This window comes from Rhinoderma darwinii, chromosome 10 (genome assembly GCF_050947455.1).
Source record: "Rhinoderma darwinii isolate aRhiDar2 chromosome 10, aRhiDar2.hap1, whole genome shotgun sequence".
Lineage (NCBI taxonomy): Eukaryota > Metazoa > Chordata > Amphibia > Anura > Rhinodermatidae > Rhinoderma > Rhinoderma darwinii.
In genome coordinates, this window is record NC_134696.1 from 49,346,020 (window position 1) to 49,634,377 (window position 288,358).

The window sequence follows — 288,358 nt, forward strand, 5'->3', positions numbered from 1 at the left end:
ATAACACGAACATACACAAACATAATACACACATCACATACACAAACATAACTTACCTGCTCCTGCCACCGCTGCCGCCTCCGCTCCTATTCCTTGCTCCTTCGCGTCCTTGAACATATGGCCGGAAGCAGCGGCCGGAAGTCCTCATCTTAATGTCTGGCAGCGGCTTCCGGTCCACAATAAAATGGCGCCGGATTTCGCTCTGCGAATGAGCTTCGTTTTGGTCTGTGTGGGAGCGGCGCATGCGCCATTCCCACACAGACGGCGTACGCTGCAGTGAATGGAACGGCTTCCGTTCGCATTCTCTATGGGGTTGTATGTGCCGTATTCCATCTCTGTATGTGTCGTTAATCGACACATACAGAGATGAAAAAAAAATGGCAGCCCCCATAGAGAAGTAAAAAGTAGAACAAAGTAAAAAGTAGAACACAAGAATATAAATAAATAAAATTTAGGTTATCATATTAAAAGCAATATGATAAAAAAAAAAAAATTCATGACACCTTCCCTTTAAGCCCAACCCTGTGTGAACTCCTTAGAAAACAGCTTTTCAAACTTTTACTTCTGGGGCCTTACCGTCCAAACCAGCAGTCTGCCTTACCTGCAGACTGAATCCATGCTAAAGTAGGGACATGTAGAGTGCTGCCAATACCAACCACAGTGTCTCCATTATAAGCAACAGAGTCTCCACACTGCTGAAAGAAGGAAGTCAACTTGTAACTTCCTATTCCTGTGCCACTTCACATGGAGAATGTCAATAATGAATCACTTCTAGAAAACTGTTGTCCAGGGACAGGGAGACAATCCTGCTGAATCCATGATTATTGGGAGGCATGCTGTTTTCTAAATATATTATTATTATTATTATCGATGTAATGATCTAGCATTAAAAGCTACGTAAACCTTTGAATAGCTTTTTTTTAATAAAAAGGTCAGTCAGTGTGATTAGTGCAACTTTATAAAAAATTATTTTTGCTTTTTGAGATACAGCTGTTCTGTATTCTCTATATAGAGCAGTTGTATCGTTCACTAAATCCTGCTTCCGTCAGGTCCGCCGCGTTCATAAATTAGATGTGATAGATTACAAGTGGAACCTGTGTGTCAGAGACACGCAGGAACCGCTGACACTGAACCCGTCAGGTTCGCGGGACTGACGGATTTAGGTCAAAGGGAACGTTACAGCTGATCTGTATAGAGAATAATGCCATTCAAAGGTTTACCAGACTTGGGCAATCCTTTTGAGCAGCAATGACATCAATAAAGCATTTATAGAATCTGTTGATATCTGCTTCACTTTGAAAGTTGGCGTGTTATCATGCATGAACACCCAGCTTTAGGTCCAGCCACTACATCTCAACTGAATTTTGTCATGGGGAGGGGGTTTTCAAGGATATGTTATGCTTATTATGCTTATACCCTGTGCACAAATACAAGCACATGGACTTGTGCCCTCATTATAATGTGAATCAATAATATCACTGTAAAGTGTCCATAGATAATGCTGCCGTACTGTACATACAACTAATGTCACCATACAGTACACATGTATAACACCACTGTATACTGTACGTATAAATAATACCACTATACAGTGTACAAGTAACATGTTCATCTAACGACAGCCAGAATGCCCCCATTGTTAGTACCATCGTAGCCAGTAAAGTGCCTCCATAAAATAATTGCCAGCAGGGGGCCCCTTATAAACAATCATTCAGACTGTAGTGGTACTTTTTGAGATGGTCTAGATCAGTAAAGTACATCTCTGGTGGTTTAGGGCAATAAAGGGGTTAAAAGTGGCACTTTAATTTTTTTATTATTACTTAAATGGGCTCTTAATTCTGTGTTGAATAATTTTTAGGCCGGATTCACATGTGCGTGTTCAGTCTGATATACGGTCCGCATGTCGGCCGCATTACTCGGACCGAACACACTGCAGGGACCCGAGCTCCTAGCATAATATTTATGTATGACACTAGGAGTCCCTGCCTCCCCGTGGAACTACTGTCCCGTTCTAAAAACATGATTACAGTATGGGACAGTTTTCCCACAGCGAGGCAGGGATACCTAGCGTCATAGATAACTATGATGCAAGGAGCCCGGCACCCTGCAGTGTGTTCGGTCTGGGAAATACTGCCGACATACGGACCATATATCACGGACCGAGCATGCTCGTGTGTGGGAGGCCTTAAAACATATTTTTAAAACGGTCTGAGCTTTGTTTTTTTGTTATACAGCTCCAACATCTAAGAGATGCCCCAAGTAAAAACTACCCAGTCGGTAGGTGTTTCTGCAAGAATGAGAAAATTAAGTGTCCTACTTGTCTCATTGCTCGAGCGGGGCCACATCCATAGCACCCTATATACTAAAATGCCACGTATGTGGTCATGTGGCTGAGCTTGTCCAATCAGTCAACCAGAACACTGAACAAGCTTGTTCTCTCAGTATATTGAGCACTTTTATATATAATGTACCATGCATGTCACCAAGTTGTCGTCAAAGGCCAATAAGCCAAGCAGTTCACACTTTCTTGCAGGAGAACCAACTGGCTTGCTTTCTTAGACCTACATTTTGGGAGTCTGTCTTGGCCACAAAGTCCCTTTATATTATACTTATAAACCACCTCCATGTTGTCATGTTATCTCCGTGTAGCTCACATTTTATGACACAGTTTACTGCTAAGAGGAAATGTCCTACTATAGGATATATAGGGAAATACTGGTCAAAGGGGCAAAGGAACACAATATGACAAAGATAAGAATGTTTATCGTATGAATCACCTCTCCGAATAATGCTGTAATAAAATGGTTCCTCAAGTATGGAAACATAAAATACACAATGATAGAAAATGAGCTCATACTAATGTTAATGAGTCACAAGATATCTGCAAAATTCCAGTAAGTTGAAGTAAACATCATAACCGGATTCCAGACATCTTACAAACAATGCACTTCATTAACTTAACCACAGCCAATGTCCTCAGGCTCTGAAACTTGTTTCTCTACGACTTTCGGTGACAAGTACATGAGGAGCGTCTGTAAATTACCATACAACCTTTACAGGAATATTAATGGATTTATGCAAATTCCACACTATTCCTATAATCCGGAAAAGGGAGTGCTCTACAGTCTGATTAATTTCCCTTTACTTTAAATATATATAATTATAAAAAAAACTATGTACTAAATATACAGCAAATATATACTTAAATATATTAATATATTATATACGGGATATTGACGGCACTGAACCGCATAGTGCTCTCCCATCTGGTGCTCGGAGGTAAACAGGCTCAGTAAGGCCTGTTTCTTCATCCACTTTCCCTGGTGAAATGTTGTCTCCAACCCCCCCCCCCCCGTCCAGTACGCACCCTCACCATCCTCCGACATCGTGCTGCTAGGAGGTTGCATCACCCAGGCCCCGTCGGCACAACACTTCTGCTAATTTTTTGGAGTGGCTGGTTCCCGACACCCCAGCCGTCCCTCCACCTACTTACCGAGCCTAAGGTGGAGGCTGCACGAGCAGCTTGTCTGGCGGCGATTACTTCTTACTAGGAGGCCTACGTGCAGCAACTGGGCCCTGGTAGGCATGCTGCGGCTTCCCGCTCTGCCATCCTGCCTTAACATCTCGGCTACTCTCCCACTGTCGCAAATGTGCGGGGCAGGGGATGCTGAGGCTGCTGGGAGTGGAGGATGTGGCCTGACTCGTGGGTGAAGTGTGGTGCAGCTCGTAGGCGCTGCTGACGTCGATGACTCCTGAGCTGCTGCGATGCAGGTTGGTGGGGCTGTGGCAGCCGCGACTACTTTGTCCTTTGTGCAGCTGCCTGACTTTAATCCTCTTGGTAGTGACACCTCCAGCCCTTTAACCCTTCCTGGGGGTCATGGAGGGGAAGGTTCCACTATGGTAGGTCGCGAGGGGGATGAGGACGGTAGTCACCATTCTGCCAGGATCGTCATTCTTTCTTTTGCAGGATCGTCAACAATGGGTGCAAGGAGATGGAGGAAACCTCACTCTGGTGGTCGTCATCGTAATCACCTCAGACGAAGCCATAAGAGGAGATAGCATTAACGTAGAAGGACACCTGTGTCATCTTCTTCCGGTGAATTACCCTCCTCTTCTTCATCCTCGTCTTCCAGCAATGATCCCAGATGGGCTTCGTGCAAACAGGACCATAGATGGTGCCTAGACAGTCGATGTGATCATTTGTACCTAACTTGATGAAGAGACAAGTTCGGCTTTGAAATGCGTCGTTATATTCTGTAATAAATCTCCTTTAACCCCATCTGACTTTGCTTGTCATGGTGTGATGACCAGATAGATTAATCTACGGAGAATACTTGTTACGGCTGCGCCCGAGAATATTCCACTTTTTTTCTTTCCCTGATCTCCAATGTGGATAGCCGGCATCCAGTGGGCAGTCCTATGTTGTTTCCCCGGGTGGGGATCAGTCATCGGTGCCGGCAGTGCAAGAAGTGGCGGAGGCAACCTTGGGAGTTGTGGGGACACCTACTCTTGATGAGTCCACATGTATTAATGCATGGCTCAATAAAAGTGTGTTGTCCGGTGGTGATTTAGTGTCTGTATTGATGGTCTTTGTGGCCAGTTTGTGGCCAGTTTAGATGGCTGCTATCTCTGTTCCGCCAGGGGAAGCTCAGCTCCTGTCTGAGAAAGAAGTTAATTTATCTGGTTTGACTTTTACGGATTCCTTGTTTTGCGGAATTGATCCTTTGGGCACTCACTCATCTGATGAGCTCAAGGACAAGAATTGGAAAAACGAATTCATCGAAATCTGGTCTTTGATCTCAGTAGATCACGTGATGGTCGATAAGAAGTGCACTTTTGGCAACTGGCTCCAAGATTTTTCTATCTTGGCACGTGTTACCTGTTAACGCTACCCTGAAAAAGGGGCTGAACTTTTAGTTTCTTTGATATGATTTTTAGTGCCCGCAAGCTGCGCGGCGGTTTGGCCTGGTGGCGTCATGACGAGTTTTGCTGTTACTTGGCTTTGTCACCTGAAATTCGGATGGGTGTTGAAGGCAACTGACGTGTGGCTTCAATCGATTCTGGCTCAGAGTGGTAAACAGACTCAGCCCTTTCCAAATGGGGCCGCAGCTTCGGGAACTACTCCTGGGACCGCGGCTCAACGACCCACTGGAGTCTTTTGGCACCATAACGAGGGTCATTGCAGGTTCTTCACTACATGCAAGTTCCGCCATGAGTGCTCCATCTGCGGGGGGCGCTCATTCAGTGTTTGAATACTTCCGCAGTGGAAAGCAGCCTTCCAGGGTGGTCCCTGTGAGTTTAGCTGAGAACGCCGGTAAGTATCTGTGAGATATGCCGTGGTCAGATCTTTACCACAGGAGACTGGAGGCCAAGGTTATGCATGAATGAATACTCACCGGTTTTGTGGTTATCTGCAGCCATTTTTCAGATATAAATTTTAGTTTTTTCCTCCCCACCTTAAAAATGTCATAACTTTTTTATTTTTCGTTGATAGAGCCATATGAGGGCTCGATTTTTGCGGGACGAGTTGTGGTTTTTCATGGCACCATTTATTGCACCATGTAATGTACTAGGAAGCAGGAAAAAATGTCTTTGTTGGATGAATGGTAAAAAAGAGCGATTCCTGCATTGGTTTTTGGGCTTTGTTTTTACGACGTTCACTATGCAATTAAAATGACATGTGAACTTTATTCTGCGGGTCAATATGATTATGGCGATACCAAATTGATATCGTTTTTGTTATATTTTACTACTTTTACAAGGAAAAAACTCATTGTTAAAAATAAAATGTATTTTGTGCCACCACATTCTGAGAGCCATAACTATTTAATTATTTGAAATAATTTTCCGTCGATTGAGCAGTATGAGGGCTTATTTTTTGTGGGACGAGCTGTAGTTTTTGATGGTACCATATTGGGTTACATGTGAGTTTTGATCACTTTGTATTCCATTTTTTGTGGGAGGTGAGGTGACCAAGAAACATCTATTCTCGTGGTTTATATTCTTTTTTAAGGCATTTACCGTGCGGGTTAAAATAAATAATGGTATATTGCAATAGCTCAGATTTTTTCGGATGCGGCGATAATAATTATGTTAATTTTTTTACAATGCTTTAGGAGGAAATTGGGAAAAGGGGGCGTTTTGAACTATTAATGTTTTTTTGTACATAAATGATTTTTTTACTCTTTTTTTATTAGTCCCCCTAGGGGACTTGAAACAGCGAACATTGGATCGCTTGCACTATATATTGCAATACTAATGTATTGCAGTATATCGTGATTTTGACAGTCTCCTGAGGTAGGGCTTAATAGTAGTACAAATATGGCAGACCTGTGTGCCTTCATTAGGCCCCCCAGGCTGCCATGCCAATCATCAGCAACTGACGATCGCGTTGTGTGGGATCCGATCGTTTGTCAGAGGGGGTTGCCCCCTCTTTCTAATGCCAGAGATGCCACGGTCGCTATTGATCCCACTCGTTACAGTGAAGTGTCGGCTTTAACATACAGCCAACACTGTCTTTGCACGGAGCGGGCCCAGCCCTTGAGCCTGCTCCTTACTTCCTTACTTCCCCGACTATGATGTAAGTATTGGGTTAAAATCGGGAAAGGAAAATGCGGAGTATGCGTAGGATGGCGGGCACCTTTTTGGATCCTCCATATCCTAATCTGAGGGTCTCCCCTCTTGGCCTAGTTCCCAAAATAAAGCTGGGGAAGTAGAGAATCATACATCATCTTTCCTTCCCCCAAGGTGCTCGTGTAATGATGAGATTTTCAAGGAGAATGCGACGCTTTCATACACTTCGTTTGATGTTGCAGTTCAGCTTGTACTTAGTACAAGTACCGATTGTTAGCTAGATCAGATATTCAGTCCGCCTTCCGTTTGCTGCCAGTTCATTCTGATTGTTTTCACCTGTTAGGTTTGAACGGTTGTTTTTATGTGGATATGTGTCTCACTATGGGGTGTTCAAAATCCTGCAGGTATTTTGAAATATTTGGTTCCTTTTTAGAATGGGTTGTGCATTTTGAGACAGTTTTCCCTTCTGTAATACATTATTTAGAAGATTTCTTGGTAGTTGGTCCCAAGGATTCTGGCGTTTGTGCGTATTTGTTGAGTAGTTTCCATTAGTTGCTGACAAAGTTTGGTGTGCCTGTGTCGGAAGAAAAAACTAAGGTGACTAGATTGTCTTTTTTGGGTATTGAGATTGATACCCAAGAAATTTATTTTAGACTGAAGAAAAGCTAGCAGGAATGGTGTTGAACATTGATCAAGTGGTTATGTCTAGGAAAGTGACTTTGAAACAGTTGCAGTCATTACTGGGCCTGTTGGTTTTTGCTTGCAGGATTATCCCGATGGGGCAGTGTTTTCGTGTCGCCTCTCTCTGGCTACGAGGGGCATTCAGCGTCCCAACCATTTCATTAGAGTTAAAAGAATTATGCGGGATCAATTGCTTGTATGGCAAACATTTCTGCATTCTTTTAATATTTGCGCAGTATGTCAGGAAGTCAAAGTATCCAATGTGGATTTTCGTTTGTTCACCGATGAGACTGGGAGCCAGGGCCGGCGTCAGCACCCTCGGCGAACCTGGGCAAGTGCCAGGGCCCATTACCCTTGGGGGGGGGCCTGCTCAGCTGCCGGGTGCTGATGCTGCCGTCATCACTGTCCATATCTGGACAGTGATGTCAGGAGGACAGGAGTCCCAGGCAGAGCGCTAGCGGCTCTGCTCCGGACTCAGTCTCTGGGGAAGCCCCTGACATCACTGTCCATATATGGACAGTGATGTCAGGAAAGGAGGAGTCCCAGGCAAAGAGCTAGAAGCGGCTCTGCTCCGGTACTCCGTCTCTGGGGAAGCCCCTGACATCACTGTCCATATATGGACAGTGTTGCCAGGAGCAGAGCAGTGTCCCAGGCAGAGTGCTAGTGGCGCTCTGCCTGGGACTTTGGCTCTGGGGTTGCCCCTGACATCACTATCCATATATGGACAGTGATGTCAGGGGCTACCCCAGAGCATGAGTACCGGAGAAAAGCCTTTACTAGAGCTCTGCTCGGGACTTCAGCTCTGCTCCGGACATCACTATCGATATGTGGACAGTGATGTCAGGAGCAGAGCAGGAGACCCAGGCAGAGTGCTAGCAGTGCTCTGCACGGGACTATGGCTCTGGGGTTGCCCCTGACAACACTGTCTATATATGGACAGTGATGTCAGGGGCTTTTCCTGAAACGGAATTTCCAGCCAGAGAGTCAGCAATACTCTGGCTGGGGATCACTCCTAATGGGAACCCCAAAGGCGCTACCTACAGGGAGGGTGGCTGTGTGGCACTACAAGGGGTGGGCTGTGTGACACTACCAGGGAGGGGGCTGTGTGGCACTACCTGGGAGGATGGGGCTGTGTGGCACTACCTGGGAGGGGGACTGTGTGGCACTACCTGGGAGGTGGGGGCTGTGTGGCACTACCTGGGAGGTGGGGGATGTGTGGCATTATCTTGGAGGTGGGGGCTGGGTGGCACTACCTGGGGGGCAGTGTGGCACTACCTGTGTGGAGGAGGCTGTGTGGCACTACCTGGGAAGGGGGCTGTGGGTCACTAACTGGGAGGGGGGCTGTGGGGCACTAACTGGGAGGTGGGGGCTATGTGGCAATACCTTGGGGGGCTGTGTGGCACTACCTGGGAGGAGAAGGCTGTGTTGCACTACCTGGGAGGGGGCTGTGTGGCACTATCTACAGGGGGCACTAAATTTATGGGGGTACAAACTGGGGGCCTAATTTCTACATGGGGGCATAAACAGGGCCTCTATAGGGGGGCACAAAGAGACGTTTTCTGCCATTTTACTGCTGCAATGAGTTCCCCCACAAAGGGCCTACTAAGTCTGTGTCTCCCAAGGGCCCACATAAACCTGGAGCCAGCCCTGGTGGGAGCATTTGTTTCAGAGCTGTTCTTTATGCGAGTTGGTGCATGGCTCCCTGGCAATTAAATGGTTCAAGCTCGGTCTGTCCAAAAATATTGTGGGGTTGCTTTATGGTGAATAAGTGTATACATTCTTGGACAGATAAGATGATTGTTGAACATTCGGTCAATGGATTGTCTTCTGGGTCTTTGCCTTATAGCTTTACTGCAGCATTTAGTGTTGAAGTGCCTTCAATTGAATGTTTGGTTCTGTGCGAAACATGTTCCTCGCATTGATAATAACATGGTGGATATATTGTCTCATTCGCAGGTGTCGGTTTTCCAGGAATTGTATCTGGAGGAGCTGATGGAAGGGGATCCGTCCACACATCACTTGTGGGCGCTGGTTGAAAGCCAACTTATAACTTTGTTGATAGGTTCTATTGTTCCGGTTACGTGGAAGACCCATTGAAAGGCTTGTGGTTTGTGGTTGGAGATCGCCGGTAGGGCCGATGCTGGACACTTGAATGTTACGTTGAATTTCTTGGTTCATTCGTGACAGGTAGGTAGTAGTGCTTACATGGTTAACAAAAGCTGGGCAGGGGCAGTCTTCATGCTAACATTGTGGGGTATGGGGGATGTCACAAAGGAATTTATGGTGCAGGAATGTATCACATACGAGAGGAGATGTCCTGTCTCTTTCGCGTTGCCTGGTAAACTGTTGCCTGTGGTTTCCGTGGTTTGTGTGGATCGTTATGAGAGTTGTTTGTTCCGGTCTGCGCTTTCCCTTGTCTTTTTGCAGTGTGGCAAATTAGTGAGATGGAGGCTTCTAGCGTCCGGAGAGGAGGGGGTTTGTTGCTTTCTGATGTGGTTATTTTGAAGGATGCAGTGAAGATTTGCATTCGTAGATCTAAGACTGACCAGGCTGGTAAAGGGGTTTTGTTGTCTGTTGGCAAGTTGGGTGGTGCTAATTTTTCTGTGTCTATGATCCAGGATTTTCTGATGCTCATGCCTCTGGTCTCCAACTCACCCATTTCCAATTTGCTTCCATTTTTATGTCTAGTTTGGGGAAGTTGCATTTGTCGGCATCAGAATTTGTGACCCATTCTTTCCTCATCACTGCTGCCACCGAGGCTGGATTCTGGTGAGATTGAGTTTAAGAGCTTGGGTAGGAGGACTTTTTGTAATTGTAGGTTTATGTTAGGCCTGATTTTTGTCTTTACGTTTTTTCACCCCCTCCCTCCTTTGGTTTCTTCAGGTTTAAACCGGTCACAGGTGTAGATCATTGAACATTCATACATAAATTGGGCTACCCACCATCCTGCCTTTTGCCCCCTTGGTCCAATTTGGGTTTGGTCCACACGGATGTTTACTCAGATAATTTTCCAGGTATTCTACCCCAGAGACTGTTACTGACTGTTGTTTGGCCAGCTGCTACTCCGCTACGGTGGAGCGGCCTAGTGGGTCCACATACCCCACAGGCAAGACAGGCACATATTTCTGCCATGAATAAGAACACTGCCGGTGTTCGAAACGCGTAGGCTTCGGGCAACAGCCCGTACTTCAAACCACCCTGAAACTGCGTCTCTTGCCAATTTTTTAAGAATTTTCGTACCAATAAAAGTGGGAACGTATCCCTTTTATCCTTATACAGCGCTGGATCATTTCTCCTTTTTCTTCTGCATTATCTACCATGGGCCGTCCCGGGGATCCGAGCGAGGTTTTCCATTTGAGACGCAGTATTTGTGAGCTGGAGGCTTCCTCCCTTTTGTTTTTCTCCAAGACAGGCATATCCTCACAGTGGATCACAGTCACCAGTTGGGTTCCACAGGGGGTCAGTATTGGGCCCTCTTATTTTTAATATGTTTATAAATGAACTTGTAGAGGGTTTCCAGAGTATAATTTCAGTATTAGCAGATGATACTAAGTTCTGTAAAGTAATCAACACAGAGGAGGAGGATGTAATACTACAGAGGGATTTAGGGAAGCTGGAGGTTTTGGTAGAGAAATGGCAAATTAAATTTAATGTGTAGAAATGTAAGGTTATGCACTTGTGATTCTAAAATTATGCATTAAATGGTAAAACACTGGGTACAACTACTACTGAAAAAGATTTAGGGATATTGGTGGACAGTACATTTACTTTTAGAAACAGTGCCAGTCAGCTGCTGCCAAGGCACATAAAATCATGGGATGCATCAAAAGAGGCATAGATGCTCATGACAAGAATATAGCCTTGCCACTATACAAATCACTATTCAGACCACGTATGGAATATTGTTTACAATTTTGGGCCCCTGTGTATAAGGACATGCCTGGACTAGAACAGGTGCAAGGAAGGGCGACCAAGGTAAGTAAGGGAATGGGTAGATTGTAGTACCATGAAAGGTGGGTAATCAAATTACAATGTACAAATATATAATTGGACAGTACAGGAATCTTTCTGATGATCTTTTTACACCTATGCTTGTAAGAAGGACAAGGGGGCATCCTCTACGTCTAGAGGAGAAAAGGTTTCACCACAGTCACAAAGGGGGATTCTTTACTGTTAGAGCAGTGAGACTATGGAACTCTCTGCCACAGGATTTTGTGATGGTTGATTCTTTGACCAAGTTCAAGAAGGGTCTTGATGCCTTTTTTGAAAAATGTAATATTACTGGTTATAAGTACTAGATTTTGGAGATGGGATAATGATCCAGGTATTTATTCTAAATTTCCATATTTGTATTCAGGAAGGAATTTTCCCCCTAATTTGGCAATTGGCATCAACATCATGGGAGTTTTGCCTTCCTTTGAATTAACACAGTAGGATTATAGGTTGGACTTGATGGACCGGTGTCTTTTTTCAACCTTATCAACTATGTAACTAAACTCTCAGCTGTGTCATGTCCATGGCCGCGGACCGTTAGGCTCACTCACATCCTGACGGCCGCAGCCATTGGTCTACGAGCGCTGGTCCAGTCTCCTCAGGAGACGTCAGCGCTCACCTCCACTTACCGGCCGGGTCCCGTAGGGCCAGCGCGCGCACCTGAAGTTGATGTTAAAATTAGCCCATGAGCAGCCTGGACTATAAGAAGGGCTCAACTCCTTCCTCCCATGCCTGACCGCTGTTGTCATACCCGAAGTTTGTCTAAGCAAATGGTCTCCTAGTGTTTTATAGTTCCCAGTGTTCCCCGTTCCTGTACATGTATCCCGTGCTACCTGGTCAAGTTCCGTGCTGTATTCCACACCTGTCCTCCTACACCACGCCTGACGACTGCCTGCTGCCTAAGTCCCAGCCGAGACTGTACATTGCTACTATCCGAGCTGCCACAGGTACACTATATGAACTATAAACTGTGACCTGCGTCCTGTTGGCCAGCTGCCATACCATCAAGGCGGTACGGCCCAGTGGGTCCACGCACCCAAACGTGACAGTACGCTCAGGCCATGGACCCTGCTGGTCGATCCAAAACCAAGATAACGTCACAAGAGATGCGGACGGATATGCTGGACCTCCGGTCTCGACAGGACCAACTCCTCCAGGCCTTGAACATTCTCGCACGTCGACAGGAGGCACAAGCTGTCTTTCCTCCTACTACACCTCCTGGCGGTGTTGATCATCTATTTTCTTTATCACTTCCTGACCGCTATGATGGAGACGCAGGGACCTGTCGTGGATTTTTGAACCAGTGCCAGATCCACTTCAGCCTGTATGCAAGGGCATTTTCGTCTGATGGCACAAGGGTTGCTTTCATCATCTCTCTCCTCACTGGCAGGGCCCTTGCATGGGCGAATCCTGTCTGGGAGAGACAAGGACCAGAGACCCGTGACTTCCAGGGGTTCCTCCGGACATTTTGCACGGTGTTTGCTTCAGACGAGACTCGTCCAGGCTCCTCAGCCTCCTTGCTGAACCTACGCCAAGGAGACACCTCTGTAGGCGAGTACGCTATCCACTTCCGCATCCTGGCGGGAGAACTGTTGTGGAACAATGAGGCCCTGGTGGCTACATTCTGGCAGGGACGGTCTCCTAAGATTAAGGACGAGCTTGCCACTTGAGATCTACCATCTACCCTGGATGACCTCATCCTTCTGGCCGCCCAGATTTATATAAGGATCCAAGAACGGCTCCAAGAGGCTCGTCGGGAGGGAGGCCTTCCTAGTCCGGTTCCTACTTTGCAGCAACCCTTGTTGTCTTCAGTTGCCGATCCTCCCAAGGAGTCTGTGAGGATGGACGAGTTTGGGCAATCTACCCAGGAGAGACAACGCAGATGCACTTCGGGACTCTGTCTATATTGCGGCCTCGGAGGCCATCTTGTGCATCTGTGTCCCCAAAAGCCCCAAAGCCTAGGGTTGGTAGAAGAGACAACCTTGGGTAAAGAAGGACTTCCGTCTAAATTGTCCATACCCGTGACCATAGTGTCCAGCGAGAAAACGCATCGGGTCTCTGCGTATCTGGACTCTGGATCCGCTAATTTCACTTGTAGAGACCTGGTGGCTCTTCTCCAATTGCCCACAGCCCCTCTGGAGAGGCCGTTGGTGGTTGCATTAGTAAATGAACTACCACTGCCAGACCCAGTTATAGCTGTGACCAAGGCGCTGAGGCTCCAAGTGGGAGCTCTCCACTCCGAGCTTCTATCGTTCTTTGTCTTGTCCAAGGCCGTTAACCCCCTTGTGTGGTTTATTTATACCTATTAAAGCAATACAAAGTTGAAAACCAATAGAAATCATAAATAATTCCGTTCCAGCCCAGTTATAGAGGTAGCTTAACCAGTCACCTTAAAGGTCATTTCATAGTTTATAAATATATTACTTGCAAAAAGAAACCACGGAAGCATATCTATATATGGCCTAGGGAAATTCTCTTGAGCACTCTCAATTGGAGTTAAAGTTTCAGCTTCATTAATGTTGCACCTGAAATGTTGCAAAGTAAAAGGTAAGAGTCTCAGCCTCATTAAAAATAACAAAACATTATCGTCTTGGGGTAGTAAAAACCTTGAATCTGTGATTATTTGTTCCAATAACGAAAATTGAGACATTCAAAGTCTAACACATGTTTCCACATTCTTATTAACTCTCTATACTACACATTTTTCTACTGAATGGTAAAGGATAAACAATAATTACTCTCATAAACCCCTTTTTTTAATTAATTTATCATTCAATCGCCACAGGCATTGGTGCTTGACATGGGTACTTCAACACAAGCCGGGATTTGATGCCCAATTGGTGTAGGGAGGCTTCGCCTACCAACTTCACTCTATTCCCCCTGGGATAGAACCTGCCTGTGTCATGATCTGTGGGTATGTGGACCCACTAGGCCTCACCGCTGTAGCAGAGTAGTAGCTGGCCAAACAACAGCCTGTAAAGTCTATGCAAAGTCCTCAGTACAAGAGTACCTGTAAGAGTCCAGACAGTAGCAGAGGCTTTGGCACGGATGGAACTTGATGTAGCAGATAACATCAGACGTGGCGGATGATACCAGATGTGGTATATTACAGCAGGCATGGCAGATGACACCAAACGTGGTGCATTACAGCAGGCATGGCAGACAACACAACACGACTCCAAAACTAGATAAAGCAAAGGAACAAACAGCACGGGATACAGGAATCAGGATACGGAAACAGGATACAACTAAGGGACCATTTGCTAAGACTAACATGGGAATACAACAACAATGCTCAGGCAGGGAGAGAAAGGGCAGAGCCCTTTTTATAGTCTATGGTGATTTGGGGATAATTGGTAATAGTTTGCATGTGTGCGCGCTGGCCATTTAAGGCTGGAACCGAACACGTGCACCCTAGAGGACACTTCAGAGCAGAGCAGCCGCATGTGCTGGGGTCTATGAGGAGAGAGACGCTGGCAAGAAGACAGGGGTCTGTGGTCGCGGCCATCAGGAGGTGAATGAAGGCGGCGGTCCACGACTGCGGCCGTTACAGTACCCCCCTCTTCTTAAGTCCAGAGCGTGAGAGGAATTTTTGAATGAGGGTAGGGGCATTAAGGTTCTCCTTTGGCTCCCAGGACCTCTCCTCAGGACCAAACCCTCTCCAGTCCATTAAATAGAAAGTCCTTCCTCCTACTCTCTTGTTGTCCAGAATCTCCATCTCGAACACATCAGAAGAACCGCTGGGAGAAACTGCAGGATTAGGAGGTTTACTGTAGCGGTTCAGCACCACAGGTTTCAGGAGAGACACATGAAAAAAGTTGGGGATTCTGACGATAGGAGGCAGCCGAAGCTTATAGGAGACAGGATTTATCTGTTGCAGGATCTCAAAAGGTCCTAGGAACCTGGGAGCAAACTTGTATGAGGGCACCTTCAGACTAATATTCCTCGAGGACAGCCAGACTTTGGTTTCAGGAAGAAACTGAGGTGGCTCTCTTCTTCGTGTATCAGCTTTTTGCTTCATGTGATCGACTGCCAGAAGAATAGAGGACCTGGTCTGTTGCCAAATGTGTAAAAAGTCCCCGAACGCAGAGTCAGGTGCGGGTACCTGAGAGGTAGCTGGAACAGGAAGAGGAACTCATGGATGTTGGCAGTAGACTGTAGAATGCCGTGGAAGTAGTGGACTCACTTGTGTGGTTGTTATAGGAGAATTCATCCCATTGAAGAAGCTGTACCCAGTTGTCATGCTGCACGGAGATAAAGTGACAAAGATAATTCTCCAAAATTTGGTTAATCCTCTCAACTTGACCATTGGACCGAGGAAAAGTCCAATCTCACATCGAGGAGTTTACAGAGGGCTCTCTAGAATTTTGAGGTGAACCGGACACCCCGGACACGATATGAAGAGGCAAGCCATGCAGGAGGAAGATATGTTAAATGAAGAGGTTCGCCAGACAAGGAGCAGGATGTAGGCCAGTTAGCGGGATAAAATGTGCCATCTTAGAGAACCGGTCCACCATCACCTAGACAGTGTTGTATCCTGCTGAGGGAGGAAGATTTTTTTTTCCTTGCAGATTCCTTCCAGCTGAGCAGCTGACTAGGGGGAGGGGTTAACTGGACACAGGTGGTATAAATTGGCCTGCAGAACTCATTTTGAGCTGGCTCTTTCTGAGCTTGGTGGTTTAAGTGGCTTGTGATATAAGTGGAGTTATAAAACCGGAGTTAAAGCCCCAGTAAGTACTCTACTTTTCTTTTGCTTTGACAATTGTTCGCTGTTTTGTTGTAACTTGGATAATAGACCGCAAGATTGGAGGTTTTCTTCAGTGCACAGTTTGCCATATGTATGCACGACTGGAGCCGGAGTTCCAGGGTGAATACCTCTGTGGCAGATGTGAGCATGTTGTTCGCCTGGAAGCTCGCATTAGAGATCTGGAGGAGCAGAATGCAACACTGAGGAAGATAGACAATCTTGAGCTGAGCTTGCTGCTCACGGAGCACGCAGTTAGTGGGGTAGAACTGGAGGGTGAAGACATGGGTGAGCAGGATCAGGTAAGTAGCTGGGTTAATGTAGTTAGGGGCAGTAGCAAGGGGGTCTAAGAAAAGGAAGGCCAATCCGGTTTCTGATATGCCAAGCAAAATTTCCAGGTTGGGTGATGATGCGAGGGTGTCGGTATCAGAAATGGCAGCCCTAGTGGATACTGATCTCCCTAACAGCCGGGAGAACAGCCCAGCTAGTAGTGGGCGGGATGGTAATGCAGGTAAGCCAAGACCATTGATAGTTGTAGGGGATTCTATAATCAGGAAGACGGATAGAATAATTTGTCGCCAAGACCGCCTCAACCGAATGGTTTGCGGTCTCCCTGGTGCCAGGGTTTGGCATGTGGTGGAAAGGGTGGACAAATTGCTGGGAGGGGCTGGTGATGATCCAGCTGTCGTGGTCCATGTGGCCACCAACGACAGAATAAATGGTAGGTGGAGGAGCCTTAAGAATAATTTTAAAGAACTAGGCTACAAGCTGAAGGGAAGGACCTCCAAGGTAGTATTCTCAGGAATACTGCCTGTGCCATGCGCATCACAGGAAAGACAGCGGGAGCTCAGGGAGTTAAATGCATGGCTTAAGTCTTAGTGTAGAGGAGGTTTTGGGTTCCTAGAGCATTGGGCTGACTTTTCATTGGGGTACAAACTGTATTCTGCAGATGATTTGCACCGAAATGGAAGGAGGTCTGCTGTGCTGGGGGAGATAATTCTAGTTGGGGTGGCGGAGTTTTTAAACTAGGGCTGAGGAAAGAGGCCAATGTAGAAAAAAAAGGGGTAGTTAGGTTAGAGAGGGCTCAGACTATATTGGTAGGGGGAGAAACAGACGGTGGGGAGAGGACTAGGCAACAAGATAAGGAGATCCTTTCGTTACAAAACAGCAGTGACAATAAAAATGCCCAAATGTCAAATAATCACATTTCTGATACTGAAAGTGAAACATTAAAAGGCAAGTTAAAGTGTATGTTCACAAATGCCAGAAGTCTAGCAAGCAAAATGGGGGAGCTGGAGGCCTTGGTACTGGAGGAACATATAGATATAGTTGGTGTTGCTGAAACATGACTGGACTCTTCACATGATTGGGCTGTAAATCTACAGGGTTTTACACTGTTTCGGAAAGACAGGGCGAATAGGAAAGGTGGTGGTGTATGTCTGTATGTGAGAAGCGATATGAAGGAGAGTGTGAATGAGACATTAGAGGGTGAAGATTGTGAGGAGGTTGAAACCTTGTGGGTGGAATTAAAAAGGGAGGTAAACACTGAAAACATTACTTTTGGTGTAATCTATAGACCTCTCAATATAACGGAGGAGATGGAAGGTCAGTTATATAAACAGATGGAGCGGGCTGCACAGGGGGTGGGAGATTTTAATTACCGGGATATTAATTGGTGTCATGGTTCGACTTCAACTGCAAAGGGGAGACATTTCCTCAACCTGTCGGAGGAAAATTTTATGGGCCAGTTTGTGGAAGACCCGACTACAGGTGAAGCTCTGTTGGATCTGGTCATTTCTAATAATGCAGAGCTTGTTGGGAATGTCAATGTTCGTGAAAACCTCAGTAACAGTGATCATAATATAGTTATATTTTACATATACTGTAAAAAACAAACACAGACTGGGAGGGCAAAAACACTTAATTTTAAGAAGCCCAATTTCCCCAGCAATTCAGGTTATAGACTGGGAAGAACTAATGTCAAATAATGGTACAAATGATAAATGGGAGATTTTCAAATCTACTTTGGGTAATTATACTGCAAAATGTATTCCTATAGGTAACAAGTATAAACGACTAAAATTAAACCCCACATGACTTACACCTTCTGTAAAAAGGGCAATACATGACAAAAAAAAGCATTTGAAAAATACAAATCTGAGGGTACAGCTGTATAAAGAGCTTAATAAAATCTGTAAAAATGTAATAAAATCAGCAAAAATACAAAATGAAAGGCAGGTGGCCAAGGATAGTAAAAGAAATCCCCAAAAAAATCTTCAAGCATATAAATGCAAAACAGCCAAGGTCTGAACATGTAGGAACCCTAGATAGTGGTAACGGGGAGTTGGTCACAGGGGATCAAGAGAAGGCAGAATTACTAAATGGGTTCTTCCGCTCTGTATATACAAAAGGAAGAAAGAAGCTGATGTAGCCACTGCCCGTGCAGTTAATATACTGAATTGGATGAATGTAGAGATGGTGCAAGCTAAATTAAATAAACGTACACAAGGCCCCGGGACCAGATGGGTTACACCCTAGAGTTCTTAAGGAGCTTAGTTCAGTTATTTCTGTCCCCCCTCTTCATAATATTTAGAGATGCTCTCGTGACTGGTATATTGCCAAGGGACTGGCACAGGGCAAATGTGGTGCCTATTTTCAAAAAGGGCTCTAGGTCTTCGCTGGGCAATTATAGACCAGTAAGCTTAACATCAATTGTGGGGAAAATGTTTGAGGGGCTATTGAGGGACTATATACAGAATTATGTGACAATAAATAGTAGTATAAGTGACAGCCAGCACGGTTTTACTAAGGACAGAAGCAGTCAAACCAACCTGATTTGTTTTTATGAAGAGATGAGCAGAAGCCTAGACAGAGGGGCCGCTGTGGATATAGTGTTTTTGGACTTTGCAAAGGCATTTGACACTGTCCCTCATAGACGTCTAATGGGTAAATTAAGGACTATAGGTTTAGAAAGTATAGTTGTTAATTGGATTGAGAATTGGCTCAAGGACCGTATCCAGAGAGTTGTGGTCAATGATTCCTACTCTGAATGGTCACCGGTTATAAGTGGTGTACCCCAGGCTTCAGTGCTGGGACCACTATTATTCAACTTATTTATTAATGATATAGAGGATGGGTTTAATAGCACTATTTCTATTTTTGCAGATGATACCAAGTTATGTAATATAGTTTAGACTATGAAAGATGTTCGTGAAAAGCGGATTTAAACAAACTGAGTGTTTGGGCATCCACTTGGCAAATTAAGTTTAATGTAGATAAATGTAAAGTTATGCACCTGGGTACCAACAAGCTGCATGAATCATATGTCCTAGGGGAGCTACACTGGGGGAGTCACTTGTTGAGAAGGATCTGGGTGTACTTGTAAATCATAAATTAATAACAGCATGCAATGTCAATCAGCTGCTTCAAAGGCCAGCAAGATATTGTCGTGTATTAAAAGAGGTATGGACTCACGGGACAGGGATGTAATAATACCACTCTACAAAGCATTAGTGAGGCCTCATCTAGAATATGCAATTCAGTTCTGGGCTCCAGTTCATAGAAAGGATGCCCTGGAGTTGGAAAAAATACAAAGAAGAGCAACGAAGCTAATAAGGGGCATGGAGAATCTAAGCTATGAGGAAAGATTAAAAGAACTAAACCTATTTAGCCTTGAAAAAATACAACTAAGGGGGGACATGATTAACTTATATAAATATATGAATGGCACATACTAAAAATATGGTGAAATCCTGTTCCATGTAAAACCCCCTCAAAAAACAAGGGGGCACTCCCTCAATCTGGAAAAAGAAAGGTTCAACCTGCAGAGGCGACAAGCTTTCCTTACTGTGAGAATGGTGAATTTATGGAATAGTCTACCGCAGGAGCTGGTCACAGCAGGGACAGTAGATGGCTTTAAAAAAGGCTTAGATAATTTCCTAGAATAAAAAAATATTAGCTTCTATGTGTACACATTTTTTACTTCCCCTTTCCCATCCCTTGGTTGAACTTGATGGACATGTGTCTTTTTTCAACCGTACAAACTATGTAACTATGATAAAGTCCATTGCAATATGCTGCCAGGGAGCGTTGGGTACAGGTAGAGGTTGGAGCAGACCGGCAGGTCTGGAATGGGCAACTTTATTAGAAGCACAGACAGTGCAGGAAGCGACATAGTCCACAATATCTTTGGGCAGCGCGGGCCACCAGAAATGGCGAGCTATCAAGTCTCGTGTCTTACGGACACCAGCGTGACCAGCCAGTTTGGAGCCGTGTCCCCAGCGAATTCTCTTCCTGTTTGCCACACGAACAAAAGTCCTCCCCGAAGGGATGTCTCTAACTTGCAGGGGATTAGCAGCAATAATACAGGACGGGTCTATGATACATTGAGGGGTCTCCACAGTGTCCTCCATTTCAAATGACCTGGACAGGGCAACGGCCCTCTAATTTTTGTCAGCAGGACGGAAGTGGAGCACCAACCGGAAACGGATGAATAACAGCAAATCTGTGATTAATTGTTCTAAAAACAAAAATTGAGACATTCAAGGTCTAACACTTTTTCACATTCTTATTAACTCTCTATACTACAGATTTTTCTACTGAATGACAAAGAATAAACAATACGTACTCTCATAAACCCCTCTTTTGTTCATTAATTTATCATTCAATCACCACAGGCATTGGCGCTTGACATGGGTACTTCAACACAAGCCGGGGTTAGTGCCCAACTGGTGTAGGGAGACTTCGTCTACCAACTTCACTCTATTCCCCCTGGGATAGAACCTGCCTGTGTCACGATCTGTGGGTATGTGTTCCCACTAAGCCGCACCGCTGTAGCGGAGTAACAGGTGGCCAAACAACAGACTTGACTGGGGTTTAACTGTTGAGCCGACTGGAGATAGGTGAGATTCTTGTGGTCAGTGTATATCAGGATGGGATGAACGCGCCCTCTACTAGATGTCTCTACTCCTCCAGTGCCGGCTTGATTGCCAGTAACTCCTGATCCCCAATAGAGTAATTGCGCTCTGTAGAAGAAAAAAGTATTGAATAATAGCCACACACTACTGCCTTTCCCTTGAAACTACTCTGGAACAGAAGTGCACCTGCACCAACAGAGGAAGCGTCCAACTCCAAAGAGAACTGTCGAGATACATCTGGATGATGGAGGATTGAGGCTGAAGTGAGGGCACTCTTGAGGCTATTAAATGCTGATTCTGCCTCCAGAGTCCACAACTTGGTGTTCACACCCTTCTTGCTAAGGGTAGAGATGGGAGCCATCAGCGATGGGAAATTTGGGATGAACTGCCGGTAGAAGTTAGAGAATCCCAGAAAACGCTGTATGGATCACAGGCCCTGAGGACGTGACCACTCCAAGACAGACTTCACTTTCTCAGGATCTATCTTGAGACCTTGATCAGAGATTATGTAGCCCAGGAAGGGCAGAGAACTACTCTCAAAAATGCATTTCTCCAGCTTGTCACACAGGGGATGCTCCCTTAATCACAACGAGACTTGACGGACATGCCTCCGATGTGTCGTCGGGTCTGGGGAGAAGATCAAGATATCATCTAGATAGACCACCATGCAGAGATGGAGGAGATCTCGGAAGATATCAGTCACAAATTCCTGGAAGACCGTGGGAGTGTTGCACAGACCGAAGGGTATCACCAGGTACTCGTAGTGCCCGTTTCGAGTGTTGAATGCAGTCTTCCATTTGTCATCCCCCCCCCGAAGGATTCAGATCAAGTTGTAAGCCCCATGTAAGTCCAGCTTAGAGAAAATCTTGGCTCCTCGTATACGGTCAAATAACTCATGGATCAGTGGCAATGGATATTTATTCTTGACCGTGATCTGGTTGAGACCTTGGTAGTATATGAAGTGTCAAAGAGATCTGTCTGTCTTTTTAACAAAGAAGAACACGGCTCCGGCCGGGGAGGATTTTTGTATAAACCCCCTCTCAGGATTCTCCTTGACATACGCCGACATGGCCTGGGTCTCTGGAAAGGAGAGAGGATATACCAATCCAGGTGAGGAGTCTGGAACTAGCTCGATTGGACAATCGTAAGACCGGAAAGGAGGAAGCATCTCAGCCTCCTTCTTGCTTAAGACGTCTGCAAACTGTGCATAGTGAGTAACTAGTCCCACTAATGACTGGGGCAGGGGAGGCTGAACAGGACGGATCTGTGACAGGCAGAGGTGGAGACACTTGGAGCCCCATTGGAGAACTTTTCTGGAATTCCAGTCAAGAACAGGGGAATGCAGATGGAGCCAAGGCAGGCTCTGCAAAACAGGATTGATGGCGTTAGGCAGGACAAGGAACGCAATCAGTTCAGTGTGAAGAGCTCCAACTTGTAGCCTCAGTGACTTCATTTCAGACATGATAGGATTAGGCAGAGGAAGTCCATTTACCGAGGCAACTGCCAAGGGCGTCTCCAGGGGGACTGTGGGCAACTGGAGATGATCTACTAGGTCCTGTTGGATAAAGTTTGCCACAGACCAGGAGTGCAAGTAGGCAGAGACCAGGTGAGTTCTTTCGCCGGATACTATGGTCACAGGAATGGACAATTTGGGAGAGGATTTATGGTTTAGCACCGTTTCACCTAGGGTTGTCTCTCAAACCAATCCTAGGCGCTGGATTTTTCTGGCCTCTGGGGATACAAACGCACAAAATGGCCTCCGCGGCCGCAATACAGACTCCCGAAGTGCGTCTGTGTTGTTTCTCCTGGACTGAAAACATGAGTCGGTCCACCTGCATGAGTTCTTCTGGTGGAACAACTGATGAGGGAAGCAGGGGTCTCTGGAATTTAGGGTCAAGCCTAGGAAATCTTCTGTCCCGGCGAGCCTCTTGGGCCCATTCCTGGATCCTCATGTCAATTCAGGTGGCCAGAATAATGAGAGCATCTAGGGTAGGTGGCAGATCTCGAGCGGCAAGCTCGTCTTTAAAGCAAGAGGGCAGTCCCTGCCAGAAGGTGGCCACCAGGGCCCCATTGTTCCAGGAAAGTTCTGCGGCCAGGGTACGAAACCGGATTGCATACTCGCCCACGGAGGTGTCTCCTTGGCGAATGGTCAGCAGAGATGCAGCTGCAGAGGATTCTCTCCCAGGTTCCTCAAATAACATACGGAAAGTCTGTAGGAAAATGTGTAGATTAAAGGTCTCCAGACCCTAACGTTCCCAAATGGGGTTCGCCCATGCCAGGGCCTTGCCAGTAAGGAGGGAGATTATGAAGGCAATCTTCACGTCGTCAGAAGGAAATTACCTCGCGTGCATCCTGAAGTGGATCTGGCATTGATTTAAAAATCCCCTGCAGGTTTTAGCATCCCCATCGTAGCGAAGAGGTAGTGGCAGGGAGAGTCTGGGATCAAGACTGACATGGGGTGTAGCAGGAGTATGAGGAGCAGGTGCCATGAAGACTGCAGCTTGAGCGTCCAGACAATGTGCAATGGCGTTCATTGCCTGGAGGAGTTGGTAATGCCGTGATCGGAGGTCTCATGTCTGCCTGCATTACTTGTGAAATCGTCATGGAGAGAGTCCAGACAGTAGGAAGAGGCTTTGTCACAAATGGAACTTGATGTGGCGGATAACGCCAGATGTGTCGATTGATACCAGACAGGGTGTATTACAGTAGGCGTGGCAGATGACACAACAGGACTCCAACACTAGATAAGCCGCAAGAAGAAACACAGCGCGGGATAGAGGATACAGGAATCAGTATAGGGGAACACTGGGAACAGGATACAACTAAGGGACCATTTGCTAAGACTAACATGGGAATACAACAACAATGCTCAGGCAAGGAGAGGAAGGGCAGAGCCCTTTTTATAGTCCGGGGTGATTTGGGGATAATTGGTAATAGTTGGAATGTGCGCGTGCGAGCCCTTTAAGGCCGGGAACGAGCGTGCGCACACACCCTAGAGGACTCTTCAGAGCAGAGTGGCTGCATGTGCTGGCGTCTTAGAGGGAGACGCTGGCAAGAAGACAGGGATCTGCGGTCGCGGCTATAAGGTGGTGAGTGAAGGCAGCAGTTCATGGCCGTTTCAGCCTGATGTGCAGTTTCACTGTCTTTGTATTGTATCAAATATAGTAGCCCTTTGTCCCATCCTGTACAGACTCATATGTCGGGAGTTCTGTCCTAGTGGCTGGCCTGTGGGTCACTGTTTTCTCAACATTTGATACACATGAATGTAATTTACTTATTGCCCACATAGCCAACTTAAATTGAGATATTTAGGCAATAAGACTATAAGCAACTGGCTGCGACATGTAGTAATCCAGAGATCCATCCACCTATCCCACCATACCAATTAGCTGGGATTATAAATGAGAAAGTGTCCCTGTCCCACCATAAATCCTCTTTGTCTTGGTGTTCCTGGAGCCACTTCCTTCTCATTTCGTCTACTATTTTGATCTCTGCTCTTACCTCCATGTTGCCGTGTCGGTCTATATAGTGGCAGCAGGTAGGACCAATTACCTGGCAAATTTCACCTTGTGCAGCAGTGAGATAGTCTAGGACTATTATATTCTGGCTGGTTACTAGGATCAACTGTACAATATATATTCAAAGCATCAAACATACATTCCATTACATGATCAAACAATTCAGCAAACTTTTCTATATTATGTGCATTTTTTTAACTGCAAACCCTACATGTGTTAAAGAAACATCATGCGCATACTGGCCCAAACAGTAGCTAATTTTAATTTTCAACTAGTAGCATCCCTTAACTTAAGTGCCGTCACATTGACCCTTTTCCAATTTCCTGGGGTCTCTTGCCTATAGTCCATCATCCTCAGGTTCGCACTTTTGGTAATATTGGCCACCCACCTATGGTCAAAAACATGCCTCACTATTAGAAGAGGGATACTAACATTTGTCCCCTTATTGTCCCATTCATCTTTCAAATATTAATTTAGGGTTGAAGCACGAGGTGTCATCAGACAGATGAGGACGACGGTTCAGGCTCCTGCACCTGCTTGTGGCTGGCGTGGACCCATGTTGGTTTTCCCTCAAGCTTTACTAAAGTGGTTATGGACGCGGTTTGGCCCGTCAAACCTTGGCTCGAGCCTTTTTCTCACGTGTCTTTTGAGGACGATCCAATCTCTGGGTTGTATTGTGTGTGTACCGCCTGTGGAGTTAGGGTCTGGAATGGAAGAAAATACACGTTTATGCACTTGTTGCAAATGCTTCTGTAAGGTCTCAGTATACTGGATAAGGTCCCCAAGCATTATCTATAACTGCTGAGGGAAGTACAAGCCTGTCTTTGGGACACTTCCAAACAAAGTTTCATAGGGGCTAAGGCTCAAATTCCGGTTAGGCGTTACCCGGACTGAGTACAAAGTAAGGGGAATGATTTCAGTCCAGTGCTTCCCGGTCTCTTCCATTGACTTTTGCATCCTCAACTTCAGGGTACCATTCATCCTTTCCACCCTACCACTACTCTGGGGGTGGTACGGAGTGTGGAAAGCCTGTTCTATCCCCACTGATCCCATGGACCTCCTTCATAATTTTCTCCAGTAAAATGGGTTCCCCTGTCACTTTCTATGATCTCAGGGACCCCATATCTACACACAACTTCACTGAGAATTTCATTGGTTGTGTTCTTTGCAGTGGGGGAATATACTGGCCGGGCATCAGGCTACCCTGAGAACAGGTGTACGCATACGAGCACATATTCATACACTCCTACCTTGAGTAGTTGTATGTAGTCAATCTGAGTCGATGGAACGGGTAATCTGGCCAGGGTGCAGTTATCATAGGTACCTTTGCTGTTTTACCTATGTTATGCCGTGGGCATTATTGAATCCAGGGGCAAGCCATTTTGCTGATACCTGACTGCATATACTCTCCTTGGAGAGGTGCATACACCCCTGTGCCAGGTGTGTCATCATTGGGTATAGAGACTTGGGAAGACATAACTTAGTCCCTACAGCCCAGAGGCCATCCTCTTTCAGGGCAGCCCCTTTCTCTTGCCATTGGTGCTTCTCCACTTTGTCTACTTGTGCCTGGAGGCCCTTCAACACCTGGCAGTCCACTCCTGTCAGGTGGGTAAATGTGCTAACCCCTCCTCCACCGTTCAGGTGCAGCACTGCTGCTGCTTTGGCAGCCTCATCAGCCTTTCTATTGCCCACTGCCTCGAGCATGGTCTCCTTGGTGTAGGCTTGCACCTTTATTACGGCTACTTGGCTGGGTTCTAACAGGGCCTGTAATACTTTGGCCTGCTCTTGCTTTCTTAATTGACTTACCCGATAATCCAACAAGTTACTACTACGCCAGATGGGCCCATAATCGTGGACGATGCCAAAAGAATACCTAGAGTCAGTGTAAATGTTAGGGTATGTTCACACGGCCTATTTTCGGCCGTTTTTTGGGCCGTAAAATCGGAAGCAGAACGCCTCCATACATATGCCCATTCATTTCAATGGGAAAACGGCGTTCTGTTCCGGAGAGTTTTTCGCAGCGTTTTTTTACACGTAAAAAAACGGCTGCGAAAAAGGAGTGCAGGACACTTCTTGCCACGTTTTTGGAGCCGTTTTCCATAGACTATTGAAAAAAGCTCCAAAGACAGCCATAAAAAACGCTGCGAAAATCGAGAGTGGCACAAAAAAGTCTGAAAATCAGGAGCTGTTTTCTCTTGAAAACAGCTCCGTATATTCAGAAGTTTTTGACTCTGTGTGTTAACATACCCTTAGTTGTCTTACCTTTTGCCAGGTTACAAGCCTCAGCAAGTGCCTCCAGCTCTGCTTCTTGGGCAGAACAAGCAGGTGGGAGTGGTTTCTGAATGATTACCTCATACATGGTGTCTACCGCGTAGCCTGTCTTGCAGGTGCCTTCATGGTGGAATCTGGAGCCATCTACAAAAAAAACTCAAAATCTGGGTTACTTATTGGGGTCTCATACACATTTTGCAGACCTCCTAGCTCTGAGTTCATTAAGTCGACACAATTGTGCAGTGTCTCATTGAGGTGTAACTGATCAGTCTCGTCACTACTCCCCTCTTTTGGACTCTGCGAAAGTAATATAGCAAGGTTCAAAACTGAACATCCCAGTATGGTGAGGTTGGGTGGGGTGAGCAACTTCATACTTGGTGAGGCAGGCTGCAGACAGGTATTTATTCTGGACCTGGTGCCAGTGGCTGTAATAGGCTGGCCGGTCCTGGTATCTATACACTCCCTACAGTATCCCACCAGTCCCAGAAAAGCACGGATTTGACTGAGAATGGCTGGGACAGGATTGTCTCTTATTGCTACCATTCTATCTAGGAACAAATGTTTGGCCCCCTGGGATATGCAATGGCCTAGAAAAGTGACTTTCCCTTGACAAAATTGCATCATATCTTTAGATGCCTTGCAGCCGTTTGCTGCAAAAAAAACAATAGGAGACTCAGGGTGACATCTTTTAAGTCTTGTTCTGACTCACAGGCCAGAAGTAGGTCATCAATATACTGCAACAACTGGGTAACAGCAGCGTGCGAGGCCCAGCCTTGCAGTACTGCAGCAAAGGCCGTACTGAATTGGGTGTGGCTGTTGGCCGCACCCTGGGGAATCACCACCCAACAGTATTGCTTGCCTGCATGTGTAAAAGCAAATATCAACTGTGATTCTTCATCTAGTGGAACAGTGAAGAAAATGTCTGCTAAGTCAATTACTGTAAAGCAACAAGCTGTGTGTGGGATCTGACTAAGCAAAGTGTGGGGGTTGGGAACAGTAGGGGTCTGTACCTCAGTGACTGCATTAGGAATTGGATCTGTTCATACGTTTGTATGACCCTGTGTCTCACTCTTTATTAATCTTTAAGCAATCATGGGGAGGGTCAGAATTTTCAATATCTGTATTTTAATTCTCTTCTACCCATACTTTTGGAAACAGCAGAAGCAAAGTAGATGAGTTTAAGGCACTACAACATTAAATAAGAACATGTGAAAATTTATACTAAGTGAGTCTAGTCTAGCGCCACCACTGGTGAAGACACCTCATCCCTGGCGCTACATTTCCAGCAGTCCACATTTTGTAGTCTATCTTTTATGCAGACAAATACTTGGTCTGAGCTTGTTGTAGTATTTCAATAAGAACAGCAGTGTAGATAAGAAACAATTAGCATTCACATTCCTTCTGACACTCCCACACACTCCAAGGCCTCATTCACACGAGCGTATCTGAAAAATGCGTGTGAATTGGGTCTGTGTGTGTTGCGTTATGCATCACTGTGCTTTGCGAGGGGCATGCGTTATTCACGCACTCGCAAGGCGCATCTTTTTTTAAAAATTATTTTCAACTGAATTGATGCGCTAATCACGCACCGCACATGCATCCGCGTGCGGTGCGTGGTTTTCACGCACCCATTGATTTCAATGGGCGCATAGGTGCGTGATAACGCACCAATATAGGACATGCAATGAGTTTCACGCAGCTTACTCTCGCTGCGTGAAAAATCACGCATGTGTGAACGGCCCCATTGAAATCAACGGGTCTATGTGCTATGCGTTGTTTCAACGCACAGCACACAGATGTGATTGACACTCGTGTGAATGGGGCCTAAACAGTTGCCAACTGAACCCCTCACCCCCCTTCTCACAGGCCCATTCTTGTAGAACTGAGTCTCAGCAAGACAAAACGCTGAAAGAAACTGAGACTCTGCTGTATTTATAATTCTAAAACCTGACTTTACACAGCTAACTTTAGTTATTTAACCCGTTAGTGACCGCCCCATAGTGTTTTTACGGCGGCCACTAATGGGCTTTATTCCGATGCAATAGCCTTTTTAAGGCGCTGCATAGGAATAATTAAACAGAGCAGGGAGCCGTTAAATCTCCCTGCTCTCAGCTACCAGAGGTATCTGATGGCTGGGGGCGTCCCTGCTCAAACGGGTGAGATCGAGATCAGTATCGATCTCACACGTTTAACCCCTCAGATACGGCGTTCAATAGTGAGCGCCGCATCTGAGTGGTTTTGGAGAGAGGGAGGGGGCTCCCTCTCATCCCACTGATAAGATCGCCGAGTGTCTGCGTCTCCGATGGCAGCTGGGGGCCTAATAAAGACCCCCAGATCTGCCTGTAGTAAATGCCTGCTAGGTCATGCCTCTGGCATGACCTAGCAGATGCCTGTCCGTTTTACACGGACAGGCATAATACACTGCAATACAGAAGTATTGCAGTGTATTATAAATGCGATTGGATAATCGCATAGTGAAGTCCCCTAGTGGGACTAGTAAAAAAGTTTTAAAAAAGTTGAATAAAACGTGAAAAAAAATAAAATAATGAAAAACCCACTTTTCCCCCTTACAAAAGGCTTTATTATTAACAAACAAAATAAAGTAAAAAAGTTAGACATATTTGGTATCGCCGCATCTGTAACAACCCCAACTATAAACTTATTACATCATTTAACCCGCACGGTGAACGTCATAAAAAATAAAAAACCATGCAAAAATTGCTGTTTTCTTTGAATCCAGCTTTAAAAAAAAATGTGATAAAAAGTGATCAAAAAGTCGCATCTACTCCAAAATGGTACCGATAAAAACTACAAGACGTCCCGCAAAAAAAAGCCCTCCTACAACCGCATCGCCGAAAAAATAAAAGAGTTAAGGCTCTTCAAATATGGAGACACAAAAACAAATAATTTTGAAAATAAGTGTTATTTATACAACACGGTAAACGGCGTTAATTTTGGACGCAAAAAAGTGCGGCGAAATTGCAGGTTTTTTTCTATTCCCCCCCAAAAACAAGTTAATAAAAGTTAATCAATAAATTCTATGCACCCCAAAATGGTGCTATTAAAAATTACAACTTTTCTCGCAAAAAACAAGACCTTATACAGCAATGTCGACGCAAAAATAAAAAAGTTATAGCTCTTCGAATGTGACAATGGAAAAACGTAAAAAATGGTTTGGTCATTAAAGAGGCTCTGTCACCAGATTATAAGTGCCCTATCTCCTACATAATCTGATTGGCGCTGTAATGTAGGTGACAGCAGTGGTTTTTATTTTGAAAAACGATCATTTTTGAGCAAGTTATGAGTTAGTTTAGATTTATGCTAATTAGTTTCTCAATGGACAACTGGACGTGTTTTTACTTTTTACCAACTGGGTGTTGTACAGAGGAGTGTATGAGGCTGACCAATCAGTGACCAATCAGCGTCCTACACTTCTCATTGTTCCAGCCCAGCTTCTTTCACTGCAATCACGCTGGAACAATGAGAAGTGGATGACACTGATTGGGCACATCATGCCCTCCCAGCATTATAAACCTCGCTGCGTCCTGAAAAAAGTATATATAGTAAACACATACATGAAACATGGGGTATTAGTTGTTATTTTGCCCAAAATACGCTATGCTCGCAACCCAACGTCAAGGGTCCCCAGTACCTTGCGAGCGTTCTCGTTGATCGGCGATTATTTACAAGGCCCACGTCAGGCCGTCTAAGAGGACCCTGGTTTTTATTTGTTTGCACACCCTGTGGTGTCTCCGAGGGTTGAGTTCACACGTTGCAGTTAAAATGTGCTTTTTTGCCGCGATTCGCAGAAAATTCATTTTGACGAAGACGTGTGAGCTTAGCCTAATGTGCCGGTTATTACTATACCGGTCCGGCGTATGCACGGGATATGCTATAAAAGTCTGATCGTTGTTGGTCACAGCTCTGGGACAAACACGCATATACATAACCCAACCCTCGTCCCACCTGGTGAAGACGTTGCCCTGATTTCAGGTGAAAAATAACAGGAGAACAAGCGGGCTCAGCCGTTTACGTAACTTACATAGCAACGAATGGAGAGAAGTGCCCATTTTCCTATCCATTCATTCTCCTTCTGGGTGACCCCCAGTTTGGATATAGGTGTAGATGTATATGACAGGTCCTGTAGATTTGCCATGAATGTCTGAGGTGACAATTACTCTTGAAGTTCCAGCAGCAGCAGAGTATTATAGCAGGTATTGAGTGATTAGATATTTGATTCTGACTAAATATTTATCATCTTGAGCGACCTGTGGCTTGCGCCCCATCATTACTCCAAAGGCCTAGAATCAGTAGTTATTCAGAACCCACCAAAATGGCCGCATGCCTCCTTCTAAGCGACACTTTTCTCAAGACACACAGACTACGCAGCCTATATAGCACGCTCCGCCCACCAGCACAGTCAAAAATTGCCAAAGTGAAGGACAGTTACGAAGCCAATTAAAAATAAACATTGTCGAGAAGACTCGTTCTGATTGGATAATAGTGCCCGGCCGGAAGCAGAAACGACGAATCCTGGAAGGCCAGAGGCGGGAAGCCGTTACGTCCGGACTACGAGATTTTGCGGCCGACATTTTGTTCTGTGGGAGCCATCTCTGAGCCTCTCAGCATCGTAAAGAAACATTAAAAAAACCATTACGCGTTGAAGACCATAAATCGCTGTGAACGCCGGTAGTGCGCTGGTGAAGGCCTGAAACCGAGGGTGAGACTTCCCTGTATACGGGCCAGTCAGACAAGACTCCGGCCCTGGTGAAGGCGTTACGTGGTCGCGAGTTTCCTGTATGAGCTGGCTTAGCTGAGGTAATGTCGTTGACTACACGGTATTGCAGGGCACAGACGTGTATAGGGAGCGGTAACCGGACATGAAGGGCTCCATGTTTATATACACCTGTAGCTGGCTGACTGCAGCGTTATAACATATAATCCGCCTCGTGGATGTGCCTGATGCGATTATTCTGCGTCCTGGTTTCAGTTATAAGTGGTCACCAGGGTGCAGGTGTGGACGACGCCATAACTCCACATCCAGGGACACCGCTATATACATATAAAAAATGGCGCCCTACAGTGCAAGCTAAACGTCCCGGAGTCGGTTTTGTAAACTAAATATGGAGGCACCGTGTGCCGTTAAAGGCAGGTGTTTTTATTTTTTTTTATTTTACAATGTGAAAACCTCTTGAATCTGCCACAACCTGAAAAATAATAAATATTCTAATATTGATGCCTTTGACTGGCTCTGCTGCTCCTGTGTTTAGTTCTTGGACTGACTGTCATCCATGTTGACGTCATGTGACCGTAGCAGTCCATCGTTTCTGCATGAAACCACAACTATGTGAATGGACGACACGTCATTGCACAAGATCTAAACGTGATCGCGGCGGTCACTGGGGGAGGTCAGAGATTGTAGAACGGAGCAGTATACAATGATTGTGATCCTGCACCTCGGCCCCTTCTGGTGATTTGGGGGGGTCTTGGCTCATAGCTATACTGATCATATCCAATTACTATGGGTCTGACTACTTAGACCACATGATCCCTAGAATGAGGCCAAGTTTCCACGGGGCGGATATGCGGTGTAAAAATCGCGTCTGACCTGGTGCCCGCAGTAAAATATCTGCTGTGGAAGAAAGCCGTTCATACTTACTCCTCCGCTCTGGCCTCCGTGTGTGCTGCTGCAGCCTGTGATTGGCACATGGGGTGCAAAGTCATCCCAGGAGGAAGGAGGGCATTCTGGGTAAGTATGATTTTTTTTATTTCATAGTTGCGATCTTTGCTGCGTAATCTCTGCGAACTTGCCTCAAAAGTCGCAACGCTTCCTGTCACAGGTTTTGCATCCTCACTGAATTCAAAGGGGAAAATCCTAAACAGAAAATCAACAAAAACGCAGCATTAATTGACATGCTGCGGAATTAAATTCTGCACCGCAGGTCAATTTATTACCGTTTATGCTGCAGGTTATTTCCACGGTGTGGGCATGAGACTTTCTAAATCTCACCCACTTTGCTGCTACTGTAAATGCTGCGGAATTTCCGCACAGAATTCCGTTGTGGAAATTCCGCAGCATTTCACCCCTTCCTGCCGCAGCCCTTTTTCAGATTTTAGAGGCTCTGTCACCAGATTCTCAAATCCCTATCCTATTGCATGTGATCGGCGCTGCAATGTAGAGAACAGTAACGTTGTTTTTTTTTTTTAAAAAAAACTTTCATTTTTGGCCAAGTTATGAGCTATTTTATATATATGCAAATGAGGTTTGAAATGGACAACTGGGCGGGTTTTTTTTCGTTATGTCCAACTGGGCGTGTATTGTGTTTTTAACTGGGCGTGTTTACGTGTATGACGCTGACCAATCAGTGACCAGTCAGTGTCATACACTCCTCTACATTCATTTACACAGCAGCGATGTGCAGCCGCATACACAAGTGTCCTGATAATGAATACACATGACCTCCAGCCTGGACGTCATGTGTATTCAGAATCCTGACACTTCTGAATCTTTTCTGTGAGATTTCTAGCAAGGGAAACTAAATCTCGTTTACCTCGTAATCTCGCGAGATTACGCCGTGGCTTGCTGGAAATCTCACAGAAAAGATTCAGAAGTGTCAGGATTCTGAATACACATGACGTCCAGGCTGGAGGTCATGTATATTCATTATCAGGACACTTGTGTATGTGGCTGCACATCGTTCTAGTAAGAACACTATGTGCTGTGTAAATGAATGGAGATGAGTGTATGACGCTGACTGGTCACTGATTGGTCAGCGTCATATACGTAAACACGCCCAGTTAAAAACACAATACACGCCCAGTTGGACATACGAAAAAAAACACGCCCAGTTGTCCATTTCAAAGCTCATTTGCATATATATAAAATAGCTCATAACTTGGCCAAAAATGAACGCTTTTAAAAAAAAACAAAAAACACGTTCCTGTTCTCTACATTGCAGCGCCGATCACATGCAATAGGAGATAGGGATTTGAGAGTCTGGTGACAGACTCTTAACTTTCGTTTTTTCCTCCCCACCTTCCAAAAGCCATAACATCTTTATTTTTCCCTCGATATAGTACTATGAGGGGTTGATTTTTGCGGGACGAGTTGTAATTTCCTGTAGCACCATTTATTTTGCCATATAATGTACTAGGAAGCGGGGAAAAAATCATTTGTGGGGTAGAAAAAGAAAAAAAACAGCGATTCCTCCATGTTTTTTTGCGCGCCGTTTTTACAGAATTCACTGTGCAATTAAAACAACATGTTAACTTTATTCTGTGGGTCAATACGATTACGGCGATACCAAATATATATAGTTTTTTCTATATTTTACTACTTTTACAAGTAAAAACCTAAGTGTAAAAAATAAAATTTATATTGCGTCGCCAAATTCCGAGAGCCATAACTTTTTTTTTTTTTCCGTCGATTAAGTGGTATGAGGGCTTGTTTTTTGCGGGATAAGCTGCAGTTTTTAATATCATTTTGGTGTAAATGTGACGGTTTGATCACTTTTTATTTCATTTTTTGTGGGAGATTAGGTGACCAAAAAATAGAGATTCTGGCGTTTACATTTTTTATTTTTTTCACCGTGGGTGTTAAATAATTATATATTGTAATAGTTCAGACTTTTACGGACGCGGCAATACCAATTATGTTTATTTATTTTTTACTATGCTCTAGGGGGAAAAGGATTTTTTGAACTTTTTATATATTTTATTTTTTTTTTACACAAAAAAAACTAACTTTTTTACTTTTTTTTTTTTTTTCATTAGTCCCCCTAGGGGACTTCAATCAGCGATCGTTCGATCGCTTGCACGATATACTGCAATACTTTATCGTGATTCTGACATAGGCCCTGGGTGCACAAAGATGGCGGACCTGGGTGCCTTCATTAGGCCCCCAGGCAGCCATAGCAACATCACCCCCCTGCGATTGGGTTGTGGGGGGGCGCGATGAGCTGTTAGTGTGGGTCACCCCCCTCTTCCTAACTATTTAAATGCTGCGGTCGCTATTGACCGCAGCATTAAACGAGCAGATCTATCCATCCTCTGATCGCGTGGGTACTGCCAGTGTACCCATGCGATCAGGAGCACGGCTGTTATGCATAGCCTGGCAACTGCCGGAATCGAAGCGCGTTCCGATTCTGGCAGTTTAATCCATTAAATGCCGCTGTCAACAGTGACATCGAATGTGTTTGACAGAGGGAGGGAGCTCCCTCTGTCACCCCATCGGCGCCCCAGCAAAGAAATCGCGTGGTGCCGTCAGGTTTCCATTGCAGCCGGGGGCCTAACAAAGGCCCCCAGGTCTGCCTTCAGCGAATGCCTGTTAGGCATTTTACACTGACAGGCAATAATGCTTTGGAATACTAAGTATACCAAAGCATTATATAAGCGATCAGCAGATCGCATAGTAAAGTCCCGTGTTGGGACTAAAAAAAAATGTAAAGCAGTTAAATAAAGTTTGTGGAAAAAAAATAATAAAAAGATTACAGTCAAAATAAAATAAAACCACTTTTTTTTGCCCAAAAAGTGTCAAAACAAATAACACATATAAGGTATCCTCGCGATCGTAACGACTTAACCAATAAAATGAACATGTTAATTAAACCGCTAGATGAACGGCGTCCAAAAAAAACGGCAAAATTCTCTTTTCTCACAAAACTGCTGAGAAGTTCCCTTTTAATATGATTGTTCAGCCCCCATCAGTTTGAATATTGTTGGCAGCACATCCCCCTGTTTGGCCAGCAACAATTGTTTTTAACCTCTTAAGAACGCGGCCAATTTTCGCGTCGAGGACAGAACAATTTTTTAATATTTCCCTCTCTGCATCCTGGCGCTCATAACTTTTAGTTTTTGTACAACAAAGCTGTATGAGACTTTGTTTTTTGCGGGACGAGTTGCACTTTATGAAGGTACCATTTTTTGGAACACTGATTTTTATTTTGACATTCAGAAACAGCAGTTTCGCTGCAGGTTTTTTTTTTTTTCTTTACGCCGATCATCATACATTATGTTATACATTTGTTGTACAGGTTGTTACGGTCGTGGCGATACCAAACATGTATATTATTTCATGTTTTGGGACTTAAGTTTATTAACTGTATAAAATGTGTATTTTGTGACTTTTTTTTTTATGAATTTAACTTTTAACGTTTTCAGAGTTAACAGAGTTATTTCTGATCTTTCTATTGGTAGGCTACACTTGAACGCTGCAATGTCTAACAACAATGGAGACCAGCGTAATCCTGAATGGTAGGTTCCCCTGACTCTTATATTCTTTTCCTGCTCTATATATCACCAGCGACCATATAACTAAAGCCATCATTTTTTGTGTTGGCCAAATGATCACTTTTAGTTGGAGTTCCCACAACGTTTGAGCGCACTCCAAATGAGAAATAAAAAACCAGCAGTAAAATCACACAACAATTTTATTTATTGTTTTTGTTTTTTTTTAAATGAAAAATACTGCATGTAAATGATGAAAGTGAAGTAGTTGATTTTGCATAACCCCAACCAACCCCTCAGTCCGTTGTCGTTCCCCCTTCCATTGAAGGGTCAAATACTGAATTCCCGAGTAACGTGTGTCTGCATTGGTAATCTCTTTACAGGGCTCAGCAGTACAACGCGGGTAGAGATGGCAGTTCAGAAGCACCTATGCAGGAGAACCCTGAGTGGGAGAAAGCACGGCAAGCTTTGGCAAACATTAGTAAAGCCAGTGCAGCAAATGCTGCTAACAAAGGAGCAAGTGATGGGCAAGCTAATGCCCAGGTAATAACATCAAGGCTTCAGGTCTTCTTTTCCTTTCACTCTTTAACTTTGGAGTAAAAATGATAACCGGTCCCATCACGAAATGTGTGAATGATCTAGTAAGGGTAGACTGTGTGTGTTTATATGTACGGCTCATCCTATAGACGTAAAGCATCATACCGCTCTGCTCACAAAGATTTTAGTCAATGTACACGTTCAATCCCTTGAGTCCTTTTATTACATGACTTGGCTTTACATGGTATGAAAGGAAAAAGCAAACTAAGATAACATTAGCATTGGAATACTTGACTATACATATAATGCTACAGAAAACCGGAGAGGTATCTGCTGGTAATGAGCAGTTTGGGAGACGCTTTAAGTTTTCATGTTGCGTGCTCAAAAATGTCATATTTGTATCAATTTTATTGCACATTTTCAATTCTATGACTTCTGCCCATTATAATGGTGGGTTACTGTACGTGTAATATATGTATATATTTTCTTTTTGCAGTATTCCGCATCCCAGAGTGATGCAGCGATGCAACAACAGTATTATCAGTGGTATTCACAGTACAACTACCCATATGCGTACAACTACTATTACCCCATGGTAGGTATCTCATTTCTGTTCACTGTTTTTGGAAACAAATTTTATTGTTTTTCACCCCACAAACAGTTTCCCAGTAAATTACATGGTACTTTAAATAGTGTCAATAGAAACTACAACTCTGGCAAAATTGTTTCACACCACTCCGTTGAGGGAAAGATAAAACCATTACAGCTCTTGGAAGGTGGGGAGTGAAAAACGAAAAAAATAAATAAAAAAAATTGGTTTGGAGATCAAAGGGTTAAAGGGTTCATTTTGCAAATTATAGGCGAGAATGTAAAGTTAAATGCCACCAAGAACAAGGGGCCCCTGCATATGCTGTTGTGGGTTATACTACTTGATATTTACTTGGGCAGATAAAATCTATGCATTTCACTCGTTGAAAAATTGTGTTGAAAATTCAAATGTTGGATGTGGTTTCTCAATTATGTTTTTTTATTTTTTTTTTTAGCAGAACATGTATGGCGGATACAGTACTCCTGGTCAGTATGGTATGTCTGGCACTTACCAAGGACCAACATCACAACAGAGTCAGCAAGCTAGACAGCACCAGGGAAGTCTAAATCAGGTATGTTGGTTTTATCTTTATATAGATCTATACATATATGAAAAACATACTGCAAAAAAGATTGCATTGGGATGCCTGTTCAGTTGCGTTCTGTTAAGAACCCCCCAACTTACACCTCAACTGTATGGTGAACTGCGCCTTACTGCTGGTGATCTTCACCCGTGTGAACACATTAAGCTGTTGGACAGTTCACCTAGGCTGGTCCAGAATTTCCATGTATAAAATGTGTCAATATCAACCCTACCTGGCAACTATGTAGTAAAAGTTAAAGGGTAACTAAACATTCGACAAACTTTCGACATGTCATAGTGACATTTCAGAAGTTTTGATTGGTGGGGGTCCGAGCACAAACCCCCCCCACCAATCTCTAAAACGAAGTTGCAGAAGTGAACACTGGGCCTCTTTGTTTCTGTTTGGCTTTTTGCGTAAAGCCGATGTATCGGAGTACGGGCTCATAGGCTTTCTATTGAGCCCGTACTGCGATACATTGATTTCCGTAAAAAACTCAACAGAAACTAAGTGGCTGAGGGCTCACACGAGCTTCTGACGCTTCGTTTTAGCGATTGGTAGGGGTCTCAGTGCTCGGACCCCCACCAATCAAAACTTCTGACATGTCAGAAGTTTGAACGTTTAGTTACCCTCTAAGTATTAACTAATATGTATGCGTGCCAGTCTCTCAGATTCAGGTACTGTATGTAAATAACTTGCTGCTTTTCTCTCAAATACTAATTTATTTTCTTCTTTTCAGCCTGCTGTTCCTGGTCTAGAGGATGGGATACCTTACACTAATATCCAGTCTCAAATGTCTGCTCCTAATAGCCAAGCTGCACAACATCACCAACATGTCAACCATAATTTGGCACAGAACGCTGCAGGAGGCAACCAAACCTCACCCCAACATTCATCCAGCAATTCCAACAGTTACAGCCAGCTTTCCTACAATGAAGCTCCCAAATCAAAGAAAGGACAACAACTATGGAACCGAATGAAACGTAAGCCGTCCTTTCTGTCCAGTACATCCTTTAATAGAGATGCGTTCTTACTATAAGGGCGGGTTCCCACGTAGTGTAAACTTTTCTGTGCGGAAACTCTGCAGCATTTACAGCAGCAGCAAAGTGAATGACCTTTTTAAAATCTCATGCCCACGCTGTGGGAAAAAACCGCAGCGAAAACGTTCATTAATTGACCCGGGTGCGGAATTTAAATCTGCAGCATGTCAATTTATGCTGCGTTGTCATTGCTTTTCTGTTGCGGGTTTTCCCCATTGAATTTAATGTGGATGCAAAACCTGCAGAAGAAAGCCACGTGTTGCGACTTTTGCAGCAGAATTGCAACTCTGCAGCATAAATTCCTGCAGAAAAACTGCACCACAATGTGGTCCGGTTTTTCGGACGGAATGTGCTGCAGGTTCTAGGTCTGATACGCTGCACAGTTTTTACGCAATGTATCTGACCTGTGGGTACCCGGCCTAACACTGTTCTTGGGCAGAAAACATCTAATAGTATCAGAAAACTTTTTACAAATGAGCCTTTTGAATTAATGCGAATCATTTGATATGTTTAACATTGGTTCTATTAGGTGTGATCTTTCTGATTTTGTGTGCCATACATTTTTATTCTGTTTTTATAGAAGCTCCTGGAGCTGGTGGTCTGAAGTTTAATATTCAGAAGCGTCCTCTTGTCGTGTCCAGTCAGAACTTTGCATCTAGTGAGCAACACGGGAACAATCCCGGGCTATCGCAACAAGTACGCATGCACCACCACATGTTTCAGCAGCAAACCGAGAAGAGCCACGAACACAGGTAAACATTTGTGTTTCTTTTATGTAGTTCTCTTTGTTATGGATTGTGTTGTCTCTATTAGAGCCTAATGTGTTTTCAACATTTGTACAACCCGGTAAGGAGTCTCCTCTGCTATATTATTTACCTCTTTTGGGTCTGGACAAATGCCAGGAGCCATGGAGACTATGTACCAAGAAACTTACTGCAGCCAATTGTCTTTATTTGTTTATGCCTATGGTAGTTCTTATTGCCTAGCCACTGAAAAAAGTTAAATCGGCTCTTGGAGTATATGATATTGTCAGTCCTGACCTGTGTGGTTCCTGTTCTGCTAAATTCCTAGATTTATTTATTTTTTAAAATTATTATTGTTATCAATCTACTTATTGCAGCAGCAATGCTTCCACAAAGCCAGAGGATTGGCCACCAGCTATGAAAGAATATGTCCAACGTTGCTTTACTGCATGTGAGAGTGAAGAAGACAAAGATCGAACGGAGAAACTGCTGAAAGAAGTCTTGCAAGCCAGATTACAGGATGGATCGGCCTACACCATTGATTGGAGTAGGGAGCCTTTGCCAGGGTATGGTTCCATGTGACATTTATAGCTTCTGCATTATTTTTAGATTTTATGGATTGTTTTGATATTTAGAAATCTTTCTTGACTATCTTGGAGACGCGTTGAACAGTGTGTAGTCACAACCAAATGTTCACTTGGGAGTAGTACTGTTCTGAATTGTCTTACGGTATAAGGCCTCATGTACACGACCATAATGGTTTTTACTGTCTGCAAATATGGATCCATAGTCATCCATATATAAGACACGATGTCTGCAAATACGGTCCATAGAACATCCGTAGTTCATCCGTATTTACGGATTCACAAAAAAAACTGGAGGAACCTTGGGTAATCCCCTGGCGTCGCATAGCAAGACCACCTCAATTACGGACGGCTACATATGCACATCCGTAGCTGTCCGCAATTATGGAATCCCCCACATACTTCCATGGGGAGTCCGTGACCTCCTGTTCTTGTCTGTAATTACATGTTCTATAATTTGCGGATCATTTCTATGGCACGGACACTCATCCGTAAATACACGGAAAGGTGTCCGTGACCCACAGAAATCTAATACGTCTGCAATTTTATCCGTAATTACGGATGAAAACTACGGTAGTGTGCATGGGGCCTAATACAGTAACCACTGCCCATAGATCATCATCAGCTTCATTAACACTTTGCTTATCCGACATTGTGTTGGAGTCTCTCAACCCGCCCCAAATAAAAAAATGTAGCCTGTTTTGGTCACGTGCTGGATTACGAGTTAACTATTTGTCACATCACATTTTATGTTTGCATTTTATAATTATTATTTTTTGGTTTCTTTAGTAAGGATGGTGTTAAGGGAAGTCCAAAGAAAAAGCGCTGGGAACAGAGTACTTTGCAGTCTTCTCTTGGCAGCACCATTACTGTGACGCAGTCGTCCCGTGGTGGTGTCACCAACAGTACTAGTTTACTAAGAGGACGCGGTAGCAGCTTTCCCACAAGATTTGGAAACCGGAATGTTTTTATGAAAGACTCTAGTTCCTCTTCAAGCGCTGGGTCAAGGTCAAGATCGAGGTCATCTTCACGATCTCCCCATAGGCGATATCGCCGCAGGTAAGGAAACCTTGATGAGATCTTCATTTTGTGAGTATGGTTTTTATTTTGTTACACTATTTAATACAACTGGCTGTCTTTTCAGTGATTCTCATTCAGACTCTGAAAGCAGTTCATTATCTGGAAGTGAAAGTCGAGCTGTTAGTCGCAGAAACTTTCAGAAGGGACGTGGCCGTGGAGGACATATGGATCGTGGCCGTGGACGAAATCAGCGAGGCAAACGGTACATAGCCGTAGCATTTTGTGTTTTATATTAGTGATGTCCAAGAACACCAGCAAATCACAGCCTTCCCCACTTTCTTAATGGTAGTGGTATGGACCACATAGATCAGTCTCTCTTCTATGTGACATTGCTATGTCCAATTATTATATTCTAGCAAGGCTGCTCGGTTGCCAATCTGTCATCACATACCAGTAACAAAGATGTTTACGTCAATATGATGCTAATTGGCTAGTAGCATTAAAGAGGTGTTCATGTCAACCTTGTCAAGTGCTGCAATGCAAGAGTGCTAATCACTGAGCCACTGTGCTCAAGAAGACAGGTTATAGACATAAGATAGGACGTCCGAACTCTGGAAATCCCACTATCGATGAGCAGGAAGGCTGTACAAAATCCCTGTTCTCGGCAAGAGATCAGGCCGAGCATGCGCTGCCCTTCATAGTGATGAATGGGAGTCTTGGAAACAGCCAAGTGAACGCTTTTGATTGTTTGCTATGGTACTAGGCATTTCTATGGAGAAGAACCACACATGCGTGTCCTGCTTTGAACAGGGATTTGGGACACCTCATCAGCAACAGTGGAGGTCCCAGAGGTCAGGACCCTAAGTAACTTTTAAAATCTGTCTGATTTGATGGGTTTCTAAAGGAAAAAAAATGGGTTGTTGTGGGAGAACCCCTTTAAGTGGCCACACACTACTTGTGTGTATAATGACCAGATCGTGGTAACTTAGTAAAAATTTGCCAGATTTTTGGATAACGGACTGCTTGTTCACTCCGATTTAGAAATCTTTTCTATATGCAAAATTAGGAGATTTTATTTTTACAATTGTTTTGTTTTTTTCCTAACATTACATTTTGTTTTTTTATTTTAGACATTTTAATTTATTCATTTTTCCTTATGTTTTATTAGGAACGAACAAAACTTAAACAAACGAAACCGCAAAAAGAACATGACCATGGATTTTGAGGATCCTGAAAAAGATTTTAAGAAAGAAAAGCGAGCGGCGCGCTTCCAGCATGGGCACAGTCCTAAAAAACTGCGTGTTGAGCCTTTAGTTCTGCAGATTAATAATCTAGATCCAAGTGAATCGGGTAATTTGGACTGGTATGAGCTGAAAATTGTGGGAACTTCACAGGATATCACGAAAACTTACCTACGTTTGACATGTGCTCCAGAACCATCAACTGTTCGACCTGTTCCTGTAAGACTTCAACAATTTAACTTTTCTTAATACATACACGTTGATTTTTAGTTTGGCCAATGCCTTTAAAGTGGATCTGTCCACTCAATATCCTGCGCTATGTAAGTACTCCTAGTGGTCAAAACAGCACACAAACGTGTTCAGTTTGGCTAAATGGATCGCTAAAAGAATATACTGGATTCCGTTATTCTGCTTCATGAGAGGAGCGTCGTCGTCGTCGTCCCCCCCCCCCAAACCCCTCTCTGTGGTGACTGATAGGCTGCTGTGTATGCACAGCAACCTGTCAATCACTAGTCTGAGGAGCAGAGAGAGGTGAGGTAGCACTAGCCTCATGAATTAGGCAGACTCATAAGGGTCAGTTCACACATTCCGTAAATACTGCGTTTTTTTCCGCAACTGAACTCCTTGCGGAAAATCCGCAGCAAAGTGAATGAGACAAAACAAATCTCATCCGCGCTCTGCGTAAATACTGAGTGGAAAAAAATGCTTAAATAGACCGGCGGTGCGGATTTTTATACCGCTGCATGTCAATTGTATTCGCGTAAACGCTGCTTATTTGTTGCAGGTTGGATGATGTCAGAGGGTCGCCTCCTGGGGTGAAGCTTCATCCCATGTGTCCGCCGCTGCAGCGTTCATTTCATCCCAGGAGACAGCGGACATTCCGGGTGAAAATCTGCACCACAGTTTGTGCTTTTTTGCCCAGAATTCCCTGTGGCGCACAGGGCGGATACGATGCGTTCTTTTACCTGCCCCGTGTGAGCTCCGCCTAACTGAGTCCACTGTGTTCTTTCAGCCATCCTATAAGGCCCTTCAGGCAGCATAATAATACTGACCGATACGCTTTAAACTATACATATCCATTACGGTTGTGCCAGTAATAAACTTCTACGGGAAATCTTTGTGGTATCTCGACCAGTAATGAAAAGATGAGGGAGATAATATCTGCATAGCTTTGGCCACTAAACCTGAATTATGTTCATTTCAAATGTATTTGCATTTATGTAACTTTTTTTTTTCCTTTTAAATCGTAGGTTTTGCGAAGGTCTTTGACAATGGTCAAAGGGCACTTTAAGGAAAAACAAGACTATGCGTTTGCTTGTGAGCAGTTGAAATCAATTCGGCAAGACTTAACAGTACGTACCATTAAGACAATCTGGTCAGTGATATAAGGAGCAGCTCGTTTTTCCTGCACTTGTTTTGAAACTCTTGTGTTCTCCACAGGTTCAAGGCATTCGCACAGAGTTCACTGTTGAAGTGTACGAAACCCATGCACGGATAGCACTGGAGAAGGTACTTTTCTGATACGTTTGCTTGGATACAGAGGACCCAGTTTACCTTTTTATAAAATCAATATTAGGAAAACTTAAAAGTGGATCTGACTGAAGGGAGCATGTAATTGAATGGGAGACGCTGAATTCGGAGATATATAGTTTTTAATAGGCTTATCGACAGCTTTTCCTGTATACACGCTCATGCTGGGAAAGCTGTTAATCGGGCTGTGAGGGGGCCCAGAATTTACAGGCTTGAATATTGCCAGTATTTAAACTTTTTTTTTTTTTTACATAAAAATATTGAATGAAATAATAGAAATCTATATATTGGCAAGCTCTGCATTTTCGATTCTATGCTGCACTCCGAAAGAGGAACATAGACCCGACCGATCTGTATTAACGTAATTTTTCAGAATACATGTTGCTTTTTATTTTAAATATACATTTATTTTTTGGCCTGATGAAGGGGGACCACGAGGAATTCAACCAATGTCAGGCACAGCTGAAATCTCTATATGCAGAAAACCTCGCTGGAAATGTTGGAGAGTTTACAGCCTATCGTGTTTTGTATTACATCTTCACAAAAAACTCTGGAGGTAAAAAAAAATATATGATGTGAGCATCAACTTGGGCTAGGTTCTTTGCAGTACATGTTTAGCGGACTTTGACTGATCCAGTGTATGCCAACGGTATATATATATATCTCTACGTGTGTGTGTTCGTATTATGCTCCGAAACAAACTTGAAATACGCCTTCAAACAGCTTCCCATTGTTTTCAATGGGAAATACTGTGTTGTTCAATTAAGGCATATGTTGCTGAATTATTTATTTTTTTCTTTAAAAAGCCTTCTAAAACACGTAAGTCATCTGAAGCGTCTTACAAGTTTATTTTTACTATTGACACTTCTAGAAAGGCTTTTAACATACGCTTGCAAAAATCAGAAAGTTTTCTCTTTGAATCAGCCTCGTATTTTTTAACCTGAAAATGCCCCGTGTGAATGTAATCTAAGGGCCTGTTCACATCACCGTTCGCTTTCCGTTGTGGGGTTCTGTCGGAGGTTTCCATCGTGTGAACCCCGCAACGGGAAACTGAAAACACAGCTTCCGTTTCCGGCAGGTTTCCGGTTTTCCGACGGAATCAATAGTGCAGTCGACTCCGCTATTGATTCCGTCGTTAAAACGCAATCCTGCTGGAATGGTGACAAACGGAAGCCATTAGCGATGTTTACGTCACCATTGATATCAATGGTGACTGAAACGGAAGCTGTGGTTTCACTTTCCGTTGCAGGGTTCACCCGACGGAACCCCGGAACGGAAAACAAACGGTGATGTGAACAGGCCCTAAGAGATAGAAATGCGTTTACAAGTCCCCTTTTTTTTTTTTTTTTTTTTTTTTTTAAGCATTTATTTGATTTCTTTTCCCTCTTACAGATCTAACAACTGAGCTGGCATATTTGACCAAAGAGCTGAAGGAAGATTCTTGTGTTGCACATGCTCTTAATCTTCGCAGTGCTTGGGCGCTTTCAAATTATCATCGATTTTTCAAGCTTTATAAAGAAGCACCCCGCATGTCTGCTTATCTCATCGACAAGTTTGCAGAGAGGGAGAGGAAGGAAGCCCTTAAGGCCATGATTAAAACGTATGTGCAGGCTGCCCAATTAGTGTACTTAATCCAGCCTTCTTTTTTCAGCTTTTTTATTTTTAGCATGCAAAGGGCCTATGCACATTAGCGTCAGGGTTCCGTCGATGGGTTCCTCCAAAAGACAGGTCTGATGGAACCAATCAATGGAAACCAAAACTTCTGTTTGCATTACTATTGATTTTCAATGGTGACTGCGCTATTGATTCCGCCAAATAACAGAAACCTTACAGAACGGAAACCATTAGCAACGGAAGCTTTACCATTTGAAATTAATGGTAATGCAAACGGAAGCTTTAGTTTCCGTTTGCCTTTCCTATGATGGGTTCCTCCGACTGAAAGGTCTGATGGAACCCATCAATGGAACCTAACGCTGATGTGAACAGGCCCTAAACTCTTATTTGTATTTTTAAAAGTTAGTGTGAACAGGGAGATACATAAGGAATGCATGGAAGCGTTTCAGACAAACGTCCTACACGTAATTTTTAAGTTGAGGATTGTGGGTCAAGGGGCTCTATCTCCTTAGCTGGACTGGCTGCTGTAACATCTGATAGAAGCAGCTGAGATCTGATCCCCTCTTATTAGGGAGAAGGAGGAAATTCACAGACTAAACTAGCATGTCTATTGTAAAGTATGAGACTCAAACTAAGTGGATTTAACCCCCAAAATGGGGAAACTGGCCAACCTCTAAGTTGGTTCCATAGGAGAAGGTTTTTTTTTAAATACTCTACCATGCGGGCTGGGGCTGTCACCTCTGCCCTGTACTGCTTTTATTATTCAGTATTCCCCAACTGGTGGAAAACATCAGTCACTTGTTTATATGCTCGCACTTTAACCTTCAGTCTTCTCAATGAGACTAGAAGTATTAGATTAGTCATTGATCATGAATCTATAGGAGTATTCCTTTTCTCTGGTGATTAGCTGGAACACCTACAGAATGTTCTCTGCATTCATCCTGATTTGTAATGCCAGAGATGAATTTGAGAATGTGAAAAATGTTTTGCTAATTCTCCAATCCAAACACCGTAAAAATAAATAACTAGAGATGTCCATTAGATACAAGCAGAGTAAAATCTATGCTGATCTATAGAATGCCTCACCAGAGGTGATCCAAAGCAGATTTTGACATAGTAGTTAGCATAGTGTCAGAACAACTGGCTGCTTACTTTGATCCTTTCTTTGCAAACTGTGTGGTGGTTATTTTTTTTTTTTTAAAAGGTAAGTAGTGATGTAGTCCAAATATGAGAAGCCTTCACAACTGGAGGCACTTTTTGACAATTGCATATTTATGTTATTTTATTTTTCTACATGCAATTCCTATGTTATCCTATTCGTATAACGGTCAGTGAAAACTGTCCGTTAATTATAGATGGGTAATAGAGCCAAGATCTCCTTCAGGTGTGGCTCTATTATGGTAGAAGAGGGGCGGGGAGGGGGGGGGGGAGTCATTGAATGAGCACTCATTGTTAACCCCTTCCCGCCGCAGCCATTTTTCAGATTTTCATTTTCGTTTTTTCCTCCCTACCTTCCAAAAGCCATAATTATTATTTTTTTTTTCCGTCTATATAGTCCTATGAGGGCTTTGCGGGACGAGTTGTAGTTCTTCGTGGCAACGTTTATTGTGCCATATAATGTACTAGGAAACGGGAAAAAAATATTGGTGGGGTAGAAAATGGAAAAAAAACAGCGATTCCTCCATGGTTTTTTGCACTTCATTTTTACAGAATTCCCTGTGCAATTAAAACAACATGTTAACTTTATTCTCTGGGTCAGTACGATTACGGCGATACCAAATATATATAGTTTCTATATTTTACTACTTTTACAAGTAAAAACCTAAGTGTGTAAAATATAATGTATTTTTTGTGTCGCCAAATTCCGAGAGCCACAACTTTTTTGTATTATTTTTTTTTCCTTCGATTAAGTGGTATGAGGGCTTATTTTTTTGCAGGATAAGCTGTAGTTTTTAATGATACTATTTTGGGGTTTATGCGACAATTTGATCACTTTTTATTTCATTTTTTTGTAGGAGATGAGGTGACCAAAAAATAGAGAGTCTGGCGTTTACAGTTTTATTTTTTTTACTGTGTTCACCGTGCGGGTTAAATAATGATATATTTAATAGTTCAGACTTTGACGGATGGGGTGATACTAATTATGTTTTTTTTTTTTTTTTTTTACTATGCTCTAATGGGAAAAGGTTTTACTAATTTTTTTATTTTTATTTATTTTTTTCTTCTATTAGTCCCCCTGCTATTAGTCCCCCCCAGGGGACTTCAACCAGCAATCGTTAGATTGCTTGCATTATATACTGCAATACTAGTGTATTGCAGTATATCGTGATTTTGACAGGCTTCTATTAGGTCCTGCCGGAGGCAGTGTTTAATAGGAGCACAAAGATGGCGGACCTGGGGGCCTTCATTAGGCCCCAGCTCGTTACTCTGAAATGTCGGCTGTAACATACATCTGATACCGTTTGGAGCGGGTTCCATACTTCCCCCTACCCGACTTTGGCGTATGGCTCCGTCAAATGTCGGGAAGGGGTTAAACATCTTAAAATTGTGACCAGGAAAGTAATTCCCAAGTTTAGTAGGTAATTCTTCTGGTCCTTTCTAGCCTTCACTGGCAATACATTTAATCTCGGTGCCCCACATTTCTAAAGCACTTTACACCGGTTGTAAGCATAAGCTGTGCCACTAAAACACTGCAATGATTTTACAAATTGACAAGAATAGTGGACGTGTTCTCAGAGAAAAATGTAGATTTAGCCAGATTTATTAAGTGGAAATGGCACAAATTTTGGATCATGTTTTCTGACTGTCAGACAGGTGAAAATTAGCCACATTTTTGGAAGAGCTTCGCACCCTTAACACATTTTGAACAAATCACTAACTACCTCCTGCTGGTGTAAAAGACGCTAGAATGATATTTTGTACCGAAACTGGTCATGGGGAAGGCACTACATATAGTGTAGATAATGAGTTTACTTACTCCATACTAGAGCGGTTTCCAGCATGTCAGGGCGTGCTTATATTTGTAGTTGAGCAACAGCTAGAGAGTCGCAAGTTGGAGAACAATGTTAAACTGTGACTTATATTTTAACACACAAATAAGAATACTTGCAGGAAGCGAACTAGCAAAATCACTTTATCTGTTAAATGAATGCACTTGACAGCTAAGCATAGTCTATTATATTGCTCCATTAGTCGATCTAAAGAGTTAAATACAAAAGGGAAAAACTTCTAGTTTAACCCCTTAGTGACCAGCCCATTTTAGGCCTTAATGACCAAGCTATTTTATTCGTTTTTCTATAGTCGCATTCAAAGAGCTATAACGTTCTTATTTTTTCGTCTACATAGCTGTATGAGGACTTGTTTTTTGCGGGATTAGTTGTGCTTTTTAATGGCACCATTTTTGGGTACATATAATTTTTATATTAACTTTTATTAACCTTTTTGGGGGGGATTATAAAAAAAAGCTGAAATTCCGCCATTGTTCTATGCGTTTTTAAATTGACGCCGTTCACTGTGCGACGTAATTAACATGTGACCTTTATTCTATGGGTCGGTACGATCACGGCGATACCACATATGTAGAGTTTTTTTTATGTTTTACGACTTTTGCACAATAAAAACACTTTTGAACTAAAATTATTTGCTTTTGCATCGTCGCTTTCCAAGAGCCGTAACTTTTTTATTTTTCCATCAATGTAGTGATTTTTTGGGCTTGTTTTCTGCGGGACAAGACGTAGTTTTGAATGGTACTGTTTTGGGGTGCATGGGACTTATTGATTCATTTTTATTATGACTTTTTTGGGGGGCAATGGAAAAAAATTGCAATTTCGCCATAGTTTTTGGCGTTTTTTTTTTACGGTGTTCACTTTGCGGTTTAAATTACATATTAACTTTATTAATGGAGTCATTACGGTCGCGGCGATACCACATATGTGTACTTTTTTTTTTTTTTTACACTTTTACTAAATAAAACCACTTTTTATGGAAAAAAATGGTTTTATTTATTTTTTTACTGTACTTTTTATTAATAATCTTTATTTCACTTTGATGACTTATTTTATTAGTCCCACTAGGGGACTTTACTGTGCGATATTCCGATCGCTGCTATAATGCTCTGGTATACTTCGTATACCAGAGCATTATTGCCTGTCAGTGTAAATCTGACAGGCAATCTGTTAGGACGTGCCTCCGGCGCGTCCTAACAGGCATATGTCCAGGGCAGACCTGGGGGCTTTTATCAGTCCCCCGGCTGCCATGACACCCCATCGGAGACCCGCGATTTCATTCGCGGGCCGCCGATGGGTGACAGAGGGAGCGCACTCCCTCTGTAAACAAAGTTAAATGCCGCGGTCGCTATTGACGGCGGCATTTAACGGGTTAAACGGCCGCGATCGAAGTAAACTTCAATCGCGGGCGTTGGAGCAGGAGCTCAGCTGTCATCAGACAGCAGAGCCCCGGCTCCTGCCTGCACGGGAGACCCGTGCAGGACTTAGACTAGGCTGACGTGAAAAGGCGTCAGCCTAGCCTAAAGCCCAGTAGTGAATCACGTTAAAACACGTATTAGTGGTCACTAAGGGGTTAAAGGGAGTCTGTCACCAGGTTTAGGCCTCATGCCCACTTCAGTGTTTTTCTTCAGGGTGCTATCCGTTTTTGTCACTGATAGCACCCTGACCCATTCATTTCAATGGGACCATGCACACTTCAGTTTTTTTGACGGTCCGTTGCTCCATTCCGATCCAAAGTAGAGCATGTCCTACTTTGGTCCGAGAATTCGTGATCGTGAGGCCCATGCAAGTCAATAGGGCCGTCAAAAAAACTGAAGGCATCCGTGTGCCGTCCGTGTGTGACGGAGCCGTTGCCTAGCAACGGCTGGGAAGGCAGAAATACATTACAGATATTACACTAATCGGCAGCCACTTGTCTCTATCAATCACTGATAGAGAAAAGAGGCTGCTGATTAAAAATAAAATAAAAAGCAGTTCATACGTACCCGGTCGTTGTCTTGGTGACGAGTCCTTCTTCTTCCTCCAGTCCGACCTTCCTGTATGACGCTGCAGCCTGTGATTGGCTGCAGTGGCGGTCACGTGGGATGAAGCGTCATCCCTGGAGGCCGGCCTTCTGACCGCCACTACAGCCTGTGATTGGCTGCAGCGGTGACATGGATGAAACATCATCCCTGGAGGCCGGACATGTAAGTATGAACTTTTTTATTTTATTAAAATTGTATTTTCCGAGCGCCGAGCATGTACTGTCCAGGGTGCTGAAAGAGTTACCGCCAATCAGTGCAGCCCATTAACTCTTTCAGCACCCTGGACAGTACCATGCTCGGAAACGGAAACAGAGTGCACACGGCCGCTAAAACGGGCACACGGATCCGTCAAAAACGGCCTTGAAAGCGGTGTCGGAGTGTGCACGAGGCCTTATGCTGCGCTGCATGAGGGAATCCTAAAGTAGTGACGGAGACCCTGATTCTATCACTATTACTTTTCAATGATCAGTAGTTTTTATAAAATTCACAACTTCCTGCAGCCCGTATTCATGAGCTGCGGCTACCCCCGTCCACTTACAGTTCCACCGTGCACTAGCGGCATGGGACGGTGTATTTTATATTAACTGCATTGAAAAGTAAGCAATACAGCGATGGAATCCGATAGGGCATCATAAACCTGGTGACTGGATATGATTCAGTGTTCAGATTGTGTTGGGTTCCGCACACATAGATAGTGACTGAAGGTGGGTATGTGTACTTGTGGTAAATGCTTTTAGAATGTTGTATTGTGTAAGGTAAAGTCAAATATTGTCATTACTGTTCTAACTTGTTTTCTTTTTTTTTTTCTTTGCTCCTTTTCCCCTCCACTACTTTTTTTTTTTTTTTTTGACTTTTTTTTTTAGCTTCCGTCCAGTGCTACCAGTTTCCTACGTTCAGTCAGAGTTGGCCATCGAGAGTGAGGAGGAATGCCAGAGTTTCCTGGCTTCTCTGTCTCTTGTGTATGCAGGGAACGACGCCAGCAAGATTGACTGCAAGCAAAGCTTAGCAGTCTTGCCTAACTTCTAAACCAGTCTCTTTTATACCTGAATATACCTATGTGTTTTATGACACATGATTTAAGCTCACACTGTGTGTGCATGTGATATTCCACATTTCTCTATTGGATCTGTTCCTCTGGATCAGAGGGTACAGGTCAGACCGGGCATCCCAAACAAGACTGTTGGGTTTCTCTGTTTGGCTAAAATATCAACGATTCAAACAGTCATGGCAGTTGTTGGTAATTTCTTGTGTTCTGCTGATGTACGTGCTATCTCGAGCGTGTGTTTGTGTATATATATTTATATATAGCACCTTCAGCATGAAATTTCCAAACACTCGAGGCGACAAGAAAAAATTTCCCAGTCTTGTCAGTAGAAATGTTTTGTTAACTTGTGTTCTGAATGCCAAATGGGTTTAGATGGAAGATACAGATGTCGACGTACGATGTAGTTCTGTAGAGGACGTGTATATCCTTGTGTTCAGACCACTTGTCAGCAGTACATTATGCCTGTAAGGAAGAACCGCTTGTCTTCTTTACTCTGTGACTACAATATTAGATGTCAGATGGGATGTACTCGCTTTTTAGTGAGCTATGTTAATATTTGGCAATAGGTTTTTCAGTTTGAAGTGGGTACGGGGGATTTTTCTATGTGACTTATTGTTGATCCAGAAACTAACAATGTCTCAGTTTCTTTTCTCTCTTTACCTCGCGTGCAAAAAGCCTCTGTCCACACGCTGCACAAGACACACCACCTATGTGGCTCTGGGGAGAAGGCATCCAACATGGGAAATGTCAACTCAAAGATTGGGAGAAGTAACGAGCTCAATATGTTGCTGCTCCTTGACACAAAAATCTAAGACTTTCTAAAGTAAAGAACTTTTTTTTTTAACATCCAACAAGTCTGCTAATGAAGAAAGAAGCTTACAATAAATTAAAGTAGAAGAGCATCCTCCTTCCATTATGGGAATCAACTGCTGCTGGAACCTGTGAGAAGATGTGTTTGTACAATTACTCATTCATTTGAGACCCCCACCCCCTCTATTAGTATTAATAATTTATTTTTTTATTTTTTTTCCTTTCTGAATTAGTATATATTTGTCTTATTTTATTATTTTCACCAGGTAAATATTAGGTAATAGCTATTTAAATCCACTTTCCCCACATAATTTTAGTTTTTCTTATTTTACTGACTATTTTTCCCCTGACCTTTTTCTCCTCCTCCTCGTCCTTCTTCCTTTTTTTTTTTTATTCTCCCATTTTGAGGATGTAATATTGAGGTAATGTGCAATAATGAGCAGTTGTTGGGCAAGTGCTCCTTTCTTTGCAGATGTTTGTTTTTATTTTTCCTTTCTCCCCCTAATAAATACATTCTGTGAGTCGCAAGTGGCTTTTGTATTTTTTTTTATTTTAAGACTGTCAGAGGCTGAAGGAATTCCATCCGAAGGCCCTGTTCAGTTTTTATTTTTTGCAATTCCTTCATGAATTTTGAGGCAGATTTTGACCTGCCTGCAACTTCTTGCTACTTTTTTGCCCACGGGCAAGAAAGCTGCGAAAAACCGCATGCCATTTTCTGGACTTGCCACGAGCGGCTTACCGCAAAAAAAAAGACCTACCTTCCAGTGAAATCAAAAGGAGGCAGTTTCGGACGTTCTTTGCTGCTGATTCAGTCGCGGGTTTCTGCGTCAAAAATCATGCTAACGTAGGTGTATGGCTTGTTGCAGGGTAATAGGCCGTTCTCCTAAGGGCTTATTCGGACGAACGTTGCGTTTTTTCGCCCAGCCGCCATCATAGAGATGAGTCTAGTCGACGTGAGTCACTGTCCAGGGTGCTGAAAGAGTTAATTGATCGGCAGTTAACTCTTTCAGCACCCTCGACAGTGAATGCCGATCACAATATCAAGAAACCTGTTAAAAGAAAAAGTTCGTACTTACCAAGAACTTCCCTCCCGGCCGTTGCCTTGGTGACGCGCCTCTCGACATCGGGCCCCACCTCCCTGGATGACGCCGCAGTCCATGTGACCGCTGCAGCCTGTGATTGGCTGGAGCTGTCACTTGGACTGAATTGTCATCCCGGGAGGTCAGACTGGAGGAAGAAGCCGGGAGTTATCGGTAAGTCAGAATTTTTTATTTTTTTTTACACGTTCATGTATATTGGGATCGAAAGTCACTGTCCAGGGTGCTGAAACAGTTGAACTCTTTCAGCTCCCTGGACAGTGACTATCTCCTGACGTCGCGAACCCAGTGAAGTTCGGTTCGGTTGTCTGGGTTCGCTCATCTCAAAGACACTCCGTTTGGATGTTTGTAAACAGAAAAGCACGTGGTGCTTTTCTGTTTACATTCATCCTTTTGACAGCTGGTGCGCGAAACAGGCAGTTCGCACGGAAGTGAGACCTGCGTGGTTTTCACGCACCCATTGACTTCAATGGGTGCGTGATGCATGAAATACGCGGAGATATTGACTTTGTCGCGCTTTTTGCGCAGCGGACAAACGCTGCGCAAAAAGCACGGACTGTCTGTACTGCCCATAGACTTGTATTGGTCTGTGCGTGGCAACCACGCGGCTCGCACGGACCCAGTACACGTTCGTGTGAATCCACCCTAAGGCTGGGTTCCCACATAGCATAAACGCTGAGGAATTTCTGCAATAGAATTCTGTGCGGAAATTCCACAGCGTTTACAGTAGCAGCAAAGTGGATGAGATTTAGAAAATCTCGTGACCATGCTGCCGAGAAACAAATGCACAAAAGTCGTGCGGAAAGTTTTGTACTGCAATTTGCCACGATTTTGCAAATCTCTGTAAAAGCCAACGCAATTTTCCGGTGTGGTTTTGGTCACGTGCCAAAATTGTACCGTGTGACTATACCCTTTCTTTGCCAGGATCTTTACATGCAGTGGGTGGAAATACCTATGGGATCAATTAATCCCACATTAAATCTTTTCATGGCAAATCTGGAGATTAAAGAGAACCTTTCACTGCTGCACAAACCTTGTGTCACTTTAAACTGTTTCTAGCCTCCTCCTCCGTTATTTAGATATCGGTGCCGTTATATTTGCTCGTGAGACAGTCTTGTCTGCCGAGAGCTGAAGAGATAATGCGCGTGCGTGGCTGAACGCATGCGCACATTTAACTCTCAGCAGGCAAGGACGACAAGACTTTTTTGATCACGTGAGAGGGATCACACAGCACAAGCTGCTCTGATACGGTCTGTAGCTGATTGGACAGTGTCAGAGCGCTAAGTATTACGCCCACCTGCCTTTTACAATAAAAGTAACGCCCCATTGACAGTTCAGGGGGTTAGTTACATATCTAGCGCCAAATATATCCGCACCGATATCTAAATAACGGAGGAGTCTAGAAACCGTTCAAAGTGACACGAGGTTTGTGAAGCCCTGCATATTACATGGTGAACTCTGCTGCATATGTATGGGCTAGTGAATGGTTCTCTTTAAATACCTATCGACATATACCAGAAGACCCATGACTACAATATCCTCATACTCTGGAGTGCAAGCAATGAGGGGTTTTCCAGTTGTACCATAAAATACAGTATATTCTATAAAAAAAAAAAACGTTTCACACCCTTCTGGTCACAATCCAAAAACTTACTCTACAAACATTGGTGACAAATCAACCCACATGCTTCAGGTACAACACCTAAACATAAAAATAGTTCCTGATCGTCCTTGGCAGCACAACACATATGGGTTTTAGTCCCCTAGGTACAATCAAGCAGAGACAGGCTAATTAGCAATTAAACAATTAAGGACTCCCGTCTTTTTAAGTCCCTGAGAGAAGAAATTAGCCCTATCTTGGTGGCAGACTATAATATTTTACTAAGGACCGGTGCTCTCCCAGCAGAGGCCAAAATAGTGCATATAAAGGTATTACCCAAGAAGGGGAAGGATCCTCTTGACCCAGGGTCATACCGTCCTATATCACTGATAGACCAAGACCAGAAATTACTCACAAAAGTTTTGGCCAATCGTCTGGCTACGTATCTACCCACACTGGTGGGAAAATCCCCAAGTAGGCTTTGTAAAGGGCAGGGCAGCAGTGACTAATTTACGTAAGGTGTTGACGGTGCTAGAAACAGTCAGGCACGATCCCCAGCCAGGCACCCAGCCGGCACTCTTAGCGCTAGACGCAGAGAAAGCTTTTGATAACATACAGTGGGAATGGCTGGGGATGGTGCTGGACAAAATGAATGTCCAGGGAGCCTTCCGGGTCTTCTTGAAGGGTGTTTACAATAATCCCCAGGCCCGCGTTCATTCCTCAGGATTTCAGTCGGATCCCTTTCAATTGCATAAAGGAACCCGGCAGGGATGTCCCCTGTCGCCACTGTTATTCAATCTAGCACTGGAACCTATGGCTATATTCCTGGAGGAATCCGATATGTTCAGAGGTATTCAGGTGCGATCACTGGCAGTTAAGTTAGCCCTGTCTGCTGATGACGTTATACTTTTTATATCAAATCCTCAAGAGCATTTAATGCCGGTTTTGCATTTTTTACAGGAATTTGGGCAATGCTCGGGATATAAAGTCAACCTAGCTAAAAGCGAACTGCTGGAGTTGGGCAAACCATTGCCTAAGACCTTTTGGCAATCCTTGGGATGTGGGATATCCCCGGTTGAACACTGCATTACTTATCTGGGCATCAAGATAGGGAAGGTGCGGGACACCCTGTATGGCCTAAATTATCCCCCGTTATTTAAAAAAATGCAAGCGGAATTCACCCGATGGTGCCAATTGCCGTTATCCCTTCTGGGGGAGGTGCCACCTGATCAAGATGGTTAGTTTCCCCAGTTTGCTATACCCCTTTCAAACACTCCCTCTCCTATTGAAATATGTGGATGTCTCTAAACTGACTTCCTCATTCACAAAATTTATAGGGGCAGGAAAAAGGCCTCGCATTGCACTCCCCAAGCTCATGATGGGCAAACAAGAAGGGGGTTTGAACTTCCCGAATATCAGGGGCTATAACGTGGCATGTCTCTTTCGCCATGTAGTGGATTGGCTTCACGAAACGAGCCATTATTCCAACTTAGATCTGGAGGGGGAGTATGCCTCACCCTGGAACCTGAAAGCTTTGCTACATTGTAGAGTTGCTTCTCTTCCGTGCCGTCTCTAAACCTCCATTGTATTGAGAGATACAGTCCTAGCTTGGAAAGCGGTACGTAAGCACTTTGACCTACCTCACCTGCTATCGAAACATATGACGTTGGGCGGACACCTGGAATTTCTACCGGGAGTAGGCAAGGGAGATAGATTTGCCTCTTGGGGGACTGTAGGCATTAATAACGCAGGAGATCTTATGCATATGGAGGAAAGGAGATGGTTAACCGGGGCGGAAATCACCGCTAAACTTAGACCCCTAGAGGGTAGGGTTAATTTTTTACAAATTCTTCAGGCACGATCATTTTGCACCTCTAGGCTCAGGGATTTGAATAAGGAAGCCACCTCTCACACTCTAGATGAGGTCATAGGTCCAACGACTGTGCGTGCGACTATTTCAGGGTTGTATCGAGCACTGGGGGATGGTTTTGTTCGTCCGCAAACAAGGGTTAGATTCAAAGTCTGGGAACGATGGACTCAAGATCCAGGTATAGGTGAGATCATATTGGGGGGGTTGAGAGACGGTACGGAAGAGTGTTATAAACGAGACTGGAGGGAAACCTATTTTAAATTGATGCATTCGGCTATATATGGCTTTAATATTTTGCCTTCACAATCCTTCCCTGACCGCATTACGTGTTGTCCCAAATGCAACACCCCCCTGACGAATTTGTAGCATGGAGTATGGGGGTGTGTTCATACTAAACGATTTTGGGTGATGGTACACAAATATATTTAGGATCATTGGAAAACGAAACTCCCAATGACGCCTCAAGCGCTGCTGTTCAATCAGGCGCGACCGCCGGAGGAAGAGGGTGCTCGAGGGGTGAGGTCTCCTCCCCTGCTGGTGCACACGATTTTACTGGTGGCCTTGAGATGCCTCCTGAGTAAATGGCAACAGACACGCCGGGGTTAGACATGATAGTGTCTCGCCTGAAGCAGTTATTAGTTCTTGAGAGGGTGGAGGTGGAAAGACGGAAGGAAACGGGAACCAAGAGGCTATTCGATAAATGGCAAATATTCATAGAATCGCAGTGCACAGCGGCCGAGGTAGTGGAAATTGTTACGCCTTTCCGGCACACAGTGTGGTATTATATGCAGCTCTTGGCAGGCACTTTAGGGGGTCTGCAACTTTGATCTAGTCATGGTATAAATTAAACGTAGCTACTCATTGATGACCTAAGTCGTGTCGGGGATGGGGGAAGTCATGTTTTCTGTTTATATGAAGATCGACACTTATGCCATGTTTGTATGTTATGTTATGTTGTGTTTAATTCAATGTTAATTTAATGAATGTTGAGTGCTGAGCACTTATGACGCAACCTTTGCGTGAAATGTTTATAAGAAAATGTGAAAACTGTTAATAAAAAAATTATGTTTTAAAAAAAAAAAGGACTCCCCCCCCCCCCCATAAGTATGTACCGGCAACCGGGACCCAGCGTATTTTTTTCCTTTCTCTCTTACTTACGTCAGTGCGGAGACAGTACCCTATCCTTCTAACAGAGGAAAAGATTATTAAGGGCTGCGCCTCTGTCCCTCAGCCGTGAAGGTGTACCAAGATGGCGGTCAATGTCTTGGTACACGGCGAAGGGGCACCTTACCTGGTAAAGGTAGCAGGGGATGAGGACCCCCTGTTGGAGCACCCCCCGTTCATCTAGGTCCGAGGTGCATTTCTGGGGACAGACCGCCCACCCGCACGCGCTCTCCCGGTACCTGGAAGTGCTGCTCGGCGTTACGGAGGCATGGATAGCGGTGGAAGTGATGTAATCGTCGGCCCAGCCGCTTGGATGTGACACGCTGACGCAGCGGGCTCATAATGCCGGCGTCTCATTCAAACATGGCGCACTCTGCCTCTGGACAGCCCTCTGCTTGCTAAGGTTAGTAAGGCTGTGTACATTGATGGGTCCTGATGTGTCTTGATGCTGATGGCTATGCACATTTTCCTACCATGCGTTTCTGTCTGCCAGAAGAGAAGGTAGGAAAAGGACCCACAAATCCAGGCACAGGCTTTGCAGGGAATGCCTCCAGCCTCATGACACTGTGTTAGATCTGTGTATCTCATGCTTCACCCCAGTCGCCTCCCCTCCCAGGGAGGATTCTAGGGGATTCATGCAATGGTTCAAACAACAGTTATCTAGTTTTTGAGGATGTAAAATTATCACACCATGCTAAAAAGGCCAGGAGCTCTTCCTCTCCACCGCCTCAATACCAGGAGGATTCCTCCTCAGCAGGAGGTTCAGATTCAGAGGTGTTCTCTGACACTCCAGATTCTGACGACACTGAAGACTGTTATATCCTAAGTAAAGATAAGCTCCATGATCTCCTAAGAGCGGTGAAGCATACATTGGAGACGGGAAAAGAGGTTCAGCATAAGCCTAAAAAGGACAGACTGTTCTATTTTCCCATTACCAAGGGGAACATTTTTCCCAGCCATCCTGTCCTAACGGAATGGATGAAACGGGATTGGGATAAGCCTGAGAGGAAGTCAGAACTGGGTTCTCGGTTCAAAAACCTCTACAGACTGGATAAAACTGGCTCCAAAGATAGGGAGAATGTACCAATACTGGACTTGCCAGTGGTTAAATTGGCAAAGAAAGACGTTTTTCCACCCGATGAATCAGCCCTGCTGAAAGACCCCATGGATTGCAAAGCGGATTCCCTTCTGAAGAAGGTGTATACCTCAGCAGTGGTCTCGTGCAAAGCCTCCTTGTCTTCAGTATCGGTGGCTAGACCACTCCTGGTCTGGCTAAGCCACCTGTCAAGGGATCTAGAGGATTGAGTCCCAAGGGCAGAAATCCACCAGTCTCTCCCAATAATGAAGTCCGCTTCGGAGTTCCTCTTCGACTCCCAGCTGGATAACATCAAGTGTGCATCTAGGGCCTTGTCCCTATCGAATGTGGCCAGAAGGGCTCATTGGCTTAAGTTATGGTCTAGGGATAATCTCTCCAAAAATAATTTTTGTAGCTTCCCTTTTCAGCCAGAATCTCTGTTTGGTCCCCAACCAACAGATATTTTGAATTCCTTAGGGGAAGGCAGGAGGGGCTAGGTTTCCTGAACCTAAAAGAAAGGATACCAGGCATTAGTTTTGAGATCAGAGAAGAAAATCCCTGGAGTTCAAAAGAAGGTTTCCAGACCATCAGCACATGTTTAAGACGAAGCGGGAAAACCCTTCCTCCTTTCGGAAGAAAAACCCCGTTCAAAATCCAAACAGTTTATGACGCCCAGCCAATCCTACAATTAGGAGCAGGGCTTCAGAGATTCTCCTCTCGGTGGTCGGTGACATCATTTGATGAGTGGGTGAAGGCAACCATCAGGAGAGGATACACTTTGGAGTTCAGAACTCTCCCCCCAGACCACTTTTTCCTCAACAGGCATCACAATCCGATAGTCCAGCTTCTGCAGGTCTTTCTCCAGAAAGCAGCCCTGGAAGATGTCCCAGTCTCAGAAAAAGGACAAGGAGTTTACTCCAGAGTGTTCCCTGTGCCCAAATCAGACGGCAGTTGGAGGCTGGTAATAGACCTGACTTTCCTCAAACAATATCTGGTGAGGAAAACCTTCAAGATGGAGACTATCCGGTCAGTGATGAACCTTCTGCAAAGGAACGACGTGCTGGCAACAATCGACCTCACGGACGCATACCTGCATGTCCCTATTTTGGGCACGCACAAAAGATTCCTCCGATTGGCGATCCAGACGCAGGCGCGGGGTACAGAACTTCCAGCTTACCTGCCTACCCTTCGGGATTTAGTCGGCACCCCTTGTGTTCACGAAGATCGTGGTGGTCCTAACAGTAGCACTGAGGCTGAAAGGGATATGTGTGGTCCCTTACTTGGACGACTGGCTAATAAAAGCTTCATCAGAGTCCCTTCTACATTAACATCTCCAAACCACATTGGAGTTTCTTCACTTTCACGGGTTCCTGGTGAACTTCAGAAAGTCACAGCTCTCTCCATCACAGAATCTGAAATTTTTAGGGTTCATGGTGAATTCCCAGTCGATGACAGTCAAGTTGTCTCCAGAGAGGATTACTGCAAACCGGATTCAATAGAACGCCTTATTTGCCATCCGAATATATCGGTTCGAGGAGCTATGAAAATCCTAGGTCTAATCACCTCATCCATAGATGCGGTCCCCTGGGCCAAAGTCCACATGAGATCATTACAACTCGACATCCTCAGAGCCTGGGACAAAAATGTCAGAAATCTGGACGCCCACTTCAAAGTCTCCAACTTCACCCTTCAAGAACTCAGCTGGTTAATCCCTGACACTCTCCGGTTCGGCAAGTCTCTTGTTCCCCCACCACAGAAAGTCCTCACAACGGATGCCTCCTCCTGGGGCTGGGGTGCCCATGTAGATCACCTATGAGTTCAGAACAGATGGAGTCAGAAGGAAGTGTCACTATCCTCCAACATGAAGGAACTCAGAGCAGTGGGATTGTCGCTAATGTCCTTTCAATCCAATCTGAGAAATACCCAAATCCTGATCCAGTCAGACAACCTTGCAACTGTGTTCTGTATAAACAAGCAAGGAGGAACAAGGAGTGCCTCAATATCAGCCGAGTGCAGACGACTTATGAGTTGGGTAGAACAACATTTGTTGGGAATTTCAGCAGTTCACATCAAGGGCCCCTTTAATCACACTGCAGACTTCCTTAGCCGCAATATCCTCCATCCGGGGGAGTGTAGTCTCAACCCTCAGGTTTTCAGCAGCTTAGCTGCCACATGGGGAATGCCAGACTTGGATGTAATGGAATCAGGAGAGAACAAAAAAAAGTCCTCAGCTTCTGTTCTCTGTACCACACCCACCATGCAGTAGCATTAGATGGCCTATCTGTCAGTTGGGGAGGAAAAGTAATCTACATATGTGTTGTGCTGCCAAGGACGATCAGGAAAACGAAAATGTACTCATCAAAATTTTTATTTCCTGGAGTCCGTAGGCAGCACAAGCTTCCCTCCCTGGCAGGACTTATGACTATTGCTTCATAAAAATACGCTGGGGCCTGGTTGCCGGTACATACTTTTATGGGAAGTCCTTAATTGTTTAATTGCTTAATGCTAATTAACCTGTCTCTGCTTCATTGTACCTAGGGGACTAAAATCCATATGTGTTGTGCTGCCTACGGACTCTAGGAAATAAAAATTTGGGTGAGTAAATTTTCGTTATATCTGTAGTCTGTCCATAAAATACCATCGGATCTGCAAAGATATAGACAACCAATTGGAGCACCTTAGAGAAAATTCCTACCCTGAATATTCATGATCCTGTAGGACATAGATGGTATAAAGGGTTTCTCTGGGTTATAAACAACTGTTGACTTAATGTGGCCTTACTGTCCTCAGGTTTACAACCATGGCTCTGGTGCAACAACACATCAGGACTATCTGATGTCACCAGGCGAAGCAAGATAAAAATGTCACTTCACATGCTACGTAGAACATTTTATTTGTAAATGTTTTGCATGTATTGATTTCATCATATACAATCTACATAATAAATTTCAGGGTATGTTCACTTTTCAACACCATTCTGTAATTTAATTGTGAACGACAGCAATATAGACAGACACATCCTTAAAGGTATTGTACAGGATTTAAGTAGCATGGCTGCTTTCTTCCAAAAACTGCCACACCTGCAGGGTCGGCTCCAGGTTTATGTGGACCCTTGGGCGACACAGAATTAGTGGGCCTCGTTGCGGGGGAACTCAGGGTGGCAGTAAAGTGCCATACAGCCGTCTCTCAGGTAGTGCCAGACAGCCCCCCCTCACAGGCACTGCCACACAGCCTTTGGGGCTCCCTCTAGGAGTGGACTCCCCAACCAGAGCATTGCCGGGGATTCCGCTTCAGGAGGAGCCACTGAAGTCACTAACAGTGATAACAGGGGCAACCCCAGAGCCATAGTCCCGGGCAGAGCGCTACTAGCACTGCCTGGGACACTGCTCTGCTCCTGACATCACTGTCCATATATAAATAGTAATGTGTGGAGCAGAGCTGAAGTCCCTGGCAGAGCGCTAGTAAAGGCCCTGCTCCAGGACTCCGTCTCTGAGTCTGGGGAAGCCCCTGACATCACTGTCCATTTATGGATAGTGATATCAGGGGCAATCCTAGAGCCAAAGTCCTGGGCAGAGTGCTACTAGCACTCTGCCTGGGACACTGCTCTGCTCCTGATATCACTATCCATATAGTCCATATATGGACAGAGATGTCAGGGACTTCCACAGAGACGGAGTCCCGGAGCAGAGCCGCTACTAGCGCTCTGCCTGGGACTCCTGGCATCACTGTCCATACATGCACTCTGCCTGGGAGTCTGTAGCGTAGTAAATGGCAAAGCGGGGAGATACATCTACTCTGCCATAGCATTCAATAGTATCTGCATCCGAAGGACACAGATTCTATTGAATGTGGCGTCGCTACCGCTATAGCAGCTGCTAGCAGGGCCACTGGGCATGGGGGGCCGTGACAGCGGGCGGCACGGGCCCCCTCATGCCACGGGCACCGTAGCGGCTGCTACAACGGTAGTTATGCCGCCTCCTAGACAGGGGCTCCCTCTAGAAGCAGAATCCCCGGCAAGAGTGTCGGCAGCACTCTGGCCGGTTATTCCACTTGACGGCAGCGTCAGCACCCGGCGGCCGAGTGGGCCCTGTCACTTGCCCGGGTTTGTCAGGTGCTGATGCCGGCCCTGCACACCTGTGCGCAGGTTATATGTGGTATTACAGCTCAGCCCCATTTACTTCACTTGCAATACCAGACACAGCCCATGGACAGGTGTGGCACTGTTTCTGTAAGAACGCCATGTTTTTCTAATCCTGTACAAATCTTTTAATAGCTTAGCTGAGCTTCTTTAGCGCACTGGGACAGTTAGTGTTGCCTACATCAAATTACATTGCTTGGTCTAATCAATACATATTCCAAAAATACAAATCACCAGAGTAAGCTCTGTGCAGACATACAATCAGCAAAGATTAGACCTCATGCACACAGCCGTATTACTGCACTGTAATAGAGTGGCCATACAAGTGTATGGGCCTTTACTTGTACCCCCATTTGCCTCCAACATAATACAATTATTTATTTTTTTGTGGCATGCTCCATCGGTTGCCGTACGTGCGGATTCATTCTGCTCAAGAAGCATTGCTTCTAGGAGAGAATAGATCCATACATGCGTCACCCAAAGGAGCATGGTACGGCCTCCATGTGCTGCTGTAACCCAACTTCTTAGGTAGATTCATTCTATATATAAATTGTGAATAGTGTTTTGAGTTAGAAATTCAATTTAAGGGTCAAGGCTTGGCAAAATGAAGCCACATATTGGATTCGGTAATTAATGTACAGTAAGGCCCCATTCACATCACGTTAAGGCACTACGTTTATCTTGAACACCGAGAAAGCTCCCGACGTACAAGATAAATGTGTCCATAGAGCTCCATTATCCCGACTGAGACCAAAAGTGTCCTTTTGGCCTCCGGTGGGCTGGTATACGCCGGTATACATTTTTTTTAAGGATGGAGTAGCGTAGTAGACTACGCTATTCCATCCTGAGAGATCCCGCAGAAAAAACGTATACCACATGGTATACGTTTTTTAACGTGGGAGTCTAAGGGTGACGGATGCCACTGTGGACAGTGACGTCAGGAGCCGTTCTGTAGTCCCCGAGCAGGGCATCAGCTAGCGCTCTGCCTGGGACTCCAGCACTGCTTCTGATGTCACTGTTCATAAATGGAGAGTGACTTCAGGAGTTTTGCCGGGGCCCGTCTCCGGGCAACGTATGCCACTGTAAGCCATACAGTGGGATACGTTTGGGCCTTTTGTCGGAGGTATACGTCGGGGGTCTATCCAAAGTATAGATCTGATGGAAGCCCCTATCGTGATGTGAATAGGGCCTAAGTCGGGTGCATTTTTTTTTGTTTTTATAAACTTAGAAAATTAACTAGTATGCAATTATACTTTGTAGAATTAGTAGAGAGGTAACTCCAGAAGTGTTGTATAAAAGCCATCAGTCCGTCTTGAGCTTCCAGCATAACAGAAACTAAGGCAGTCAATATGTTGTGCCCCAAAGTGGGTCAACTGAACAGTTCCGTAAATCTCTGGTAGGAAAAGAAGGTTTGGGTTTCTAGTTGCCACATTCCTAGGGACTTTTGCTACAGTCACATGGAAGCTGTTGGATTGAGGTGGATCAATTATTTTCAATCCTTTACTGCGAAAACTTTGGTTTAGCCTGCCTACAAAACTTACTAATCCTGGAATGGGCACAGGTTCTAAATAGAGCACACGTGAATGAAAGTCCTTCAGTCCATTAAAGCTTAAGATAAGACTTGGAGGAAGAATTCGTTGAATGTCCGTTTTTAGTTCTTGAAGCACAGTGTAGGCAACATCAATATCATCTGGAGATTCTAAATGCAAAAGGCACAATGTTAAGTGAAGTTCCATCAATGGGATACAAAATTCTGACATATTTGGGCTATGCTTATGGAGGGCATTTTGTACCTCCCTTACTGTATGTCTCACATCGTCACTGCTTACACGGACTGCTATAAAATGTGTAGGCCTCAATTTTTTTGTATCTTTTCGATCTAAAAAATTACAATTCTTCTCTGCAAGTTCTTCTTCTTCTTCTTCTACTTCTTCTTCTTCTTCTTCTTCTTCATCCATGGTCACATCACTTTGCCCCTTTTCGTTGTTCTCTTCCATATTGTTTCTTTCTGTTTGAATTAATGTTTCATACTGATCAATAATATCCAAGATTGTCAGACCGCTTCCTGTTGACCCAAAGACGTTGTCTATACGACTAGTCTTGTCCCACACCACCAAATCTTGATATTTGAAATATTGAATACGATGTTTGGGTATGGCAAGAACATCTACTCCTATTGATGCCAAATCTTCCCAAGAAAAAGCAGAGAAAGGTTTTTCTATTGTTCCCAAGAATCTATCAAGATAACCAACTATAAAATTCTCCGTTGGCAAGTTTGCGTCCCATTGAATCCGGGAGATTACATCATTGGCGGTCTTCATTGGAGGCTTTTTCCCCTTTGGTTCGTTACATTTGCCTTTATTGTGTTTTGGCATGCAAGGGTGATTGGATGCTGCAGGCACCCCTGTATGGGTGTTCCTACATTTGTCCCCAAACCTGCAGCGTCCTAAGAGAAAAAAATGGCATATTGTATCGTCAGGTGTTACGTTCACCTCCTCTGATGTTACACTTTCCTGATTCTGTAGGGCCACTTCTTCCATAGTGACCTCATTGTCCATCTTTATAGATTCCTTTATCGTGTCAATGTCAGTATTTTCCATTTCTTAACTTTGAATACTGTGGAAAGACAGAACATGAGGCGAGGGTATTAAAAGAATGAGCTTTGATAGACATGATGTAGTTTAAGTAAAATCAATTAGGCCAATAAGGTCTATAATTCTCTGTCACAGGTGCCTTGGCTAAGAAAGCTTTAGTTAAGACTAGCATTAGGAGGTCTGTTCCCTATTTCCCTGATCTCAAGTTTCTTTTTTTGTTTACCTAAAATGAAAATAAATCTCATTCTAAGAGCTTAAAAATTATCTTTTACATTAATTTTTCAAAATGTGAATCACAGTGATTTCCACCGCTTTAGACAATTCCTACTTGTTAGAAGGGTCCCTTAACAATAAGGTTATGGTAAAGTGTCCCCCTGCCAGGGCACCAGTGATTCTCAGTTATCTGCGGAGAGACCTGGCAGTAAGTGTTCACTTTGCCTGCAGCGCCACCACAGGGGAAATAAAGCATCACACAGTGCCCATTCAAATCAATCGGGTGTCTGTAAAAGGGTCTATTCCCACTGAGTTTGGGAGTATTTCCCAACGTATACCACTGACGGCCATAGGCTCCCATGTTAAAAAACCCTATACCATGCAATATTTTTGTGGAATGCCTGTATGGAATAGCGCAGCAGACTGCAATATTCCATACAGTTAAAAAAAGGTATACTAACGTATAACAGCTCAACAGAGGCCAAAAGGCCACTCTTTTAGCTTTCATTGGGTTAATGTGCCAAGCAGACACTGCAAACACAGTGTGAATTCAGCCTATTACAGGACAGAAAAGTGAGAGATTCTCCACTATGGCCAAGGGACAAGGATCCTGAACAAGGGATTACCATGTAGTAACTCACAATTGGTTTAATGAAAATGGCTTTTTTAAACTGAACAATTTAAGCCTCATGCATAATAGTATAAATGGGCAACCCTTAAGGATGCCCCCTACCGTTAAAATTGATCAGTTGGTTATTGTGACAATAGGGCCCGATTGAAGGCTTCTCTGATCTTTGCCCTTAGTGTGGGTGTCTGGATGTCAATGTCAGCAGGTGATCACAAGTTCACAGCAACATATCACTTTGAGGTGTGAGATGGCAAATGGTAGCCATTTAATAAAGGGGCATTCTTTGTTCAGCCCCTACTCACGCACATGGCGGTATTGGGGATCCGTGTCACACAGATCCTGAATACAGTACCCACAGAAATGGGAGCTGTACCTCCATGGGATTTGTCATTTATGTGAAAGAAAATTGTAGCATGCTGCGACAGATGCCACATTATGGGGGCATTCTCTGCTAGAGGTAGCATTGCTAGGAGTGCTGTATAGGTCTGTGTGCATGCTGTTGCACATGATGTTGCTGTGTGCATGAGCACCTGGCTTGTCATTTATACTGCAAGATCACTGGAGGAGAAAAAAGCACGTCAGCTGCTTCCTATGGCAATAACAGCTAAACTGGACAAACCCTTTAACCATTTAATTGTTGCCCATTTTTTTTTTTAGCAGTTTCCCTTTAAGACCAGAAAAGATTTCTTCTGTATCTGCAGCTGCCATAGAAGCCTCAGTTACATTAGTCACAGCCTCGGACTGATCTGGGTCTGGTTATATAATACTAGAAGCAACGTTGTTTGCGTTAGTTCTTGTCTGTCGGGTTCCGTCGCTTTTTGATGGCCAGAATAGCATCGTATGCTGTGTATTATAAGCAGCAAAAAACAGATACGTATAATAAGTCATAGGGGGTAAAAATAATGGGTCCTATACAATTTTTTTAAAACCGGTGAACACGAGAGCCTCTCAATAAGCCAGATAACCAGTAAATAAAGATATACGCATGAAACCAGTATGTACTAAACTGTATCTGGTCACTAAGGCCAAAAATAGCTCAGTAATTAAAGGGGTAGTGCATTCATTAACGTGTCTAATTTTGATCGCTCTGCTCTAGAATAAACAATCATAATCAAGCTTTACCTTTTAACATGAACACTTACAGTAATGCCTGTGCTTCTTCTCTCGTCTTCCTCTCCTAATCTTCTAACCAGGAACATTGCATCATGGGTAAAGTCTTTATAAACATGACTCACCTGCACGTTATGTCACTGTCCCTTGTTACTATAAACAATGTAACAACATATATGGGAAGCACTCTAGTCACATGTCAGCAGAGCGGAGTCATAGAGTTGAATGTGCTCACAGAGCGGCTATCCCTGCAAGGTTTTCTGGGATTGATGATGTGCACACCTTCACCACAAGGTGGCAGACTTGTCCTTTAAGAGAACAGTCAAATCCATCCTAGAATGATTCTCTGATGTGTTTATAGATACATGAGAGAAAAAAAAAAATCTAATTTATGAAGTCTGTGGTCACAGGCAACACTGATTTCCAGAATAAGAAACCACTTTAGTATTGCTAAGAGATTATTTACTATAAATCTGACACTAAATTCTAAGCAAAGGGCCATAATTTGATGGCACTTTTAACGCCTTAACGAGATTTTATGTACATCACGGGAAGGGTCTCCTTCCCGCATTCCGACGTGCATGTATGTGACGGTGACAGCCTGGGCAAAGCAGCTGTAACGGACATCCAGGTTCCTGCTGCAATGCCCAGGATCAGAGAAACTCAATTCTGCGGTTTAGGCCTTATTCACACTACGTGTCCGTTTTGCACGCGTAAAAAATGCAGCATTTTGCGCGCGTTGCACTTACGTGTGTCATCAGTGTTGGCTGCGTGGCTGCTTGAATTTCGCGCATATGCCATCCTTATGACACCCGGTTTTGAAGTTTAGAAAAAGAAATGAAGGAAGTGCTTTTATTTTTTCCTTAATTTCTTTATCTACTGTTGCGCGAATCACGCGCGACCAACGGAAGTGCTTCTGTGTGCCGTGCGCGATTATCACGCACCCATTGACTGCGTGAAAAACGGCCAAGTATAGGACATGTCGTGAGTTTTACGCAGTGCACATACGCTGCGTGAAAATCATGGACTGTCTGAATGGCCCCATTCACTAACATAGGTCCGTGCGATGCGCGTGATTTTCACACGCGTATTACGGACGTAAAACACGTTTGTGTGAATAAGGCCTAAAAGTGACTGCAGCATTTAAATTATTTGACAAAGGGAGGGGGCTTCATCCGTCATCCATTGACGGCCTGCGAACACTATCACTATACTGGGTTACCATGGCAGCTTGGGGCCTTACAAAGGCCCCAAGGCTAGTCATGACTGTATCCTAGTACCTCCTAGTAGAAAGTCTATGGGCCCGTGCACCACTTTCTCAGCTTTCCGATAAAAGCCGATCAGAAACTAAGCGGCACAGCGCTCACCCACTTAGTTTTAGCGATCAGTTGGAGTCTTAGTGCTCGGACCCCCACCGATCAAAACTTCTGTTTTTTTGAAAACTTTAAGGCTAAAATAGGCTTGGTCCTTAAGGGGTTAAAGGGGTTGTCTCATTAAGACATCCCCTGTCCATATTCCCTAATGTACTACTACACTTTTCCTGCAGTGGCTGCTGCAGGTTAAATATCTGGCCAGACAAGGCTTTCCCTAGCAAAAGCAATAGTAAGGTCAGGCTCTGATGTTAGCTGAGAGGACCTGGCTCGCAATCCACGTTCCAATTTATCTCAAAGTTGTTCTATAGGGTTGAGGTCAGGACTTTGTGCAGCCACTCGTGTTCCACCCCATCAAGCTTGTCACATCATGTTTTTATGGACCTTGGGACACAGGTCATGATGGAACAGAAAAGGGCCGAACCCCAAACGGTTCCCACAAAGTTTGAAGCATTCAATTGTCTAAATGTCTTTGTATGCTGTAGCATTAACATTATCCTTCACTGGAATTTAGGGGCCATTAACGAAAACCCAGATTCGTAGAAAACAATTTCATGAAGCTCCTGATCTACAGTTCTTGAAATTAAGTATAGTACTCCGGGGAGACGCTGTGACCTCTTAATTGCTTACCAGGCACAGCTCTGTTCATTCAGAAGTGGCTGTACCTGGTACTGCAGCTCTGTCCCGTTCAAGTGAAAGGGACTAAGCCGCAGTACCAGGCACAGCCACCACAGAATGTACGGAGCTGTGCCTGGTAAGCAATTAAAGGGGTTTTCCACGTTCTGACAACTGATCCGGGTCGGACCCGCAGTATAAGATTGGTGCGGGTCTGACATCCGGACCCCGCACCAATCAACTGCTGCGGCTGCCTCCCTGCATCGGACGATATTGCCGGAAGCAGATGGCTCTGGTCAAAGAATAGTGGCAGAGCTGCAGTACTGCAGCTCTGCCCTTATTCAAGTGAATAGGAGCAGAGCCGCAGTTCTGCTAAACGGCCGCTACGCAGAGGTCAAAGCCATCTGCTTCCGGCTCCAACTACTGCATACAAGTTCAAAACATCCGGAGGCAGTTGGGTCAGCTGATCGGTGCGGGGTCTGAGTGTCGGACACGCACCAATCATATAGTGATGACCTATCCTGTTCATAGGTCATCAGTTGTCAGAACGTGGAAAACCCCTTTAGGAGGGACCTTAATATCAATGTTCAATCAGCTGATCGGTGTGGTCATCATATCACTCAGCTCTTCAGTACGACACATACTTCTACCAATGTTTGTCTATGGAAATTGCATGGATGTGTGTTTGATTTTATGCACCTATTTGCAATGGATTTGGCTAAAAGATGTGAACTCGAGAACTAGTATATTCAGGATTCATGTGATATGGATCTAAAATACATTGGTAATGTCTTTCTATGAAGGAATACATAGCACTGGGTGTTCACACAGTGGTACAAAGCAGAGTCTACATAAAGAAAAATTACTGCATGCTCTATTGGGTGCCTTGTTTTGGACCACATTCTCTCTCGTACTTCTATACTGCTTTACTGTTTCTAAATGGGAATATTGATTTATTTAGCGACTACTGAAGTCAATAAGAACTCTATATGCAATAAGCTCTCCCTAGTGGTGGCGGCAGACAGCTAGGTCCTGTTTAATGTCCGTATGCCACAAGTAAGGGGAATTAGGGTCTACATACTGTTGACTCAAGGAAATTATGACCCTGTTCTCTCGTCTCGCTCACTTGCTTCTTAATGGTTTTAACACAGTGCAACACCACCCCCTTCTAATTGGTTAAATGGTCCTCTCGGAAATGAAGGTCTCCAATTTGTACTGACACTATGGTCTGCATGAGACGGCCACTTTCACCATTACCAAATATGGGCCGGGCGACACAGGCCCTCTCATGCCTGTAGGCGTCGCTAGCACCGGAGGAGGCCCCAAATACATGCATTAACGCTGAATGGCCGGGCATGCCCGACCATTCAGCGCCTTACAGTGACGTTGATTGGTGGGGCAAAATGAATTGCCCCGCCAATCAGCGCCTTTCAACGACGCTGGCGGCGCGATGACGTGCTTGAAAGGCGTTGATTGACGGGGCAAGTCATTCTGCCCCGCCAATCAGGGTCATTGAACGACGCGTCGTCCAGCTCCAGCAGACCTGCTCAGAAGAGAGCAGATCTGCATTGCCATCAGACGTCGTGGGAACGGGATCATGTGAGTATGTACAGTTTTTGGTTTTTTTCTAATAAAACTGTGAGTGGTATTATATATAATGGGGGCTCTATCTTCAGGGGGGGGGTTGTCTCTATGTGGGCCACTATATAGGGGGTCTATATGTGGGGCACTATCTACAGGGGGGTCTATATGTTGGGATGTGGGCCACTATATACAGGGGGGTCTATATGTGGGGATGTGGGCAACTATATATAGGGGGTCTATATGTGGGCCACTATATACAGGGGTGGTCTATATGTTGGCCACTATATACAGGCGGGTCTATATATGGGAATGTGGGCCACTATCTACAGGGGGGGTCTATATGTGGGCCACTATCTACAGACGGTCTATATGTGGGCCACTATCTACAGACGGTCTATATGTGGGGCACTATATACAGGGGGACCTATATGTGAGACACTATACAGGGGTGGGCTATATGTAGAGCACTATCTACAGGGGAGCAATTTTTAGGGCACTTTCTATAGGGGTGGGCTATATGTGGGACATGGGACACTATATACAGGGGTGGGTTACCCGTGGGGCACTAGCTACAGGGTGGCTATATGTAGGGCACTGTCTGCAGGGGTGGGCTATATATGGGACACTATATACAGGGGGAGCTATATGTGGGACATTACAGAGGTGGGCTATATGTAGAGCACTATCTATAGGGGAAGCTATATGTAGAGCAGCATGGTGGCTCAGTGGTTAGCACTATTGCCTTGCATCTCTGGAGTCCATATGTGGGCACTATCTACAGAGGGTTGTATGTGGGAACCTATCTACAGGGGCTACTATGTAGGGCACTAACTACAGAGGCTCTATGAGGGTCACTATCTACAGGGGGCTACGGGGGCACTATCTACAGGGGGCAGGGTGTGTGTGTGTGTGACAGTGTATGGTACTATTATAATCAGGGACACAGTGTATTATATTTAGAGATGTTGAGAATTATAACTTCGTTTTATAGGTGCAGAAATGTTTTAAAAGTGGGAAGCTGAAGACATCTGAGCGGAAAACTGCAGAAATGGGTCATGGCCAATAGAAATCCATCATAGAGGTCTGGACCGGAGGGAGAAGAAAAGAACTAGAATCTGAGACGTCACCGGTGAGTCACTTAATGTAAATGTTTATTCCGCCTCTAATCAGTAATGTAGTCACTGTATGATCTGCAGCGAGATGATGGTGGTATGATTTTTTTTTGTGAAACAGCAACTCCCAGCATATCCTTAGCCATGCTGGGAGCTGTAGTTTTACGCCGTACAAACCTATACGGCAGGGGTTGCACTTAATTGAGCTGTATTTGTTCTGGTGCTGTATATATGTACTGAGCTAGGTTCTGGGGCTGTATTTATGTACTGAGCTTGGTTCTGATGCTGTATGTAAGTACTGAGCTTTGTTCTGGTGCTGTATATACGTCTGAGATTGGTTTTGGTGCTGTATATATGTAATGAGTTTGGTTCTGGGGATGTATATATGTACTGAGCTTGGTTCTGGGGATGTATTTATGTACTGTGGTTCTGTTGCTGTATGTATGTGCTGAGGTTGGTTCTAGTGCTATATATATGTACTGAGCTTGGTTCTAGTGCTGTATATATGTCAGAGCTTGGTTCTAGTGCTGTATTTATGTACTGAGCTTGGTTCTGGTACTGTATATATGTCAGAGCTTGGTTCTGGATCTGTAATTATATAGGATATATTTATAATAACAAAATTGCAGGGCAGATGGAATTGTTCTCAATTCATTGTATATTTAATGGGAATCTGTCTGGTAGTTTTAACCCCTTGAACCGCCACCATGCGGTAATACATGACCTGACTACAGGGGGCTGAGTGCGGCGCAATCTACAGGGGTCTGTGTGTGGCAAAGGGGGGCTGTGCTGCACTATCTACTAAGGGGGGACTTTGTGGCACTATATACAAGGGAGGGGGGCTGTGTGGCACTATATACAGTGGGAGCTGTATAGTGCTATATACAGTGGGGGCTTTATGGCGATATCTACAGGGGGGCTGTATGGCACTATCTACAAGGGGGAGGTGGGGGCGCGATCTACAAATGGGGTGTGACACTGTCTATAGGCGGGGCTATATAGCACTGTCTACAGGGGGGCTGTATGGCACATTCTACATGGGGCACTATTTATAAGGGGGGCTGCTTGTGGCACCCGGTGGGGGGGGGCCCGGTCAAGAGTTTGCTATGGGGCCTAGTCTTTCCTAGTTACGCCCGTCTCCAGCTGTGGAAAAACTACAACTCCCAGCATGACCTGACAGCTGCAATTGAAGATGTCGTTTTGCAACAGCTGGAGAGCCACAGGCTGGACACCTAGAGAAATAGAATATGGATTTAAAACTTTACACTCAGATTTATGGTTGTCTGCTATTGAGGATTTTGTAAGCATAAAAGTATTGTTTATATCAATGCATGGCACTAGCCCATTTGTTTTAATTAAATATTTTGTACCGTTCACCAACTGGCCGTCCCTCCTAAATCTCTGCATAGATTTTTACATAGAGGGGCCACGTAAGTAATAAATTGAGTATCGCACCAATCTGGAGCTTTTGGAGGGCACAGAGTATTCAGTAAATATATACGTGAGCAGGTCTAGTACAGCTGCACGCTCTAAATGGCTCGGCCATCCTCCAAATAAGGGTTGAAAAATTTCATATGCTAAATGCAAACCACAGACCAGAACCCTCTTAGAACCACTTATTGGTTAAGAGGGCTCAGGCCCGTTGTACCCATAGTATGCTTCCCTCCATATTAATCATGTATCTATATATTATATTTATTAGTTTGGTGTACTCATGACAAACGTGCTCCCACTGCCCAACTTGCAGTGATTGACGGGCCACTGTGTACGCATTTACATAGCAGCAAGCCATCAATCATTGCCGAGAAGGGTGGGGGAGGCAGGGGAAGCACTCCCCTCATGAATATATCGGACTCATAACTATAAGTCTGTTGTATACTTTGTTAGCACCAATTAGCCAAATGGCACCTTTTTTTTTTTTTGTATAACAGTATACTGTGCAAGATATGTAAGGTCACAACATTGCTGGAGCTTCTCTTTAAGAATTACATGTTGGCTACCTGCTTTCAAGTAGACTCAAAGAAGATGCTTTTTATAATAGGACCACTCAAAAATAGACTGTATTTGTTCTCTTTGGAAGCATTCCAGGCAAGTCCCGTACTTCCCGACATTGGACAGACGTTTTGCTCAGGCACATTACATAGACCTTATTGTGGCTTACATAATCAGAACTTTGTGATCTCAGGGTAGATGGGCATTCTTCTGAGTCTATGAGGTGAGGAGGAAAGGTAAAGAATGATATTAGTGTTAGGGAGTAAATAAACAATAGAGATAAACCACGGATATTACCCATTTGAGAGACATCTGCATATTACTAAAATCACAAAGGTTTTGAACAGTGGTGTCGCTGTAAAGGTTGTAGAGATGGCAGAGACAACCAGGTTTCAAGTCTAGCTTGGCACATGGGCCAAATTTACATAGAAAAATATCAGTGTGTAATGTTCTGAGGCACAATAAGGTATCAGGGTAATAATATTGTGACTGCACTAAATAGAGCTATATCAACGTCATCACTGGTTATTTGGTGGGTCCATGAACAGCGTTTTCAAGCTACACCTCTGGTCTTGAGTGCAGCGAAGGAGAAGGTGGAAACACAATGTTGACAATGTATTTCCATAAAGACCATTTCCTCCAAAAACCAGAAATTTTGGGCTGTGAAAGAAATTCTTGGCTGTGAACGCCACAGTGGGCTGGTAGTAATATAATGATATTATTACTACTTGTCTGATCTGTAGGAAATGTTTTTCTGAAATAGGGGGAAATATCATGCAGCACGCCAAACTTTGCCGTACCGTATGCTATGGATTTTGCTATGTTTTAAACCTTTTCCCTTTTTGTAAGTATGGAATAAAATGCGTGAAGTCAACTAGTCCAAAAAGTATTGCACTATTTGTTTCCTTGTTCCCTCTTTGGAGATATAGTGTGGTGTTCGACCGGGCTTACCTGGATCGTAGCATCTCTGCATCCTTGTGTGGAACTACAAGTTGAAGAAAAATCCAAAAAACACACTATTTGGACTAAGGAATCGCCTTCTTGCATATAGGCTGGGGGATTTTGTACCCTTCGAAGATACATATCAGACTGTGGAACTGTCTGAGCGGTAAAATAACTGCTATAATTTAGTACAACTCGCTAGGCACTTTGACATATTTCTCTCCCTTACTCCACCTCACAGCTAATTTTGCACTCACCCATAGAGTGTTACCCTGCAGGATTTCTGTTGTCACCTAAGTTGGCAGACCATAACTTTCACTCTTTATGCCAGCGTTTCCCAGCCACGATTCCCTAAAAACCTTGTTTTCCTTTGAAACGGGTCAGAGGTTCCCCAGAAGAAAGCAGCAGCAAGTTCTGTCACTTTTACAGTAGAATTTCACCCTGCCCAACATATAGATTATAGAATGTTTCCCCTGCCCCTACACCACATTTCTTTAAGGTGAGAATAGCAGATCCTAAAGACAGCTCAAATCCAAGAAGAATAAATCATTTTTAAAATAAAGTGTGTTTTTTCCCTTTTATTTCAAGTCAGTGTAAAATATGAGTTAGTGTCAAAATGTTCTTTTTAAAAACAGATCCATCTGTGGAGGAAAGAGTTTTGCGGTAGCAATGTCCTTGTTCCGTAACTCTACAATTGATTCTATGTCCTCTTCACTTCCACATCACAGTATATACTCCTCGTGCCAGTCGGTGTTTCGAATCCTTGGTCTCTACATCCACTTATCCGGTTATCTGAGTATGAGATAGGAGGCCTTCTCTATTTGATGATCTCCAGTCTAACAGCAGTTTCTCCTTGAGGAGGGAACATCTCCACCACGTAGGTTTTTCTTTGTCCTCCTAAAAATCCACCGGTACAGACTCCCCATGGTGCCCCCTTTGGAAGTCAATTGCAAGGTCCAATGCATGGTAAAGAAATATGGAACGAGTCTTGCTGGGTAAAATGAACATGAACCAATACAAAAAATATAAAACTGAAGGCAGAGGGACAGTTTAAAGAAAATGACCCTGGCAACACAAGAGGGTAAGGGTTTAATACCAAGCAAGGGAAAGCAGAAGGGGTTCAGCACCCAAGTCTCCTTGCCAAAAGAGGTTAAAGAGCACTAAGGCTCAGTCTTTATTTTGTTTGTCCCTGTTAGTCATCTTTATAGCTTGGAGGGAAAGTGAGGAAAGCAAAAGGAATCTTCTAAGATACAACTTCTGTTCGGCAATAAGTATCGGTCTCTTCTTGGGTTGCACAGATGAAGGATGTTCGCATGCTAGGAGAATACTGGTGGATTCCATGAGTAAATATGAAGGAGGAGAAAAAAAAAAATTAGATTGTACAGTCATTTCAATAATAATTGTTTGTTGTCATTAAGTATGGGTTCACCTTTCACATGTCATTGGGAGGTCCAAAACGCTAAATTCCCCACAAATCTCTAAAACAAAAGGGCCATGGTGCTCTTCATCTCTGATGCAGTGCCTTTAATTTCAGAAAAATGACTGGTTCCTCAATCTAGTGAAGAATGTGGGACCCACATCAATGTGTAAAAATGATACTTCACTTTAAAGAGGCTCTGTCACCAGATTTTGCAACCCCTATCTCCTATTGCAGCAGATCGGCGCTGCAATGTAGATAAGAGTAACGTTTTTATTTTTTAAAAAACGAGCATTTTTGGCCAAGTTATGACCATTTTTGTATTTATGCAAATGAGGCTTGCTAAAGTCCGACTGGGCATGTTGAAAGTAAAAGTCCAACTGGGCGTGTATTGTGTTTGTTACATCGGGGCTTGTTTACTTCTTTTACTAGCTGGGCGTTCTGACGAGAAGTATCATCCACTTCTCTTCAGAACGCCCAGCTTCTGGCAGTGCAGACACAGCCGTGTTCTCGAGAGATCACGCTGTGTCGTCACTCACTTCCTGCCCCAGGTCCTGCATCGTGTCGGACGAGCGAGGACACATCGGCACCAGAGGCTACAGTTGATTCTGCAGCAGCATCGGCGTTTGCAGGTAAGTCGATGTTGCTACTTACCTGCAAACGCTGATGCTGCTGCAGAATCAACTGTAGCCTCTGGTGCAGATGTGGCCGACACGATGCAGGACCTGGGGCAGGAAGTGAGTGACGTCACAGCGTGATCTCTCGAGAACACGCTGTGTGTCTGCACTGCCAGAAGCTGGGTGTTAACGAACAGAAGTGGATGATGCTGATTCGTCAGCATCATACACTCCCATTCCTAACGCCCAGCTAGTAAAAGAAGTAAAAACGCCCCGATGTAACACACATAATACACGCCCAGTTGTACTTTTACTGTAAACACGCCCAGTTGTACTTTTGCAAGCCTCATTTGCATAATTACAAAAATGGTCATAACTTGGCCAAAAATGCTCGTTTAAAAAAAAATAAAAACGTTACTGTAATCTACATTGCAGCGCCTATCTGCTGCAATAGCAGATAGGGGCTGCAAAATCTGGTGACAGAGCCTCTTTAAGTGCACAACATTTAATGTAACTTACTAATGTCTGTGGAATGTAACCTATTCTTAAGAGCATTTCCGACTTAAAAGGGAATATATTCATATTTATTGCCTATGCATGGGATAAGTGATAAATGTTAGATTGGTGGTGGTTCGTACGCTGGGACTCTCACCAATTGCTAGAACAGGGACCCCAGTACTCGCTCCTCTCCTCCAGAATATCTATAATGGGAAGGAGTTGCATGGAACTCTACGGGACATACAGAAACCACTGGTCACTCTCTCGTTCTAGTGATTAGTGAGGATCCCCAGCAGATATAACCTATTCCGTGGATGTTTGATAAATGTTCATAGCTGACATACCCCTTTAAGTAAAAAAAAATCACCAGAAAATGGAAATCCTTGAGAGACCTCTCTCCTTTTGTTTTAATTCTAGTTACCCATTTCTTTGTGGGAACACTGATTCACAAGCAATAGGGACGCTAATATGGCTCCTCAGAGCAGTGGCGGACACAGACTGCAAAAGGCCCCTGTGCAGATAATGTGCCAGGGCCCCCCCCCCCCACCCCGCAAACTTCTCATGGCCGACGGTCCGCTTTCAGCTGCATCGCTGGGTCTCCTAAGTGACCCAACAATGCAGCACTAGCAGCCGGTGCGTCACTAAGGCTGGGTTCACACACACACTATTTACGGACGTAATTTGGGCGTTTTAGCATTGAATTACATCCGAAAATGCGGCTCAAAAGCGTCGGAAAACATCTGCCCATTCATTTGAATGGGTCTTACGATGTTCTGTGCCGATGGTCATTTTTTTTTACGCGCCGCTGTCGAAAGGCGGCGCGTAAAAAACTGCCTGTCACTTCTTCAGATGTAAATGGAGCCGTTTTCCATGGACTCCATGGAAAACCAGCTTCAATTACTTCCGTAGTGGACGCAGCAAAAGACGCCTGCACATGCCATTACGGCTGAAATTACGGTGCTGTTTTCTCCTGAAAACAGCACAGTAATTTCAGCCGTAACAGACGCTGCCGTGTGAACATACCCTCAGGGCTTAAAATGTCCGGGAAATAGCCCCAATACATATGTGTCCGCCCCAAAAAAAAGTGTGTGTATAGGAGACAGCATAGCATATCTATAGCACTACGACCCTATAAACTATGGATAGGATTAGATACAGTGGCTGAGCAGACAGTATCACACATGATAGGATTAGATACAGTGGCTCAGAAGGCAGTATCACACATGATAGGATTAGATACACAGCTCAGCAGACAGTATCACACATGATAGGATTAGATACAGTGGCCCAGCAGACAGTATCACACATGATAGGATTAGATACAGTGGCTCAGCAGACAGTACCACACATGATAGGATTAGATACAGTGGCTCAGCAGACAGTACCACACATGATAGGATTAGATACAGTGGCTCAGCAGACAGTATCACACATGATAGGATTAGATACAGTGGCTCAGCAGACAGTACCACACATTATAGGATTAGATACAGTGGCTCAGCAGATAGTATCACACATGATAGGATTAGATACAGTGGCTCAGCAGACAGTATCACACATGATAGGATTAGATACAGTGGCTCAGCAGACAGTATCACACATGATCGGATTAGATATAGGGCCCAGCACAGTATCATACATGATTGGATTAGATACACAGCTCAGCAGACTGTATCACACATGATAGGATTAGATACAGGGCCCAGCTCGCTGACATTGCGGCTCCAGCGCTGGACCCAGGAAAGGTAAGAATAATAATTTTGCTTCTTTATGTGTTACTGATTATTTTTGTGTGTTTGTGTTTTTTTTACAGGTTCGGTTGTTGGACTTCGGATACGAGGACTTCAATGACGGCGTTTTTTTTATTCTCAATAAAATGGTTAATGAGGGTTGTGTTTTTATTTCAATAAAAAAAATTTCTATGTGCTTGTATCTTTTTAAACTTTATTATCACCGCCTTAGTAATGGCCGCTGGCTGATTGACAACCTCCATTACTAAGGCGAGGCTTAATGTTAGCCGGTGCAGAGTCTACACTAACCCCCATTATTACCCCGGTACCCACCGCCACCAGGGGTACTGGGAAGAGCCGGGTACAAACCAGTACCCGACCAGCTGTAGTGACGGGCAGGCACCGGGGTGGCCGCAGGCTGGTAGTATTAGGCTGGGGAAGGCCAAAAACAGTGGCCCTTCCCACCCTTGTAATGCTGCCTGCTGCTGCTGTGTTGTATCTGGCTGGTTATGAAAATTGGGGGGGACCCGACATCGTTCTTTCAAATTATTTTTTAAATGACGTGGCGTCCCCCCCATTTTCATAACCAGCCAGATACAATAAAGCAGCAGCAGCCTAGCATCACCAGGGTAGGAAGGGCCACTGTATCTGGCCTTTCCCCTCCTGATAATACCAGCCTGCGGCCACCCCAGTGGCCGACCATCACTACAGATGGTCAGGTACTGGATCGTACCCGGCTCTTCCCAGCACCCCTGGTGGCGGTGGGTACCGGGGTAATAAAGGGGGTTAGTGTTAGCCTCTGCACCGGCTAACACTAAGCCCTGCCTTAGCAATGGATGCTGTCAATCAGCCGGCGGCCATTACTAAGGCGGTACTAATATAGTTTAAAAAAAACCACAAAGACATAGAAAAAATATTTTATTGAAATAAAAAAAAAAAACACAACCCTCATTAACCATTTTATTAATAAAAAAAAAAGCTGTCATCGAAGTAGTCCTGGAATCCGCCGTAGTCCAACGACCGAACCTGTAAGAAAACACACAAAAAATGATTAGTAACACATGTGTTAGGGTATGTGCACACACACTAATTACGTCCGGAATTGACGGACGTATTTCGGCCGCAAGTACCGGACCGAACACACTGCAGGGAGCCGGGCTCCTAGCATCATAGTTATGTACGACGCTAGGAGTCCCTGCCTCGCTGCCGGACAACTGTCCGGTACTGAAAACATGATTACAGTACAGTTGTCCCACAGCGAGGCAGGGACTCCTAGCGTCGTACATAAGTACGACGCTAGGAGCCCGGCTCCCTGCAGTGTGTTCGGTCCGGTACTTGCGGCCGAAATACATCCGTCACTTACGGACGTAATTAGTGTCTGTGCACATACCCTAAGGCTTAGATACAGGGCCCATGTGTGATACTGTCTGTGGGACCCTGTATCTAAGCCTACCACAAGGTAGGCTTAGATACAGGGTCCAGCAGACAGTAATCTTATACAGTATAAGATTACTGTGTGCTGGGGCCCTGTATCTAAACCTACAGTGTGGTAGGCTTAGATACAGGGCCCAGCAGACAGGATCACGCATGGGCCATGTATCTAAGCCTACCATGTGATTGGCTTAGATACAGGGCCCAGCAGACAGCATCACACAATCTGTGATCCTGTCTCATGGGCCCCCTAAGCCTGCTACATCGTAGGCTTAGGGGTTGTGCAGTCCCTAAACATTGATGGCCTATCCTCAGGATAGGCCATCAATAGCTGATGTGTCGCCCGGGACCCGCAAATCAGCTGTTTTGAAGGGGCCGCAGCACTCGTACGAGAGCTGCTTCCCCTTCATTTCACTACTCGCCCACACTGTGAATCGCCGAAACCGATTCACAGTGTGACCGGAATGAAGTGACAGGAATGAAGGGGAGCAGCTCTCGTACGAGTGCTGCGGCCCCTTCAAAACAGCTGATTGGCGGGTCCCAGGAGTCGGACCCCGCCAGTCAGGGCTATCTTACCTTCCTCTTCGGCCGCGGCGGGAGTTCTGTCGTCTCGATGCTGTGCGCGGCGCATAGCGCTGTGACGTCATGCGCTGCGCACAGCGCCTGACGTCAGGACCTCCGCTGCGATCCGGAACCAGGAAGGTAAGTAAAGTATGTTACTATAGTAACAGGGGCCCGCGGCCCGAGTTACTATAGTAACTTTTTATTGATGTGGTGCGGGGGGCCGTGGGCCCCCTGGCTTCGGGGCCCGGTCGCAATTGCGACCGCTGCGACCCCTATAGCTACGCCAGTGGTCCACGGGCCTCTGTCTCAGTCCTCAGCATCGCGCAGCTGAGAACTGAGTCGGCCAGCAGAGGAACGGGCCCCCTTCCCACGCGGGGCCCTTGTGCAGCTGCACCGGCTGCACATGCGGTATGTCCGCCCCTGCCTCAGAGGTAGTTCTCTAACTTAGATTCCTGAGCTGCAAATCTGTTTTGCCTTGTACTGATAGGGGTGGTACTGCTGAATAACTAGGTAAATGGACATCCACAAAAAAATGGTCAACCTCAAAATAATGTCATAAACAAATATAGCTTTATTAAAGAAAAACTGCCATACAAACGACCTCTGAGGAAGCCGACTTTGAGCATAGATAGATAGATAGATAGATAGATACACACCCACACACACAGGAGCACTCCAACAAGGTCCAGTGAAAAATCTGTAGTTTTTTTGCCCATGTTTAAAGCCAAGCAATGTTTCAGTTCCAGCACGGTGGAACTTAAACGTCGCTTGGCTTTAAACATGGGCAATTAAAAGTCCATATTTTTCACTGGACCTTGTTGGAGTGCTCCTGTGTGAGTGTGCAGGGGCGTAGCTAGGGGGGGGGGCAAGCGGGGCATGTGCCCTGGGCGCAGTTCAGAGGGGGGCGCCAGCGCCCCCTCCTCCTGCACTATAATTGTACCTGTGTCGCAAGGACACTGGTACAATTAGAAGCAATGAATGACCGGGCACGTTCCGTGCCCGGCCATTCAGCGCCTTTCCACGAATGAAGCGACTGGTACCTTTTGTACCAGTGACGCTTCCGTCGATGAAAGGCGCTGACTGACTGGCCAGCCAATCAGCGCCTTTCATAAATGCTGCGTTCAACCCCCTGGACACCTGCGCAGAAGAGAGCGGTCACCATGGCTGCCGGACAGCGTGGGAGCGGGAATAAGGTGAGTTTGAAATCTTTATTTTATTTTTTTTTTTAAATTGTAGTAGAAGTGTGGCTGTATCTGCAGGGGGGACTTTATCTACGGGGGGTGTCTATCTACAGGGGGACTATATCTACAGGGCTGGGCTATATACAGGGGGACTATATCTGCTGGGCTATATACAGGGGGACTATATCTACAGGGCTGGGCTATATACAGGGGGACTATATCTACAGGGCTGGGCTATATACAGGGGGACTATATCTGCTGGGCTATATACAGGGGGACTATATCTACAAGTGGGCTATATACAGGGGGACTATATCTGCTGTGCTATATACAGGGGGACTATACCTACAGGGCTGGGCTATATACAGGGGGACTATATCTGCTAGGCTATATACAGGGGGACTATATCTACAGGGCTGGGCTATATACAGGGGGACTATATCTACAGGGCTGGGCTATATACAGGGGGACTATATCTACAGGGCTGGGCTATATACAGGGGGACTATATCTGCTGGACTATATACAGGGGGACTATATCTGCTGGGCTATATACAGGGGGACTATATCTACAGGGCTGGGCTATATACAGGGGGACTATATCTACAGGGCTGGGCTATATACAGGGGGACTATATCTGCTGGGCTATATACAGGGGGACTATATCTACAGGGGGACTATATCTACAGGGCTGGGCTATATACAGGGGGACTATATCTACAGGGCTGGGCTATATACAGGGGGACTATATCTGCTGGGGGACTATAGCTACAGGGGGACTAGATCTACAGGGGGACTATATCTACAGGGGGACTATATCTACAGGGGGACTATATCTACAGGGCTGGGCTATATACAGGGGGACTATATCTACAGGGCTGGGCTATATACAGGGGGACTATATCTACAGGGGGGCTATATACTGGAGTGGGCTGTCTATAGAGCACCATATACAGGGGTGGGCTATATAGCATATAGCCCCCTGTAGATATAGCCCACCCCTGTATATGGTGCTCCATAGATAGCCCACCCCAGTATATAGCCCCCCCTGTAGATATAGTCACCCTGTATATAGCCCAGCCCTGTAGATATATTCCCCCTGTAGATATATTCCCCCTGTATATAGCCCACCCCTGTAGATATAGCCCTCCTGTGTATAGCCCCCCTCTGTAGATATAGCCCCCCGTGTATAGCCCACCCCTGTATATATAGCCCCCCTGTATATATAGCCCCCCTGTGTATATCCCAGCCCTGTAGATATAGCCCAGCCCTGTAGATATAGCCCAGCCCTGTAGATATGGTCCCGCTATAGATATGGTCCCCCTGTAGATATGGTCCCCCTGTAGATATGGTCCCCCTGTAGATATGGTCCCCCTGTAGATAGCCCACCCCTGTATATAGTCCCCCTGTAGATATAGTCCCCCTGTAGATATAGCCCACCCCTGTATATAGTCCCCCTGTAGATATAGCCCACCCCTGAATATAGTATCCCACAAATAGCTCCCCCCTATAGTGCTCCACAGAAAGCCCACCCCTGTATATAGCCCCCTTGTACATATAGTCCACCCCTGTATATAGTGCTCCACAGATAGCCCACCCTTGTATATAGTATATACAGGGGTGGGCTATCTGTAGAGCACTATATACAGGGGTGGACTATCTAGTGGAGCACTATATACAGGGGTGGACTATATGTACAAGGGGAGGGGCTATATACAGGGGTGGGCTATCTGTGAAACACTATATACAGGGGTGGACTATATGTGGAGCACTATATACAGGGGTGGGCTATATCTACAGGGGGGCTACATACATGGTTGGGCTATCTGTAGAGCTCTATATAGAGGGGTGGGCTATATCTACAGGGGGCTATATACAGGGGTGGGCTATCTGTAGAGCACTATAGGGGGAGTTATTTGTGGGACACTATATACAGGGGTGGTCTATATGGGGGCACTATCTACAGGGGCTCTATGGCAGGCACTATCTACAGGGGGCTCTATGGCAGGCACTATCTACAGGGGGCACAGTGTGTGTGTGTGTGTGGGACACGGTGTATGGTGCTATTATAATTAGAGGTGCAGTGTATGGCGCTATTATATTTAGGGGTGTAGTGTGTGGTATAATGATAACTTTATCTTTATTTATAGGTGCAGAAATGTTGGTAAAGTGAGAAGCTGAAGACATGTGAGCGGCAAACTGCAGAAATGGGCTGTGACCGGGAGAATTCACCATAGAGGTCTGGACCGGATGGATAAAAAGAACTAGAATCTGAGACGTCACCGGTGAGTCACCTAATGTAAATGTTTATTCTGCCTCTAATCAGCACTGTAGTCACTGTGTGATCTGCAGCGAGATGATGGGTGGTATGATTATGATAGGATTTATTTTTTGTGAAACGGCATCTCCCAGCATATCCTCACCATTGTTCAGGCCATGCTGGGAGCTGTAGTTTTACGCCGTACAAACCTATACGGCAGGGGTTGCACTAAATTGAGCTGTATTTGTTCTGGGGCTGTATATATGTACCCGCTTGGTTCTGGTGTTGTGTATAGAACCATATTGCTTGTGAAATGTACAAATAATTTTATACTCGCGTTACATAAAAATAAATGACACGTCGATTGGTAGAGAAAACAAACACGGCGAGGGGGAAGGAGATGTCGGGAAAGAGGTTGGGGGGGGGGGCGCCAAACTGAATCTTTGCCCCGGGTGCTGGAGAACCTAGCTACGCCTCTGGGGTATGTATCTATCTATCTATCTATCTATCTATCTATCTATCTATCTATCTATCTATCTATCTATCTATCTCTGTCTGTCTATTTCATATCTATCCATTTATTTCATCTCTCTCTCATTCTCTCTCACTCTCTCATTTTCTCTCTCTCTCCCTCATTCTTTCTCTCTCTCTCTCTCATTCTTTCTCTCTCTCTCTCTCTGTCTCTCTCACTCTCTCTGTATAATTTTCCCTCTCTTTCTCACGCTCTCTCTCGCCATAACAAATATGCTTATCAGAAAACCTTGGTGACAACCTCGTATGGGAACTGTAATGGTGTCCGTCAGTTGTCAGCTAGTTTTGCCATAAACACATAATGTATTGATTATCAATGAGATTGTATTGTTTGATATCCACATGCAGCGTTTGGTCTCGCTTAATCATTGTCTTCCAGTCCCCATGAAATGTGTTTTATGTTCTGGTGCTTTGAATCACAGATTACATTTTCTCCTATCCACAATTCTCTGCACGCAATTCATTTGCTGTGCCTCTGCACGGTGTTCTCCATTTGACCTTGTTGATACATCTCATCTCTGTACCTCCCATCTGTCACATTGCCAGCTCTGTAATTTCCAGCTCTGCTATGCTCATTATCTGCTGCCTGATACTGCTCTGCTAGATTGTATTTTAAAACGATTTAAAATCTGTGCTTCCCAACTGATTCAAGTAAGAAATGTAAATGAAACATTAATATATGTTCTACTGTGTTATATCAATAGCACAACAGTGTTCACATGGTTAACAAAATACGTCTGAAAATACTGAACTGTTTTCAAGCGAAAACAGCTCCTGATTTGCAGTCGTATTTTTAAGAAACTTGCGTTTTTTGCGGCGTTTTGACACGCCCCGTTTTTGGAGCTGTTTTTCTATTGAGTCAATGAAAAACGGCTCCAAAAATGGCTCAAGAGGTGACATGCACTTCTTTTTACGGGGCGTCTTTTTACACGCCGTTATTTGAAAATGAGACGTAAAATAACGCCCCGTCGGAACAGAACGCCGCATTTCCCAATGAAATAAATGGGCAGATGTTTGGAGACGTTCTGCTTCCAATTTATCAGCCGTTTTTCGGGACGTTTACGGCCTGAAAAACGTCTGAAAATAGCCCCTGTGAACATACCCGAAGGCCTCCACTGAAAACTTTAAAATCTGGATAAAAGTGTTGTCTAGGATTGGAAAAACAGCTTCTTTTATTTTTATTTCTTTCAAGAAACAGAGCCACCGTTGCCCCATGGGCTGTTTCTGGTACTGCATCTCTGTCCGGTTGACTTGAATTGGGTTGAGTCTCATCTATATATCCAGGGTGAGGTTGTTTTGACACCACACACACATACCTATGGGTCAGTATCCTGTTTTTTTGGTATTTCCTTTATGCCTTCCCTTTTCATTTGTGGCTAGCTATTTATGCAATATAGGTTCTATGTAGATTGTGCAGGATATTTTCTATACTCCCACATTTTACATATACGTTTCCCCTTATTTATGCCAGGTGCTTTACATTGTACTTACCTCCATATGTATATACTGATGTGTGTGTGATATCTAAATCTACCTCTTTGGGTTACCAATTTTACCTATGTCCTGTGTATGTGTGTCTTTTATATTGTGGGTGTTTTTCCAGCCTGACTTTTGTAATAAAGCATTTTTGCATTTTTGTAGTATATATGCCTCATGGCTTTTTTGTTGATACCTTCCCATTAGTCTTATTGATGTATTTTGGGTTTCACAATAATTAGTTACTTTATAGTTCTATCAAGGGATTTTTCTCTCAGGCATACATAGACAGGTATAAACCTATAATGCCAGTTTGTCCTCAGTAGCGCAGCATACCTTATAAAAGAAGTTTTAAAATGCCCTGCGTCGTAAGACTTAAAGTGTCTACTGGACATATGGTCAGCTTGGAAGTGTTCGTTCTTTTCAGCACAGCCCCAACCTAACTTTTCTCGATTGATGTAGATGGCACCTCTTGTGTCATCCAAGCTTTCCTCCAAATCTTGCTCTTGCGCTAGGGCCGCACTGTCCATGAGGCGAGATAAGCATCTCATCTCAGGTGGCGGCCTGCTGCCTCTCTGAGGGGGCGGTGGCGCCACTGAAACCAGCTGCCGCCACCCCATCCTGCACTATAATCGCACCTGTGTCTATAGGATGCAGATACAATTACATGCATAAGCGTCATCACGCCGCTTGCATCATTAAAAAGGCGCTGATTGGCAGGGCAGAATGACTTGCCCTGCCACTCAGCACCTTTAATGACGCAAGCGGCGAGATTACGTCATTGAGCCGCCTGCGTCGTTCAAAAAAGAATAGGCCTGCATTGCAAGTGGACGGCGCAGGAATGGATTTAGGTGAGTATGTAAAGTTTTTTTTTTTCAAAAAGGGAGCGGCTATATGTGGAGCACTATCTACTCGGGGGATATATGTGAGGTTTATATGTGGAGCACTATCTACAGGGGGGAATATATTTGGGGCACTATCTACAGGGGGCTATATGTGGGGCACTATCTACAGGGGAGGCTATATGTGGGGGCTATATATGGAGCACTAACTACATGGGGCTATATGTGGAACACTATCTACAGGGGAGGCTATATGTGGGGGCTATATGTGGCGCACTATCTACAGGAGGCTATATGTGGGACACTATTTACAGTGGGGCTGTATGTGGGGCACTATTTACAGGGGGCCTATATGTGTGGCACTATCTACAGGGGTGGGCTATATGTGGCACAGTATCTACAGGAGGCTGTATGTGGGGCACTATCTACAGGGGGCCTATATGTGTGGCACTATCTACAGGGGTGGGCTATATGTGGGACACTATCTACAGGCGGTTCTATGTGGGACACTATTTACAGGGGCTACTATCTACAGGGGGATCTATGTAGGGCACTATGGGGGGGGCAGTATATACAGGGGCTGTATGGGGCAGTATCTACAGGAGACACTATGTATGTGGGGCACGGTCTACAGGGGGCGTTATGTGAGGCACGGTCTACAGGGGTGTGTTATGTGGGGAACTGTCTACAGGGGTGCTCTATGTGGGGCACTGTCTACAGGGGAGTCTATGTGGGCCACTGTCTACAGGGGGCTCTATTGGGGGCACTATCTACTGGGGGGGACACAGTGTATGGTGCTATTATAATCAGGGACACAGTGTGCTAGTGATGTAGAACAGCCAAGGGGATGCCAATCAAGATCTGGGGGGCGCCAATTCAATTTTCGCCTCAGGCAGCAGAAAAGCTAGAATCAACACTGGCTTGCGCCATACTGTAGTGAACTGGTGCAAGTTCATTGGAACTCCCTGTTGTGGGCAAAGACCTTAATACCCTTTAACGCATTCGCTGGTCCCCATCTATGTCCTGGGATAATCGCAGTTTACATTGACTTCCCCACTGAACCCTCAGTTATCGATTGCATGACATATTAAAACGTGTTTTTTTTTTAACGTATGCTGCGCTACTGGGGACAAAGAGAAATACATTTAGAAAGATCTTTACATGACCTAGAGCGAGGTGGGACCAATTTAGGGGGTAAAAACTGATGACGGGTTCCCTTTAACATCAAAACGTGTTTCATTCAGATTGCTATATTTTATTCATGTATTCATACGAATGTAAACTTTGCGTAGGAGAAAGTTGAAGATTAGACAGATGCCTCAGCCAGCTTTGAACAATATTTGTTTTCTCCAGGTTGTTGTGACTGGAGAAATATTAGAAGGGAAAATCTCGTAAATCACTGTTAAACCAGTCACTTACTCGCTATGAGCAAGTACTGGGAGCCCTGGAAACTGAACATGGACAAAGTAATACAAGTTTATAGATAAAATCTCACCCAAACAAACCTAGTATGTGGGTTGCACCCTGCCAGATCGCCCCTGGTCTGTAGTCTTTGTCACTGAGGGTAGGAACACACACAGCGTAAATACTGAAGATTTTCCGCAACGGATTAATTGCGGAAAATCCGCAGCGTATTACAGTAGCAGCAGAGTGGGTGAGATTTCAACAAATCTCATCCCCACACTTCGGTAAATTTCCAACTAAAAAAACGCACATATATTGACCTGCGGTGCAGTTACTTCAACCGCAGCATGTCAATTAATTCTTCAGATACGCAACTCTTTTGTTGTGGGTTTACCCATTGAATTCAATGGGGTGCTTAAACCCGCAACAAAGCAGTGTGTGTTGCGATATTTGCAGTGGAATCACAGCGATTACACCATAAAAATCGCAAGTAAGAAAAAAATTAATAAACTTATACTTACCCAGAGTTCCCCGCTTCTTCTCCAGTCCGGCCTCCCTGGATGATGTTGCAGGCCATGTGACCGCTGCAGCCGATCACAGGCTGCAGCGTCATCTGGACTTGCAACGTCATCCAGGGAGACCGGAGCGGACGTCAGAGGAGGGAGGGGGTAAGTTTGTACAATAATTTATGTAGCGAAATTTACGTCTGAAATAACGCACCACAGTGTGGTGTGGGATTTCGAAGGGCAATCCCTGCCGTGTTCAGGGCGGATACGCTGCGCAGCTTAACGCAGTGTATCTGCCCTGAATATGCTGTGTGCGTTCGTACCCTCAAAGGGAAGTGCAGCTCTTCTGACATGATTATTTTAGTAAATATTCCTCTGTTATTCCTTCTGGAAATATATGAAGAAATTAAGTGGTACCATTCCCTTGTCAATGGGGCATGTCCCTGCACCATAAGGGCTTGTCCACACGTAACGGAATTGCTGCGTATTTTCCGACCGGAATTAAGAAACCTCATGCACACGCTGCGTAAAATTTCTGAGCATAAGTTCACCTGCGATGCATATTTTTCGTACCGCAGCATGTCAATTCCTGCTGCGGAAAGTGGACTGAATTCCTGCGTTTTTCAGAGGAGATGTCGCCATCTCCCAGCATTGAAAAAAAAAATGCAGCAAAATCCGCACCATTTTCTGCAGAAAAAAAACGACGAAGACTGTTACCACTCTATGACAAACTGTTTCTCTTATGTATTATTTGTTGATAAACTTAAATAAAAAAATCATATGAAGAAAGAAAAAATACGCAGGAAAGGGTGCGGTGTTTCAGCAGTGGAATTTCTGCTAGTTTCTCCAGAATTGCTGCAGAAATTTTCTGCAGCAATTCCGTTAAGCGTGGACAAGCCCTAAGGGTATGTTCACACGCTTAACAAAAAACGTCTAAAAATACGGAGCTGTTTTCAAGGGGAAACCGCTCCTGATTTTCAGAAGTTTTTTGAGCAAGTCACGTTTTTTCGTGGCGTTTTTCGCTGCGTTTTCGCAGCGTTTTTTACGGACGTTTTTGGAGCTGTTTTCATTGGAGTCTATGAGAAAACAGCTCCAAAAACGTCCCAAGAAGTGTCCTGCACTTCTTTTGACGAGCCGTCATTTTACGCGCCGTATTTTGACAGCGACGTGTAAAATGACAGCTCGTCTGCACAGAACATCGTAAGACCGATTGCAAGCAATGGGCAGTTGTTTGCCGATGTATCGGAGCCGTCTTTTCAGGCGTAACTCGAGGCATAAAACTCCTCCATTACGTCTGAAAATAGGTCGTGTGCACATACCCTAACACTGTCCAATCAGAGCTGACAACACACCCTATTAACAGTGAAAATGGTAACACCTTTATGTCTATTTATTTCTATATTTCAAGGAGGAATAACAGAGGAATGGCACAACACAGAGTTTTAAGTATTGAATGAAAACAGACATCTCAGGAGAATTGACGTGTCTTTAACACAGTATTCGTTGCCAAAAATGTAAACTATAAACGTCACACAGCAATGCATTCTCAAAGCATCTTAAAGGGTAAATCTATATTTAATAGTATTCCAACTTACCGAAGGGGGCGGGGACTGCCTGTCAATCAAGGGGACATTTTCATATCGAGGATTGCCACTGAACAAACCGCTTTGATTCCTAGAGGGAGAATAGAGGAGAGACACAAAAGCTCATAACAAAACTGGATAAAATATCCATTTGTGAAAATGAGTGCATCCTCCAGTGCTTTCTATTGTATGTCCATGTAATGACGTGCTATATCTAATATCTACACTGTACAAATGGAAAGTTTTACCATTTCATTTTGCACAAGGTGAAGAATTTAATCCAGCAAAAACATGTAAACCAGGGCTATAGTGTAATGGATGTTTGTGATCTGCAATCTTGTATATCAGCTTTTTTTTTTCTGGTAAAGATTAAAGGATTGGAAGAGATTAAAAAAACATGACTGAGCTGCAATACCGAACACAGCCTATGAATAAAGGGGGTTTTACACTGGGTGATTATCGGGCAGACAATCGTTCATATAATGCTCGTTGCCAATAATTGCCCAGTGTAAACAGGGGAACGATCAGCAGATCATCAAACAAACGTTCGATCATCTGCTGATCGTATAGTTTTAAAAAAGTTAAATATTATTGTTGTCGGCAGCATTTCTTGGTGTGTAAACAGGGAGACGCGCTGCCGACATGATAATAATGGATGGAGACGGGCGATCGGCGTAACGACCACTCGTCCCCATCCATAGCTCCGTGTTACTGAAGCAAACGAGCGTCGTTCACAATGTCTCGTTGATCGGCGCTCGCTGCACCAGCTGATTATCGGCCGGTGTAAAAGGTCCTTAAAAGTGGAATGGTTTCTGGAAGAAAGCAGTCATGTTTTTCTCTTCTTACCCAACCCCTTTAAATAGATAAAGAACAAATTTCTTGATTTCCATTGACATATAAAGTATAATACAAAATAATGTAAAGAGTGTGTTTTACTTTCCAAAACTGGCCATATGGGGCCAAGTACAAAGTGACAAGTGTCCAGTTTAGCCTCTTCTTAAAGGGATATATCCCCACCATAAATAGTGATGACACCATCAATAGGATGTCCAATGTCTGATTGGTGGGAGAATTGTGGGACCCTCACAATGCGTAGATCAAAGAAGCCACAGTGCTGTGTTAAAATTCTCTGCACAACACTGGATTGGGTGCTTCGCTGCATTAGAAAAAAAGCCAAACAGTCTTGGGCCCTTCATCTCACTGGTAAGATCCCCACTAATCTGACCATGAAACCATCAAATCCCCCTTTAAGAGGTAGGTTCTCCTTTGTTTAACCTGTGCTTGATTGGTAGGGAATTGCATTAACAGCCCCTTCCTAGTATAAATCAATTGCCATAATCTCTCCCATTATGAACGGCAGCAATTATGATAATAGAGCAGGAAGCTGCATGGAGAGCAAACTCCCTGCCGTTGCACTGTAAATCTGTCAGCAGAACACAGGATGCTGTTTACAGCAGCCTGTATTATATATGTATAGGGTACAGCAGGCACAGGCTTTCATAAAACATTCTCTGTTTGAATTTGATGCCCCTATGGTTTTCCTGCTCTGTTATGAGATTCAATCCTGGAATTGTAATAAGTACTGTATATATTATGGAATCACAGTAAATGCAATCCCTTAAAAGCTATGCAAACCTATGATGGGCATTTTGTTTTTAATAAACAGGTCAGACAGTGTGATTGGTGTAACTTTAAAATTAGTCTTTATTAAAATTTTGTTTTACTTTTTGAGACACAGCTGCCCAGTATTCTCTATACAGAGCAGCTGTATGTAGAGCTAAATCCTGCTCCCGTCAGGTCCGCGGTGCTGATGGGTTCAGTAAAAGCGGGTCAGACATGCATAATCTACCTGTTATCGATCAAATCTAAGTTCACAACTGAGATGTGAACATTTACAGGTGGATCCTGCGTGTCAGAGTGACACAGGACCCGCTGACACTGAAACCGTCAGGTCCGTGGGACTGACAGATTCAGGTCAAAACAAAAGATACAGCTGCTCTGTATACAGGATACAGAGCAGCTGTACCTAAAAAAGCAAAACAAATTTTTTAATAAAGACTAATTAAAAAGTTGCACTAATCACACTGACTGACCTGTTTATTAAAAAAAATATGCCCATTAATGGTGTACATAGCCTTTACTACACCAGTAAAGAATTGCCAAAAGTGAGACCACATTGCTGGGTCAATTGTCTGGATCATGTTTGGGACAATTAAGACTTTGTACATCTGGAAGATCCTTGCATGTTACCATATCAATCATGGATGTAGAAATATTAATAATCTGTTGGTTTAGCCAATTTAATGGCCAAATCTGACCAGATGCAGGTATTTAGCCCCTTGGGGCATATACACTGCAGTCCTTGTAAAATTAGAGGGTATCCTCTTGGAAGTGCTATATTGTTATGGAATTATCAAAGGGTCAGTGGTGTAGCTATAGGGGGTGCAGAGGTAGCAGTCACACTTGGCCCTGATGCCTGATGGGGCCCACAGGCCCCTAATTCTCATAAAAAGCCACCAGTATTATATATGGCACATGGTAGGTGAATACAGATTTTCATTGGGGGCCTAGGCCTAGGTGCTTCAAATTATAACCATATACTTTTAGCTTGAGCTATACCACTATTTGGAGAGGGGGTTACTGTTCCTTTATTACCACGTCAATATATCAAAATAAAATACAAGCCTGCGTTTTATGACTAGATCTTCCATATATATGCAGTAGGCGTTTTGCGCTAACATTGAGTGCAGAGCACAGCAGCTTTCCACTGCGGGTCTCTCTGCAGGCACAAAATATTAAGATTTTTTATGCTTAATATTGTGAATGGCTTTTTTTTTAGGAAAAAAAAAAAGCCCCCATGTGGCTGCCGGCCTGTGTCTGCGGCTACTCACATGTACTGTGAGACGGGGGCGTTGGAAATAGGCGGGGCCGAGACCCGCAGGCTGTTGTGGCTGCCGCAGCTACTGCTGTAACTATAGAAACTGGGCAGGTGAGGTCTGCCTGCCGTGCGGAGCATCGCTCTACGTGCCTGGGGGTTAAAAGGGTCGTCCTCGTCCATATCATCATAATCCAGATCCCTGGAAAAAAAAACAGATTTCTATTACTATAGTTTAAAAACAAACCACATATTATAGATACACTGAGATGACATAAAGCGTATATTAGCGTATCTTAACCCGCATGGGGTCCTGACCTATCTTTACGGTATAAGAGTTGTTACTTGCAAAAGAAAATGTATGGTATGTGGGATTACACAATGGTTCTTCTCTGTACACATCATCCTTAACCTCTTAATGACCAGGCCTGAAAAGACCTTAATGACCAGATACATTTTTCTGTTTTTGGCTCTCTGCCTTTCAGCAGCCATAACTTTTTTTATTTTTTCATTGACGTGGCTGTATTATGCCTTGTTTTATTTAGGAGAATTAGTATTTTTTTTCCCCCCGCAGTTTTGGGGAAGAAAAAGATTATTTTTACGGCATGAATATAGGAAAAAGCGATTCTCTGCATAGTTTTTCTTGTTTATTTTTTATCCCATTCACGTTTCACGCTAAATAACCTGTTTAATTAACTCCTCATGTTATTATGGTCGTGTAGATACCTAATATGTAATGTAGGGGTAATAAAATATATTTTATGCAAAATAATCACTTTTTTGGGTAAATTTTTTTTATTTATATCCTTTTTGTTTTTAATCCCATTAAGGGATAACTTTATTTACAACTTTATTTCTCACTTATAATGTATTAGTATACTCCTGTATGCTAATACATTACACTGTGTCACTATGACACAGGCTTCTGTTAGGGCAGCACATAGTGTGCCCTAACAGCAGGCTTACTGGACAGACAGTCATGGGGTCCTTTCTAGGTCACCAGGGCTGACTGCAGAGGGATTTCCCGGTCTTTGATCATGTCACTGGGTTTCCAATGACGAGATCAAAGAGGGGAGTCCCCTTTGATCATGCTGCGATCACGGACCGTGGCGATCAAAGGATTAAACAGCTGGGGTTGGAATGTTTTCCGACACCAGCTTTATTTAGCAGGTTGCTCTAAGATCAGGAGCTGTAAGTTCCGGTTCCTGCTTAGAGGATGAGCTCACAGGAGCGCTCATCAGCCTCTTCTACAGCAGTGCCAAAAGACGTCGCTGTAGTCGAAGCACCTGCACCACCTGCCGTCAAAAGACGGTGGGTGGTCGTTAAGGAGTTAAAGGGGTTGTCCAGTTTCAGCAAATAAATGTTATTCTTTGTATAACAAAAAGATATACAATTTTCCAATATACTTTCTTAGCTCTGATTCACACGAACGTGAAACAGCGGCGGTCCCATGGACCTATGTAATTCAATGTGGCCGGTCACACAGCCGTTGTTTCAACGGATCGTGTGAAGGGTCCGTGTGAAAATAGTCCTATCTTTTCACGCATCACGCATCCCTCCACAGACTCTCAAATATGGTGGAAGCGTGACATCGCGTCCCGCAGCGCTGAGCACAGATGCACCTCGGACGTGAAAAACTGATTCGTGTGAATCAGGCCTTACTGTGTTCATTTCTAATGATTTTTAAGGCTATGTAAACCTTTGAAAAATTTTTGGGGATTGCAATGTCAGTCAGTGTGTTTGTGCAACTTTCAAATTCGTTTTTATTAAAAATTATTTTAACTTTTTGAGATACAGCTGCTCCGTATAATGTATGCAGAGCAGCTGTATTGTTCGCTGAATCCTGAATTTGTCAGTCCGCGGCTGTGTATTCCGTCTCTGACATGCAGGATCCACCCGTTATCCATCACATCTAAGTTGATAACTTAGTTGTGGTAGATTACAGGTGGATCGACCCTCTGACACTGACACGCGGGACTGACGAGTACAAGATCCAGCGAACGATACAGCTGCTCTGTATACATTATACAGAGCAGCTGTATCTCAAAAAGTAAAAATTATTTTTAATACAAAAATAATTTGAAAGTTGCACCAAAACACTGACTAACATTTTTATTAAATGCACAAGTAGATAACAAATATAAAAAAGGCTGTCTATACAGCTAGAATAATTGATTTCCATGAGAATAACTGAATAACTGAATTATATGAGAAAACTGAGTTCTGATGGGTTGCTATGGGCAACAAGGCCAATTTTTATGTTGGACAATTAGGGTATGTGCACACGTAGTGCTTTCAGCTGTTTTTCAGGCCGTAAACATCCCAAACAACGGCTGAAAAATTGGAAGCAGAATGCCTACAAACATCTGCCCATTGATTTCAATGGGAAATAAGGCGTTCTGTTCCGACAGGGTGTTTTTTATGCGCTCGTTTTTCAAAACGGCCGCATAAAAAAATACCCGCGAAAAAGAAGTGCACGTCACTTCTTGAGCCGTTTTTCATTAACTCTATAGAAAAACAGCTCCAGAAACGACCGTAAAAAAAACTCTGCGAAAAACACGAGTGGCTTAAAAAACAGCTCCGTATTTTCAGACGTTTTTGAGTTTGCGTGTGAACATACCCTTACGATAAATGAGATGCATAATCTACAAAATGTCTACCTCTTATTGCACTGGTTCAGTATTTTCTAAAACAGACTTGTTCAACAGGAGTGTCTTTTCTATATTTGAGAGACTATCTTTACACATATGAATTTTTCAGGCCTTATATGTTGTAAAATAACACTGAATGGAGACATAAACAGTACAAAAAAATGACAATCTCACAGTATCCCATATGACCTTGCTTTACATATGCTTAAAAGTACATTTCCATTCATCCTTTAATCTAATAATCCTGGTCTGCATAATAAAGCAATATAGGAGATGACTGCATGCACTTTCATTTATTAGATAAAGAATATCTAGGGGATCGGCAGTCAGTCAGTCACGCCATGAATTGTGGCAGTGCTAACCAAGCCAACCATGAATCAGGTAGTATGGCAGTGCCACGGATTAAGGCTGTAATGAAAACTAAACATGTCCCTTGGTGCTACCCACCTGTTCTGAAACCGTTTCCATGCACGGGGAAGACTGCATACAGATGCAGTAAAAGAAAGAGCCGAAAGGAAGGAGAATAGTAATAGAAATAGGATCCCTTCCATGCCATCATAACATAGTCCTTTCAGGGCATCCACATAGTCCTGAAAACAAAGAAAAACATAATTTCAAGACACACATAGTGTATGTATATAAGCATTCCGGCGTGCTACTGGCCCTTTAACCCCTGTAGTCACGCAGCCTGTTTTGGCCTTGTGGACACAGCCGATTTTTTTCAAATCTGATGTATTACTTTATGTGGTAAAAACTTTGAAATGCTTTTACCTATCCAAGCAATTCTGAGATTGTTTTCTCGTGACATATTGTACTTTATGTTAGTGAAAAAATTTGGTCAATAAATTCAATATTTAGTTGTGAAAAACACCAAGATTTAAAGAAAATGTAAAAAAATTAGCATTTTTCTAAATTTAAATGTATCTGCTTGTAAAACAGATAGTAATACCACACAAAATAGTTACTAGTTAACATTTCCCATGTCTGCTTTAGGTTTGCATCGTTTTTTTAATGTCCTTTTATTTTGGAAAACTACACCCCTCAAGGAATTTATCTAGGGGTATAGTTAGCATTTTGACCCCACAGTTTTTTTGATAAATTTATTGGAATTAGTCTGTGAAAATGAAAATTTATTTTTGTTCTTAAAAAACGTAGACCTTTTTAATTTTCACGAGGAATAAAGAATAAAAAGCACACTAAAATTTGTAAAGCATCTTCTCCCGATTACGGCAATACCCCATATGTGCTAATAAACTGCTGATTGGCCCCATGGCAGCGATCAGAAGGGAAGGAGCGCCATTTGAATTTTGGAGCATGTCGCGTTTGCAACACCCTGGAGGAACCAAAACAGTGGAAACACCCCAAAAGTGACCCCATTTTGAAAACTACACCCCTCAATGAATTTTTCTAGGGGTATAGTTAGCATTTGACCTCACAGCTTTTTTGTAGAATTTAGTGGAATTAGGCCGTGAAAATAAATATCAACATTTTTGTCCACTAAAACGTTGATTTTTTTCATTTTCAGAAGGGATAAAGGAGAAAAAAGCCACCCAAAATTTGTAAAGCAATTTCTCCCGAGTATGACAATACCACACATGTAATAATAAATGTTTATTAGAAATTAATTAACCCTTTCAGGACTGATCCATTTTTTTGCGTTTTCATTTCTATTTTTCTTTCCCCGCCTTCTAACAGCTGTAACTGTTTTATTTTTCATTCCATAGAGTGGTGTGAGGGCTTATTTTTTGCGGGAGGAGTTGTAGTTTCTATTGACACCATAAAGTACCATATAAAGTACTGGGAAAGTGAAAATAAAAATATTTGCAGGCTGAAATTGGAAAGAACTGTGATTCCTCCATTGTTTTTTGGTTTTAATTTTTACGGCTTTCACGTGTAGTAAAACCGTCAACTTTTTCTGCGTCTCAATAGGATTACGGTGATAACAAATTTATATAGTTTTTTTTCGATATTTTACTACTTTTAAAAAGAAAAAAACATTTGTTATAAAAAAATTATTGTTTTGAATCACCATATTCCGAGAGCCATAACTTTTTTATTTTTTAGTAGATTGAGCGGTGCAAGGGCTTATTTTCGGTAGCACAAGATGTAGGTTTTATTGGTACCATTTATTTCCTACATACAACTTTTTGATCACTTTTTATTACATTTTCTGTAGAGCCAAGGTGACCAAAAAACATTGATTTGGGCATTTTAAATTCTTTATTTCTTACGGTGTTCACCGTGCACAATAAATTACATTTTACTTTATTCTGCGGGTCGGTACGATTACGGCGATACCATATGTATATAGTTTTTTTATGTTTTGCAGCATTTACACTATAACATCACTTTTTTGTAAAATAATACGTTTTTTTGTGTCACCATATTCTGAGAGCCATAACTGTTTTATTTTTCAGTCAATAAAGCTGTGTAAGGGCTTATTTTTTTTGCGGGATTGGTTGTAGTTTTTATTACACTATTTTGGGGTAACATTATATTTTATTGATTGGGTCGTTACGAACGGGACGATACCAAATATGTGTACTTTTTTTAAAGTTTTAATTTTTTCCTATAAAAAGACTTAGGGTATGTTCACACGTACACGTCCGATACGCCTGAAATTACGGAGCTGTTTTCAGGAGAAAACAGCTCCGCAATTTCAGACGTAATGGCAAGTGCAGGCGCTTTTCGCTGCGTCAATTCCGGACGTAATTGGAGCTGTTTTTCCATGGTGTCAATGGAAAACGGCTCCAATTACGTCTCAAGAAGTGGCACTTCTTTGATGCGGGCGTCTTTTTTACGCGCCGTCATTTGACAGCGGCGCATAAAAAAAATGACCGTAGGCACAGAACATCGTAAAGCCCATTAAAATGAATGGGCAGATGTTTGCCGACGCTTTGGAGCCCTATTTTCGGACGTAATTCAGGCGAATAGGGTGTGTGAACCCAGCCTAATAGGAAAAAAAAGCAGCGTTTTTTTTTTAACTTATAGCGAAAAACACAGCGAAATGCTCAAAAAACGTCTGAAAATCAGGGGCTGTTTTCCCTTGAAATATTATGCCTCGTTTTACGTCTGAAAATAGGGCTACAATACGTCGGCAAACATCTGCCCATTCATTTGAATGGGTTTGCCGACGTACTGTGCAGACAACCTGTCATTTACGCGTCGTCGTTTGACAGCTGTCAAACGACGACGCGTAAAAATACAGCCTCGTCAAAAGAAGTGCAGGACACTTCTTTCAGACGTAATTTGAGTCGTACTTCATTGAACTCAATGAAGCACAGCTCAAAATTTACGGCTGTCAGGGAGGAGGAATTACGGCTGAAACGAGGCAGCTGTTTTCTCCTGAAAACAGTCTGTCATTTCAGCCGTAAAAGCCTCTCACCGTGTGCACATACCCTAATTCTGACACTCACAGGCTTCTGTACATGGCAGACCCGGAGGCCGTTGTCTGGCCTCTGGTTTCCATGACATCCATCGGCAACCCCCACGATATCATGGGGGCTGCCGATGTGCTACAAACCCCTTAAATGCCGAAATCAGCTGCGATGAACCGCTGATCGGCAACAGTGGAGTGTCAGCTATCGAGGACAGTGTGCATCGGAAACCGACAGTGTGCATTAGACACGACTCAGTGAATTCCTGTCACTATGACAGGAAGCCTATCAGGACTAGCTCGAAGCTGGTCTTGATTTGCTTCCGTACGTGACATACCCGGAGGCATTTGTTTGGCCTCTGGTTGCTATGCCAACCATCGTGGGGGCTGCCAATTTGCTACAAACCCCTAATAAACTCAAGACATGTTATTTTACTGTCCATATTTGCAGCATGGACTCGACCATTGAAGTCTATGGGACTGTGAAATATGTGGTCTGCATATGGGTTGCCGTCCGTATGTTATGCATAATTGTAAAAAAAAAAAAAGTGACAGATCGCTGAAATCATTGTGTCTTTCACTTCTATTTGCTGTCCTCACGGAAGGCAAAATAACAGAGGTGACAGGTTTGCTCTATGGGGACAGTGGGCCCCCCTACCTACTGTAGCTGCAAAGGTCGAACATATGGTATGTCTGCCTCTGGCTGTAGAATAGACCTGTGTGCTTCCATATTATATCTGAACTTGGAGGTACACTATAAGAAAATCTTTCCCACTTTTTTCCTTATAGAAATGATGTAGGTCCAATATACATTAGATTGGGATGTCAGTGGTCTCCTTATATTGTACATTCTGGCTTCTCTTACCTTATGGAGCCCACGACAGTTCAACAGAGCTATTAGATGGTGGAAGTTGCCCTCTGTCGTATTCAGCATGGCTTGAACCACTAGTAGGTGTCGCTGGTTGGAAAGTAAAGAAATAAGATAGAGTTTAAATCTATTTTTTAAAAATAAATTAAATATATATTTTATTGTGTTTTACAAATGAGGAACATCCCTATTATTGATAAGTAAAGATCAGATGTGGGCATTGCAGGTGTCCTATCTACCATAGCCTGAGTATACTTATTCATAGAGTAGTTGCTGTACCAGTCACATTGTCCCAGTTAGCAGACAATGCCGGTTAACTACTGAAGATATACATACTATTGTTTAAATGTAGATCTTAGTAGTCGAGAAGATCCCTTTATCTGTAGTGTTCTCGACCAGTACAAGTACCAACTTACCTCTGCTGCTGGAAATTGTGGTATTGCTTCTCTTTCCAATCCATGAAGTTGAGGGTGGATGTTGGAGAGCGCTCTCTGTGACATGGTCAGTCTCTGCATACAAAAATGAGTGTGAATGTCTGTATAGAGGTATAAAGGCCACTGTGTCGGAAAATTATTTTAAGCATATATTTTGCTTAGACATTTGTCTTTAGGAAGAACTTTATCCCATGGACAATGTACATGATAGGAGGCTGTATGATGGCGGTCGGAGTACACTGCAAATCTGTACTACAAAGCCGCAGGAACTGTGTGCCATCGTAGGGTGCGCTGTACTGTTGAGCCCCATAGAAAGCTATGGTGCAATATTACTGCTCTGTGTAACCTCTGTAGGAATGAGGCCAAAGAGGTAAAGAAGTGGAAATTTACTATTCCCAGTACAGAGGACTGCAGGCTGCTCCTGGTTCTCTTTGAAGTAGTCAGGTAGCTGGGGTTGGTGTGTGAGAATTGCCAACTATCGCTCTGCTCTCTGCCAATCAGCCCATAGTGTCGTTCAATGGCCAAGATCATGGAGATAGGCGAGTATACCTGACACTGCAGCGCCTACCTGCCCAATTCAGGTGTCGTCTCCAAGTGCAGATGTCTGATGATGATGAAGGTGCACTTTAAGATATAGGGAACATTAATATGGCATATATGTAAATTCCCTCAGGTGCAGTCAGACTACCTATCCTATCACCCTGGTATGTGACAGGGTTCTATTAAGTATGCACATTATTCTAAGATTTTTAACTTTTTAACTAACTCATACATACAAGTAGAGATGAGCTGGTTTGCTGGGTAACTATCTAAACTTTTGCCTTATTTCCTATTATGGATCCACATAGCCTCCATTGTTAAAAGACTTTGGCTTTTTCCTTTCCTCAGCTGTTTTTTGTAAATGTCCATTTTTTTCTCTATTACTGTGCTAATTGTCTCTTCCTGGTGTTATGTGAGCTGCGCTGTGTGAGTCCACCTCCCCTCTCCTCATGCTGTTTCACTAGTTGCAGCCTCATCCCCCTCCTCCCCTCTCCTCATACTGTTTCACTAAACACTGAGAGAAAAGTTGCAGCCTCATCCCCCTCCTCCCATCTCCCCCGTATTATATTTAGTTTATACTAGGTTTGTTTTTTTTTATGACTGAGAGCCTGCAGAAAGGGGAAGGGGATCTACAGGCTGTTGGTATGTGAGGAAGATGACACTTTTCCCTGTACATTTACTACTGATTTATGCCAAAAAAAATAAAAATCATAAATGATGTAAACATAGAACTGTACCTGGCGGAAGGGGTTTACAACTTCCTGGTTACACGAGATGTAATACTGTAAAATATCTGAAAGATAAAACAGAAAATTGTACAAGTTAGGAAACGTTCAGACAACAGAGATGTTAGAATTGATTTTCCAGGTTTAAGCTTTACAGTCAGAGTGATTCCCATTTAGGGAACAGAATTTTAAAAACATTTTTAGCATCTCTATCAGTCAATGAAACTGATTCAATATGTACAGTTCACTGATACAACATCCTCATTGACAATCCAGAAATCTTTACATAAGCTTTCCTTTATTTTACAAAAAGGACCAGTAGAGACCGCCACGTGAAAAAGAGCCACTGGCTGCAGCAAATGTGGCCACATGGAACAAATTCGAATTCACAGAACTATAAAAATGAAAAGAAAGGACAATGTTTTCATAATACAGCGGGGACTTGTAACCGCAAATTTATGGCATATAAAGGGGTTCTCTGGATTTAGCATATTTGATTTGAAGGGGCTGGGGCTTGTTTGCGGAAGCTTTTCATGATATTATAGCTTGTCCCATTCACGTGAATGGGACAAGCTATAATACCAGATACATCCACTTGATTGTTTACATAGGCACAGATGAGCCGCTGTGCCTTTTAAACAATGAAGGGGATGCAACACTCATGCCAGCTCTTTAGCCTCTTCACTCGGAAGGGGTACTACTGGGGTCGAAGCCCCACCAATCAAATATTGATGGCCTATGCTAAGGATAAGACATCAGTGTTCAAGTCCTGTAAGCCCCTTTAAAGGCATGTTATGGTATATATATAAGAAACTTATTGCCTTACTTATCTTGTTTTGATCTTGAATTACAGTGTCTCTCAGCTTCCATTGTAACCCAAGCTAAATTCAAAAGTTTGCACGCCCCTGAGCAAACATTCTCCCTTATTCTCTGCTTGTTCATTGTCTGGATATACCTTGATCTACTGATTTGCATTCTGAAAATTGTCTTTACACCACAAAACTGTGTAGTAATCTTATTTAAAAAATAAAATAATTCCCAGAATGCTGCACAGGCATGGCATAGTAAGAGCGCAGCTAAGCTGCCAGGGGTTTGAAGACTCAGCCAGCAGAACTGTGAGCTGGACTATAATACCGGCTGTAATTTAGGATCAGTTTAAGATTAGTAATTTAATATATTTACAAAGATACTCTATTTGTTATGCAGATTATATCTAAATGTAAACTGTAAATTATGTTGAACTAGCACTTTCTTGATCTCAACACCAACTAATAAGTGTCTTCTCTCTTCTACTCCCTAAATTACTCTTCTACCTTAACACCCTCTTCACATTTCTCTCCCCTTTATGTACACTGTCGCAACATTTTTTTATTTCTCCAAATCTCCAGTGCAACTAAAATAAAATTAAAAAAATCTAATAAATATCCTACTATTTTGCCTATATCTTCTATGCAGACCTACGTGTCTCCATGGTTATAGACTACAAACAAACCCTGTGTAGTCTGATCCTGTAGTTATTCTGTCTTTTATTTGTTTCATACTTCTTGCTAATGTACTTTTCATAGGTTAGGAAGAAGTAGGGGACAGATGGAAGGGAGAATGACTGCAGGATTGGACTATAAAGGGTTTGTTTGTAGTGTAACCATGGGAACACATACAGTTAGGTCCAGAATTATTTAGACAGTGACACAAGTTTTGGCATTTTAGCTGTTTACCAAAACATACTGAATATACAGTTCTAAAATCAATATGGGCTTAAAGTGCAGAATCCCAGCTTTATTTTGAGGGTATTCACATCTTAATTTGAGGAAGGGTTTAGGAAATACAGCTCTTTAATATGTAGCTGCCTCTTTTTCAAGGGACCAAAGGTAATTGGACAATTATCTCAAAAGCTATTTAATGGGCTGCATGGGCTATTCCCTTGTTAATCCATCATCAATTAAGCAGGTAAAAGGTCTGGAGGTGATTCCAGGTGTGGCATTTGCATTTGGAAGCCGTTGCTGTGAACCCACAACATGAGGTCAAAGGAGCTCACAATGCAACAGACCATCGTTAGGCTAAAAAAAAAAATGAAGAAATCCATCAGAGAGAAAGCGCAAATGTTAGGAGCGGCAAAATCAACAGTTTGGTACATTCTTGAAAAAAAAAAAGAGCACACTGGTGATCTCAAACTCCAAAAGGCCTGTACCTCCACGGAAGTCAACAGCGGTGGACGATCGCAGAATCCTTTCCATGGTGAAGAAAAACCCCTTGACAACATCTACCCAAGTGAAGAACACTCTCCTGGCAGTAGGTGTATCAGTATCTAAGTCTACCATAAAGAGAAGACTTCATGAGAGCAAATACAGAGGGTTCACCACCTCTAATCTGGCCTCAAAAATAGAAAGGCCAGATTAGACTTTGCCAAACAACATGTAAAGAAGCCGCCCAGTTCTGGAACAGCATTCTTTGGACAGATGAAACTAAGATCAACCTGTACCAGAATGATGGGAGGAAGAACGTATGGAGAAGGCTTGGAACAGCTCATGATCCAAAGCACACCACATCCTCTGTAAAACATGGTGGAGGCAGTGTGATGGCATGGGCATGTATGGCTGCCAAAGGCACTGGGTCACTAGTGTTTATTGATGATGTGACTGAAGACAGAAGCAACTGGATGAATTCTGAAGTGTTCAGGGATATATTTTCTGCTCAGATTCGTCCAAATGCAGCAAGGTTGATTGGATGTCGCTTCAGAGTACAGATGGACAATGACCCAAAACATATTGCGGAAGCAACCCATGAGTTTTTTAAGGCAAAGAAGTGGAATATTCTGCAATGGCCAAGTCAATCCCCAGATCTGAACCCGATAGAGCTGCATTTCACTTGCTTAAGACAAAACTTAAAGTGTAGCTAAATGTTTGACAAACTTCTGACATGTCATAGTGACATGTCAGAAGTTTGTATCGGTGGGGGTCCGAGCACGGAGACCCCCACCAATCGCTAGAACGAAGCAGCTGAAGCGTTCTTGTCAGCGCTCAGCTGCTTAGTTTCTGTTCGGCTTTTTCCGGAGGACAGGCTCATAGACTTTGTATTGAGTCCGTACACCGATACATTTATTTCCGGAAAAAGCCAAACAGACACGAAGCAGCTGAGTGCTCACACGAGCGCTTCAGCTGTTTTATTCTAGCGATTGGTGGGGGTCTCCGTGTTTGGACCCCCACCAATACAAGCTTCTGACATGTCACTATGACATGTCAGAGGTTTGTCGAACGTTTAGCTACAGTTTAAGGCAGAAAGACCCACAAACAAGCAACAACTGAAGACGGCAGCAGTAAAGGCCGGGCAAAGCATCACATAGGAGGAAACCCAGTGTTTGGTGATGTCCATGGGTTCCAGACTTCAGGCAGTCATTGCCTGCAAAGGATTCTCTACAGAGTATTAAAAAAAACCATTTTATTTATGGTAATCTTAATCTGTGCAATTACTTTTGAGCCCCTGAAATGAGGAGGCTGTGCAGAAAATGGTTGCAATTCCTAAACGTTTCACAGGATATTTTTGTTCAGCCCCTTGAATTAAACCTACAAGTCTACACTTCAATTACATCTCAGTTGTTTCATTTCAAATCCAATGTGGTGGCATGCAGAGCCCAAATCATGAAGATTGTGTCACTGCCCAAATCATTCTGGACCTAACTGTATGTATGCCTGAATAGGAGCAGTAGACATAAAATGGTAGGGAATTTTAATAAAAACTATTTGTAAAATTACAATTAATTTCATTTTATTTAGTTATTTTTTTGCTCTCATGCTGTATAGATTGACCTGCTTATATTTAATAGATTATTTATTAATCATGATTTAATAATTATCCTTTTCCCTCTATTTTCCTCCTTTCCTGCTATATATTAATTAATTTTTTTTTCATTCGTCATAATTTTAAAAATACTATAAAAAAATATGCCTCCTATATAATCGATCTGCTGCCATTTCTACTGAATTGCCTCCTGTAAGCCTCCTCGTTGCTCAGCGCCATCTCCGGATGGAAACAAGGTATTTTGGCTCCACACAATAAAACTGAAACAATATTCTGCTCATGTCTCATGTCTTCTTGGTAATGTCTTTGCCTCACTATAATGTTTTGGTATTACTTGACAGCCAAACAAACAGTATCACAATTCATACACATTATACCAACAATGCTTTATAATATACTCAGCTCTATATGTTATATAACAGGGTTCAGTATTCAGGATCAAGATCTAGTTCAACATCAAAATCTATAGGCACACAAATGAATAAATAGTAAAGTCATGGTGGGAATATAATATCCGGATGAACTTTAACCAATTATCTTTTAACTTCATATTTGTGCAGTCATGAGTGATTATCTTTTTGTCTTACCTGGACTGATATTTGTGACCACTTGGGTCTGATTTAAAACATATGCATCTGGATCAGAGCAAAAGTCACTCAGTCCCTGCATAGAAAGAAAAAGAAAATCTGATATTTTGTTTTTAATCTGGGTGAAAGAGTATATAGATTTTTGTACCCAATTTTTTGTTGCACCAATGCATCTACAATAAAAAATAAGAATGAAGAAACTTTTCAACTAGATTTGATTAAACATATACTATCCTTTTATATATGCAGAACTATGTTTCTCCATGGTTACAGACTACAAACGCTGCATGTTTGTAGTCATGTGTTACTCCACTCTCTTTGTCCCCTCTTCCTACAAACTTATAGAGTAGAAGAGGAGTAGAGGGAGTGGAGTAAGAGAACTGCAAGATCACACTACACAAATGTAGGTTTTTGTAGTCTGAAACCATGGCGATAAAAAGGACTGCGTAGGGGCTGTATTTACAAAATGGTAGGAGATTTTTTTTAAACTATTTGCAAAGTTGCTACATTTTTCATTTTAGATGCATTGAACCAACAAATAATGGTTGCAAAGTGTACATACCTGTTCACATAATACACAAAAACCATCAACAACTTTTCAAACAATCCAAATAAGAAAAATGAGGTGACAACAATGTATTACAACTCACTAATATCATTTCACTTGACTTACTCCATTACTCCACATGAGCTTTGATTCCTCTCCTCTGCTTCAGTATTTGCCATCAGGTGCAATTCAAACTATATTTAGCTATATTTAGTCCAAAGTGGGAAAAAATGGTTGGCTGGCATAATAAAATTGTTTTTTTCTTCAAAGGGTTTGAAGGTTCATAACTGGCAAAGCAAAATGAGTGCATGGACCCTGTATGGTGCCAACATTTCAAACTGGGGGTGCTTATCTGGGAAATGTTTTTCTGCTACAATTAGGGGTACATCTTGGACAGTATAAGTTACCCCATCATTGATGATAACAGGATTAATTTCAAGAAACCAAGGGATACTTTTAGTAGGACTTTGCAACATATCACAGGCATTGTATTATAATGACAATTTTCCAAAATTGTGATGATGAGTTCACGTTGCTTCATTGCTGTCCACCCATCCAAAAGCTGGTCATACACTGTAGATTGTGGACAGCCAAAAAGACTGATTTAGGACATTTTATGTCGACTGTTGGTACCTTTACATGACATGAACGAGCATGACAGATGCTGACCGAAAACAGATGTCTGTGGAAAAGTTGATCTGTGGTGTTGGATTTTTTTGGTCAAACATGGGTACAGTCCTTGGAAAGTCATTTGTGCAAACCACAGATCTGCATCAACAGAAGGCCAGAGTAGGCCACAGATCAATGCAGAGATCGATCAGTGATTTGTCCTTTTAGCTTATGGAGTTGGTATCTTGAACGACAAGCTTTACAGACCAACTATGAATGACAAGTCGTTCAAGAAAAGGGCCCATCTGAAATCCTTAATATATGGTAAGCTTTAGATCATTAAGCACCTTTGGCATGAGACGTGCACCGTATGACTGTTGTAAAATTCAATTTGCCAAAGCTGAGTGATGTTATGGTTTCATTATGGTACAACGTCCCTGCTTATCATTGCAGACATCTTGTCCATGGCATACTAACCATGATGTATTGAGGCTATTTCAAACACTGAGGCAAACCTGTTGGTATGTACTTATTTTTCCGATTTCCTGCCTCTTGGATAGGTTGTGTTCATTCTTACTGTACTTTTAGTAAATATGCTGTGTATCGAGGACAGACCAAATTTTGTATTACCAATAATAAACCTGTGCTGACACTTTACTGTTTAAATCCAAAATGTTTTTCTGTTGAAAAGTACATTTGAGGTATGAAGTGTATGGAAGCCTCTCATACAGTATATACTATATGCCTGCATTATTATTTGAACTCAGGTAAGGGAAAAAAAAAAAGACATCAAACCACAATGAATGGCATCTGACTAGATCATTCTTGAATCCATAACTATGTGCTCTCTGCATGCTGAAGAACATCTCATCCCGCTGTTTTCCCAATTGACTGAGCAGACGAACGCTTTCACAGTTCAGTATGCATTGACTGAAAGCACCTTGCTTTTACTATTCCCATAATAGTAATGAACTTGAACTCAAAACCCATAGGGAGTTAAACACGGCTTGCGGGAGACAGAGGAGGTGTCTGAATTGGGCAACGGGATTCAGGTTCAGCAGAACTGCATTAATACCTAGTTTTGGAGGCTAATTAAAGCTGACAGATGTGACAGAGGGTGAGGGGTGGGGGAAACCACTGACCCGGCACATAAACAGACCAATTAAATTATCTCGCTTCATGGGACTTGATGGGCATGCAGGCAGGACAGAGAATAGATGTGGGTGGACCCTCCAGCAGAGAGCAAATGAAAGACACAGCCCAATAACGGAGGATTAGACTTATATCCCAGTTTAGAGAACACTCCAGGAGGTTGTCTACAAGCGAGAAGTTGCCTGGATTCTGGAGGTTTTCAGTCAAAGATTTATTAAGTGAGCATCTCCATAAGGATTTTAGAAAATATTCCATTGTTATAGGCAGAGGCGTAACTTGATGCCCCTGGGCCCCAGTGTAAAAATGTAACAGGGCCCCCCCACCTACCATGTGCCATTTATAATACCGATGTCTTCTTATGTGGCAGATTGGATTTTAACCCCCCTCAGGCATAAGGAAACAGGTGCAACTGCTAACTCTGCTTCCCTATTGTAGGCAAATTCTCCCTTACCCTGGAAGTGAAGTCAATATTCTGTCTAAGATATAGACACAGAAAACACTTTATTACCTATAAGAAAGTCTGTAATGCTACCACCACCTAGATCATAGGCGACAATTGATTGAACTGCAGTTATACTACCAATTCTATAACTAGACTTCAGCAAGCAATGGATGGACAGTAGCATCATACAACAGTGCTCTGTCCCAATCTGATGCATGACGTACTATATATTCAAGCTGGACTCCACTTGCAAAACAACTTTTTAATAATCTTATAGAATTTTTTGCCGTTTTCCACTCCAATCCTCCCTTTTTCTTGTTCTGATGACCTCCTCACCAGCAGAGGACAGTAGGGCATCCCAGGAATGTTTAGAGCCCCATAGCTCAGCGATGCTCCACTGCAGTATCATTACAAATTCCAGATATATCCGCAGCAGAACCAAGAAAGTTTTGCCACATATACAGTAACTGTCGACCTCATCAGTAATGTCATATAGCCCATCCCGCAAGAAGAGCAAGGAAGCAGTGATGGCAATCCACAGGGCGTCTTAGTGGTTGTGGTATATTCAGAACCCAATGCTTGGGGTTCAATTCATTCATTGTGCTTTCCTAGGAATGCAAGGTATCTGCTCATCTGTGGAACATTCATAATTTGGTATATTCAGTGTCCATTCCCTATTGATCTATGGTGCCAGCTTCCATGTGGGTGTTAGTAAGTCAGCACTTAGTACATTTAGATCATACATTTAGCAGACCAATCCTTGGCGGTACAGTGGTTTTAGAATCCCCGACTGGCAGAAGCGTTGTAATCCCTTGTGATTTATTTTCCATTCAATCCTTGTCCTTGTGGTCAGAAGCCTGATCGTTCCTGATCGTTCCAGCAGGTTTTCACTGTGTTCAATATCTTTACCGCTCTGGGGCTATTGATGTTATTCAAGTTTAATTGGCTGTCTAAGTGGAGCAGAAAGTGATCCACACTGATGTTATATTCAGAAGAGGGCATCAGTACTTAGAGCCAGAGATTGGAACTTTATCTTTAAATATGGGCAGAGAAAACTTCACGCTCCTTGTGGGTCAAAATCTTTTTTCCACCGTAAAATAGTTTACACAATATATAAAAAAATATGGCATTATTGTCTTTTAATTCTCTCTGTAAAAATGTGATATACTATACAATAATTTTTAACCAGTTATTAGAACAGATTAAACTGCATATTGTAAAAACTCAACACAATATCAAACTTTATTACTTTAAATGGGTAAAACCTACCACGGCTGTGGCCATCTCTAGTCCCATCGACCCCCAGCTGAGTAAGAGTACAAAGAAGCTGACCACTGTCATTCTGCGAGAAGAGATGAAAACAGAAGAAATTTAGAAGCAGTATATTCTGCCATTACCCGCTATAATTATTTTCATAATGTTCCTAAGTTCTGACCTTCTTAAGATACAATGCATCACATAAATGGATGCTCTAAATCAGTGGTGGTCTTTTGGAGAGGTTTTACTATATAAGTACAATTATTACTTTTTAATACTTTTGTTATGGTAGTAATATTCTACATCCACTAGGGTAAAACAGTTAATGGTGATCAAGGAACGAATAATTGTTTTTGTATTGAAAAATATATAACATTTTTATGTCCAGGGATAGGGCGATTAGATTTGACTACATTCAGCCCTAGTAGCAGTATTGTTCTAGAAATTTTGGTGGCTTAAGGACTAATAATACAACCGACTATTGTTTCTCGTTACCTGTTGAATATATCAGTGCGACCTTCCGAAATATTTGGACCTGAGCAAGTGATTAGAACCCTTGATCACCCTACTGTGACCATCAACTTCCATCTATTACCCTAGTGCATACATTTGGTAGGCCCCTGAGGAAGGCTGTGATACTTCTTCTCAAGCACAGTGACCTACGGATTTTGAAATAATGGGGAATAAGATGATCTTTATGCAACCTGTCAACCCCATATGATATATTTAGTGGGTGCATGAGAGGCAGAGGAGAGAATGGGTAGGTAATTATAGAAAAGAGAAGAAAAAAGGACATAGTGCCTTATGTTAACTGAGGAGAGGGGAGCGTGAGATGTGTGTGCGCTCACCTTATTGTGTTGTACAGTCCAGGTACAACACTGGTGTAAACGTATCGACAACAATAAAGTGTCAGCTGCTGCTGTCCCCGGCTGGTAGATGACTTTCATAAGTGGCTACGCGTTTCAATGCCCGTCTGGCATCTTCACGCCTGATGAAGACCCTGGACTGGCGTTAAAACAGGTAGCCACTTATGAAATAAAAAACGTTATAATTTAACCCTTCCGGTCGGGATGTCAGCAGTGCTTCTCTACAATCCCCATTTTTCTCCCGGAAATGATCTCCAGAATGCTAAATGGGGCCTGTGCATTTACACTTATTTATTGCATTTATCCATAATGGGAACCATGCAGTGACTGGTGGGTAGCAGGTGGGTGGCAGCACACTGGTGAGTTTTGGCCTCTTATTCACATGGACTCCTTACAGTAGTACCCCCTGTACTGCCCTGGTGTGTTAAAATAGTAGATGCAGAAGACATATTCCACTTTGTCTCCTCATTGCTTAGTCTAATATTTTGTAAGAAAAATCAGTAGAGGATGCAGCTCATCAACCAGGCAACAGTAATACCACTGAGACTCGTGTCTAGGATATTAATAGACCATAGCCCATCGACTATTGATTTAACAGACAAATGACTGTATCTATTGGTTGTATGCCACAAGTTCCATTTAATAATCCAATACGTCTTAGCAAGCATGTACAGTATTTGAAATGGGAGTCTAATTGGTTCAGAAGGGTATGCCTAGTATTGGCTAAGGGGACATTGCCAATACCAATACTAATCATGACAGTCTTCAGGGAACTATAGAACTTGATGATGTCCATACTTAGTAAATTAGATGCAGTCACAATCACTAGCTATTATATTCATTCTTAAGGCCCAATTACACGGGCCAATAATCGGACAAACGAGCGTTCATATAAACAGGGAAACGATCAGCCGATGAACGAGCAAACACTCATTCATTGGCTGATCTGCTCTTTTATGAAGAATTAAATATCATCGTTGTCGGCAGCGCATCTACCTGTGTTATCAGGTAGATGCACTGCTGACATGATGAAAACATATGGGGACGAGCGATCGCTCGTCCACATACGTAAGCTATCATTGCTCTGTGTGAAATGAGCGCTGATCAACGAGCTGTCTCATTGATCGGCGCACGTTTACACGGCCCACGGCCAAAATAAGTCCCCTGAAGTTCTCCATCACAAACCTCGGACTTCCGGGGTCTGTGTCGGCAGCTCCGGAGAAATGAATGGATTGCCGGTCCTGCTTGTGCGCATGCGTGACCAGCGCTCCTTTCATTTTTAGTGAGCTGCCGACACAGACGCCGGAAGTCAGAGGTTAGTCATGGAGAACTTGGGGGACTTTCAGTCCCCCGTTCTCCCTATCGCTGCAAGCGATCACACATGTATCACCTATCCTGTGGATAGGGGATACATGTCTTTTATTAGGACGCACTGTAGGTCGCATTTGTTTGGGAGGGGGGACGCTGTATGGCGTTCCCTACAGGCGGGACGACGCTGTATGGCGTTCCCTACAGGGGGGACGACGCTGTATGGCGTTCCCTACAGGGGGGACGACGCTGTATGGCGTTCCCTACAGGGGGGGACGCTGTATGGCGTTCCCTACAGGGGGGGACGCTGTATGGCGTTCCCTACAGGGGGGGACGCTGTATGGTGTTCCCTACAGGGGGGGCTGTATGGCGTTCCCTACAGGGGGGGGCTATATGGCGTTCCTTACAGACCCCCCCTGTAAATAACGGCAGACAGCCCCCTCTGTAGGGAACGCCATACAGCCCCCCCCGTAGATAACGCCATACAGCCCCCCCCCCGTAGATAACGCCATACAGCCCCCCTGTAGATAGCGCCATACAGCCCCCTCTGTAGATAACGCCATACATCCCCTCTGTAGATAACGCCATACATCCCCTCTGTAGATAACACCATACAGCCCCCTCTGTAGATAACGCCATACAGCCCCCTCTGTAGATAGCGCCATACAGCCCCCTCTGTAGATATCTACAAAGGGGGCTGTATGGCGTTATCTACAGGGGGGGCTGTATGGCGTTATCAAAAGGGGGGGTTTGTAAAAAAGGCATTATCTACAAGGGGGGGGGGTTGTGTGACACCCAGGGGAGGGGGGGGGCCCCAGTCAAAAGCTTGCTATGGGGCCCAGTCTTTCCTAGTTATGCCCCTGCATATGGGTAGTATAATATATGGGACATGTCAGAGCCTGTGCATAGTATTTGGAGATCACATAATATAAGCATGGCCTATTACATCTGATAATGAATTTATAGATAATGGAATGCTGAACACACAGAATCCAGGCCAGTCTATGGCTTCTTATTACTGTGGAAGAAGCTATGTTGCCTCTGGTTCAACAAAAACAGGCGAACCAAAGCTTGAATGATTTATGTATCACATTAGACTCACACGTGTTACTGTATCAGCTAAATTCTATATTTTTTTGCACTGGAAAGTATTGGTCAAAAGCAAAAGGATTTATAGGATGTCCCATCCCCCGTTTTCCAATTATGCATTCTCACTGATTAAATGACCATGTCATTGATTTTGTAATGGCTAAAACAAGTTTCATTCAACCTAATTTACTTTCTTATAAGGATGTAAATCTTATACAGATTTGTATTCATCTTTGAGTTCTTTGTCTTTTAGGGACATTTAGAGGGATACAGAAAAAACAATTGCCTTTGTAACTTCTGGGGTCTGAAACCCCAAGTAAAAGGGAAGTAGTTATGGCTTTGAAATACCCTTGTGACCACCTGTACCTATGTTTGCTATATATTTGGTGTACTGTGCCTTTAAACACTATTGTTATGGGTTGTTGTTTTTGCGGTTATGTGTTGTTCAAACCGGTCATTGTCTGATAAAGATTGGAGAAGATGTGCTGCATACAAGAAGAGGGTGGTTGATCTGGCCACCAAAAACATTGTGTATATTTTTTATTTTGTTGTGTTTATTCACTACTTTTGTAAGGTAAGGAAAGATGCTTGGCCTGTTCCAATTCTAAATTCAGGGATGTGTGGCCTGGATGCAATTTTGGGCGGCACATCCTGCTCTGTAACAGGGTGATGGCGGATGCATGAACATGTGCATGTCGTCACACCCAGGGGTTGGCACTTAGGGTATTAAACAGTGGTTAACCTACCAAATAGTTTTCAGTGTTGGGAGGAATTTGGCTTGACCTGAGCATTGTGTGCTTTTGTCAAGAATAGGCGTCATTGTAAGAGCGAAAGTTGTAAAAGTTGCTTTGGAGGTGGAATGAGTTGGAGAGACCGACTGCTTTGAATCTGGAACTGAGGAGCCTGAGTTTGACTGGTGAGCATCAATCCAGTCAGTATCCATCCTTGTGTCTGGGGTGACAAGAGGTTATGTGGGAGGTCGCACTATACGGATAGCTGGGCTGGGTAGTGAAGGGTAGAAGGGACGTAGCCTAAGACAGTCAGTAAATGGTGTACCAGCAGTGGCCAGTTGGGATGAGCCTTGGGAAGAGTCCTTGGAAAGAGTCGGTCCATGTGGAGGTCTAGAGGGCCTATTTACAGTGCAGCCAGCAACCACCAAGAAAAAGTGGCAGCCACCATGTTAAGGCTGACAAGGGGCAAGCAGATAAATCTTCTATCAAGGAGGGGTGCCCTTGACCTAGTGCCTGCCGGTCCCAACTAAAAAAAAACAGCCATCTTGCCTGCCTGTAACTTAGTCTGTGCCTCTCAACAGTGAGAAGATTGTATATATCGTAACTAAGCTTGTGCCTCCTAGAGTGGGAAGAAGTGTATAATATCTGTGGCCGTGTGCACCATCAGGGCCGGCAAACCTTAAGTTCAAGTAAAGTTTAAAGTTTGGCATTCAAACTTTCTGCTTCATTTCATCTCATCCATGCAGGGTACCCATCATCTTGTCCCACCCTCCACAACCTTACACCTTTACAATAAGGAAAGTTAGGTGCTATTAATGCTTAGTTGGAATTAGAGTTGAATGTAGGTCAGCAAGGATCCCATGTCGCAATTTACAGTAAAAGCTTCCCACCTTCTTGCTTGAGCTCATGCCTCGTGTGCACCTAGCAGATATCAGGGGACCTGAGTAGTAGGGATCATTGGCATATTAACACTGCCAATGGGGCCCTCACTGCACTGGCCCCATAGGAACCGTTGGCTGGTTTGCCCGACTGATATTCCTCCCGATTCCCGTATACACATGCATGCCCGGCCTGTATTCCACATGGGGAGAGGGCAGTAAGCTGCTGCCAGTTAAATGTGGGTGCAAGACCTAAGTCATTAGTGTCATTATCCATTTGACATAATGGTAAGAATAAGTGGGTAAACCAAACCCAGAATAATCGCATCAACGTGAGAAACACATAACCCTTTATCCCAACTACTACACGGGCCAGCTGTGATATATAGGATTGAGGATACATGTAATGTTGGGTTGAATATGGCCCAGAGAATAATTTGGACCACAATAATAATCTCTATGTGCTAATAATCATTATCATTATTTGATATAACTGGTATCACTTACACTATTTGTGGAACTGCAGTGCTCAAAATTACCAGGACTTTCAATTCACAGCCTACCAAAATATTTCTATGAATAAATCTTGAGATCAGCCCAACATCATGATAATTAGTAATGTGACATCTAAACTCACTTCATATAAACCTAGCCTCAGGGGTGTAGCTATAGGGAGTGCAGTAGTAGTATTAGTAGTAGTAGTAGTAGTTGCACCTGGGCCCTATTGCCTCTTGCCTCGTCTGTACACATGATAGGTGGCAGACACAGCAGAACACTGCATTTCACCAGGGATAGCTATTTCAGCACTAGTTGTCTCGTCATGAGAGATAACATTTACAAACCGTTGCTACACCCAAGATATTACTACTCCCTGTTGAATAATTACTTAAAGCACAGTGCTTACATTCTGATTGCATTTGCTTTACTGACTGCATTACACTGACTGAACACAAGGGGGCATACTCACACAATAACAAGCCACTTGATCTGTTTGGCCAGGCCGAGTAAGGTGAATAGACAGATAATCAGATCCAAGAGAAGCAGCAGAATGTAAGCCAACCACCTGCAAATGCAGAAAGCAAAGGAAAATGCACAATTGAAATACATGTGACAGCATGCGACAGGCGGAGGCGTGTGCCTGAAATCAAATTTATTGTATGCAGTCTCCTTGATTTAGGTACGGACCTGCTATTCTAAACATGATAATGTCTGTGTTGAAGCACCACAGAGTATTTCTCATTCAGAACATATTGTTTACGAGAAGGCACAGAGAGCAGCGGGCCCCCGGCCCCCCATGCAAGAACAGTAAGTGGGCCGCTTGCTCTTGAATAGCTCAGCATAGAGAATCCCCACTTTGGATAAATCCTTGCTGATCCCAGCGATCAGGTGTAATTTGTGCAGTAAGTGTTACATTTCCCTACAACGCCACCACAGGGTAAATGTAGTATTACATAGTGCCCATTCAAAGCAATGGGTTGTTGCATTACACAGTACACGTCCTCCAGAGTTGGAGATGATCTTTATAACCACTCTCTACTCTGGCCAAGAGATGAGGATCCTGAACATGAGACCCGCTCTATTAATTTAGAATTCCCTAATAGACTATATGAAAATGGGTTTTATAAACTAGACAACCTCTTTATGTCTTTCAAACAACAATGAAGCTGTAGGAAGATGATTTAAGGGGGCATGGAGCCCTATATCTACTGTGCCCTAGCTGCGCAGGTTGCACATATGGTATGTCCACTCCTGATATTATGGCTCCAAAAACAGCAATGGTTTGTGATGGAAATAATACATTTTGAGTCAAACCTTATTGTTGAATGTACCGAAGGCACATAAAGTCTAATGCAAACTTGGCAAAGCTATGTCTGTGCAGAATCACAAAACCCAATTAAACTAAAGGGGGAACTAATTCTGAAGTAGAAAATGTATATAGAGGTGCAGCTTATAAGAGGACCTCCTAATATTAGTTTTTTATTTCCTGTTCCTTATATAGCGCCAACATATTCTGCAGCGCTTTACTGAGATTCTCCCTATCTCACACACTAGGGTAAAAAATTTTTTTATAGGAAGCCCACTAACCTATCACTATTGTTTTGGAGTGTGGGAGAAAATCTACACAAACACAGGGAGTACATGCAAACTCCATGTTGATGTTGTCCTTTGGATTCGGCCCCAGGACCCCAGTGCAACACATGACCCGCCATGCTGCCCATGTATGTAAATGTTTCTGGAGATTCCCAAAGCTGGAGATAAGATATTGGTCATGGGGGCAGAGATTTTTCCATTGAAGAACACTACAGTCAGACATGTTTCTATGACATGTCAGGAGTTTAGTTATCCTTTAAGTTTAGTGTCCACATAAAAACCCTTTTTAGTTACTCTTTAAGTTTTGTGTCCCCATAACTGAAAGAATCTAGTATAGAATACGGTTACGAAGGGGTATTTCTTGCTTTAGAAACCATTTTGCTCAGGTAGAAGGACCGAACTTGAACTTTGCCCACTAAAAAAAGGATTGATTCAAATGGTATTATTATTATTTTTTTTATAAAACTCAGTTATTTTTTTTGAAACAACACATAGGAAACAGAAAAGGTCAACATATTGTCCTAATTTGTAAAATGTGGCTAAAACATATATTTATCTTTGAACACCATTTTATAGTTTATAAATATAGACAATATCTATGGAATTATTATGTACATAATACATTACTTATCTTGTACTGATCCTGAATTACAGCCTGTATTGTAGCCTGGAGCTGCATTCACAATTCTGCTGGTTTTGAAAACAGTCAACAAGCTTGTCAACAGAGACAGCCCTAAGGGTATGTTCACACGTAGTCAACAAAAACGTCTGAAAATCCAGAGCTGTTTTCAAGGGAAAACAGACCCTGCTTTTCAGACATTTTTTTACCAACTCGCATTTTTCGCGGCGTTTTTCGCGCCGTTTTCGCGGCGTTTTTTACGTCCGTTTTTGGAGCTGTTTTCATTGGAGTCTATGAGAAAACAGCTCCAAAAACGTCCAAAGAAGTGTCCTGCACTTCTTTTGACGAGGCTGTATTTTTACGCGTCGTCGTTTGACAGCTGTCAAACGACGACGCGTAAATAACAGGTCGTCTGCACAGTACGTCGGCAAAGCCATTCAAATGAATGGGCAGATGTTTGCCGACGTATTGTAGCCCTATTTTCAGACGTAAAACGAGGCAAAATACGCCTCGTATACGTCTGAAATTTGGCCGTGTGAACATACCCTAATAGCGTAACTGAGCTATTATAATGCAGTGGGACAGTTGTTTTTCTCCTACATGTAGAGACAGAACAAGCTCTGTTGGTGCCCAAGGTAGTGGTCACAGAAGGCGCCCACCTCTCGGTTCCTGAAGTTTAATATGGTAGCTGTCAGATGGAAAACCATTCATTTAATTGTCCCCTGTTGCATCTTTCCACACCAATCCATAGGGTTCATACAGGGAATAGGTAAAAGAAATAACAGGCAAAACATTGCTTCTTTTTATTAAATCCACAAATTGTGCTTCCCCTCAATGGAGTCCTAGGCGCCTGCCTAGTTCTCCTACACCTCATCCTGCCCCTGCCTACAAGATTACTGTACAGTGTCTGGTATAAATGCTGAACACCACAATTTCAAATGACCAGAAATAGCTCTGGGCAAGTGTTACATCTAGGGCCGCGGACCGTCGGGATTACTCACCCCTCGACGTCCACAGCCATGGACACTTGTGAGCCCTGGTCCCCATCTCCTCCCCAGGAGACACCAGTGCTCACTTCCGCTCTCCTCTGCTGTCTCCCGTAGGGTGCGTGCGTGCACGCTCGTGCCCGGGCTTAAAGGGCCAGTGTGCGCACATGTAAATCATCAGTAATTAGCCCATGATCACCCTGGACTATAAGAAGGGCTCTGCCCTCTTACTCCTTGCCTGAGCGTTGTTTGTATTTCTGTATTTCACGACAGGACCAACACCTCCTGGCGGTGAATTTCATTGCACATAGGCTAGATGCGCAAGCTGCAGTCGCCACAGCACTTGTTCCTGTTGCTCCGGCTGTTCCTCCTGCAACACCTCCTGCAAATGCCAGTGCCGACTTCCGATTCTCGCTGCCACTACCTCCACGCTACGACGGAGACGCGAGGGCCTGCAGGGAATTTCTAAACCAGTGCCAGAACCACTTCAGCCTAAAAGCCAGATCATGGTCAAAAACAAATACCCTTTGCCACTGATCTCGGAATTATTTGATCGTATTCGAGGAGCCAAGATCTTCTCTAACTAGACTTGTGTGGAACCTACAACCTTATCCGAATCAGTCAAGGTGACGAGTAGAAGACGGCATTTAACACTAGTGACGGGCACTATGAAAACCTGGTGATGCCCTTCGGCCTGTGTAATGCTCCCGCGGTTTTCCAAGAATTTGTCAATAATATCTTCCGAGATCTCCTCTAGGTCTGTGTTGTAGTCTATCTTGCTGACATTTTGATCTTCTCCCCAAATCCGACGTCACATCGCAGGCATGTCTGTCAAGTCCTCCTGTGATTAGGGAGAATTGCCTGTATGCCAAGTTGGAGAAATGTACTTTTAAAAAAAATTCTTTGCCCTTCTTGGGCTACATCATCTCGAATCAGGGTCTCCTGATGGACCCTGAGAAAGTAAAGTCCGTCCTGGAGTGGCGTCCTCGGGACCGGCGGGCCATACAGCATTTTTTGGGATTCGCTAACTTCTACCGGCAATTTATCCCAAATTTCTCTTCACTGACGGCCCCCATCTCTATCCTTACTAAGAAAGGTATGAACACTAAGGTGTGGACTCCAGAGGCAGAATCAGAATTCAAAAGCCTCAAGAATGCCTTCCCTTCGGCCTCGATCCTCCATCATCCTGACGTGTCTCGTCAGTTCTCGATGGAGGTGGACGCTTCTTCTGTTTGCACAGATGCACTTCTGTTTCAGAGAGGCTTCAAAGGAAAGGCAGTAGTATGTGGCTATTACTCGAAACTTTTTTCCTCCACAGAGTGCAATTACTCTATTGGGGATCAGGAATTACTGGCCATCAAATTGGCTCTGGAGGAATGGAGACATCTGCTCGAGAGCGCAGCTCACCTCATCCTGATATACACGGACCCCAAGAACCTCACGTATCTCCAGTCGGCACAACGGCTAAACCCCCGTCAAGCCAGGTGGTCGCTGTTCTTCACCCGTTTCCAATTTGTGCTCCATTACCGTCCTGCTGATGAAAATGTAAGGGCCGATGCCCTTTCCAGGTCGTTTAAAATGGAGGACACTGTGGAGTCCCCTAAAAGTATCATAGACCCATCCTGCATTATCACTGCCAATCCTTTGCAAGTTAGAAACATCCCTCCGGGGAGGACTTTTGTTCGGGGGCTGATAGGAGAAGAATTCTCCGCTGGGGACACAGCTCCCAATTGGCGGGGCACGCTGGTGTTCGCAAGACTCGAGACCTGATAACTCGTCATTTCTGGTGGCCCACGCTGCCCAAAGATATTGTGGACTTTGTCTCTTCCTGTACTGTATGTGCTTCTAACAAGGTTGCTCACTCCAAACCTGCCGGTGTGCTCCAACCTCTGCCTGTACCCAATGCCCCTTGGCAGCACATTGCAATGGACATTGTTACAGACCTCCCCCCCTCAGCAGGATGCAATACTGTCTGGGTGGTGGTGGACTGGTTTTCGAAGATGGCACATTTTATCCCGCTGACCAATCTACCAATCTACCAGCACTCACAAGTCCATGCAAATGGTCCTGTAGTCATATCCTGTTCCCTGTGTTCCCGTGCCCTACTACCCGTATCCTGTGCTGTATTTGTTCCGGTGCCATCTCTAGTATGGAGTCGCATTGTGCTGTCTATTACGCCTGCTGTTTTACACCACGTCTGGCGTCCTCCGCCAAGTTTTGCATCACCTGCTGCCAAGTAACGGGATATCTGTGCCTAGCTGTTACTACTGTCTGGACTATCACAGGTACCCTTGTGCTTGGACTATATATATATATTGACTTGGTACACTGTTTAGCCAGCTGCTATCCCGCTACGGCATTGCAGCCAAGTGAGTCCACACACCAACAGATCGTGACAGCAAATATTGATTTTAGCTGCAGAATTGTGAATGCAGCTCTAGGATATCATACAGTCTTTAACTTAGAGAAGAAATGCAAAGTATTTACAAAATTACTCCTCTTCATATATGCAGATTAATTCTATATGTAAAGAGACATGCAGACCAAGCTGGAATTGTATTGTGACTAGTGATGTACCCCAGTGTTGCTGTGAAGTGATCATGTTTACCTCTAAAAAAGAGCTCAGAAACTCTCACCTATAATCTTCAATGAAATTAACTTGTTCTGCCACAACATTTGGATTCAGGTCAACTCCCTTCCAGAAAGAAATTTCTGCCAAGTGCTGTGCCACAGATTCGACTTCCCTCCTGGTGTTCCGAACAATGACCAAAAAATCTGTACGTTTAGAAAAAATCTCTTCCAGCTGAGTTAGGTCGCTCTTCACTACAGCATTGAGAAGCTGCACTGTGTCTGAGATCTGTGGGAACAGAGATTGATACTCATGAAAAAGGAAGACTAATGTGTTATATCAACATTCAGTCAAGTCAATCACCTTAAGGGCACATTCAGACGTGACAGAATTTTTTTTCTCCAAATGTTTGTGCAGATTTGGGGCAATTACGCAACGAATCTGCACCAACATTTGCATATTTGACAGGTAATTCAGACGTTGCAGATATCACAGCGGACTTGCCACAGATTTCAGTTTTTGCATTGCAAAGGCTGAAATCTGCAGTGAAATTCCGCTTCTTCTCCGTAATGGAAAGAGCATCTTGCAGAGGGCAAATTCTGCACCGCAGCCTAATTTCCGCACAGTTATTTTCTGCAACGTCTGAACTAACTTTCCTCAAAATGTATAGAAAGACATGAGAAAAAAAACGGCTGCTGCAGAATTCCACTGCAGACTGTCCGCAGCGGAATTCAACAGCAATTCCGCCACGTCTGAACATGCCCTCAAGGCGACCTATCAGCAGGATTCAGCCCCTCAAACCACCACCAACAGCAGAGTAAGGGTATGTTCACACAGCCAAATTTCAGACGTATACGAGGCGTATTATGCCTCGTTTTACGTCTGAAAATAGGGCTACAATACGTCGGCAAACATCTGCCCATTCATTTGAATGGGTTTGCCGACGTACTGTGCAGACGACCTGTTATTTACGCATCGTCGTTTGACAGCTGTCAAACGACGACGCGTAAAAATACAGCCTCGTCAAAAGAAGTGCAGGACACTTCTTTGGATGTTTTTGGAGCGGTTTTCTCATAGACTCCAATGAAAACAGCTCCAAAAACGGACGTAAAAAACGCCGCGAAAACGGCGTGAAAAACGCCGCGAAAAATGCGAGTTGGTCAAAAAATGTCTGAAAAGCAGGGTCTGTTTTCCCTTGAAAACAGCTCTGGATTTTCAGACGTTTTTGTTGACTACGTGTGAACATACCCTTAGGGCTTGTCCACATGTAACGGAATTGCTGCAGAAAATTTCTGCAGCAATTCCTCAGAAACTACCATAAATTCTGCTGTGGAAAAACCACACCATTTCCTGCGTTTTTTACTGCAGAAAATGGTGCGTATTTTTCTGCGTTTTTGTCAATGTTGGGGGATGGTGACATCTCCTCTGAAAAATGCAGCAATTCAGTCCACTTTCCGCAGCAGGAATTGACATTCCTGCGGTATGAAAAATATGCAGCACAGGTGAATTTCTGCTCGGAAATTTTACACAGCGTGTGCATGAGATTTGTTGAATCTCGCCCACTTTGCTGCTATTGTATTCTGCTGCGTATTTTCCGTACACAATCCCGGACGGAAAATACACAGCAATCTTATTACGTGTGGACAAGCCCTAATAGGTTGACAATGATACTCCTTTATAATCTGTCCAATTTAGCAAAATCAAGAAAAAGTGATTTAGAGAGGACCTGTCAGTAGGTCATAGAAGTTGAACTGGTTAACTCACCTGAAATCGTGCTGTCTCACCGATTCCAGCACTGTCTTTTTTTTTTCTTAGACCCCCGTCCCAGAGATATGGCCCACTGTTGTGTTGGATCCCTATATGCTAATTTGCTGTAGTTAGCCAACGAGGCGTAAACTACCCTCAAACTGTCTCGTGCTGATTGGTAGGCACCAGAGGCACGGAAGCTAGCCCCACCTGTTGGCTAACTACAGCAAATTAGCATATAGAATAACAATACAACAGTGGGCCATTTCTCTGGAGTTGGGGGGGGGGAGGGGGAAATCCAGGTAAAAAACAAAAGCTCTGGAATCAGGAAGACAGCGCTATTCAGGTCAGTTAACCAGTTCAACTTATATGACCTAGTAACAGGTCCCTTTTTTTTTTTTAAATTGCGCGCTCTAAGCAAATAAATTTGAAAGAATCATCTGGGCATTGCGGTGGGGTTTCCCTGTAGATGCAATGCTTCAATTGTAAATTACCTACGTAATATAGCATTCAATGGATCATGCCACAGATTTCTATGGGTGCCACATTATGGATCTATACATTCACGGCCATGTGGCATGAAGCCTAAGATAACAGAGGTTGTTAAAGTGTAGCTAAACATTTGACAAACTTCCAACATGTCATAGAAACCTGTCAGAAGTTTGGATTGGTGGCGGACCGAGCACTGAGACCCCCACCAATCGCTAGAATGAAGCAGCTGAAGCCCACTGTAATGTCCGTGGCTGCGGGCTGTCAGCTCCAACCTCTCCCTGACAGCCGCAGACACGAGTCGACAAGCGCTGGCCCCAGCCTTGCGTCCACTCACCTCAGCCGGATCCCGTAGGGTGCGCGCGCAAGCTCGTGCCCGCTCTTAAAGGGGCAGCGCGCGCACCGGACCTCGTAGATGAACTTTCACCCATGAGTACCCTGGACTATAAGAGGGGTCCAGCCCCCTAGTGCTATGCTTGAGCGTTGTTGTGTTCCCTAGTTTGTTTAGTGATTGGTGGGGGTCTCAGTGCTCAGACCCCCACCAATCCAAACTTCTGACATGTCCCTATGACATGTCAGAAGTTTGTCAAATGTTTATCTTTAAATGTAATCTAACCAAAACCCAAAAAGAAAAAAAAATAAATCTAGGTAGAATACTCTGGAAAAGAGGTGCAACTCAGGAGAACTAGTGGAAATGTGAATAATTTTCAAGTGAGGACTACACTGTAGTTGGAACAATGGTGGGCATGGGTGGTATAATACACTGAAAGGTACAAAGATATATAGGTGGGTGCACAATAACATCACTTGAGTATATAAGTTAAGCATATTTGTATTGATTCATGCTGCACCTACAGCTTTCCTACACTTAATATTATGTTTTATTTATATATATATATATATATATATATATATATATATATATATATATATATATATATATATATATATATATATATATATATAGCAAACAAGAAAGCAGCAGCACTCACACGGAATCAATCGGTCAGGTGCCCAGCAAAACGTCCCGATCCTCGGACGTGTATTGATATATAAAGAAAGAAGATTTGCAGCACTCCAATGTGAAAAAAGTGGTGGTTTATTCAATCCAAGAACAACAGCAACGTTTCAATCCTACAATAGGATCTTTATCAAGCCAGGCTTGATAAAGATCCTATTGTAGGATTGAAACGTTGCTGTTGTTCTTGGATTGAATAAACCACCACTTTTTTCACATTGGAGTGCTGCAAATCTTCTTTCTTTATATATATATATATATATATATATATATATATATATATATATATATATATATATATATATATACGCAGATGGTTGGTATTAGATAAATACTGAAACTGTTCCCTGAAATGTTATAAAATCTTCAATAGTGATTTACTACAAGAACAGTTAAAGACCCAGAGCAGCTTGCCGTATGATAATCCCTTGCTCAGTCTTAACCTCATACTAAGTATGGCTTATGCTGTGTTCACATCACCATTCCTTTCCGCTGAGGGGTTCCATCGGAGGTTTCCATTGGGTTAACCCCTCAACAGAAAGGCAAATGGAAATCTTAGCTTCCGTTTCCCTCACCATTGTGCTCAATGGTGACGGAAACCTAGCCAATGGTTTGTGTTTGTCACCGTTGTGACAGGGTTCCGTCGTTTTGGCGGAAACAATAGCGCAGTCGACTGCAACAAAAGCAGCGATTATGCAAAAGCAATTGACATGCTGTGGATTGAAATTTTTTAACGTTTTTTTCGCTCATTCTCATCCACTGCTTCTACTGTATTATGCTGAGAATTTTCCGCAACTAAATCCGTTGCGGAAATTCGGCAGTATTTACGGTATGTGTAAACTTACCCAAATGGTGCACCTCAAGCAGTAATAGTGCTCCTTTGTACCCCCTACAAAGGAATGCCTCCATATGTGATCCCACACAGTAGCAATGCCCCCTTTTTTGACCCCCATACATTAGTTAAGGAGGCTCTGTCACCAGATTTTGCAACCCCTATCTGCTATTGCAGCAGATAGGCGCTGCAATGTAGATTACAGTAACGTTTTTATTTTAAAAAAACGAGCATTTTTGGCCAAGTTATGACCATTTTAGTATTTATGCAAATGAGGCTTGCAAAAGTCTGTGTGTTTAAAAGTAAAAGTCCAAGTGGGCGTGTATTATGTGCGTACATCTGGGCGTGTATTATGTGCGTACATCTGGGCGGGTTTACTACTTTTACTAGCTGGGCGTTCTGAAGAGAAGTATCATCCACTTCTCTTCAGAACGCCCAGCTTCTGCCAGATCACGCTGTGACGTCACTCACAGGTCCTGCATCGTGTCAGACGAGCGAGGACACATCGGCACCAGAGGCTTCAGTTGATTCTGCAGCAGCATTGGCGTTAGCAGGTAAGTCGATGTAGCTACTTACCTGCAAACGCTGATGCTGCTGCAGAATCAACTGTAGCCTCTGGTGCCGATGCGTCCTCGCTCGTCTGACACGATGCAGGACCTGTGAGTGACGTCACAGCGTGATCTGGCAGAAGCTGGGCGTTCTGAAGAGAAGTGGATGATACTTCTCGTCAGAAAGCCCAGCTAGTAAAAGTATTAAAAACGCCCCTATGTACGCACATAATACACGCCCACTTGGACTTTTACTTTTAAACACACCCACTTGTACTTTTGCAAGCCTCATTTGCATAACTACAAAAATGGTCATAACTTGGCCAAAAATGCTCGTTTTTTGAAAATAAAAACGTTACTGTAATCTACATTGCAGCGCCTATCTGCTGCAATAGCAGATAGGGGTTGCAAAATCTGGTGACAGAGCCTCTTTAAGTCTCCTTTGTGCCCCCTATAGTGGTAAGATCCCCTTTTGTGTCCCAAATAGTAGTTAGGGCCCCTTTGTGCCACCATATAGTAATTAGGTCCATTTTGTGCCCTTATATAGTAGTTAGATCTCCGTTATGTGCCCCTATATAGTAGTTAGCGACTTTTTGTGCCCCTATATAGTAGTTATGTCCTCTTTTTCGCCCCTATATAGTAGTTAGGTCACCTTTATGCCCCATGTTAGTTAGGTCCCCTTTGGTGCCCTCATATAGTAATTAGGACCCCCTTTTGGCCCCTATATAGTAGTTAGCACCCCCTTTGTGCCCCCATATAGAGGTTAGGACCCATCATTGCTTCTATATATCAGTAAGGTCTCCGTTATGTGCCCCTATATAGTAGTTAGGGACTTTTTGTGCCCCTATATAGTAGTTAGGTCCCCCTTTGTGCCCCCATATAGTAGTTAGGCCACCTTTGTGCCCCCATGTTAGTTAGCTCCCCTTTGGTGCCGTCATATAGTAGTTAGGACGATCTTTGGGCTCCTATATAGTAGTTAGCATCCCCTTTGGGCCCCCATATAGAGGTTAGGACCCATTTTTGCCCTATATAGTAGTTAGGTCCTCTATGTGCACCTATATAGTAGTTAGGCCATGTTTGTGCCCCTATATAGTAGTTAGGCCACCTTTGTGCCCCCATGTAGTACTCAGGACCCCCTTTGGGTGTTTATGTAGTAGTTGTCACCATTTGGCCCTTACATAGTAGTAAAGTCACATTTGTGCTCCTATATAGTAGTTAGGTCCCCTTTGTGACCCTATATAGTAGTTAGGACCCATTGGTCCTCTGGTGGGCCAGTCCGACGCTGGTATTAACCCTTTCAGGAACAGGTTATATTTAGTTCGTTTTTTTCCCCTCCCTGCCTTTCAAGATATAGTAATATGAAGGTTTGTTTTTTGCAGGACGAGTTGTAGTTTTTAATGACACCATTTACTGTACCATATAATGTACTGTCGATTGGCAAAAAATTATTTGTAGGGTGGAATACAAAAAAACATTCCTCCATTGATTTTTGGGTTTCGTTTTTACAGAGTTTACGATGCGGTAAAAACTACATGTTAACTTTATTCTGCTGGTCAATACAATTTTGGCGATACCAAATTTATATAGTTATTTTAGTTATATTTATGTCATACTACTTCTACAAAATAAAAACTATTTGTTAGGTAAAATATTTTGTGTAGCCATATTGAGACCTTTTTTTTTAAAATTTTCTATCGCTGGAGCTCTGTGAGGGTTTTTTTTTGCTAGCTGTACTTGTTATTGGTACCATTTTGGAGTACATATGACTTTTTGCTCACTTTTTTTCTATTTTTTGGTGGAGTAGTGGTGTAAAAAAAAAGCAATTCTGGCAGTGTTCACTGTGTGGAATAAACAATGATATATTATAATAGTTTGGACTTTTACGGACACAGCGATACCACGTTTCTTTTATTATTTCCATGATTTTATTTAAAAAATGGGAAAAAGTTGTTTTTTTTTTACTATAATTTTATATATTTTTTTATATTGTTCAAAACCTTATTACATTTATTTAGTCCCCCTAGGAGGCATTAAAAATGCAATTGTTAGATCGCTGGTACTATACACTGCAATGCTTATGTATTGTAGTGTAAGGAACTCTCTTATTAAGCCCTGCTTCTGGACCCCTTCTAGAAGCTGAGGATATAGACCCTTCTTACCTCCTCTGCAGGACAAGTCTTGTCAGCTATAGTGCCATGCTACTGCAGAGGCTCTGCTCCTTCCCTGACAAGCAGGGCAGAAAGATTTTTCTATTGGCTGCTCTGCAGTGAACAGATGATCACTATGCAGAGAACTGGCATTGGAGAGAGTGACTGAGCTTGTTTGTTCACCAGCACTCAGCTCAGTAGGTGGACGTAGACATTGCTATACACTTTGAACACCAGGAGGCGCCACGTTTACACATAGAGAATAGCAGATTTTTGTCTCCAGCGATGACAGACTGCAGTGGTCCCTTGTGAAGACATGTCATCATTGGAGGCCGGTTGTATAGAGACTGGCTGAGAGAAGGTAAGCGGTGCTACGCAAGCACCGTGGGAGGGGAACTTTTTTTTATGGAGAATCACCTCTAAATGCCATTTTTAGTGTCCCAGATCAGCTACCATAATTCAGTTCGGGCAAGCACTAAATTAAACAGGTTCTAGCTGGGGTTTCTTTCCAGCTACATTCTCTGATTCCTCTATCCACTAATATAGCAGGGAAGCAGTGAGGCAATATCGAAAAAGTGTCCACCAACAACATTTTAGGCTTGAGTCATGGAACCTACAGCAAATACTGTACTGGGTGGAAGTATAGTATAATTCTGAGTGGAATTGTTCTTCAAGCACAGAATAACAAATTGCTTTGTAACCTGTTGTACTATGTCAGTCCACGGAACACCTAAAGGCACTAGGGCTACTAAAGTCCATGTCAGTAGTACAGAAAGCAAACCCCCAACCCCCCCCCCCTGCAAATCCTCATTGCCAAGCATAGCAGAGCAATTTTCTTTTGCCAGAGGCTTATGATACACAATAAGCCAACACAGTTCTGCATGAATGACTTGCTGTTTTAATGTATTGTGACAAGTAACCCCCTTGGGATACTAGAAGAGGCAGGAGCTCTGCAGCAGAGGAGGCTACTTTTAACATTTGCTGTAGGGCAGCAGGTTCCATGACTTAAAGTGGACACACCAAATATTAAAACTTGACAATAAAGGGAAGGGAGCAGAATCCCTAGATTAAAAATATATAGATAGTGCACATCTGGAGGAACATATTGGGATTACCAAAAATCCTGCACTGATGCAATAAGTCTGTTGTGTATTTTGAGTAGCAAAGGACTTTACTTGTGGGTTACTACCAACGTTCACCCAGCAATCTGTTTTTACAAGCGCTACATCAAAATGTCTCTTTACGAGGGTCATGACTACCTCAGATCTGTGTTTTAGGTATCAAAAAGGGGTTCTATTCTTCATGCGGTTTTGAATTGTGTTGTTCCTTTCCATTAATCCTCAATGCTGAATTTCCGCAGCATATATTCCTGAAATACTATTACAACAGGTGTGTGTCTTAAGTATAGTGGAGAATTTGATCCAGATATTGTGTAGGAGACATTTTTTTTTAAAATTAGAATATTTCTATTTTGTGCTAGAAAGGTTATTACTCCATAGGGAATACCCAGGGGTGATCTAATGGGAGTAACCTGCTTAAAAAATATGTTCCCTTATAAAAGCTTTTGTATTTGAGAATGGTCTGTCTCCTAACTATGGACTTTATGAGTTGAATGATGTGCAATGGCGGTTAATCGGTCATGATCAGCTTGTTCCAGGAGCCTCTGAGGCCTAACAAACCGCTTTCTCTTATGATGATGGGAATTCAGGTCTGGGTGTTAGTGTAAATTAATGTGTGGTCCCTATTTTTTTATATTGTTGTTGGTTGTGACTTTTCTGCAGTTGTTTTTAGATTTATTGGAAAGCAGAAATAAAATTCTATTAAAAAAAAAACAGAAAAGGAAAAACAGGTAAATTGAGTTTTTAGAACCAGCTTGTTAATGATGCCATTGTTCCTCACTGCTTGCCATACCATCGGAACATGATCTGGAACACAAACAAGAATGGAATATGTGATGGTAAATAATGTGCCACCTTCTGACAACATCAGGCACCACCTGCTACCAATGACATGGCCGCAGGACAATGACATATGTATATATTGACAGCTTTGGAGGTAGAATTGTTTCTGTATCATAATATAAGAAGTTAATGCAGTAGGTTTACGTGCAGCTCTTTATAAATCCCCAGATATCACATTGTAGCATCGCCGTGAGCGATATAGTTCACAATAAGGTAAAAGAAAACCCAGGAGTATAACTATGCTCTTGGGGCATGTGCCCCTTGGTTCAGGGTACTAGGGGAAGAGGGACTACCAAGTCTCCACTGGAATCTTTACCCCAGGTAAATTGAAGCGTAGCTACAACCCTGCATACAAATATATATATATATATATATATATATATATATATATATATATATAACGATGACCCATGGCCCATGAACCTATGCTGGCGGGACACATGCCCACCAGCATAGTTATACTTGTAATACACAATTATCTAGCTACAGACACTAAACACCTTTCAGCTACTTTGATTGAGATCTTCAGAGAAAGTTGCAAGTAGGGTAAAAGTAATTTATTTTCAGGAACAGAGCCACCTTAAGAATGCTAGATGTTGAGGAATTAAGAGATCAAAATAAATCCAGCTTTGAAGTCCTTCTTGTTTCTTTAGTATGGAAGTTCTACCAAATACAATCCCAGGATTACCTAAATGGCAACCTAGGTCAACTTCTAGGTCCCAGATACAGGTTATAGAATAAGACTCTTAACCCACTTGTGGATTTATCGCTGCACAGCTAGATTCTGGTTCTTCAGAAGTAAAAGTGACTATCCGAGAAATATAAATGTGACACTGCTTGAAGAAGTTCTGAGACTAAAATATTGTATGAAAAAATTTTTTTAACCCCATTTGAAGTTCTTCACTTTTGTTAAGTTCTTTAATTTTTTTTATTGTAGTTTATGTCTGTCTTTGGCGCTGTATAAGGGTATGTTCACACAGGCTATTTTCAGACGTTTTTCGGGCCGTAAATGCCTACAAACATCTGCCCATTGATTTCAATGGGAAATACAGCGTTCTGTTTCGACGGGGCGTTATTTTAAAAATATCGCCCCGTCGAAACAGAACGCTGTATTTCCCATTGAAATCAATGGGCAGCTCCGTATTTTCTGCCGCATTTTGTTAAGCGTGTGAACATAGCCTTACTCTGCAGGTATGTCGCAGGTGGATTCAACACCAATACAAAACACAGCAAAGCCTGAGCAGAGAAATTCAAACAGATCCCTTATGACCCTATGGCCAACTATGCATTCAAAAATAAATTCATCCTATACACCTGTGGTTCTGAATGCACAGTTGGCCATCAGTTTTAGGAAGACCTAACTCTGTTTTAGTTCCCTTAAGGCCTCATGCACATATCTGAATACAGCTTTCATAGCCTGCTGCGGACACATACTATACCGTTGTTTGCATTTGTTATACACTGAGGCACATGGAGGTTTTTTTGTCAGAAATTCTATATGAATCTGTGAGAAAAAAAATAATGGAATACACAATTGCATGCAGTATTACAGTAGTATTTATTAAGAGAACCATATAACGTAATACTAAGTCCCTATGGATCCATATTTTTATCTCGTAGGGATTCTGTGTGCCAGTTTACAGGGTCTGTGCATGCGGACGTGCTGTGTGCATGAGCATAAACTTACAATACATAGAGTTCAACAACAAAACGTTAGATATGGAAAATAAAAAAATGCAAAACTATTTTCCCTAAATATTATTTTTTTTCATGGTGCTCAATATCGGGACCACAATGCTTTGTGGTGGCGGGAATCTCCATTTAAAGTTCTCCCAGCATTGAGGGTATTCCTAACGTGTGTGAAAATGGACGCAATTCGGATTGTGCAGTAGGAAGTTTTGATTTGTAATTGGACTTTCAAGGACATTTCAAGGAAAACTACCTAGGCTACTTAAATTTCTAAATTTGTATTATTTTCTTTGTCTGACAGCAGCTTATCTCCCATGGTAACAAAGGATCTGGCAATCCAACCTGCTCGATTCTTCTTTCCCCCGACATTTGCCTTTGGGGGAGGTCGGGTGGTCCTTATACACATTAGATCATTGGTTGATCCAGGTAAAATCTGCGGCTTCGGCTGAGTTTTGTCTAATGGGGTATAGGCATCTTTATATCAACTTCAAAACAATTGTCATGACATGTTTTCTTTACCTTGTTCTTCACTATTATAGAATCATATAGAGGGACCATGCCTTGTATTACCACCATAATGGACAACCCATCAATCAAGATAACAATATTTATGTGATGTCTGTCATATAGTCTCAAAACTCACCAGCAAGTCAATGGAGGTCAAGGTGTGGTTGGCATTCATGAGAGAGTAGGTCACTTGATATACACCATCATTTGTTTCACTGTTTCCATAGAAACCAATGCCAATGCCGGCACTGTGAAGATAAAAATAAAAATAAAGTTATTGAAGTGTTGTCACTGTAAATCCCATGATAACATTAACAAGGAATTAATTTACACTGTTTAAAAGTCCCAATTAACTGTAACTTAAAAGGAATTTTTAAGTGGCTCAGCCTGATATCTCCAAGGAGTTAATATCTAGGTCTGCCTTACCCAGAATACCTTCCATAGCCTAGAAAAACGAAAAAAATTATCTTTTGATGTATAACCTATATGTGCTCTTGATAACATACTGCATTTTGTGTATTTTTACGGAGTATATAACAGGCAGGGTCAGACTGGGCACAGGCTCTAACCCAATAATGGATGCCAAAGGTCCAGCAGAATATAACCCCAATTGGAGTTAACTTTAGAGCCAATCCCTTGCCATATGGGTCTATTTCTAACAGGTTAATTCACAAATAACCTATTAGACCTTGATAATATGTCCTTTGTGTGCAATGATAACAAAATGTAGAACTTTGTTATAAGTGGTTGTGCCCATGTTCTGTATAGATGGAGGATGGGGCCTCAGGATCAGTTCTTCTGGTGGACCCATGGAACCCTAGGTTGACGTTGAGTATGGCTTATCAATGCATGGCTTTGATAAAAAACACTGGGTCAGAATTTCCAAATAATAAAAAATATTCAAGTTTCCAGAAGAATGTTTGGTTAGGAGGACAATGAAGAACCAAGGAAAGGTGTGGGACCCCAATCATTTCTTCTGGTGGGCCCAAGGAACCGCAGTTTGGTTCGTATTACAGGTCTGTTTATTGCAATAATGAACTAATATCCCTGCATATGGCTAAAAATGGAAATGCAGCCATTAACATGTCTGCACAAAAGGGACATCCCACAATAAAATGTGAATATAAAATGATTGTCTCTTGGGTTCACTGAGGCAGTACTTCCTGGCAAATAAACCGGATCTACAGTTGCAAAGTGCCCAGGGGTCAATATCACTTTAATTAATTAAAACACATAGGTATAATATGTACATTAAACTTTGTTTACGCAGCATAGAATTTATGCATATGCAAATATGAATTTGCAGCTCGCTCTAATTCATTTACAATGCAAATCAGATTTTGTGTCAAATCTAGGGGAATTAAAGTGCCACATACATAAAAGGTAAAACTATAACTAATAGTCTGTGTAGAAACGTGTGGGAGACTGATTTAAATGGTAATAACATTATGTCCCATTTCACCATTAGCATACGTGCTGCCCTTTAATCCAACCCCTGATTACAATTTTGGGGGCCTGTTTAGTAGGTTTAATTGTCTATAATTAAAGGGGTCTGTTCCGGTCTATTTAATTTCATTAACATTGAACAGATACATTAATGATGAGACACGTTAATGAAAAATACTACCACCCAAGGATTGTTTATCTGGTCACTGCTTCTGTCTTGCTTCTCTTCTGCTTATGACATTATAAAGGCTACATACATGAAGCTTCCTCTTCCAAAACCTCTGTATCAGAGATCTGTGCAAAAAAGAGATAATGGAACGGCTGTCATCTGACAGCTGACTACTTCTCTGTGATCAATGAAAGCACTCTGTGACCATTGGTGTCAATCTCTTTGGCACTGGACATAGTGATACCTCTCCTTGGACTAGGTCAACAGTTTGCCTCATAGTTTATGATGAATCTGAGACAATCCCAAAAAATAGCAATAACAATATATTGGTAATTGAAGGAATTAAGGAAGACACAGTATAAATATTTGTTTTCCTCCCAAAAATGAAGCATTGAAGGATGACCAATAAAATTATTGGCTATCCATTGGTTTAAATGGACCCTTGAAGTAGTTTAGAGAGTGGAGCTGCACTCTATGTGCTTTTTTGGCTCTGACTGAAAGAGAGTAGTCCTAAGCAGGGGCTCCATCTCTATTATCCCAAGATGTTCCAATAGGGCATATTGAAAGGCATTGTGTAAAGGTGCCCAGACACTTACAATAGCTGGGACCAAATTAACTGCTGGACAACTAACCCACACTGAAGTCCTGCGGCCAACAGAGTACCGTTAGGGTATGTGCACACGGTGAACAAAAAACGGCTGTGAAATACGGAGCTATTTTCAAGAGAAAACAGCCTCTGATTTTCAGCCGTCTTTTAAGCTTCAAGCGTTTTTTTATGTGTTTTTTTGCAGTCATTTTTGGAGCTGTTTTTCTATTGACCCAATGAAAAATGGTTCCAAAAACGTCTCAAGAAGTGACATGCACTTCTTTTTACGTTTTTTTTTCCCCTGCAACATTTTTTCAAACGGCCGCGTAAAAAAACGCCCTGTCGGAACGAAACGCCGTCTTTCCCATTGAAATCAATCGGCAGATTTTTGGAGGCGTTCAACCTCAGTTTTTTCAGAAATTTTTCAGTGGCGTTTACAGACCGAAAAATGGCTGAAAATAAGCCGTGTGAACATACACTTATCCTAAACAAGGTCACGGTACAGGTGACAGGTGAAATAAGTGGCCCAATATATATATTTTTTGTTTAATTTAGAACCCGATTGGTTACAGGGTTAAACAATAACTTCCAATTCTTATACAAATTTCCCTGTAAACCATGACATTTTTGTATGCTGAGATAACACGGAATCCCTTTCTGCCACAACCTTACTCTTTCCTTTTCTTTCTCGCAAACACACACTGCATATAAATAGGATGACAAACCATTCCTCTCGCATATCTATCCCCCATGATGTCATTGTAAATCACATCTACATCGGTTGCAAGGTGGGTGGAACAGACGGCTAGAAGTCTCAGTTTGGGCTGAGGAAAGACACCTTCTTATCGTTAATATAAAATCCAGCAAAATAATCCTTCATTTTAACTAACGTTGCAGTCTGTAACCGTTCAAAAATCTTACAGTCACCACCAAATGTGACTCTGATGAAACTCCTGTAGGAGACCAATGATAATAGGACTTAGAAATTGCAGAGGGGAAATGTATAAATACTCTTTCTATTTAGCTGCATTGATGCATCAGTTTAGCCCGGTGCCGCCACAGCCACGTTTTGTCCTGTCCTCCCCGCCTTCTGACAACATAAACGTATGAGCACTTGTTTTTTGCAAGATGAGTTTTAGTTTTAATGGCACCATTAAATATCCCATATAATGTTCTGGAAATCTGAAAAAAATATATTTTGTGGGATGGAATAGGACTCATTGGGGTTTCGTTTTTACAATGTTCACCGTGCAGTAAGTACTACATGTTAACTATATTCTGTGGGTCAATAAGATTTATATATTATGTTTTTTTATGTACTGCTCTTACCAAGAAACAATAATTTTTTAAAAATAATTTATTTTGCCTTCCCAAGTTCGGAGAGCCATAAATTTTAGCATAGTGAGAGCTTATTTTTTCCGGGTCGAGCTGAAGTTTTTATTGGTACCATTTTTGGGCACATACGACTTTTTGATCACTAATTATTGCATTCTTTTGGAAACTAAGGTGACCAAAGGACAGCAATTCTGGAATTTTTTATGGCGTCCACCCTGCGTATTAAGCAGCAATACGTTAGAATAGTTCCGAATTTTACAGACACCGCAATACCAATTATATTTATTTATTTTTTACATTACTTTATGGGAACAATGGGAAAACTTTTTGTTTTTTTTAAAAATCTTTTTATTTGTTTTAACCCCTTAATGACCAGGCCATTTTGTACGTAAATGACCAAGGATTATTTTTTGTTTTTTCACTGTTGCATTCTAAGAGTCGTGACTTTTATTCCATCTACATAGCCGTATAAGGGCTTATTTTTTGCGGGGGGAGTTGTATTTTTCAATTGCACCATTTTTGGATGCATATAATATATTGATTAACTTTTATTAACTTTATTTTAGGAAAGAATTGAAAATAAAACAGCTATTCCAACATTGTTTTTCACGTTATAAATTTACGGCGTTCACTATGCGGCATAAATAACAAATATATAAAGGTTTTATGTTTTCCTACGTTTGCAAAAAAATGTGCAATTTTGCAAACGTAGCATTCCAAGAGTCATAACTTTTTTTATTTTTCCGTTGATGTAGCTATATGTGTGCTTGTTTTTTGTGGGACAATGTGTAGTTTTCATTGATAATATTTTGTCGTACATGGGACTTATTGATTAACTTTTATTTTTTTATGGTGGGAATGGAAAAAAAAAAGGAATTTTGCCATTGTTTGTTTTTTTGCGTTTTTTTTCAACGCCGTTCACCCGGCGGTTTAATTAATGTGTTAACTTTATTGTTTGAGTCGTAATGATCGCGGCAATACCATACATGTGTATGTGGTTGTTTTTTTTACACTTTTACTAAATAAAACCACTTTTTGGGGGAAAAAGTGATTTTATTTTATTTTTACAGTAATTTTTTTTTTCTCATAAACTTTATTTAACTGTTTCCTTTTTTTTTTGTCCCCCTGGGAACTTCACCATTTGATCTGCTGATCGCTTATATAATACTTTGGTATGCTAAAACTGACAGGCAATCTATTAGGCCATTCCTCTGGCATGGGCTAATAGGCAGATGCTGAAGGCAGACCTGGGGGCCTTTGGCCCCATGCACACGAACGTGCTTTTGCAGCCGCAATTCCCCCGAAAATCCACGGGAGAATTGCGGCCCCATTCATTCCTATGGGGCCATGCACACGACCGTGGTTTCCACGGTCTGTGCATGGCCCAGGAGCCCGGGCTCATAGCAAATAATTGCCGCGGCCATGTGCACGGCCCGCGGTTTGCGGGCGGCTCGCGGGTGACACTCCGCCCCTGGCTGACCCGAAAATCATGGCCGTGCACATGGCTACGGTCGTGTGCATGAGGCCTTTGTTAGTACTCCGGCTGCCATGGAAACCTGATGGCGCCCCGCAATTTCTTTGCGGGGGCACCGATGCGGTCATAGACGGAGCTCCCTCCTTCTGTCAAACACATTAGATGCCGCTGTCGCTATTGACAGAGGCATCTAATGGGTTAAACTGCCGGAATCAGAGCGCGCTTCAATTTGTGCAGTTGGGGCAGGAGCCAGGCTGTGTATAACAGCCGTGCTCATGCTGCTGATCGCCTGGGTACACTGGCAGTACCCACGCGATTACAGCGACGTATATATCCGCCACTCGTCATTAAGGGGTTAATCACAAAACACAAAGTCTTATTGAGAGACAATAACAGACATTAAGGCGAAAATAAACAGTTCAGCAACAGTACATTGCCGTATCAGGATAGCTTTACGCAGGGGAGTAACTAGGAAAGACTGGGCCCCATAGCAAACTTTTGACTGGGCCCCCCCTCCGCTGGGTATCACACAACCCCCCCTTGTAGATAGTGCCTCCCTATAGATTCCACCACACAGCGCCCCCCTATAGATAGCACCATACACAGCCCCCTGTAGATAGCGCCATACACAGCCCCCTGTAGATAAGGCTATATAGCCCCTCAGACTTCCGGCGTCTGCGCAGTTCAATAAAAATGAAAGAAGCGCTGGTCACGCATGCGCACAAGCGCGACCGGTGCGCAAGTCATTTCTATGGAGCTGCAGACAGACCCCGGAAGTCCGAGGTTTGTCATGGAGAACTTCGGGGGACTTTCGGTCCCCCGTTCTCCTTATCGCTGGGCTTCCCAGCGATCCCACATGTATCCCCTATCCCAGGGGTCTCAAACTCGGCCGGGTAAGTGGGCCGCATATAGAAAAAATGGGAAGTTGACGGGCCGCATTACTTTCAAATTTGATACAACACAAAATTATTGTTAATAAATTACTTATTTGAACTACTATAACACTATATTACGATAATAATAATAATACTACATTACTATAAAATGAATACTACATTACTATAATAATACCGCTAGGTTTAAAATTTTAGATATTTCTCCACGTGCTTATTTCAACAATCCAGTTTTCCAGTTTAAGTGCCCTCTGTGGATGCTGCCACAGTGCCCTCCGTAGATGCTGCCACAGTGCCCTCCGTAGATGCTGCCACAGTGCCCTCCGTAGATGCTGCCACAGTGCCCTCCGTAGATGCTGCCACAGTGCCCTCCATAGTGCCCTCCAGCTGCGGTCCTGACATCACTGGGACTCCTGCTCTGGGGAATTCCACAGAGTCCCGGAGCAGAGCCGATACTAGCGCTCTTCCCAGGTCTCTGCTCTGGGGAAGACCCTGACACACTGTCCATATATGGACAGCGATGTCAGGGAAATCCACATTCCTGGAAGGAGCCTGTACTAGCACTCTGCTCGGGGCTCCGCTCTGGGGAAGACCCTGACACACTGTCCATATATGGACAGCGATGTCAGGGAATTCCACAGAGTCCCGGAGCAGAGCCTGTACTAGCGCTCTGCTCGGGACTCCGCTCTGGGGAAGACCCTGGCACACTGTCCATATATGCACAGCGATGTCAGGGAATTCCACAGAGTCCCGGAGCAGAGCCTGTACTAGCGCTCTGCTCGGGACTCCGCTCAGGGGAAGACCCTGACACACTGTCCATATATGGACAGTGATATCAGGGAATTCCACAGTCCTGGAAGGAGCCTCTGGGGAAGCCCCTGACATTGCTGTCGATGTATGGACAGTGATGTCAGAGGCTTCCCCAGAGTCCCGGAGCAGAGCCTATACTAGCGCTCTGCCCGGGACTCCGCTCTGGGGAAGACACTGACAACACTGTCCATATATGAACAGCGATATCAGGGGATTCCACAGAGTCCCGGAGCAGAGCCTGTACTAGCGCTCTGCTCGGGACTCCGCTCTGGGGAAGACCCTGGCACACTGTCCATATATGCACAGCGATGTCAGGGAATTCCACAGAGTCCCGGAGCAGAGCCTGTACTAGCGCTCTGCTCGGGACTCCGCTCAGGGGAAGACCCTGACACACTGTCCATATATGGACAGTGATATCAGGGAATTCCACAGTCCTGGAAGGAGCCTGTACTAGCGCTCTGCTCGGGACTCCGCTCTGGGGAAGACCCTGACACACTGTCCATATATGCACAGCGATGTCAGGGAATTCCACAGAGTCCCGGAGCAGAGCCTGTACTAGCGCTCTGCTCGGGACTCCGCTCTGGGGAAGACCCTGACACACTGTCCATATATGGACAGCGATGTCAGGGAATTCCACAGAGTCCCGGAGCAGAGCCTGTACTAGCGCTCTGCTCGGGACTCCGCTCTGGGGAAGACCCTGGCACACTGTCCATATATGCACAGCGATGTCAGGGAATTCCACAGAGTCCCGGAGCAGAGCCTGTACTAGCGCTCTGCTCGGGACTCCGCTCAGGGGAAGACCCTGACACACTGTCCATATATGGACAGTGATATCAGGGAATTCCACAGTCCTGGAAGGAGCCTGTACTAGCGCTCTGCTCGGGACTCCGCTCTGGGGAAGACCCTGACACACTGTCCATATATGCACAGCGATGTCAGGGAATTCCACAGAGTCCCGGAGCAGAGCCTGTACTAGCGCTCTGCTCGGGACTCCGCTCTGGGGAAGACCCTGACACACTGTCCATATATGGACAGCGATGTCAGGGAATTCCACAGAGTCCCGGAGCAGAGCCTGTACTAGCGCTCTGCTCAGGACTCCGCTCTGTTTTCGTTTTTAGAGCTGTTTATCATTGTGTCAATGGAAAAATAGCTCCAGAAATGGTTAAAAAAAAAGGCCTCAAATAAAATTTTCGGCTATAAAAATGTCTGAAAGTCACAGGTTGTGTTCCCTTGAAAACAGCTCTGTCATTTTCAGCCATTTTTGTGTGCGAACATACCCTTAGGGCAGGGGTCTCAAACTCGGCCGGGTAAGTTGGCCACATATAGAAAAAATGGGAAGTTGATGGGGCCGCATTACTTTCAAATTTGATACAATACAAAATTATTGTTAATCAATTAGTTATTTGAACTACTATAACACTGTATTACTATAATAATAATACTACATTACTATAATAATAGCGCTAGGTTTAAAATTTGAGAGAATTCTCCATGTGCTTATTTCAACAATCCAGTATTCCCGTTTAAGTGTCGCTAAATGCAGTCCGGCGGCTTAGTTGGCAGCGTTTGGCAGACACACATAAGATTGGGAAGCCCCTTTTTAGATAGTGCCACAGAGTCCTCAGTAGATAATGCCACAGTGCCCTCTGTAGATAATGCCACAGTGCCCTCTGCAGATGCTGCCAAGGTGCCCTCTGTAGATTTTGACACACACACCCCAAGTAGATATCTCCACCGGGGCTTCCTCTAGGAGTGGAATCCCCAGCTAGAGCGTTGCCGACACTTTGGCTGGGAATTCCTCTGCTGTTGGAGCCCCTGACGTCACTGTCCAGACACAGTGACGTCAGGGGATCCTCCTGGACCGGAATGTGATATCAGGGGCAACCACAGAGCCGGTGTCCCGGAGCAAAGCACTAGTATAGGCTCTGCGCCGGAACTCTGGGGAAGCTATTGACATCAGTGTCCATAAATGAACATTGATGTCAGGGGCTTGCCCAGAGCTGAGGTCCCGGAACAGAGCCACTTGAAGCACTCTGCCTGGGATTCCAGCTCTGCTCCTGACATCACTGTCCATATATGGACATGGATGTCAGGGGCAACCCCAGAGCTTGAGTCCCGGGCAGAGCGCTAGTAGGCTCTTCCTGGGACTCCAGCTGTGCTCCTGACATCACTGGGACTCCTGCTCTGGGGAAGCCCCTGACATTGCTGTCGATGTATGGACAGTGATGTCAGAGGCTTCCCCAGAGTCCCGGAGCAGAGCCTATACTAGCGCTCTGCCCGGGACTCCGCTCTGGGGAAGACACTGACAACACTGTCCATATATGAACAGCGATATCAGGGGATTCCACAGAGTCCCGGAGCAGAGCCTATACTAGCTCTCTGCACATCGCTGCCAATATGTGGACAGCGATGTCAGGGACTCCCGGAGCAGAGACTGAACTAGCGGCTCTGTGTCCCGCGGGCCGCAGATGACAGCCCCAGGGGCCGCACGCGGCCCTCGGGCCGCGTGCTTGAGACCCCTGCCTTAGGGTATGTGCACATGCTTAGCAGAAAAGGTCTGAAAATACAGAGCAGATTTCAAGGGAAAACAGCTCCTGATTTTCAGCTGTTTTTTAAGCAAACTTGCGTTTTTCACTGCGTTTTTTACAACCCTTTTTGGAGCTGTTTTCCTATAGAGTCAATGAAAAACGGCTCCAAAAACGGCTCAAGAAGTGACATGCAATTCTATTTCACGGGCGTTTTGTTACGCGGCCGTTTTTCAAAATGGCCGCGTAAAAAAGCGGCCCATTGGAACAGAACGCCGTATTTCTCATTGAAATTAATAGGCAGATGTTTGGAGGCGTTCTGCTTCCGATTTTTGAGCCGTTTACGGCCCGAAAAACATTCGAAAATAAGCCGTGTGCACATACCCTTTGGTCATGTTCAGACGTGGCGGAATTTTTCCGCTGCAAATGTTGGTGCAGATTCGGGACAATTATGCAAAGAATCTGCACCAACATTTGCATATTCGACAGGTAATTCAGACGTTGCAGATATCACAGCGGACTTGCCACAGATTTCAGTTTTTGCATTGCAAAGGCTGAAATCTGCAGTGAAATTCCGCTTCTTCTCTGCAATGTCATGAGCATTCCGCGGAGGGAAAATTCTGCACTGCAGCCTGATTTCCGCACAGTTATTTTCCGCAACTAAGTTTCCTAAAAATGTATATAAATAAATGTAAAAAACGGCCGCTGGAGAATTCCACAGCGGACTGTCTGCAGAAGAATTCAATTCCGCCACGTCTGAATGTGCCCTTAGGGTATTTGAAAATGTTTTTTTTCCAAACCAGACAACCCCTTTAATAAGGTGCACATGATTCGGTTGCCTCCAGGAACTTTTATACTGCCAGTATGTTAAGATGATAATTGACAGCCCAAATAAATGGATCTATTTAAGAAGACTTGAGTGAAAACACTAAAAGGGTATGTTCACAAGGCGGGGGTCCGTAGTGGCTGAAATTACGGGGATGTTTCAGCCTGAAAACATCCCCGTAAATTCAGCCGTACCGGCATGTGCAGGCGCTTGAACGCCGCGTCAATTACGGCCGTAATTAGCGCTGCTATTCATTGGAGTCAATGAATAGCGGCTCCAATTACGGCCAAAGAAGTGACAGGTCACTTCTTCTACGCGGGCGTCTATTTACGCGCCGTCATTTGACAGCGGCGCGTAAATATACGCCTCGTGTGAACAGACAAACGTCTGCCCATTGCTTTCAATGGGCAGATGTTTGTCAGCGCTATTGAGGCGCTATTTTCAGACGTAATTCGGGGCAAAAACGCCCGAATTACGTCCGTAAATAGGCCGTGTGAACATACCCTAATTCTTGTCTTCCTCCATCTACTCCAGCAAACGACCATTTCATTTATCAAGCTCTTCGAGAGAGATAACAGAGGAAATAATGATCGCCTTTCTTGGTTTTAATTACTGACTAGCCTCTTCACCCATATTGAGTTTCTATGTTCTCTTTTACTTCCAACTTTCCCTATCATTACAAAGCCTGAACAAGATAATTACAGATTTCTGTCTGACAACATCGAGAACTTCACAGACAAAGCACCTTAAACATCTCTACAAGCGCAGCTGGAAAAAAGTGACCCAGATGTTGCTGCGAACAGTCTGATGCGGCTTTTTAATGCTTTCAGAAATTGATTTAGGTTTATGGAAACATCGATCACATCTAGAGGACGAGTTTATAACACATCTTGTTACTTTACACATTACTTGTAAACTCAGGGGTGACTGCAATGCGGCTTGACAACAGAATAATATATGCACATTATGAAGGTCACATAAATCCAAGGTGACCTTATGATATATTATAATGGGCAATGTCTCATAACAATGCTGTGCAAAAAGATTTGTGTTCCTGACCTTACTTGTAGATCCAACCCCCTTAACAGTAGGTGCAAAGCAGGGAAGACTCTTTTCAAGGTTATACAGCATTGTTCATCCTCTTATTTCCATTAGTTACAGCTGTATCTCCACTTTTCCTCCAGTAGTCTTCAGGACCTTACACAGCAGTCACAGTAGTGCCCTTTTTCAGAAGTCAAAGAGGTGCCTTCTTTACTTAGTAGTTACAACAGTGCTCTTTTCCCCCAGTAGTCACAGCCTTGTCCTCTTCCCCCAATAGTCAAGCCAGTATTCACCCTACAGTAGTTAAAGGAAGATCTTCCCCATTCTATAAAAGATATAGCGAGGTCTAGCCCATTCCCTCAGTATTTACAGCAGACCCTTTTCCCCTAGTAGTCGCAGCATTGCTGCCCTCTTTTCCTAATAATATTAGCTGCCCCTCCACCACTCAACCCAGTGCTCATATCATTGCCTCCCCTCTCCCATAAGTATGTGGAAAGTAATGGGAAATCCAGTTCTGATCATAGCACGTATATTTTGGTTATGAATACACCCCCATGCTAACATCTCAAGATGACAAAGTCAGTTATAAAAATTAACTACAGTTGTAAACATATAATCATAATTACAAAAGTCATGCAACGGCTTTTCTTCTACGGGAACATAGGATCGGCATGTTAAAATCCAAAATGCACGATTGTTCTGACTCCTGCCATCCAGGGACAGCGGGAAGGAGAGGCATAGTTAGGTGGGGATTGACGGGGTATATGCCCTGGGTGCCTGAAGTGGGCATTCAAGTCATTCTGGTTTGATCAAGGTATATAAATATATAGGCTGCAAACTGAATATTTAGGCCTCATGCACACTGGCTGTCGTGTGCAGCCCGTTGTTTCACGGACCAAATCAATGCAAAGGCCGAGACTGTTCCGTCAAAAACGGGCAGGAGTAGGTCCTGCACTACTTTTGATGGAACGGCCGCACGGTTCCATTAACCCGTTAGTGACCGCCAATACGCCTCTTAACGGCGGCCATTAACGGGCTTTATTCTGATGCATATGCCTTTTTACGGCACTGCATCATGATAAGTAAATAGAGCAGGGAGCTGTCAAATCTCCCTGCTCTCAGCTGCCAGAGGTAGCTGAGGGCTGGGGGCGTCCCTGCTCGAACCTGTGAGATCGATATTAGTATCGATCTCACCCGTTTAACTCCCTCTCTCCCCACCGACACCCGGCGATAAGATAGCCGAGTGTCTGTGTCTCCAATGGCAGCCGGGGGCTGGAGCGAATGGCTGCTAGATCATGCCGGAGGCATGACCTAGCAAATGCCTGTCCGTTTTAAACGGACATGCAGTAATAGACTGCAATACAAAAGTATTGCAGTGTATTATAATAGCGATCGGAGAATCACATATTAAAGTCCCCTAGTGGGACTAGTAAAAAAGTAAAAAAAAAGTTTAATAAAGTTAATTTTAAAAAAAATGTGAAAAAAAATCCACTTTTTCCCCTTACAAAATGCTTTACTATTAAAAAACAAAAATAAAGTAAAAAAGTTACGCATATTTGGTATCGCCGCGTCCGTAACGACCCCGACTATAAAGCTATTACATTATTTAACCCGCACGGTGAACGCTGTAAAAAATGTAATAAAAAACTATGGAAAAATTGCTGTTTTCTGTGAATCCTGACAAATCCGGAATCCTGACAAATTGCTGTTTTCTGTACATCCTAAATGTAATAAAAAGTGATCAAAAAGTTGCATCTACTCCAAAATGGTACCAATAAAAACGACAAGTCTTCCCGCAAAAAAAAAGCCCTCATACAACTGCATCGGCGGAACATTAAAATAGTTACGGCTCTTCAAATATGGAGACACAAAAACAAATAATTTTGAAAAAAAAGCGTTTTTACTGTGTAAGTAGTAAAACATACAAAATCTATACAAGTTTGGTATCCTTGCAATCGTAACAACCCACTGAATAAAGTTATTGTGTTATTTATATCACAAGGTAAACGGCGTAGATTTAAGACGCGAAAAAGAGTGGCGAAATTTCAGGTTTTTTTCTATTCCCCCCAAAAAAAAGTTAATAAAAGTTAATCAATAAATAATATGTACCTCAAAATGGTGCTATTAAAAAATACAACTTGTCCCGCAAAAACAAGACCTTATACAGCTATGTCGACGCAAAAATAAAAAGGTTATAGCTCTTGGAATGCCTTGGAAAAACTGATAGCACCCTGACGAAAAAAACTGAAGTGGGCACGAGGCCTTAGGCTAAGCTCACACAGAGTTTTTTGACGAGTTTTTTGACGTGGAAACCGCGCCAAAAAACTTGTCAAAAACGGCCCGAAAATGCCTCCTGTTGATTTCAATGGGAGGCGGGGGCGGTTTTCTCCCGCGAGCGGTAAAACCGCCTCACGGGAGAAAGAAGCGACATGCCCTATCTTCGGGTGTTTCCGCCTCTGACCTCCCATTGACTTCAATGGGAGGCAGAGAAAGCGTATTCCGCGGCGTTTTATGACCGCAGCGCACAATGGCCGCGGACGAAAAACGCTGCGAAAAACGCCGTGAAAATCGGCATGCAGGGAGAGGAAAATCTGCCTCAAACTTCCAAACTGAATTTTGAGGCAGAAATTCCTCCTGCAAAATACTCTGTGTGAACATAGCCTAAGGCCCCATGCACACAACCGTAAACACTCCCGTAATTACGGGCCGTAATTACGGCCCGTAATTACGGGCCCATAGACTTCTATTAGCCACGGGTCCTCCCCGTATGCTTACGGGAAGGTGCCCGTGCCAATGAAAAAGATAGAACATGTCCTTTTTCAGGAAGTCTATGAGGCTCCCGTAATTACGGGAGACTACGTGTGTGCACCCGTAATTACGGGAGCGTTGCTAGGCGACCTCAGTAAATAGTCACTGTCCAGGGTGCTGAAAGTGTTAAACGATCGGCAGTAACTGTTTCAGCACCCTGGACAGTGGCTACCGATCACAATATAGATAAAGCTGTAAAAAAAAAAAAAGACGTTCATACTTACCCAGAACTCCCTGCTTCTTCCTCCAGTCCGGCCTCCTGGGATGACGTTACAGCCCATGTGACCGCTGCAGCCAATCACAGGCCAAGCACTGGCTGCAGCGGTCAGATGGACTGCCGTGTCATCCAGGGAAGTCGGGCTGGTTGTCAAGAGAGGGACTCGTCACCAAGACAACGGCCGGGTAAGTATGAATTTCTTTTACTTTTATTACGGAAATGATAGTACAATTTGTCACAGTCTGTGGGTATGTGGACCCACTAGGCAGCACCGCCGTAGCGGGGAGGCAACTGGACAAGCAACAGAGCACCCAATCAAATACAAAGTCCCGCACTAGAGTACCTGAATATTCCAGACAGTGGCCGAGGCTTTAGAATGGATGGAGGTGGGTGCAGCAGGTTGTGCCAGACGTGGCGGATGACACTGAATGTGGTAGATTACACTGGACGTGGCTAATGACACTGGACGTGGCTAATGACACTGGACATGGCAGATGACACTGGACGTGGCAGATGACACTGGACGTGGCAGATGACACTGGACGTGGCAGAAGGCAGCAGGTGCAGAAGGACACGACTCCAACACTAAAAGGCTCAGGAACAAGGACACAACACGGGATACAGGATACAGGTAGCAGGGTACGGGAAACAACGGTAACAGGATAACACTAATCGTGGGCTAATTGATGATGATGATTCCCATGTGTACGCGTTGGTCCTTTAATGCCGGGCACAAGCGTGCGCGCGCCCCCTACGGGACACAGCGGACCGGAGCGGAAGTGAGCGCTGGCGTCTCCTGGGAAGGAGATGTGAGCCAGCGCTCACATATCCACGGCTGCGGCCGCCGGAGTGTAAATAATCCCGACGGTCCGCGGCCATGGACGCTGCACAATTAAAGTATATGTAAAATAAAACTGCACAAATTCATAGTACACATCCTATACTATATTCATAATTGCACTAAAGTTCTACATTTATTGCTAGTTCCAGGAGATACATGTACAGGAATAAAAGAAATATAATGGATTAAACTTAAAAGCAATAAACTAATAAGATTATTAATTTACACAAAATATTCAGAGAGCTCATAGACATACAGCGCTATAGGCTGAAATTCCCTTTTACCATTGAACTAATGGTGGGAATTGACCTATAACCTGTAGAGGTCTTCTCCCGAGACATTCACCTCCTCTCCCTCCATATTTCTTTTATATCGAGTTCCCTCCCACCATCTCTTTGTCTCCATGGAGACAAGCTTCACCGCTATAAGGAGTCATTATCATGCTAATGGGACCCTTTTCTTTTCACTAGAGGAATTCTTGGTGGGAAAATGATAGTGCTTTAAAGATGGGAGGGGTAGGGAAAAAAGCTTCTTTTCTTCTCCCCCAGACAGTCAAGCTGTAAACCCTCCTGCAAACTCTGGGAAGCTACAGCTTTATGTTTTATTTTTATTTCACAGTTATTCACCTCTATTTCAACATTTTATGGTATAAAAGTTCTCGAATTCCATTTGCAAATAGTATGTTTTACCGTTATGTCAAAACCGGCTGCAATACTGTGTAATATATTATTTTGTGTTATGATTATTATTATTATGTATTTGCATAGCGGTCCCCACTGTAAATTCCCTAAAATACAGAGTAGGCCAATTTGGTGGAGCGGTTGCTGTACCACCAGGGCCCTGGAGCTTGAACAGGCCACAATGGTCCCATATGAGTGACCAGTACTTTAAATGACACGTGATAGTTTGGGCCCTTAACATATTTTGCAAAGGGGCCCATGAGCTACAAGTTATGCTTCTATAGAAGCTACTTAACCAAAGCAGCTTTTGGATTAAGGTAAGGGGAGGAAACCCAAGTAACATGAGGATAACATGCAGATGTTAGACATACTGGTTAGTAGCCATGGTCGCAGCGCTGCAAGCCAACAGTGATAGACACTGAACCATAATACCAACCTAATATTTAAGCAATTTGCTTGCTGATCGATTAAAAATATATATACAAAAAAATAAAAAAAATACTTGACACTTTACACATGGCTGTATTTGGGATCCATATCTCTGGGTGCCTCGGTTTTAGGCTACATTCAGATGAACGTAGCAAACCTCAGATATGAAAAACTACAGTTTTTCACGTCCGAGGTGCACCCCCGCGGGACACGTTATCACACATCCCTCATAGACTAGAGTCTATGGAGTGATGCGTGAAGCGCAAAAAAATAGGACATGCCCTATTTTTTTCACGGACCCTTCACACACTCCGTTGAAACAACGGTGGTGTGAACGGCCACATTGAAGTACATGAGTCTGTGTGACTGCCGTTGATTTAACAGCCGTCACATGGACTACATAAACGCTCGTCTGAATGAGCCCTAGCATGCATTGCGTGAAGTATTACAGAGGAGTTCACCCCTAGAAGCATTTCTTCTAGAAGAGAATATGGTGCCTAACTTGGAGAGTCTACAAGAATGTAATAAGGACCTAGAGGGAATCCTTGTGCTGCTGTACATGGTCCTTATAATCAGGGGTGAGTCGGGGCACCACCATACACATTAGATGGTCGGCCGGCCTCGCTGAATTTAGCAGGTATGGCGAACATACATTTAATGTGTATAGCCAGCTTTAGACTCTCTTCAATGTGTGCAGATCCCATGAGTATCAATGGGATTGTCCGACCAGAAACTAATGTCCATCCTTGAATGAGATTTTTCTTTTTTTAGTTAAAGATGTGTATAATTCTGCAATGATTAGTTTCTTAATATTTAATTATACTGGTTAGGGCTCTTCTGTTTTTCTGGTTAAGAGCTCCAAATCCCCTGAATAGACATAGGCTTAGGTTTACTAAGACTGGCGTTTCATACGCCAGTTTTAATATAAAGATAGCAAAAGTAAGATGCACCTAATTTATTAAAAGACTGAATGGGATAGCATAAATTTGAGTACATTTTTGGCCCCTGGTAGGCTTTGCCCCTTTTGCTAAGCCCCACCCACTTCTTGGAAAAGTGCCCTGGGTGGCAAAAATGCATTGTAAGTTAAAATGTAATGCAAATTGTGACTTTTGAAGCAAAACTGGCATTGTAAAAGTTAATAAATTCCCCACATAGAGTTAAATTATAACATTCTGGTTGCCTTTAGCCACCAGTAGAAGGAGCTTATGAACTTACCACATATGATTAATACATTGAACTCAATTATAAAAAAAAAAAGGATGCAGTAAGCTCCCCCTAGTAGCGGCTGCAGGTAGATAGAATTTTATCTTTCAACCTAATTGTAGGAAATTAACAATAAACACAAGTTTTCTTGCATATGAACGCCAGCCTTATCAAACCTCCCCAATTTTTAAAGGGTAACTAAACTTTTGAAAAACTTCTGACATTTCATAGTGACATGTCAGAAGTTTTGATCGGTGGGAGTTTGAGCACTGAGACCCCCACTGATCGATGAAACAGAGCGGCAGCCGTTTCGTTTCTGATTGGCTTTTTCCGGAAAGCAGAGCAGTTGGTGTACGGGCCCATAAACTTTCTATTGAGCCTGTACACCAATTGCTCGAAGAAAAGACGATCAGAAACCGAACGCTTCTGCCGCTTCGTTCTAGCGATTGGTGGGGGTCTCAGTGCTCGGACCATCACCGATCAAAACTTCTGACATGTCACTATGACACGTCAGAAGTTTTTAAGAAGTTTAGTTACCCTTTAAACCTAAAAACATGATGTTAAAAGATAGACATTAATTTTGAATGTCATGTTGTACACCGCTGGTCTAAATGTACTGCAAATCACTCTTTCACAATCATCCTTATCTGCTTTCCCACATATAAGAGGATATACAAAAGTATAACAAATAAAAAACTAAAAATTAAATAAGATTCATCAGCTGTCATCTCAGACAAGTTCTTGATGCTCTTGTGCTTTGCAGTGCAGTGATAATCCTGAGACATGTATCCAGAATGTCTCTTGGGCAGGTTTAAGGTCACATCGGGCACTTCAGCATTGTCACATACTGTAGGTGTGGACATTTTTTTCAGTAAGGGTATGCTCACACGTAGCGTAAATACTGCGGATTTTCTGCAACGTATTTCATTGCGAAAAATCCGCACTGTATTACAGTAGCAGCAGAGTGGATGAGATGTAAACAAAATCCCATCCACACGCTTTGTAAAAAATCAGCTGAAAAAACATTCAAGAATTGACATGTGGTGCGGTTTTTTAATCTGCAGCATTGTCAATTTATGCTTTGGAATCACTGGTTTTCTGTTGTGGGTTTTCCCCATTGAATTCAATGGGGGTGGGGTAAAACCCACAACAAATAACAGATTTTGCGATTTTTGCACGGAAAAGCTGCGATTATGCCGCAAAAATCTAAACTCAAAAGAAGCCTGGACTTACCGAGATCTCTATGCTCCTGCATCCAGCCCGGCCTCCAGGGATGACGTTTCATCCCATGTGACTACTGCAGCCAATCACGGGCTGCAGCGGTCACATGAGATGAAACGTCGTCCTAGGAGGCCGGGTTGCAGGATGTAAGAGGGACGCATCGCCATGGCTACGGGTAAGTATGAGCTTTTTTTTTATGTGCTGTTTTCCGCTGCGGACATTCCAGCCAAAAATACTGTACCACAATTTGGTGCGGTTTTTCGGCCGGAGTTCACTTCAGGGACCAGGGCTTATTCGCTGTGTACTTTTACGCAGCGTATCCTTCCTGTGTGAACATAGCCTAATACTGCTCATTATGTCTTTTCTTTTTAGAGAAAAGTTTTCTCATGTCGTTTAAAGTACAACTACATGTAAAGAAAGTAAAATATCCACGTTGTCAGATCGAATATACATTATGAAAGTATCTGTATCCACTTTTTTACGAACAAACAAAATGGGCTTATTAGTCACAAGGCTTCTGGTCATATACCGGCAATCAAGTCTAGCCTCCCTGGAATAGCTCATGAATAAAGCCGTGATACCTTACAAACAAACACGAATATAACATATCCCGAATAGATCTTTTACTGCTATGGCCGAAAGCTGCATTAGAGGGGAATTATGATTTCAGCCAATAAATTAGATTTTTTTGTATAATGAAAAATGATACAGTTTTCCAATTCACTTTCTGTATCAATTCCTTAAAGGGGTTTTCCGGAACCAATTTACTCAATCCTATTTAGCTGTACATCTAAACTGAATGCAGTTTGTAATATTCTTGCGTTTGCATTGATGTTTCTAACACCCTATTCCAAAGCCGAAATTACCTATTACTTCCCTTTTCCGGCAGTCTCAATATATTGGTACGTCATTCCTGACGTCACTATACATTGAGGGAAGGGGTGGACCGGATACTCCTTCTCAGCCGTCTCTGAGCATGCATGGTTGCTACACAGTGTTTACCAAGAATGCCCAATCCTCTGCTTTCACAGCGCCTGTGCTGATTTTAGGCAATAAGCATTACAGGAAATGGCCGACAAGAGGGAGTATCAGAAGTAAACAAAGAGCAAATTGACCAAAGCATGCGTGAAGTAAGTAAAATAAATCAAAGAAAAAGGTTTTCAAACTGTTTGCTTTCAATAAATGTAGGCATTCTTGGAATGTTTACTCCGCGGAGATAAAATTCGGTCCATGGTCATGTGATGGACACACAGGTGCATGGCCCGTTACAATACACAGCTCTGATACACATACTGTAACGAGTCGTGCACCTGTGTGGCCATCACATGACCAGGACAGATTTTCAACCACTGGTAGTAAACAATGAAGGTTCCTACTAAATAACAACAAGCAGAGATCTTGAACCTGTGAGAAATTGATACAGAACATATATTGGAAAATTGTATACTTTTTCTACGAAGAATAACATTTATCTGCTAAAACCGGACAACCCATTTAAAAAGTAATTCCTTTAATGTTAGAAAGTAGAAAATTCATTTATCGAACTAATGATTCACAACTTTGTCTTAAAGGGGTTGTCTAGTCCCTAAAAATTGATGGCCTATCCTCAGGATAGGCCATCAATAGCTGATTGGTTGGGGTCTGACTCCCGGGACCCCCGCCGATCAGCTGTTTTGAAGGGGGTGCAGCACTTGTACGAGCAGTGCTTCCTCTTCTTTTCTACTTGCTTACTGTGAATCGTCGACACACATGTAGCGGCGATTCACAGATATTGCAGACTTTTCTCCCATTCACTTCAATAGTAGAAAAGGCTGCAATACCTGTGAATCGCTGCTACATCCGTGTCGACGATTCACAGTGAGCAAGTAGAAATGAAGGGGAAGTACTGCTCGTACAAGCACCACTTTCAAAACAACTGATCAGCGGGGGTCCCAGGAGCCGTACCCTGACCCATCAGCTATTGATGGCCTATCCTGATTATAGGCCATCAATTTTTAGGGACTGGGCAAACCCCTTTAAAGGGTATATCCACCATTTCACAGCTAGTTAGGTATAATCTGTATCAAAAGTTGAGTAACTTTGTAAAATATATTGCATTATTTACCTTGTACTGATCCTAAGTTACAGCCTGTATTATAGTCCAGAGCTGTATTCACAATTCTGATGCATTTCATTGGAAACAGCCAACATGGCAGTTGTCAGACACATCTTTAACGGCTTATGGTAGAGAAATTGGACTGTCAACTCCATGAGAAGAGGAACCAATACATGAATGGAAATTCTAATAAATGTTGTTGCTTAATATATTACAATAGCTAAAGTAGAAGAAGTACAGGTAATATGATAAATGATGACTGGAGAATGATAAGGGAGCTGTTCTTTCAGAACTTTTCCTTGTGGTCATTGTGCTCTACCTTTATCAAGTACATAATCCAGTAGTGACCAGACTGAAGAGATCTTATTTTCAACAAATGAGAAGCTCTAATCCACTGGAGATGACAATTCTAGTTGGAAGTTGCCAGGAAGAGAAGAAGAAGACCAGCAATGATCGAGGTGGATACAATCACAGATCCCATGAACGCTTCATTGAGAAGCCTGGAGACCCAAACAGAAGACAGAAAATTCTGAAGGGACACTATTCATATGGTTGCTGGGTATAAAAACAAAATCCTTCTAAAGATCTAGGGTCTCATCATGGAAACCCTTTTCATGCTAAAGCCGGCCCATCGCTCAGCTGATCACCAAGGGTTCAGCTTCAGGAACCCTAAAACTCTGACTGACAAATTAATCGGCTGTCAACCAGAGGGAGATTTGCTGTTTTCAGCAGCTCTATGCTCTGGCTAATAGAGGGGGCACATAGACAGGGGGTTGTTATGAGACAGTGTTCCTTTAAGACAATGCTTCTTATATGCAAAAAAGCTCTCCAGAAGGAAGAAAACTGTTAATCTAAAGTTCACATAAAGTTAAAGGAGTTGCTTACTTTGATCAACCTTATGTCAGTGGGCAGGTGCCCTAGTGACTGTGGTGATCGTGGATGTCTTCCTATTGGGACTCCCATATTAAGCTGTAATTTGGGTAGAACATCCTGGTAAGGGCATACCTTTCTTACAACATTGCAAAGGTTAGAAAGCATTGCCTGGCGCCCAGTACAATCAATGGGTGTCTGTCAAATGTACGTATGGTTTCCCGCAGTCCTCCATTCTATTACGGCATATGGAAAGGAGTTGTCCCTTTACTAGATCTGAGCGCTATTTGCGCTTTGAGTATATAATGTAATGCAGCAAATTACAACCTTTGCACAATTCAGAATCTACAGGTAAGGATGATAATTGGAACCATGGATGAAGTGTGAACATAGATGAGGTTTATGTCCATGGACATACTGCAAGTAATAAAACAGCGCAGCCCCCAAAGCCGTGCCCCCTAATCTGCTTATTGGAGACTGAAAAGCCTCAGAACTTACATTATGAACTGTGAGCACATTCAGTGCGGAGTTGAATTAACATTATTTTCACTATTCCAGAGAAGGTAATAAATAAAAGTTGGGTCATAGTACATGGCCTGAGTAATACCAACGTAAATCATGCGAACTCAGCACCGCAGATATTAAACGTATGCAGCCGAGCTGATAGAAAAATTGTCACACTCCTACATATCCAAATATAAACACTGGTATAATGCTGGGCATCCACGTATAAACCGATGATTTAGAAAATGTTCCAGAATATTAAATGTGACAAAGAAATAAGAGGTTTTCTTTTATGCTTTATTTAATTTAAATCAGGCACAGCCTGAATCACCCCTCTGGTCCCCCTAGACTGGTTGGACAGAGAATGCATTGTCTACGCCTGTGAATATTGTGCTGTCATTTGAATGGGGCTCTTGTTCGTGCAGAAGGCCAAACATTCACTCCCTATCATGCTTTCAGTTGTGGCACAGTTCGGTGCAACGCTCTTGTTGACCCAATCCATTCCCCTATAACCTCCACTCCTTCAAATGCAGGCCTAAGAATACAATGGAGATACTCTCACCCCCGACGACGTCTATTTCTGACTGGTTCTAATCTGAATTGTAACCCTTCTGCTATACTGCTGAATAGATACAGACAAAAGAGGTTCGCAATGCACCAAATATAGAACAAAGCCTGAAGGCAGAAGCCGAGCAGAAGTCTGCGGACATGACTGCTGAATTGAATGACATTTGTTATCCGGTCACTTGTCGCCCCACCTGAAGCTCCAACCGTTCTATACCACAAGTTCATAGTCACTGTAATGACGTCTCTTTAGGAAAATAGGACTTAAACACATGGCTCATTATCCCCTTAAAAATGCAAAAATAAATAATCGCTATTGCTTAATCGCATTTTATTTTTCTATTAATTCAACTTGCCTTTTACCTGTTGAGGATTGCCTACTGTATATATATTTATATATAGATGGCGCAGGTTTAAGTTTGCTGTCCGTGCAATTAGGCAGCTGAGTGTCGGATGTCCGGCAGTCAGAGATTGCCAGGTCCCCTTGTGAGAAAACAGAATCGTTTTTCACCTCTTCTGACTTCTCTGTACCCACGTACACATGGCGTTCTGGGGCCGGATGAAGAAGAAAAGAGAAAGTGAATGACTCCAATCTGAGAAGATGACACCTGTGAGTCACTGGATTTCACTGTACTGTATTAATTTATATGGTCTGCAGAGCGCCTGTGCAGGACTGGTATCTGTCACTACATAGTGGTAATATTGGTCTTTGTTTTACTAAACATGTTTTACTACACAATTAAGAGTGGTGACATTATTTATGAATAGTTGAAGGGTGATCCCCAAGAATTATTTCCTCTGGTGGGCCTAAGGTAATCCAGTCCGACCCTGCATTACAGTCTGAAGCCTTTGGGGGGAATTTATTAACCTTTGTAAGTCACTTATCTCGCGTCACAGAACTCGCAATTTGCGGGGAAAATTGTGACTTTTGGGCAGCTTTTGCCACGCGCCAGACTTTTTTAAAACATGGGTGGGGCTTTGCAGAAAGGGGCGGAGCCATTCACGGCCCGACAGTTTTAGTATAATTTATGCCAATAACTGAAAAACAGTATAGTAGAAATCTACGCCACCTGGTGTAGATTCCACTCTGATGGCGTAACAAGAGGCCTGTGCCAGTCCCCGTACCTCGCCCTCCAATCAGTCTGTCCAATCAGACTGTCTAGTGTTAATATGGTTGGCACTAGCAGCCAGGGGTATTGCTAAGGTATTAAAAGATCAGGGACACAAGCCCCAATACATATGTTTTGGCCACCCCCCCAAAAAAAAGTCCAGTTCGCCACTGATTGCAGGTGCCCCCCATGCGGTGACAAAGGGAGCCCCTTCTTTTTGTTTAAACCGTTAGGTGTTGTATTTTTATATTGACCGTGGCATCTAAGGGGTTAAAGGGCTAGTATTGTGTAAGCTCCAATACCAACTGTTACCGCGGAATCTAGGCAGTTAGTTACTGCTCACAGGTCCTGTACTGGTGCCATGACTGCGCTGCACATTTATAGCACTGGAAGGATGTAGAAGAAGCGGTTATCGGTCAAGCTGTGACAGAGGGGTTCATAATAAAGCTGTCTAGTTATGCCCACCAATGTTGCTGGATAACTAAGAATTTTTGGCGTTCAGGGGTCAGAGAGAGCTGAGTGAGTAAGTCAGTGAGTAAGTAACCTGTATTGGCAGTCATATTTGCTGTCATGGATATACATATTAGATATAACGAATAAATGGCTGAAAAAGAACTTCAAACAATTGAAAGAAGAGGATGACTCAGGGCCTCACATTTACTGGTTATTTTTATTATTTTAGAGACAAGCGCTCTCTATATTTTGCTGTGTTATTTCAGGTACACTTCACATTCAGCGTTAACATACAAGATAATAATACAGTACATGTGCTTGTCTGTCATTCATTTAATGTTTTCACGGCCTGTTTCCTTGGTGAATTGTTTGACCACAAATTTGTCATGTGTTTTGCTTATTCTAAAGAATAGTGACTTGTACAGTACATGTAAAATACAGCGTATGTTAAAGCATTTCCCCATAAAAATCAATGTCTATCAAGTTGAAAAAGTTCTATTCAGCAATTTATTAAATCTTTCTGTTCCTGGGAATGCTGGGTGATAAACCAATATTGAAGGCATTACAGCTCCTAAATTTGGTTTTCACCCACCTGTCAGGCTCCTGAATGGCAAATCTGCCTAGATATGTAGCGACACATTCCCTGCTCTTGTATTTCTGCATTATAAGGTGTCTTTCAGTGAAGCAAGGTTTTTCTAGAAATAAAAGGAACTCTGGTACGGTTATGAAAAGAGGGCATTTATTTGTCCCGGGCGGATTTAAGGGGAAGGGGGGGGGGGCGGGGCGGCAGGGGCACGGTCTTCCCCTGAACTACACCACCAGTTTTCTTCTTTATAAATTGGCTATTATCTCTTAATTTAATCCTCTTTGGCTCCGGGCACTATCACACACAACGTCATGGCGCTGGCCAGCTATAGGACATTGGGTGCGGCAATCTCCAGAGCCAAAGAATAGCTAGGAACTAGGAGAGGTGAGTACTTAGAGGGGGTCTAATCTGGGGTCTGAATTTTAAAATCTGGTATGGGGTCTAAATTATGAGGTCTGGTTTGGGCTTAGAATTTTATGGTGCGGTCTAAAGTCTAAAATACAGGATATTGTCTAGGGCAGGGGTCGCACGCGGGCCGCATGCAGCCCCTGAGGCTGTCATCTGCGGCCCACGGGGCACCGAAGCTCCCTTGGGAGAGGAGAGAGCAGGCCGAAGGAAGGGCGCGCTGGCTCCATATATGGACAGTGACTTCAGGGCCTAGTCCTGCAGAGGAATCCCCGACCCGAGTGTCGGCAACGCTCTGTCTGGGGATTCCACTCCTAGAGGGAGCCCCAATGGAGCTATCTATAGGGGGAGCAGCACTATCTATAGGAGTTGTGTGTGGGGTATATCTAAATGTGGGTGTGTGTGGCACTATCTACATGTGGATGTGTGGCACTATCTACATGTGGGTGTGTGTGGCACTATCTACAGAGGGCACTGTGGCATTATCTACAGAGGGCACTGTGGCATTATATACAGAGGGCACTGTGGCATTATCTACAGAGGGCACTGTGGCATTATCTACAGAGGGCACTGTGGCATTATCTACAGAGGGCACAGTGGTATTATCTACAGAGGGCAATGTGGCATTATCTACAGAGGGCACTGTGGCATTATCTACGGGGGATGTCGCACTATCTACAGAGGGCACTGTGGCATTATTTATGGGGGGTGTGGCACCATCAACAGAGGGCACTTTGGCAATATCTACATAGGGCACTGTGGCACTACCTAAAAAGGGGCTGCCCAATCTTGACATTCTGGTGTCTGCAAATTGAGCGGCCAGACTGCATTTAGTGACACTTAAACTGGAAAACTGGATTGTTAAAATAAGCACATGGAGTAAAATCACAAATTTCCGGTAAGTGTAAACCTAGCGCTATGTAGTATTATTATAGTAATGTAGTAAAGTTATAGTAATGTAGTATTGAAGTAATATAGTATTATTATTATAGTAATGTAGTATTGTTACAGTAATGTAATATTTTTATAGTAATGTAGTATGATTATAGTAATGTAATATTGTTATAGTAATGTAGTATTATTGTTATAGTAATGTAGTAGTGTTATAGTAATGTAGTATTATAGTAATTTAGTATTGTTATAGTAATGTAGTATTATTATAGTAATGTAGTATTATTGTTATAGTAATGTAGTAGTGTTATAGTAATGTAGTATTATTATAGTAATTTTGTATTGTTATAGTAATGTAGTATTATTATAGTAATGTAGTATTATAGTGATGTAGTATTGTAATAGTAATGTAGTATTATAGTAATGAAGTATTGTTATAGTAATGTAGTATTATTATAGTAATGTAGTATTGTTGTAGTAATGTTATAGTAGTGTAGTATTATAGTAATGTAGTATTATTATGGTAATACAGTATTGTTATAGTAAAGTAGTATTATAGTAATGTAGTATTATAGTAAAGTAGTACTGTTATAGTAATGTAGTATTATTATTATTATTATAGTAGTGTAGTATTATTATAGTAATGTAGTATTGTTATAGAAATGTAGTATTATAGTATTGTTATAGTAATGTAGTATTGTTATATTAGAGTAGTAGTGTTATAGTAATGTAGTATTATTATTATAGTAGTGTAGTATTATTATAGTAATGTAGTAATGTTATAGTAATGTAGTATCATTATAGTAATGTAGTATCGTTATAGTAATGTAGTATCATTATAGTAATGTCTTATTATAGTAATATAGTATTGTTATAGTAATGTAGTATTATAGTAATGTAGTATTATAGTAAAGTAGTACTGTTATAGTAATGTAGTATTATTATAGTAATGTAGTATTATTGTTATAGTAATGTAGTATTATTATAGTAATGTAGTATTATTATAGTAATGTAGTATTGTTATAGTAATGTAGTATTATAGTAAGTATAATTATAGTAATGTAGTAGTAGTATAGTAATGCAGCATTTTTATAGTAATGTAGTATTATTATAGTAATGTAGTATTATAGCAATGTAGTGTTATAATAATGTAGTATTATTATAGTAATGTAGTATTATTGTTATAGTAATGTAGTATTATTATAGTAATGTAGTATTATTATAGTAATGTAGTATTGTTATAGTAATGTAGTATTATAGTAAGTATAATTATAGTAATGTAGTAGTAGTATAGTAATGCAGCATTGTTATAGTAATGTAGTATTATTATAGTAATGTAGTATTATAGCAATGTAGTGTTATAATAATGTAGTATTATTATAGTAATATAGTATTATAATAGTGTAGTATTATAGTAATGTAGTATTGTTATAGTAATGTAGTATTATAGTAGTGTAGTATTATTATAGTAATGCAGCATTGTTATAGTAATGTAGTATTGTTATAGTAGTGTAGTATTATTATAGTAATGTAGTATTATTATAGTAATGTAGTATTATAGTAATGTAGTATCATTATCGTAATGTAGTATTATAGTAGTGTAGTATTATTATAGTAATGTAGCATTGTTATAGTAATGTAGTATCATTATAGTAATGTAGTATTATTATAGTAATGTTGTATTATGGTAATGTAGTATTATTATAGTAATGTAGTATTATAGTAATGTACTAGTATTATAGTAATGTAGTATTATTATAGTAATGCAGCATTGTTATAGTAATGTAGTATTATTATAGTAATGTAGTATTATAGCAATGTAGTGTTATAATAATGTAGTATTATTATAGTAATGTAGTATTATTGTTATAGTAATGTAGTATTATTATAGTAATGTAGTATTATTATAGTAATGTAGTATTGTTATAGTAATGTAGTATTATAGTAAGTATAATTATAGTAATGTAGTAGTAGTATAGTAATGCAGCATTGTTATAGTAATGTAGTATTATTATAGTAATGTAGTATTATAGCAATGTAGTGTTATAATAATGTAGTATTATTATAGTAATATAGTATTATAATAGTGTAGTATTATAGTAATGTAGTATTGTTATAGTAATGTAGTATTATAGTAGTGTAGTATTATTATAGTAATGCAGCATTGTTATAGTAATGTAGTATTGTTATAGTAGTGTAGTATTATTATAGTAATGTAGTATTATTATAGTAATGTAGTATTATAGTAATGTAGTATCATTATCGTAATGTAGTATTATAGTAGTGTAGTATTATTATAGTAATGTAGCATTGTTATAGTAATGTAGTATCATTATAGTAATGTAGTATTATTATAGTAATGTTGTATTATGGTAATGTAGTATTATTATAGTAATGTAGTATTATAGTAATGTACTAGTATTATAGTAATGTAGTATTATTATAGTAATGCAGCATTGTTATAGTAATGTAGTATTATTATAGTAATGTAGTATTGTTATAGTAGTTCAAAAAACTAATTGATTAACAATAATTTCTACTGTATCCAATTTGAAAGTAATGTGGCCCGTCAACTTCAAATTTTTTCTATGTGCGGCCCATTTAGCTGGCCGAATTTGAGACCCCTGGTCTAGGGTATTAGGGTGGGGGTGCCACTGATGAGTATTGGTTACATACATTCATCCATATGGACAGGATATTGGGATGGGGTGCCACTGATGACTATTTAGTTACATAGATTCATCCATATGGACAGGATATTGGAGTGGGGGGTGCGACCGACGACTATTTGGTTACATACATTCATATGGACAGGATATTGGGGTGGCGGTGCCACTGATGACTATTTGGTTACATACATTCATATGGACAGGATATTGGGGTGGGGTGCCACTGATGACTATTTGGTTACATACATTCATATGGACAGGATATTGGAGTGGGGGGTGCCACCGATGACTATTTGGTTACATACATTCATATGGGCAGGATATTGGGGTGGGGGTGCCACTGATGACTATTTACTTACATAGATTCATCCATATGGACAGGATATTGGAGTGGGGGGTGCGACCGATGACTATTTGGTTACATACATTCATCCATAAGAACAGAATGAGTCGAGTGTGAACATTAGGTGGGAAAACGCCAGTCTTGATATAAAGAGCACTGGAATCAAATGTGCCTAATGTATTAAGAAGCGCATGCCTCTTAATAAATTAGGTGCATATCTGGCTGTGTGCCAGAAAGAGAAATCTATGCCAGCTACGAGCTGGCATAAATTTCTGCTATAATTTACACCAGATTCTGATGTAAATTATAATTAATTTTTTGGGCCACTTTTAAAAGTGGCGAAGGTGACAGAAAATGCTAAAAAGTCACAAATTATTGGGCAAATATGGTCTATAATACTGGTGTACAGCCAGTAATATATTACCCCTATATGTGCTCTACTAGCTTACCTAGATATAAAGTATAGAAACCAATAGGAAACACTTTCCTTTTCGGAGCTGGAAAAAGAGACATGCGAACAAGATGTGTATTGTTGGTGCAGCTGGGAAGAGATGGACGACACAGCTCCAGTACCACCGAGAGCCGGGAAATAAATGAAGCCTTGTGTCACTGTCATTTAACTTTCATGTCTATCTGAAGAAGGATCTCCTATCTATCCATCCATCCATCCATCCATCCATCCCTCCTTACCCTATCTAATCTCTTCTGTATTCCCTCACAATTCTGTAAAAGACAAAACTCTTCTTTTTAGGGCGGAAGCTACATCACTGTTCATCCCGAGCTACCTGGTTCATGGATAAAATTTTAAGTTTACAGAACTGCTGTGATATTTACACAGAAAGTACAGGCCGGACACAGGCCAAAGGTCTTAGGGGTAAGCCAGCATGACCAGGGGTGTAGGTAAGGGTTAAGGAAGCGTAGGGGAGGAGTAGGGGCTAGGTGGAGGGGATACATGGGCGAGGCACAGATATATAAGGGGAGGCAGGGGAGTTTGGCTTCATTACACAGGTCAGACAGCGTTCTGAGTGTCCTACCCTTCCTCCCTCTTTTTTGTGCTCATGAATCTTTATTGGGATGTTTTTTTTCTGTTTTGCTCGTTGTTTTTGTCCCCTTTTTTCACAGGTGCATGGATGCTAGCGTACAGTCGATGCGGAGTCGCGGCAGTTTGTTGGCGGATTGGGGGACCTTGGAGTTGGTGGTAAATTGTCTGTGGGGGGGAATCATCGTGGGTATGGTCTCTCCCGAATTATATAATTGGCCGGTGGTCTGCCTCAATTTGGGCACCTGCTGGGTGGTGTCCCGGGTAGTGGTTGCACTTACAACCAACTGCAGTTATGACGGTGCCCCTGAGCCTGTGGGGAGACAGCTGGGGGTAAAATATTATGCAGATGGGCCGTTTTTGGCACCAGATTTTTGTAGCTCCAAAGACACCCCTTTCCTCATTATTTTTCTATGTCAATTTTGTTTATTATTATTGATGTTTGTCAATTAAATGGCTGCTGTGGCCAGGATTTATCCACCCCAATGTGTCCGTGTGTTTTATGAGCTGGGCACATTAAGGGGTCTGACTTCTTAGGGGGTAAATGTTATGGTTTTTCTCTAGACTGAACAAACTCTACAATCAGAGGGTCCAGAGCAGGAGCGCAGTAGGAGAGAGGAAGCAGTATAAATATAAAGTTGAAAAATAATTCAAGGCCACTAGTGTGTACTTGGTCTGCAACAATATTGAGGTAGGTGGTACGTGTCAAACTAACATCCACATGAATGCCAGGACCCAAGGTTTCCCTGCAGAATATTGTCCAGAGGGTCACCCTGCCTCTGTCGGCTTGTCTTCTTCCCATAATGCATTTTGATGCCATCTCTTCCCCAGGTAAGTGAAGCACATGCACCTGACTGTCCACATGATGTAAAAGAAAAGAAGATTCATCAGACCAGGCCTCCTTCCTCTATTGCTTCATAGTCCCGTTATGATGCTCACGTGCCCATTCTAGGCGCTTTCGGCAGTGGACAGGGGTCAGTATGGGCACTCTGACCAGTCTGCAGCTACACAGTCCCAAACGTAGCAAACTGCGATGTACTGTGTGTTCTCACATCTTTCTAACATAGCCAGCAGTAACTTTTCAGCAATTTGTGCCACAGCAGTTTTTCTGTGGGATAGGACCAAATGGGCTAGCCTTCACTCCACACACACAACCTTGGCATCAATTCACCAGTTGTCCACCCTCAGACCACTTTTGGTAGGTACTAGCCACTACATACCGGCAAGACCTGCCGTTTTGGAGATGCTCTGACCTAGTCGTCTAGACATCACAATTTGGCCCTTTTCAAGGTCGCTCAGATTTTTACGCTCAGTGGTTAGCATTATTGCCATGCAACACTAGGGTCCTGGGCTTTCATCTGACCAAGGACAACATCTAGGTCCTGTGTTTGTGTAGGTTTCCTCTAGTTACTGTGGATTCCTCCCACACTCCAACAACATACTGATAAGTGAATTGGCTTCCTATTGTGTGCATGACACAGGGAAATTCGAACATGAGAGACTGTTGTGAATGATAAGAATCTTTGTCCAGTGCTCTGGTACTATATAAGTAAGGCCCCATGCACACGAACATGCTTTTGCGGCCGCAATTCTCCCGAAAATCCACGGGAGAATTACGGCCCCATTCATTCCTATGGGGCCATGCACATGACCGTGGTTTTCACGGTCCGTGCATGACCCGGGAGCCTGGTCCAGGCTCATTGAAAATAATGGCCGCGGCCATGTGCATGGCCCGCAATTTGCGGGCGGCTCGCGGGTGACAGTCCGCTGCCGGCCGACCCGTCACGGCCGTGCACATGGCTAGGGTCGTGTGCATGAGGCCTAATAGGAAATTCATAATAACTAATACAGACTGTGACCCACACCATTAACCTGTAATTGTGGGCCAACTTGTATCCAGATTTTATTCTGACAGTTTTGCCTTTACGACATATTGATAATGCTGCCCCTGTTTCTCGTGCCAGTTCTCCTCCCTCTACCCATTAGTTAGTAAGAAGGTATGAAACTTCAGAGTGAAAGAAGTCGTGTTCTATTCCAGGAGAACTAAGTATAACCACAGGGGGTAATACATTCAGAGCACACCTGCTTAATCTAGAAGACCTGTATGTGGGACTTGTCAGACTTACGGAAGTAATATTACCAGTGTGATGGATCCCACGCTTTGAAGACTTAATTTTTTAGTTCCTCTGATATATTTTGTAATGTAAGGGCTCGAGGGAAGGATTTATCCTCCAGAGCTCATTAATTTAATCTCTTCGATGCTAGATGGGATTGCAGAGAAATTTTCTGTGTTGTATGTTATACTAGGTAGCTTATGATGAGCTGTTTTTAGTCGAGGGGCAAAGCCCACAACAGAGAGCATCTTTTACCACCAGTTATCTAAGTAACCAATTTACATATAGGTAAAGAGGAGAAGCGTTTTCCGTAATGTTCATGTACAAAACATATTTCAGGGTCTTATTCCATTGTACTAATCAAATTATAATTTTTTTTGCATCACATCCAATGATGATCTTCCCATCTTCGATTTTAACTTTTGCCAATTTTATGTAAATGCTGCCCAAGTGTACCCTACCTTCACTATCCAAAAAATATTAACCTTCCTAGACCGCTACATAGGAATAAAGGGTTCAAGCATGGCCTCTAGGAGTATAGTAATATAAACAGTAGTGGTGGTAATAGCAACGTAAAGTAATTTAAGTACCTTGGAGTGATAACAGTATAACTTTTGACTTGCCCCATTCTCTTCCTATTAGAGTGCTGAAGCTGTAGAGTGCTGACTGATGGTACAACCTCTTAACCATTCATAAAATAATGTGCAAACCTAGAAGACTTGTGTACAATGCCAATTAATCGTCTCTTATGAATCTGCTGTAGTTTAGTAGTTTATATCCTGGTGGCCTCAGTATGAATCTAAGGCTTTTTTGACAACATTATGGTAGTGGCCCATCGTTATCGCTCAAATCTAATAATTTTTTGGGAAAGTGCATCGTTGTATGCTTGGGCATAGGCAGTGTGGCCTGTAAACACCAACTAGGTATCTCAAATGTGCAGATAGATAAGCTTTAAGTCCTATTCATTGGAAACTTTTTGTTTGATACCTGTTTCTTGATATACATGTGCTTTTGTAAAGACAAAACAATATGAACCGGTACAACTCAAGCTCATTTATAGTATCACATAATACTAGGGTGTTACCACAGTATAGTACCAGATAGTAAGATGGGTTTATTTGCTGATAGCACTAAGCTGTAAAATATTAGGTGCAGAGAGGGACAGTTCTCAATGTCAGGCAGGTGCTCCAAAAGCTAATTACATTCTGAGATGGATAATGATACCTAGGATTGAAAATCAAATTAAGTGTAAATAAAAACTATTGTAGTTGGATGAATATAATAATGTATTTTTCTAGCTTTGTATAGGCAAAGAAGTACTGAAGATTAATAAACTTTAACCAGTAATATCATTACCAGACTTTTTTTTTTCCCTATACTAAAGGTTGTATTCTATTCCAAAACCAATATAGAGATATTTACTATAAATTCTATAAGATGCAACCAAGGGACCGATTAATTCTATAAGGCTTCCATATGGAGGAGATATGTATATGGATCCCAATGGACATATCACGTGTATGCTGCAGACTTACAAACTGCATGGAAATAAACAATGTTTCCCCATTAAAGTGGAAGGTTTGGAATTCTTCAAAAATTAGAACTGGCCAAAAATAGTTCCAATGCTGGATTGACAGGTAGCACAGAGCAAAGATCAGAAGGATAGCTTATTTACAATCCAGGACTTCCTGACTTAATTTGCAATTTTTACAGTGGAGAATGTTGTACCATTTGAGCCCGGCCTGAGGAAGCAAGAGATAGGACCCGTGGAAATATATCTTTCTCATTTAAATATACAACTCTAAGGCTGTATTCAGACATTGTGGTTGAGGTGCGGTTGAAACAAAATAAAAAAAAGCATTTAAAAAAACAACTAAAAAATCCTGCATCAAGTTTTTCTGTATTTTTCGATGCGGTTGGAGATTTTACAGGTAAAATATGTTAAATAAATGTGTTTTATTTGTAAAAAAACGCAACTGCATTGAAAATCGCAGCAAATCGCTGAGTTTTTGTATGCAGTCTCAACCGCACCTCAACTGCAATTTCTGTATAGTGAGTAAAATTCAGATAGTGTGGCAATATCCATATTCCGGCACCTTTGTGGTGCCATTATTATTGGATTATTTGTGTATTACACTAGACATGTTCTGCTAGTTTAACCGTACCGTTTTTACTATAAAACCGATTTCATTTTTTATACAATGGATATTATTGAAGACTCACCAGCATATAATGACAGCGGCAACACAGCTCCAGGTAATGCAGCAGACACGATGGCTCTTAGAGTCGTCTTCCTCCTGTGGACTGCAGCAGCAGAATCTGATTAAATACACACAGATTAAGACAAGGCTGATGGCCAGGCAAAGACCCGCAATGCCAGCTAAGAAGAGAAGAGCCTAGAGAAAAAGAAGAGAAAAAAATATTTAGGATCCAGAACCAAGGATCTAGGAATCCTAATGTTACTCTATGTTCTAGCATGCCTTGCCACCATTTGCCTTGCATTGCATGATGGGAATTTCGTATTATAAGGGAACATACTGTCAATGGACTGCTATTGCATTTATTTATTTCTATGGAGGATAAGAAGCTGCCAGATACATCTAGCAACAGATGCTAAGGAGTATATGACACCTCCCATACATCTATGCTCAATCTAATCCTCAGTCATCCTTCAAAAATTTTTTTCGTATTAGGTTTTTCATATTAGGTTTATTATATGCAATAAAAATACTGTCTGGAGCAATCTATGTAAGTGTCATTTGTAATACAGACAAATCTGAAAACTTTTTAGGGGGGTTAATACTTCTTTAATGCATTGTACCGGACAAGACAACATTGAAGTCAATGACTTTATTGAATACGTGAAGTTACAGAAATTTATAGAAACCTCCATGGAGCTCTTAAGTTTAGGGGTTTAAATGAAGCACCTTTAATAAAGAGTTCTGTAAGAATCCAGTTTAAAGGGACCCTCAGCAATCCATTTTTACATATGAAGATTCATATATATACTTTTGTTTATATAATGGAATTCCCTTTTAAGCCTTTGACTGCTAGAGATTTCAAGGCTACGGAGAACTAATCTTCATGCTATTAAGGTGAAACACAATGTCATTTACAAGAATATTTAGAAACATGGCAGCTACGTTGGTTTAATGAAAAGAGCTGTGCAGCCAGTCAGTTCCGAGTAACCAGACTCCAATTACACGAATAAGTTGTCATCTGCAAGATTATGCCGACTGTCGTCTCACACATTTCCTGGCGAAGATCTCATGTAATTTGTCAGCTAAACTTCTATATACCATCAGCAAAAATGAAGCTCACACAACAATAAATAATGGAGCTGGGCACAGTGAACACCAACACTCAAATGTCCCCCCTTTTTACATTGGTAGAAACTCCATAGAATGATTGACCACGAAAAAAAAGTAACGAACTACCTAGGTATAGATAAAAAAAATCCAAAAAGTTTATCTAATTAATTTAAAATTGATCAGCAAACAATATGTGGTAGGCAAAGACCAATTCCAAATAGAAAGGCAGGTGCACAGGGAAGGACAAGAGAAGGACTCACAATGACATTGCCTTGTATTCAATGGTACAATATGGTAATTAAGGCAAAGAAATCTCCACTCAAATAACCTGTCTACCCTCCACTAGAATATGGCATGAAACCACTGATTACACATGGTAACATAGGAATGTCAGAGGGGAACATTACTCATGATCTTCGATCTTTGCACAACGCGCGTTTCACGTCACCGCTTCCCTGTGCACCTGACTTCCAGTTTGGAATTATGCTTTGTCTACCTCATATTGTTTGCTGATCAATTTTAAATGATTCAAATAAACTTTTTAGATTTTTTTATCTATACCTAGGTAGTTCAGTACTCCCTTATTTTTAGTGGTCAAACTTCTATATACTGTAGATAGTAAGGAATCACATATGCATTGGACTACAAGCTCATTTATTCAGAACCAACTAATACAGACCAATGAGGATTACAATGGGCATTTTTTTTTCTTATAGAAGTTTGTCTGGTTTAGAAAACCCATTTTCAAATAACCGATGAAAGAATTATAACATTAGTACGGGGAGGAAGTCACCAGTTTAGTACCCTCACTAATTGTCCAGACTAGAGATAAGCTACAAAGAATATCTCTTGCTGGTGGACTGAGTTACTTGGACAGCCGATTGGGTTCAATGTGCACTGTGTAATGCTTTATTTGCCCGGTGGTGGCGCTCCAGGGGAAATGAGCACTTGCTGCAAGATTTCCCCACAGATTACAGCTGATCGCTAGCGGTCCCAGCAGTGAGATACCCTGTGATTAGCTTATCGTCAGAGGACCTTTCTATCAAAAATGAATATCAATAATAAAACTAATATAAATGTTTAATCCTTCTAAAACCACAGCACAACCTACATAGAAACCATCTATATATCACAAATTATGATAAATTGTACACCTAATGTAATGGGCAACAATCTCCACTAATTGTGATCAATACAATGGTTATAATAAGAAAGGGGGTTGCAGAGAACATTTAGGAGGACTGACAATTATTCAAAAGCTGAACTCACCTACTCAGCAAGACCAGCCATTTCTAGCAGTCCATTATACAGAGGTAAAGCCGTATCATGTAAGCAGGTCGCCTCATATCACATGACAATAGCAACCAATTGGAATTAAGAAGCCATTGGGATGCCAGCCTGGTCTGTGTTTCATAAGATGGAAAATACTACCATGTGTATACTAGGGAAGGGGAGGCAGATGGATATTCCCACCATGTGTCCCACTGTATATTTCTGAAATTAATGAGCATAATCTTTCAGCACATTTTGAAAAACATGATTTTGATGGAGCATATATTTTAGCTGGACGAAAGAAAGGGGAAGCAGATTGAATGAGTTAAAGCTTTGCACATATTGCTGAGAAAAAGTGTCAAACATAATTTGACAATCATCCCTTAGGGTATTAGGGTATGTTCACACGGCGTCTGTTCGAAGCAGAAAAATAAGAAACTGTTTTCAAGAGAATAGAGCCTCTGAAAATCAGGCATTTTTGACGCAGATTTGCCAAACTTTTTGAAGTGTTTCTTCAAAGCGTTTTTGCCATTGACTATGGGAAATGGTCAAAATCTGCCTCAAAAACAGCTCAAGAAGAGACATGCACTACTTTTTTACAAGGCGTAATTTCCCGTCCCATATTTTGAAACAGCGGTGTAAAGTTACTCCTAGTATGCACTACCCAGCTTTTAACCACAGAAAGCGATCGTAAGCTCTTTGTAGGCATTTTCAAGACATGTTTCGGAGCTTAATGTGAACGTTTTACGCTTGAAAATATGCCTGAAATTTGCCTCAAAAACCTTCATGTGAACATACCCTTATATTTTATTTAACCAGTTCAGCACCGGGCTATTTTGAGCTTTCAGGACCAGACACCGTTTAGCCCTTTTTAGCACGTGTTAGTTAAATGGCTATAACTTTTTTATTTGTTGGGCTAATGACATGATTTTTTAGATGTTTTTTCTGTAGACAATGCAGGTTTCTTTTTTTATCGTTTTTATACACATCCTTTTTGCTATTTTAGAATTTGTATTATTAAAGTTTGAAAAGAATAGTTAAAAAATAAGCTTTTTTACATTTCAGCAATTTTTTTTTTTGGTAATAACATAGTTTTACCCTAAAATAAACCTTTTATTTGTGATAGTCATTGTCTACCATAAATTTTAATATATTACATGTCTATATTAGGGTAATTGGGTCCAGGCTAGCGTTACGACAATGATTGGTGGAAGGGGAACATTTTTTTGGGATGGGTCAATATATGCTTTGCCCAAGCACACTGCAATCTGCTGAAGAAGTCTGCCAGGCAGCCCAAGTCTCTGTTAAATTAAGTCTGAAAGCAAAGAAGTGTGGCATCCTGGGATAGTGGGCCTGTACAACATGGAGAGGCAGGATATTGTATACAAGCTAGAACAATACCACACTTAACAACATCCAAAATTGTGAGACATCTATATGGGTATATATTTAGGTAGTCTACTGTACATGTAATGTATTCAAATTGTTGTCACCCAGATAGCAGGGCAAGTGGTTGCTAGACAATTTGAACTAATATAAACTGATTCTATACTGGCAACAACATCTAACTAGAGATGAGAGAAGCATTTTGCCAAGTTCAAGATTTGTTGTAAAATCTGGATGCTTGATACATTTGCCAAATGTAGAACATCTCTGAGTGCCAATATTTCCATATCTCAATGATTTAATGGATCATATCTCTGCCTGTTGATTTAAAGGGAATGGCTTTGAGAATAAGTACCGCTTATTTTCGGTGACTCAGATTTAGCACATTATTTAATGGGATAGTTGGCACACTAAGTAAGAGCACCCTCTAAATCCCTCAAAATAGTCATCTTACTTCTGCATGGAAATACAAAATGTATTTGACAACTACAGCATATATTATTGCATTCTGAGGTTGTGTATCTAATCTGTCTGCTGCAAAAATAGGTCAGCTTTGTATTGTGGAAACCATAAGATAATCACTACACCCATAGGCTCTTTTCATCCAAGAGATGTTTCTGCTAATTATACTATATGCTCCACTTTTATAGAAGACACCGCTTCAATTCAAAATTTAAATATATTTACTTGAAGTGGTTGTCATGAAGAAAACCCCTGTCCATATGTCCAAATTGTACATATGTTCGTCAAAGAGAAGGTGAACAGTATAATGTGCCTGGCTGGCATCTAGGCATGTAGCATGTATGAACCTTGTGTGGCTAGCAACGCCAGCTCACTATCTACAGAGGGCACTGTGGCATTATCTACAGAGGGCACTGTATATATTGGGGCACAAACTGGGGGCCTAACTTTTATATGGGGACACAAACAGGGCCTAACTTCTATATGGGGGCACAAACTGCCGTTTTCCTGCCGCTGTGAGTATCCCCGCAAAGCGGCCCACAGAGTTTGTTTCGCCCATGGGCCCACATAAACCTGGAGCCGGCCCTGGTAGTAGTAGTAAATAAATAAACTAATAGGAGAAAATATAGTAGTTGTATAAGACAGGTGTATGACTGTGATAAATGAGAGCTGCAGAACTGAATCATGTTGTATAAACAACATTTCCATATTGATGTATCCTAGTACATAAAAATTCAAAATATAGTAATCCATCTGTTTCTGAGACTGTTGAGCTGCTTTTTGACTTCTGTGCAACATAGAGAGTCTTATAAGGGTAAATGCCAGTTTGTAGTATGTGCCAGCTAAAAGTGAGGTCTGACAATCAGCAGTTTAATAAGTGGACTTTCAATTACATTTATAGCCTTCTGTCAGACTCACGAGTTATCCCTCCGACAGAGGACTGAAACGTATCCCACTGTATAGGTATACAGTATGATACATCGCCCTAACACCCGGGCAGAGCGCTACCTGAAGTGCTGCGCCTGGGGAAGCTCCTGATGTCACTGTCCATATATGGACATTGATGTCAGGAGCTACAATGCCAGAGTCCCCAGACAGAGCATTGCAAGTGCTTTGGCCAGGGACAACGGCAATGGAAAAGCCCATATATGGACAGCGACGTTAGGAGCTTTGAGATGCCAGAGTCCCTAGCCAGAGTGTCAGCAACGCTCTTGCCCGGGGATTTCGCCCCTGGAGGAGCCAATGACATCACTGTTGATATATGGACAGTGACGTTAGGATCTTTAAGAAGCCGTAATCCCCAGCCAAAATATCGCCAACGCTCCGGCTGGGGATTCCGCCCCTGGAAAAGCCCCTTATGTCACTGTCCATATATGGACAGTGATGTCAGGGGCTTTCATCTACAGAGTCTCCGGCCAGAGTATTTTCAGGGGCTTCTCCAGTCCCTGAGTACCTGCCCAAAGCTGCTCTGGCCGGGGACTCCGTAGTTGAAAGCTATATATAGACAGTGATGTCAGGGACTTCCCAGAAGGAATGGAATCTCTGGGCCGAGCGTTATCTGATGCTCTTCCCGGGTAATGCGGACCTTGCTTAGCGTATACCAGTGACGGATGCTATACAGTGAGATCCGTCACACATAGGCTCAGATGTTAAAAAACGTATACTGTGTGGTTTACTTTTTTCTTGCAGTATCCCTCAGGACGGAATTGCGTTGTCTAGTATGCTAGACAAGCCCCATTTACAAGCCCGATGGAAGCTTAAAGGACACACTTTTGGCCTCTGTCAGACTAATGGTGCCTAATGTTATTATTAAACCTACAATAATCTCTAACTAAATAAAAAAAAGGAGTGAAAGGGTCCCTAGAATACAGGTAGACAACCTATACCCAAGCAAAAAGGGAACATAGCACCCAATTTTTTTTTTAGCAAAAATAGAAATTTTTTATTAGATATAAGTTAATTACAATACAATATCAAATGAGAAACTGTTAAAAAGAAGAACTATACACGGAGAGATAACCAGACTAGGTAAGATGGTAAATACCTGGTGGTCTACAGAACAACCCACCATCAGACGCCAATTAACACTAGATGTCCCCACCTAGAGCTAAGCAATATAGTGTCAATTGTAACATATCCAAACTCTAGGAGTGTCTTGTATGCAAAAAGGAAATACCCTAACCAAAGTGCAATATACAATATGGCATATACAGTGAAGGAAATAAGTATTTGATCCCTTGCTGATTTTGTAAGTTTGCCCACTGTCAAAGACATGAACATTCTAGAATTTTTAGGCTAGGTTAATTTTACCAGTGAGAGATAGATTATATAAAAAAACAAACGAAAATCACATTGTCAAAATTATATATATTTATTTGCATTGTGCACAGAGTAATAAGTATTTGATCCCTTTGGCAAACAAGACTTAATACTTGGTGGCAAAACCCTTGTTGGCAAGCACAGCAGTCAGACGTTTTTTGTAGTTGATGATGAGGTTTGCACACATGTTAGATGGAATTTTGGCCCACTCCTCTTTGCAGATCATCTGTAAATCATTAAGATTTCGAGGCTGTCGCTTGGCAACTCAGATCTTCAGCTGCCTCCATAAGTTTTCGATGGGATTAAGGTCTGGAGACTGGCTAGGCCACTCCATGACCTTAATGTGCTTCTTTTTGAGCCACTCCTTTGTTGCCTTGGCTGTATGTTTCGGGTCATTGTCGTGCTGGAAGACCCAGCCACGAGCCATTTTTAATGTCCTGGTGGAGGGAAGGAGTTTGTCACTCAGGATTTGACTGTACATGGCTCCATCCATTCTCCCATTGATGCGGTGAAGTAGTCCTGTGCCCTTAGCAGAGAAACACCCCCAAAACATAATGTTTCCACCTCCATGCTTGACAGTGGGGACGGTGTTCTTTGGGTCATAGGCAGCATTTCTCTTCCTCTAAACACGGCGAGTAGAGTTAATGCCAAAGAGCTCAATTTTAGTCTCATCTGACCACAGCACCTTCTCCCAATCACTCTCAGAATCATCCAGATGTTCATTTGCAAACTTCAGACGGGCCTGTACATGTGCCTTCTTGAGCAGGGGGACCTTGCGGGCACTGCAGGATTTTAATCCATTACGGCGTAATGTGTTACCAATTGTTTTCTTGGTGACTGTGGTCCCAGCTGCCTTGAGATCATTAACAATTTCCCCCCGTGTAGTTTTCGGCTGAGCTCTCACCTTCCTCAGGATCAAGGATACCCCACAAGGTGAGATTTTGCATGGAGCCCCAGATCGATGTCGATTGACAGTCATTTTGTATGTCTTCCATTTTCTTACTATTGCACCAACAGTTGTCTCCTTCTCACCCAGAGTCTTACTTATGGTTTTGTAGCCCATTCCAGCCTTGTGCAGGTCTATGATCTTGCCCCTGACATCCTTAGAAAGCTCTTTGGTCTTGCCCATGTTGTAGAGGTTAGAGTCAGACTGATTAATTGAGTCTGTGGACAGGAGTCTTTTATACAGGTGACCATGTAAGACAGCTGTCTTTATTGCAGGCACCAAGTTGATTTGGAGCGTGTAACTGGTCTGGTGGAGGCTGAACTCTTAATGGTTGGTAGGGGATCAAATACTTATTTCTCTGTGCACAATGCAAATAAATATATATAATTTTGACAATGTGATTTTCTTTTTTTTTTTTTATATAATCTATCTCTCACTGGTAAAATTAACCTAGCCTAAAAATTCTAGACTGTTCATGTCTTTGACAGTGGGCAAACTTACAAAATCAGCAAGGGATCAAATACTTATTTCCTTCACTGTATATATATATATATTGCAAAGAAAATCAGGGTATCATGAATAGATGGACAGAGAGTGTACTATAACCTACAATCACCTACACATGCCAATTGTGAGGTGACATGAAGAAAATGCTCGCAGGCGATCACATTATAACAATATGACAAAGTTACAATAATAGAAAAACCATACCCTGGGACATGGTGGGGAATGAAAAATGTCAGCGTCAGCTGTTGGCAAAGAAATGCCTAGACGCGCATTTCCATTTCGTCCTAAAGACCGGCTTCGTCAAGAGGCCCATGTTAGAAAAACTTATACATGTGTAATACTTTTTTTTACAGTATCCCTCAGAATGCACAAGCGTAGTTTAGTATGCTATTCCATCCTTAAAAAAAAAAGGTATACCGATATATACCAGCCCGGCGGAGGCCAAAAGGACACTCTTTTGGTCCCTGTCAGCTTAATGGAGCAGAATGGACAGATTTAGCGTGTACATCGGGATCTTTTTGATGTACACGTTAAACGTCGAGTAGAAACGCGAGGTCTAAGAGTGTCCCCCGTGCTGGGCCAAATTTATCAAAACTGTCTAACTAGAATGCTAGCCTTGTTGCCTATTGCAACTAAATAGAAAAAGGTTTCAATGTTGCTTGCTATGGGCAACAAAACAGTTTTTTCTGCCAGTCAGTTTTGATAAATGAGTCCCATCTATTTTCTCTCTTATTATCTACCAAATCTGAGTGTTAAAAACGACTGTATGCCGGAGCAATATAATGAAACTTTTCTTTCTACTATAAATAAAACCTTTTAAACACATTTAATTTCAGGAAAATAATCGCTTTAATAAGTATTTATATTTATATATTTTATTCAGTCCTGACAGTACGTTCATTGATCATTGTGGATACTTGTATCTTTTTAGACACATAAAACTCTTTGTATCTTAAACAGTAACATAAAAGTATTTCGTCATAATTACAAATTCAAATAAACCTAGGTAAATGTCAAAGACTATGATAAAGAGAAGACTAATCACAGAAAAAGTAATATTGAAAATGGCAAGATAGACAAAGGTTCATTGCCACACCCAATAAACCATTCAGGCCCCATAGCAGTACCCTCTGTACCCAGTACACCATTACATAAGTAATAACAGTCAATAACAGAACATACTACAAAGGAACTGTTGGAGCAGAATTTTGATCACAATTGCTATGTCACAGTTGACGTCCTTTTAAAAATGTAATTTAATTAAGCTACGGCCCTCAGCATTATGTATGTGTTGTAGCCTTGTTAATTTTCATGTCCTCCTGCCTTGGGTCATGATGATTTTGAAGCTCTAATTATTCCATGCTAATGAATGGTAACAACAAGGTCAAATATAGTTTGATGGTGACAGATTGTGCTGCCATTTTGCCTTTAACGGTTTCTCACAAACATGAATTCCCACAAGAACCAAGCTGTCCACATTATCCTGCTTTTAAATCCAATACAAGTAAACCTAGTATTGAAAGTATAAACCATCCATGCACTTGCTGAATGAATTTTACACATCCACAGCCACATGTCTGTGGTAACCCTATTAAAATTCCGAAAGCCAAGGGTTAGAAAGAAGAAAGTTATGATCAAGCTCTTGATGTGACAGAAGATCAATAGACGAAAAAGATAGAGAATAGAGACGTAAGTCTTGACTAAACATTAATAAGGGTCTTTGAGGATCATGGGAAGGTCCAGATGTCATAGTATGAATGAATAGACCGCTTTATTGGAAAGTAAAGGAAGAGAATAATATGTCTGTCTTAAAAACATTTCAAAGTTCATGAGAAGATGGGAAATCCGGTAAAGTTGTAGGTCATCTGTAGATCATTACTCTAGAGGTGTCTTTGAACTTTGCATTATTTAGACTTTCATGTCTGGGAAAACGGGGCTGACGAGTCAACAAAAAATGACCGACACATCGTGACTGCTGGCCATATTTATAAGCTGCATGATTTTCTTTTCAAATAGTGATACAGTAGGACTGAGACTCGTAATATCATGTCATATGTCTCATTTTTCTGCCACATATTTTTGCGGCCACATATGGTGGGCAAGGCTTTTGGTAGAGGCTCCCTTGTAGTGAACTTTTGAGATTTATACAAAGTTACACTTTTGATGTGTGGCTCCTTATATGTCCATGTTTTGAACAAATTGTGGACTAAAGGTGGCCATACTCTCAATTTAACAGACAGCTATTTCTCCGGACTCCCTGATACACATGAACGTACAGCTCAGCCGAGCATGCTTCTTTTTCAATAGGGAGAGGAGAATATACAGCTACCAGACACTTCTGTCCCCTCAATGCTCCTCTTGCAGCAGCTTATCTCTAGGAGCAACAGCTTATCTCCCCTGACATCTGCTGTTGGGGAAGAGTTTGGAGACCCCCATAAACATTAAATAGTCTGTGGCTTCGGCCGACTGTCATCTAATTTGTATGGGCACCTTTAGCCATGAATTTGTACAGACACACACGGAGTCCCTGATGTTCCGTACTACATAGCCACAGGCAATTTGTGTGCTGTCGTGTGGTGACTTCATACAGTATTACAGAAATATTCTCCTCTAGAAGCAATGCTGTGAGATGGAGTTGAGAAACAAGAACAATATAGGAAAGGAAACAAGAACAAATATAACCCCACAATTATACCGTATATAAGAAATCAATATGACAATGGCCTCACTGCATGTTCTCTGGAAACATAGCCAACATATTCTAACCACTCAAGTCATCATATTTATCCCTCATTATTGGTACCCATTCCCACAAAAGCAGGGCCGCCATCAGGGCAGCACCACTGATACTCCCGTCAGGGGCCAAAAGAAAGAAAGAACAGGGCACCACGGGCCCATCCGCCGGTGATCAAATGGGCCTGCTGGCTCCTGTTCTTGGCCCCTGCCCAATGTTAACTTGTAGAAAGGAATGGGCCCCATTATATTGCAGGGCCCGTTCCCTTCTCCAAAGTATGGACTCTTCTTCACAAGACTGACACTGGGTAACGTCATAATGTTATGTACAACGTCATGAAGTTATAAATGCGCCATCGCACATCATGACAAGCCCTGCGTTAGTTATTTTGGAGAAGGGAATGGGCCCTGCAATATAATGGGGCATGTTCCTTTCTCCAAATTAACTATAGGCAGCGGCAGTGGGCAGTGCCGGCGGGTGGACCAACTGTACTTTCTTTTTTTGGCCAGGCTTGTGAAGCAGGGCCCCAACACCCGAGGTGAAGAGACGCCCGAGTAGAAGAGACACCCGAAGAGAGAAGGCGCACAGATGGAAGTGGAGGAAAGTGGACCCGGGAACGGTAAGTACATAGGGGTCTGAATTTTTTTGGAGGTCTGGTGTGTAAGGAGTATAAATTAAATTAGGGATCTGGGGTCTGAATTTAGGGGTCAGGTTGGGATGCTGAATTAATTGAGGTGTCTGGTCGGGGTCTGAATTAATTTAGGGGTCTTGTAGGGGGTCTGAATTAATTTAGGGGTCTGGTCAGGAGACTGAATTAATATGGGGGTCTGATTAGGGGTGTAAATTAATTTAGGGGTCTGAATCAGTTTAGGAATCTGGCTGGGAGTCAGAATTAATTTAAGGGTCTGATCAGGGTTATGAATTCATTTTGTATCTGGTCGCTGCGCAGGTGACATGTGTGCGATGCGTGAGGAAGAGGCAGGGACTTAATCCGGGCCACGGAGGTAGAAGATCGTAGAGTCTGCAGGAGCCAGAGGCAGCAGCCAGGACTGCAACTTGGTGAGTGACTCTGCTGTGTAAAAGCAGCAGCTTCAGTGCAATAATTTTATTTATGCTGCCCCCCTGCACACCTACTGTCTCCCCCCTGCCCCTCCACAGAGCCAGAGCCTTTGGCCCCACTCTTGCCCCTGTCACATTCTGTTCTCTTTGCCACCCCCCCCCCCCCAACAGAGGCCCGGCCACATAGTCTCCCTCTTTGTCCCGTAAAAGAGCCCCTGTCCACCTACTGTGTCTGTTCTGCCCCCCTCCACAGAGCCATTGCCAGTTTGCATCACACCCCAGTCTCCCTCCCGCCATTTTCGCTGACACCCACCGCTTTGACAGTATGGGGGCCAGAAATTTCTGATTAAAGCCCTGTCCAAAAGCAATGTATAAACCACTAATATAATATATTACTTTGCTAGTTTATACTTGCATGATATTTTACCATAATTGGATTATACAGATAGAAAGTACAGCTAAATGACTACCTGCCTCTGCCCATTAGTACAATTGTAGAAACAGAGATTATTTGTATTCCCCTATGCTCCTGAACACCTTTGGTACTGCTTGAATATTTCCATAATTGATTAGATCCAACAGTGCCAGTATGTTGACCCTGTAGGGATCCTATCTATGAGCAAGAGTAGAATGGCGCTCACAAAAAGCGACTCTCATTCTGGTGGACCCAGCCCATCTATTTATTAGATGGTTGGCCAATTTTTAGAATGATCACTATGTATTACTACATTCCCGTCTGTTGCAGTAAAAATGCATGGCTGGCTGCAGCTTCCCCCAGTGGTACCACTGATCGCTGGGGTTTCTGTAGCTGGGCCTGCAGCGATCTGCCTATCATTGGCTGGCTTGTATTTGGAAGGTAGTTATAATCATGAAACAATCCCTTTAACAGCACAGCATAGTTCACCATTATTTGTATAGTATAAAGGCCCTTTTACACTGGGCGATTATCGGGCAGACAAGCGTTCATATAACGCTCGTTGACGATAATTGTCCTGGGTAAACAAGGCAGCGATCAGCAGATGAACGAGCAAACGCTCATCTTCTGGTCGTATCGTTTTAAAAAATGCAATATTATCGTTGTCGGCAACATATCTTCCTGACGAGCTGACGACATGATGAGAACGAGTAAACCAAGAGAGTAACGAGCCTCGCCCCCATACATAGCTCCTTGTGAGCTGTCTCGTGGATTGGCACTCATTGCACGGGCTGAAATGGGCCGGTGTAATAGGGCCTTAATAGTTGGAAATGAAACGGCCATATGTTTGCTTTTATTTCATTTCTAGAATTGTATGTACTTTCCAGTTACTTTATCATATAGATACATAAACAAGATTACAGAAAACTCTATTGGAATCCATCCATAGCCTTGAAACAGGAACATGACAGCCCTGCTCCAACATTAGTTCTAATAATTGTAAAAAAAACAATCATATAAGTTGCAAGGAAAAAGCAGAGCACAAGTGAAGACAGGAAACTAATGTCTGAATTTAAAAGATCAGTATGCGAAAAACATTATTTTACATGATGGTTTATTATAGATCTATAAAGACCTGGATGGAATAGAGAGAACAGGATACTGTCTGTGAGTCTACTGGTTGAGTCAAAAGTAATCTGTGTGACCCCCATTGGGATTTCCCAGTGATATTCAAGATGGCAGATTTCAAAATGGCAGCCAGGTAGGGTAGATACTTCCATTGGTCTAATATCTATGAGAAATAATGTTATTAAAGGGTCGTAGCAGATTCCGCAAATAAATGTTTGTAAAATAAAAAGTTGTAATTTCTGTGTGTTGTAACATGGCTTGCAAAATCTTCGCTTGCTGTCATTCAATAGGAATTGTCAATGTTTATTTCTAGTAAATAAAAAATCTGTCCGGGTCATGTGATGGACACACAGGTGCACGGCTCGTTACAGTACACAGCTCTGATACACATACTGTAACTGTAATCAGTCCTGCACCTGTGTGATCAACACATGACCAGGACAGATTATTTTTCCACTGGGAGTAAACCATGAAAGTTCCTATCAAATGACAGCAAGCAGAGATCTTAAAAACTCTGAGAAATATGTAAATTGTATAGATTTTCATTATTCCAAGAATACCCTTAAATTACTGAAACAGTTTATATTACAGCTCTGTAGAAGCTCACAGTTGTACAAAGCCGTAACATGACATCCCTGGAAGCCCTCAGGCGTATTAGCCGCTGGGCTCATGACTGTGCGGCACAGCGGGGGTTAAAGGGGTTAACAGGCAGGACAGGGCGGGGAGAGCAGGGAGCAGCGTAGCGTGTATAAGGAATCGTAATGGGGACATAAGGACCCGCCCCTATGGGCGTTCCGGAGGCGCGCTGCGGTCGGGGGACCCTCCCTTCATGGCAAAGGTTTCTTAAGTCAGCGGAGGGCGGCCATCTTCCTCTTCTGGCCGTTTGCGTGTCCACGGTGGTGAGTAAACTTACCTCGGGAACATGAACCGGCAAGAGTTAGAGGAACTTATCCGCTTTCGCCTGCATAATGAGGGTTCGCTATGGCTGCGGTCTCTGTTAGACGAGACCGTGGCACCCGAACTTCCTGGAAGCAGTCAGCTCCCCGCGAGGCGTTCTGGGCGTCGCTGTAGGCCGCCGGTGCGGTTGTCTCCCTCCGGTACCCAGCGAGTTCGGGCAGAGGCCCCTAATCGGGTGGCACAGGCACAGTTAGGTCCCGCGCAGCAGCAATCGCAAGACCGGCAGGAGGACGTGATCCTCCCGTCTCCAGGCCCGGCTACTTCCACTGGACTGGGAAGGGCTTGGCCTAGGGCAGCAGTACGGCCGCCGCTGGGGTGTACACAGGCTAATCCGGCAGCGACTCTCCTTCCAACAGGTCGTGGGATGGGAACTAGAAGCAGCACCAGAGGGTCAGTCCCGCAGCACATCCCACCTAGCGCTGCTACGGGAGGGTGGCATGAAACGTCACCACCCCCATTGGATGTGGCGGACAGCGATTCAGTAGGTGACAGTGAGGAGGACTTCTTTCACTGCGGACAGGATCCGCCAGGAGTGACGCAACCGGCACCACTACCGCCGCCTCTTCCCACGACTACTGTGGATGCACTGGTCGTTCCTACTGCCGGGGGTCCTAGTCTTGCGGCTACGGATGTTATTGAGCGGGCGTCGTCAGTCAGCTCAAGGGGCACCAACAGGACTCGGCGATCCCGCTCACGGCGGTCTTCCAGACGCCGCTCCTCCAGGCGCAGCAGGCGGCGATCGCGACGTAGACGCACTCCTTCATCCTCAAGTTCTGGATCGTCGAGCTCTTGCACTGGGTCGTCCCATCACGGCAGGCGCCGCAGCCATGACGGGCGTCGCCATAGCACACGGGCGTCCGGTCGCCGAAGGTCCGCGAGCGCGAGGATGGGAGAGGTGCCAGTAGCATCCTCTGCACCTGCTCCTCCCCCACCGCCGCCTTCAACGGCTCTGGTCCCAGCGCCAGCTTCTGGACGCAGTGAGTATGATTGCCTTCGGGCTTGGGGTTCGGGGGCCACATCTGATGTTGGAATTGTGAATGTATTAAGATCCCTGTTGGCGGGTGGGGCGAATGCCCTCCCCACCCCGGCACCGCTGGAGGTACCAAAAACGCTAGTGGAAGCGTCTACGTCTATGACCGGCCCTTCCTTACCCGCATTGAGGGATACGTATTTTTGCGGGATCCCCCCCCTTGGAGCTCATTTATCTGATGATACCCGGGAAAAAATAGCGCGTAATGAGTACGTGGATATTTGGTCCTTGGTGTCTGTGGACTCGGCTACCGTCGACAGGGAACGTAGTTTTGAAAGAGGGGTCCCGACCAAGCCCAAAGTAGCGAGAACTTTTAATAATTGGGTACAGGCGTTTGCGGTGTTAGGATGTGTAGTTTCTCAAAATAACCCGGAAAAATCATTCCAACTTTTTTTGTATTTAGATACGGTTTTTAGTGCTTACAAGTCTCATGGGGGTACGGCCTGGTGGCGTTATGATGAGGAGTTTCGCAGGCGCATGTCACAAAAACCGGAGGTGGGTTGGGACACTAAGGCAACGGATGTGTGGCTTAGACTTATGATGTCACAACGCCCCTTTCAGCCCGGGGCCCCTTCCCCACCAGCATTTGCAGCCGCGGGGGCTGGGGCCATCAACAGTAAGCGCAACGGGTCCTGCTGGCTTTTCAATGAGGGACACTGTAAATTTTACGCTTCCTGCAAATTCAAGCACGAATGCTCATCCTGTGGCGCCGCCCACCCAGCCGTGCGGTGCAATCGGCGGAGCGCCCAAGGCCCCCGTCCCAATAGTACGGGTAGGATCGAGGACCCCAATTCGCGTGTTAGAGATGTTGCCATGGCTAGACCGGTACCCCAAGATGGGGGAAGCCGCCTTGCTTAGGACGGGCTTTTCATTCGGTTTCTTTATCCCTTTTGTTTTCAACTCGGCGCCCCTTTTTTCGGGAAATCTAAAATCGGCGTCTGAGTTCCCGGAGGTCGTCAGGGCCAAGGTGGACAAAGAGGTGGAGTTGGGCCGGATGGCTGGCCCCTTCTCGGTCTTACCATTCCCTAACTTACGGGTTTCTCCTTTAGGCGTAGTTCCCAAGAAGGAGCCCGGAAAATTTCGTTTAATACACCACTTGTCATACCCCAAGGGGCGTTCGGTGAACGACGGTATAGATAAAGACCTAGCGGCGGTCTCCTATGTATCTTTTGATAGGGCAGTTGAATTAGTATGCCAGGCGGGCCAGGGTGCTCTCATGGCTAAATCCAATGTGGAATCCGCGTTCAGATTGCTGCCGGTCCACCCTGATTGTTATCACTTACTCGGCTGCCAGTTGCAAGGGCAAGTGTTTTATGATATGTGCCTACCTATGGGATGCTCCATTTCCTGTTATTATTTCGAGGTTTTTAGTTCTTTCCTAGAGTGGGTTCTGAGAGACGTTACGGGTTGTAAGTACACTACACACTACTTAGACGATTTTCTTTTCGTAGGCCCCGCCAGTTCGACACGTTGCCAATCGTTGCTCGATTAGTTTCGCAGTATATCGGGGCGATTCGCGTTCCCCTTTCGGAAGAAAAGACTGAGGGACCTACTACGGTTTTGTCTTTCCTGGGAATCGATATTGATTCGGTGCAGATGGTGTTCCGTTTGCCGGCGGACAAGGTCTCAAAATTGAGGTCTCACCTGTCCGCAGCCATAGCGGCCAAAAAGTTGCAGCTAAGGCAGGTTCAGTCATTATTGGGTTTGTTGGTGTTTGCAAGTAGGGTCATGCCCATGGGCCGTATTTTCTCGCGTCGGTTGTCGTTAGCCACGGTTGGGGCTCGGTCCCCTACACACTATGTGCGCATTACTGCAGGGCTGAGGAGTGACTTACAGGTGTGGGTAAATTTCATAGCTGATTATAACGGGCGAACGTGCTGGCGTACCCCCCCGGTATCCAGCCACGAGATTCAGTTGTTGACTGATGCCGCTGGTTGTGCTGGTTTTGGCGCTATTCTCGGTTCATCTTGGTGTGCTTCTCCCTGGCCTCCAGTGTGGCGTGATCGGGGCTGGTGCAGAAATTTGACGCTCCTCGAAATATTTCCTATCATAGTTGCGGTTGAGCTGTGGGGAGAGAGAATGTCTAATTCATCAGTGGTATTCTGGTCAGATAATGCTAGTGTTGTTCATGCTGTAAATCACTTAACCTCTTCTTCTCCCCCGGTGGTTGTGTTGCTCAGGCGTCTTGTTTTAAGATGCCTCCAACACAACATCAATTTCAGGTCCAGGCATATTCCCGGTGTTTGTAATAAGGTTGCTGATGCTTTGTCGCGTTTTAATTGGCAGGCGTTCCGTTCACTTTGCCCACAGGCGGACTCGGCAGGGGCCAGCTGCCCGGACTCGTTGTGGAAGATGATGGACTTCAGTTGACCCCCCTTGTGAGAGCATCGCTCGCACCATCCACTTGGGCGGCATATGGTAAGGCGTGGAACGAGTGGCTGGAGGTGGTGGGGGAGCGCCCCTTGGGGCCGGACGCGGCTGATCTTAAGTCTTACGTGTTGTCATACTTGGCGAAATTATTTCAGCAAGGGGTTTCGGGTGCGATAGCGCAGCGGCGACTCTCGGGTTTGTCCTTTTTTAAATTGCGCGCGTGGCCGGATGTTACCAAGTCCTTTTTCATAACACAGGCGTTGAAGGGATGGAAGAAGTCCGCGGTCAGGCGCGAGTCGAGGCGCCCGGTCTCTTACCCAATCCTAATAAAACTGTTACAGGAGTTGCCTGTCGTTTGTTCTTCTCCCTTTGAAGTTAAGTTGCTCACTGCGGCGTTTGTATTGGGGGGCCTGCTGGCTGACGACGTGGTGTTGGCTAGTGCCGGCGTCCGTTTTCGCATACGAAGGTCCAATACAGATACGTTTGAGAAGGGTTGTTGGATTTCTCTGCAGCCGGTACCTGGGCCGGCTTGCCCGGTACAAGCCATTTCACAATACGCGCGGGCCAGGTTGCCTGGGGCCCAGTTCCTAGCCCATGCAGATGGCAAACCTCTTACCAGGTTCCAGTTCACGGCGGTGTTCAGGTCCGCCTTATCCAGGGCTGGGTTTCCCCCCAAGGAGTTTGGTACTCACTCATTCCGGATAGGTGCTGCTACTACGGCCAGCGAGTTGGGTTTGCCCGATGGGGAGGTGCGGCGCATAGGGCGCTGGCGTTCTGAGTGTTTTGCTGGTTATATTCGCCCGGATTTGATTTTACATTAATACTATGTTTATTGCAGGTCCTCGTCCGGTTATTTGGATTATCGGCCATTCCTATGTTTTTTGGGCCGAACGGCGGGCTTCTATACGGCCAGGAGGTCTTTCGTTGGGGATCCTGGGAGCTGATGTGCACTGGAGAGGAGTTCGGGGACTAAGATGGCTGGATGTCTTACCTGAAGTGGTGGCGATTAGTAGGCAGCGGGCGGCTCCTACTGTGTTGGTGATACATGTTGGAGGGAATGACCTGTGTTCGGTGCGGTTGGGCGAGCTGATAGCGTTGATTCAGTCTGATTTGGAAAGGTTTACGTCATTCTTCTCCCAGTTGGTTTTAGTATGGTCTGAGGTGATTCCGCGGGCGGAATGGGCGGGAGCACGTGACCTTAACGCTATCGAAAGGGGGAGGCGCCTGTTGAACACCAGGGTCTCGAGGTATGTCAGAGCTGGTGGGGGGATGGTTATTCGGCATAGGCAGTTGGAAGGGGATAATAGATGTTTACTGTTGCCGGATGGGGTGCACCTCACGGATATTGGGCTGGACATCTTTTTGTCCGGTATCCAGGATGGCATGGAGGAGGCTTTGTTCAGGTTGACCGGGGGTCGTGGGGGAGGAGGGGTGCGCAGTTGAGAATGCGCATCCTCCTCGTGGCGTTATTTTGTTATAAGAAAAGTGACCTACATGCCCTGCCCTAGGCAGGCTGGCATACGGGTATGAAACGGTTAATAAGTTATGTGGAAATTGGATAATAAAGAAATAATAAATAAAGCTGTGGCCGACCCTCGAGTCAACCCACGTTAAAAGGAAATTGGTGTCGGTCTAATTATTTAAGGGTTATAGATAAACCCCCCCCCTGGCCTTTGCAGGATGGTGGCATGCGCACAGTCATAGAAGTCTGTGGGGCCCTACTGAACCTCCGTATGCCTCCAACTTCATTCAGAGACTGAAGTATTTTTTATTTTGTTTTTTTGATTCATTCGGAATCTGACAAAAAAAGAAAGTGCATTGCTTCTATGGGAGAATACCTTTGTAATACCGTGTCATACAGAGGACAGCACACAGAGTACCCACAGCTACATAGTGATTCCATGTGGCACAACGCACATACCTTTGGCTAGTCCCAGACTTAGGACACACTTTGTATATGTAAATATACATAGATGTATCTTTAGACCAAAGCTAAGGGGTATTAGACACTCATTGGCATGGAGTTTATATACTTAGACATATGGTGACTCAATGGTTGGCACTGTTCCTTATCTCACCACAGCCAGGGGTTCTAGTTCAATCAGTGCCAACTCTACATGCAGCTTGTATATTCAATCGCCCTACCATAATCCAAAAACATTTTTGGCTTGACAATATCTGATTTATCTGCCTGAGATAGTGAAATGAGATTGTGAGCTTTGCTGAGGACGAGAGAAGGATGCTAATGCTATATTTTAAGTTGTTTTTGGTGGCGTTTTCATTAGGTGTCATTTTGTACAGGCTTTTTTATCTGGCGTTCTTGAAGTCCTATAGAAAAGCCCTATGGGAAAACGCCTGAAAATACGCCATACCCAGAGCATGCTGTGTAAGGAAAAAAACGCCACGGACCACAAAAGTACCTAAAAAATGCTGCACACCAAAACGCAGTTGTGTGTAGTGCGTTTGATATTTTACTATAGACTTAAATGTAACATTTGGTGGCATTAAAACACACGTTACAAAAACGCAGAAAAAAACGCCTCGAAAAATGCACAAAAATGCAGCAAAACACTGTGTGTGAATCCAGCCCTTTTTTTTCTGACTGCCAGTTTTTGTGGCAGATTTTGATTATATTTTTTGAGCCAAAGCCAGGAATAGATTCAAAAGGCATGGGAAATATAAAGGAAAAAATGTTGTTTGTGAAACCACCCCAATAGAGATCCTACTAAAATATCTTCTGAATCCAATGTACCGATATCCTAACAATTCGTTCATCGTTAGTGTTGCCCCACAGAAGTCCCGGTGTTTTCTCCATGTCTTTGTCTGAAGCCGAGGCTGGGCACAGATATGAGAGAATTCAATGTACGGCAATGTGAATGTAAATAAATAGGATATACTAGCTAAATAATGGCAGCAGCATCTATGAGGTAATGCCAGGAGAGCTGGATACAGCAGAACAGCTAGACAGACAATTGGCACGTGAAGAGGAAAAGAGCCTCTCAGACAGCGGGAATATGACATGGGGTGAGGGGGAAGAATAGAAGGGAAAGTGAGACACAGACTCCAAGTGTGGGAAACTGGGGGGAGGGAGTTAAAAACACATTAAAAACAAACATCACCAGGGGCACAGAATAAGAATCAGTCTGGGGGTGTGCGGCGGGAGGGGGAGACCGGGCCTGACGGTGGGAAGAGGTGGACACAATATGGGAGATGAATAAAGAAATCATGGGCAGATGTGCGGACTGCAGTTCCCAAGGATCATGCTCATTGTATTATATGCAGGTTAAATGGCTAGATATGTGCTGTTAGGATGTGGCGGTACATAAAATCATATACTAATATGTGATTCAATCTCAAGGCAGAAAACCAGATTAAGGATGGAAATCTTTGGGATTGAGTTCATTGTACTGAAGATATTCAGACAGGACTTTCTCCATATAGACATGGTAAAAAAAAGATGTTATCAATGTGATCTGAAGAATGGTACTGAAATCTCAAGAAATACAAGTTCACCTACACAAATATATTACAGACTTGTCCAAATAACAATTCTTTAATACCATGTTATTATTTTCATTACTCATTTTGCAGAGGACACACTCCCATATTACACATACAGGGATGCGGCCTTATATACAAGCTGTATTATGCCAACCGGTAGTACACAATCCATTTACATTCCATTACTACAATTGTAAGCAGCAGCCTGTCGTATACTGATGGATTATAAGGAAAGAAATTGGGGAATTTTGCATATTGATACAGGAAGGCCCCAGCCTTAATAGGGAGCAAATCTAATAGTAGGGTCATATTAACCATCTCCCGAATATAGGCATGTATTTGAAGGGTTAAATTGTATATTTTTGTAGTGTAGCCCTGTTTAACAGGCTGTCTGGTTAAACTAGAATTGACAGCTTGACTGTTTTCTTCTTTTTATTAGGGCTAAAGGTCAACAGGAAGGTCATCTAGACATTGTGCTCTTCTATTCATATCATATTACTACTGTCCTAAGCCTAATGCCCCCTGTACGCGGCCGTAATCACGGTTCGTGATTACAAGTACAGGCGGCCACGGACAACCTCGACCAGTCACTCGCATTTGTGTGCCATGCTCCCATTATAAAGTATAGGAGCACATTCCGTAACTTAAAAAAATAGAAAAATGTCCTATTTTTTTGAGGTTTCTTTCTACGGCCCAGACACCAGTGGCGGATTAAGTGTACCATGGGCCCTTGGCTGTTGACACAACTTGGGCCCCTTCCTTCCCCCTCACAGGCAATTCAAACCCCCAACCCGCAGACACTGTACCCATCAGTGGCACTGACCTGACGGATACAGGTTTTAGCACTAGATACAGCTGCTTTATATACAGTATACAAAGCAGCTGTATTTTAAAAAGTAAAAATCATTTTTAATAAAACATATTTAGAAAGTTGCACCAAACACACCGATACACTGTTTTATTAAAGTAAAAAATAACAATAATAAAAAAAAAATTAACACCTCTCTTTAAAGTGTAACTAAACTTTTAAAAACCGTTTGACATGTCATAGTGATATGTCAGAAGTTTTAAACTGCGGGGGCTCCGAGCACTGAGACCCCCACCGATCGCTAAAATGAAGCCACAGAAGCACTCGGTTGAATGCTGCGCCACTTCGTTTCTTATCAGCATTCCACGAAGTGGTGTACGTCCATACTTCGCTTGCTCGGCTTTCCGAGAAAAGCAGATCAGAAATGAAACGACACAGCGGTCACCTGAGCGCTTATGCCACTTTGTTTTAGCGATCGGTGGGGTCTCAGTGCTCGGACTCCCAGTGATCAAAACTTCTGACATTTCACTATGACCTACCTTAGTGACCAGCCTATTTTAGGCCTTAATGACCAAGCTATTTTTTACGTTTTTTGAATCGTCTCATTCAAAGAGCTATAACTTTTTTATTTTTGCGTCGACATAGCTGTATAAGGTCTTGTTTTGTGTGGGACAAGTTGTATTTTTTAATAGCTCCATTTTGGGGTACATAGAATTTATTGATTAACTTTTACTAACTTTATTTGGAATGAGGAATAGAAAAAAACCAGCAATTTCGCCACACTTTTTTGCGTCCTAATTTATGCCGTTTACCGTGTGGTATAAATAACAAAACAACTTTATTCAGCGGGTTGTTATGATTGCAACAATACCTAATTTATATAGATTTTGTATGTTTTACTACTTTTACACAGTAAAAACCCTGTTTGTTTTTGTGTCTCCATATTTCAAGAGCCATAACTTTTTTATTTTTCCACCGATGCAGCTGTATTAGGGCTCTTTTCTTTTTGCGGGACGACTTGTAGTTTTTATTGGTACCATTTTGGAGTAGATGCGACTTTTTGTTAAATTTTTATAAAAAAAAATTAAAGCAGGATTCACAGACAACAGCAAATTTTGCATTGTTTCTTATTTTATTTTTTATGGCGTTCACCGTGCGGGTTAAATAATGTAATAACTTTATAGTTGGGGTTGTTATAGATGCAGCGATACCAAATATGTGTAACTTCTTTTAGTTTTTTTTAATAATAAAGCATTTTGTAAGGGGAAAAAGTGGATTTTTCATTTTTTTTCACTTATTTTTTATTATTACCTTTGTTAAACTTTTTTTTTACCTTTTTTACTAGTTACACTAGGGGACTTCACAATGCGATCATCCGATTGCTTTAATAATACAATGCAATACTGCCATAGAAACCACCATCACCCTGCGATCTTACGCAGGATACCGGTGGGGTGAGAGAAGGAGCCCCCTCCCTCTCTCCAAAACCACTCAGATGCGGCGCTCGGGCGAGATCGATACTTTTAAGTGGACAAAAACAACTTTACATACTCACCTTGATCCTGTTCCCGCACTGTCAGGCATCAATGCAGGCCTGCCCTCTTCTGAGCAGGTCTACTGGGGCTGAACAACGCAAGTGGCGCGATTACATCATCGTGCCACTTGCGTCGTTGAAAGATGCAGATTGGCAGGGTAGAATGACTTGCCCCGTCAATCAGCGCCCTTCAACAATGGAAGCTGCGTGATAACGTCATCACACCACTAGCGTCGTTAAAAGGTGCTGATTGGCGGGGCAAGTCCCTGCCAAACAGCGTCATTTTAATAAGGAACTGAATGGTCGGACACGGTACGCGCCTGGCCATTCAGCGCTAATGCATGTAATTGTATCTGTGTCCTATAGAGGCAGGTACAATAAGTGTAGGAGGGGGTGGTGACTGCTGGTTTCAGTTGCCACTGCCAGACAACTTTCCGTAAATATACGGGAAGGTGTCCGTGGGCCTTAGAAGTGAATGGATCAGTATTTTGATCCGCAATAATGGATCTGTACATGGGGTCTATCACAACACAATGGAAATAATTTTTTCATACTGCAAGCCTACATGGTACCACTGTGCATCTATGAACTAAATACTTTATTACTCTTCACAATTCTCTTGGCATCTATCACCTAGTCAGAGGAAATATTTCATATCTGCTTGGAGAAATAAGGTTTGGAGTTGGTCAGAATTACCCCTAAGACTTGGTTGCGATAGTCGATTAGTTTGGATAATTCTTTCCCTCAGTGTTGGATTAGCTAGAATTAGGCCACAGCTACATGGCATCCCCTGCCACAGTATAGGAGTGTTTGTGTGAATATCCAAGGCAGTATTACAACTCTATGCATGAGCTGTAAATGTAGATGAAAGGACTGAAGCAAGCTTTGGGAAAGGCATTCCTGATCACAGGAGGCAAGATCCGATCCCATTCTTGGCACTAAAACTATGGCAACTGCATGGGGCCATAATATAGCCATGTGCATAAAGTGTATGTCTAAGTTGTATAGTGTGTGCATTTATATATGGGGCAACAAGTAAAAATGATTATAATTTAAAGAGAGTCCGTCAGGGCTTTTGTTCTCCCCACACCGGTAACATCACTACATAGGTGTAGGGGAGATGAGTTAAGGCATACCTATGTCAGCATTGTGTCTCAAATCCTCACTCTGGAGAAAAATAACTTTATTCTACACACGCTGAATAGGAAGTGTCCGGCTCCCCGCTGTATCTCCTCCCCAACCCATCCCTTCAGCTCTTGAGTGACAGCTCTAGGATCACACATTGTATGAGGACCAGTAAAGCTATCAATCACGACCAGAGGAGAGGGGTTAGGACGAAGTTAAAGTGGGGAACCGGACACTCCCGATTCAGCATGTAAAGAATATAAATCCTTTTCCACGGTGAGGATCTTAGCAGGGCCGGCCTTAGGGGTGTCTGACCTGTGCCATTAAACAGGGCACATCACTCCAGCAAGTGGAAGGGGGCGCTGCACTGGCTCCCTTCCCCTGCTTGTTTCAGAAGTGCCCGGGCCCGGTATCTCAGCAGCCACCTTTCCACCAGGGGGGTTCTTCACTCATTGGCGTTGGTACCGCTGTAGCAGCCATAGCGGTAGGCATGAGGGCGCTTTCCCATTGGCTGACGGCACCGCTAGCAGCCGCTATGGCTGCTACAGCAGTAGCGATGCCGCTAATGCAGAGCAGGGAGGTGTCTCCCTGCTCTGCTATCTACTAGCGCCACCGTAGTTCCTTGATGGAGCGGAATCCCTCTGTGTCTGGGGATTCCACTCCTGGAGCTCTCCGCTTGATGTCTCCGTCCATATATGGACAGTGACATCAGGGGCAGCTTCTGAACGGAATCCCCGTCCACAGCGTTGCCGACGCTGTGACCGGAGATTCAGTGGAATCCCCGATGCTCTGACCGGGGATTCCACTCCAGGAGAAGCCAGCGACATCACTATCCATAAATGGACACAGACAACAGGGGCTTCTCCTGGAGTGGAATCCCCGGTCACAGCGTCGGCAACGCTGTGGACGGGGATTTCACTTCAGGAGTTGCCCCTGATGTCACTGTTCATATATGGACAGAGACATCAAGCGGAGGCTCCAGGAGCAGAATCCCCGGCCACAGGGGGATTTTGCTTCTTCAGGGAGCTACAGTGGTGCTATCTACAGGAAGGGGGAGTGCTACCTACAAGTGGGCTGCGTGGCGCTACCTGCAAGGGTGCTGCGTGGCACTACCTGCAAGGGGGCTGCGTGGCACTACCTACCAGGGGGCTGTGTGGCACTACCTACCAGGGGGCTGTGTGGCACTACCTACAAGGGGGCTGTGTGGCACTACCTACACGCAGGTTGTGTGGCACTACCTACGGGGGCTGTGTGGCACTACCTACAAGGGGGCTGTGTGGCACTATCTACAGGGGGAATCTGTGAGTGGGGGGCTGATGGTCATTTTACTGTGAGTGGGAGCTGATGGTCATTTTACGGTGGGTGGGGGGCCGATGGTCATTTTACTTTAAGTGGCGGGGTGATGGTCATTTTACTGTGAGTGGGGGGCTGATGGTTATTTTACTGTGAGTGGGGGGCTGATGGTTATTTTACTGTGACTGGGGGGCTGATGGTTATTTTACTGTTAGTTGGGGGCTGATAGTCTTCAGGTGGTTTCCACCTCTGAGCTCAAATTGAAATTAATAGGAGGCAGAAAATACCTGACGCGCCCGTTTGGAGTGTTTTTTTTGCCTGCATATTTTGCATTAGCTTCAACAGCTTAAAAAAAAATCCTGAAGAAACGCTGTGTGAATGTACCCTAAGAGTGTAGTGCTTGTTTTTAGCCTTTCGTGAAACAATTTTTGATAGGGGTGCCCTGAGGAAATTTTTTTTTCCAGTGGTGCCTCGAGTCCGAAAAGGTTGGAAACACTGTACTAGGCCACAGATCACGCCGGCCTACGCAAGGATCCCGTCGTGGAGCAGCTCAGTTCTTCGTGGGAACGGGGCCTAGGTGAGCACAATTTGTTTTGTTTGGGGGCACTGTCAGCAAGGGGGAGGTTGGGGGGCTGTATGACACTGTCTACATGAGGGAGGTGGGGGATTATGTCACAGTGTCTACAGGGAGGCTGTATGGCACAATCTACAGAGGAGTACAAGGGGGGAGGTTGTGTGTGGCAGCCATGGGGGGCATTATACTGTGTGGAGCCCACTAAGAGGACATTATACTGTGTAGGGGCACTACTGGGGGCAATATACTGTGTGGCACTTAGGGGGCATAATACTGTGTGGGCACAATTAGAGGATAAAATACTGTGTCCTTGAAGGGGTTATAATATATGATATTATTAAATATTATTATTATACTGTATGTCGGCACTAAAGGGGCATTATACTGGGTGGGGGCACTATATAGGGCATTCTACTGTGGGTGTATTATACTTTTTTATGGGGCTTTTTTTATGATGGTGGTCCGCGAAAGATAATTTCACACGGGGCGACATCTATCCTAAGGCCGGCCATGGATCTTAGCCACAACATGGGTATGCCTAAACTTGTCTCCTCTATTGAATGAAGGAGCAGTAGCGCTGTCGCTCTTTACCAGTTCTTCAATGCACAGGTGCAGGGCACTGCAATACAGCCTTATCTACTACAATGAAATACCCTGCACAGTGGATGGCCGGAAACACCGATTTGCAGGGAAAAACTGTGAAAGGGACACTTAACCAGCTTCATTCTCAGAATTGATGGGGTCCCAGTGGCCAGTCTCTCACCAATCAGAAAGTGATGGCATATCCTAGCGATATGCCATAACATTTAAAGTTGTTATGGTCAGAACAAGGACAACCCACATCAGCAAAAAGGTAATGTGGCAGTGCAGTTGGTGAAGAGACAGAGATTCGATGCAAGCAGTGCATAACCTCCCATTGGTCACGGAGATCAGTACATAGACACATAATATTAGTATAACGGCAAAATTATTATAACCAGTATCAAACTTCGAAAGAACAGGCAAATTCTAACAATGGTGACAGTACATACGTAATAATAATAATAATAATAATAATAATATTCTGCATAGATTCATTTGAATGGTTAAGTACATAAGAAGGTGGGCAGGAACAGTTTTCCACAACAAAGCGAGGGGTTAACCTGGCGGCAGGCCATCACGCATCTGCTTCACAGAAAATAGATTATAGAAAATCCTACAATTTGGTAAAGGCTTAACATGCTAAATCCAAGGGCACGAGCTGCAGGGCTGTCTCAGCCCGAGATAAAGCTGCAAATGCTAGAGTAGCGGAAGGAGGACAGAGAGGGGGCATCAGTAGATTTCTCATAAAATGAAGGTGTTAGGAGTTGTCATGTGTGCTTTAGCAGAAACCTATTGTATGTTGAAATGATCATTACATTAAAAACCATTTATTGGCTTTGTCAGTGAAGTTGTTCTATGCAGTATGCGATGCAGAATGAATTATTCTTACAGGATTGCCTGCAAGGTTAGGGGGAGTAGGACCAAACCAAAAATCGCTACAGATGCACTACTTAGAATGGGTCACATAGGGCCTACCTAGGAAACTATAATAGTAAGCAAACTTTTAGTGGCTGCTTTCCATTTCTCTTGACTTCATGCGATCAGTTATTCTGCTGAGGCCTGAGTAGCACAAAGGCTTTATGAAGGACTTTTCACAGTCCCCAAGCCCCCTGGACTACAGCCGGCCTAAAGAGAATAAAGCAAGATATCCTGTCTTATGACTAGCTGTATAGCTCTCCAGAATTGTTGTCATTGTACTTGGACATGGTGATATTGCTAGTCCCAGGCATCTATGTGATGAAAGGATCAATTGCTGGTATATGTACCAGTAGGTCACTAGGGATTGCTTATATCACAGCATATAAACCTTTTTTGGGAGTGTAACCACTAACTTCTGGGGACGATGGTATGTCCCCTATTAATTTGGCTGGATTTAGGGACATGAAGGAGGGCTATATTTAAACCCTCCCGAATAGCAGATCTCCCTCTGCATGGTGGAATAATGATATTGTCACTTTGGGTGCGTGGACTCACTGGGCCGTACCGCCTTGACGGTATAGCAGCTGGCCAACAGAGTACAAGTCAAAGTCAATAGTTCGGATAGGTGTACCTATGGTAACTTCAGACAGTAGCGAAGAGGCTCGTATGGGACCTTGGCAGCAGGCAGGCACCAGGCGTAGTACACAGCACAACATGACTCCAACTCTAAACAGCACTTGAACCAAGATAGCATAGGATACAGGATACAGGTAGCAGGAACGGGAACACTGGGAACTGGAAAACACTTAAGGGACCATTTGCAGAGACGAACATAGGTAAACGATAACAACGCTCAGGCAATGCAGGAAGGGGCAGGGCCCTTCTGATAGTCCAGGGTGCTCAAGGGCTAATTTGGTAACAATTCCAGGTGCGCCCGCAGGCCCTTTAAGACCGGGCATGAGCATGCGCGTGCACCCTATGGGACACAGCAGAAGGAAGCAGAAGTGAGAGCTGGCATCTCCTGAGGAGATGCGGGCCAGCGCTCACAGATCCATGGCTGCAGCCACCAGGAGGTGAGTAATCCTGATGGCCCGCGGCCATGGGTGTTACAGATATGCACGAAGAGAGCAGCCAATAGTTTATAAGCCCCCTCCCACTGGGCTGGTTATTTATACGGGGTACTCAGGGTCCCTCTCACTCTTTCATGGTAGTCAGTCTCTTTTTGGAGTCAGCTTGCCTGGCTGCTCTCCCTGTGTTGATCCAAAGGTAGCACTGTTTTTCATATTGATTGTCTGTGGACCTTGTCTCATAATATATTCTTTTGCAGTTGAGTTTTTTTTATTGGTTTCTTCATCTTTGATAAGTCACAGCTGAAGGTTGATCTTATGGAAAACGGTGGTGGTGGAGCTTGGAAAGCGGGTTTGCCTGTTGGCAGTCTGGCTGCTGGCGTACCATTTCCAGGCTGGTAGAGGTGATACGTTTTAAAGTGCCTTAAATAAAATTATGGCTGAGATTCAGTTTAAGAAAGCTGTGACCTCCACCCAACAAATTGTGGTTTGGTTGTCGTCTACTTCAGGTAAAGGTGCCAGGGTCAATGGAGAATATGTTAAATGTTATGACTGCCAGTAGTCAGAACACACATGGAATATACAATTTACAGCCAAGGACAAAAAACAACATTACTAAATATACCAGATACTACCAGGAATAAGATATTGTGTAAACTTCTGAGCACCAGATAATGACATTGTATATACAAAAATATACATTAACAATAAGAAATCATAAGCCAAACATGAGCCTTGACTGACATATAGTACACAAAGGATCATTTTCTGGATGCTGTAACTACACTGTTCTCAGGTCGCTGTGGTTGGCAATATTCTTGTTCCATCATCATGGCTCTATTCTATTACATAGACTTTACGGTGGGTCCTCCAAGCTCAAAATCCACATTTCAGTCCCCCTGTAACTAAATGTTGTGAGGTATGGGTAATATACAAGCTATACACAACATGGGAATCAAGAAGACGGTTAAGGGTCTCTAAGTCGTAAAAGTGGCAGAGGTAATAGAATTTATCAATTTTTTACGCTCAGAATGTTGGCGAGATGTAATTCCATTGAGAGGATAGTCGCTATGTCAAGAATTTGCACACATTTTAGTCCATTTAAACACAGCTGTAACACTGGCACACTGCTCGTATGCAGCTGGACTTCATAATTCCTGTAAATCTGGGTATGCGCTATGCCATATTATATAACTGTTACCCCCAGTGTTTACAACTAATGGTTACTCCGATATAGTCACAGATTTGTTTATTAACACAGCTGCCATTGGATGTTACTGAGCTGCTGGCGTCACAAAGATATCACTGGAAAACATTTCTGTCCCCTATAGAGCAGGAGGAAACCTGACTGCAGCAAAGAAATTGGAAAACTGTTTGCTTTAAACTCTTCTTGTTAAGCCAACCTTGAAATTAAATTGTGTAATTTCTTTCACTCTTCTCCCGCTAGTCTGCTCTTTTCCCTCTTCCACTCCATCTTTTTAACACTTTCCTACATGATGTGTCTCTCTTTTTAAACCTATGTACTATCTTTCATTCTAGGCCTCATTAACCTTGTGGATATTTCCTTTTTGCCTTTATTTTTAAATCCTAAAGTCGGCCATACACAAGTATGTTTCCCAACTAACCCATAAAGCTCTGGCAGTCATTTAACTCCCGTGAGAAATCCAACATGCCAAATTTTTCCGTCCCCATAACATTTGCTGTCTAGGGATTGTCTGGCTGCCCCGATACACGTTAGATAGTCAGCCGAAATGTAACGGTTTATATCCTGAAAATTTAGATATGCCGTGAAATATCCTTATAACCCACACACCCCATTTCACACTCACAGTAAGCTGACATATAGGAAGCTGCCGGCAGGCTCCTCACATTGTTCACTTCTACAGATAAATAAAGGTGGCCATCTTTAACAAATTAGTGGTTCTGCGGGGCAAAAATAATATTTACCTTGCAGAGTAAACATTTTTTTAACTGTTAAACTGTTTCCCACAGTCAAATATTGATGGCCGTCACTAGTACCAGGTATGTGGTGTTTATTCCCTGGATTTCAGGGCGAGTTCCACATTCAACTGTATCCACATCCTCAGAATGCGGATACAGTTGAATACTATAGCAGAGCATGGGAGACTAAGGCTCCCATCATAGTAGCCTAAGGTTCACCATCATAGGCCACTAAGGCTTGTAGCCTATTAGAATGCAGATGAACAGCACAGAGTGGCACGATAACGTCACCGTGCAAAGCAACGCAATTACGTCATTGCGACATCCTGCGCCGGGCCACAAGCAGCTCTGTACACAGCCCAGAAGAGGCCTGTGGCCTGCAACTCAGTGCTGGAAGTGACGTGGAACAGGAGATAGATAAGTATTGTTTTTTTTTGTTTGTTTATTACCAATGGAGGCACTCTGGTGGATCTTTATTGCCAATAGGGCACTCTGGGGGAGATATATTACAAATAGAGCACTCTGGGCTAGCTTTATTTCCAATGAGGGCTCTCTAGGGGAGTTTTTTGTTTTTACTTATGGGGCACTCTCGGGAGCTGCATTACTAATGAGGGCACTCTGGCTAAACTTTATTCACTCTGAGGGAGCTGTATTATAGATCAGGGTACTCTAGGGGAGCTTTATTACTAATGGGGGTACTCTGGAGTTTTATTAATAATGTGGCACACTGGGGAAGTACTAATACTATGGGAGCACTCGGCTTGGCACAATTATTTTTTGGGGCTACTATATGGCTCTACAATCTTTAGGGGCACTATTTTCATGGCACAAGTATTTTTAGGGGCACTATGTGTGACACTATTTACTGTGGGGGCACTATCTGTGTCAATTAGTATTATTAGGGGGGACAATCTGTATGGCACTAATATTTCTTCAGTACAGTATTTGGGGGGGATTGAGTAGCACAGCAGGCACAGTATTGAAAGTAGTGACAGGATGGCTCTAATAAAGGGAGCAGCAGGATTGGGAGTTTGTGTAAAGAAAGTGGGTATGTACTAGAAAAACGAAAGACCAAAGATGTCTGGAGGTAAACTCTGCAGAGTCATGCCCAGGAGAAGTAATCATGGGTGTCTGGGATGGATAGAGAAGAAACGGAAAAGAGAACGACTATAATCAGAGAAGATGTCACCTGTGCGTCACTGAATGTAAAGGTTAATTCCTCCTCTGACTTCATGTGATTAGTGTCTTCTAATACTTGTGATGGGCCCTGTATTTTGGTAACTATATGACTGTTTTATCATAAATAGAGAAGTGTTTAGGACACTAGATAGTCTCCTATAAATTCCTAGTGGTGCTCAAAACAATAGATAAGCATGACGAATGTAGACAACAAACTCATAAATGTTCATGTTTTTGATGGTATAACCTGTGTGAGCGGCAGTAAAGTTCACAATAAATAGAAAATGGGACATGCACTTTTTTTTTGTAAAACTGGAATGTAGGCCCTTCTAATTTCACAGGAAGACCTTTTAGCTTTGTTTTCCGTGGGTGAAACCATGGAATCTAGAAAAAACGAACACAGGGTCAAAATACCTACTCTTTTTACTTATCCATGTCGGTCCATATTCGATTAAAAAAATTGTTGTTCTCTTCAATTGTTTAAGTATGTATACTATAAGCATTAGGTGAGGGGCTTCTTCATGTTCAGTTAGGTTAACTACGCAGTAACCAGTGCATTGGATATGCGTACAATAAGGCAACACATTTATTGTATTAGTATGCAGTGTAGTGTCCAGTGTGTTCAATGGCATACAGTACAGCACAGCACAGTATTTATTGTGTAGCATTAACTTCCAGTGTCACAGACCAGTATAATGTGATAGTATAAATTACAGAATCCCTTGTAATAAATCCCATAAATTACAGTAGTTGTTCCCTAACCAGTGGTTTGGGAGCCACTTGTGGCTCTCAGACTCCTTGCATGGGGCTCCCTAGTTGGTCATACCTCTAATTACAACTGTGCCCTGGAGACACAAATTGATGTCATATTACTACTTGGCAATCGGGTCAAAACCATATGACTGATTATTAAAGATATGGATCTTCCTATGTTTTAATGGACTTTTTTCCCTTTAATCCCCAGTATGGAAAAACACCACGTGACATAGAAAATGTTGGGGACCTTTGGATTACAGCATCTAATGCTTTGAATTGCTACATAGTACATAATTCTTTATAATACAGTGACTCATCATACAGTAAGCCGCATGTAATGAAGTGACTCATAATACTGTATCTAGTGACTGAGAAAAATACTTTACACAATGGGTTGGACTGTAAGAAGAAGAGATCATTCAGCTGACAATGACAATGCATGACAAAGATGACTGTATGTGATCACTCTGCTGAGAGTATACCAGATGCAATAGTTGCGGGCCAGTCACTTTACACATGTTTTCTTGGGACAAGCATATACCCTTATAGTGTTGCCAATATGGAGAACTTGTGAATTAACAGTTGAGTTCTCTTCATAGTGAATAAAAGAGTCTGTTTCCCTATGTTTTATTTATAAGACTTACAAACGAGGCATTGATAGACTCTGAAGCTCACACCTATCCCCTCATCTCAAGACAAAAGGACCCTCAACATGTGCACCTTTCCCCTTCGCAACCCTTGTTGCAACTGTTTGGCTGTTTTCCCTTAACCTCGCTTTTTTAACATTTCTCTGCTTGTAGAGAGCAGCTTCTCAACTCAAATGGAGAAGGGGCCAACCCTAACTGGCGCTCCACAAGACCCATAGAAAATGCCGGGGATTGGACAGATGGAACGGCGCATGCGCAATGCTATTCATAGTCGATGTTTGATTAATGTTGTCCTTTCTTCGTTGTTGTTGCTTCCATTGGGTAGAAGCAACTGTTCAAGCTTCTTGACCGTTTGTTTACGTATTGTAAAATTCAATAAAACACTTAGAAAGTAAAGATGACGACGATCGCGATGGTCGACTTCTGTCTGGTGAAATTGTGATTGACCCGGTTAGAACATTTTTCCTGTGATCAGCCAAAACCTTGCACAAGCCACAGGGAGTTCGTTTTTTTTAAAACGGACTCCCTAATCGGTCAGTTTAGTTTCTAGGTTTTTATTCCAGTCATGTCTTCCCTTTAGAACTCTTCTACCAAATTCTGTACCCAGTGCTATTACTTTAACCTGTATATAACTAAAACCCCACACGTGTTTTAATAGTCAAAAATGATGCTTAATTTTTCTATCACTATACAAGGCATTATTGGAGGACGTGGATGGAAGAAACAGTGAACCAATTCTAGCATTCAATGGGAAACACTGTTTCACTTTCACACTTATACACTTAAACAACTTAGATGACTGTTTTACTTATGGAAGTCTATGGAGGTTATAAAGATAGTAATTGGAGTCTATGCAGTTGGTGGCCACTATGTTTTGGCAAACGGAGGACAGGGGAACACCATTCTCCCAATAGGTGGGGTCCCAGAAGTGGGACCCACATCTTTTAGGCATTTATGAAATATGCTATGGATTTACCATAAGTGCTTGAGATGGCAAACCCTGTACATATAGGAAAAAGGAACTTTACAAATTTTAAATGGAGATCAAAGGGGTATTATAGTTTTAGCAAATAAAGCTTATTTATTGTATAATAAAAATGTATGCAACTTTTTTATATACCTGCTGAATTACTCTAAGTTTTTCAATTTCTCTGCTTGTAGTCATTCAATGAGAACCTTCATTTTTTACTTTCAGGGGTCTGTTAGTGTAAAAGGCAAACGAGTACCATCCTAGGTAGTGTCGGACTGTGGTTCATTGGGTCTACCAGAAAAAAATTATTCTGGTGCCCATCCTCTATCTCTACAGAACATGTCCATGTTTAACTGCAACGAAAACCTTGTTGTTATCATTGCACACACAGGACAAAAGGTCTAATAGGTTATTTGTAAAATAACCCATCAAAATAGACCCTAGTGGCAAGTGATTAGCTGCAAAGTCAGCTCCAAATCGAGTCCTCTCCTTCAAAATCTTTGGGGCCCTGTTGCTTTAGGGGCCTATGATTATGTTAGAGCCTGGGCCTACTGGAGGACCTTCTGTTATTCTGGTGGTCCAATCTGCCCTGGTCCTATGTAAAGTTCCGGTGTTTTGATCTGGTGGACAAGGAGGCAGGAGCAGTACGAGATGCCTTCTCAATAGTCTACACTATTTCTATGATATCCCTTACCATATCCACAGTCACAGTACTTATAAATATTCCCAAATTGAATGAAACAGTAATAATAGATTAGAGAGAGAGGAAGAGAGAGAGAGAGAGGAAGAGAGAGAGAGAGAGGAAGAGAGAGAGAGAGAGGAAGAGAGAGAGAGAGAGGAAGAGAGAGAGAGAGAGGAAGAGAGAGAGAGAGAGGAAGAGAGAGAGAGAGAGGAAGAGAGAGAGAGAGAGGAAGAGAGAGAGAGAGAGGAAGAGAGAGAGAGAGAGGAAGAGAGAGAGAGAGAGGAAGAGAGAGAGAGAGAGGAAGAGAGAGAGAGAGAGAGAGAGAGAGAGAGAGAGAGAGAGAGAGAGAGAGAGAGAGAGAGAGAGAGGGGAGAGGGAGAGGGAGAGGGAGAGGGAGAGGGAGAGGGAGAGGGAGAGGGAGAGGGAGAGGGAGAGGGAGAGGGAGAGGGAGAGGGAGAGGGAGAGGGAGAGGGAGAGGGAGAGGGAGAGGGAGAGGGAGAGGGAGAGGGAGAGGGAGAGGGAGAGAGAGATTACGACATGCTGAGCACAAGAGACAAACTAGGTAGATTTGTGGTTTCACAGTTAAGGCAATGAATATTTAATGGAAAATTCTTCTGCTCAATAAATAGATCTTCAATGGTGTCTATAAGATAAATGTTTTGTAATAAACTGCCTTGGCTGCTAATCGATATGTGGTGACAAATCTTACATGGGTGACCGCACATTCTTATTGACCCTAAATATCCCACACTTATAGTTCTCCACAGTGGTTTATGGCCATATTGGTATAGAGACACTAAATACATGGACAAACCATCACAACTAATGAAGGTCATGGTAAATTATGTTTTCACCAAAGCTGATAAAATAACCTGAGCCTTTTGCTCATGATTGGAGCCACACAAAAGCATTTTACTTGTACTGTGAGGTCTGAGGTTGCAGACCTGACAATACGTTAGATCCGATTTCGTTTAGATCAGTTTCTTTTCTTTCGAAGATCAATAGAGGTTTTCAGTTTCCAGGAGTGTGTATTACATTTCTCCAGGACTGGGGTATGACCTAGTGTGACTTATCAACCATTCATCTAACTTTACAGAACAGGCTTGTTCAATGGGGATTTTGTCTGATCCTATACATCCTATACATATTATACTATGCCATGTTCAAAAGCTTTTGGTCAGTTTAAAACGGATGTCAGATAACATTATACTGCAAGAATCATAACTCTTCATATTGTTATATTGAGGACACGACTGGAGAGAGTAGTAGCTGGGGTGTCTGGTAGAGCATTTTTTTTGGGTGTTGGGGGGACGGGACGCTAACAAGCCCCCATGCTTTGGCTTAGGTATGTTGAAACAGGGCTAGGGCAGAAAACTGAATCTTTGCCCGGGTGAAGGAACCCTAGATGACTCTGTGTCTGGGTATACAAAAACATGATTGATCAAAACTAGTGCAAAGGAAAAGTGGATTAGTGGCCCACAGCAACCTGTCAGATTTCTGCTTTCATTTCCATAATAGCCCTGCAAAATGAAGGGAATCTGATTGGTTGCTTTGGGCAGTAACTCCACTTTTCCTTTGCATTATTTTTGATCAATTTCCCCTACATTGTCTACAGACACTCTACCCGCTGTCATACATCGGGGAAGCTTTGTAAACACAGGTATTTCAGACTCATTTATTATTCCTAATGGCGTATAACTCTTGGCACCCAGAGGCGTTATGCAAAATTTGTAACAGGGCCATCCAGATACAATATGCCCTTTTTAATACCTGCATGTTCTTATTTTGCGAAGAGACAATTGGGCACCCTCAAGCACCAGGGCTCAGGTGTAGTAGCTACCTCGGTACCCCCTATAGCTGGTATTCAGTGCCAGCATTGTTAAGCCTGTAGTGGTTGTAGTTAATGATTATATACTAATATAAAGAATGGGAGTGTGATTAACCCATTTTATTAAATGTTTAGTAACCCATAGCATCTGCCACTTGAAATTTTTGCCAAATGTCAAAGATGTCAGACGGCCAATCTGTGCCTGGTTGTACGAGAGAATATTGAATAGGGATGAACCTCTGAGACTTCAACTGGTTAATACAAGACAGTAACCAAGTTTTGTGTGTATATATATATATATATATATATATGTAAATATAAATACACTATATAAACAAAAGTATTGGGACACAACTCGTAATAATTGAATTTGGGTGTTTCATTCAGTCCCATTGCCACAGGTGTATAAATCCAGCACCTCGCCATGCAGTCGCCTTTACTAACATCTGTGATAGAATGGGTCGTTCTAATGAGATCACTGAATTCCAGCGTGGTCCTGTAATAGGATTCCATCGTTGTAACAAGTCAGTCTGTGAAATTTCTTCCCTCCTAGATATTCCACGATTCACTGTGAGTGATATTATTGCAAAGTTGAAGTGTTTAGGAACCACAGCAAATCAGCCATGAAGTGCAGACCACGTAAAGTTACAGAGCGATGTCACCAAGTGCTGAGGCCCAGAGAGAATAAAAGTCGCCAATGCTCAGCTGACTCAATAACTGGAGCGTTCTAAACCTTCCTCTGGCATAAAACGCCACACGAAAATTGTGCCCTGGGAGCTTCATGGCATGGGTTACCTGCATGCAAGCCATACATCAGCAAGCACAATGCCAAGCGTCGGATGGAGTGATGTGAAGCACGCGACCACTGGACTCTGGAGCGGTGGAAACGTGTTCTATGGGGTGACGAATCACGTGTCTCTATCTGGCAGGCTAATGGACACGTCTGGGTTTGGCGAATGCCAGGAGTGTTTTACCTGCTTGACTGCAATGTGCCAACCGTAGTGTTTGGTGGAGGTGGGATAATACTATGAGGTTGTTTTTCAGGTGTTGGTCTAGGTCCCTTAGTTCCAGTGAAGGGAAATCTTAATGCTTCAGCATTCCAAGACATTTTGGACAATTGTAGCTTCCATCAGTTTGGGGTTCGGTCATTTTCTGTTCCAGCATGACTGTGCTCCAGTTCACAAAGCAAGGTCCATAAAGACATGGTTAGGCGAGTTTGATGTGGAAGAACATGACTGGCCTGCAAAGAGCCCTAACCTCAACCCCATCAGACACCTTTGTAATTAACTAGAACAGAGATTGCGAGCCATTCCCTCATATCCCACATCAGTGCCTGACCTCACAAATGCTCTTCTGGAAAAATGTACAAAAAATTCCCAAAGCCAAACTCCAAAATTTTGTAGAAATACTTCCCAGAAGAAGCTGTTTTAGCTGTGAAGAGGGAACCAACTGGATATTAAAGGAGTTGTTAAATTTTATCAAATTAATGTTATTTGTTTTTTGTATAATTAAAAGTTATAAATTTTTTCCAAAACACATCCTGTAATAATTCCTCATGGTTTTCAAGATCTTTGCTTGTTGTTATTCAGTAGGAACTTTAATTCTTTACTACCAGTGAATACAATTCTGTCCGGGTCATGTGATGGACACACTGGCGCCGGGATCGTTACAGTTACAGTATGTGTATCAGAGCTGTGTCTTCTAATGATCCCATCACCTGTGTGTCCATCACATGACCATGGACAGAATTGTATCCACTGGAAGTAAACAATGAAGTTTCCTACTGAATAACATTAAGCAGAGATCTTGAAAACTGTGGAAAATGAATAGAGAAAGTATACTGGAAAAACGTTTAATTATACAAATAATAAGATTAATTTGCTGAAACCGGACAAACCATTTAATTCCTATGGATTTAGAAAGGGATGTCATAAAAGCTTCGGTATGTGTAATGTGTAGGCGTCCGAATACTTTTGTCCAAATAGTGTATGTATATATATATATATATATATATATATATATATATATATACACACACACACACACACACACACCAGCTATAAACATATATTCATTATACACAAGACATTTAGCTTTTCTTATATACTGTAGAAGTAAGACTGTGTTCACACTGTGCTTGGGCTCGTTGTATGCACTAGAAATATCTCCCAACATATATGTCAATGTGCCCATCGATTTCAATAACAAAGCACATGCCAATAAAGTATTTCTTTGCTATATATTTGGACGGTATATTTTTTTTTACAGTATTAAGGACCATTTTTGACCACGCTTATCAGTATAGGGGGATCCCACAAAAAAGTATTCAGCACAGTATATGTTTTTGTTTTTACAGTGAAAGTCAATGGCAGGCGTATGTAACTGTATAGGCCTTTCAGTTACATATGTCTAGTGCATACATTAAATGGCACATATGCCATAAGTATGCCCCAAACACAATGTGAATAAAGCATAGCTTAGTAGAGGAAACCAATGAGAGATTTTTTTTTAACTTTGTATGAACTTCATTCCAAATGAAACCAATATAAAGGGCACTTAAACATAAATGAAAAATATAATCTGCGTGAAAACGTTTACTATTATTGCTATTATTACAAGTAGGAGTAGTAGTAGCAGCAATACTAATAGAAGTAGCACTAATATTTACAAGTATATATTTATACAACTACTACTCTCATCATCATCACTTCTAATCATACAAATGCCATCACAGAGCGTAATACACATGCAACATTCCACAGAACGTAAGGTAATTGTCTATTTTGTGCCCCTGGTAAATTTTTATTCTGCAAGGAAAGAGTTAAGCTCTAGTTCCCCATCTCATTAACACATTTCTACAATATTTCTAAGTTATATTCGTCTTGATTTCAAAATAATTGAAAAAATATTGACCGCAGTGAGACCCCAGAATAGACTAAGCTGCAATCCATTCATTTTAGATTTCTTTGGGTACAAAACTTCGAGTTAACCCCTTATAGCCCTGCTTGTCTATTGAGTGTTTCCCGCTTGTGTTGTTGTTGATGCACCTGCTGGGCTCTATGTTATGCTGCAATTTTACGCTCTTACCTGCTGATAGTTCCATTCCTGTGGAGCAAAATTGCTGTCCACCACTTCAAACTGGAAATTGGTATGTGGCACCTGGTGCAGAATGTACGTCCACCAAGATGCCCGGTACCCATGACTTAAGCTCATGGCTCCTTTGCAACCACAAATAAATAAAAGGCAAAAAAAAAATTTTAAAATGAAAAGCAGCAAAACTAAAAATGTAGTCCTTAGAGGATGCTATGTTAATGGTGTTATGCTGTACTCAGTGCTCAGTATTCATCTTGTTAGGATCAAATCCAACCAGCAGACATGGTGGGAACTGATGCATCTGGAGTGTAATTGCTCAAAGCAGGCAGAAGCAAGAAACATAGGGGGCGGAGGCAAACATGTAGGTCTATCCCTATCCATTGACATGATATGGAGATGGAGGAATATGGAAGGGCGTAGCAGCACCCCCCAGTGGTTTATTAACAAATCTTCTATTAATTAGTTTGTCTCTGTGGTCTTTCATACCAAGTTACAAAGGCCATTTAGGGAGACATCTGACCTCTCCCAGGGGCTGCTGAACAAAGTCTCAGTGTGAGTTTTATACCGGAGATTGAGGACTGAAAGGAACCTAGCAATGTTCATATGCAGTAAAAGTCTCACGGCGCAGAATGCATTTTAGACGCTTAGAAAACTCATTAGAGCTGACTGCACAGTGCCCAACACGAAGTCTTCACATATGAACGTGAAAAGGTTGAGCATGAAATATAAAGGAGCACATAACAGGGGAACAATCACACTACCTTACTGGCATTGTCCCCAGGGGTCTACACAGGGATCATAGGGCCCCACAGCAAATGTCAGAATGGGCACTCCTGCAAGAAGAGAAAAAACAGTAAAGAATAAAAATATAGTAAAAGCTAAAACTGCATTTACTTTGAGTGTCAATAAATATATGTATGTATGTATGTGTAGTTTTCACTGTAATTTCCCATAATCTGACATGTCAAAGGCCCCCAAGGAGTCCAGATTATTGGAATTTTATTGTGTCTATAGTGATCTCGATACTACTTTTTAAATTCAAAATTCTGTGCAGATCAATTTTCATACTATTTATTTAAAGGGGTTGTATCTCCATATTTCCGACACAGAGCTCCAAATTCTTTCTTAACACAGTCTTAGACGTAAAAATCAAAACTCTTGCCGCCTGTACCTGCCACCAGAGGGAGCTCAATGTGTATGAAACACATTGGGAGATGTATAAATCTGTATGCAGTGAGCTCCCCTAGTGGTAGATGCTGGCAAATAGAATGTTATAATTTAACCTTGTAAAGTCAGCACCATGATCACTCATCATTGGCCTCATAGCAGTGACATGGTATGCCTCGATAGCAGATTGGCAATTGATTATCCTCCAAAATAAAAAAAATAACCTGTAGATATAAATTTTGGTGTGGACCTCTTCTGTCATGTTGTCAAAGTTATTTTCAGCCACTTCATAGTTACATCTGTTCTGCCAAAGATTGGTGACAGCGACATTCTGTCATAACAAATACAAAATGGTTTGTGACCTAGCTTTCCAAATCTTCTGAATGGTAAATCTGCCTAGCTATGATCAAGTACTGCACAACTTAAAGGGGTTTTCCAGTCCCATAAAATTGATGGCCTATCCTTAGGATAGGCCATCAATATGTGATTGGTCGGGGTCCGACTCTCAGCACCCCAGCCGATCAGCTCCCGACAGCCCTGCCGACGGTTCACAGTATTACAGCCATCTTCCATTGAAGTGAATTCCCACAGTGCACTGCTTCCTGCTCCCCTTCTTCTAGCAGGTTCAGAACCCACCCCTTGTGCAGTGTACAGCTGGTTCAACATATGCGCAGTGCCGAGCAGCGATAGAGCCAACCCATGTACGTGACTTCACTACTTAGAACGCGTGCATTGGGGGCTTAGAACAAGCCTGGATTGATCACGTGCACAATGAAGGGCACTAGATCGACGGCTAGACCAGAACTGCAGGGTCACTTGACAGCATTGCAAATGGCGGATGAGTAAGTCTATTAAACCAGGGTTACTTTACCAAGTTGGACGTGAGTGCTTATGGGATTCTTTTACTTAATAAAATTCAAACCCGGAAACCCGTTTCATCACTGTATACATGAAAAGTTCTACAACTATCTATATATACTTTATGTTTCAGTTCCTCAACACTTTCAAGGTATTTGTTTGCTATCATCGTGTTCATGGGGCCTTAGCTCACAGAGTATTTCCTAGGCTAGATAGAATTGTTTCCATTTCTCAGCTGAAAGTAAAGGGACTTTTACACCGGTCGACACTTGGCCGATGCAGCGAGCGCCGATCAAGGAGATATCAGTGATTGGTGCTCGTTTGCTCCAGTCACACGGAGCTATGTATGGGGACAAGCGGTCGTTACTCCGATCGCTCGTCCCCATACATTATTATCATGTCGGCAGCGAGTCTCCCTATTTACACAATGATAATCTTTTACTTTTTTAAAACGATACGACCAGCAGATGATCGAGCGTTTGCCCGTTCATCTGCTGATCGCTGCCCTTTTTGCACAGGGCAATTATCGTCAACGAGCGTTATATGAACGCTCGTCTGCACGATAATCGCCCAGTGTAAAACCCCATTAACACTACGTATGTACAGGTTTGCTACCTCTGAATGTAAATAAGAATGTTCTCCTTCACTGACAGCAAACAAATATCTTGAAAATAATGAGGAATTTAAACTTAAAGGGACATTTAAACTTCAGGGACATTTATGGCGTATCCACAGTATACGCCATAAAAGTCAGATATATGAGTGAGCTACACTGTTTCGTTTCCGTAACTCCCATAGAAGTGAATGGCAGTTACGGAAACAGCGTTGCTTCCATAACTGCCATTCACTTCTGTGGGAGTTACGGAAACTGCCTAGCTCAACGATCAGGAAGTGGTGCGGCAGACAGTGGGAACAAAGAAAATTAGAATGGGGTTTAGAGGGCCGCGTTCTAGAGATAGATGTGGGTCCCATATATGTCCCTGATGGCAACCCCTTCAAAAGCTATGTAAACATTTGATGGGCATTTTTTAAAAATTTTTTAATAAACAGGTCAGTCAGTCTGTTTGGTGTAACTTTATAATTAGTCTTTATTAAAAATTATTTTGACCTTTTTAGAAACAGCTGCTCTATATTCTGTATACAGAGCAGCTGTATGCAGCGCTAAATTGTGTTCCCGTCAGGTCCGCAGTACTGACAGGTTCAGTGACAGCGGGTCATGTGTGTCTCTGACATGTTTAAAACTTAGATGTGATAGATTACAGGTGGATCCTGCGTGTTAGAGACATGCGGAACCCGCTGACATTGAACCCGTCAGGTCCATGGGACTGACGGATTCAGGTAATAGTGAACAATACAACTGCTCTGTAAAGTAAAATTATTTTTTTATAAAGACTAATTATAAAGTTACACCAAACACACTGACTGACCTGTTTATAAAAAAAAATGCCCCTCAAAGGTGTACACCGCCTTTAAAGTATATTAGAGAGTAGTAGAACTTTTCATTTATACGGTGATTACGCTTTATTAACATTAAATCGGAAAACTTCTTTAAGGGCTAAGTTCATGGAATGCTGGTTAACATTTAATTTGCGTTTTACAATTCACATGAGCCTAAATCAGAGATATTTAAAAAATAAGTACATTGAATTTATTATCTTGTACTTATCCTGGAGTCACAGCCTGCATTTTCGTTCAGAGCTGCATTCACAAATCTTTAAGATTCAGAGCTGAAATCTCTTAGCATGTCTTGCGGTCTCAAAATGCAAACTCCATCTGTATGTTACCAAAGTTAGATTTAAAGGGGTTGGCCATTTTAAGAAATCTATCAGGAGTACGGTACGGTATTTGAGTAAACTTACTATATGACAGTAATAGCAGTGCACAAAAAAAAACACATAAAAATAGGCCATACTTACTAAATGGGCAGGTAAATACCAGTTCCCAACAAGATGAAGACAAGCCACAAATGCTACAAACATGGCGTGGGTTGCAAGCTTGTGTATTTTGGCTAAAATATCAACTAATACCTCATGTTTATCATGGATACTTTTTTCAGGATGCAGCCAGGCCACGTAATGTTGGGGGAGCATAGTGTGCCAGTGTCTGGTGTGGCATGCAGGGCAGCCTGCCTGATCTAATAGTATGGGCATGACAATTAGGCAAGATACACTACGCCGTGCGACCGGCACATTTTTTGAAGCTTTGGTTGTGTGCAGTGATAACACTGAGCAGCCACTCCCCTCAAGAATAGTGGGAGTGGATATCACTAGTTAATGCATCTGAGCACTCTCCCCCTTTGTAGCATTTGTGGCTTGTCTGCGTCCTATTGGGAACTGGTGTTTAATTGCCCATTTAGTATGTATGGCCTGTTTTTGTGTTTTTTTGAGTATATGTATGTCCCATTTTTCTATGAACTAATATTTGCAGTGCAGCGCCCTCTAGTTATGCAGCTGTATCTTCCTCATAGTCGTCTATAATATGGCCGAGGATAGAGAAGCATGTGACTAGACACGTCACTCTGCATCCTCTATTGTAACACATTGTGTCATGAAAACTAGAACAGGTGCAGTGTGTTACAACGGAGGACGCAGAGTGACGTGTCTGGTCACATGCATCTCCATCCTCGTCATATTATGGATGGGACCCGTGGCCATAGATACAGCTTTCGTAACAAGCGTGCGTGGCTTATGACCCCGGGAGAACGACGCTGAACTACATATAAAGTCAAATAGTAAGTTTACTAAAATACAGTTTAGAATGCACTGCTGATAGTTTTCTTAAAGTGGCCAATCCTGGATCTGGATCCTGCGAGAAAATAGTGTTTACTAGTAATGAGCGAATCGATTCTACACTAATCAAATTTTTTAAAATGCAATCAATTTCCCAAAAGTTTGGAATTTGGAGAATTCCAAAACTTTTGGGGTTGGTGGTGCACAAATCACAGCAAATTTTACAGATTAGAAAAAGAGTCACATAACCTCGGGCAGGTTTAACCCTTAATGCTTTGCAGACAGCCTTCCAAAAATGCACTGCGGTAATCCCTCTCTCTACCATTATATGTTGCTGTCCCTTTGACATTGCTAATGCTGGCTTGGCATTCAAGAGCTGGAAAGGGGTTGGATACAGTCCTAGTAGACATCAGAACGTCAGACACCAATTTGCAGGCAATCGGGGGAACTTGCGATTCACTGCAAATTTCTTTGGATCGAATTGGACGTGTTTATCTCTAGTGTTTACCTCTGAGTAACTGTACTGCCCAGGCCACACTCACATAGGAACATAGTAAACCAACAGTGAAATGCTAAAGATAGGCCATCCATCTAAAATCCCAGAAAAGCACTTTAAATACTTTTAGTAGTAAAACAAAAAAGTAAAACAAAATTAGGTATTTTTAAGATTTATTTTAATTTATGCCATTGTTTTACAAGTCCCAGATGGAGAACCATAGTTTGCAGACCACTGCTCTATGCTGTGTCACCTAAGGAACACAGTGGGTCATTCATATACTGGAATCACTACAGCTATATAACTCTTCACTATTGATAAAGTGTAGCTTGCCACCTAGTGGTAAAGTTGAATACACACTGTTCAATGTGTTCACTGTGTAAGTATGTATTATTATTATTTATTTTTTTTTGTTTGTTTTTTTCTCCATGTTGAGTTTAAAGAGGCTGTCCAGACACGGACAACTTATGACCCATCCACAGGATAGGTCATCAGTATAAGATAGGTGGGGTTCCGACACCCATACCCTGCACTGATCAGCTGATGTTATGCAGGGTATGCAGTATTCAGACCCGGAAGCAGATAGCCTCAACTACTGCATAGCAGCCGTGCTGCAGAACAGCAACTCTCCTCCTATTCACTTGAATAGGAGCAGAACTGCAGTACTGGAGCTCGGGTGCTATTCCGTGACCGGAGCAATCTGCTTCCGGCATGGACATCTGGTGTCTGGCGGCAGCCGGAGCATCTGATCCGTGTGGGGTCCGGGTGTTGGACCCCCACGATCATAAACTGATGACCTATCTTCAGTTGTCTTTGCCTGGACAACCCCTTTAAGGAAGCAGGAGAGGAAGAAGAAGGATATAGCTGTTAGACATTTTGAAAACATTTTGAAGACATCTGGGCCAGAGAGGTAAATTTGTGTGTCGTCATCATAAAAGTGGTACTGATACCATTGGATTTTATGAGCTGTCTGAAGCTATGAGTGTAGATGGAGGAAATCAAGGGTCCCAGGACTGAGCCTTGCAAGATGAAAAGATAGTGAGTGTGAAACATTGAATGTTCGATAGATATATAGCTCTATACATTAATTAAAACATATATGGACGCACAAACAATTGAATTACTTTTATATGGCATTCAATAATGCAGAAAGTCTGATTATCCGCACTTGTCTCCAGCAGAGAACTGCAATATAGCGTAGAATTTCACAACACTTGTAGCAGAACACTGAGCAAAGAGAACCGGTTAGTAACTTCCTCTGCTTTGTTGTCCTGGTGTCCCAAGATTAAAAGTTAGCACCTAACCGCAAGATAGGTGATAACATGCTGGTCGGTGGGGGTCCGATTACGAGAACAGTGGTCCCGTTCCTCTGAATGAGTTGAGTGGCAGGTCGCGCATGCGCACTGCTGCTCCATTCATTTTCTATGGAGAATGTCTATTCATTCTCTATATAAACAGTGAATGGAGCGGCAGTGTCCTTTTTCTGGGCGGAGCATGTAGGAGCGTGACGTAGTTCCACTCTACCACCAGCGAGCATGGACTCGTGCCCTTGGCAGTAGAGTGCAGAGAAGGCCACAGGATACACAAGGCTGGGCTAAAGGCAGGAGCGGCATGAAAACTCAGGAAACCCACGTGAAAAATAACAAAAAATAAAAGGTAGCTTCCACTCTGCATGAGGGGATCCCTGAGGAATGATGGTGATAAGCTGCCCCCCCCCCCCACTGGTAACGGGTGTGGAGAGGAGAAGAGTGAGGCGGCAATGACTGGGGCTTGCTGAGGAGAACACAGTGAGTCCAAAGTGCGATCCTCTACCAACTGGATGGAAAGGACACCTCTGGAGGAAGGAGCCACGCAGTGAGAGGATCGAAGACACTTCAGTAACTGAGCTGCCACTCAGACATAGAAATTGGAGACATCTAAGCTTACTTTGGCCATATGCTAAAACTGCCAATGTCACTCATTCCAGTGTTTGCGGAGTAAGGAACGAAATGAAATACATGAAATTACCCCCTTTATTATATCAGTCTTATACGCTATGTGTTTTACTGGAAAGATGAATTTGTGAATGGTAGGCTACTGATGCGTATGAACTATTGACGGTAGCTGCTCGATTTGGAGAGTAGAGATTACAAGGTATATGGAGTGAAGCAGGAGCAGCGAGAGGATTACAATCCCTCATAACTGAGCTGTCACTTAGATACAGGATTGGGTCATATCTAAGCCATATTGCGGCCACCTCTAACACTGCTGCTATTAATCAGGTCAATGTTAATTCTCTCTGTGGTGAAAGGAAATTAAATAAAATGCATGAAATTACCGTTTTTACTATATCAGTCTAATACGCTAACACGGGAATTGATTAGTGGAATCACCGAATCGTGGACTACTGACGGATATGGCCTAGTGTCTGTAATTGCTTGATCTGGAGAGTACAGGTTATAAAGGTGAAGGGAAGTAGGAGCAATGAGATGATTAAAGCCCCTCAGTAAATGAGCTGCCACTCAGAAACAGGAACAGGTGAGGTCTAAGCCTTAATGCGGTCATCTAATACTACCACTTTTAAACTGGCAAATGTTATTATTTGCGGAGAAAAGGAAACAACATGGAATGCATGAAATGACTGCCTTTATTATATTAGTCCCATACGTCATCTTTTTTTATTGTGAATTGAAAAGTGGAATTAGCGAATACTAGGACATGGTTGGAGATGGTTTAGCTGATATAATTGCCTGATCTGGAGAGTACGGATTATAGAGTATACTCCTCAAAGCTAAAGGGGAGCAGGACAGAGGATGTATCAGCCTATCCTATAGTTATATCCACATGGCCATTATTTATGAAGTTCAGAGCTAAGGAAATTATTTGGCATCAACCTCACTTGGTTTCAAGCACAATAATAGGGGAGATCTGTCTGGCACTCGTATTATGATTGATCCTACATATCTGGAAAAAAGGAAACATATACACTACCGTTCAAAAGTTTAGGGTCACTTAGAAATTTCCTTATTTTTGAAAGAAAAGCACAGTTTTTTTTAATGAAGATAACATAAAATTAATCAGAAATACACTCTATACATTGTTAATGTGCTAAATGACTATTCTAGCTGCAAACGTCTGGTTTTTAATGCAATATCTACATAGGTGTATAGAGGCCCATTTCCAGCAACTATCACTCCAGTGTTCGAATGGTTCATTGTGTTTGCTAATTGTGTTAGAAGGCTAATGGATGATTAGAAAACACTTGAAAACCCTTGTGCAATTATGTTAGCACCGCTGTAAACAGTTTTGCTGTTTAGAGGAGCTATAAAACTGACCTTCCTTTGAGCTAGTTGAGAATCTGGAGCATTACATTTGTGGGTTCGATTAAACTCTCAAAATGGCTAGAAAAAGAGAGGTTTCATGTGAAACTCGACAGTCTATTCTTATTCTTAGAAATGAAGGCTATTCCATGCGAGAAATTGCCAAGAAACTGAAGATTTCCTACAACGGTGTGTACTACTCCCTGCAGAGGACAGCACACAAAGGCTCTAACCAGAGTAGAAAGAGAAGTGTGAGGCCCCGCTGCACAACTGAGCAACAAGACAAGTACATTTCTCTAGTTTGAGAAATAGACACCTCACAGGTCCTCAACTGGCAGCTTCATTAAATAGTACCCGCAAAACGCCAGTGTCAACATCTACAGTGAAGAGGTGACTCCGGGATGCTGGCCTTCAGGGCAGAGTGGCAAAGAAAAAGCCATATCTGAGACTGGCTAATAAAAGGAAAAGATTAATATGGGCAAAAGCACACAGACATTTGACAGAGGAAGATTGGAAAAAAGTGTTATGGACAGACGAATCGAAGTTTGAGGTGTTTGGATCACACAGAATAACATTTGTGAGACGCAGAACAACTGAAAAGATGCTGGAAGAGTGCCTGACGCCATCTGTCAAACATGGTGGAGGTAATGTGATGGTCTGGGGTTGCTTTGGTGCTGGTAAAGTGGGAGATTTGTACAAGGTAAAAGGGATTTTGAATAAGGAAGGCTATTACTCCATTTTGCAACGCCATTCCATACCCTGTGGACAGCGCTTGATTGGAGCCAATTTCATCCTACAACAGGACAATGACCCAAAGCACACCTCCAAATTATGCAAGAACTATTTAGGGAAGAAGCAGGCACCTAGTATTCTATCTGTAATGGAGTGGCCAGCGCAGTCACCAGATCTCAACCCCATAGAGCTGTTGTAGAAAAGAATGGGGCCGCAATTCTCCCGTGGATTTTCGGAGGAATTGCGGCCGCAAAAACACGTTCGTGTGCATGGGGCCTTAGACGGCGTAGGGTGCTGTTCTGGGCTTGGGTTTACGGTTTGTGTTAGGCGTAGGGTTTAGGTTTAGGTTTGAAAAAAAAAAAAAACGTTCATTCTTTTAGTGTTCTTAGTTGATTAGTTGATAAAAAAAAATTTAAACCACTAGTTCCATTTATTATTTGCGGTTTAGACTGTATTATTATTATGCCTGCCAGAAGATACAGCGTTGAGGATGCCTATCAGATGCTATGCTCCGATACGGATTCTGCATCTGAAGTTGAGCTTTTACTTGAAAGCGACAGCGAAAGTGTCGCTTCAAGGGATTCTATGGATATGAGACCCAGCACCAGTGATATGGGAGACGGCGCAGTTGCCACAACGTCCGTTCAAAGTGCAGCCCCTGAAATTGTACAACCCCACCAAACCGATTTAGTGTGGGATCCCACGAGTTTATTTTCTCCCACCATAAATGACTTTATTGCTACTCCTGGCATAAGTCCCAATGTCAGTAATTTTTCACCACTAAATTATTTTAATATTTTTATTACGGACCAAGATTTGGAACATTTTGTGCAGGAAACAAATTTGTATGCCAGGCAGTACATTGCCAATAAGCCTTCGTCACCTAATGCCAGGTTGTGGAATCCCACAAATTTCAAAGGGCGTCTCTCATTCCGTCAATTCATATCCTCAAAATGTGCAAAATACGGGGTAAAGATCTACAAGTTATGTGAAAGCACTACTGGCTACACATGTGCGTTTAAGATCTACGAGGGTAAAGACAGTGAATTTAATCCACCAGGGTGCCCTCCAAATATTGGTACCACTGGTAAGATTGTGTGGGATTTAATTGGCCCTTTCCTACACAAGGGGTATCATGTATATACTGACAGTTTTTATACCAGTGTGCCATTGTTTAGCGCCCTTCATTGTGCCAACACCGGAGCCTGTGGCACAATACGCAGGAATCGCAAAGGTTTCCCACGTCAACTTGTGTATAAACAACTACGAAAGGGGGAGTCATGCACTTTTCAAATTGAGAAGATGCTGGCTTTAAAATTTCGTGACCGCAAGGACGTCTACATGATCAGCACTGTCCATTCAAGTGCAACAGCAACTATTAGAGAAGGTGGGGCCTCTGCAGATAGACAAAAGCCTGTGTGTGTCATCGGCTATAACAAATTCAGGTTGCGATGCAGAACGCATTTGTCCTGTACAAAAAATCAGCGGGCAGGGCTACATTCTTTGAATTTCAGGAGAAAGTGATTGAAGATCTCCTATTTCAATCTGCAGACCAGAGAGTAGTCCATGAGTCAGAGGATGTACGCCGACTTGTTGAAAAACATTTTTTACACCCCATCCCTTCAACATCTAACCAAAAATACCCCAAAAAATGGTGTCGGGTCTGCAGCAAACGAGGACAGCGAAGTGAGTCATGATATTATTGTTCCGCTTGTCCTTCCAACCCTGGTCTATGCATAAGTCCCTGTTTTGTCCTTATCAATACACTATGGGCTTTATTACAGTTTTGTTCGGGTTTTTGGTGGACCTCTTACACCCGACAATACTTCTAGAAATAGCGACATTAATTTGGGGAGTAGTGGTCCTTTACTGTATCTATACATACACTGCCCCTTTATATATTCTACAGGTGATTGGTTGTTTTGTGCACATGGCGGTTCCTACCTTGCCGGGCAGGGGCTTGTTATGGTGTACCGCGTCACTTAGCACATTCGTTCCTTATATAGGGATTGATGGAGCTAAAGAGACGTTGTATGACCAGTCACTTTGAATAATAAAGTCATTACAGCCCTACAAATTTTCTTTCATCCTGTGGACATGCTCTAGTTTTCCACATAGCTGGATACATTCTTCCTCCTTTTTTTTGGATATATTGCCTTTTTCCACCAACAGTTTAATACATTTTCCCACTCTAACTTACTATATATCAGAGCGGGTTGATATACATAATGTCTATGGACTGACATAATTTCAGGACAGCTGCTTTCTTAGCACGACATAGTCATAGGGTGTAGAAACTGTTAGGGACATCTATTTCTCAATCTAGAAAAGTAGAATCCTCCCATTTTCAAAGCAAAATGTGTGTCCTGAAAGTACACACCTAGATGAATACCTTAAGCGGTCTAGTTTTCAAAATGGGGTCATTTATGGGGAGTTTCTATCTTTTTGGCAGCTCAGTGCCTCTATAAATGTGTAATCGGACTTGAAACATTTTCAAGCAAAATGTGTGTCCTGAAAGTCTTCGGATGCTACCTCCATTTTGGGCCCTGCCGTGTGTCCAGGCAACGCATTAGGGTCACAATGGGGGCATTTTTGAAAACAGGGTGATAGATTTTGGGGTGTGTTTCTTCATTCTCATGGTCGCTTTACAAAGAAATCGGTCTTCAAAGTGATACCTTTATATAAAAAGTGTTTTTTTTTTATTTCACCTGCTATGCATTCAATTTAGCAAAAAACTGTGGGATCAAAATACTCACTACAGCCCTAGATAAATACCTTAAGGGGTCTAGTTTTCTAAATGGGGTCGTTTATGGGGAGTTTCTATCATTCTGGTAGTTCAAAACCTCTCCAAATGTACAGTGGGGCCTAAAACATTTTTACTTTTATGAAAAAAGTGAAATTATATTTTTTTACGCCTGCTTTGCATGAATTCTTACAAAAAAACTGTGGGGTCAAAATACTTACAACACCCCTTAATAAATACCTTAAGGGGTGTAGTTTTCAAAATGGTGTCACTTGTGGGGGTTTCCACCATTCTGACACCTATGAGCCTCTGAAAACCTGGCTTGGTGCAGGAAAACAAAATGTACTTCAAAATGTATAAAATCATTACTAAACTTGTAAGTCTTCTAAATTGCTCAAATTGCTTTTTTCAAAAGTGCTGCCAAAATATAGTAAAGCGATGGAAATACATATTTAATAATAAAAATTGTACAGTATGTATGTACATATGTGACATATTGCAGTTAAAAATAAGGAAAAATGATAATTTTTACAAAATTTCTTCAATTTTTCTATTTTTTCATTAATTTACGCAAATCGTATCAGTCTACTTTTACCACTAAAATAAAGTACAACATGTGACGAAAAAACAATGTCAGAATTACTTGAATATTCAAAACTTTCGCAGAGTTATTCTCTGATAAAGTCAGACATACCAGATTTAACAAATCTGGCTTTGTCATTAAGGTCTTTTCAGGCGCGGTCATTAAGGGGTTAATGACCGGCCCATTTTGCACTTTAATGACCAAGGATTATTTTTTGTTTTTTCACGGTCGCATTCCAAGAGTCGTAACTTTTTTTTTATTCCGTCGACATAGCCGTATAAGGTCTTGTTTTTTGCGGGACGAGTGTATTTTGTAATTGTACCATTTTTAGATGCTTATAATATATTGATTAACTTTTATTAACTTTATTTTAGGAGAGAATTGAAAATAAGCAGCTATTCCAGCATTAATTTTCACGTTATAAATTTACGCCGTTTACTATGCAGCGTAAATAACATCTTAACTTTATTTTATGGGTCGGCACGATTACAGGGATACCAAATATGTAAAGGATTTATATGTTTTTTCTATGTTTGCACAATAAAAACCCTTTTAGAAAAAAATTACTTGTTTTTGCATCGCCGCATTCCAAAAGCCGTAATTTTTGTATTTTTCCATCTATGTGGCCGTACGTGGGCTTGATTTTTGCGGGACAATGTGTAGTTTTCATTAGTACTATTTTGGGGTACATAGGACTTATAGATTAACTTTTATTTTTTTATGGGGGGAATGGGAGAAAAGAGAGAATTTTGACGTTGTTTTTTGCGTTTTCTTTGGACGCCGTTCATCCGGCGGTTTAATTAATGTGTTCATTTTATAGGTCAAGTTGTTACGATCGCGGGGATACCATATATGTGTATGTGTGATTTGTTTTGACAGTTTTACTAAATAAAACCACTTTTTGGGCCAAAAAAGTAGTTTTATTTGACTTTGACTGTAAATTTTTATTTTTTTTTTCACAAACTTTATTTAACTGTTTTACATTTTTCTTTTTAGTCCCACCAGGGGACTTCACCATGCGATGTGCCGATCGCATATATAATGCTTTGGTATACTTAGTATACCAAAGCATTATTGCCTGTCAGTGTAAAACTGACAGGCAACCTGTTAGGTCATGCCTCCGGCATCGCCTAACAGGCAGATGCTGAAGACAGACCTGGGGGTCTTTGTTAGACCCCCTGGCTGTCATGGAAACCCGACGGCGACCCGCGATTTGTTTGCGGGGGCGCTGATCGGGTGACAGAGGGAGCTCCCTCCCTCTGTAAAAACACATTAGATGCCGCTGTCACTATTGACAGCGGCATTTAATGGGTTAAACTGCCGGAATCGGAGCGCGCTTCGATTCCAGCAGTTGCAGCAGGAGCCAGGCTGTGTATAAAAGCTGTGCTCCTGCCGCTGATCGCGTGTGTACAGTGACAGTACCCGCGCCATCACAGGACGGATATATCCGTCCTCCTGCGCGAACTAGCAGCTGCTGAGGACGGATATATCCGTCCTTCGGCGTTAAGGAGTTAATTACCTGTACCCAGGGCAGACAGAATTTTTTTTATAAAAACAGTATTCATTCCTAAACTGTTGTGCATTTTTGTGGCAACCCCCATATGGATGCAAGATAAACAGTTTAAGAGAATTATAACAATGTTTAATAATCTAATCTGGGGAAAGAAGAGAGTCCGCATGAAACAAGAATATTTATGCCTTCCAAAAAACACTAAATGGAGATTTAGCATTTCCTGAGACTAGATTATATTATCTAGCTGCCCAGCTCCAGTATATACAAGAATGGGGAAAAGATGAATTGGTTAATGGTTCATTAAGAAAATCAGAGGTCACTACGTTAATAAATATATACAGTGAAGGAAATAAGTATTTGATCCCTTGCTGATTTTGTAAGTTTGCCCACTGTCAAAGACATTAACAGTCTCGAATTTTTAGGCTAGGTTAATTTTACCAGTGAGAGATAGATTATATAAAAAAAAAAAAACTGAAAATCACATTGTCAAAATTATACCGTATATATTTATTTGCATTGTGCACAGAGAAATAAGTATTTGATCCCTTTGGCAAACAAGACTTAATATTTGGTGGCAAAACCCTTGTTGGCAAGCACAGCAGTCAGACATTTTTTGTAGTTGATGATGTTTGCACACATGTTAGATGGAATTTTATCCCACTCCTCTTTGCAGGTCATCTGTAAATCATTAAGATTTCGAGGCTGTCGCTTGGCAACTCGGATCTTCAGCTCCCTCCATAAGTTTTCGATGGGATTAAGGTCTGGAGACTGGCTAGGCCACTCCATGACCTTAATGTGCTTCTTTTTGAGCCACTCCTTTGTTGCCTTGGCTGTATGTTTTGGGTCATTGTCGTGCTGGAAGACCCAGCCACGAGCCATTTTTAATGTCCTGGTGGAGGGAAGGAGGTTGTCACTCAGGATTTGACGGTACATGGCTCCATCCATTCTCAGATTGATGCGGTGAAGTAGTCCTGTGCCCTTAGCAGAGAAACACCCCCAAAACATAATGTTTCCACCTCCATGCTTGACAGTGGGGACGGTGTTCTTTGGGTCATAGGCAGCATTTCTCTTCCTCCAAACACGGCGAGTTGAGTTAATGCCAAAGAGCTCAATTTTAGTCTCATCTGACCCAAGCACCTTCTCCCAATCACTCTCAGAATCATCCAGATGTTCATTTGCAAACTTCAGATGGCCTGTACATGTGCCTTCTTGAGCAGGGGGACCTTGCAGGCACTGCAGGATTTTAATCCATTACGGCGTAATGTGTTACCAATTGTTTTCTTGGTGACTGTGGTCCCAGCTGCCTTGAGATCATTAACAAGTTCCCCCCGTGTAGTTTTCGGCTGAGCTCTCACCTTCCTCAGGATCAAGGATACCCCACGAGGTAAGATTTTGCATGGAGCCCCAGATCGATGTCGATTGACAGTCATTTTGTATGTCTTCCATTTTCTTACTATTTCACCAACAGTTGTCTCCTTCTCACCCAGCGTCTTACTTATGGTTTTGTAGCCCATTCCAGCCTTGTGCAGGTCTATGATCTTGTCCCTGACATCCTTAGAAAGCTCTTTGGTCTTGCCCATGTTGTAGAGGTTAGAGTCAGACTGATTAATTGAGTCTGTGGACAGGAGTCTTTTATACAGGTGACCATTTAAGACAGCTGTCTTTAATGCAGGCACCAAGTTGATTTGGAGCGTGTAACTGGTCTGGAGGAGGCTGAACTCTTAATGGTTGGTAGGGGATCAAATACTTATTTCTCTGTGCACAATGCAAATAAATATATATAATTTTGACTATGTGATTTTCTTTTTTTTTTTTTTATATATAATCTATCTCTCACTGGTAAAATTAACCTAGCCTAAAAATTCTAGACTGTTCATGTCTTTGACAGTGGTCAAACTTCCAAAATCAGCAAGGGATCAAATACTTATTTCCTTCACTGTATATGAGGAGGGTGTAATTAGATCATGGGAAATGTTAGCCATGGAATTAGGTTTAACAGAAAAATAAAAATTATTTTATGCCCAATTAAAACACGCAATAAACCCTGAGAACAAATAAATTTTCTATAGAGTTCCTATGAACAGAATTGATAAGATGCTGTGAGAACAGAACAATGAAAAAAAGCTTGTATCAAGAATTTATAAAGGTTTGATGGAAATACAAACTTAAAAAAAATCTAATTTAGGAGTGTTAAAAAATGGGAGGAGGAAATGTGTACTATAGGCAAGATTAAATGGGAGACAATATATAAAAATATAGAACAAGTCTTATTGAATATGAACTATCAACAGATCCAATTTAATTTAGTGCACAGACGTCACTATACTCCGCTATCTTTGGGGAAAATTTATAAAAGAAGAGAGGACAGTTACCCTAGATTTGGAGAAGTAGTGGCAGATTATATGCATATTGCATGGGAATGTATGGAAACAATGAAGTATTGGAAAAAGATTTTTCATGCAATTTCTGAAGCATACAATTTGATATGTTCTTCTCACAGCATTTAGTAATACTAGGAGATGATTTGGAAGTTAAAATTTGAAGAGGGAAAAAAGCGGCTTAATGAAGTAATTATTTGTACCAAAAATTAAAATTGTTATTAAGTGGTTATCGAGCATTCATCTAGAGGTTAAGATATGGGAACAAATGTGGAAACAATAATGAAATATGAGTTGCTATATTACCGCAGTATGGGGATTCGGAACAATAGTATATTATGGGGGAAAAGCAACTGAAAGATCTAAATCCAGACCAGTGTAAGATGGTGGGAAGGGAGCGGGGAAGGTTAATAAAATATTATTGTTTGATTATAAATGGAATTTGATATTATATTAATAAAAAAATAAATAAACTTCAGTTAAAAAAAAATCCCATATAGGAAAAAAAGTTTCAAGCTGCCACTTACAGCAGTATGTGAACTGGATATGGAGAAGCAAATACAGACTGCTTTATGAGGCATCTGTTATCAGATTATTTATGTTCATATTTACTCCCTCCAAGATATTCCCTATTATTGCATCTTTGTAAGGCCTCATGCAGACGACCGTAGCCATGTGCACGGACATGATTTTCGGGTCGGCCGGCAGCGAACTGTTAGCTGCGAGCCATCCGCATATCACAGTCCATGCGCATGGCCGCGGCCATTATTTTCAATGAGCCCCGACCGCAGAACACGGCCGTAATAAGACATGCCCGTTCTTTCTGTGGTGCGGGCTCCTGGGCCATGCACGGACCGTGGAAACCACAGTCGTGTGTATGGCCCCATAGGAATTAATGGATTTTCGGGGGAATTGCGGCCACAAAAGCACGTTCGTGTGCATGGGTCCTTAGACTGTATTGTTTTTGAAAAAACACATAATATTAGATGACAGGAAACTGAATAATCACATAACAGGTCTTTAATTATTACTAAGGAACAGAGTTACTCTATACGTATATAAGTAATTTTCCCATTAGCTACTCAATTAACCAATTTTTCAAGTCCGGTACATGCAGAAAAAGAAAGTTTTGTTTCTAATAAAAAGTGCTAAGTAATCTCTGTTACAAAAAAATTGCGTCGTCGTCATAGTTTTGAACCGGCCAGCGGGTCCATGGCCTGAGCGTACTGTCACGAAGGTTCTGTGGACCCACTAGGCCGTACCACCTTGGCGGTAGGGCAGCTGGCCAACAGGGCGCAGGTCACAGTCTATGGTATACAGGGTACCTGTGGCAGCACGGACAGTAGCTTGTCAGGAACTAGGCAGCAGGTGGACGACAGGCGTGGGTAGGCAGTCAAGCACGGTATTCGGCACGGCATGACAATAGCAAGCACGGCACTAGATCGGGATATAGGAACAGGAGCAGGAACGGGAAACACTGGGAGCAGGAAACACTAGGGGACCAATTTGCATAGACAGACTAAGGAAACACAACAACGCTCAGGCATCGAACTAGGGGGCTGGACCCCTCTTATAGTCCAGGGTACTCACGGGTCAAAGGTCATCCATGATGTCCGGTGCGCACGCTGCCCCTTTAAGAACAGGGACGAGCGTGCGCGCGTACCCTACGGGATCCGGCAGAGGTGAGTGGATGCAAGCGCTGGCGTCTCCTGAGGAGGAGGCTGGGGCCAGCGCTTGCCGACTCGTGGCTGCGGCTGTCAGTGGGAGGTTGGAGCTGACAGCCCGCAGCCACGGACATTACGGCGATAGTGTTTCCAGCCTAAAGGGATCTATTAAAAATCCAGCCATTGGCATCTATTGGTAAATCATTTGTCCAGAAGAGATGGCATCAATATTACTAAATTCAGGAGTTATATTCAATGTTCACCTACTTCTGACCCAATGCATCCCAATTTAAGCAATAAGGTTTCCCTGCTGTTCTGAAAATTATCACCACTGTAATTTATTACCAGGGCTATTTTATTTGAATTTCACTATTTATACCATTAAACACACAAAACGGAACATTCCTTTATAGAGTGTCTATCATCAATGTACAGTATGTGTCATATCATAATGTAGTGAGCACTTCTGATCACCAGATCCACTCAATATCCCCCTTACATAGCTCACTATTGGGTTGATCATTGTATTGTGTACAAAATCAGGCTATGGCCAAATCCTAGAGATTATATCTATTAGAACCATTGGCGCATTATATTTATTAGAACCATGGGCGCAACTACCATGGTAGCAAAGCACCCAAGCGCAGCCATGTCATAGTTACATAGTTAATAAGTTTGAAAAGAGACACAGGTCCATCAAGTCCAACCTATAATACCGTGTTAATCCAGAGAAAGGCTAAACCAACATGAGGTTGATGCCAATTGCCTCATTAGGGGAAAAATTCCTCCCTGACTCCAAATATCACAATCAGAATAACTCCCTGGATCAACATCCCATCTCCAGAATCTGGTACTCATAACCTGTAATAATATGTTTTTCAAGAAAGGCATCAAAGCCCTTTTTAAACTTGTTCAAAGAATCAACCATCACAACATCCTGTGGCAGCGAGTTCCATAGTCTCACTGCTCTTACAGTAAAGAATTCCCGTCTGTGATGAAGGTGAAACCTTTTTTCCTATAGACGTAGAGGATGCCCCCTTGTCCTTGTTATAGCCCTATGTGTAAAAAGATCACTAGAAAGATCTCTGTACTGTCCAATTATATTTTTGTACATTATAATTAAATCGCTCCTTTTTTCTAAACTAAATCGCACCAAGTTTGATAAACTTTCTTGGTACTGCAATCTATCAATTTCCTTAAAGGCTATGTACACCTTTGAAAAAAAATAAAAATAAAAATTTAAAATAAAAATGTCTATCATTCTTAACTTTTTTAGATACAGCTGCTTTGTATCCTGTATACAGAGCAGCTGTATCTTGCATTGAGACCTGTATCCGTCAGGTCAGCCGGACTGAGTGGTTCAGAGTCAGCCTACTCCTAACTTACCCACTAATGTGGGAATCATGAATACGAGTGTATCCCACCCATCTGGGACCTAAACCAATTATGTGTGTACTATTTTAAGTCCCAATTTTTGTTTATTTTAGAGCATTTCGAATAAAAGTTAATTATTAGTATTAGTGGATACTCCACTTATAAGTTATTGCCACAGGGTTATAATAACCAATTATGGTATAGAACCAGTGATTTCTATAAACCATAGTTGCCAACATTTGAAAATGTTTTCCATGGACACTTAGGGTGTGGCTTCTTTGGTGGGTGGGTTTTATGCGGGCATGACTTATATGATGGGAGTGGCTAATGGGGCGTGGCTTTCTTCCCAGAATTTCTGCAATACAAATAAATGAACAAAAATGTCTGCACTAGTTTGGCTGACAACTACTAAGGTGGCCAGTATCTCTCTAGTTATCCAGTTGTTTACAGGCAGGTGATGTCTCACTTTATCACTAGGGCTTGGTAATATGTGCTTCACACTGACCCCAGTAGATAGTGCCACACACTGCTCCCTGTAGATATTGCTGCAGAGCCCACTGTAGGTAATGCCACAGTGCCGTCTGTAGATAGTGCCAGACACACCCCTATAGGTAGAGCCACACAGCCCCCCCCGTAGATGATGCAACACAGCACTTTTTGAGATAGAGCCACCATGCCCTCTGTAGATAATGCCATAGTGCCCTCTGTAGAGATTGATATAGTGCCCTCTGTAGGTAATGCCACAGTGCCCTCTGTAGATAGTACCACACACCCTGTAGATATTGCCACAGTGCCCCTTGTAGATAGTGCTACAGTGCCCTCAGTAGATGGTGCCACAGTGCCCACTGTAGATTATGCCACAGCAACCTCTATAGATAATGTCACAGTGCCCTCTATAGATAATGCCACAGTGCCCTCTGCAGATAATGCCACAGTGCCCTCTGCAGATAATGCCACAGTGCCCTCTGCAGATAATGCCACAGTGCCCTCTGCAGATAATGCCACAGTGCCCTCTGCAGATAATGACACATTGCCCTCTGTAGATATTGACACAGTGCCCTCTGTAGGTAATGCCACAGTGCCCTCTGTAGGTAATGCCACAGTGCCCTCTGTAGATAGTGCCACACACACCCCATAGATATTTCCACAGTGCCCCTTGTAGATAGTGCCACAGTGCCCTCAGTAGATGGTGCCACAGTGCCTTCTGTAAATAATTCCACAGTTCCCACTGTAGATTATGCCACAGCACCCTCTATAGATAATGCCACAGTGACCTCTGCAGATAATGCCACAGTGACCTCTGCAGATAATGCCACAGTGCCCTCTGTAGATAATGCCACAGTGCTTTTTGTAGATCATGCCACCCCTAGATTATGCCACAGCACCCTCTATAGATAATGCCACAGTGACCTCTGCAGATAATGCCACAGTGCCCTCTGCAGATAATGCCACAGTGCCCTCTGTAGATAATGCCACAGTGCTTTTTGTAGATCATGCCACCCCTAGATAATGCCAGTGTCCTCTGTAGATAATGCAACAGTGGCCTCTTTAGATAGTGCCACACCCCCTATAGATAGTGCTACACACAACCCCATGTAGATAGTGCCACACACCTCTAATAGATAGTGTCACAAACCTCCTATAGATAGTGCCACAATAACCGCCTGTGGATAATGCCCCCCCACCCACACACTATAGATAGTGCCACCCCCCTCCCTGTAGATAGCTCAATTGGGGTTCCCTCTAGGAGTGGAATCACCAGCTTGAGCGTTACCAACAATCTGGCCAGGGATTCCTCTCCTGGAGGAGACCCTGACATCACTGCCTATATATGGACAGTGATGTCAGGGGCTCCTCCTGAACCGCTATCCCCAGCCAGAGCGTTGCCAATGCTCTTGCCGAGGATTATGCTCCTGGAGAGAGGAGCCCCTGACGTCGCTGTCCATATATGGACATTTTCGTCAGGGGCTCCGGGAGAGGAGTCCCCGACCAGAGTGTCGGCAGCGCTTTGGCTGAGGATTCCACTCCTAGAGGGAGCAACAATGGAGCTATCTACAGGGGGGCAGGGTATAGCAGTGTCGACAGGGTGGGGTGTGTGGGGCGCTATCTACAGGGGGCTGTGTGTGGTGCTCTCTAAAGTGGGTGGCACTTTCTTCAGGGGGGGTGTGTGTGGCCCTTTCTACAGGCGAGTGTGTGGCACTATCTACAGGGGATTCTGGTCCAGAAGGAGCCCCTTAACTCACTGTCCCCAGTGACGTCAGGGGCTACCTCTAGAAGAGGAATCCCAGGCCAGAGCATTGGCAACTCCCTGGATGGGGATTCCACTCCTGGAGGAGTGAATGGCAGAGCAGGGAGTGGATAGTTCCCTTCTCTGCCATAATATTCAATTGTATAATAATATTCAAATGTATCTGCATCCTGCATACTGAGCCAGTTGTTAAGCCAATTACACATATTTTCCCCCAGCCCCAGCATTTTCATTTTATATACCAACCTTTTATGCGGCACAGTATCAAACGCTTTTGAAAAGTCTAGATACACCGAAACCACAGACTTACCCAGGTCCAATATAGAACCTACCTCCTCATAGAAGCTGATCAGATTAGTTTGACAGGACCAATCACTTATAAACCCATGCTGATGCTGCGTTCGTTTTTTCCCCATTGCGATACTCCAGGATAGCATCCCTTAGAAAACCCTCAATTATCTTCCGCACAATAGAGGTTAAATGTATAGGTCTATAGTTTCCGGGCTCACTTTTTTACGCCTTTTTGAATATTACTATGCTCCAGTCCTGTGAAAGAAAACAGCACAAAAAGACCCTGGTAGTTGGTGTGCGCATAAGTAATTACTATTAACGAAATGCCCAAAGCCAAGCAAAGACCTTATATGCCAACTACCTATAAGAGAAACTAAATAAAATTAGAAAAATCTTTATTAATGCTATTGCAATTTTATGAACCACATATATTAAAATAGTCAATGCGAGCTGCTAGAGAGTAAACTCAAAAGGTGCAATGCCTGAAGGATATCTTTGGGTAGCACACTTCTATCTATCTAAATGTTGCAATTAGAGCCAGCGACTGCAGAATGTTGCACCTCCACTACCTAGCAGAATAGAGGGCATCTAACAGCAAAGCATGATATTAAAATAAGTTAGCCCCCCCCCCGGCATGTTTCGTTACATATGTAGTGTCTTCAGGGGTTTCCGTAACTAATGACAAAACGCTGCAAACTTCCCCTTGTTTTATAAATTTAAGAGTGACGTGTACATAGGTGTATCCCTGCAAATGGCCAATCATAATTGATAAAAACGGACGAGCCCTTTACTAGTGTGATGAATGTGGAAACTGACCTATCAAAGGTCATACCGACTAACCAATCATGGTATAGAACTTGCTCATGCGCATAAGTGAGGAAAAGGTGTCCAGCATCTAAGTAGGAGAACGCCAAGATACTTAGATATTTCTGGAGCTGGACGTATCGCGCATGCCCTGGGACTTTGTCCCTGAGATGTATAAGTATCCCTAGTGAGGTATAGGTGTAATGTCTAAGTGTAAAAAGTATCCAGCGTCTATTTATAAGAACGCTGGGATACTTAGACTTCTAGAGAGCTGGGCGTATTACACATGCCCAGGGACTTAGTCCCTGAGATGGAGAAATATCCCTTGTGAGATATATAATTTATATTGGAGTGTCGGATTTTTAGAAGTACGTGTAATCAGGCACTTATTTACTAGGTAAAAATGCATCCGACACGTGCCCAAGGGCTTAAGGCTTGTATCGTTTTGACAGCAACATGAATTTAAATTAAAGGGGTTTTCCCATGAGAGACATTTATGACATATCCACAGAATATATCATAATAGATGATGGTCCCACCTCTGGGACCCACAACTCTCTCTAGAACGGGGTCCCCTAAACCCCATTCTAGCTTTGCATGTTTTTGCTGCCTCCCGGCCACTTACTGGTTATATGGTCGGTAGCTTAAGTCTCACTGGACTCATAATAGGAATTAGTTTAGTTTTGCCATATGTTCAGTAGGAGGATGATAATTAATTATAAATATCATCCAGATGCAAAAGGAAGAGAAAAAAGGCACATAAAAAAAGGAAGATATGTAAAATAAAGACATATTTATAAGAAACGCTGTGGGGTAAATACAGATGTAGCCGTCTTTACCTTTACTTTTAACGCATTAAATAAACAATAGCTAGATCTCTTATCTTGACTTTTTCAATGACTTTTGTTGTGTGATATCAAGCTGCAGCAAGTTATCAGAATTAAGTTAAAGATGGCTACATCCATACTGTAAGTGAATCCTTCATTGAGTCCATTTGGAAACGGTGGATCCAATGTGCTTCTTCCTGTAGAAGTTTTCGGTCTAAATTACCAGCTCTGGGGCCCAATTTCAATTGTGTAATACCCCAGAATTGAAGTGACTGAGTATTGCCATCATGTATGGATCGGATATATCTCTCGACAAGGGCGTATCTTCCTTTTTGTTTATCGTACTGAGGTGCTTTTAAATTCTCCTTCTCAATTCCTGGAAAGTTTTGCCCACATAAAGTTTGGGACATGGGCATTTTGCTATATAGATAACTCCACTACTTCGACAATTAATAAATATCCTAACATGTTATAGATCTGCATTTCATCTCCTCTAGTATTACCTTCGGTATTGTGGGTAGCATTATTGATTTTGACTCCATCGTAGTTTGGGTGATCTTAAAAATGGAAATGTATTGAGGGGACGTGTTGATAGTACTCATCGGACATATGGTTTTCCCTCCATTCTGGTTTGCATTTATCCCCATAACGTAGGGGTTGTTGGTAAAATTTGAGTACCAGATGTGAGTAAGGAGAGAGAGGTTAAAGAGGTGAAAGTAGAGACAGTAGAGAAACCTGCCTGGGTACGATTTACCTGACATGCTGTATTTGATGACTTAGACAGTATGGGAGTTCTCTTTGAGGATTTATACCTACTATTCTTGATTTTGCGTTTTGGTACCTAATCTAAGATTATCATTGGACTGCCTAGGTTCATCCGTACCCGAGACGTCAGATTCGGAGAAATCATTGGCCTATTCTTCACGCTGATCCAGACCTAAGTGATGCCATTTCAGCTACCCCTAGTATCACGTATCGCAGAGGTATAAATCTGGGAGGAATTTTTAGTACATAGTCACTATTCTAGGCAATCTATGCCACAGAATATTTAGCTTAAATTTCCAGTGAAAGGATCTCATCACTGTGGAAGATGCTCCTTTTGTCCTCTTATGCCTATTGTGAAGAATTTCTGTAATCACTTTGATGGGAAAATTTATGAGATTAAGCAATTTATTAATTGTTAAGTAGTGGAGTTATCTATATAGCAAAATGCCCATGCCTTGCTAAATTAAGCGGCTTGTATATCAAGAGGGGTTACTAAACCGGAGTAAAAAAGAGGAGTTAAAGTCCCTGTAAGTACTCTTCTTTTCTTTTACTTTAAAAATTGTTCACTGTTTTGTTGTAACTGGGATAATGGACAGCAAGATTGGAGGTTTTCTTCAGTGCACAGTTTGCCATATGTATGCAGGACTGGAGCCGGAGTTCCAGGATTAATACCTCTGTGGCAGATGTGAGCATGTTGTTCACCTGGAAGTTCGCATTAGAGATCTGGAGGAGCAAAATGCAACACTGAGGGCTATAGATAATCTTAAACGGAGCATGCTGTTCACTGAGCAACAAGTTAGTGGGGTAGAACTAGAGGGGAAGACATGGGTCAGCAGGACCAGGCAAGTAGCTGGGTTAATGTAGTGAAGGGAATTGAAAGGGGTCCAAGAAAAGGAAGGCCAATCCTGTTTCTGATATTCCAAGCAAAATTGGGTGATGATGCGAGGGTGTCGGTCTCAGAAATGGCAGCCCTAGTGGATACTGATCTACCTAACAGCCGGGAGTACAGCCCAGCTAGTAGTCGGCGGGATGGTAATGCAGGTAAGGCAATACAATTGGTAGTTGCAGGGGATTCTATAATCAGGAAGACGGATAGAATAATTTGTCGCCAAGACCGCCTCAACCGAATGGTTTGCTATCTCCATGGTGCAAGGGTTCGGCATGTGGTGGAATGGGTGGATAAATTACTGGGAGGGGCTGGGGATGATCTAGCTGTCGTGGTCCATGTGGGAACCAACGACAGAATAAATGGTAGGTGGAGGAGCCTTAAGAATAATTTTAAAGAACTAGGCTACAAGCTGAAGGGAAGAACCTCCAAGGTTGTATTCTCAGGAATACTGCCTGTGCCATGCGCATCACAGGAAAGACAGCGGGAGCTCAGGGAGTTAAATGGCTTAAGTCTTGGTGTAGAGGAGAAGGCTTTGGGTTCCTAGAGCACTGGGCAGACTTTTCATTGGGCTACAAACTGTAATCTGCAGATGATTTGCACCTAAACGGAAGAGGGTCCGCTGTGCTGGGGGAGAGAATTCTAGCTGGGGTGGCAGAGTATTTAAACTAGGGCTGAGGAGGGAGGCTGCTTCAAAGGCCAGCAAGATATTGTCGTGTATTAAAAGAGCCATGGACTCGCAGGACAGGGATATAATATTACCACTTTACAAAGCATTAGTGAGGCCTCATCTAGAATATGCAGTTCAGTTCTGGGCTCCAGTTCATAGAAAAGATGCCCTGGAGTTAGAAAAAATACAAAGAAGAGCAACGAAGCTAATAAGGGGCATGGAGAATCTAAGTTATGAGGAAAGATTAAAATAATTAAATCTATTTAGCCTTGAAAAGAGACGACTAAGGGGGGACATGATTAACTTATATAAATATATGAATGGCACATACAAAAAATATAGTGAAAACTTGTTTCATGTAAAACTCCCAAAAGACACGGGGGTACTCCCTCCGCAGGAGAAAAAAAGATTCAATCTGCAAAGGCGACAAGCTTTCTTTACTGTGAGAACTGTGAATCTATGGAATAGTCACCCCAGGAGCTGGTCACAGCAGGGACAGTAGATGGCTTTAAAAAAGGCTTAGATAATTTCCTAGAACAAAAAAATATTAGCTCCTATGTGTAGAAATGTTTCCCTTCCCTTTTCCATCCCTTCGTTGAACTTGATGGACATGTGTCTTTTTTCAACCGTACTAACTATGTAACTATGTAACTGTGTAACTATGTAACTATGTCCCAAACTTTATGTGGGCAGAACTGTCCAGGAATTGTGAAGGAGAATTTCAAAGCACCTCAGTACGATTAACAAAAAGGAAGGTACGCCCTTGTCGAGACATATCCAATCCATACATTATGGCAATACTCGGTCACTCCAATTCTGGGGTATTACCTAATTGAAATTGGGCCCCAAAGCTGGTAATTTAGACCGAAAACTTCTACAGGAAGAAGCACGTTGGATCCACCATTTAAGTACCCTAAGTCCAAATAGACTCAATGAAGGATTCACTTATATGGCCTTTCTTTAACATATTTACCCCACAGCTTTACTTATAGATATGTCTTTATTTTACGTATATTCCTTTTTTGATTATGTCATAGAATATTTTTCCTTATGTACCTGCCCTTTGCCTCTGAATGATATTTATAATTAATAATCATCCTCCTACTGAACATATTTCAAAACTAAACGTATTTCCTATTATGAGTCCAGTGAGACTTAAAGAGGCTCTGTCACCACATTATAAGTGCCCAATCTCCTACATAAGGAGATCGGCGCTACAATGTAGGTGACAGCAGTGCTTTTTATTTTAAAAAAACGATCTATTTTTACCACTTTATGAGCGATTTTAGATTTATGCTAATGAGTTGCTTAATGCCCAAGTGGGTGTATTTTTACTTTAGACCAAGTGGGCGTTGTACAGGGGAGTGTATGACGCTGACCAATCAGCATAATGTACTCCTCTCCAGTCATTTCCAAGCGTTCTTATAAATAGACACTGGATACTTTTTACACTTAGACATTACACTTATACCTCGCTAGGGATACTTATCCATCTCATGGACATCCTGTGGATCAGTCATTAATGTCTCTGATGGGAAAACCCCTTTAATGCCTCGTTACTACCATTCTTCTTTAGTAGTTTGAATGTCATGAAGCAAAGGGGGCAGTGGAAAATTATATACATATCTCAAGGAGACCAAATAAAGGGTCCAAGACAAGACACGGGATCAGAGCGAAGAATAAAATAATTATAAGGATTTGTATGTCATGAATTCATTTGCTTCTGATGGGAGTCATGATGAATGGGGCCTAATTCCAAGTTTTGTTTTGGAATCTCATGGTTAATTGTCTCTTTCTTAATGCAACAATAGGTAAAGGGAATAAAAGTAATCTTCTACTAGTTTGACATGCTATCCCAAACCCCTTTATTGAGGGCTGTGAAGTTTCATTTCAGACTCAGAAAGTCTGAGTGGTATATATGACAAATATAAGGAAGGTGGAGCTCTTAAGAGAAAAAAAATGTTGCAATAGTTTACGATTTACTTCCCTCTTTGAATAAATGATTTCATAACTGGAAGGATACCAGTGGAAGCAACATGGAACCAGTCACTTACAGCATCTTCAGAGTTACCTGTAAGTATTTGATTGGTGCATAGCTATAGGGAGCCACATAAGAAGACACCAGCATTATAAATGGCACCTGGTGAGAAGGGGAGGAGAAAACTTTTGTTAAATATTTGGCATTGTGGCCCCAGAGCTTCATGTTACACCTCTGTATTTGATAGATTTGCCTTGGGAATTTTATTGCAAATTTTATTTTATAGTTTTCTCTACAGCCATCAGTAGAACATGTTAATGAGGTATAAAACTGGTGGATTCGTTCTTTTATACATTTAAGACTACATTTATCAATGTACTTGCACTTTTTTTTTGGTGCATTTTTACTCCAAAATAGTGTCTTATCTGCTGTGAGACATATTTATTAACCATTTGTGCCGAAATTAAGATCCATTTGTGCCATGCACAGGGCCAGTTTTAGACAAAGTGTGGCCCTGGGCAAGGTTAAAAGTGGGGCCCCAAATGCTGAATTACTGTATCAATAATGCAGTCAATTCAGAAGCCGGTGTGCAGAGAACTTCATCACTGATTTCTAGCGCATCTAGGAGGGTGCAAGCCCCAAAGCATATGTCCCCCCTCTCACACCAATTTTTTTTATAATATATATATTAGTTATTATACCACTATACCAGATGAAATATTACCTGCATACGGTTTATGAACACAACACACTATTATAAGACCACAGTAGAACACAATATGAGGTCCAAATAATACCAACACATCATAACCACATAGTGACTGAATAATACCCCCATACTGTTACTGAATAAAAACCACTATATAAAGACCAATATTACCACCATATAGTGACTATATAGTGGTAGATGCCAGTTATACACAGGAGCTCTGCAGACCATATAAGTGATTACAGCACATTTATATCAAGTGACTCACAGGTGGTTTTCTCTGATTAGAATCGTTCACGTTCCCATTTTTCACCATCCGGCCCAGACCACTGTGACGACTTTTTCCAGCTATGACTCGTCTCGTCCGAATTTGACACACAGAAATATTGGTGTCTTGCTTTTCCAGCTTCCACACCACCTATACCCGTCCTCTAACCAAACTCGTAATCCACAGTGCCCCAGATGGTAATAGTGATCCCTTAGTGCTCGGCACAATAAAAGTGCCACCTCAGTAACCATGACCCCTTTGTGCCCCCTGTAGATAGTGCCACTGTTTCCCCTGTAGATAGCGCCGCATCATTTCCTGTAGATAACGCCACAGCACTTCCTGTAGATCGCTCCGCACACAGCCCTCTGTAGATCGCGCCGCACACACAGCCCCTTTAGATAGCGCCACACACACAGCCCCCTGTAGATAGCGCCACACACACAGCCCCCTGTAGATAGCGCCACACACACAGTCGCCTGTAGATAGCGCAACACACAGTCGCCTGTAGATAGCGCAACACACAGTCGCCTGTAGATAGCGCAACACACAGTCGCCTGTAGATAGCGCAACACACAGTCGCCTGTAGATAGCGCAACACACAGTCGCCTGTAGATAGCGCAACACACAGTCGCCTGTAGATAGCGCAACACACAGTCGCCTGTAGATAGCGCAACACACAGTCGCCTGTAGATAGCGCAACACACACAGCCCCCTGTAGATAACACACACAGTCCCCCTTGTAGATACCCCCCAGTAGTGCCACGCAGCCCATCTAGTAGATAGTGCCAGACAGCGCCCCTAGTAGATCGTGCCACACAGCCCTCCCCCTGTACAGTGCCACAGAGCTCCCCTTGTAAGTAGTGCCACCCAGCCCCACTAGTAGATAGTGCCACACAGCCACCCCTGTATAGTGCCACACAGCCCCTATAGAAGATCGTGCCATACAGCCCTCCCCCTGTACAGTGCCACCCAGCCCCACTAGTAGATAGTGCCACACAGCCACCCCTGTATAGTGCCACACAGCCCCTATAGAAGATAGTGCCATACAGCCCTCCCCCTGTACAGTGCCACACAGCCCCCTAGTAGATAGTGTCACCCATCCCTCCCTCTTGTATAGTGCCACACAGCCACCCTTAGTAGATAGTGCCACACAGCCCGCCCCTCCTGTTTAGTGCCACACAGCCCCATGTATAGTGCCACACAGCCCCCTTGTAGATAGTCCCTCTCTCCTGTTTAGTGCCACACAGCCCTCACCCTGTATAGTGCCACACAGCCCCCTTGTAAATAGTGCCACACAGCCCCCCTGGTAGATAGTGTCACACAGCCCCCCTAGTAGATAGTGCCAGACAGCCATACCCCTGTATAGTGCCAGGCACAGTTTTCCTCTAATAGATAGTGCCCCATAGCCGTCCCCCTTTATAATGTCAGACACGGCCCCTCCTTTATAATGCCACACAGTCTCCCCTAGTAGATAGTGCCACACAGCCCGCTCCTCCTGTTTAGTGCCACACAGCCCCCCTGTATAGTGCCACACAGCCCCCTTGTAGATAGTCCCACACAGCCCTCTCTCCTGTTTAGTGCCACACAGCCCTCACCCTGTATAGTGCCACACAGCCCCCCTTGTAAATAGTGCCACACAGCCCCCCTGGTAGATAGTGTCACACAGCCCCCCTGGTAGATAGTGTCACACAGCCCCCCTAGTACATAGTGCCAGACAGCCATACCCCTGTATAGTGCCAGGCACAGTTTCCCTCTTATAGATAGTGCCCCATGGCCCTCCCCCTTTATAATGTCAGACACGGCCCCTCCTTTATAATGCCACACAGTCTTTCCTAGTAGATAGTGCCACACAGCCCCCCTAGTAGATAGCGCTACACAGCCCTTCCTCCTGTATAGTGCCACACAGCCCCCTTGTAGATAGAGCCACAGCAATCCTCCCACCCCGTTTTAGATACACAGCCCCGGAAAAAAAAATTCCACAGTCTCCAGACGGAACCCTTGCGTAGGCCAGCATGATGCAGTGACGTCATCACACAGGCCTGTGCATCATCTAACGTGGCCTGTGGCCTAAAGTATTCAATTGTACAGATACAATTGAATGTGGCAGTCGCTAGCACCGCCCCCAGGTTCTAGCAATGCCTGTATATTTCCACACAGCTCCCCCTTGTAGGTAGTGCCATGCAGCCCCCTAGTAGATAGTGCAACACAGCCACCCCTGTATAGAGCCACACAGACCCCCTAAGAGATAGTGCCACATAGCCTCACCCCCTATATAGTGCCACACAGCTCCCTCTTGTAGATAGTCAAACACAGCCCCCCTAGTAGATAGTGCCACACAGCCACCCCTGTATAGTGCCACACAGCCCCCCTAGTAGTGCCACATAGCCTCACCCCCTATATAGTGCCACACAGCTCCCCCTTGTAGATAGTGCAACACAGCCTCCCTTAGTAGACAGTGCCACACAGCCCTCCCCTCCTGTTTAGTTCCCCACAGCCCCCCCTGTATATTGCCACACAGCCCCATTGTAGATAATCCCACACAGCCCCACCTTGTAGATAGTGCCACACAGCCCTTCCCCCCTGTATAGTGCCACACAGCCCCCCTAGTAGATAGTGAGCCCCCCAGTAGATAGTGCCACACAGCCCTTTCCCCCTGTATAGTGCCACACAGCCCCCCTAGTAGATAGTGCCACACAGCCCCCCTAGTAGATAGTGCCACACAGCAATACCCCCACCCCGTTTTAGATACACAGGCCCAATTTTTTTTTCATGTAGCCCTGTTCTCGGATGGACGGAGCACTCCACAGCCTCTAGACGGAACCCTTACATAGGCCAGCGTGATGCAGTGACCTCATCACGCCAGCCTGGGCATCGTCTTATAGCCTATAGTATTCAATTGTACAGATACAATTGAATGTGACAGTCGCTAGCACCGCCCCCCCCCCCCACCACCATCACGGTGATAGCGATTCCACAGTGCATGAGGGGGCCGGTGCCGCACGGCCCACTTAAATGTTATGCCGCGGGCAGAGCGGGCCCCCTCATGCCGTGGGCCCCATAGCAGTGTGAAAGTTAATGGCAGTGGTGTATGTTGGGACAGGTTTATCAAAGGGGGCAGATGCAGTCAGAAATTTGACATAACATGTCAATAAAATAGCCAAGTGTTAACTTAGAAATTGGCTAATATGATGCCACTTTTGATAAATGTGGACCTTTATGCTGATTGTTTGTATTGTATTCTACATCATATAGAGGACAGTCATTATTATTTTACTTTAATTCCCCAAAAAAATGTTTCCCATGGTCCACTACACTTCTATTTTTCTATAAATATTGATAATATATTTTTTGTATTTAAATAGATAAAAACATCAATGCAACAAAAGCAAATAAAAAGTCAAAGTCTACATTTATTGCCTTTCCTTTTTTTACCTTTACCCTTTCTCATTTATTCTTTATAGCTCTCGATTAGGGCTAGGACCCCAGTCTTGATAAAATTGTGGTATTATCGCGACTGCGCTACAAATTCAATGTTTCCTCACATGAACAGCAGTTGTAAGCGACCTTGTGGCCTTCTAAAATAGTATTTCTCTTTCCTTTTTCTATTTTCTATTTCCTTTTATTTACCCCTCCCTGACATGTCGAACCCTTGCCACAAAGTTGTTTTAACCCCTTAATGACCAGCCAATTTTAGACCTTAATGACCAAGCCATTTGAAGGGTTAAACGGGTGAGATTGATACTAATATAGATCTCACCCGGTCGAGCAGGGACACCCCCAGCCCTCAGCTACCTCTGGCAGCTGAGAGCAGGGAGATTTGACAGCTCCCTGCTCTATTTACTTATTCCGATGCAGCGGCGTAAAAAGTCTATTGCATCGGAATAAAGTCCGTTAGTGACCGACGTAAAAACACTATGGGGCGGTCACTAATGGGTTAATGTTCTTCTGTCTCCATTGTGATGTTTTTGGCAGGAAACTGACTTATCAGCTGTTGGATCTTTTGGATAAAAGTCTAATTTTCTATTAAAATCACAATGAATATTTTTATAGGAACAGTATTAATAGCACATTCAGATATTATGTAAATCAGAAAATGCACATATTTGTTTGTTTTGTTTTATTTGTTACATACTATGAGTAGCCCTTTATTTTGAATATAGGAAACATCCAAAAATGAACAGTTCTTCATTGTAGCTCTATAGCTTCCCATCTCTTCAAAACATGTCCTAAATTGCATAGCCATTGCAAAAGAAGTGTTGCCAGGGACTTAAAAGATCAGGTTTACAAGTCCGAAGGTGTCACAAACACTAATCCATATATCATAGTATAACCCTGAAAAATTCAGTCATGCCGTTACCAAATAATACTAGTATAAAAGGACCAAATAATACTTCTACACCATTACAACTTTACCATCACATAGTCATTACATATTGATATATACTATTCTTGAACAAAAACACTATACTGTAATTGAATAATACCACTACATAGTGACTGAATAATACCGCCATGCTGCGACTATGTTATACCACCATACCGACACTGAATGATGGAATCTTTTATATAATCGGAAAGGACGTGGTGTCCGAAGCACAGTTAAGGACACCACATGGTTTCCGAGGCACAGTTGAGAGGACACATGACATCACATGAAGGGTGTTCCAGCCATTCAGGAAGAGGTGCGGACGGTGGGAGAGAGGCTGGAAGTTGAAACAACAACACCTGGTGAGCCGCAGAGGGGGCCCGGGGCCCGTAATGTATTGTATTGTGCTGTATGTGTTTGCGGTGGATAGAGGACAGCACAATACAATACATTACAAACTGTGGGTCGCGACTCCCTGGGGGGGTCGTGTGAAGACCTCCGGGGGGGGTCGCGAGCCACTCACCGAGGTTCCTGTTCCAACCGTTCTTCTGGCCGCATGGCTTCCATAGAAGTCTATGGGGCCGTGCAAAGTGATCCGAGTGACGGCCGTGCATTCTGCCGCACGCTCACTCTCTTCTCCTCCTCACAGTGCGAATTGCATGTAAGGAGGAGGGTATTTTGTTGCTCCCTGTAGGAGCTGAATCCCTAATTCTCGGCCACAGCTTCGGCCTAAGCTGTGGCCGGGGATTCTGCTCCAGGAAAAGTCCCTGACGTCACTGTCCATATATGGACAGTGATGTCAGGGACTTCTCCTGGAGCAGTCCCCTACTCCTGAAGCGGAATCAGGGACTTCTGAAGCGGAATCCCCGGCACTGTGGCCGATGATTCCGATCCAGGAGAAGTCCCTGACTTTACTGTCCATTTATGAACATTGAAGTCAGGGACTTCTCCTGGAGCGGTCCCCTACAGGAAGGTAGAGGGGAGGTGTGCCGTCTATGGGGGCTATGTACAAGGGTGCTGTGTGGCATTACTTACAAGGGGGCTATGTGGCATTACCTACATGAGGGCTGTGTGGCATTACCTACAGGGGGCTGTGTGTGGCATTACCTACAGGGGGGCTGTGTGGCACTACCTACAAGGTGGTCTGTGGGGCACTAAATACAATGGGGTCTGTGTGGCATTACCTACAGGGGGGCTGTGGCAGTATCTACAGAGGGCGGTGTGTGGCATTATCTACAGAGGGAAGTGTGTGGCAGAAAATGTACAAATGAAATTCATCCGTTTTTAAAACGGACAGGGAAAAAATGGTTGCAAAACAGGTCAAAATCAACAGTTAAAAACGTAAACACGGCCCGGAACGGAGACGGAACGGATGCAAAACGGGCGATAAAAACGGACCAACATGGCCGTTTTTATCAGCCGATACTCGGACCCTGTCGTGTGAATAGATCCTTACATAGGACTGCAGGTTACTTCTACATTATCTGTACTCAGAGTTATTACTGTGCTATCCGTGGTGTTACATAGGACTGCAGGTAACATCTTCTACATTATACCTTTGCCCTGGGTGAATAATTTATTATTCAGCAAACGCTTCCGTATTTTTCTTAGGTTTCAAATTTTGGTAATTAGGTTTTAAAATACACTTATTTATTTTTTTGTAATATTTTTTTCAAATACTTATTCCTTTTGGTAGCAAACCCGTGTAACGTTTTTTTTTATACTAGTTATAATATGACTGAATAATAACACCACACAGTGACTAAATCATACCACTATATAGTGAGTGAATAATACTATCATACCGTGACTGAATAATGCTGCCATACCGTGACTACTCTATATTACCATACAGACAATGAATAATACCACCATATAGTAATTGAAAAGCACCACCATAAAGTGACTGAAGAATACCACAATGCAGTGACCATATAACAGTAAAATACTAAATCCATATAGACGGTGCAGACCAAGCAATTTTCCATTTTTTCTAATTCTGGCCAAGACCACCATAAAAAAACTTCTCCCATTCACGACAGGCTTCTGCTGAGTTTGCTGCCTAAACAGCTTTGCCTCTTTGCTTTTAAAACACATCCACTCCCTATTCAAACTTCCCATCCGGCTGCCCCCTTTAACAGCCATCATACTGCTACCCCCAATATTGTGATTGCTGTCCTACTCAGTGTATCCAAATACCGTATTGCAGAAATAATAGTGCCAGATTTTTAAACACTCCATAACATAATAGTGCTCTTAAAAATAATAATGCTAGACAGATAGGGCCAAAAAAAACGTACTAGTAAAACAAAGATAGTTTTCCCATATATCGTTTTCCTGAGAGTAATTATGCCACACATAATTGTGGAAAGATAGTGCACCTGATAGTAATGTTGTGTGCCCTCATAAATAATTCTGCCAGAGTGTCCTGACAGTAACAGTGCCACAGGCAGAGTTAATCTATATATAATTGTGTCAAACACATAGAGCCAAACAAGGTGCCCCAAAATTAATTGAGACAGGCATATTATGCCCCAACAGTAAATGTGTCCCACCCAATATACCCCAAAATAACAATGCCCTAAACAGAAGCAGTGCCACAAAAATGACTGTGCCTAACATATAGTGCCCTGACAGTATTCGTCCTACAGTTATAGTGCCCACAAAATAATAAATCCATTACTTACCTAACTTAACCCAACTTCTTCCAACCTATGGCCTGAGTTGTCTGTGGCCTAGTCCAGTTAAAGGGAATGTGGCGCTAGAACTTTTTTTTATTTATTTTTTAGTTAAACAGTTAGAACAATGTGTAATCATGTATAAAACTATTTTTTTTAATTTTTTCACAAGTCAGGAAATATAATAAATTAGATTCTAATTTATAACATTTCCATGTGCTGGTCACTAGAGGGAGCAATTCCCAAAATTGCAGCATTGGCATGTGGTAAAGCAACCTCATTGCTTTATGCTGCAAAATTGGAGAAGACACACTCACTCTAGTGTGCTCAATTAATCCCCCTCCTTTATCCTGGCTAGTGCCAGGAGAAAGGAGGGGGTTGAATGTTCAAACCTCCTGCACTGTGTGCCGCCATTTTTTGAGCGAATGCACAGTGTAGTAGGCTTATATACAGTGGTAATCACACAGTAAAACACAAACATAACTTACCTGCTCCTGCCGCCGCCGCTTCTCCCTCCGCTCCGTCCGCTCCCTCCGCTCCTAGTCCTTGCTTCTGAACATATGTCCGGAAGCCGCGACCGGAAGTAGTCATCTTATTGTCCGGCCGCGGCTTCCGGTCCACATTAAAATGGCGCCGGATGTCGCTCGGCCGAAGAGCTTCCTTTTGGACTGTGTGGGAGCGGCTATGGGGATGTATGTGCCGTATTCCATCTCTGTATGTGTCATTAATCAACACATACAGAGATGAAAAAAAATGGCAGCCCCCATAGTGAAGTAAAAGAAAAAAGAAAAATAAAACACAAATAAATAAAATGTATTTTAATAAAACACTAAAAGCAAATTTATCTAAAAAATTTTTTTTTTGCAACACCTGTCCTTTAAGAACACGGATACAATTGAAAGTGGTGCTTGCTTGGCAATGTGAGGCACTGGGCAAAAAAATTGGGGCACAGGGGCCAACATCATTAGTGCTAGTCCATCGGAATACAGTGGAATAGGGCAGCAGGTAGGTTGACTATACATGGGCGTTTTTTTTTACATTTTAGAGAAGTGTATGACGCTGACCAATCAGCGTCATACACTACTCATCATTCCAGGGTGAGCTTCCTGCGGTGAGGAGACCCTATTCAGGCAGTTTTACTTAAAGGGGATGTCTAACTCAGAAAACCCATCAGAAAACCCATTTTCATATACACTGCACTGCATTACCAAGACAACCCTTCCCCAGCCAGGATGCGATGTCTATTCACACCCGACACTTCAGTACCATTTCTGCGGTACAGCTGAACACGAATGACAGCACAGCGTGATCTCGCGAGATCACCCTGTGCTGTGAGTAAGTCCCACAGAGACGTTACCAAAGTGTCGGAACTGTGAATAGACATCGCATCCTGGCTGAGGAAACTAAGCATTACACATTGCAAATTAAATCGATGGGTTGTCTGGGTAATGTACGACAAGGCAAGACAGGACCTCCAGGGCAAGAGACGCTCTTTATACCAACTCTCCCCTCAGGCTAAGAGATGAAGATCCTGTACAGAGGACCCCTCTCTATTAACTCCGAATTCCCTAACAGTGTATATAAAAATGGGTTTTCTGATGGGTTTTCTGAGTTAGACAACCCCTTTAAGTAAAACTGCTGAACAGGGTCTCATCACAGCAGGAAGCTCACCCTCAAGTCAGTCCCTTCACAATAAAACATACTAATAATGCCTTTGTCCAACCAGTGCAGTAACACAGTGAGTCATCATAGGGTCGTGGGATTAGCAATGTAAAGTAGCATGTAATGGCAGTGGCCCAAACCTTCAGATGCTACATTAACCGACCCTTGAGCATTCTGTTCAAAAATATGTTATTTACTAGTGTATTTTATTGTTAATGTTCAGTTCTGAACAAGGTTCGCAAAGATTAGAGATCCAAGAATTAAAGGGTTATACCCAAGATAAAGTTCCATGTCCCAAGAATTTTTTTTCTAAATACCTTCTGTTTTTTGTAAGCAGCGTTTAGAAATGATGCCCTCCTCAGAAGCGCATCTAATTTTTTAGTTGTGCTGGTAATTTCTATGGAAACGACCACCACCGCCGTTTTCCTCTTTCTGTCGCGCCTGCACGCTTCTCCCTTTTCTGAGCGGACAGTAGCCTAGTAAATGGCAGAGCAGGGAGAGGACTCCCTGCTCTGCCATAGTGTTCAATAGTATCCGCATCCTAAGGACATAAATACTATTGAATGTGGCTTTGCTACCGCTGTACCAGACATAGTGACTAATAGCGGGGCCACCATACATCGAAGGGGGACACCGTGCCGGCGGGCGGCACAGACCCCCTCATGCATCGGGCCCCATAGTGGTATTGGGAGCGCGCAGATACACCAAGTAGCGTTGTGATTTTATTAGAGCACCATTTGCTGGTGAAGAGAGATATACACACATATTTTGTAAAAAATAAACTAAAATTGAAATTGAGGATATAAAAAATTATATTTTAATTAGTGGAAAATGATTATTTATTAATAAAAATGTTAAATAATAAAAAAAAAATAAGTCAACTTGGGAATAACCTTTTCAACAAAATGTTTCTTGGGTTCACTGACAAAGGGAAAGGTGCCATGACAGAGGGAAGTATGAATACTAAAGGTCAATCAATTTGTTTTATAAATAAACAATCTTAGTTATTGATGAATTTGCAATAATCATACAAGGTAGAGTTTCAATTAAAGAATTAACAAATAGGATTGAAGAATTAAAAAGCAAATAATAACATTTATATATATATATATATATATAATTTTGTGTTTTCCATGAAAACTCACACTTATATTTATCAAATGAGTTGCAAAATGACTAGAAAATATAGTCAAGACATTGACAAGGTTACAAAAATAATGATTATTTGAAATAATAATTTTCTCCTTCAAACTTTGCGGTCAAGCTGCTCCTACAACAGCTCTATGGGGTTGAGATCTGGTGACTGCGCTGGCCACTTCATTACAGATAGAATACCAGCTGCCTGCTTCTTCCCTAAATAGTTCTTGCATAATTTGGAGGTGTGCTTTGGGTCATAGTCCAGGTTGTAGGATGAAATTGGCTCAAATCAAGCGCTGTCCACAGGGTATGGTATGGCGTTGCAAAATAGAGTGATAGCCTTCCTTATTCAAAATCCCTTTTACCTTGTACAAATCTCCCACTTTACCAGCACCAAAGCAACCCCAGACCATCACATTACCTCCACCATGCTTGACAGATGGCGTCAGGTACTCTTCCAGCATCTTTTCAGTTGTTCTGCGTCTCACAAATGTTCTTCTGTGTGATCCAAACACCTCAAACTTCGATTCGTCTGTCCATAACACTTTTTTCCAATCTTCCTCTGTCCAATGTATTTGTGCTTTTGCCCATATTAATCTTTTCCTTTTATTTCCTTTTATTAGCCAGTCTCAGATATGGCTTTTTCTTTGCCACTCTGCCCTGAAGGCCAGCATCCCGGAGTCGCCTCTTCACTGTAGATGTTGACACTTGCGTTTTGCGTGTACTATTTAATGAAGCTGCCAGTTGAGGACCTGTGAGGCGTCTATTTCTCAAACTAGAGATTCTAATGTACTTGTCTTGTTGCTCAGTTGTGCCGCGGGGCCTCCCACTTCTCTTTCTACTCTGGTTAGAGCCTGTTTGTGCTGTCCTCTGAAGGGAGTTGTACACACCGTTGTAGGAAATCTTCAGTTTCTTGGCAATTTCTCGCATGGAATAGCCTTCATTTCTAAGAACAAGAATAGACTCTCGAGTTTCACATGAAAGCTCTCTTTTTCTAGCCATTTGGAGAGTTTAATCGAACCCACAAATGTAATGCTCCAGATTCTCAACTAGCTCAAAGGAAGGTCAGTTTTATATCTCTTCTAAACAGCAAGACTATTTACAGCGGTGCTAACATAACTGCACAAGGGTTTTCAAGTGTTTTCTAATCATCCATTAGCCTTCTAACACAGTTAGCAAACACAATGTACCATTAGAACACTGGAGTGATGGTTGCTGGAAATGGGCCTCTATACACCTATGTAGATATTGTATTAAAAACCAGACGTTTGCAGCTAGAATAGTCATTTACCAATGTATAGAGTGTATTTCTGATTAATTTAATGTTCTCTTCATTGAAAAAAACTGTGCTTTTCTTTCAAAAATAAGGAAATTTCTAAGTGACCCTAAACTTTTGATCGGTAGTGTATATATATATATATATATATATATGCATATCTATTTGCATTGAGCAGTTTAGGTGGCATTAGGGTTTGCAGTGTGCTGTTGCCATTTTTATTGTGCCTGTATACACATTTTCTTTCATTTTGTTGGAATGTGCTGTTCAAACTCTTGTGTTGATTATGTGATTCATATATGTGGGGTTAGTGACTGCCTCAATTTTTTGATCTTGCACTCCTCCCATTCTGCCCTGGGTGATTTTAATTAGTTTAATGCTGGTTCCTACCATCCCCAAGAATATGTAGGTTTAGTCCCAGTTCTGGGTGCATGTACAGCGTAGGTTCCCACCTATGGACGATGCCTTGTCGTGGCAGGTGAGCAAACACAATTTGATCAAAATGTAAGCTAAGAACCTCCCTATTGTAAGTAGATTTAGCAGTAATGCATATTTATTTATATTTAGTGGTTTAGGTGGCATTAGTGTTTGCAGTGTGCTGTCGCCATTTAGAATACATTAAATACAGCACCAAAATCAAGCTCAGTACACAGATACATACATCACCATAACCAAGCTCAGTACATATATACAGAACAGAACCAAGCTCAGCACATAAATACAACACCAGAACCAAGCTCAGTACATAAATACAGCACCAGAACAAAGCTCAGTACATAAATACAGCACCAGAACAAAGCTAAATACAAATATACAGTACCAGAACCAAGCTCAGTACATAAAAGAAACAGCAGAACCAAGCTTAGTCCATAAATACAGCACCAGAACAGTGATCAGTACATAAATACAACACCAGAACCAAGCTCAGTACATAAATACAGCACCAAAACTAAGCTGAGAACATAAATACGGAACCAGAACAAAGCACGGTACATGAATATAACAGCAGGACCAGGCTCATTACATATATACAGTAGCAGAACCAAGCTTAGTACATAAATACAGCACCAGAACAAAGCTCAATACATAAATACAGCACCAGAACAAAACTAAGTACATAAATACAGCACCAGAACAAAACTAAGTACATAAATACAGTAAAAAAAAAAAAATCAAGCTTGGTACATAACTACAATGCCAGAACTAAGCCCGGAACATAATTACAGGATCAGAACCAATCTCAATAGAGAAATTCAGCACCAGAACAAAGCTCAGTACATAAATACAGCACCAGAACAAAGCTCGGTACTTAAATACAGCACCAGAACAAAGCTCGGTACATAAATACAACACCTGGACCAAAATCTGTGAATAAATAGAGAACTACAACCAAGCTCAATACATAAACACAGCACCAAAAAAAAAAGCTCAGTGCTTAAATACAGCACAAGAACCAAGCCCCGTACATAAATACAGCACCAGAACAAATCTCAGTGTATAAAACAAAGCAGAAAACCAAGCTCAGTACATAAATACAGCACCAGAACAAATATAGAGCCTATAAGGTGTGGGGTACAATTAACACAATATATGTAGCAGAGAGAGAACAACAACCTTTATTGAAGAAATCACAAACATTAAAAGATGAGTCATGCAAAGCAAGAGAATAAAAACGTTCATCTGATGCCAGAGATATAGGTACACAATGGGTGGGATTACACATGTAGATAGTATTAGCAGCTGTGTTAGAGCAGACAGACTATACAATTGAGATGCAAGTCAATTAATGTATACAGAGACAGCAATGCAAAGCAAAAGTATATATAGGTATCGTAACTCACAAAACAGTGCAAGCTTGATGGTAAAGTCTCTATTCAAACAAATGCTGACAGTCTTATGCCCAAAAACTTAGACGTTTAGCAGTACCACTCTAAGTGAGTATGATTTTAAACAAAGCAGCATAGGAAAGCACCAGAACAAAGCTCAGTACGCAAATACAGAACCAAAATAAAGCTTGGTACATAACTACAACACCAGAACAAAGCTCAGTACATAATTACAGCACCAGAACAAATCTCAAAACAGAAATACAGCACCAGTACCAAGCTCAGTACATAATTACAACACCAGAACAAAGCTCAGTACATAAATATAGCACCAGAACCAAGCTCAGTACATAAATACAGCACCAGAACCAAGCTCAGTACATAAATATAACACCAGAACCAAGCTCAATGGATACATACAGCACCAGAACAAAGCTCAGTACGTAGATACAGTACCAAAACCAAGCTCAGTATATAAATACAACACCAGAACCAAGCTCAGTACATATATACAGCAGAAAACCAAGCTCAGTACGCATGTAAAGCACAGAACCAAACTCAGCCCATAAATACAGCACTAGAACGAAGCTTAGTACATAAATACAGCACCAGAACTAAGTTCAGTACATAAATACAGCACCAGAACAAAGGTCAGTACATAGATACTGCATCAGAACAAAGCTCAGTACATAAATACAGCACCAGAACAAAGCTCGGTACATAAATAAAACAAGGTCAGTACATAAATACAGCACTATAACCAAGCTTAATAGATAAATACAGCACAGAACGAAGCTCAGTACATATATACAGTACCAGAACAAAGCTCAGTACAAACATACAGTACCAAAACCAAGTTCAGTACATACATAGAGAACTAGAACAAAGCTCAATACATAAACACAGCACCAGAACCAAGCTCAGTGCTTTAATACAGCACTGGAACAAAGCCCAGTACATACATACAGCACCAGAACCAAGCTCAGTGTATATATACAGCACATAACCAAGCTCAGTACATAAATACAGTAGCAGAGCCAGGCTCAGTACATAAATACAGCACCAGAACAAAACTCAGTATATAAATACAGTACCATAATCAAGCTCGGTACATAACTACAACACCAGAACCAAGCTCAGTACAGAATTACAACAACAGAACCAAGTTCAGTACATAAATACAGCACCAGAACAAAGCTCGGTACATAAATACAACACCAGGACCAAAATCAGTACAAAAATACAGCACAAGAACCAAGCTCAGTACATATATACACTACCAGAACTAAGTTCAGTACATATATACAGCATAAAACCAAGCTCAGTACACATGTACAGCACAAAACCAAACTCAGCCCATAAATGCAGCACCAGAACAAAGCTCAATAGATAAATACAGCACAAAACCAAGCTCAGTACAAATATACAGTACCAAAACAAAGATCAGTACATAAATACAACACCAGAACCAAGCTCCGTACATAAATACAGCACCAGAACCAATCTCAGTACATATATACAGTACCAGAACAAAGCTCAGTATATAAATACAACACCAGAACCAAGCTCAGTACACATATAGAGCATAAAACCAAGCTCAGTACGCATGTACAGCACAGAATCAGTCAGCCCATAAATATAGCACTAGAACTAAGCTCAGTACATAAATACAGCACCAGAACAAAGCTCAGTACGTAGATACAGCACATGACTAAGCTCAGTACATATAAACAGTACCAGAACTAAGCTCAGTACCTATATATAACACCAGAACCAAGACCAGTACATGTATAACGCACCAGAATAAAGCCCAGTAAATATATACAGCAACAGAACCAAGCACAGTACATATATACAACACAAAACCAAGCTCAGTACATAAGTACATCACAGAACCAAACTCAGCACATAAATACAGCACCAGAACCAAGCCCAGTGTCATGATGCGGGGTCTGGACCCACTGGGCCATACCGCGTAGCGGGATGGCAGCTGGCCAAACAGGTAAGTACAGAGTTCAAATAGTTCAGCGAGGATATCTGAGACAATCATAGGCAGCAATGAGGCAGGCACGTCCAGGATCAGGCGTAGCACATGAAGTGTAGACTGTAGCACACCACGGCAACAGCACAGCACTAGTACTGGGTAGCACGGAAACAGGATACGGAATACAGGAACAAGGTACACTGGGAAACTGGGAGACCATAAGAACGACAAACTATGGGTGACAAACAATGCTCTGGCAAAGAGCAAGAGGGCAGAGCCCTTTTTATAGCCCAGGGCATTCTGGGCTAGATTGCAGACTTCCTGCAAAAATGCGCGCACTGGCCCTTTAAGACCATGCACGCGCCCACCGGAGACACTCGAAGTCTGGAAGTGAGTGCCGGCGCCTCACAGGAGGACGACGCTGCAGAGAGGTAAGATGTCCATGGCCGTCGAGGTTTACGGCCGAACGACGGACCGTGGCCATAGACTTTACAGTATCCCCCCTCTTACGCCCCCTCTTCTTGGGACCAGAGTGGGAGAGAAACTTCCTCACGAGAACAGGAGCATCAATGTTCTCCTCTGGCTCCCAAGACCTCTCTTCTGGGCCGAACCCCCTCCAATCCACTAATTAAAATGTCCTTCCTCCCACCTTCTTAGTAGCCAGAATCTCCTTTACTTCGAAAGTTCCCGATGAGCCGCCAGGGACTACTGTGGAACTAGGAGTCCTGGAGTAGCGGTTCAGGACCACGGGTTTCAGCAGGGAGAAGTGAAAGGAGTTAGGAATCCTGAAGGTAGGGGGGAGCCGCAGCTTGTAGGATATCGGGTTGATCTGTAGCAGGATTTCGAAGGGTCCGAGGAACCAGAGGCAAATTTGCACGACGGCACCTTCAGCCGGATATTCCTAGAAGACAACCAGACTTTACTCCCTGGAAGGAACTGCGGAGGCGCCCGTCTTCTTGTATCTGCCTTTCTCTTCATGCGGTCCACCGCCAACAGGATAGAAGATCGGGTATGTTGCCAAATCTGTAGAAAGTCCCTGAAGGTCGAGTCAGCTGCAGGGACCTGGGACATAGTAGAAACAGGAAGAGGTATAAGAGGATGTTGGCCGTAAACGATTGAAGAATGGACTGGAAGTGGTCGACTCACTGGTGTGGTTGTTATAAGAGAACTCTGCCCACGGGAGCAACTGCACCCAATCATCATGGCGCCTGGAAACAGAGTGACGTAGATAGCTCTCCATAATCTGGTTAACTCTCTCAACTTTTTACACCGAGGAGGCCGCAGAGTGCACTCCAAAACTTCGAGGTGAGCTGGACCCCTTGGTCCGAGACAATATGCAGGGGCAAGCCGTGCAGACGGAAGATGTGTTGTATGAAGAGGTCAGCCAATCGTGTAGCAGACGGCGGGGCAGTCAAGGGAATGAAGTGAGCCATCTTGGAAAATCGATCCACAACCACCCAGATCACACTGCAACTCGCAGAAGAAGGAAGGTCCGTGACAAAGTAAATAGCGACATGTTGCCAGGGGGCAACAGGCACAGGCAGTGGTTGGAGCAGGCCAGCAGGTCTGGAGTGAGCAACTTTATTTGCTGCGCATACCGTGCATGAGGAGACAAAGTCCATAACGTCTTTGCGTAGTGTGGGCCACCAGAACTGACAGGTGATTATATCTTGGGTCTTACGAGCACCCGCGTGACCTGCCAGCTTAGAACTGTGACCCCAGTGAAGAATTCTTCCTCAGTTGGCCAGACCTACAAAAGTCCTACCCGGAGGAATATCTCTAACTTGCAGGGGATTCACAGAGAATATGCCGGATGGGTCAATAATATTCTGTGGAGATTCCATGGCGTCCTCGGTTTCAGAAGATCTAGACAAGGCGTCGGCCCTCACAATCTTGTCAGCAGGTCGGTAGTGGAGTTCGAACCGGAACCGAGTAAAGAACAAGGACCACCTGACTTGACGAGGATTCAACCCCTGGGCCGTCTGTAGGTAGGTCAAATTCTTGTGATCCGTGAAGATCAGGATAGGATGAACCGCGTCCTCCAGTAGAGGTCTCCACTCCTGCAGAGCCAGCTTGATCGCCAGTAACTCCCAGTCCCCAATCGAGTAGTTGCACTCTGCAGAAGAAAACAGCTTAGAATAGTAGCCACATACCACAGCCTTGCGATCTTCTCTGGAACACTGTTGTACCAGCACCAACCGAGGAAGCGTCCACCTCTAACGAAAACTGTAGGGATACATCAGGATGGTGCAGAATGGAGGCAGACGTGAAGGCTTTTTTTAAGGATTCAAATTCGGCTTCAGCCTCCGGAGTCCACATCTTCACATTCATACCCTTCTTAGTGAGGGTGGAGAGGAGCAGTCAGAGATGAGAAGTTGGGGATGAACAGTCGGTAGAAGTTGGCGAATCCTAGGAAGCGTTGTATAGCCCTTAAGCCTTCGGGGCGTGGCCACTCCAGGACAGCCTTTACCTTCTGGGGGTCCATCTTGAGGCCCTGATCGGAGATAATATAGCCCAGGAAGGATAGAGACTTCTTCTCAAAAGCACACTTTTCCAACTTGGCATAAAGGCGATTTTCTCTTAGACAGAGCAACACCTGGCGGACATGACTTTGATGAGTTACTGGATCTGGGGAAAAAAATAAAAAATGTCATCGAGATACACCACAACACAAACATAAAGGAGATCACGAAAAATGTCATTGACAAATTCTTGAAATACTGCGGGGGCGTTACACAGGCCGAAGGACATAACTAAGTATTCGTAGTGCCCATCACGAGTATTAAAGGCAGTCTTCCATTCGTCACCTCAATGAATCTGAATCAGATTGTAGGACCCTCGCAGGTCCAGTTTAGAAAAAATTTTCGCCCCCCGTATGCGATCAAACAGTTCAGAAATCAAAGGCAGAGGGTACCTGTTCTTCACCGTGATCTGGTTTAGGCCCTGGTAGTCAATGCAAGGTCGTAGCGATCCATCTTTCTTTTTAACAAAGAAGAACCCCGCTCTGGCCGGGGATGAGGATTTACGAATGAAACTCCTCTCCAGGTTCTCCTTAATGTAGGCCGACATGGACTGGGTCTCTGGCTAGGAGAGAGAGTACACTCTACCACCAGGAAGAGACGATTCTGGAACCAGATCGATCGGACAGTCATATGCTCGATGTGGTAGCAACGTCTCAGCCTCCTTTTTGTTGAAGACATCGCAGAACATGGAGAAACAAGAAGGCAACCCTGTTAAAGACTGAAGAGGGGCAGTTTGTGGCGACTGGATATGGCCCAGACAGCGGTCAAGACACTTCGGGCCCCACTGGAGGACCTCTCCAGAGTTCCAATCCAGGACGGGGGCATGCAGACGGAGCCAAGGCAAACCCAGCAGCACGGGGTTGACGGCCTTGGACAGGACGAACAGTGAGATGAGTTCAGCAAGAAGGGCTCCCACTTGGAGTCTCAACGGCTTGGTTACGGACACAACTGGGTCAGGCAATGGCAGTCCATCCACCGAGGCAACGATCAACGACCTTTCAAGCGGCGGGATAGTAGGCAACTGAAGGAGATCTACAAGGTCCTGGCAGATGAAGTTGGCTGCAGAGCCGGAGTCCAGATAGGCAGAGACCTGATGGGACCTCTCACAAGCAATGATGGTTACGGGAGTGAATAGTTTGGAAGAGAGTTCTTGATTCAATGTGTTGACACCCAGGGTTGTCTCTCCAACCAAACCTAGGCACTGGGTTTTTTTGGCTTGTGAGGACACAGACGCACAACATGGCCAGCGAGGCCGCAATACAAGCAAAGTCCAGAGGTGCGCCTGCGCGGTTTCTCCTGGACCGATAATGTTAGTCGGTCTACTTGCATCGGGACCTCGGGCAAAGCAATAGAAACAGGCAAGAGGGGTTGCTGAAAGTTGGGCGCCAGTCTAGGGCACCAATGCTCCTGATGAACCTCGTGAGATCTCTCCCTCAGCCTTATGTCTAATCGAGTGGCAAGCAGAATCAAGTACGTCCAGGACCAGGCGGCGGGAAGACATCAGGTGAGGCATAGCAAATCAAGCGTAGACTGTAGCACAGCACGGCAACAGCACAGCACAAGAACTGGGTAGCACGGAAACAGGATACGGGATACAGGAACAAGGTACACAAGGTACACTGGGAAACTGGAAGACACTGGGAGACCATAAGCACGATAAACTATGGGTGACAAACAATGCTCTGGCAAAGAGCAAGAGGGCAGAGCCCTCTTTATAGTCCAGTGCATCCTGGGCTAGATTGCAGACTTCCTGCAAGAATGAGCGCACTGGCCCTTTAAGACCGTGCACGCACGGGCGCGCGCCCACCGGAGACACTCGAAGTCCGGAAGTGGCGCCTCACAGGAGGACGATGCTGCAGAGAGGTAAGATGTACATGGCCAAGGCAGTCGAGGTTTATGGCCGAACGACGGACCGTGGCCATACACGCTACACCCAGTACAAACATACAGTACCAGAACCAAGGTCAGTACATAAATACAGCACCAGAACAAAGCCCAGTGTATAAATACGGCACAAAACCAAGCTCAGTACATAAATACAGCACGAGTACCAAGCTCAGTACATATATACAGTAGCAGAACAAAGCTCAGTACATAAATACAGCACCAGAACCAAGCTCAGTACATAAACACAACACCAAAATCAAGCTCAGTATGTAAATACAACACCAGAACCAAGCTTAGTACATAATTACAGCACCAGAACAAAGCTCAATAGATGAATACAGCACCAGAACAAAGCTCAGTACATATATACAGTACCATAACAAAGTTCAGTACATAAACACAACACCAGGACAAAGCTCAGTACATAAATACAGCACTAGAACCAAGCTCACTATATAAACACAGCACCAGAACCAAGCTCAGTACATAAATACAGCACCAGAACAAAGCTTAGTACATATATGCAACACCAGAACCAAGCCCTGTAAATATATACATACAGCACCAGAACAAAGCCCAGTACATATATACAGCAAGTGAACAAAGCACAGTACATGTATACAGCACAGAACGAAGCTCAGCACATAAGTACATCACCAGAACCAAGCCCAGTACCTACATACAGTACCAGAACAAAGATCAGTACATAAATACAGCAGCAGAACTAAGTTCGGTACATAAATACAACACCAGAACCAAGCTCAGTACATAAATATAGCACTAGAACCAAGTTCAGTACATATATACAGTAACAGATCCAAGCTCAGTACATAAATACACCATGAGAGCCAAGCTCAGTACATAAATACACAAGGGATGCCTACTGGCACCAATAGCCCTGTTTTCCAACTGTAAATTGAATTAAAATACAAATTTTATTAGGCTATTAAAGCAAAGAACAAACTACATAAAGGTTGAAAGGACTGCAGAGCGCTACACCCAATTCCACAGATATAAGGTAGAAAGTCAGCAGGACCATGTGTTAAAATTAAAAGGAAAGCCCCCCCGACATGTTTCGCTACCGATGTAGCGTCTTCAGGGGTATCGGGGCTAATGACATTGCGCCGCGGATTTCTCAAGACTAAATACATAGCCGAATTGTCTACACGTGTGCCCTCATCGTGGCCTCAGCCAACCACAAGCTGAGTTGAGGAACACACCTCCACTGTTGAGACAGGCAGGTGATCCCGCCAATGGTGAGTTCAGCACGAACCACCAATGAAATGTAGTATGCGCGCGCATGCGAAGTAACCAAGATTCCAGTGATAGAAAAAGACCAACCACATAGGGTGGATAGGACCTAGACGCATGCGCGAAAAAGACGGGTATCGATTACGAGTAAACCGACAGCGTGTGTCTGCAACAGCATGTTAAAGCTGTTCTCAGGCATGATATATAGTAATTAGTATACAGTGGGGGAGTACTCACATATCACCTTTAATAGAGAAGGGCAATCAGTCCTAGTGATTAGACAGAGAACGTTAGCAGTAAGAACAAATACTTCACCAAAAACGACAGTGAGAGAGTAACGACAGAAAAACCGCAGCGCTAACCGTCTAGTTTGAATCAAGAGTAACAATCGATACAGATAATGAACTATAAAATAGTAGAAGATGGCAAAATAGGTATGTAAATAGATAATACTTATGCTATTCAATACAGGTAGCAACCTGTACAATAATGTGCTAACCATCAAGGAAGCACATATAAAACCAGACTAGGCAGCTCAGTGGTGGCCAGATCTGGCAAAGACCAAAATGTCGAATTCAAAATGTGTATAAGTACAAAGTAAAAGTCAAAAAGGTTCAAAGAAACACCGCAAAGGTGAACCCCTCATTGAGACCACCTGGACTAAGGGTCCCCAGGTGATGGATCCAACGTGCCTCCTCCTGTAACAACTTACAATCTAGATTCCCTGCTCTGGGGCCCAGTTTTAACTGAGTGATCCCCCAGAATTGCAGGGAGCGGACATCCCCATCGTGTGTAAAGCGAATGTGTCTATATAGTGGTCTATCCTCTTTATGATTTCATTGGTGGTTCGTGCTGAACTCATCAATGGCGGGATCACCTGCCTGTCTCAACAGTGGAGGTGTGTTCCTTAACTCAGCTTGTGATTGGCTGAGGCCACGATGAGGACACACGTGTAGACAATTTGGCTATGTATTTAGTCTTGAGAAATCTGCGGCGTGCTGTCATTAGCCCCGATACCCCTGAAGACACTACATCGGTAGCGAAACATGTCGGGGGGGCTTTCCTTTTCATTTTAACACATGGTCCTGCTGACTTTCTACCTTATATCTGTGGAATTGGGTGAACCATGGGGGAACCATGTGTAGTACATATATACAGAACATAATATAAAATTGAGCATGTTTGCACTGCTCGCCATTATGAGGATGCAATGCTCCTGCACAATGATATAGTGATATATTCTAAAACAATAAGGCCCATATTCTGGCAGAGATGCCATTTGTGCTCCCATCGATGGAAGTGCAAGAGAACTATTAATTGACCTTTTGTTATCAATACGTTTTTAGAATGCCCATGCTGATATTTCATAAGTTATTCAATTTAATGTGCAACTGCAAATGTGATCTAATTTTATTACTCCTTTATTACTCCTTTGGAGCATCATTTAAAAAAACTTTCAAACAAAGTTCTTTCTCCTGGAAAGTGTTTAGCATTACAAAATTCACAAACTTGGTTAAGAGTACTACATAAATGTCTTGAAACAACATTTTCACCATGCATATCCTTAACCCCTTAAGGACGCAGCCTAGTTTTGGCCTTAAGGCTCAGAGCCCATTTTTCAAATCTGACATATTTCACTTTATGTGGTAATAACGTCGGAATGCTTAAACCTACCCAAGCGATTCTGAGATTGTTTTCTTGTGACACATTGGGCTTAATGTTCGTGGTAAAATTTGGTCGATATATTCAGTGTTTATTGGTGAAAAATTGCAAAATGTAGAGAAAATTTTGAAAAAAATTCATTTTTCAGAATTTAAATGCATCTGCTTGTAAAACAGACGGTTATACCACCCAAAATAGTTACTAGTTCACATTTCCCATATGTCTACTTTAGATTGGCATTGTTTTTTGAACATTCTTTTATTTTTCTTGGACGTTACAAGGCTTAGAACATAAACAGCAATTTCTCATATTTTGAAGAAAATTTCAAAAGCCTTTTTTTTATGGTACCTCTTGAGTTCTGAAGTGGCTTTGTGGGGCCTATGTATTAGAAACCCTGATAAAACACCCCATTTTAAAAACTAGACCCCTCAAAGTATTCAAAACAGCATTTAGAAAGTTTTTTAACCCTTTAGGCATTTCACAGGAATTAAAGCAAAGTGGAGATGAAATTAGCAAATTTCATTTTTCATTTTTTTTCTGTAAAACAGAAGGTTTTACCAGAGAAACACTACTAAATATGTATTGTCCAGATTCTGCAGTTTTTAGAAATGTCCCACATGTGGCCCTACTGCGCTCGTGGACTAAAACACAAGCCCTAGAAGCAAAGAAGCACCTAGTGCATTTTGAGTCCTCTTTTTTATTAGAATATATTTTAGGCAGCATGCCAGGTTTGAAGAGGTGTTGAGGTGCCAAAACAGTAGGAATCCCCCAATAGTGACCCCATTTTGGAAACTACACCCCTCAAGGAATTAATTTATGGTTGTTGTTACCATTTTGACCGCACAGTTTTTTCACAGCTCCTATTTGAATTGGGCTGTGAAATGAAAAAAATGTAATTTTTTCCAATAAAATGTCATTTGTGATCAAAATTTCTTCTTTTCACAGGGAACAAAATACCCCATTTTGTTGCCCAATTTGTCCTTAGTGTGGCAATACCCCATTTGTGGTGATAAACTGCCGTTTGGGCCCATGGGAGGGCTCAGAAGGAAAGGAGCGCTATATGTTTGTTGGAGTCCAGATTTTGCTGGATTGGTTTTCGGGTGCCATGTCGCATTTGCAGAACCTCAGAGGTATCAAAGCAATGGAAACCCACCAAAACTGACCCCATTTTGGAAACTACACCCCTCAAGGAATTCATTTATGGTTGTTGTTAGCATTTTGACCACACAGTTTATTTCACAGCACCTATTTCAATTGGGCTGTGACATAAAAAAAAATTACATTTTTTCCAATAAGATGTAATTTATCAAAATGTCTTATTTTCACAGGGAACAAAATACTCAATTTTGTTGCCCAATTTCTCCTGAGTGCAGCAATACCCCATTTGTGGCAATAAACGGCCGTTTGGCCCCATGGGAGGGCTCAGAAGCAAAGGAGCGCTATTTGTTCTTTGGAGTACAGATTTTGCTGGTTTGGTTTTCGGGTGCCATGTCGAATTTGCAGAGCCCCAGAGGTATCAAAGCAATAGAAACCAACCACAAATTACCCCATTTTGGAAACTACACCCCTCAAGGAATTCATTTATGGGTGTTGTGACCATTTTGACCCCATAGTTTTTTCACAGAACTTATTTGAATTGGGCTGGGAATGAAAACAAGTTGTTTTGGCTGAAAATTTCTTATTTTCACAAGAAACAAAATACCCCATTCTGTTGCGCAATTTGTCCTGAGTGCCACAATACCCCATTTGTTGTGATAAACTGCCGTTCGGGCCCATGGGAGAGCTCAGAAGGAAAGGACCACCATTTGGCCTACTGGGGATTTTCTAGTGCGAAGTCATGTATGCAGAAGCCCCTGAGGTACGAGTACAGTTGAAACCCGCAAGAAGTGACCCCGTTTTAAAAACTACACCCATAGGCCTCATGCACACGACCGTATTTTTTCCCACCCGTAAATACTGGCATAAATACGGGTCCGGTGTCACGTATTCGACCCGTTTTGCACCAGTATTTACGGACCCGTGCCCGTAAATATGGGTCCGGTGTCACCCGTATTCCACCCGTATTTACGGGCACGTTTTTGGCGGCAAAATAGCACTGCACTAATCGGCAGCCCCTTCTCTCTATCAGTGCAGGATAGAGAGAAGGGACAGCCCTTTCTGTAATAAAAGTTAAAGAAATTCATACTTACCCGGCCGTTGTCTTGGTGAAGCGTCCCTCTCTTCACATCCAGCCCGACATCCCTGGATGACGCGGCAGTCCATGTGACCGCTGCAGCCTGTGATTGACCTGTGATTGGCTGCAGCGGTCACATGGGCTGAAACGTCATCCAGGGACGGCCAGGACGTCGAGAGGGATGCGTCACCAAGGCAACGGCCAGGAGACCGGACTGGAGGAAGCAGGAAGTTCTCGGTAAGTATGAACGTCTTTTATTTTTATTTTTTACAGGTTGCTCTTTATTCTGATCGGTAGTCACTGTCCAGGGTGCTGAAAGAGTTACTGCCGATCAGTTAACTCTTTCAGCTCCCTGGACAGTGACTATTTACTGACGTCACTTAGCAACGCTGCCGTAATGACGGGTGCACACATGTAGCCACCCGTCATTACGGGAGCTCCATAGACTTCTATGGACTGTCCGTGCCGTTATTACGGCCTGAAATAGGACATGTTCTATCTTTTTTAACGGCACGGGCACCTTCCCGTAATAAAACGGGAAGGTACCCGTGACCAATAGAAGTCTATGAGCCCGTTATTACGGGTTGTAATTACGACCCGTAATAACGGGAGTTTTTACGGTTGTGTGCATGAGGCCTTATGGCATTCATCTAGAGGTGTAGTGAGCATTTTGACCGGAGACCTACACCCCATAAACTGTAATGTGGGTTCTCCCGGGTATGGCAATACCCTACATGTGGCTGTTATCAGCTGCCTGGGCACACAGCAGGGCTCAGAGGGGAAAGACGAGGGGGGATAAGCTGTGCGGAGTGCATCAGGGTAAGTAAAATTGGGGTAAATTATAAACCAAGGGATGTATGATAAATTTTAAAACACTCTTTCATACAGAGCTCTGGTTATTCGGGACACGTGTCACATTGATATATTGTGTCATCCCTTATCGCCCTCTTATAGCAGACTTTGCACCTCTTTTGACTTTTTCCCTTCTTGCCAGTTTGGGGAACTTCTCCTGGAAAGTGTTGCCGCCCTGGTACGATGCGTGTTGCCCCGCTTCCAGAAGTACTGGGTGCCCCCCCCCCTTCTTGGTCCCTAAAGATTAGGTTCTTGATAATCACCTCTTGAAATTCCAGGAAAGTTCCTATCTGGCCTGTACATCGACGTAGCACATACGCATTGTACAAAGCCATCTGTATGATGTGCACGGCCAGCTTCTTATACCACATCGCATGGCGCAGTAGGGCTTCAGGATTTGATCTTACAAGTCCATCCCTCCCATGTACCTATTGTAGTCCAGGATGCAGTCTGGTTTGGGGGTGCCCTTTCCTTCATATATCCTAAACCTGTAGGTATACCCGGATGCACTCTCGCAGCTTATACATCTTCACGCCATACCTTGCCCTCTTACCCGGCAGGTACTCGCGGAATTGAACCCTCCCATTAAAATGTACCAGGGACTCATCAATAGAAATACACTTCTCAGGGTGTATGCTTGGGAAAACTGGGCACTGGAACGGTCTAATAGGGGTCTCAGTTTATACAAACGATCAAAACTGGGGTCATCTCGGGGTGGGCATGGCTCATTATCAGTATAATGTAAGAAGCGAAGTATTGCCTCATTCATTTATTTTTTTAGGTTACAGTTCAGTTCTGAAGTTGCTTTGAGGGGCCCATATATTAGAAACCCCTATCAAATACCCCATTTTAGAAACTAGACCCCTCAAAGTATTCACAACAGCATTTAGAAAGTTTATGAACCCTTTAGGTGTTTCACAGAAATTTAGAGCAAAGTAGAGGTGAAATGTACATTTTTTTTTTGTCAGAAAATCCTCTTTATACCATTTTTTTTATAACACAAAAGGATTTATCAGAGAAACGCAACTTAATACGTATTGCCCAGATTCTGCAGTTTAGAGAAATACCCCACATGTGGCCCTAGTGCGGTAATGGACTGAAGCACCGGCCTCCGAAGCAAAGGAGCACCTAGTGGATTTTGAGGCCTCTTTTTTATTAGGCACCATGTCCGGTTTGAAGATGTCTTGTGGTGCCAAAACATTGGGAACCCCCCAAAAGTGACCCCAATTTGGAAACTAGACCCCTTGAGGTATCCATTGTATTTTTCTTGGGGTGCATGCGGCTTTTTGATCAGTTTTTATTCTATTTTGAGGTGGCGTGGTGACTAAAAAACAGCAATTCTACTATTCTTTTTTTATTCTTTTTTTTTTTACAGCGTTCACCGTGCGCTATAAATGACATATTCACTTTATTCTGCGGGGCGATACGATTACGGCGATACCAGATGTTTATAGTTTTTTTTTATGTCTTATGGCGTTTGCACAATAACATACGTTTTGTAAACAATCATTCACTTTTTGTGTTACCATATTCTAAGAGCCACAACTTTTTTATTTTTCAATCAATAAAGCCGTGTGAGGACTTATTTTTTCGATCAGTACCATTTTTCGGTACATGCGACTTTCTGATCTCTTTTTATTCCATTTTTTGGGAGGTGAAGTGACCAAACAATTGTGATTGTGGTACGGTTTATTATTATTTTCTTTTACGGCGTTCACCGTGCGGGATAAATAACGAAATAATTTTGTAGTTCAGGCCGTTACGGACGCGGCGATACCAATTATGTATAGTTTATTTGTTTGTTTATATATTTTTATTAATAATAAATGACTGATAAGGGAAACAGGGGGATTTTTACTTTTATTACTTTTAAATCTTTTATTTTCTTATTTTTACACATCTTTTTTTAACTTTTTTTTTACTTTATTACTTTGTCCCACTAGGGGACATGAAGGCAGGAGGCCCTGATCGCTATTCTAATACACTGCACTACATGCGTAGTGCAGTGTATTAGAACTGTCAGCTACTCACTGACAGCAAGCAGAGTGGGTCCTGACGTTGTCAGGACCCACTAGGCTTCCGTCTATGGCATAGCCGGACGCCATTGTTTGGTGTCCGGTTGCCATAGTCACCATCGCCGGCCGCTGTCGCGTAGCAGGCCGGCGATGGCAGCTTAACCCCTAAAAAGCCGCGATCTCTATAGAACGTGGCTTTTAAGGGGTTAATCAGCGGGGACACAGCGATCGGTCCCCGCTGTAGGAGCTGTGACAGCTGCTGAACAAGACAGCAACTGTCACAGCTCCTATATGTGTCGGGAGGACGGCCGAAACGGCCGTTTTTCCCGAGACGTACTATTAGGTCATGGGGCGCGAACAATACAGCTGCCATGACCTAATAGTACGTCCAGGAGCGGGAAGGGGTTAAGGCTTTATAGCATGTAGTATTTTGTCTATCTCTGACATCTCTATTATTGCGGATTTGACGCCCTAAAATAGTTTCTTCAGGCGTTCTTGTTGTCTGTTTCCAGGTAGCAGCTGGCTAAACAAATGTCAGTAACAGTCACTAGGAAGAGAGTACCTGGATAGTTGATTTGCGCTGGTTTATCAGAAGCTGGCTTGTGCCAGACTATCGGAAGCTGGCTTGTGCTGCATAATTGGAAGCTAACTTGTTCTGGATAATCGGAATCTGGCTTGTGCTGGATTACCGGACTTGTCTCGGATAGAGGATATGGATACTGAAGTCGTCACGGACACTGGACTTGGCACAGACACTGGAGACATATACTGAAGTCCTCACGGAGAACGGATACAGGAACAAGCTATGGAACCTTTGCAGACTAACATAGGGTTAGACACAACATTGCTCAGGCACTGAGGAAGTGGGCAGGGTGCCCTTAAATTTCAGGGTGTGCTGGGATTGATTTGGAGCAGTATTCCAGGTGCGCGCGCTGGGCCTTTAAGACCGGGGACGAGCGCGCGTACATACCCCACGGGCACAGGCCAGAAAAGAGAGCAGAACGCGCTTACCTCCCTAGGGAAGGAGAAAGCGGCAGGGATCCAAAGTCCTGCTGTCGCAGCTGGCGATAAGCAGGGGAACGCCGGCGGACAGCGACCGCGGGCATTACAGTACCTCCCCGTATGTCCCCTTTCTTTAGGTGCAGAGCGTAGAAGGAACTTCTTGTTGAGAGCTGGGGCATCAAAAAATTTTTCAGGCTGCCAAGATCTCTCCTTAGGACCAAAACCCTTCCAATCCACTAAATAAAAGTTTTTCCTGCCTACTTTCTTGTAGTCCAGAGTCTCCCTGAGCTCGAAGACATCTGAAGAACGGCTGGGAGCAATTGCAGAGCCAGGAGATTTATTGTACTGGTTGAGGACCACAGGCTTCAGGCGGGAAAAATGGAAGGAATTGGGAACCTTCAGAGTAGGAGGTAGACATAGCTTGTATGACACAGGATTGATCTGTTGCAGGACTTCAAAAGGACCAAGACATCTAAGAGCAAATTTGTAGGAGGGAATTTTCAGATTAATATTTCTTGAAGATAACCAGACCTTAACCCCGGGATGAAACTGGGCAGGAGGCCTTCTCTTCTTATCGGCATACTTCTTCATTCGATTCACCGCCTGCAGGATTGCAGACTTGGTTTGCTGCCAGACCTGAAGAAAACTCCTGAAAGAAACATTAGCTGCAGACACTTGAGATCTAGCCGGTACAGGAAGAGGGACACATGGATGTTGGCTGTAAACAATGAAAAGTGGAGATGTAGCAGTAGAATCACTCGTGTGATTATTCTTAGGGGAATTCGGCCCATGGAAGGAGATGTACCCAGTTGTGTTGAGCAGATATAAAATGGTGAAGATAATTTTCAAGCACTTGGTTAATCCTTTCATTTTGGCCGTTGGATTGCGGGTGGTATGCAGATGAAAGTCCAATTTCACATCTAGAATCTTACACAGGGCTCTCTAGAACATAGACGGGAATTGCATGCCCTGATCAGACACAATATGAAGGAGGGGTAATCCGTGCAAATGAAAAATATGCTGAACAAATAAATATGCCAGACGAGGAGCTGAGGGAAGGCCAGACAGAGGAACAAAATGTGCCATCTTGGAGAAATGATCCCCCACGACCCAGACAGTGGTACATCCAGGAGAGGAAGGAAGATCCATTATGTTTTAGTACCTTCAAACTTTTACATTTATTTAAAGAAAACCAAAAATGTTTTGCATCGGCATATAGTGACCCCCGTAACTTTTTTATATTTCTGTGTATAGAGCTGTGTAAGGCGTCTTTTTGTATGGAGAAAGATGTCGCTTTTTATTTATATAATTTTGGGGAATGTCAGGCTTTTCAATCACTTTTTATTCCATTTTTTTGGGGGTTGAAGTGGAAAAAATACTGCGATTCGGCCATTTTGATTGTTTCTCCTGCTACGACGTTCACCGCATTTGATAAATATTTTTATAGTTTGGGCATTTTCGGAAGTGAGGATACCTAATGTGTTTATGTTTATTTTTGTTTATTTATTTTTAAATGTGATCTAGGGAAAGGGGGGGAGGTGATTTGAGTTTTTATATTTTTTTGAAAAACTTTTTTTAATAATATTTTTTAGCCCCCCCCCTAGGGGGCTTGAACCTGCGATCATTAGATCGCTTATTCCATAGACTGCAATATCACATTATTGCAGTCTATGGACAAATCAGTGCACAAGGCAGGTCTCGATAGAAATCTTCCTAAAGCAGAGCTGGTAGGGTTCAGAAGAAATACACTGGTTCCCGCGATCTCACCACGCGAGAGCCTGTTACCGGCACCAAACTGAAAGTGAAAACTCCTCAGATGCCGGTGGTCACATCTGAGGGGTTAAATGCTTGCGATCAGGGATGTAAAAAACACGGCAATTCCGCAGAGTGTGGACGAGCCCTTAGAATGATTATTAAGGTTTGCCCTTGTGGATTTTTTATTTTATTTTTTTGGAATTTTTATAGTCTAGAAAATAATGTTTAGATGTTTGTTTTGTTCTATAGAGATGATGTAGAACATGGAAAGACAAAAGGCAAGTAACTGTTATAAACAGAAAACTGAAAAGGAACCGAAAACTAGAAATAGGAAGTTTTTTAATTGTGAAACTAGGCAATGTCAGCATGAATATTGCAAGTGAAGTCTGTAAATCAGTCTGTAAATCAGAGGCTATTTTCCCTTGAAAACAGCTCCGTATTTTACGGACGTTTTTTGTTTAGCGTGTGAACATATCCTCAGGGTATGTTCACACGGCTTATTTTCGGACGTTTTTCGTTTTCCGAAAAATCGGAAGCAGAACGCCTCCAAACAAGTGACATGGTACATTCTCTGGGCTGACTCATGTCTGCAATGTTTGCAAGTAGCCGTGGGCACTATGTTTATGTCACGCCGATTTAGATCCAATAGAAGTGTGATTTGTGGTGGTCCCATGCTTTCATGGTATAATTGGCATGCCATGAAGTTTAATGGGGAAAAGTCACTTAGAAATGATCTATGCCTCTCCAGTCTCTCTACTTAAATATGGCAAGAGGGTGGATGAGAGGGATATGTGTATAATATGTACAAATACCAAGGCCCCTTTTCCAACAAGAGAATTAAAAAAAAAAAACACTCACAATGCGGTACCTTTAACCGGTACCCTTTAACCGGTGCGCTTTGTATTTAGGGCCGGCGGTCGGGGTCCTTAAAACCCACGCCATAGACTATTTACGGCGCGGGTTTTAGCTTGCTGCCTGAGTGATCAGGCAGCTGAATGTCGGGTCTCCGGCAGTCAGTGACTCCCAGGGACTCTGAGAAGATGGAAGCAGCTTTCGCTGCATCTATCTTCTCTGTTCTCTTGCACACAGCGCTCAATGAGCGCTGTGTATACGAATAGAGGCAGCGGCAGCACCGCTGTTTCTATTGATCCCGGTGATCATGTGACTGGTCACATGATCACCAGGTGCCGTTAGTGGCAGACTGCTGTTGAGCCTTACTAAACCCACCACAGCCCTATTAGTGACAACAGCCCCAGTTACAGTGGAAAAACATGGTGTAAAAGAAAGAAAAAAAATCTATAAAGTCCCCCAAAGGTCTTTTCTGACCTTTAAGGGACAGACCATAGTAATAAAAATATAAAAGTAACGTAAAGTGCAAAAAATATTTATAATAACACACATAAAATACCCACCCCATAAAAAACGTTCCCCCCGCCAATCATTGTCGTAACGCTAGCCCTGACCCAATTACCCTAATACAGACATGTAATATATTAAAATTGACGGTAGACTATGACGATCACAAATAAAAGGTCTATTTTAGGGGAAAATGTTATTACCAAAAAAAAAAAAAGCTTTTTTTTACACTATTATTTTCAAACTTTAAGCCTAAAAATTTTTAAATACCAAAAAGGATGTGTATAAAAATTATGAAAAAAAGAAACCTGCATTGTCTATGGAAAAAACCCGTTCCTGAACCTGTCAATATCTATAAAAAAAAAAGTTATATATATATATATATACACACACACACAGTATATATTGTGACAACCTGGGGACCTCTTAGCTCACAGGATCGCTATCTCCCGGGTGAGATGGTTGGCACACGTAGAAAGTTCACTTCAACTCCTTGAATAATAGGTTTAAACCAGCCGCAGCTAGCTTTATTGTCTTCACCACAGCAGTCAGTGTTACAACAATAAACATTCAAAATAAACCCTAGGTCGTCCAGCCTCTAACTAACACATTCAGTGTCCCTCACTACGAGACACTGAGCCTTGTGCCCAGCACCTCAAAACCTTCACAGCTTTACCTCACACAGTGGTGACTCTCACAGGCTAGCATGCCTGTCTTCCCCAGACTGAGAGCCCTGTGTGAACTGTACACACCTGAATTAAAGAGGCGTCTCAGGTGAAGCCTAACTAAGCTCATCAGACAGCCCAAGACACGGACTGTCTGTATGGAGTGGAAGCCCAAGACACGGACTGTACAGCAAACCAGGCCCTATTCCGGGTTTTACACCCAAGCAATAGCAGAGAAAACCCTCTCTGCTGTACATGCTCCCTGGTTGCTTAAAACCTGAGTTTCTGCACTGTCCAGTAGCTGCACTGCTACAATATATATATATGTACACAAAAAATGTCAACCGCACAGTCCAGGTCTCATAAAAATGAGGGTGCAAGCCCGCCAGGGATACGGCCACAGTCTCCCAAGGTATATATTTTTCAAAAAACAGGCAGCACTCAAAAAGTTGTAGCAAAATTAGAAAAGGTGCTTTATTTCATCAATCCATGGATTGATGGAATAAAGCACCTTTTCTAATTTTGCTACAACTTTTTGAGAGCTGCCTGTTTTTTGAAAAAGAAATAAAAAAATAATATATATATATATATATATATATATATATATATATATACATACACATACACACACACTGATTTTACTTCTGGCAACCACTCCTGCTGTAGCTGCTGAACTACCACTCCCACCCTTCTCCCCTTAGGGTATGTTCACACGAAGTGGTTTGAGACGTAACTCGGGCCGTTTAGGCCCCGAATTACGCCTGAAAAAAACGGCTCCATTACGCCTCCAAACATCTGCCCACTGTTTGCAATGGGATTAACGGTGTTCTATTCCCACGAGGCGTAATTTTACGCTTCACTGTCAAAATTCGGCGCGTAAAAAGAAGCCCTTGAAAAAGAAGTGCATTTCATTGACTCCATTGAAAAACAGCTCCAATAACGGTCGTAAAATATGCAGCGAAAAACGCAAGTTGTTACAAAAACGTCTGAAAATCAGGAACTGTTTTCGCTTGAAAACAGCTCTGTATTTTTAGACGTATTTTGCTAAGCGTGTGAACATACCCTTATTATAAATGTGCACCTTCCTCATATCACGTGTCTCCAATTACTGACAAAATGTCTCTCATTTTGCATAAGTTTGGATCTTTACCTGCCACAGTAACACCCACTGTTACCAACTCTTATAAAGAGGTAGTAATGAAATCCCATAATTTGTTAACAATTGATAACATGGCAGAGGAATACATGCTCACAGGGCTCATTTCATACTGAAAATGGCACCAAAACGGCACTCTAGTCACTTGTACAGGGAGCCTACGTCATGCTTCATCTTATTTAAAAGTAATCACATTATTGGCTGCCCCAGTTCTCAGTTCACCACGTGCAGACCTTGAAAAGTTCTATTTATGCACAATCTCCCGATGGGCCAGTTTCACCTCAAAATCTGAACCAGGCAAAATTATTAACTTTTTCTCTAGTTGCAATGCACTGAGTGATATAATAGCACAGCAGACTACAATGTGGTATAACTGGCATACGGATTTATGATGTGATAGATAGATAGATAGAGATAGATAGATAGATTCTATATACTATGATGCAGGAGTGGTCAAACAGTTTTAGTATATGATCTACTCTTTGTGTAGCATGAGTCAGACAATAGACTATGGGACCAGGGACAGGCATACTACTGATCATTTTTTGCATACCTATTTTTCATATTGACCCGGTGCCCCCATAATAGTGAAAACCACCGAAGGAAGTTACGTACTTGCTAAGGGGCGTAACTGGGAAACCCAGGGCCCCATTGCAAACTCTTGACCGGGGCACCCCCCGGGTGCCACCAGCAGCCCTTCTTATAAATAGTGCCCCCTGTAGAATGTGCCATACAGCCCCCCTGTAGACAGTGCTGTATAGCCCCGCTATAGAACCAACCTCAGTACATAAATACAGCACCAAAACCAACCTCATTACATAAATACATCCCCAGAACCAAGCTAAGTACATATATACACAGAACCAAAACCAATCTCATACGTATATACAGCACCAGAACCAAGCACAGTACTTACATACAGCATCAGAACCAAGATCAAATCATATATACAACACCAGGACAAATAAAGCTCAATTTAGTGCAACCCCTGCCGTATAGGTTTGTACAGCGTAAAACTACAGCTCCCAGCATGGCCCGAACAATGGTGAGGATATGCTGGGAGATGCTGTTTCACAAAAAATAAATCATATCATAATCATCTCGCTGCAGATCATACAGTGACTACAGTGTTGATTAGAGGCAGAATAAACATTTACATTAAGTGACTCACCGGTGACGTCTCAGATTCTAGTTCTTTTCTTCTCCCTCCAGTCCAGACCTCTATGATGGATTTCTACCGGCCATGACCCATTTCTGCAGTTTTCCGCTCAGATGTCTTCAGCTTCTAACTTTTAAAACATTTTTGCACCTATAAACAAAGTTAAAATTCTCAACACCTCTTGCACCTCTAACTATAATAGCGCCATACACTGTGTCCCTGATTATAATAGTAGCATACACTGTCACACACACACACACACACACACACACACACACACACACACACACACACACACACACCATGCCCCCTGTAGATAGTGCCCCCATAGCCCCCGTGCTGCCCTACATATAGCTTCACCTATAGGTAGTGCTCTATGTATAGCCCACCTCTGTAGACAGTGCCCTATATATAGCCACACTGTTGCTGGTACCCCACAAGTAACCCACCCCTGTATATAGTGTCCCACATATAGCCCACCCCTATAGAAAGTGCCCTAAAAAAATAGCTCCCCTATAGATATTGATCTACATATAGCCCACCCCTGTATAGTTTCTCACATATAGCTCCCCATGTATCTAGTGCCCCACATATAGACCCCCCTGTAGATAGTGGCCCACATATAGACCCACCCTGTATATAGTGGCCCACATCCCCACATATAGACCCCCCTGTAGATAGTGGCCCATATATAGACCCCCTGTATATAGTGGCCCACATCCCCACATATAGACCCCCCCTGTAGCTAGTGCCCCACATCCCCACATATAGACCCCCCTGTAGATAGAGCCCCCACTATAAATAATGGCATTAACAGTTTTATGAGAAAAAAAAAAAAACGTGACATACTCACATGATCCCATTCCCACGCTGTTCGCTGACGATGCAGATCTGCTGTCTTCTGAGCAGGTCTGCTGGAGCTGAACGAGCGTGGTCCAATGACACTGATTGGCGGGGCAGAATGACTTGCCCCGTCAATCAGCACCTTTCAAGCGCGGAAGCGGCGCGATGACGTCATCGCACCGCTAGCCAATCAGCGTCATTGTAAGGCGCTGGATGGTCAGGCACGGAACATGCCCGGTCATTCAGCGCTAGTGCATGTATTTGGCTGTCGCTAGCATCGGGGATCCCTCCGGTGCTAGCGACACCTACAGGCATGAGAGGGCCTGTGTCGGCTGGCCCATACTTGGAGGCTCGTTGGCGCGGGCCCATAGTAGCGTCTCTACTGCTGTAGCAGCCATAACGGCTGCTAGTGGTGCCAAAGGGCATATGAGGGGGCGTGTCGGCTGGTGGCACGGGCCCCCTCAAGCCCCGGGCCCCGTACGGCTGCTACCGCGGTAGTTACACCACTGTACTTGCTTTACAGCCATGTATTATTGACCTCCACTCTGTCTTGCTCTGTGCTAGAGTGAATATTAGCTGTCAAGGAGTGTGTGAGAGCCATACAAGCCAATAGCGCTGGTCAAACCTGATGGTCTATCTATAATTTCACAATTAAACTATAAAGGGATGGTGACAGGCACAATCAGGAGGCATTTTTCCCACTTCTGTGTAGAAGTAAGCAGGAAAACAGTCGGGTGACCGAACATCAAAATCTACTGGTCCCAGCACTTAGGTCTACTGGTAGATCACAAACTACTATTTGTCCACCTCTGTTGTAATATAACATTATATGGCAGAATCTGTACTATTTCTGTTGCCGAGCCCAGATAAAGCATTTGGACCTGTCAGCTTTTTTTACATGTCTGTTGCAGTTTATGCTTGCATTACCCAAAAAATAACAATTCTTTAGCATACAGTATGTTCATAGAACTCTGCATTGTGCATTTCTGTTATTCCTCCTAGAAATGTATAAATAAACTGATGGTTTCCATTCCCCTATCGTTAATGGGTGTGTGTGTGTGTGTGTGTGTGTGTGTGTGTGTGTGTGTGTGTGTGTGTGTGTGTCTCTACACACTTTGACACTGTACAATCAGGCATGATAGTGTCAGACTGTTTGGACTGTTTGGGAACACACCCTATGGACATTCAGAAACACACCCTATTGACATGAGAAATGTATACATTTCCAGGAGGAATAACAGAGGAATGTAATGTAAATTTCTAAGAAAATATGTTCCAAAAATATTATTTAATTAGGAATTACAAGCATTTACTAAAACAGGCATATAAGGAGAGATGACAAGTTATTTTTAAAATGTAATTTCCGACATACAATACCTGTATATTAATGTTTTAGTTATGTCCTATGGTGCACCTTTTCTACCCTGGAAGAAAATTTATAGATGCTGAACCATGTGAAGCCTGTGTGTGGGAAGGGAAATATGCTGAAGTAGTGGGAAGAAAACTGTAGTCAGTTGGTTAGGGCATATGCTCATAATAAATAAGTTACCGATACTGTACACATAGTATATAAAATACATACAAAAATAGATTTTAGGTGGAATTATCATTAAGTTTCTTTGGGTGGAGTAGAAACATAATCATAAACTAAAAATATTGAAAAGCTGAACAAACAAAAAAGTTGACTACTTGGTAGATTTTTATAAAATTTTATAGTTGTGCAATTATAGCACCCTGTGAAACTTCTTCATTTAAGATTTCATTTTTAATACACCCATGTTATGTCATTGCAATTTTAATTATACTGTTGTTTTCGGCTTCTCCATTTCGTCCAGTCTTCTGGCTGGTTCTTATTGTTACTTTTTTTCAACCTTAGTATATTACTGTGTTCTTATGGTGTACTAATGATTTATTTCCTTTCATTCATCCATCTGATTTATAATTTGCAATCTAGGACACATTATGTTATCAAACATTCAAGCCTATTTTTTTTTCTTTTTGTGATAAACCAATATAAAAGTTTATTTCCTACATTTTAGGTTGCATTCTGGTGATAACACAAAGTGGTGTACATGGTGAGTAGCATTGTGTTTGTAACATCAATAGCATTCTAGTTGTTTTCATAAAATCTATATAATAGATGGACACGAGAGAACTGCCCATTCAACTTCCAAGCAGTGCCAGGGGACCAATGGCTAGAGAGGGCATATGTATTCACCCAGCTCAAATGTATTTGTGATTATGGTGGGTGGCAAGAATCACATGTCCTTTATTGCCCAAGTGCCCAGACTTTCCTCTGCACATAGAGACATTTATTAAAGGGGTTGTCTACTACTGGACAACTCATGACCTATCCACCGGATAGGTCATAAGTATATGATCTGTGGGAGTCCAACACTCGGACCCTGCACCGATCAACTCTTCTAGCTGGCTGCGGGCACCGGATGTTATTGCTCAGCATGCAATGCATGGAGCCGGAAGCAGTTGGATAGGTCATCAGTTGTCTGGTAGTGGACGACCCTTTTAAATAATAATTTCATATGGCACCATTGGGGATGGGATAAACAATAAAAAACTGGCCAAATGTCAAAAACTATAGGGGAAACTATTCCACTATACTTATGGCTTCTGACAAGTATCATTTGAGGTCTGCCATTTTCATGGGATTTATAAAAGTCCTTGGAAATTTTGGGTCACCAAATATAGGAGATTATAATGATATACAATTATGTGGCATCCAGGGAACACTTTAGAACCTCATCTGACCTGCTGCCTTATTTCCATTTTATGGGTGGGATGTCTTAACCCTTTTGTAAAAGTTTTACTACTGTGATACAAATGTAAACTGTTTTCTACATGTGCTTGATTGTATAATTCTTGGGGGGCATTATAAGTATATACCAGCTTATGGGTAACGTTTGTTTTAAAGTCTACCTCCAACTGAGAGATATCTTGTGCTGATTAATTTCATTGAATATCTTAATAGGGGCCATAGCTCAATTTTTTCTAATACATGGCTCCAAATCCCCTGCTTCTTTTTAAACACCTATAAGTTTAAATGAGAAAATTCTGATTGAAACAATTAGTTCAGCACATCATGTATTAAAAAATAAATTATAAACTTTATTTAATCCAACTCTGATAAAAGCTATCATATGAAAGGGTTAAAATAACCGCTTACGCGTTTCGAATGCCAACTGCGCTCTTAATAACGGCATGTTACAATGAGACTCATCAAGAGATTTAAAGAGGAAAACATTAAGTTCTGCTGGAGTACGACATGTTCCAAAGCACTCGTGATGTAGTCCATAGACAAATCTGACAAACTCTCAATCCATTGTAAAAGATAATATGTTATCAAGGGGCAAGCGTCGTATTATCAAATACATACAAATAGTGAATAAAGTAGTGAAAACCGTTCTATTTTCACTCAAGTATAACATTATTATTGGTAGAGATGACCTCCTAATTTCAAAAGAAGATACATAAAAAATAGCAGATTTAATTGTCTATAACAACAATGAAATAAATTTATGCTTCACCCACCATTTTCATCATGAACAAATTAACTTTTTAGATTAGTTTAATTAGTAACGTTTCAACTGGGGCTATCGAGACATGTGCCCATCGTAAAGAAATAATGGGCAATATTATATGTGAATAGTTACATAGTTGATAAGGTTAAAAAAAAGACACAGGTCCATCAAGTCCAACCTATAATCCTTCCGTGCTGATCCAGAGGAAGACAAAAACCCCATGAGGTTGATGCTAATTTCCTCACTAGGGGAAACATTCCTCCACGACTACAAATATTGCAGTCAGAATAAATAACTGGATCAACGACCCATCTCCAGAATCTAGTATCTGTATTGAGGAAATAGAAAGAGTAATGCCTCATGCACAGAACCGTGTGCGCCGGCCGAGTCCTGTTAGCGATTCGAGGAAAGATAGAACTTGTTCTATCTTTCCTCGGATCAGAGACTAGCATAATTTTTCACGGAACTGATTCACCCGCTAAAGTGAATGGGTCCATGAAGACTATCAGGTGCCACTCGGATGCTGTCAAAAACGGCCCGAGTGGCACAACAGTGGTGTGCATGAGGCGTAAGTCGTCCAATAAGAGAAGGGGATTGGAGAAAACGAGTATTCGTGTAAGCTCACACAGTATTTTTTGACAGACAGGAATTTTAAGGCAGAATTTGATAGCATCTTTTGACTTTTTTTTCACGTTTTCAGAGACCTTTTTTGCCCACGGCTGTTGAATCCAATGCAAAAAATGCGAGCCAAAAATGCGAGAAAAAATGCTCCAACCGAGCGCAGCAAGTTTTCTCTGCCTCCCATTAATTTCAATGGGAGGTCAGAGGTGGAAACTGCTAGATAAATAGCATGCCACCCAGGAAAGAAAATTGTAATCAATGGGGGGGGGGGGGGGGAGCAATTTGGGGCATTTCTTGGCGCTGATTCCGACGCGGTTTCCGCAGTGTGAACTACCGCTTAGTCCGAGAAGCTTTATGGATATACTTTTTAAAATACTAGTCCTCCCACGGGTTTAAATCTGAGAATGGAATAAATGTTTCACTACCAGAATGTATTTAGCATTATAGTAATCTAGCAATTCCACCTCATAACACTATTATTCTTGAGTTAAAATAGAAAGGTTTTCCCTACTTTATTCACTATTGTATGTATTTGATCACGATCACATAAGGTATTTTGCATGGGATTGAGAGGTTGTCAGATTAGTCTTTGAACCACATCACATGACTGAACCACAACAAACATGTCGTACTCCAACAGAACCTAATTGGCGTTTTCCTCTTTAAATATCATGAGAAGTCTCATTGTAACATCCTAAGATTAAGAGCGCAGTTGGCGTACGAAAGCGTAAGTGGTAATTTCAACTCTTTCATATGATGTCTTTTATCAGAGTGGGATGGAATAAAGTTAACACTATTTTTTTGATGCATGGTGTGCCGGACTAATCATTTGTGGACTGTGCAGTATTCACCTTTGGGAGTAGTACGTGTACCTGTGTACTCACAGTCCAGACAGCAAACTTGGAGTTGCGTGAGTTTAGTGCTTACTTTATTATAAAATTCTGCTTGCCTGCAGCAACCACTAGAGGGTGCTTACTAAAGCTGAATGTATACAGCTCATATCTAACTCCATAATAAATCTGTACACAGTAAGCATCTTCTTTGCCACTATTAATAGTTCCTGAATTAAAAATGCTTTGATAACCTCTTTGATGGAGATGATATACGAGTGAATCCTTTTTTACTTAGCGATCCTTGAGGCTGCTCCGTCACTTTACATATACTGTATAAGAACAACATAGGTATTGCAAGCAACTTTCATGGTTTTTACACCAGTATATCCACTATCAGAATTTTTTGTACATGAGCCTCAATGTGATCTTGCTTCTTTTTTGTCCAGGAAAACTTCTTCAGCCCATTTTAGAAATGCATACAGAAGATCCATATGACGTCAATATGATTGGTAGCACGGTCTATTTAAATTGCACAAATTCATTAAATGCACAACAATTCAATTTGGGAAAAGAAGGAAATAATGAGAAAATAACTCAACTCAATCCAGTATTTACAATGACGGGATTAAGTAAAAATGACAGCGGACTTTACTACTGCCAATATAGCCTGAATTCTGAATTATCAGAGTTGAGTGAACCAGTGTACCTATATGTTAACGGTAAGGAAAAAATATTTCTCATATTTAATCAAATATAAAAATACATAATTATATTTAATCTGATATTCTGTGTCATACCGAGAGCAAGATCCTGAGGGAGCGGGGCATGACAACCACAAGACAGTCCCGTGTTACCAGCCTTTGTGTCAAAAGCTGGAGACGCAAACGATGACCTTGAATTGTCTTCAGTTGTAGTGTTTATGTATAACAGTCCTCACAGTTAAAGGGGTTGCCCGGTGAGATAAAATTGATGGAACAGTGTAAGGCATGAAGTGGACGCAGCGCTCACCAGAGCCCTTCAAGAACCTTACCAGTGAGGGTGCCGAGAGCCGGACCTCCCCTGATTAGATAATGATGGACTATCATGAACATAGGCCATTATTTCTTTCTCACCAACAACCAATTTAAAGAGGATCTGTCACTAGTTTATTAATTCCCTTTCTCCTAACTAATCTAATAGGCGCTATAATGCTGGTAACTACAGTGTAATTTGTTTTCAAAAACGTTTATTATTTGCAAAGTTATGTGCATTTTTTTGAAATATGCTAATTTTTCTGTACTTGCCAAATAGGAGATAACTTTATTTTCAATATGGGTGGAGTAATGTTTTCTGTATGACGCGTCATACAGTTCTCCTCTTCCCAGCCCAGCAACACAGCGTAATGATATAATATACAGACGGAGACATGGCTATGTGAAGTGATCTTCCTTCCCCCCGCCTCAGTCTCTCACACTGTGTGAAGCAGCTTCATGCTGATAGGACAGCGTCAGAGGCTGTGAGGAGGCTCCACCTCAGGAGAATCGCTGCTGTTGTCACCCACTTGTCTAGTATAGACTCATTTACATATTTAGAAAAAACCTCATAACTTTTAAAATAATAAACGTTTTGGGACACAATTTTCACTACCATTTTTGGTGTGACAGCTCCTATTATATTAGCCAGGAGATAGGGCATTACTAAACTAGTGATAAATCCTCTTTAAGGGCCACAAAGTACCTTAACATTAGTGCCGCCTTGCACCAATTCCCCAGTGCTCATTAATTGTAGACCAAGTAGTAGTGCCAGCACAATAATAACCTACATGAACTAATTAGCAGCCACTTGAAGGAGTTGTACTAGAATCACCAATTATCATCTATCCACAAGATAGGTGAAAATTGTCTGATCGCTGGGGGCCCCACAACTAGGACACAGATATGCTGCGTTCTGGAACAATGCAAGGAATCCAGTACTTTCTCACTGATTCCTGGATACTTGTTCATCCTGGTGATGGGTAGCCAGGAACACATGGGAGAAGCCCACTAGTCACACCATCGCCAACCTGACCATAATGTAATCAATTGTGATAGGTCCCTTGTTCATTCATAACACCATCAAACCGATGTGTAATTTGATGCTACTAGGCCGCAATGCAAAATCGGTGCAGGGCTCCCACTTACCATGTGTTCTTTATAATACTGATGGCTTCGATCGCTACCTCTGCGCCATCTATAGCTGCACTCATGCCATCAATGTTACCTAGTCAGTTAGATTGATATAAGACACATGTCCTTCATAGTTATCATTTTCACATTAAAAATGGAGACACCAGTTTATCCTATTAGATGAGATCTTCAGCTATAATGGGTTTGTAATTATGTTGTAAAATATACCCATAAGAACATAATGTTTATGTAATTTTCTACAGACAGATACCCCCCACCTACAATCGATGCGAAACCAAAGAGCATTGTCCAGCTGGGCCAGGATGTCACTATAATGTGCACTACTCCTTATCCAAACATCACTTTTACCCTTTTCAAGGGTGGTACTCCAATAAAGGAAAATGGCAACAATCCACTTATCCATGTTATACACAATGCGAATAAAGAGCATGCTGGGCAGTATTCTTGTAGGTACAGAAAATTACAAATCCAATCACATTTCAGTTCTCCATTGATGATTGGTATTAGAGGTAAGAATGTATCAAATCATTTTAACTCTTAAAGGGAACCTGTCAGCATGATCCTGCTGCCCTAACTGGACAGCTTACCTTCAACACCATTATACAGTTTAAATATAGATATATCTTACAATATAACTTTGTAAATGCATTGCATTAAGTGCTGCATCTTGTATTGAACTTGAGTTAAAGACTGTAATATAATCTGAAGCTGCATTCACAATTTTGCTGGTCGTTATTGGAAACAGTCAACAAGCTTGTTGACAGACATGCCCCTAACAGTGTTCTTATCATTATATGGCACAGTCAGTAGATCAGATAACTGTACAGTGCCAGGTGTAAAGATGACATTTCTCAAAATGTAAATGTCAGCCAAGAGCAGACACAACGTTTTCTCTGCTCTGCGGGTGGCATCATGACTATGGCATGCCATGGCTCTCCTCTGCTTGTGATGTGTGGCTCCTGCTGCAGGATTGGGAGTTGGTCCAGCCTCTTCCTGGACTTTAAAGGGAAATCTTTAAAGGGGTCATGGTGGTGAGATTCCTGCCCTTTTTCTTTTTGATCCCTGTGATTCCCTCTGTTTGACCCATTTACCCATGTACCGACCTCTAGCCTGACCTTGATCTTGTTCCCTGATACTGATTTTTTTGGACCTAACATTTCCCACCTGTTATCGAGTCGGATCTGTTTGACCACAAAACGAATCGTACCCGCCCTCTGCAGATGGCTATTGGGAATTATCCTTGGGAATGCAACCTGGGAATCTTACCAGAAAAGTCAACACCTCCTTGTGGAGTTTAGGGGTGAAGAACAGGGGATTCCTTAGACTCCGCACCCCAGGTTAGCCTGCACCAACTCAATAACGGTTTTAGTCATTCATCATCAGAAACTTCTTCTCTGGCAAGTCGGCATAGTGTCACTGAAGTCTGATCCTGCTACTCTGTGTCACTGCCACTGAGACGTTACCCAAGTTCTGACTATGTATACAGATAAGCTCTTGGTCTTCTAGTCTAATATGGAGCATTACAGTAAATTACCAAAGCAAACACCATGAGACTGAGATAGCAGGGAATAATGGGAGTCAGATATTTTAGGTCTGAACCCTTCTGAATTGTGAATGCACATTTGATCTGTAATAGAGACTAAAAGTAGCACAGTTTGTGTGTTATTACATTATCGTTTAGGACATTTACCAACCCACCAAATTATGACATTTCTGTTCTCCATGTGTATTTTTCACAGCTCTCACCAAACCTTCAATCACTTGGGAGGACTTTAAAGGAAAGCTGAAAATCAGCTGCATGGCTCCAGAGAATGATAAAAGGATGTGGTTTCAGTTATTTAATGAGAGCAAAGATATCATCGATGAAGAAAAAACTGTCAATAAAAACCAAGCTAATTTTACAGTATCATATCCCGAGCAGTCTCACTCGAGATATTACTGTATATATCGCGTTCGGATGGGTAGTAACTTTGCAGATTCTCTCATCAGTGATGCAGCCATCATAGGCGAAGGTTGGTGTAAACATAAAGTATCTACTATACAATGTTTAACCATTTCCCAACTGTCTCTAATACATTTACATGATACATCAGAAAAATAATTTGTCATGCTAAAGTAAATTAACGTTGTATATGTAGTCAAAGCATAAAAATATATAGCACCCTTTGTTTTCCTTCCATGCTTCACTTCTACCTGGTCGCGAATAAAACAAAGACGAAGTCCAAGGCACTGGAAATTCAGAATAAAGCTTAACTTTTATACATATTATTATAAAAGGCAACATTTTAGCCACGGAAGGCCATTCTAAAGCCAGAAAAAGACTATTTTGGCTTAAGAGAGGCCCTGCGTGGCTGAAACTGTGTCTTTTAAAAGTTACGATTAATTTGAAATTTCCGATGCCGGTGTATTTGTTGTCTGTGTAGTGATTAGGACTCCTAGAACAATAGTAAAATCAAGATCATTGTGATTAATAGGTAAGAGCAGAGACACATGGAATTGAAAAACAAATTTTCTGATAAACTATTAAAAAAGCCTTCTTTCCTTATAAGTAGTTGCCTAGGATGACATCACGGGATCCCTTGTGTCAATTTGATGCACAGGAATGCTGGAGAGACAACACCTGTGTCTTCCCTGCATTTCTTTATCAACCAGTCGGATAGTACTGAGCTAATGGCTCATACCTACTCTAAACTTTTGTGTTTATACAGTATACCAGTTTGGAGGGTAGAGATACTTTATATCTAAAATAGAAACCTTTCTTACCTCAGATAATAAATATTGACATGGAATCTATACAATGCTCTCCTTTGATATTTGAACTGAGATTTTTTTCTTTTGGGGAAGTCATAATTCGTAACAGAGAAGAAGCAAGCTACACTGACTGTATCCATGACATTTAACATTTACGTGGTTTTTTAAAAACATAAGTGAATCTGAAACTTCTGAGCAGTACCAAAGGGGTTCATGAGCTCAATAGACTGTCATAGTTCCTTCTTTCTGGAAATCACTTGTAGTTTAACCTCACATATTCCACTATTTTGACACACAGGCATCTACTGTATTACATGGCAGAAAATCATTGTTGAATTTCCCTTTTAAATTACAAATTGAGCTCTGCTACACTGACAAACTAGGTATCTTAGCTATTAATACCTGGCTGATATAAAGGTCACTTGTTATCTGCTGCCTAATGACAACTGTCTTCTTGATTTCCATTTCAAGAAATTTCAAGTACTCAAGACTATTCAATGATCAATCTTATTCGACTTCTACTTTCAACATTAATCCTCATTCTTTTAACTGTTATTGTTGTGAAACATTTCAAAACCTTTCAGGAAGGTAAATCACACCCTCCCAAACTACCAGCCTCCCGGAGGAAACAGGCGGTAGACTCTGATTATACTAAGGTACAACTCAACTTTATCTTTCACTTTTCATTTTTAAGTAAACATTTTTCCATTTAAAATTTCAATTGCATACTATGATAGATAGATAGATAGATAGATAGATAGATAGATAGATAGATAGATAGATAGATAGATAGATAGATAGATGATAGATAGATAGATAGATAGATAGATAGATAGATAGATAGATAGATAGATAGATAGATAGATAGATAGATAGATAGATAGATAGATAGATGTGTTTCCTGAAACACATATCAAATAAAAAAGGGGAAAGCAGCCCACAGGGAATAGGAAAAAAGAATGGCCACATGATCGGTAGGAGGATCAGCAATCCCCAGACTGTCATGTTGTGAGGATGGCATGGGGACATGTACAAGCACCGGAGAATGGAGGGGGGTATTTTGCACTTGCTATGGGCCCACTCTTCTCTAAGTCCCTCCTGCAGAGCCAGTTCATGGTGGTCTTTCATGGGCCCAAACTAGACCAGTGTCCCCTTCCATGAATATACTATGCCAGCAGTAATTTAAGCCAGGTCACTGATGTTAGTTCATTACATAGGCCTACCTCAGGACAGGTATTCCATTAAAATAGATATTTATCAATAGGATAATCTGATATACTGTAGCATGTAGTGCAATGGCTATATATAGGATCCATTGAATGCAGGAGACATTAGTTCTTGTTATATTAGGTTGTGTTCTTACACTGTGGTTATAGCTCAGCATAAACCACAAAACATACACAACATACATTGCGGAGAAGACAGCCTAATAATTAGCAGCTGTGTATTTGTAATAGAAATGTTCATGCAACTGCTTCTATGAAAAACCACATTGCACTACTATATGTAAGCACCACAATCATGGCTTTCACCTGCAGTTTTTCCAACTTTGTTTTTTTTCACATTGAAGTCAATGAGAGAAAAAAGGAGATCAAAACAAAATAAAAATGACAGGTATATGGAACAGCGTATTAAAAAATAGAATAATAAAAAAAATCACATAATTCACTAACACACACATGGATTAAAAAAAAAAAAAAATAGTCCTATTCACAACCACGTTAAGGCATAACCTGAAGCTCCTGGACTCTAATGCAAAATCTGAAACAGGGCACCCAAAACTGTCCAGTATAATTTATAGTACTGGTCTCCTCATAAGGTCCAGAGGGACCTTTTGGTTTCCAGGGTCTGTGTGGGACAACATCCTCTGCACCCTCTATATGCCCATTGTTAGATTAGAGTATCTTGGGCCCACCAGAGGACATAATTCTTGGAGCCCACCCTCCAAGCTATATAGAAATTATTAAATGCCACTCTTAATTGTGTAGTAAAACGTGTGTAGTAAATCCCAGATCAATATTACCACAATATAGTCACAGATACCAGTCCTACACAGGTGCTCTGCAGACCATACAAATTAATAAACGACAATGAAATCTAGTGATTCACAGGTGAAGCCATATAGTAGTTAGGTCCTCTTTGTGCTCCCATAAAGTAGTGAGATCACCTTTACCCCCCATTTGAGCAACTGAAAAAAAAAACCCTGACCTAACCCCATTCTCACGAAGAGCGGATGGGTCCTCTGCTTGCTTCCTGCTGTCCATGGCACATAGCAGTGACATAGTCATATGACCTGCGCCAAGACGCCGACATCTTCTGCGTCCTTCCAACCTCTAGTAGGCCATAGTCCTTAAACAGCCTGTGACCCACAAGAGTAAGCATTGGAGCTGGGAGCCAATGGCTGCCTGCTCCACATTAGTCAGCGGCCGGAAAGCAAGTAGCAGATATCAGGGAAAAATGATCTGATGAAAAGAAAGCAAAGAAGATAAGTGTCATGGCCAAGCCTCATGACAGGGGCATTGACCTACTGTGACCATATTAGATTTAGCTTGGGCTAAACCGGGAGGCAGAGTCTAAAGGGGCTTTGCAATCTTCACTTTAAAAAGCCCCTCATGGAGGTATGGACTTTGTGAAGAGCATCCCCGGAGGAGTCTCCAATAGCAACCACTGACAGCCTCTAGATGGTATTTCTTAAGGGAGGTACCAGATTCAATAAACAGTAATGTGGTCATACAAATCAGGACTGGCAGAGTTCAAACAACACGATAAGACAGAAACAAGTCAGGGTAGGCAAAGTCAGTAAAGTGCCCGGGTCACATCCAAAATAGAAACCAAAAATACCTTCACAACTGGACAGGATCTAAACAATTTTGTTGCTTAGACAAGGTGTGGCAGTTCTAAGCAGGTTTAAATAATCATAGGTGATCAGTTACAGGCTGAGCACCGTCCTACTGAAAAAGGCCTGTCCATTTAAGATGTAGCAGAACTCGCGCACGCAATGCTATGGAGGGGCTGGCAAAGTTACGGGAGAAGGCAAGAAATGTAGGCCCCACAGAGATGTGCCGTTGTAGGTATGTTAGAGACTTGATATGTGCTATTTCAATTTAGACCCCTTACATAAGTACAGGTCACACCCCCAAACAACAGCTTAACTCACTATTAACACCCCTCAAGCAGAGAGCCCTAGTATAGTGCAATTAGTCAATGATAAAATTCACCAGCTGGACCTCGCTGTATACATAAGGTACATACACAGCTATAATTGAAGTCAGCAAGGGGACCTGTAAATATATATGCAGCTGCCTCCCCCTAGGGTTGGCCTTTTTTTATACATGTGTTGCTATATCACCGATATTTATTATTCCAGATGGAGCCTAAGGCTATGAAGACTGCACCATCCACTGAATTTTGTGCTGTGATAGAAGGGACTGATGAAGAAGAGCAGCAAACGTTCATGTAGAAGGAGGTGTCTCTGGAAACATGAGTCACTTCAGCCTCATAAAGATATCGCAGGTTATAGTTTACAGAGCATATAGATCAGGAGTGCACAAGTTCCAGCCCGGGGGCTGCATGTGGAATGCAATACTGTTCTCTGCGGCTTCCAGCCATCAAGACACAGACATGCCTGTTTGTGCACTGACAGTTCAAAAAGAAGCATCCTATCGATGGCACCGCTATGGGAGCTACTGTGTGTCTGGCACAGTGATGGAGGAACTGTGGGGCTGTATAAATTATATTTTAAGTGGCATAAAGGAGCAATCCTGGTAAAACTGTTACCGTGTTATGCCTAATCAGGTTTACCCAGATTGCTTCTTTAAAAGGGTATTCGCAACATTTATGGCACATCCACAAGATATAACATAAATGTATGACATTTTCGGCAATCCAGAGAAAATTAGAAAAGGTAGAGAGGTGGCTGTGCATGCGTGCGGCTCTCTCCTTTTTAGTTTATTAGAGTTATAAAAAGATCAACTGTTTCTGTATCTCCCATAAACTACAATAGAGATAGACACCCATGTGAGGCCACCTTGTCGTCTCTCTGGTGGAGTGCAGGGGACACCCCATTCTCCTGATAGATGAGAGTCCCAGAATTGTAATCCATCATATACTGTCAATATGCCATAAATGTCTCATATTAGAATACCCGTTTCCCTTGGAGAGGTATAATCTGACAATGTGGCCCTCGGACCAGAAAAGGTTGTGCACCCTTGATATAAAAAGTATTATGAACATAATTGCAACTTGACTGGTTGAAGACACATGACGAAAATACTCGTCCTGAGCGGCTGGTGCTTGCCGCATTAGGACGAGCATTCTCGCCCTGTGTGATACACAGCGTGTTCCTCTGCTCTCCGCCGTTAATCCCTTGAATGCCGCGATCAAAGCTGGCCGCGGCATTCAGAGTGAAAATGAGAAGGGGGACTCCCCTTTGATTGTGTTACAGGAAATTCCTGTGACACGATCGAGGCACATACCTTGTATGGCCAGACAGCCTGGGGTCCATTGAAGGACCCCAGGGCTGTTTGACCATATTTCCTGTTGTTAGGGCATACTGAGGTACAGGCTAATGTACTCGCATATAGATATATGGCAGTACATTAAATTTCAAAAATAAAAATTAGAAATCCCCCTATGGGATTAAAAATAAGTAAAAATTGTAAAAAAAAAAAAAAGAAGAAAAGTAATGTTCAATAAAAATGATGATCGGTGTATGGTGTAAAAAATGAAATAAATGAATAAATGAAAACTGCAGCAAAACTAAGAATGTGGGTCTCATAGACTTACATAGAGAAACTGGCTTCCGGTCCACACATAAGACACTGGGTGAATTGGCGAGTCAGTTTACAGATCACGTGACCGCACGGGGGAGACGAACAGAGTCTGCATTTTGTATAACATTCTCTCGGTGAGCAAATAAATATCATTTACATGTGCAAGATGCCCATTAAAAACGGGCAAAGAAATAAAAAAATCATGGGAGTTCATCTTTAAGGGGTTAAATGTGTTTTCTTTTTTTGGGTGTGTGCCTTTATGAAAAAGGAATGAAAATTGGAAATATTTTGACTTCCTTCATTGTGTCATTATAACTTGAAGATGTTTTGGTGATGTCTCTTAAATATTTAATCTGCATATTACATGTATTATATCTCATATTATATTATATACGCTCCAAAGTTTAAATGCCATGAGGCCGCCCAATATACCCATTCTGGAGGTAAACTGTACTCTCACCCCTTTTCCTAACAGCATCTATATACACCTCTTGCTCTTCTGTGAAATGACTAGACTGTGCAAATGGCAGCAGAGTAGGATGAAGAATAGAGCTGGTGTCATAGTAAGGATAGGGCACCATGGTAACACGGCGTCACCTGCGAGGTGCAGTAGAATCGCAAAATTGCTGCAATCACGTCACAACTTTAATCCTTATGCTTCGATATAAATTCCACGAGGCCATGGTTGCAAGTTCGATTGCATGCGGGTCGCTTACTGAGGAGCTACACACGACTGCCATGATTGACTGCCATGATTGACTGCCATGAGTGACTGCCAGGGTCATGTGATGTGATCTTTTATTGGATGTGACATTACTATCTGGAGGAGTCATTCTAAATCCCAAAAGGCAAATGTAACTTCTAATATAGTATACAGTTTGAGAGCATTATTATACTTAATATATAAGATACTATAATAACATTATTAATAACTGGTATTAACAGGGATCGGATAAGGGCTGGATTATCACATATTCTGGTTTATTAGACATTCCTGCTTTTAGTTTTGAGAGATCAGATAAAACTTACTCCTTATATATTGATAAATAAGCCAACTTATAGAAAAACGTTGCTTTTCAATTTCTCACAATCAGGCGTGTAGGTATAGACGAGGCAGAAGTAGCACTCCCATCCGGGTCCTGGTTCCTTAAGTGGTTCAATTTAGGCCACATATACAGACACCAGTATTATAAAAGGCAAATGATAGGTGAGGGGCCCTGTTACAGATTTTACATTGGGGCCCAAGAGCTTCAAGTTACGCCTCTGCGTACAATGTTCAGATCTCTGCTTGCTGTCAGTGAATGTAGACTTTGTTGTTTACATGTAGAGACTGAAAACCAGTTTCGCTCATGTCCAATTGACATCATTTATGGAATATTAGAAGAGAGATTGCTAATATAAAGGACTGCTTTCTTCTAGAATTAATGCTACTCTTGTCCATTGGCTGTGTATGGCATGCCAACTCAGCCCAATTAAAAGTAATAGCAGCTCCAGTAAAGCACACAACCCATTGTGACATGAGTATACAATCCCTTTAGGGCATGGCCCCACGTGGCGTATTTCTTCCGCAACT

General features: G+C 42.9%; 3 protein-coding genes across 11 annotated transcripts; 1 reads left to right on the plus strand and 2 right to left on the minus strand.

Moving 5' to 3' along the window:
* Positions 1-31,187: 31,187 nt before the first annotated feature.
* LENG8 (leukocyte receptor cluster member 8) lies at positions 31,188-52,811 on the plus strand. Of its 6 annotated transcripts, none has more exons than XM_075839883.1 (16): positions 31,188-31,514; positions 35,892-35,948; positions 36,305-36,464; positions 36,955-37,053; positions 37,505-37,618; positions 38,367-38,610; positions 39,248-39,419; positions 39,791-39,976; positions 40,784-41,053; positions 41,139-41,276; positions 42,183-42,474; positions 43,506-43,607; positions 43,696-43,764; positions 44,212-44,341; positions 45,178-45,385; positions 51,292-52,320. In XM_075839883.1, exons 2-16 carry the CDS (start codon positions 35,911-35,913, stop codon positions 51,452-51,454), a joined length of 2,385 nt encoding a protein of 794 aa, XP_075695998.1. In that variant the 5' UTR covers positions 31,188-31,514; positions 35,892-35,910; the 3' UTR covers positions 51,455-52,320. The 6 variants fall into 6 exon arrangements, with proteins under 6 accessions (XP_075695998.1, XP_075695997.1, XP_075695999.1 ...); XM_075839882.1 differs by having other exon boundaries at positions 31,190-31,514; positions 37,502-37,618; XM_075839884.1 differs by having other exon boundaries at positions 31,191-31,514; positions 37,502-37,618; positions 39,788-39,976; positions 52,149-52,811.
* A 9,192-nt stretch (positions 52,812-62,003) lies between these two features.
* Positions 62,004-67,986, minus strand: LENG9 (leukocyte receptor cluster member 9). Of its 3 annotated transcripts, none has more exons than XM_075838839.1 (2): positions 67,898-67,986; positions 62,004-65,843 (listed from the first exon to the last, which is right to left on the minus strand). In XM_075838839.1, the coding sequence occupies exon 2, from the start codon at positions 65,825-65,827 to the stop codon at positions 64,490-64,492; it is 1,338 nt and encodes a 445-aa protein (XP_075694954.1). In that variant the 5' UTR covers positions 65,828-65,843; positions 67,898-67,986; the 3' UTR covers positions 62,004-64,489. The 3 variants fall into 3 exon arrangements, with proteins under 3 accessions (XP_075694954.1, XP_075694953.1, XP_075694955.1); XM_075838838.1 differs by having other exon boundaries at positions 67,805-67,969; XM_075838840.1 differs by having other exon boundaries at positions 67,785-67,969.
* Positions 67,987-75,936: 7,950 nt separating this feature from the next.
* TTYH1 (tweety family member 1) lies at positions 75,937-208,212 on the minus strand. Of its 2 annotated transcripts, none has more exons than XM_075839885.1 (14): positions 207,893-208,212; positions 167,728-167,900; positions 133,495-133,606; positions 122,489-122,709; positions 117,124-117,219; positions 111,297-111,369; positions 107,278-107,353; positions 102,908-102,963; positions 101,613-101,705; positions 101,194-101,286; positions 97,400-97,542; positions 94,318-94,503; positions 91,439-91,517; positions 75,937-76,714 (listed from the first exon to the last, which is right to left on the minus strand). In XM_075839885.1, the coding sequence occupies exons 1-14, from the start codon at positions 208,016-208,018 to the stop codon at positions 76,631-76,633; spliced, it is 1,611 nt and encodes a 536-aa protein (XP_075696000.1). In that variant the 5' UTR covers positions 208,019-208,212; the 3' UTR covers positions 75,937-76,630. The 2 variants fall into 2 exon arrangements, with proteins under 2 accessions (XP_075696000.1, XP_075696001.1); XM_075839886.1 differs by having other exon boundaries at positions 76,625-76,714; positions 94,455-94,503.
* Positions 208,213-288,358: the final 80,146 nt, after the last annotated feature.

What these genes read in the sequence shown, in the direction of transcription:
- LENG8 (XM_075839880.1), top strand. Translation starts at nt 35,911, where the DNA reads ATGTCTAACAACAATGGAGACCAGCGTAATCCTGAATG. An exon ending in GACCAGCGTAATCCTGAATG is followed by an intron (nt 35,949 to 36,304) that starts GTAGGTTCCCCT and finishes ATCTCTTTACAG; the next exon opens with GGCTCAGCAGTACAACGCGG. An exon ending in CACGGATAGCACTGGAGAAG is followed by an intron (nt 43,765 to 44,211) that starts GTACTTTTCTGA and finishes GGCCTGATGAAG; the next exon opens with GGGGACCACGAGGAATTCAA.
- LENG9 (XM_075838839.1), bottom strand. Translation starts at nt 65,827, where the DNA reads ATGGAAAATACTGACATTGACACGATAAAGGAATCTATAAAGATGGAC.
- TTYH1 (XM_075839885.1), bottom strand. Translation starts at nt 208,018, where the DNA reads ATGAGCTTAAGTCATGGGTACCGGGCATCTTGGTGGACGTACATTCTG. An exon ending in AGGAATGGAACTATCAGCAG is followed by an intron (nt 167,901 to 207,892) that starts GTAAGAGCGTAA and finishes CTTTTTCTCTAG; the next exon opens with GCTCTTCTCTTCTTAGCTGG. An exon ending in GCCCCCGTCTCACAGTACAT is followed by an intron (nt 91,518 to 94,317) that starts GTGAGTAGCCGC and finishes TTCTCCCTCTAG; the next exon opens with GAATCAAAGCGGTTTGTTCA.